General features: G+C 39.9%; 15 protein-coding genes across 26 annotated transcripts; 7 read left to right on the top strand and 8 right to left on the bottom strand.

Moving 5' to 3' along the window:
* Nucleotides 1–39,409: 39,409 nt before the first annotated feature.
* fbxl15 (F-box and leucine-rich repeat protein 15) lies at nt 39,410–43,059 on the bottom strand. The gene is made up of 5 exons (XM_037756006.1): nt 42,874–43,059; nt 42,426–42,585; nt 40,842–41,344; nt 40,497–40,723; nt 39,410–40,355 (listed from the first exon to the last, which is right to left on the bottom strand). The coding sequence occupies exons 1-4, from the start codon at nt 42,897–42,899 to the stop codon at nt 40,534–40,536; spliced, it is 879 nt and encodes a 292-aa protein (XP_037611934.1). The 5' UTR covers nt 42,900–43,059; the 3' UTR covers nt 39,410–40,355; nt 40,497–40,533.
* Nucleotides 43,060–44,363: 1,304 nt separating this feature from the next.
* Nucleotides 44,364–46,986, top strand: gpx9 (glutathione peroxidase 9). Its single transcript, XM_037755342.1, has 5 exons — nt 44,364–44,553; nt 44,665–44,758; nt 46,235–46,365; nt 46,463–46,593; nt 46,691–46,986. The coding sequence occupies exons 1-5, from the start codon at nt 44,422–44,424 to the stop codon at nt 46,746–46,748; spliced, it is 546 nt and encodes a 181-aa protein (XP_037611270.1). The 5' UTR covers nt 44,364–44,421; the 3' UTR covers nt 46,749–46,986.
* Nucleotides 46,987–48,490: 1,504 nt separating this feature from the next.
* Nucleotides 48,491–51,870, top strand: ndufb8 (NADH:ubiquinone oxidoreductase subunit B8). Its single transcript, XM_037753873.1, has 5 exons — nt 48,491–48,651; nt 48,881–49,007; nt 49,182–49,281; nt 50,440–50,595; nt 51,707–51,870. The coding sequence occupies exons 1-5, from the start codon at nt 48,561–48,563 to the stop codon at nt 51,797–51,799; spliced, it is 567 nt and encodes a 188-aa protein (XP_037609801.1). The 5' UTR covers nt 48,491–48,560; the 3' UTR covers nt 51,800–51,870.
* Nucleotides 51,871–53,654: 1,784 nt separating this feature from the next.
* On the top strand, nt 53,655–68,184 carry sec31b (SEC31 homolog B, COPII coat complex component). Of its 2 annotated transcripts, XM_037755058.1 has the most exons (26): nt 53,655–53,807; nt 54,233–54,455; nt 56,275–56,470; nt 56,571–56,666; nt 57,610–57,750; nt 58,091–58,233; nt 58,324–58,423; nt 58,513–58,674; nt 59,081–59,236; nt 59,331–59,561; nt 59,819–59,893; nt 60,009–60,101; nt 60,205–60,322; nt 60,427–60,605; nt 60,691–60,817; nt 61,005–61,150; nt 61,544–61,717; nt 61,810–61,962; nt 62,648–62,834; nt 62,924–63,301; nt 63,402–63,440; nt 64,032–64,090; nt 65,046–65,171; nt 65,263–65,382; nt 65,506–65,577; nt 66,837–68,184. In XM_037755058.1, exons 2-26 carry the CDS (start codon nt 54,253–54,255, stop codon nt 67,014–67,016), a joined length of 3,654 nt encoding a protein of 1,217 aa, XP_037610986.1. In that variant the 5' UTR covers nt 53,655–53,807; nt 54,233–54,252; the 3' UTR covers nt 67,017–68,184. The 2 variants fall into 2 exon arrangements, with proteins under 2 accessions (XP_037610986.1, XP_037610987.1); XM_037755059.1 differs by lacking the exon at nt 63,402–63,440.
* A 4,239-nt stretch (nt 68,185–72,423) lies between these two features.
* Nucleotides 72,424–79,082, bottom strand: scd (stearoyl-CoA desaturase (delta-9-desaturase)). The gene is made up of 6 exons (XM_037755227.1): nt 78,919–79,082; nt 78,514–78,790; nt 77,141–77,271; nt 76,809–77,014; nt 76,263–76,495; nt 72,424–74,696 (listed from the first exon to the last, which is right to left on the bottom strand). The coding sequence occupies exons 1-6, from the start codon at nt 79,039–79,041 to the stop codon at nt 74,497–74,499; spliced, it is 1,170 nt and encodes a 389-aa protein (XP_037611155.1). The 5' UTR covers nt 79,042–79,082; the 3' UTR covers nt 72,424–74,496.
* Nucleotides 79,083–82,694: 3,612 nt separating this feature from the next.
* dnajb12b (DnaJ heat shock protein family (Hsp40) member B12b) lies at nt 82,695–89,621 on the top strand. Its single transcript, XM_037755417.1, has 9 exons — nt 82,695–83,073; nt 85,242–85,413; nt 85,512–85,657; nt 85,787–85,960; nt 86,062–86,132; nt 87,254–87,363; nt 87,881–88,053; nt 88,194–88,335; nt 88,442–89,621. The coding sequence occupies exons 1-8, from the start codon at nt 82,941–82,943 to the stop codon at nt 88,313–88,315; spliced, it is 1,101 nt and encodes a 366-aa protein (XP_037611345.1). The 5' UTR covers nt 82,695–82,940; the 3' UTR covers nt 88,316–88,335; nt 88,442–89,621.
* Nucleotides 89,622–90,183: 562 nt separating this feature from the next.
* On the bottom strand, nt 90,184–92,524 carry ddit4 (DNA-damage-inducible transcript 4). Its single transcript, XM_037755419.1, has 3 exons — nt 92,359–92,524; nt 91,918–92,153; nt 90,184–91,291 (listed from the first exon to the last, which is right to left on the bottom strand). The coding sequence occupies exons 2-3, from the start codon at nt 92,135–92,137 to the stop codon at nt 90,792–90,794; spliced, it is 720 nt and encodes a 239-aa protein (XP_037611347.1). The 5' UTR covers nt 92,138–92,153; nt 92,359–92,524; the 3' UTR covers nt 90,184–90,791.
* A 2,348-nt stretch (nt 92,525–94,872) lies between these two features.
* anapc16 (anaphase promoting complex subunit 16) lies at nt 94,873–99,031 on the bottom strand. Of its 2 annotated transcripts, none has more exons than XM_037755877.1 (4): nt 98,870–99,031; nt 98,536–98,691; nt 95,601–95,675; nt 94,873–95,517 (listed from the first exon to the last, which is right to left on the bottom strand). In XM_037755877.1, the coding sequence occupies exons 2-4, from the start codon at nt 98,675–98,677 to the stop codon at nt 95,408–95,410; spliced, it is 327 nt and encodes a 108-aa protein (XP_037611805.1). In that variant the 5' UTR covers nt 98,678–98,691; nt 98,870–99,031; the 3' UTR covers nt 94,873–95,407. The 2 variants fall into 2 exon arrangements, with proteins under 2 accessions (XP_037611805.1, XP_037611806.1); XM_037755878.1 differs by having other exon boundaries at nt 95,408–95,517; nt 98,881–99,028.
* A 1,039-nt stretch (nt 99,032–100,070) lies between these two features.
* On the top strand, nt 100,071–116,122 carry ascc1 (activating signal cointegrator 1 complex subunit 1). 5 transcript variants are annotated; one of them, XM_037755493.1, is made up of 10 exons: nt 100,071–100,386; nt 102,040–102,142; nt 102,255–102,352; nt 102,438–102,616; nt 102,742–102,875; nt 103,809–103,928; nt 104,061–104,185; nt 104,746–104,849; nt 106,856–107,000; nt 113,288–113,661. In XM_037755493.1, the coding sequence occupies exons 1-9, from the start codon at nt 100,272–100,274 to the stop codon at nt 106,970–106,972; spliced, it is 1,095 nt and encodes a 364-aa protein (XP_037611421.1). In that variant the 5' UTR covers nt 100,071–100,271; the 3' UTR covers nt 106,973–107,000; nt 113,288–113,661. The 5 variants fall into 5 exon arrangements, with proteins under 5 accessions (XP_037611421.1, XP_037611419.1, XP_037611420.1 ...); XM_037755491.1 differs by lacking the exon at nt 113,288–113,661 and adding an exon at nt 110,486–111,206; XM_037755492.1 differs by lacking the exon at nt 113,288–113,661 and adding an exon at nt 109,800–110,477.
* A 4,302-nt stretch (nt 116,123–120,424) lies between these two features.
* On the top strand, nt 120,425–167,159 carry LOC119479750 (testican-2-like). Its single transcript, XM_037755670.1, has 11 exons — nt 120,425–120,710; nt 143,090–143,098; nt 145,393–145,438; nt 152,976–153,090; nt 157,424–157,532; nt 158,042–158,156; nt 158,812–158,931; nt 159,048–159,266; nt 161,788–161,850; nt 163,908–164,045; nt 165,579–167,159. Exons 1-11 carry the CDS (start codon nt 120,465–120,467, stop codon nt 165,722–165,724), a joined length of 1,326 nt encoding a protein of 441 aa, XP_037611598.1. The 5' UTR covers nt 120,425–120,464; the 3' UTR covers nt 165,725–167,159.
* Nucleotides 167,160–170,647: 3,488 nt separating this feature from the next.
* sar1aa (secretion associated, Ras related GTPase 1Aa) lies at nt 170,648–176,663 on the bottom strand. The gene is made up of 7 exons (XM_037756017.1): nt 176,579–176,663; nt 174,683–174,755; nt 174,179–174,298; nt 173,699–173,764; nt 172,865–172,968; nt 172,636–172,767; nt 170,648–172,544 (listed from the first exon to the last, which is right to left on the bottom strand). The coding sequence occupies exons 2-7, from the start codon at nt 174,738–174,740 to the stop codon at nt 172,428–172,430; spliced, it is 597 nt and encodes a 198-aa protein (XP_037611945.1). The 5' UTR covers nt 174,741–174,755; nt 176,579–176,663; the 3' UTR covers nt 170,648–172,427.
* Nucleotides 176,664–178,175: 1,512 nt separating this feature from the next.
* ppa1a (inorganic pyrophosphatase 1a) lies at nt 178,176–183,428 on the bottom strand. The gene is made up of 11 exons (XM_037754279.1): nt 182,659–183,428; nt 182,101–182,165; nt 181,278–181,331; nt 180,763–180,882; nt 180,591–180,677; nt 180,385–180,511; nt 179,738–179,865; nt 179,382–179,467; nt 179,036–179,105; nt 178,669–178,708; nt 178,176–178,577 (listed from the first exon to the last, which is right to left on the bottom strand). The coding sequence occupies exons 1-11, from the start codon at nt 182,717–182,719 to the stop codon at nt 178,549–178,551; spliced, it is 867 nt and encodes a 288-aa protein (XP_037610207.1). The 5' UTR covers nt 182,720–183,428; the 3' UTR covers nt 178,176–178,548.
* A 2,821-nt stretch (nt 183,429–186,249) lies between these two features.
* On the bottom strand, nt 186,250–190,748 carry lrrc20 (leucine rich repeat containing 20). 2 transcript variants are annotated; one of them, XM_037756062.1, is made up of 5 exons: nt 190,722–190,748; nt 187,564–187,652; nt 187,180–187,329; nt 186,862–187,029; nt 186,250–186,770 (listed from the first exon to the last, which is right to left on the bottom strand). In XM_037756062.1, exons 2-5 carry the CDS (start codon nt 187,631–187,633, stop codon nt 186,646–186,648), a joined length of 513 nt encoding a protein of 170 aa, XP_037611990.1. In that variant the 5' UTR covers nt 187,634–187,652; nt 190,722–190,748; the 3' UTR covers nt 186,250–186,645. The 2 variants fall into 2 exon arrangements, with proteins under 2 accessions (XP_037611990.1, XP_037611989.1); XM_037756061.1 differs by lacking the exon at nt 190,722–190,748 and adding an exon at nt 189,152–189,386.
* Nucleotides 190,749–191,224: 476 nt separating this feature from the next.
* ndr2 (nodal-related 2) lies at nt 191,225–197,259 on the bottom strand. The gene is made up of 3 exons (XM_037756064.1): nt 196,983–197,259; nt 193,191–193,978; nt 191,225–192,005 (listed from the first exon to the last, which is right to left on the bottom strand). Exons 1-3 carry the CDS (start codon nt 197,257–197,259, stop codon nt 191,853–191,855), a joined length of 1,218 nt encoding a protein of 405 aa, XP_037611992.1. The 3' UTR covers nt 191,225–191,852.
* Nucleotides 197,260–198,581: 1,322 nt separating this feature from the next.
* Nucleotides 198,582–262,329, top strand: pald1a (phosphatase domain containing paladin 1a). 5 transcript variants are annotated; one of them, XM_037755048.1, is made up of 21 exons: nt 198,582–198,768; nt 202,916–202,961; nt 210,206–210,403; nt 210,616–210,718; nt 212,791–212,970; nt 213,413–213,577; nt 213,669–213,829; nt 214,420–214,495; nt 215,362–215,510; nt 215,658–215,754; nt 216,136–216,240; nt 216,582–216,677; nt 216,775–216,909; nt 217,152–217,268; nt 218,370–218,549; nt 218,687–218,884; nt 219,404–219,544; nt 219,642–219,713; nt 225,287–225,427; nt 248,785–248,940; nt 262,180–262,329. In XM_037755048.1, the coding sequence occupies exons 3-21, from the start codon at nt 210,219–210,221 to the stop codon at nt 262,327–262,329; spliced, it is 2,607 nt and encodes an 868-aa protein (XP_037610976.1). In that variant the 5' UTR covers nt 198,582–198,768; nt 202,916–202,961; nt 210,206–210,218. The 5 variants fall into 5 exon arrangements, with proteins under 5 accessions (XP_037610976.1, XP_037610975.1, XP_037610978.1 ...); XM_037755047.1 differs by having other exon boundaries at nt 202,679–202,961; XM_037755050.1 differs by lacking the exon at nt 202,916–202,961.
* The last annotated feature ends 1,404 nt before the right edge of the window (nt 262,330–263,733 follow it).

Below are 263,733 nucleotides of genomic sequence, written 5' to 3'. Positions count from 1 at the left end.
TATTTTCACCTCAACCAAGGGACTCATCGTCGACTCATCATTAAAATCCCCCCCACACACCTCACTGCTCATCAGCCCTTTACTTTTCTAATGATTTCCCTTCTTTTACATTGTCTCCTTTAGAGTCACAAACCATTGACCTCTTAACTACAAGCTGATTCTAATGATCTGTAGATTAAGGCTTATTGTACTCTTGCATCAAAAGTAAGTCACTCATGAAAGATAATCTGTGGAATGAATGAATGACTGACCAAGCTGATACAGGACAGTGCTTCCTTTCTAAATGTGGAGCAAAAGACACCTATGTAACACAATAAAAAATAATAAGGATGTCTACAGAGGGTAACAGTGCAACTGTTGTCTTCCTCCAGTTGATACGGTTCTGTTTTCTCTGCTGGAAACTCAATGAGTCTGTGGTTGACCTATTCAGTCAAAGGTTTGATCTTTCCCCATTGTGTCGTGTCGATCAGGTGGTAAATATTTGATGAAACCTTTTCTTTCGCACATCAAGCATCCCGGTGTAACAGGAGGATGAAGTGGCAGCTGGGAAGCTGCTTATGCCGTCAGGTATTCCTTACCAAGATGACACAACAGCCCACAGCAAAACAACAACTTCACCTGCCCTATGAAGCACTTTTATGAAAAGGAACGTACATAGAAACTTGTTTAATTATTTCTCATCCGATCCTCCCTTCATGTGGGAATTACAATACTTTAAATAAACACCTTGTAGTGAGTTGATCATCTAAAAAGTGTGTTAAATCCACACGGTAACCCCAAACTGAGCACCAGCACCTTGGAGCTCTGCAACTTTGAAACAAAGGCGATGAAATCCAGAGGAAGCCAGAAATAAGGAGAAGTGCTGCAGTATATAATTAATTAAATGAGACTAATTAGGAACATGAGAGCAGGTGCCAGGCTATGGGCTGACAGCACAGACAGCCAGACAACAGGAAAGGAAAAAAAAAAAACTATGGGTAAGGGGTGTAACGTGACAAGAGGAGGGACAAAGCAACTTTCTGTGTTTTGTCACATGAAACCTCCAAGGAATATATATGTGACAGAAACCGTAGACCCAGACGCCATGGGGGTCTTTCCCTTTGTTTAAGACAGATTTTCATTTCGCCAATTTGAGGTTGATGTAAGCAAGAGATTTTCCTCCTCATTATTTCCGCGCGTGGATTGAAAAAAAAAAACTGTACGACTGAGGAACTATATGAACATGTGCAGTAGCTCACCAGAGACAGCATAGAGATGTCATACATTTAGAAATACTATGCATATAAATGGTAGCGCAGGGCTTAGAGCCTCTGGTGTAATAAAGAATTATAGATCCTACAGAACTCAATGTTATTTTTCATCATTTTTAGGTGATAAAAGTAATTTCAGCTCACTAGTTCCTGTTCCACAGTAATATCAGGGCCCCTAACATCACAGTTATTGATATGAAGCATTCTGTTACATTGATAGTGTATAAAAAATAGAAGAAACCCTGTATTTCTGCCATAAAAAGCACCTCTCCTCCTCTTTTTCTTGCGGTTCCCATGGAAAGTCCAGCTAGTGCAGCCAGAGACGCTCAGAAGGGGCATCAGCCTATTTTATCACAATTTGCTCGCTAACCAGTTACAAATGTGGCATGTGATGACAATAATGAGGCTTGATGTCACTTAGCCTTTGGGCCGTGTGTGTGGAATAGCAAAGCAGGATGTCAGGGTGCTGCAGGTCCTCCACTCTGGCACACTGAGAGGCCTCCTGCTCACGAGGTGACAGACACCATGGTTAGAGAGAGAGCCGCCTCTCTAACAGCATTATAAATTACTGTAGATCCTATTTGTGTCAGTGGAGGCAAGTGAGGGGAAAATTCAACATCAGCCTATTTATTCATTTACTTATTTCCCCGGCTCGGGCAGGCTCAGTGCTGCCGGAGAGAGGAGCTCTGCAGAGCCACTCTGCCTCAGAACAAATGCTGTGTGTTTACAGGGACACATGGGCTTTTTCTTTTAGAGGCACTGGTGATATCAGAGTCAATCAGGCCAGAAAAGGGAAAGCATTACAGTACAGCTGATTTTTCTTCTCCCTAATCTGGATGCAGCCTGAATTTCTAAACAACCATGAAGTGTAAATAAACCTGCAAGCGTAGACAGCATGTCTCACATGTCTTTTGAAATGTATTTATTTATTTAAATCTGTATAACATGACAAAATTGATGTGGGAATGTGTGTTATGTGTAGGTTGTTTTATGACAGAATAAAACCAAACCAAATCCAATAGGTTATATCTCCAAAATTACCCATATGACCATCACAAAAACTATTCATATGGCCGTTTTCTGATCTGTCACCTCTGTAGTTAAAGGAACAGTGTGTAACATTTCGGGGCATCTATTGGCAAAAATGGAATATAATATTCCTAATAATGTTTTCATTAGTGTATAATCACCTGAAACAAAGAATCGTTGTATTTTCGTTGGCTTAGAATGAGCCCTTCATATCTACATAGGGATCGGGTCCTCTTCATGGAGTCCGCCATGTTTCTACAGTAGCCCAGAGCAGACAAACCAAACTCTGGCTCTAGAGAGAGCCTTTCACATTTTCACATTACCTGAAGGCCACCATAGTTCTCCGAAACGCTTGTGAAATTGCAGTAACCTGAGCCACAGAGTGCAAAACCGTGGTAGTGCCAGCCGTAGTCTGATATCAGTTGCTCCTAAAGTAGTGTTATTATGGTAAGGAGGCAAACAGCATTACCACGGTTTTGTACTCTGCGGCTCAAGTTACTGCAGTCTCGTAAAGAGAGGAGTGAGCGTAGGGGTACTGAGTTGGTTGCGATCTGCAACCACACCACTAGATGCCGCCAAATGCTACACACTGTACCTTTATGTTTAGGCAACTAAAACTCGGTTAAGAATAGTGAGAGATCATTATGAAAATTAACTAATGACTAATAATTAAACTTAATAAACCCGACAGATGCTGGTGGTAATTCTTTATTTAACCAGGAAAGCCTCATTGAAATTAAAAATCCTTTTTTCAATAGTACCCGGGCCAAGACGGGCAATAACAATGAGTTACAGACTAACAAAAACAGACGACACAAAATATGTCAAAAGTGGAACCTCAAAGGTATTGTTTGTAATATTTGGTGGCATCTAGTGGTGTGGTTGCAGATTGCAACCAACTGAGTACCCCCGTCCCCCTCACTCCTTCCTTTCCAAGACTGCGGTAATCTGAGCAATCGAGTGCAAAACCGTGGTAACGCCGTTAAGCCAGTGTTTGGTTTTTCTGTTCTGGGCTACTGTAGAAACATGGCGGAGCAACATGGCGGACTCTGTGAAGAGGACCCGCTCTCTATATAGTTATGAAGGGCTCATTCTAAGCTAACGAAAACACAACAATTCTTAGTTTCAGGAGATTAAACACTAATGAAAACATAGTTATGATTATTATATTCCATTTCTGCCAAAAGATCCCCATAAATGTTACACACTGTTCCTTTAAGAGCAGTCTAAAACCAACAAATAAAAACAATAAGAACAAGAAATTAATGATATAATATAAGCATGTGCAGATTCTAATAGTCACCAAAGCATTGACAGTCAAAATGTGTCTTAGAAAGACTTGAGTGATTTTTTGAGCTGACGCTGCATGCTCAGTGAACGGGCTCACCTGACTAAACATTCAAAACAAGAATGTTAACAGTTCTTACTTTACGTAATCAATAACAAGTGACAGAGAATGGATTCAGAAAAGAAAGTCATTTCCCAGCTAACAACGCCACAAGTGATTTAAAGGGACAAAGTGACCGCGGCTCGATATGTTTTTGCGTGCACCTGTTAATTCACCCAAAAAAGAAAGAAGCTAATACAGAAAAAGAGATGGAGCTTTGGTTTAATTATCAAGGGATGGCTTGGACTGTGCATCATCATTAGTTTGACTAAATAGCGTCGGTCAGTGACTCAAGTAGTGGTAAATGGCACAATTAGCAGGCTGAGCAGGGAGAGGTATATTCAATTTGAAAGCCTTCTTTCTTAATCCATCTCCTGTGATCATGAGAAATGCTGAGCTATGGGCTTTTACGCTCAATGACATTAATCAGGTTAATTCCAAGTAAAATGTCAACATTGTAATCAAGAACTAGCACACTCCAGCAAAACGTAAATGTCTATGGACGCTAAATTTAAATGTCCAACAGCTTTTTATCTCCCCCATCTCCATCTTAATGTCTTTCTGCAGAGATTCCTCTGTTAGCACGTTGGCACATTCCCTCTTCAGCTGGGCATATTTGATTAACAGCTAAGGAAAAAAAAGCGGCACAGATTAGTTTGAAAGCTACGTAGCAACCGGCAACAATGAATAGCTTAAGTACAGACACCAGGGAGGTGTTGACATGCTTCCTTAACATGAATCTGTTGTTCCTTGTTCTACTCCCAGTGCCCCAGTGCTTAATCCCTCGGTGCACTTGCTCCGTAACCCCAGCAGGTGCAGTGGGAATCTATAAACACAGCTGGTGCGTCTCAGCGTCGAAAACTCTCAGATCTACCCTCACCTCGCACCTCACCCCACCGAAGAACCCCCAGTTTACCCTGAATACCATGCATAACCCACATTCATGATGCTGGCTGATTCTTTTATCAGCGCTGAGTTCATGTCAACTAATTACAAGTACTCAGTGTTTCCGTCAGGAGTTTTAGAAAATCTGTCAGGGTGGAAAAGCCACTGGAACAGCTTATAGACCATTATGGGACACTGAAACTCTCTGAATTAATTACATTCTTCTCTGGTTTGCACCTTTTAAGAGCAATAACACATATGGACTGTTTGAGGGAGCTGATGCATTATGATTTTATGCAACAGATACATTTATAAAAGCATAATAAAAATAATTCCAACATGCGTCAAACGTTAAGATAAATCTTTTGCAGATTCTATATTGTTGTTATGTGGCAGTGCTTAAGTTATTGGCACTGACTGACTCGGACAAGGCTGATGTCAGTATCTGATAAATGGCAAATTTCATATTTTTTCATACCACGAAGGAATGTTGGTTTAAATGAAGATTACAAAGGTCAAGTTTAAGACCAATTCTGGTTGAGTTCAACTCAAGCTCTGCATAAAGCGGTTCGAAAATGTCCGGTTTAAGACCACGATCAAGACTATGTACTTGTCTCTGCCATATGTAAAAGATAAAATTAAAGGGAATTCATTATGGATTAAAATAAATATGGAACCAGTTGCATTAGTTCTTGCTCTAACTTTCAACAACCAAATAGTTGAACAAGTCCTCATACCTAAATGACAATTGTTTGTCAAAATGATCCATATGAGCGTTTCCAAAATGTTTCATATGAGAGCTTTCTGGATACGGTTATGGTTTGGTTAAATTCAGGCAATTAAAGTTATAATCCTTGATTTATTGTGGTTAAGAACGTCTTCATAATACGATGAGTTCCGTTAAAAATTACACATGTGTAATTACAGCCATGATGAAAATATATTGTCTTCTTTATAAACCCAGGTAGCTATACTTTTACATATGCAATTATGTTTCCTCTTCAAAATGCCCTGGACCGTCTGTTCCACTCTTTCAGATTATATCATTACACAACAAACTTTATATGCACATATGCACAATTGCATATTGTCCAGTGCGTGCATGCAACATTTCCCGTGAATACAGACTGTGAATACATTTAATGGCAGTGGCAGCATAAATAGTATTAAATATTGGGTTTGATATGACAAGTAAGGGATAATGTACAGCTAGCAAGACCCCTCAGCTTCGCATCGGGGTTCCGCATCGCCCTGAAGGGGTTTATTTCACAACAATGACCCGCTAGCTGTACATTATCCCACTTATTGCACAGCTACTTCCTTAAGAAATCAATAATTTGACACAAAAACTGTCCGCAAGAGTCTGACATCAGATCAGCATCCATAGCAACAGTCTGCTATAACGAAATAAAATGCTCTGAGTGTCTAATGTAGTATTATTTCTAATTCAGTATTCAACAAAACTGTGTAATGAATAATTATAACTTATATCAACTTTAAACTTGTAAGCTTAGGGAATGATCATGGTCATTAAAAATATCCTGTACATTCATCCAGCTCGGCCTTCTCCCTGAGAGATTTGTGGAGCTATAACAACATTCAACTCAACTATGCAGTCTAAAAAAAAGTTAAGTATATTGGAGAAGTTAAGACTGAGACCAGAAAATAAAACTTTATAATGTGTTCATTAATGCTGTCCAATGCATCTGCTTTGTATTTATGTACAGCCATGTCACCCGCTGCCTCTTGTTTTTTCTAGAAGGCTGATGACTCCGGGTATTGGTTGTCTCATTCGCTCTGATTTAATGTTCTACTTGGCTTTGCATTTTAACTCGTTAAAGTGTCGTAGTCTATACCTGCCCGGGACCGTTAGTCCTGATTGCTTAGGAAATTCACCGCTGCCTGCCTGTAATGAGAGTGGACAGAGGTTAGAACAGCTCAATAGAAGAGATAACCAGTCTTTGATCCAAACAGCCATGCAGAACATACAGGCAATACCATCAGAAAATGTACTGTCAGGAAATTTTGGATTTTAAATTACACCTGATTAACCTAAAGGGAAGTGGAGGAAGAGTTTGGTGGACTTGGACATGCTGAAAAGAAACGTGGACACATACCGGTCAATGTTCCTGAAGACTAAAACGTATGGACAAAGAAAGAATTCATTCTACAACACATACAGTTTAAAAATAAAATGCAAGCTCTCGGTGATGAGGGATTTTATTTCATGCACCTGTCATTCACTTCCATCTCAAGCGCTGCTTGCAGAAGTGTGAGAACAGCCCTTGCTGATCAAGATCAGTGAACAGTCTCATGTCTGCAGATGTCTGCTGCGTTATTATCAGAAAACAGCTACACATCAGGCTGCTGCCATGAAACATGCATCCTAGAGAGGTTTGATTCAGTCAAACACAAATTTGAATACTCACTTCTTTACTGCAAAACTATATTGATACTGCAGCTATTGTTCATGTTTGATGTTTCATGACATTTTTGTGGAAACTAAGTTTGACTAACATTTGAGGGCCAGTGTTGCTACGAATTAGCAGTCTACTGTATCCTGTTCTTGTGTCTTTTCCGGAGCTTGTTATCACAAAGTTGGCTGTTGGAGAGAACTGCTAGTTTACTTTTTCTTTCATTTAAAAATTAAATGTGTCTCTTAGCAATAAACCTGTATAACTCTCTCAGTATAAACTGGGGTAATAAGGTCATAATTAAAAAGAGGAAAGTGATTCTTCTTCTCTATCAGATAAAGTATTTCCCAGTAGACTGGCATGAAAAACATATCTGTTGATGAGATAACCTCCTTTAATTAATATTTTTTTCCTTTAATCAGGATTATGTTTTGACAAATCTCCTTGTCTGACTTTTATTAAAACTGTAAATTGATAGTAAAACATTGTCTCAAATCCCTCGGCTCTTGAATATTCACGAGGGTCAACTAAAGAGTTGCCACCGTAGCCACAATCTGACTGTGCCATCCAAAACACCTGAGGGGGGAAATGATTTCCTCATCGCCGGGATAATGGTGTTCATTTCTGTTAATCTATGGTCCAGTGTTTTCCAATTTGGAGGGTGTATCCTCACTCTCCACTGTCTATTATGCTCCAGGGCCAGGGAGAGGCCACTCTCTCCCCATCTTGGTGGCACTTGAATTAAATGGAAGCCACTTGATTGCTGGGAAGCACACGGCTAAGCGATAAAGCAATTAAGACAGTCCAATTCTTAGCCAAAGGACGGGGCAGCTATACAGCTCAGGAGAGAATTAATTTGTATATAATGATATCCTCTAGTCTTTTTATTCACATTTTTGTTTCATGGCTCTTTTGGGCTCTTTTGTGTGGTAAGCACACCCCTCTCTTGGGTTGTCACAGAGATGAAAACAAATCTGTGGTTAATAGGTCCTCGGTGGACAGAAGAGGTCTATTAGAGAGTTGTTTAGGAATGAATGGGCGGACTGGCTGAAGAGACCAGGAGAAAGGATGGAGACACTGAGTGGACGAACTGCTGCAGGTTGATTCCTACTTAGATTCATTTAATTCAAATAATCACATCATTCAAAGTGTTTTTAAGCATATTCTGAAGGAGGTAGGGTTGTTTAAATGCTCTGAATGCATGAAATCCCTTTCATGTTTATTGTGGTAGAAGCAATCTAAGAGACGGGTATCTCAATACCTCACAGGGGTGGGAATCACCAGAGGCCCCATGACACGATATTATCACGATAAAGTGTTATTGCGAGGGCTGTCAAAATGAACGCTATAATAACGCGTTAACGCAAATTTGTTTTAATACCACTAATTTCTTTAACGCATTAACGCAACTTGCAGGTTTTAGGTTTAAAAGCTGGAGTCAAGATACAAGAAAACGTAGGAATACATTGGTACCAATTATGTCATACTAGCTTGTCAGGAAAAGCTGTCATGGCCATTTTCAAAGGAGTACCTTGACCTCTGACCTCAATATGTGAATGGGTTCTATGGGTACCCACGAGTCTCCTCTTTACAGACATGCCTACTTTATGATAATCACATGCAGTTTGGGGCAAGTCATAGTCAAGTCAGCACACTGACACACTGACAGCTGTTGTTGCCTGTTGGGCTGCAGTTTGACATGTTATGATTTGAGCATATTTTCATTTAATGCAGTACCTGTGAGGGTTTCTGGACAATATTTGTCATTGTCTTGTGTTGTTAATTGATTTCCAATAATACATATATACATACATTTACATAAAGCAGTATATTTGCTCACTCCCATGTTGATAAGAGTATTAAATACTTGACAAATCTCCGTTTAAGGTACATTTTGAATAGATAAAATATGTGCAATTAACTTATGATTATTGCAATTAAATATTTTAATTGATTGACAGTCCTAATTGCAATATATTGTGATAAATGCGATTTATTACCTTTTTTCAACTGCAAATTATGATGCGATAATATGCTTTTGATTTTTCCCTCCACCCCTAAAACCATAGCAAATAAAACTAAAACTACATTGTGATACTACTGTGAAAAAAAGTTTTTTTTTGTAATCTGGGTCAATTTAACTTAATTCACTTGGTTGTAACCAATTAGATGCACAATGATGTAACTATATTCCAGAAAAGGAAAGAGATCAAAGAGTGATAATCATTTTCTAATCACGAGTGTGATGGCTTATAGACACTAAATGTTTGAGAGCAAACAATTTTCTCTCCAGCTGGCCTCTTTATAGATCATGAAAATATACTACTTAAATCAATGGGAGACATCCCACACACAATGGCAGCCCTGCTGTTCAATGATGGCTTTTGTATTGGGGATAATCTGCTCAGGTCATCAATCATGTCACGCATCCTCCACTCTGAAAGAAAAAAAAACACAGGCTGATGTAATGGATTGAAACATATAAAACAACTCCCTTCTTCTACTGTTCACAAAAAGAAAGATGTGTGTAAAGAATATATATGTTTAGCGCCGTACAAGAGGAATCCTTTACGCTAAACGCCAAGGGAGTCAATAAGGCAAATTGTTCCAAATTCACTGTCAGGCATGTGGCGAGACAGACACTTTCACAGCAAAAGACTCCCTAGTTGAGCTGGGAATGTACAATTGACCCTGTCTGCCTTTTCAAAATGGTGCAACATTATAACCTGGGGGAATGTGTTGTCATCCAAATGAGATAAGTTTATTTTCTGCGATGTAGCATTTGTTCCATCAGGCAGGGAGGCTATAAAGCTCGAAGGATCAGCAGGGAGTCGAGCTCGGCACATGTGGCGCGAACGAGGAGCCCGACGAAAAAGGCTTGGCCACCGCCCAAATCTCTGCCTCTGCCGTCTGTGCGGGCCCAGCCTTGGAAAGCAGGAGGCCACAATATTGTGGAACAAATTTCCTCTAATCTGAGCGTGCTGGTCCGGGGCTCCGGTGGGAAGGCTGCTCTCCAGTGCCCTCCCCGCCTGTCCCACAGATCAGCCCAGTTTACCCTTCACAGTGCCAACACACCGCAAGACGGATGGGGTGTCGGCGGGGGGGGTTAGAGCTGTCGGGATCCCGGCCCTTTCGAGGACCGCTCATGTGTGCTCTCAGCAGGCCAGCGCTTTGCCCTGGAGAAAGGAGCTGAGTGGAGAAGAGCTGGCACGGGATTGGTCATCTCCCACCTGCATCCTCACTGCCAACAACTTTCACAACTTTAAAGCATGTCACTGTTAGACGGAGAGGAATAAAATAACATAAAACCTGAGCTGATGTTTGGTTTGCTTCCATTTTAACCAAGATGACAGGAAACAAATCGTGTAAACTGTCCATTTTCAGAATAAAAACCACAAGTAAGAACATATATTTCCAACTGGAAAGATCCCACACAGCTAAGCGAGGACCCTCCCGTTGTCAAGGACTACATTTAGATTAAATGTGGTGCCATAAGCGCCACCGATGGAGACGGGTCACGTGCTCTGCCGGGGACTGTATCCATCAGCTTCCAGTCATTTTACAGCAGCATGCAAGGCTCCTCGGCTCAGGATTGATCGAGACAGGAAAGGAGTGGGAGTGATGAAATGTATAGCAGATAATTATTTATGGTGGCGATGCTACGGAGCTCCTCCAGCACTTTTTTTCAGGGTAGCTTCTCAGGGAAATAAACAATGTTTATACCACAAGTTTGGGTGTTAAGACTTTAAATGGACAGCTTTAATATGAACACTTGTTTTGTGACTCGTGGTTGAAGGCTTATTCTTGCTTTTGGGACGAGTGATGACGGGATCATCATGACATTACAACAAGGTTTAAAGGTGTTTAAAATTAAAGCCCTCACATAAAATCTTTCGAATTGAGGAATTGGAGAGACTTTTTGTATTTCATCCGTCATCCTGCTGGTGTAATATGCATTAACAATAAAATATTTCTCCTCATAAACTTTTATTAGACTTCATGCTATGTTTACAACTTCTGAGGAAGAAAGTTCCTGACACCATGCAGGTAAGATGTCAAAATCATACATATCCCTCCTGCAGTTATCAACAGGAGTTGGATGAACATTTTTTTTTGCAAGTCAGCAGTTCATATTTACAGAACAAGAGACATGATGTGAAGGCAGCAACTGAGTACTAATAACCATATACATAATATTCATGAGGTGAAATCAGCGTGATTGTCACTGGCACATTATTAAGGATGTCAGCCTTAGCCCCATTGGATTGTGCTAGAGTGCAGCTCCCTTCAAAATCACTGACACTTATCAGATATACAACATGAGGCGATGCATCCCAGTTTCACAGAACATGGCAACCAGTTATAATCTATGTATAAAAGATGGACGCACACAAGTTTGTTTGGTTGGTCTTTTTTGTTTGGTTGGTTGTTAGTGTATTCATGAATATACTATGTGCCTATATCAATGCATATGCATTTACTGTATTTGTGTGCATATGGATGTATGTATAATAATATATTGCATTGTTTGCATATACTGATGTATCTAACATGTGATTGTGTTTGGACTCTGTTGGAGTTGGGTATAAAATATTCAAACGTAAGTTACAGTATAAAAAGACAATATACTTCTTGGCTTTTTTAGCTGTAAATAACAATACAAATCTTTATACTAAAATAAAATGTGTCATATAACAAAGGTTATTGTCTTCCACATTATGTAAAATCAGTATAATGTGCATATGTGCATAAAATGTGCATATGTATTGTTATAAATGTGAATCAGCTTGTACAGGATTTGAATCCTGCACAGGAAAGACGGACTCCGACAGTAACAATGCAACGTACCAGAGAGGCAACATTATATGAACATATAAATACACTGAATGGCTATTACTGAACATCAGAGCCAGCTTAAGCATAGGCGGTATAGGCGGTATAGGCGGTATAGGCGGTATAGGCGGTATAGGCGGTATAGGCGGTATAGGCGGTATAGGCGGTATAGGCGGTATAGGCGGTATAGGCGGTATAGGCGGTATAGGCGGTATAGGCGGTATAGGCGGGTATAGGCGGGAAGAAAAGAAAAATGTATGACTTTTACTATTTTTTACTAACACTAATTTAATACTATTATTTAAAAAAAACCATAACAACATAACTATGTAAATAGGCCCTATTTTCTGGGTTGGCCGCAGTTGTTAGGGAAAGTTAGAAAGACTATTCAGGTGTTTGGGAAATAACCTCTATAATTTCGATAAATACACTTTTTCTTTTAAGTGGGATCTGCATATTAATCTCAAAGATATAAAGCTAAAGCAGTTTCTGTGTGAGTATGAACACAATGATTGGCGGTGGAATTGGATACGATGCAAGGGGCACCAGCTAAAATCTTGCCTTTAGGGCACCAAATTGGGCCGGCTCTGATGAACATGAATGGTATCAAAAAAAGGATTACAACTTTTGGTATAACAGCAACTCTCCTAATAGAATAGATTCATCTTACCAATAAACAGCATGCGCTTAGTATTTCATTCCTATCATGGTTATTTAAAAATGAGGAAGACTGTTAAGCGAGCAATTTCTCAGTCTCCATCTCTAGCCAGCCTACTGGAGCCCATTCTAGGAAATTTTCCAGCTGCAAAGCCGAGCTGAGCACCGTTAAGCACCCGAGTGCACCCCGAGCCATTTTCCATTTGCAATAAACCCCGTTTGAAACAGGGCAGAACAACAGAAAAGTTGACTTGTTAACACGGGGAGAAGGAGGAGGACTTGTATGGTCTCAAATGAGCAGTCTGGGGCATTTTCATGCACTCGTGGGGGTGGACGGGCACGGGAGGAGGGAGCTGGGGGTGATTTCCATAGCAACAGTCAAGTCCCCAGCTGTCATGTTTGGGCTGAGATAGGTGCTGTGAGCATAGGGACCACTTAACCCCAGCCACACTTCAACTTAGGAAGTTAAGATGCTGCTGAGTGTCTGTGCTGTGCCTCACTTAAAATGCAAACTCTATACCCCTGGGAAGATAAGGGAATGCTTCTGAATTAACCCGGGGATACAGGAGCTATGCAAAAAGCCTCCGCAGAAATAATTAACCATCAATGTTTTTGGATGTCATTGAATGAAGTGTAAAGAAAGAAAAAAAACAGACAGTGAGAGCATCGAGCCAGGCAGACAAACACAATGAATTCCCAGTTTATCGTCATGTGTCACTTGAAACACATTTGACAATTATAGTAGCTGGGGTCTATTGTTTAGTGACTCAGAAGTAACACCGTGAGGATAATTTTACTGAGTATATTTTTTTTTATCTCCTAAAATCAATTATTTGTCAACGTTGATGAAATCCACTTTATACTACACTCATGAATACTAATTCAGACCTTTTAAATGGCAGCTTTAACATTTTAAGCTGGAATGTCAAATTGCTTATTTATTACCTGCATCATTCTCTGTGAAGAAAAAATATATATACTCACCTTACTTCTTATTCAGATCACAGAGTTCATCTCTCCAATTACAAGCATCCGAGAACCCTTTGATGCTCAAATGAGCCAAAATGAATTCATATTATGTCTGAAGCTTAGACAGAGAACATGGTATTATTACAGTGTTTAAAGTGAGGCTCTTTAAATACACTGCAGACTAGTGTAAGCGCACAAGCGTGAGAAGCAGCTGTGAAAAGGAGGGTAAAATGGAGAGAAAGTGTGTAATGAGTGAACTTCAACTGAGGTATTTTTTTTCAATAAACAGCAGTTGCTGACAGGACATTTATTTTGACTTTCTCAACCAATAAGTTCACTCATTTGAATGTTAATGTGTATTTTATTAAATGAGCATCAAAATTGAATGCATGCGATCTGGCTGGCTTTCAGATATTAGGAGTTACGGATTTCAAATAAATCTATTGATTGTGTTCCTAAATAGTCCAAATTAATTAATTTAAAAGGAAAACATCATTCAAAGGCCCCTTTAGGAGATGGAAGGAATAGTTCAACATTTTGCGAAATACGCTTATTCGCTTTCGAGTTCAGCCTGTTCGCACAAAAAAGTGTACAAACGACACGATAATACGCATGGCATTTAGCATGCAATAGCGTTGCTTTTGGCGTGTCATTTGTACGCCATGTAGTCTGTACTGACTGTAATGTAATCGCATCCACGTAAATATGCCACGCTCAGAGCAAGTGACGTAGAATAAAAAGTGAGAAAAACTGCTTATGGCGGGCGGAAGGGGAGGCGGATGGGTCCAACAAACAAACGACTTTCAAAAGTTACGTTAGTGGCATTAGTGACGTTTCTGACGTGGTTTTTAGTAACGTTACATATTTTACTTAGTTTGCATATTTATTTTAAACCCAACCATTATGTTTTTCCTGAATCTAACCATGTGGTTTTGTTGCCTCGACATAACGTTACCATAGTTTTGTTGCATGGCGTAAAATTACAGGCAAAAAGCAGCATACAAGTGATACGCGAAAAGTCTAAAATGCGTCCTCATGACACATGTAATGACATGGTATTTATATGCCTTCCCATGAGACCGGGTTGCAGAGTTAGATGAGAAGACTCACCATTGCACAGAGCTAGACTAGCTTTCCAGCCTTATGCTAAGCTAAGTTAGCTTCCTGCTAGAGGTAGCTTCATACTTATCATACAAACATATGAAGAGTGGTGTCAATCTTCTCGTCTAACTCTCAGCAAGAAAGATAAAAGTGTATTTTTATATTACAATGTTTTGATTGTTCATTAGAATTAGGATTATCCGAACTTTTATAATACATTTAAGAAGAGTATAGAGTTAAGTGGATACAGTTCATAACAATCAGAATGTTTATTTCCATATTATCTATATTCTTCACAGATCCATACTGCAGTATATCGATCTACTGATAGATCTCCATCAGTATTTAAGATATTAAACATGATTAAATAAAACAGGGAATTTATGCAAATTTGGCCTCTTCCAAAGCCACCATGGAGCCACCATGGGTCTTTTTGTGTTTAAACGGAGGCGACTGCAGTTTGAGCAGCCATTCGTCTCTCAGTGCGGGATCACTCGGTCTCCTCTGAGCTTTTCAAACAGCCTCCCACAACATAACAGATATTGCTCGCGACAGGCCAGACAAAATGTCCCTGTTGTTTTTGCAAGGGAAAATGTGGCATTGTCCCTCCGCCGCGGTCCCCTTCTGGGTGTGAATGGCCATCTAATCAAGCTCTCCCTTTCACTGCAGCTGGTTTACAGCGAGCAGCGGGGCTGACCTCTGAGGGGCCCGCCTCCCCCCCTCCCCGTCCTCTGGGACCCTTCAACAAGCTTTAGAGGCCAAATGAGGTGTAAGTCTATTAAAAGGGAGTTTGTGTGTAGATCACAGTCCCTCTGGGGGTGGGAGCCTTTGCCTTGTCATTCAGGTGCGGCTAATTTCCTTCTGCTCCACACGCAGACATGAGGCCTGCCCACGGTCCTCATCGCAACTCAGACGAGACCCGCTGCTAGAATTTCAAATGACGGCTTCTTGCAGAGGCAGCAGGTGATATATTAAAACAGAGCAGTGAAACAAAGAGACGTCGCCTTTACACTGTGGATTATATTCACAATGAATACGGTGTGTAATGTTCGCACACCATGATCTAATTCCTTCATGAGGCTCATAACTACAGTGCAAATATCCCTGCATGCAAATTAGATGGAAAAACAATCATTTTTTGCTCACGTTTTTTAACAAATTTGGGTGGATTTTTGTAAGGAAAATTGCTGTTTATTGAACTGACAGAGAAGGAGATAGGCTGGAGAAGCCGACAAGGGAAAAAGGAAATAGAGGAACAAGGCCACAGGCAATGCTTGAGTGAACGTGAGTCAGAATTTGTGGCATAAATTGATTGGATTGTCAGAATAACATGATGTTCTACCAATCAGGGTGCTATCGAGAGATCTGTTTATCACAGCAGCACCCAGTGAGGCACCTTAAACCTCACACAATCACGTAACACCTGACAGGTACAGTGCAGTCAGGACAGTGATGTGGTTTTTCCTCTGTACTCCAGCACTTCGGATTTGAAATGAAACAATGACTGTGAGGTTAAAGTGCTTTAATTTGAGGGTGTGTTTACTTCCATATAGGAACAGTAAAGTGTTCTTGACTGGCCAACTCAGTCACATGACCTCAATCCAACTGATCATGTGTTTCACTTAATGAAGACCAGACTTAAGGCAAAAAGCCCCTGAAAAAAGCGAGAAGCAAGTGTCTGCTGATGTCTGTGCACAGCCTGTTTACACGTATGAAGGACACAATAATTTAGCGTGCAATACGAACGCCATTCTTGCTTTTGGTAAATATGCCACGCTCAGAACTAGTGACATAGAATAAAAAGTGAGAAAGACTGCCTATGGCGGGTGGGAGGAAAGATGGAGGGGTCCAATAAACATACGACTTTTAACCAGGAGACCGGTGTTTTGTTTTGTAAGTTACGTTTGTGACATATTGCACGTTTGTGACGTTTTTTCCGTACTTATGTTACATTGTTTTCGTACGTATTTTACTTAGTTTTCATACTTATTTTAAGACCAATCATGATGTTTTTACCAAACCTAACTAAGTGGTTTTGTTGCCTAAACCTAACTGCAGACGTTACCGTAGTTTTATTGTGTGGCGTACAAATGACGTGAAAATGGCGTACAAATGATGCGCAAAATCCTAAATGCATTCTCATGACTTGCGGAATGTCCTTGCAACGTCGTGCTATTTTTACGCCTTCCCGTGAGACCCTGTGCGTCAGATAGCTATTCACAACAAAGAATTTGACACCAAATATGATGACTTTGTTTACGTTGTGTATGTTCCCTTGTCCAATTATTTTCTGTGTCCTAACATTGGTAGACTACTGTATGTATAATAAGGGCTACAATTCCTGTACAGTTCATCCGCTGTGGATGTAAACACCCTCAAATTAAATGACAACATGCTGAGATCTAAATTCAGATGATCGGATAGGTTGTAAACAAGCCAACAGTTTAGTAGCCAGATTATCTGAGAACAAAGTGAGTGCACACAAAATGTCAGTTATAGTTCACCTTTGTTTTCTCTTCCAATTATGCCAACCTATCTGATCATCTGATTGCTTTTGTTTCATGCCCAATTTGACTTCTTCTTAGTGCTGCATTCAGGCACACTGGCTGAGACACAGTAGAGCACAGTAGCTCATGAACGCATCATTCTTTCCCAAATAACTTTTAGTACCACTTTCTAACAAGTTACCATTTGTAAAGGTCTTTTACGTGGGTTGTAACTAATGGATTAATTGATGGCTAATAAATAATTTAGTAATGCTTTATAGCAGTTTTAAGCCATTAATAACAATAACATTTGCATTGCCAGGTTGTGAAAAATCTCTCTGTTGAGCCATTAATAAAGTTTTTAATAAAGGTCCGAGTTTCTCTCTTTCTAATAAGTCAGCAGCAAAAGTGAGAGAGCCATCTGTAATTAGTACCGTTAATAAGTCATTAATTAAAGGTTCTTACAGTAATCCATCAAGCCTGATAAAAAGGTCAGAGGTCGAGTGGTCCTTTGGGGGAGTCTTCATGAAAGTAAAGAGCTAAACAGAAAATCAAGTGTCATGCTGCAGGCTGTTCTCATACACTGTTTGTAGCTATACCTACCAAAAAGTTATGCACTGTAATTTATATATATACCACAAAATCACTTCCTGAGTTATTTTAATCCAAACCACATCGTTTCCTAAACCTAACTAAGTAGTTTTTGTCACTGAACTTCCGTATTTATGTTACGTTATGTTATGTTATGTTTATGTTACGTTATGTTAATTAAACCCGAACCGCAACCAAGTAGTTTAGTTGCCTAAACCTAACCAAGTTGTTCTTTTCCTAAACCTAAGCAGTTTTATTTTGAAAAGACTGAAGCGGAAATTGACAGGTGTCACGTGTTGCTAGACATTTGTAGAAAAATGTACGAAAAATTAGGGATGACTTTTTGTAAGAAATCCTACAAACCGTTGTGTGAGGCTACATTGCATGCTGGAGGAGGATAAACACCAGCCCCAACCTGAGAAACCCCATTGCAGTTATTCTTAATATCTTATAGCTGTTAACTAAAAAGCATTAGTAAATAATTTATTGACTGTTAATAAAGCTATTGGTTTGGAAGTGGTGCCTAACGTGTTTATCTTGTGCATAAATAAAGAATTAACTGTTCACTTTATGAGGAGATTTCCGGATAATCTCTGCACTAATAAAGCAAATGCACTTGGCAATTAGCTCTACTGACATATTACTGGACTTTTGGACTCGCATGTGAATCCCTGAACACCCCTCGAGCAACGTTCGGAGTGGACCGTCCTGATATTTGGCTGAGGAAGAGCTTTTCCTGAATCGAGCATTGACAGTGTTTGTCAGAGGGGACCGGGGTCAGCCGAGCCGCATTAACCTCTGGGAGACCATCTCTGCGCAGTGCATTAGTCACATAGCGGAGGAGGAGGGATGTCCTGTAATAGATTATTGACCAGCGGGCAGCGGCCTGCACCGCACCATGTGGTCCTAGCCAGCTACTGACCTCTTCATCACAGATGGAGGAGCCCACCTGCAGTCCACACACACACACACACACACATAGCAGCAGCAGCATAACCCCGACGACTAATGAGAAACACACAAGTAATATTCGCTGTTCGGTTGCAAAGACAGTTAGCAGGACAAGGAACCTGAGGGGTATGAAACCATATTCATTCATAGCTATAAAATGGGAGTCCTTGGCTCATCAAATTGAAAGTGCTGGGGAAACAACAATTGCTTCCATGAACTTAGACTACCTAATTAAAGGCAGGCAATTTCTCTCCGAGAGTCACACTCAGGATCTTTAATTGAAATCAAAATGAATATCGCTGGAACACGGAGAGAGCAGGGTGGAGCGAGAGCAGGGTGGGGGTGGGGATGGACACATCCTTCGCCGTTTCACTGCGTGGTCTCACTGTCGGCTCATGTGACTTCACATTTGATTTGTTGATTGCTGAGAAATGGATTTTTGAAACAAGTCATTTGTTTTCCTACTGTTTGGGCTTCATGACACGCTGCATTACAGCAGCCAAAAGCATGAAAACAAGAGAATAAAACAGATTAACCCAGAAAGACAAGAGCATCTCCAACAAAAAAAAAACACTGCCAATATCATCTGTGCTCTGTTTCCCTTTTGGCTCAGCCTCGCTTCTTTTTTCCTTTTTTTTTTAATTGTTTGATAATTCATCTCCGAGCTCTAATTTACCCCCCATCGTCAGCCCTGTATGTTCGACCATTGTGCGAGACATTCAGCTGAATTTCAAATGAGCTCGTAGCATATAAAGTCTTTCTTCCAGGGAAAGCACCTATTTATGGACATGTTTGTTTGTTTTTCATCAACGTTTAACCCTTTGGGCGAGGAACGTCCGTATGCCGTCTTTTCAAGAGCGGTCCCGGGAACGTCCTTGGGCAGGAAGTCACACTGTTTCAGTTAGTCTGGTTTCTCAGCGACTCCCGGGGTGAAAATATGAGATAATTAATTTTGTTTTTTTCAACGTCAGAACATGTGACCTATAGGATGGTGTCTTTATGCACTCATCTTATAGCTGTGTGTGAAAATCACCTTAAAAATTCTCTCTAAAACGCATCATATGAAGTTCTTTAGTTCTTTTACAATAGGATATTAAGAAGAGAGATTATTCAAAGATATAAAATGATGAGATATCATTTTCATAATGAGTTGTATGATGATGATGAAGTCATGTGTCCAAAAGTAACAACGAGCACCCATAGACTGTATAAGAAGTGGACGTAGTCACCGTGACGTCACCCATTGGTTCGTGGACTGCTGTTTTGAAGCCTCGAGTTCAGCATTTTCCCCATCTTGGATTTTTGCAACCAGAAGTGACACGAGAGGCTAAGTACAACCAAACACTGATTAAGATATTTTTAGGCGACCATAAAGGTTATTATTAACTTTTATGAACTGAAAACACACTGTGAAAGCGTTAATGTTGTAAGATGAAAATACGGACAACTCCCAAACCGGACAACGTTGCAGGTAGCCACGCCCTAAAGCATACTCTGCTTTATGGTCTATTTGACTCTAAATGGGACCATAATTTATTAAATGAACATCATGCTGTATTGGCGAAGACTTGAAACTAGCGATTGAGACCATAAACTCATGTTTACAATGTTTACTGAGGTAATAAATCAAGTAAGAAGTAGGCTCATTTTCTCATAGACTTCTATACAATCAGACTTCTTTTTGCAACCAGAGGAGTCGCCCCCTGCTCGCTGTTAGAAAGAATGCAAGTTTAAGGCACTTCAGCATTTGGTACTTTATCACTCGGCAGTTGAGCCATTTTGGCTTCATGCGCCACTGAGCAACTCTCATAGGAATGAACGGGAGCCCGAATACAACGCTGTATCCAGTTCTCTATATACATCCGTGCATCAGTCACCACAGCACCATTAGCGAAGAGAAACGGCGTAAAAAGTAACCATCTTTAAACAAACAACGAGAATCTCGCAGGGAAATATTTCTGAAAATCTAATTTAAGACATTTTTAGGATCCGCAGGAACCCTGTTAAAAGAGACGGGAGCAGTAGACTAGTCCGCATGCTCGCATAGACTTCTATCGAGCACTGATCAGCTGAGTAGAAATAGCAGCTGCAACGTTGTTAAGCACGTTTGACAACACAAACACGGAATAAGACACTACATAAAGTAAAAAATGATGAAAAGGTAATTCACTGTGTGCGCCGCCATGTTGCTGTGACGTCAGGTGTATTTATGTTGTCGAACTCAGGCTAGATAAATCTTGCCAGAGTTTCCGACTTGGAATCCTGACTTGCATTATTCTTTTCCATGTCGGAGGTCATTTTTCTCAGATTTCCAAGTTTCCCTCCGAACATAATCCAGAATGCACTTTAGTTGTATGGGAATGTACTTTCTAGGAGACAGGAGTGCAACAAGATATAACCCTTAATTAGTGAGCTTTGAAGGTGCTGGAAGGCAAGTTTTGTTACTGTTGGGCAGAGGCAGGCTAGCTGTTTCCCTCTGTTCCCAGTCATTGTGCTAAGCTAAGCTAACCCCCTGCAGGCTGCAGCCTTATATTCAACAGACAGGCATGAGAGTGGTATTGATCTTCTCGTCTAACTCGCGGCAAGAAAGCAAATAAGCGTATTTCCCCAAATGTCAAAGTGTTCCTTTAAGCGTTGGGTGAGGCCAAATGCTGCATAAACTGCTACAGGATGTAAAGGTGAAAAGATTTTGCAATAACAACTTTTGTTGTATTTGCTTTGGACATGAGAGTTTAAGTTGCAAATGTATTTTTTTTTATACAGGAAAACTGTAGGAAACTGTTAACTACTAAATTCTCCCTAACAAGATGAAACCTTCGTTGGTGTCTAAATCTTTTTTAGTCGAATATGAAAAACCTAAAACATATCAAGCGTTACAGAAACATGTGTTCCTCAAAACACAACAAACCTTTCAGTGTGCAACACTTTGCCACAAAACACCCACACACTCAAACAGGATTGAGAATATGAGGCTATCAGAGCCCTGCACATTACATTGACTGGTGGAGGTCTTCACTGTTTAAGTGGAGCTGCCTGCTGAGGTTTTCCTCCCCGGCAGCAGGCCTATAAGAGTGGTAAGTGGCGGTGATGAGACACTGTCCCCTGTGCCTCCTTCAGCTGCCATTCCCTTTAAATTGAAACAGAGTCCTGCAAATAAATGCCACATTCTGAGCAGGGAGAACGCCTGAAAGTTGAATTTCATATAAGCACCCGTTGGGGAATTGGCCCCCGGCACAGCCTGCTTTATTCGCTCTGCTTTTTGTTATTTATATGATGAAGGAACAGGGCTACGTCAGGGTCATTCAGTGTTCATTTATCTTTTTATGTTGTGTTCTGCAGGCAAGCTACTATAGCCAGGCTGCCTATAGCGACCAATTCCCTCCTATGCGTCTGAATATTACAGACAATCTCATTCTGATGCTTTCACCTCTTGGTATCAATATGCATTAGTTTTACCCCCCCTGTTCATTAGCTTTAAATGGCATCTCTCTTTAAGATTAATTGAAGCTGAGATAAAAGACGATGGCTCCCAAGAGTGGCCCACTGTTTGTTATTCGCGTTGGCCCGAAAACGGCAACAGTAAATCCTCTAAGTTGTTGTTAAGCTGGCTGTATTACCATATGTGTGCCATTTCCATGGAGTGACAGACCCCCCCTGGATCAAATGGGGACTATTGATCCTGCAGCACTCCATTTCAAGTTAATTGTGCTTGAAATGAGGTGCACACACTCAAGCATACCTGCATCGGGAAGGCTTTATTTATTTATATTTGTCAGGGAACCCGTGTCAGATAAACAGAAAATATTCAATTCACGTCTTATTCAATTTTGCTCAAAAAAGCCAGTTGTGCTGAAGTATGCTCGGAAAGTGGTTGAACCAGATTGAATCAGACTTTGATCCTCAGTAAGGCCGGCGCTACATGAGACTACAGGCTGCAAGGCAACACAATGCAGGGGATTGACTGAAATTATACTTGTAGAGCAATGATTTAACCTCATCAGTGCAAACCCTCATCACACTATTCTCTCTAACCGAACTGATTTCCTCCCCCCAGCTGGAGACGTAAGTAAACCAGGCTGTAATATTTCAGGAGGGGGTCAGGTGAAATCTGGCCTCTCTCTGACCCCCATTCCCTCCGACACTAACAAAGCAGGCTCTAAGGTAACCAGGCATGAAGAGGCTGGAAGCAGCGGAGTTCCTCAGCAGACGTCCTCAGCTCAGCCTTCAGCGTGATCATGTGCCAGATTATGACTTTGAATGCACTCCGCACACAAATCATTTATCTCCCGGCAGCACGGCGGCGAATCTGGAGTGGAAAAGAAGTACAGGAAATGTCGCAAGTATAATCAAATCTCAACATATTGTCGTGATGCGTTATATAACCTCACTGAAAAAGCTCCATGTCCTTCAATGTAAAACATAATGATATCATAAAATAATACGTTTACAGCAGTGGTGGAAAGTAATTACATTTACTCAAGTACTTAAGTACAATTTTGAGGTACTGAAACTTAGTATTTCCATTTTCTGCTACTTTACACTTCTACTCTTCTATATCTCAGAGGCAAATATTGTACTTTTTACTCCACTACATTTATTCGATACATTGAGTTACTAGTTACTTTGCAGATTCAGATTATTAATACAAAATATAATCAACAAATAAATGATGTATTATTACGGATAAAGATAAGACTTTATTGATCCCTTGGTGATAGATAGATAGATAGATAGATAGATAGATAGATAGATAGATAAATAAGCCCCACTCTAACCAACTGCAACATTAAAGTAACGTACACATTAATGCATCAATAATTATTTAATAATATAATGTACATTATTCAAAAAAATGGACCATTCTGCATAATGAGTACTTTTACTTTTGGTACTTTAAGTAAATTGTGGTGCTGATAATTTTGTACTTTTACACTGTGGTATTGGTACTAGCTCTGAGTACTTCTTCCACCACTGGTTTACAGGAAAAAACTGTAAGGTGAGATGAAATGAAGTGATAACTAAAGGTGCATGCACAGTTTAAGCTAGCTGTGAGTGTAATTCCATATTTTGTTTCACTGATAGTGAATATCACCGCTCCCTCCTCCGGCCCCGGGGCCACCGCGCAGGGAAACAAGCCAGCACAGCACCATTTGCAGAACAAACCCCCTCCCTCAGTTTGTTTATAAGCCTATTCTTTTTATAATAGTATATATAAATAAGTGAAACTGTGTAATGGATCGCATTAAACAGGCAGGCATATTGAGACAGGATTTAATTTGCATGCCAGATTAGCTCGCTATTGGCTGGGGCAGCGCCGTAGGGCAGCCTATTCATTAATAGGATCTAGTCTCTTCAAATCCATTAAGTCAATTGAACCCATACATAATCTGATTTCAGAGGCACCATGTAAATGTACTGGTACGCCTGTTCTAGGACAGGCCTTTGCACTCCCTTAAGTGCAAGTGGTGTGGTGGTATTTGTAGAAGCGAGGGAGCGCCTGTAAGCAAATAAAAAGGATAAATAAATAAATAAATAACTAGAGACCATCTTGCAATGGGATCACACCATAGACTGTATATAAGAAGTGGACGTAGTCTCCGTGACGTCACCCATTGGTTTGTGGACTGCGGTTTTGAAGCCTCAAGTTCGGCATTTTGTCCGTCACCATCTTGGTTTCTGGTTCCATTTTGACCTCAACTACACACCAGTCAAGTTTCGTGACTGCATCTTGCACGGTTGTGACTCTATAGCGGTGAGAAAATACATATAAACACCTAACAAAGCACTCACATCAGCTTCTGTAGTGTCTCCATGTTCACTTTTTACCATGACGACACACACAGAGACTCACAAGGTGAAAACAACACCATAACCCTAATCCTCAAACAATTATTATTCTTCAAACACAACATCACAAGAAAAACAGCTGAGCTTGAGACACTTCCTGAGTTGCCTCTCTGCCACGAGCAGCACATGAACTTTTTTTATTCTGCTACCTGTCACTGAGGATGGAGGATGGACTCTGTGACTGCACTGCTAACAGCACCACAGCTGGATCAGGAACAGCATATAAAACATGTTGTTGTCTCTTGCCCTCATCATTTGTGAAAGCTGGACTGACTTTGTCCGTCATAAGGATTGATAAGGAGTAATGCATAATAATATATCTATATGCAATTATGGACTATCAAAAACGTCATTATAAGCATCATAGATGTGGGTCAGTAGGGGCCTACTCCACCTACTACTATGTTATAAAAGTGAAAGCGAAACTTAATAGTAACACGTTCTAACACGTGTTTGAACACAAACAAAACTGCTTCTTTAGGTTTACGCAACAAAGCCACTCAGTTAGGTTTAAGGGAAAAGATTGTGTTTCAGCTTAAAATAACTAGCCTACGTTTTAAAAGTGAAACTTAAGGTTGTGAACACAAAGACAACTACACATAGTTGGTTTCACACGGGTTGCAAACTCCAGTCTCCTGGGTGAAAGTACTGTGTTTTGTGTCACACTTCTCCCCGACTTCCACCCCATATGAAGCTTTACGCTGTCTATACCACAGCGCCTGACTTTTGCTTTCACTCCTGTCCTCATTACCGCGGTCGCTAGAGGTCGCTGTCGTCTTCTTTTATACCTTCTTTCGGTGATCGCTCATGTGAATTGATGATAAAACCTACTGATGGGTATAGCAGGCCCCTTCTGACCCACATCTATGAGGCTTATAACTACTGATGACGCCCATTTAATGACCTGATAACAGTCTAACTGGCAGAAATTTTGAGATTTGATGGTGTTCCAACAAAACTAGTTACTGTCATGGATTGCTTTTGTTGTTACTGTGCATGTTTACACATTTCTAGGGTATCAAATCCCCAAAAAGTCCCAGGCCGGCTTGCTCCAGCAAACATTTCACAAGCCTAAGAGAACCTAATTCTGGATTACAATGCACAGGATACATACTCATATGATACTAAAAAGTGCAATCAGTATGTTTACAGGCTCTGGTATACACTTAAATATGTTTTGTTCAAACAACACCGGTAAACATCTTAAACTCCCCGTCCACAGATCAGATCAGAGGCAGTGACTCCCCACCACGGGTGATGCAGGGGGGGTAAAGATGACCTAAATCCTTGTTTGCGAGGCTGGCTGGTTGGAGCTGAGGAGGGGAACACTGCTGGAGGCGCTCAGAAGACAAGGCCCGACATAGTCCAGGTCATGCCTGAGCGACCCGACTAGCCCCAGATTTACACACTGTACACACCCCAGCATCTGGGCCAACAGGGAGCCGCACATGCACATGCACACACACACAGCTAGCTCACAGATACACACACATGCACACACTGTAGATGTGAAGGGAGGACAGGGACTCACCATGGGGAAATCTATACAGTTTATAATTGGGGGAGGCTACAGAAGGAAGAAGAGAACCATAACAAATCTACACAAGGGTGCATGAGGCTAAATAGACCTGAATGTCTAAAAGGAGACTCGGAAAGTGGGACGACTTCAGGAGGAGAGGTGCATTTTGAAGCAGTGCTAGCCTTGCAAACAGCCAAAGATCTAATACTGCATTCAAATATAATCATTTTCCATTTTTTTTAGTAAGTTTTTCTTTGTTTTTTTTTTTATTTTCGTATTAATTCTGGTCCATTTTGGTGAAGATTTTAATAAGAAAGTGCTTCAAAACATCCATATTTCTGTGTATAAAGAAGAAATAGCAGCGTACTGTAATTGTCTGGTTAAAGGTAAATACTGCAGAATCTTAAATAAAGAATCACAGTAGGAGGCAGTTAACTACACCTCACCTGAAGACTTCATTTACAGCCTTTAAACTGTACCGCAGTGATTTCTATGTTAGAGGATTTGTCACCTCTGCTGTGAGGTCTTCCTGCTTTTCAAAAACACACAATGGGGGAAAAAATTAAATCCCTGGAGGAGGATTTAGACACTTATATAACTCCCCAATTATAAAGTTTTTTTTTTCCTCAAGAAGCCTCAGCGCCCTCCCTTCTGTTTATATGACTCACAAATATCTAATACTGAACTGTGTATAATGCCGGTATGCCCACATGACTGCCGAAAAGGCTCTTTTGCTTTCTGCCCGACTGAGTCAGGCATAATGGGAGGCTTGAAAAGCTGCGAGCTTAAACCAGCGCGGTCTTCACAAAGCCTCGGTGGCTTGCTGGGAGACTGTGCATCCCAGGAAGTTGCCAAAAAACTAATTTTCAAGAGCACTCAGCATGGTCTTAAAGCTATCTAATGGAACCACACCCAGGCTGGACGTTAAATACCTCACTCCTGCATGGGCAATTTGCTGACAATGACGAAGGAAATGACTGCGTGGGCTAGTGTAACCGCCATTAACATTTAAGAAAAAAATATAAGGAATAATGCAAATAGCTGTATATTTGAATGAAATGCAACGTTCAACACTTTATTGTTATTGTAACTTGTCATCTGCAGGCTCATACCTAACATATAAGGCCAAAAGTATGTAGACACCTCAACATTACACCCATGATTATTGAATATCTAATCCCCCAATCTACAGGCATTAATATGCTGCTATAACAGCCTTCATTCTTCAGGGAAGTCTTTCCACAAGAGCATTAGTGAGGTCAGAAGAAACTGATGTTTTGGTGATAAGGCATCCCAGTTCATCCCAGAGGTGCTGGATGGAGTTGAGGTCAGGACTCCAGTCAAGGTCTTCCACACTCGGGCTGCAACTAATGATTATTTTCTTTACCGATTAGTCTGCCGATCAATTTCTCAATTCATCGATTAATCGTTTAGTCTATGGTAAATGGACTTGCATTTATATAGCGCCTTTTTCTAGTCTTCCGACCACTTTAAAGTGCTTTACACAGCACACATTCAGAGGCTGCCATGCAAGGTGCCAACCTGCCCATCAGGATCTAATCTAAATACTCATTCACATTTTGGGGTTCAGTATCTTGCCCGAGAATATTTCGACATGCTGACTGGAGGAGCCGGGGATCGCCGATCTTCTGATTAGTGGACGACCCGCTCTACCTCTTGAGCCACAGCCGCCTCTATGAAATGTAAAGAAGAAGCTGGGACACCCACCACAGAGCCCAAAGGGACGTTTCATGTCCAAAACCAAACATATTAAATATTTACATTTGTGTGTACAAAATATTTTATTGCTTTCTTTTTGATTTAATAATCTTGTGACCCAAGATTTTCCTGGCCCAAACCACAAAAAAACAGCAAGTACAAGTAAGGTATGTGTATCAATTATCTTTTAGGTATGTGTCCACATACTTTTGCCCATATAATGTACCACATTTATCCAGTGGTGTGGTCTTTGATGAGGTGGGTGGGCTACTAGGTAGATGGGTAGTAGGTTTCCGAGATAGGGAGGTGGGTATACTGTAAACCACCAGAAAAAGAGCTGGTTACACCCCGTATACCTGCGTATACCCTCCACTATACCACTGCATATATTCGATCCAACAGAACCACGCCTAGACTGGACATTAAACCGTACTCCTGCATCTTCAATTTAGCAAAAATTTAAAAAATAATGCCAACAACTGTGTCAGGACTAAAACAAAAACGTAATTTACATCACTCGATAGCTTGTTTAAGTGTGATTAAACAAAATTACATATATTCAAACTTATGAAAAACACATCCCAGAGATATGAAACAGGAGCAAACAATGAAAACAAACTGACCTAATACACATCCTACACATTTGTTCCCTACAGTCTAAGTTAGAAATACACCTGATACAGGTGAGAGTATGTAAAAAGAATGCCTGGTATTTGCCTTTTTAGCCTTGTTCTCTTACGAGACATATTTTATGATAAACCACAAAGTCACGGAGAGGTCCCCGTCCCCTCTGATCCCCCTACCTGCCAGCCTCAAACCTCCACCTTCCCCCCCTCTACTTAAATTTCAACCCACCTTGATGTACCTGTTTACTTGACTGTGGGTGGTCCGGCTGGGTACTAAAACAAATCCCCTTCCCCCCACGCTGGCAGATCCAGGAATAGAGTGTACCTGTTCAGGAAACGGCTAAAGCTGCCTGCTTGTTTTGCAGTTTACAGGTATGAAAAGAGGTAGAAAAGGATCGAGGGTGGGCACATAGGGGGGGTTCATTCAGCGTAAAAGTCCCCCGGCCCGGCCTCAGGACCACCTAACCTGTGGCTTCTATTCCTGACCCCATAATGTGTGTGTGGGAGGGGGGATATTACCTTTTCTCCGACAGTGCTTCCCCATATTCCCTGACCCCACAGAGACATTACAGTGGGCAAATATAAAGCAGGGCTTCATGAAGCCCGAGCTTATCTGGGCTCTGAAAGTATGTGAGACATGCCTGGGAACAAAAGGCCGTCTCTCAGCCTGGGAGCAGGCCAAGGGGATCTCTTTCAGCAGCCACAGATTGCCCTGTGTTTTCTTAATTGACAGACCCCGGCCACATTTGATAGAAATGACATGCAGCTGGCAGGGAGCCCCGGCCTTCCAGGTAGACCACCTTTCAGCAGGAAAATTGTCCTCAATCTAGTTCATAAAGAAAGTTCGATGGAGGTCTGCGTCATGTACATATTGTGCTGTGCGGTGGGTTCGTCTCGCTGTGGGTTACACCTGCGTGGGAAAAGCGGGTGTGGGGTCAGATTTCCAAAGTGCTCATCTACACCCACTGATGAGCTCGGTGGAAATTATTTCACAAAAACTATCAAAAAGCGACATCTATTAGTCTACAGAGCCAAATGTATTGGTTGTAAGTGTTGTTATTATCAAGTGAAACTCCCACATTTAACAATTATATTGTATATTTAACTGATTGTATTAAACTCTGACCTTTCTTAACTTCATATTTACCTCTTTTACGCATACCTGTTTGCTGTTTATAACACAACCAGACTCATTCTTCTGTATATAGTCTGTATTATAGTTACATTACTGTATATTGCTTTGTTTATTTTCTAGCACCCAATCTCTTTACATTTGTTTTTCTCTATATGCACACTGCATTTCATTGTACTGGTACTTACTACTATGTGCAATGACAATAAAGTTGAGTCTAATCTTATTGCTGGATTACAGTTTGTAGGGGAGGCTACATAAAGCTATATATGTTCCCTTCTCCCAGTCTGAGGAAAGCATGTCCTCAGCTGGCCAGATACAGTAGTGCACCCTTTGCTTTTTCTTTTTTTTTTTTTAAATAGCCCTGTCAATCAACCCGGAGAGATGTAACCTTAATTTAATCTCCAATAAAATTCAAAGCTCCTCATGTTTTGGGATATTTTAGAATCTTAGATGTGTTTGTCTGATTAAAATATTGTTTTAGATCACATTATTATTTATTTCTATGTTTTTTTTTTACAGCTTTTGGGTTGTTTTAAGGAGAAACCTTTAATCTGATTAATTTTATTTGTGGTTTTCTAACCATATTTCTGTCTCATTCTGTTTTGTGGAATATTTTGTCTTATCTGTGTCATGTTGTTTGTCTGCAACTCGCTGTTATCGCTGCTTAACTTGGACATCCCACATGTATGTGCTGTAATAATCACAGTAGGATAAGGATCAAATCACTCTCAAACTAGATTCTTTTTATTCCCTTTGGAGTATTTTATGGTTCTTGTAATTGTTTTTATTAAATTTGTGGCTGTCTAACTTAATTTGTTTAGCTGTGGTCATCATTTATTGTTCTCAGGTTGTGTGGTTTTATGTAAAGTCTGACTGTAAATGTCTTTCTTTGTTCTCAGATCTCTCTTGAAAAAATAAATCTTGATACCAGATTTAAAAAGTTACAAGAATCACTGAAAACATAAACTGATAATATGTTTTCATTTGAATCTTAATAGCCCAGTTTTATGCATTTGCGTCTACAGATACAGTCACCTCTCTGTATCTCAGTGATGTGCCAGTAACCACAAACAACAACATAAACTGCCAAAATGTCTTTTTATCACAGCAACATATTGTCAGAATCTCTCGTGTACATTTAGACGCCGGGCATCCCAAAGGCCTGAACTCCACAGAGAATAAAACGGGGCCATATGGCATCCATGTCTGAAGCCCCCCGTGATCCACCCAGGCTGATTTCCCATCCGGTCGGTGTAGGAAAAAGGATTTCAGGGTGCCAAACGGTGTTGGTCCCCTGTGGATATTAGTGGGCCATGGAAGATAAGAAACTAGCCATCCCAGACAGCCGGTTCCATCAGCAGATAAGAGCAGAAAAGGCCCCTCAGCTACACCTGAACCTCCACTGATCCACTTCAGGCCTGATGTGCTGCGACTTCACAGCATTCATCCAATAACACAGTGTTAGGTTTTCATGTATTTTTGCTTCATTTATTAGTATTTTTGTTATATATGTTTTTTATGGGTTTCACAGGGTGTTGTTGAGAGCATTCTGATTTGTTTACCCATAATATATACATAAATACATACAAACATATGCAATAATTAAGACTCAAATATATTTTAAAATAGAAATTATCAATTAATTGTTCATAAAAAAATAAATATTTCTCTACTCCAGAGGTCACTTATACATACACATACTGTATCTTTCCACTGAGCCTCTGTTCAGACATATATTCATTCAAAAGTCAACGCATCCTGCGGTTTGTCTCAAAAGTTGAATGCAACCAACTCCGCTCACTCCTCCCTTTCCAAGACTGCGGTAACGTTAGCCACGTTGCAAAAAAACATAGTAACGCCGTTCGCCTCACTCAGAGGTCACTAGCGACAGAAGTTCAGTATTGCACATCATCACACGGGAGATTCAATTGTCTCATTAACTAACACTTTAAAAGACACTTCAACTGCTTTCATCTCTTTCTCTTCAACTGACATTTCCATTGTAACTACAACTACTTTCAATATTTGTATTATTTGTACTTAAAAAAGGTTTCAACTGTTTCAAATGTTTCAACAGCACATTTTCAGCAGCGAGCACATCGACAGTTTCTTTAGCCTTCTCTAGTATAATTTCAAAATGCTTTCTGGAAGCATTAACACATTCCTTAATCTTCTGTGATCTGAAACTCTATACTCCAAGGACTCTGACTCCAAAATACTCTGAAAAGGGCAGCAATGTGAAAACTTAAGGTCATCTGATAACTACTGAATAAGCCATGAAACAATGGATTACACAGAGAAAATATCAGCATTGAGCTCATGCAACAAATCATCATCACGTTGGGACAAAAAAAAATGAGAATTTTGCTCTCACATGTGTGATCTGAGCTGAGCTGGATAAAACTCTCCTTGCTATCACACTGACTCATTATTTTTATGATAGGGATTCACAACCAGATGAAACTCCTCTTGTGCACAACACTGCCTGGTGGAGCTGCTGTCATTTCGTGCCATGCTGATCCTCTCCTCCAGCTGCCTTTCTACACAGGGGACCTCTTTTTCTCAGAGGCCCAGTGAAGGCAGAGGAGGGAATTTTTTTTTTTTTAGGAAAAAGATGGGTCACAACTTCCCTCTCCTGCTCTACAGATGCTGGTCGGTTAATGAAGTAACAACAAATTGGGCCGCGGGCTAATTTGGAGTGGCGTTTCCTGGCCCCTCTTGGCCCATAGAGATGTGTTTCATTTTCTCTTATCAGTGATTCAGTCATGTGGATTTACGCATGGACGCCTCTGTCTCCCCCGATCGCCGTGCTAATGGAAACTTCGTTAATGTCATTAATCTACGGGCCGAGACATGTACTAAACACATATTTTGCTGTTTGTTCCCCATTTGTCAAATATTACTAAGAGCTTCCTTTGTGTCAGACGGTTTCTAGACGGTGAAGCAGCACAGAAGAAATGAGACAGAGGAGGCAAATATTGTCTGACACTGAATAGTTCAGGTGACACACACATTGATGGTCTATAATTTAAATTGCACAACTATAAGGAGCATAATGCAAGCCTCTAACCGCTGTGCAGTGAATTCAGAGTCGTCCCTTCTTTGTCTTAAATCAGATCTTAATCTCCATACAAAGTAAATGATGAGGCGGCCTCTAGCATCTTTCAGTGTCCACCAAGCATAACAAGATGTGATCTGTGATTACGGCACAACGCTGAACTCTGATCTCTGCTGGCTGGAGGACACAAGTTCAACACAGTTACTTACAATTTAGCCACCCAGATTAGTCAGAGGGCAAAATGCTCCTGCCAGGACGAATCCTCGTCATGTTTATTGTATACATATTCTCTATTAGGTAAATCGGTGTGTTTATATTGCAGGCAAATTGAGCGTATAGCTGCAAAAACGTGGCCTGTGGGTGCTCAGAAGTGGGCTGGACTTGAGTCTGGGTGGCAGAAGGCTTGAGGTGAGAGCGGGACACTGGCAGGAGGAAGGTCACCTCTTCAATAGCACGACTAAAGGCTGAAAGAAGAACCATGACTTGAAAATGTTAACAGATCTTGTGGAGCAAAACTGCATAATGTGAATAATGTGACTTGTATAAAGCTTTTTGTGGCTCCTAAAGAGCTACGTGTAATGTGACAAAATTGTCTCAAGTGATGTCACTTGAGGCAGTGTTAGTTGTGGCTGTAGGGGCCAGCAGCTCGAGGCTACATAAGCCGCTATTAGCATAACACATCCAAACCTCAAGATGCATTGTGGGTAATGTAGGCACCAGATTTTGACAAGGAAGAGGAATGCTCAGAATTAAAAAGAATATATACTGATTCTGCTGCAGTGATTTGGATCATTTTTAATTTAAACTGTCCAATGTGAGTTGGACGATGCAAAATCAGTGGAGTAGCTTACTCTGTTTTTTCTGGGCGGCTGTGGATCAGGCGGTAGAACGGGTTGTCCTTTACTCACAAGTTTTGCGGTTTGATCCCCGGCTCCTCCTGTCCACATGTCGAAGTGTCCTTGAGTGAGACACTGAACCCCAAATTGCTCCGTGGGGGCTTTTCAGCAGCTCACTGCTCCTAAATGCTAAGGATGGGTTAAATGCAGAGGTCAAATTTCATGTATGTGACGATTAAAATTAAGTTTTTTAGTAATCCGAGTCACAGCCGAAGTCTCAAGGGCCACTTTTACACTCATATTTGCAATAGTATTAGTGCTGCAACTGATGATTATTCTTATGACGGCCCTCTCCACCCTGTCTGCCTGTTACTTGGTTTACGTGGCTGCTTCCCCTGCAGGTACTGGAGGTGGGCGCGGCAGCGGGTCATCAGTGAAATGGCAACACCTGCTGGGCTCATTAGCAACACTGGCAACACCTGGGCCCTGTGTGATCTTTTAAAAACCCTCTTGGAGCTCAGTTGCTGGTCCCCTTTCCTCCCTGAGTCACCTATTGAGTTGGTATTATGGTTTTTAGTGATGCTCCATACAACATTACACCTACACACTTTTAAAACTTAACTTAAACTTTATTAGGTTCGACATATACATACAGGTACATACATGAAATTTGACCTTTGCATTTAACCCATCCTTAGGAGCAACTTGGGTTTCAATGTCTCACTCAAGGACACTTTGACAGTAGGAACGGGGATCGAACTGACAACCTTGCAGTTAAAGAACAACCCACTTCTTTAAATCAATAAATAACTTGTTAATTTGCTTGTTTGTGTGCATCTCCCTCTTTGGTCATGGCTGTGTGGCCTGGTTTGTGACACCTGCCATTTTTGATTAATCAGCATATCATCATCATCAATAAAATGCATCATCACAAGTTCCCAGAGTTCAAGTTGACATTTTCAAATTGTTAGTTTTGTCCAATCAACAGTCCAAAATCAAAATATATTCAATCAATGAATGACCTATGACAAAGAAAAATTCTCACAAATAACTGAAATGATGATGATCGTGTCAATAAATGCTCTGTTGACCAACTAATCAATTGCTTAACTAACTGTTTCAGCATACAGGGAATACAATACTGCCACAGAAAATCATGAATACTGTCATTCTTGTATTTTTTGTGGAAAATCTGTAAATTCTCTTTATCAAATGTTGATAGCGTGAGAACAAATTCACAAAATGACCCTCAAAAGTAAAACTTTTTTTTCCAAATAAGAAGTGGGCCAACACATTCTTCACCCAAGCATTGAATAGTTGTGAGTCATATGATGCCGTGATACTCTATTCATTCATACACTATGTGAGTAACTAGCTGACCGTGTGTTTCCTGTCCAGTCATGGGTTATAGGAGGAGCGCAGTAATTAAGAAGATGCTAATGGCTCTGACAGTTCTGAGTCCTTGAAAGCATCAAATGTCGCTTCAATTAGACGGCATCCTGACAACGTCTTGTGTGGCATCGTCATTCATTCCACTCAGAAAACACAACTGTGCTTGTCCTGAATCTCCACATCATAGTATTTTTATAGCCTCTCTACATATGAACCCTGAAGAGGTAGTTTGTTCATCAACACCTTCAAAATCCTCCTAAATAGAGACCCTCACAGTTTAGATTCTAACACATACATGTTTATTCATGCCGATGTTAAAATCCAACATTATTTCCTGCTTGGTTGATCGACATTTTTGACGGCCACGCTCACAAAGCCACTTTAATGTTGTCATTAGTTCTGCTTCTCTGGTGGCCAAAGGATGGATCCCTAAGTCGCAGGATCCAATAAGGTTGTATGTGAATGGTTGGAGGAGATAAACTACATCAAATAAACGAAAGGAGGACTCATTCACTGATGGAAGACGAGAGGGAAAGTCTGTTAATTAAAAATATGAAAATGAACAAAATCTCTGACACAGTTTTGGGCCCATCTGAACAGCTACAGTAATTCTCTCTCCACCTTATATGAACTTCATTTAATTAACAGGAAGCTGAAAAGTGGCCTTAACCAATTTCTGATTATTTTCTCGAGCAGGATCTGTTTTTTTTTTTTACAAAAATAATATTTTGCATCCAAATAAATAACTAAAACATATTAGACACTTCTTAATTATTCAGTTGGTTAATGTTACATGAAAATTGCTCCCAAATATATTTATTTCTCTTGTTTTTTAATTAAAATAAGGTCTTATTTACAGGTTTCCCGAAGTAAAATTGACATTCAAGTCAATTCTTTGACAGTGATGCTTTGTGACAGAAGACAAATGGCAGTTGACCTTCAGATATAAGGTCAACAGCTATTTAAAAGTACAAAAAAATGCTTTAGAAACAATATATTGTCATAATGTTGTGTTAATATCAATGAAAAATAGGCCAAAATATATATTTTGCTCAAGTCCATCTAGCAGGCCCAAAGCCAATGCCCATTCAGTGGCTGTAATTGCCTTCAGCAGATTAATCAAAATAGGAAACAGCTGGAATTTTGTAATGTTTTGTTTGCCAAAAGAAACCATAAGAGGGTTCATATAAAATATTAAAGAGGACCTATTATGCGTTTGCGATTTTTCCTTTTACTTTAGTGTGTTATATCCTTTTTTGTAAAAGGTCTGCAAAGTTTTAAAACCCAAAGTCCACGCCAAAGGGAGTTACTCTCCCCTGCAGAAACACTGCTCCTGAACTGCCTGAAACGCCTTGTTTGAAGTCCCACCTTTTCTTCTGTAACGTGGTGATGTCACCAAGTAACACATTTGCATAATACCTGCCTAACAACTAGTTTGGCACGCCCTCAAACAAAGCTAGTTAGAGCGGAGCTGAAGAGCTGGTTCGGTTGACAGAGAGTGTAAAGATGTGCTGCAGCACAATCAGTAAGATAAATGTAAAGTGTTTTTTGAACATTAAAGCATGTAAACGAGGGCTGTCAAAGTTAACACGACAATAATGCATTAACGCAAATTTGTTTTAACGCCACTCATTTCTTTAACGCATTAACGCAATTTGCGATTTTTTGTTTTTAAAGCTAGAGTGAAGATACTGGCATCATATGAATCTAGACAACCTAAAAAATCCATTGGTACCAACCATGTCATACTAGCTTGTTGCGAGGCAGGATAAATAGTGCTCCAAGCTTGCGCCAAATTTTGGCAAGGAAAAACTGTCATGGTTAATTTCAAAGGGGTCCCTTGACCTCTGACCTCGAGATATGTGAATGAAATGTGGGCTCTATGGGTACCCACGAGTCTCCCCTTTAGAGACATGCCCACTTTATAATAATCATATGCAGTCCCATGTTGATAAGAGTATTAAATACTTGACAAATCTCCCTTTAAGGTACATTTTGAACAGATAAAAAATGTGTGATTAATTTGCAATTAATAGCGATTAAATATTTTACTCAATTGACAGCCCTAATGTAAACATGTTCTAGTAGAAACCCAAAATGCAAGTATGCACTTAAACAAAAGCACAATAGGTCCTCTTTAATAATACTGGAGAGGGCCTTTTTTTTTAATAAAATGAAATATAGGATCCACCTCTTCCTCCATCCCAATAACTTTCATACAGTCCCTTACTTGGACGCTTGCATAGAACAATTAATGCTATTAGTTCCCCCTGTGCTTTTCCTCAGTCAAAATGTCTGCCATGAAAAAGATCTGTTTCTAGAAGGATTGCTGTGCTCTTGTTATGTGAACCAGCCGCCACAACACACATGAACGAACCTCACGAGCCTCTGAACAGCACCAGTAAGTTACTCTGTCAGAGAGGACTTTAAAAGCAGCCAGAGATTAAACTTAGATTTATTCTTTGTTTTAATAAGTACAGTATATTACACGCTGCCTGCCGGGGGGCCTAAAACTGCATACTGAATAAAATGCACCATTGTTGTGCCTTGGTATAAAATGATCAGTTGCTATTGATCAATAATTTAGACAAGTGCCAGATTATTGACAGGAAGACAAAATATGTTAGGCCGGCTATGTTTGAGAAATCCCTCCATACACTCAATCACTGGAACAGAAATTGCTCCATGGTATATAATAACGCAGCTATGTTTCTTTCCCCCCCTGCAGATCAATGCTAATTGAGGTCCTACATGATGAATGTAGTCTGAAGCGTTTTTAACCCACTGACTGCTGAGCAGCAACGTGGACGGGCCACTGAACACTGAAGATGTTGTTTATACTGATTATTAAACAGATGAGAGAAGTTTTTTTTCTATTTTACAGTATATTAAAACTCCCTTTCCATGCATTATGATACAAGGATAATATCTATCTTGCATCATTTGTTATTTTAAAGAGGAAAAGTCATGATGCTAGCCTCTTTACTCTTTAATAATTGCTTAAAATGTGAGAAAAACCTGCTAAATGTTCACAAATATAGGTATCTACTGCATGATACGCAGCGTGAGTTGCTTCACGAATTGAAATTTCAAGATTTACTTTATGACTAATGACACCGTGCTGTCTCCTCGGAGGCCCAGCAGTACAATATGATGATCAGCACAGCTAACAGAAGGATGCTGGTCGATCCCTGAAGCCCTCCAAACACAACTCTCTGTTGGTGCACATTCAGCGTCGTGGACAGCACGCAGCAGATGGGCTAAACCATGCCATCAAGTGGAAAATAGACCTGTTGTGTTGTCACAGAGGCAAGTTACAATATAGTCTGCCAAACGGACCACCAGAGGAAACTGCTAAGAGGGTTTTTTTTTTAAAACACGTAGGGGAAGCTTTCATTCTTATTGTGCATTCACTGCATCAAGTGTTATAAAGATCATGTAGCTGTTTATTTTCACAATCTGCATAACCAGTCACACATTAGACTTGTTCTTTAAATCTTACAGAAAGAGGTTCCTGGCCTTTTTTTATATACCCTTGACACTGTTTTCTGACATATTTAACATTGTAAACTATCACTATTCCTGCATGTAGGCTGTAGTTTGGAAGTCATGCAGCCTCTCAAACAGTAGGATTAAAACAGACACACATCCTGACTCACTGCTGCCACCTTGTGTCACTAAACTGCTGTGCACTGAAGAGATGAACCTCATCTTTAGCTCCACTTCTGCAATGCTTTGACAGTTCTCTCTTATATTTGACAATTATAGGAGTCCTGTTATTCACAGCAAGTTGCAGATATGGGGCAAATTATAAATAATGTGTAGGCCTGGGTCATTATTTTGAACATTTTTATATATTAATAAAAAATTATGTTTACACTGCCTGTTTTTAAATCAAACCTCAAAACTCACTTTTATTCTTTGGCTTTTGGCTCAGCATGAGATTTACCTTTTGGATCCTTTTTCCTTTCCTATTGGTCTTAACGCTTTTATTATTTTAATGTCCAGTTGGTTTTAAATTGGTCTTAGTGTGTTATTGTGTTGTTTTTATGTTTTTACGTTTAATTGTACAGCACTTTTGGACCACTTTTGTTGTTTTTCAATGTGCTTTGTAAATAAATTTGGATTGGATTGGATATTAAGTCTGTCAAGAATGCATGGAAAAATCTACTTTACCCCTTAATTTGCCAAACATCATGTTACATGTACTTGAAGAGTATTTTTTAAGCTCCATATTCAACACTCGTTTTGACAAAGTGACATCCACTAACCGACATTAAATAATGTTTCTTCTAGTGCTGCCCCCTCTTAGTGACTAATCAGTCGTTTTTGGTCTTATTCGACTTAAGATTTCTTTAGTCGATTAGTCATTTATTGTGCTTTTTTCATGCTGAGAGACTTATTTCCAAGACACTTATGAGCACATCTCTGGTAAACACCATATTTAAAGTGGTGGTCAATTGGTCGAGGACAGCCCTAGTTTGTTCATCAATATCATAAAATTCTTTTGCTATTAGTTTCTTTAATTCAGTAACGGTGGTTGATGTTTTTAGCACCACAGAAATCTCTGCCCTCATGGTACCTTCAATAAAAACTATTTTTAAATTTAAAATTTGAAAAAAAAAGAGCAACGGTATCGGTTCAGTGCTTTGAGATACCCTTAATTTAGGTATTGGAATCGGTATTAGGAGAGAAAAGGTTGGATTGAAAAGTGACAACAGTCATTTTTGATGGTATTTTTCATTTAATATTTCATACGGATATATTTCATATACCGTATTACTGGGCAACACCATTTCAACACAGGTACTTTTTTTTACAAAACTCACTTCAAGGGTTCAATGGGAAACAGTCATAATAAATTCCTATACTTATTTCAAACAAATACTAGGCTATACAAGTATGCATTTATTAACAAGATGAATTAAAGGGTTATTTCACCCAAGTCACAAGAAAATGTTATAAATATTTTCCCACTAATCTCTGGTGGCGTCTCTCCATGCAGATAGTTTAACTATAAGCAACAAAGCTGGTCAACAGTTTTCATTTTGAAGCAGTTAAAACCTGTTGACAGTGAGGTCTGTAGATTATTGTTTCTGGAAGACACATGGTCAGCACCACTAACAAAATTGCATTCACCTTCATTGTATTGTGGCGGCAGCCGAAGTCTCAGTAGTGGAGATAATACAAAAAAGTGAGAAAATGTTTCTGCGTGATTTGGGTGAATTGATCCTTTAAACAGGCACATACATGCAAAATTAAATGTTTAATTAAACTCAAACATTTTTAAAATGTTTCCAAATGAAACATAAGATAAATGTTTCTTAAAAATGTCCAAAGTAAAGCATGTAGTTTGTTTGAAAATGAACAAAATAACACACTGTACATAATTGCTTTTTCTATAAAGCCACATTATTACAAAACTGAATGATTAACAAATAGTGCAGTGACATGAGGCAGCAATACTTAAAAGTACATGGCTTTCTTCAGTTATTTAAGACTTAGTTTCAGTTCGATCTTGAATATGGATCTTTGATCACATTCCTGTGAGGTTTTTTTGTCCACATTATTTTTTAAATGAGTGTAAAACATCCAGGTCTTCTTGGATTGTCTTGGCGTTTCTTAGAGCAACTCCAATGCACGTGTGATGCAGCTGAGTGATGAAGACACCTGTAACAAAGGAAGGTAAATGTTGATTACAATTGACTGTCACCACCAGTATCTGCTGCAAACAGACTCGACTTGTAATACATTTTGGGATATAAACATGTCAGAAGCTCATACAGTTGATACGCTGCTCATATTACCTACCTGTGTGCACTCGTTGGACAGAGAGATGTCCCTTTACCTATATCTGGAGATTGATAAAGGGAGCGAACCCCAGCACATCCTGAAGGAGCACCAGAGCCCTCTGTAAAGGCGGCTCAACATCTATCACTACGTTGCGCTTCCGTAGAGGATCCAGGCTCGACTCGGTCACGTTGTGACAGTGATTCACCTTCAGGGACTGCAGCTTCGGGCAGTACTCCGCAAGAGTCCTGTGAGCACAGCATGCAGAGCATCTTATGGATGGGTGCACAAGTGATGAGGTGGTGCATGTAAAAGTGTGTGCACAAACTTTAGCTGGATTACACTTGAAAGTAAGACGTGATATACCTGATGGACTGGTTCCTGACCCGCAGGCAACCTGTCAGGTCCAGCTGCTCTAGGCCCCTGCAGTTCTTGGCCACCTCCTCTACCGACTCGTCGGTGACGTTGGCGTTGACTGCCAAAGATAGAGACCTCAACTTCAGACACTTCTTGGCCAGGTAGCAGATGGCGTCGTCCTTGAGCTGGCGGCAGGCGGTGAGGTCGATCGACTGCAGCCCCCCGCAGTGGTCAGCCAGGCTGCGCAGGGACAGGCTGTCCACCCACTCGCAGTGCGCCAGGCCGAGGTGCTGGAGGTGCATGCAACTCAAGGACACCGCCACCAGGGAGTGGCGGGCGAGACAAACGCACCCACTCATGTCCACTCTCTGCAGGTGCTGGTTCTGGCCGATAACTGGCAGCAGCTCCTTGTCTGTCACCCAGTCCGAACAGCTCTGAAGAGAAAGGCTGTGGAGAACTTTGTTGTCCTTTAACATGGAGCAGAACGCTTCCTTGGGAACGGATGGTCCAATCTGTAAATATCACAACATGGCAGACTTCCATCACCCCATCTCTCAATATAAATAGCTATATATAGCGCCCAAGAAAAATTTGCCAAAATGCTCTGCCAATGGTAAACAGTGTATTCTCATACGACTACCAGGAAGCCTGCAATGATTGCCCTTCACCGTCAGACCCGTTTGCGCTGGTGTCGACAACACAGACAATGAAACCTGAAGATGTGGGGGAATGTAATGTGATTCAGTGATGAGTCCAGGTTCTGTCTGCGATAGTTGGATGGCAGGATCAAAGTATGGAGACGACACGGAGAACACTATGCTGATTGTTGCATCGATGGAGTAACAGCTTTTGGTGGGGGCAGTGTCATGGTGTGGGGCGGCATCTCCCTCACTGGCAAAACAAGGCTTGTCATCATTGAAGACCATCTCAATGCAGTGAGATATCGGGATGAGATTCTGCAGCCAGTGGCGTTCCCATATCTCCACAATCTGGTACCTAACTTCATCCTCCTAGATGACAACGCTCGCCCCATACAGAGCCAGGGTTATCACAGACTACCTCCACAATGTGGGAGTAGAGAGAATGGATCGGCCTGCCAAGAGTCCAGACCTCAACCCAATTCAACACTTGTGGGATCAGCTTGGGCGTGCTGTACGTGTTAGAGTGACCAGCACAACCACGCTGGCTGACCTGCAACGAGGGACCAGGTTGGTGACCAGCATGAGGAGGAGGTGCCAGGCTGTTGTGGCTGCGTATGGATCTTCCACCTACTACTGAGGCTCCTGATGGTGTATTAAATGAATAAAGTGTAAAATAGCCAATATGTCTTGTTTGTTCCTTGTTACTGATAGAGAGTTCAATCATCCAATCCACCAAACAACTCAAAACAAGAGTCAACACCAACAGGAGAATACACTGTTTACCATTGACAGAGCATTTTGGCAAATTTTATCTTGGGCGCTACCCACATAATCAGCTGTGCTGCTCATCCCACAAATGCATGATCCTTACAAGTTGGACATCATTGTGAAGATAAACTTTTTATTCCCAGTTTATATTCATTAAAACTCTCACTTCATCAGGGATTCTTACCGTGGACAGATCAAAAGTCCTGCAGTTGGCTAGATACACCTGGATGAGGCTGTGGAACTGCTTGCTCACCCTCTGCAGGCTGACCAGGTGTTGCAGTGGCAAATGGCACAAAACATGTGGAACAAGCACATCCTCCCAGGGCAAGTCCAGTAGATGGCACCTGGTGAGGGAATGCAAACCTTGTGTTTTACTTTGACACTGTGCATGCAAAACAATCACACTATTAAATGGTTTAAAAGTCAGTAATATCATATAGCAATAATGCATGTTATATCAGCCTTGTCAGGGTAATATAATCATCATTAGAAGGCCATAAATAGATGGGAGCAACCACAACCAGCTGCATCCCTCATTGACTTGGTTGTTATGCTATCACTGTTAGCTGAGAAGCTAGCCACCAAACCAGCTGCTTTTTCAACACAAAACTCCCTTTTAAAAAAGCACTTACGCTCGCATCTTAGCCTCTTCATCCATGCTGAGTCAACTATGTTATACAGAGTGTTTAAAGGCGTGTTGTTCTTCACATAGATGACAAAATAAGGTGTTTTCTTGTAGCATCTTTGCAAGAGCTTGAGGTGTAACCCAAACCCAATGCTGCATTCAGGGACCGTCGGACTTTTCCATTAAGATCGGAATGGCACATGAACTATCCAACAATAACGTTGTGAATCTACCAAATTTGGTATTTAGGGAAGATAAAATCCACGAATTGATTGTAAAAGTGATAAACCCACATATTTATACTGTTATTGCTACATTATAGGCTATTTCCTCCATTTCTCTCTGTTGGTAAACGACAAATTAGCCCAATTATGCGCCACTTGACGTGCAAACTAAAACAACAACTACCATCAACCCCTTTAGGGAGTATGTTTTTGTCGTTTACTATCATATAAATCTAAATACTAAATATAAATCTCATAGACATTATATTTAAGTGACTTAAGTCTAATATAATTATGGACTCACGCGTTTACGAGGAACCTGAATGTAGCAGTTGTAAATGTCCGGGTTGACGTCACTGATTATGTTAAAGTAATTTACATGAGGTGCTATAATGATTATAAAATAACTCTTTTACATGTTTTATACTCTTATAATCATGCATTATGTGCTATAACAATTATAAAATAACACTTTTAAATGTTTTATACTCTTATAATCATGCATTTGCCAGCATTGGTTGGTTTCATGTAGATTTTTTAATTTATTTACATTTACAAAACAATATTAGCAGAGCATGAATCTAAATAAGTAGTTACAAATATGTTATCAGGAAGGAATATAAGTATATAAATAAATAGAAATCTAAAAGATTCTGTGCATATTGTTTTGCATACAGTAACTTTAGACTTAGGAACAAAATATACAGTCTGTCTCATAATTATACTGTTGTTGTTAAATAAAAAACTGATAAAATCAATGTAAGACTGCACCACATTCAAATCACAAATCAAAACTCACCTATTTAGAACTGCTTTTAATGTTTGATTAATATTGTGTGTTTTTTTTTTTTTAATGATGTCCTTGTTTTATGATCTTATTATCTATGTAAAGTGTGTTTGAGTTTTTAGAAAAGTGCTATACAAATAAAATGTATTATAATTATTATAATTATTATTATTATTATTATTATTATTATTAATGAGAATTTGGGGATTTTACTCTTAATGTTAAACTTCTTTCTGTGTCAGTTCTAAAGAGGAAATGATCCAGACAAAAATCAGTGTGACCCATATGATTATTTTGAATATTTAATTTCCTCAAAGCCAATTAGCTGTCACCACATTAGCAGCCTATTTCCCTGGAACACGTGTGCAGAACAAATGGTCATTCTGCCAGCTCACCTCTGCCCAGGAGAACAATGAAGTCAGTCATGCTGAACAATTGCTGACCCATGAGTTATGTTTCAGTGAACGAGATGAGCCAACAGGATAGCCGAGTGAATACTCACTCTTGACTGACTACAATCCCATATACAAGCTAAAGTACAAGCATGGCGAATAAATCAATCTATGATTTCTCTGTTGAGACCCTGGATGGACAGTCGGTTCCGCTCAATAACTACAGGGGTAAAGTGCTTCTCATCATCAACGTTGCCACCTTCTGAGGGTCAACAATAGAGGAGGTAATATTCTACAAGAGCACTGATTGATTGCAGTTCAGACCACATTATCTCATAACACATAACAGTCATTTTTTATTGAAGGTGTCTGATTTTGTGTCCTGTTTCCTTCAGTACCACAGACTGAATGCACTGATGGAAATGTTTGGCGACCTCAATTTCACTGTCCTGGGATTCCCCAGCAACCAGTTCGGTCTTCAGTCACCTGGTGGGTACAAATGTGACAGAAATAACAGATTATTTACCTGGTAGTACACTGTACCAAGAGGAATATTGTATCTATACACTGTAAAAAAACATAACACTTTTTTTACAGTTTTTTTCAAGAAATTCTAAATTTTTTGTCTGTATTTCAAAATGACAGAAAAAAAATGTAAAAATGATATGTTTCATTTGTGATTTATATGTAAATGGTCTTAGATTTACAGTATTTTTTGTAATCACAATCGTAATTATCTGTATTTAAGCTTTTCTTGATCATTTTTAAAGATAATTATTCTGTTTTTTAGAGGTTTATGACTCTATTTTAACAATTAATTTATGTTAGAAGAAAAGGATTTCATGGAATTTTAAAAATATTTCTTGTAAAAATACAGATTTTCTTTGCAAAACTTCTGAGAGTTAATGTAAATTTGGGCTTTTGCAATGTAAAATTACATGTTTCATTTGTGATTTATATGTAAATGGTCTTAGATTTACGGTGTATGACTATTCTAACAATAAATATATGTTAAAAGTAAAATATTCCTTGTAAAATTACAGTAATAAAGGCTAATTATATAAAGATAATTACTGGGTTACAGTTTATTTATGTTAATTAACGGACAGTTTTTTTCCGTTTTTTAACAGACATTTTCTGGTGCCCCTGCTGCCGGAAAATTTCCGTTATTTTACACTTTTTTTTGTTTTTACAGTGTAGGCTATAACTGTGTACATTTACTCAAGTAATATACTTAAGAACAAATTTGAGGTACTCGTACGTTACTTGAGTATTTCCATTATATGCTACTTTATACTTCTATACTCTACTACATTTCAGAGATATATTATACTTTGTACTCCACTACATTTAATTATCGGCTATATTTCTGATCATCAGATTAAGATTGTACAAAAAACATACGATAAATTTATAAAATCCAATACATTGTTAAAGATAACCACTGATTGATGATTTCAAAACTTTTTGTGATGTCAAAGAGGGATTTCCTCTTACCACATTAATCATTTTATGACCCCTGAGATTTATTGTGTGACCCTTTGGAGGGGCCCGACACCTATAGGTTAAAAACATCTAAACTAAACTACCAAACTGTACATAAAGTAGTTAAAACTAGCTGCACCTTGACCAGTAAAATGCTTCTTATGTAATATATAAAAATCCGTCAGAATGAGTTTTACTTTTGGTGCTTTAGATACATTTTGCTGCTAATACTTCAATACTTTTTTGAAAGCAGGACTTTTACTTGATATGGGGTATGTTTACCTTCATGTATTGGTACTTTAACTGAATTAAACAATGTGAATACTTCTTTCACCACTGACCTACATACACATTTGTTTGTCTGATGTACATGCTCATGCTATGTGGTAAACATTTGACAAGTTATTGTATGGTTTTCATGCAGCATATGTTTAAAAAGTAATAATTCTGTAATAATTATTTTTATTTTTATTTTTTCAGAGACGAATCATGAAACCCTCAATGTTCTTAAGTATGTGAGACCTGGTGCGGGCTTTGTGCCAAAGTTTCCTGTGTTTGGAAAGGTTGAGGTCAATGGAATAAATGAAGAGCCTCTATTCGCCTATCTTAAGGTAATGTGTTTTAAATATATGAAATCCGTGCGGTCAGTGCTGCAGCTGTTTTGCCCTGAAAAACCCCATATACACTGTCATTTCTCGTTTGCCACAGGAGTGTTTGCCATTTGTGAACCCTGTTATTGGAGATATGAAGAAATTCTACTGGACGCCAATAAATGTCAATGACATTCGGTGGAATTTTGAGAAGTTCCTAATTACTGCAGATGGCATGCCCTTCAAAAGGTGAAATTACAGATTACAAGCCGCGAGTTAGAAACCCCTATCAGCCCTTCATTAGGTCAGACATAATAGTGTCTCTAATGTTTCCCCTTTACTGCAGGTATGAACTTCATTGCCCCATTGAGAAGGTGGAGAAGGACATAGCAGAACTTCTCTGATGGATTTTCTTCAATTTGTCATCGGTGGCAGAGTGACGATCCCCCAGTAAATGCACTCATCGTGCACCTGAGCTGGATCTGATGGGAAGAGGGACAGGCCTCAGGGCTTCAGTGCATTCACTCTGAGAACAAGTTCCCTTCAGCCACTGGAGGAGTTTCCACATCACTGTCGCACTTTACTCTAATGTGATGGTGTATGCTACTCAAACAATAAATAAAAATGAATAAAAAATTATAAAAAACACTTTCTAGTAGTTGCTTTTGTTGTCACTCCTGATATAACTATATTATTAAAGGTTTGAATGGCTCACGCACCAGTTCAACTTATTTAAAATACTTCATGATTAGATGTTTAATATGGTCGCATATAATGATGCAATGTGAATATTATTAAAAATACCAAGATGTTCCAGTGCAAGTGAAATGTTTGTGTCTGCAGGCTTTAGTACTTTTTAAACTGTATTAAGAAATCTCATGTACAAATTTATATGTCGGCTTAATCACTCTGAGAATGACATAATGTTGCAGTTGTCTAATATCAGATTTAGCACTACACGGTACCAATCACAGCTGTGGATGCACTGGTATAGTTCTTTATATGTAAGGCATTGATGTATGTATATATTTATATTAATATTATTATTTTTAATATCTTTTAATCAAGATTCAAGATGTTTATTGTCACGCCGGTTATACAGGTACAATCGTGTGAAATGCTTTTTGCTGGGAAGCTCCATTTAAATAATAAGTTATATTACAATTATAAAAGTAAATACTTTGTACAAGGGCATATTAAGAATATATACAGGCATATTAAGAACATATACATTAAGAACATATACAGTATAAGATATATTTTTGTGTGAGAAGGTGTCGTATGAATTATCTATTTGACTATATGACTTTTTATAGTGCTTCCTATATTGTAATGTATTAAATGTAATGTATTGTTGTTGGTGCTTTTTCTTTTTTTCTTATCTGGACCTTGAGTCTGCAATAAAGTTAATAAAGACGGTCTGCAGGACAGATAATAATGCATACAGTGCACTTTAGACTAGCTACTGGAGTTACCCTGCACTATACTCATTTTTAACAGTCTCTTCTGCACTTTTTAATAGTCCTGTATCACAGCTGTTACCCTGCACTATATTCACTTTTAACAGTTTTCTTCAGCTCCTTGTATTTTTATATCTGGTATATTTTTTTGTACTTTGTACTTTGCACTACTAACTTTTTTACTGCCTTTTTACTAACGTGTTTTTGCACTATGGAACTGTGATGCAGGAAACTTGAATTTCCCTCGGGATCAATAAAGTTACTATCTATCTATCTATCTACCTATCTATCTATCTATCTATCTATCTATCTATCTATCTACCTATCTATCTATCTATCTATCTATCTATCTATCTACCTATCTATCTATCTATCTATCTATCTACCTATCTATCTATCTATCTACCTATCTATCTATCTATCTATCTACCTACCTATCTATCTATCTATCTATCTATCTATCTACCTACCTATCTATCTATCTATCTATCTATCTATCTATCTATCTATCTACCTATCTATCTATCTATCTATCTATCTATCTATCTACCTACCTATCTATCTATCTATCTATCTATCTATCTATCTATCTATCTACCTATCTATCTATCTATCTATCTATCTATCTATCTATCTAAATTTGAATTGAAATTGAATTGAATTATCGATTCGACTTTCTGGCCCTTACGCCGACCCATACTTCCAATCTCACGCATGCGCAGTTCTTAGTCTGTCAGACTGCAGCAGCCAGTAAACATGGCTGGTGTTGGCTTCAGACGGTGGGCCCAAGCTCTCTCTAAAGGGAAAGGTTCTGGCATTTCAGCCCTTTTGTCGGGCTCTAGAGCAGGTCAGTGGTGTTAATAACTTTCTGTCATACTGTGTGCTGACTTTCTCTTTAGACACGTGTCAGAGTTTAAAGTTTAAAGCCTCAAATGAAGGTAACCTTGACATGCTGACGTTAGCTTATGCTAGCTGGGTACAGAGTAACATTGTTGTTTCTTCATTCTTATTAGCCTCCGAGCTTTGTAACTTCGACTTGTTTTATTCTTATATATTATATATTGTTTGTGTTTCAGCCTCTGGTGCGTCAAAGGATGGTCTACCTGGTCCATTCCCGACGACCCCTGAGGAGAAAGCTGCTGCTGCAAAGAAGTACAGCATCAGGGTTGAGGACTATGAGCCATATCCAGACAAAGGAGAGGGGTGAGCTTTATTTTGAAAGAGCCTGCCATTCATAGTTTAAAGTATATTAAATGGGTTAAACTGCTCTTGTTTTCTCTGTAGTGTCGAGGCTTACCAGATACATCACCACTGTGTGAATCACCAGTATCTATTACATGTGGTGGTTAACTAACTGCCATCGTTGTGTTTTTGTAGCTATGGTGATTATCCAAAGTTACCAGACAGATCTCAGCATGAGAGAGACCCCTGGTACCAATGGGACCACCCTGACCTGAGGAGGAACTGGGGAGAGCCGGTAAGATACTGATGACTTTATTTCCTGCTATTGTAATTATTTATTGTTGTGATATCAGGTGCACATGTGCAGCCCATATATTGACTACAGATAAGAGCTTATCTTGGTGTACATATCAGGTTATAAGTAACAAGAAAATGCAGTACATGGTCTGGTTACACCAAATTTACAACATGAAATAATTTTGTCATTGCTCATACTGACATGTATCACTTATCAAAACAAAATGAAGAGGGTGTAGGGTTCACACATCCAAAAAACTTCAACAGGTGCTGGATCAAAAAATCAAGGTAAGAGTCAAACAGAAGATCTGCACACTGAATTAAAAAGCTCCCAGCAAGTTTAATTGTGCAACGTGTCTTTTGATCTAACAGAGGTCTTCGTCAGGCATTGCTTTTTAATACAGTGTGCGGATCTTCTGTTTGAATCTCACTTGTCAAAACAAACACCATACTTACTTGCGAACCCATGCACAAGCATGCCAGGGCCTTGTCGCAAATAAATCTGCAGCAATCTGCAGTCTGCTGCCACTATACAGTATGCGATCTGCATGTTATCAGTAGAAATGCCAAATATATAATTTGGAAACAATGTTCCACTCAGCACATATATTGGTACCAATTGCTTAAAAATAGAAAGGAACACTTTAAGATATACTTTTTAATAATGTCTAATGTTATGTGTATTCATAGTGTATTGCTACTCTACTAAAGAGATACAACACCTACATTATATTGTATATTTCTGAAGATTATACATGCATAATTTTGTCTAGCACCATTGTGGCTTTACATTTTGACATTTCTATAGATAAAAACATATTTGGTACTTGTTTTTATCATTGTTTGTATACCATTTCTATCTTGCACTTCGTAACTTTGTTTTGAAAATGCTATATAAATAAAGTTTCTATTATTATTTTTACATTTGTTATATTTCTGAAGTGTATTATGTCATTCCTCTGTATAGACACTATTGCTTTTGGATATTCAGACAGTATTCAGATCAGCTTAATTCTACAGAGGCACTGAATTCTCCACACAAGGCAGTGCATCTGTACAATCACCAGTTCACTTAGATGACAACATAAATATTCATAAAGTACATTACGATATGAGATTGCCTGTTAATCAGTGATTGTTCTCTGTTCATTTTTAGATGCATTGGAATTTTGACATGTTCATCAGGAACCGCGTGGATACATCTCCCACCCCTGTGTCCTGGTCCTCAATGTGCAAACAGCTGTTTGGTTTCATCGGGTTCATGCTGTTTATGTTCTACGTCGGGGAGAAATTCCCCGCTTACCAACCTGTTGTAAGTACAGACCAGTGCTAGGATTTATTATTTTGTACTGCATACTATTCTCTGGGGATGTGAAATGACCTGACCAATTAATCATTAGTTTTAAAAGGGAGACAATTCCTGGCTTTAGCTCACCACTCTGGCTTGAATCATTTGTTTTTCACTTCTTTATATTATCTAGTCTCCCTTGATGTTTTCACCTGCACCATCCACAGAATCTAATAACAAATACAGTTGTAAAAAAAAAACATGGAAATGATATTGTTTAAATATCTTTCATTATCTTCTTTTACTTTATAGAAATCTGCACTTTTCCCCCTCTGTGCATATTGGCATATTCATATTTTGAATTGCATAAATTTGCTTACTGCTTCAGAGTTATTCCTTTCCAACTAGTCAGAATAAAAGTTACTCGAATTGCTTTCCTGTTTGACTTGTCTGACATATACTGTAGATCATAACTGCTGCTAAGATCATATCATGTTAAGTCTATACAGTAGTGTTTACATTTTTAAAGGTGTACATAGACTTAGCGTGATGATGAGCGTTATTATTACATTATGCATGTTAGGGTAACACACCATAACAGTACTTTATTATGTTGTCGTTTTTCATGTCAGTTTCATCTGACTGCTGCACCCATTATCCAAAACATATTTGCCTGTGCAAAGAAAACGTGGCTGTTTAATCAGCAGATTGAACATAGCATGTAAAGTTCTGCTCAGACGTGAGGCTTAGAAAGCTAGACGGACATCTCAGAAACTTACCCTATAGTCTGGATACTTTATTTGACTATGTAAAGCAATGTCTCAATACAAAACATTATAATACATTTAATAAACCCGAACAAATATTCATGTAACATTTTAAAGTTATATATATAGTTAGATAAACTTGCTGACTTAATTTGAGACTTTGCAATTACTCCATTTCACTCATGAATACTTTTAATCAATGTGAGCAAAGGAGTTATATGAAAAATATTGTAGTTAGGGCTGTCAGTCTATTAAAATGTTTAATTGTGATTAATAGCATGATTGTCCATAGTTAATCACGATTAATCACACATTTTTTATCCATGTGTGTGTGTGTGTGTGTGTGTGCACATTTGTCTTTCTTCCAGGCACCCAAACAGTATCCCTATAACGACCTGTACTTGGAGAAAGGAGGAGATCCGGAAAAACAACCAGAGGAAGTCAAACATTATGAAATCTAATGACTAAAATCTGATTCTACTTGTGTATATATATTTCCTGTCAAGAATAAAGACTTATGTGAAGTTACATCCCTCACTGTGTTGCTGTTGTTTTGTGTATAACGAACGATAATAACGATAATACTTTATTGGCAGACAGGTCTGAAATTTGTTTTGCATCACAGCAGCTCCATTTGCAACATCACAAAAAGGACAAAGATCAGAAACAAGGATACGTACATTACAATCACAGAAGACGATATTCAGGGCCCTTCAACGTACATTTGATCTGGCATTAGGCTCCATATTTAGTTTTAGGATTGACTGGTAATAATTCATATTCACTGTTCAAAACATGGTTGGGGATCAGAGACGATGGTGTTAGCCAGCCTTAAAGGGACTGTTTGTAACTTTTTACAGGTATAAATCTACCGGGTCAGTATCCCATGCGTGCTCGCATATGCGTGCTCGCATATGCGCGCGGTGACGGGGCTCCGCAGCGAGAAACGTTGTCGTCTCCGGCCCTGTTCCTGGTCGGGAGGCTGAGGCAGGAAAAGCCAACACTAGGATCAGCAGTGATTCATGGAGAGATCTTCGTCTGGTCAGCTAACATTACTGCCAAGCAGGTGAAACAGAGTGATATTGTGGTTTTAGCTGACGTGTGTCGCCTCACTGTGTTGATGATGCTCGTTCATGTCTATTTAGAGCGAGCACAACGCTGACTTTCGTTGACTTGACGGCCACAGGTGTCGCTGTTAACGAGCATTTCTGAAAGTTACAAATAGTCCCTTTAATATGTTATTATGATAGGCTGATTCATAGAATTTCTCAAGGGGTTGACCTACAATCTTTGAGCAGATTTTCATTTGGTGGAGCAGTTTTGACTTTAAAGTAGTGGACAAACTCTTGTACCATGTAGTATAACAATACTGTAGAACACTCATAATAACAGAAGTAAAACAACAAGAAGAATTTGTTTACTCACAGAGAAAGTAAATTCTTTGTTTTGTCTTTACGTACATGTACCCATACAGAGTATGATATGACCTTGCATCATATGAAATGTGTGGCACACACTGGAAATGCATTGTTGCACACATTTACACACAGATCACTATCCCATGTACAGAGTTTATCTGACTGCTCTAGCTGAGCTGTCTTCTCACTAACTGTCCATATTATGTATGAATTTCTAAATATAATAATATTTTCTAAATATCTACTGAAAGCACCGACAGTCATCCCTATTGTCACATTGATATGCGGTATTATCAACATTATGATATATGGGTGTATGCAGACATTGAGTACAGTAACTTAAATCATATATACTATATTATACAGTATTTGTAATATTATGATACAGCTCAAATGTGTTTTTTGGGGATCAGAATCAGAATCAGAATCAGAATTGTGTTTATTGCCAGGTGTAAGAGATTTACACTAGGAATTTGCTTTGGTTATGTTGGTGCAAGTCAAACAGTATAATAACAAAATAGATAAAAACGTTAGAATAAAATAGAATTAAAAAAATTGAAATTTTAAGAATATACAGGATCTTAAAGGGTCCTCTACTTTTAGTTCTCAGTTTATATAACTTATATAGCTGAGCTTTCTGCCTTAAAAAATGTACAATACTGTAGAACACTCATAATAACAGAAGTAAATAAAACAAAAGAATAACTTGTTTACTCGCCTCAAAAAGACCTAAGGTGGTGGAGAAAGTAAATTATTTTCTTTTTACAGTATAGAAAGAATATCAACCTGCCAAAAAAGTCACAAATGAAAGGATTGAATTATGATTATGAAAGCAGGTTATATCTAAAATAGGCACAGAGGTTACCTAAGGCCACTTGACCCAATGAGGAATGTCCTTCTCCGGCCACCGTAGCTCAGTGACAACACGGCAGAGTACTTTGATCTGAATCTGCCTGCTGCTAAAGCTGCTAGCTTCACTGATCAGTAGCCAGCTCTGCTGTCTAGTTGTGGATGCGGACAGTCAATCAAGGCTGTGATAAAGACAGTTGATGTGAGTAACTATGTTTATCTTTACTTAACTTAAACGTGTTTGATAGTTAAAGCAGCGTTTCTGTTGTAATGTGGCTTCAAAGGGTGGTGGCTGTTGGGAATGCTAACGTTAGCTCCCTAGCTACATATATGAGGTTAGCTTGGGTTGGATTAATGTTTTTAAGTGATTTAACAACTATTTAATGTAGATAATATATCACCTGTATGTACATTGAGTTCACTATGTTGTAGTTGACCTGTTAATGTTGGTGTAACACATGTGGGAGATAGCTGAATGGGTGATTTGATGTTAGCTAGCCAGCAGTTTCAGGAAATAGTCGGTGACAAGCTGTCAGTAAAGGGTGGCACCCTGTTGGAGCTGCAGATATGTAAGATGCTAAATGACGTATTGTTAATCCACAACACATGTATTATCTTTTGATGTAGTGGTCTACATCAAGAGGAATATGAGGCTGAAGGAGATCCAGAGGACTGCCCACCAGGCGTGGAGTCCTGCAGAGCACCATCCCATCCACCTGGCCTTAGGAACATCAGCACAGCAGCTGGATGCCTCCTTCAACACCACAGCTGCCCTGGAGATCTTTGAGGTGGATTTCGCTGACCCATCTCTGGATATGCAGCTCAAAGGGTCACTGCCCACCTCAAACAGGTAATTTAAAGGTCCCATATCATGCTCATTTTCAGGTTCATACTTGTATTTTGTGTTTCTACTAGAACATGTTTACATGCTGTATTGTTCAAAAAAAACTTTATTTTCCTCATACTGTCAGCCTGAATATGCCTGTATTTAGCCTCTGTCTGAAACGCTCAGTTTTAGCGCATTTTGACGGAATTGCAACAGAATTGCGTTGCTAGGCAACAGCTTGGGTCCATGTGTATTTCCTGTCAGCTGATGTTCATCACATACACTGCAACCAGGAATAAACTGGAACACATTTAGAATCTTTACGTTTAAAATTGTGTTAAAGGGACTATTTGTAACTTTCAGAAATGCTTGTTAACAGCGACCCCTGTGGCCGTGAAGTCAACGAAAGTCAGCGTCGGGCTCGCGCTTGCGTGCTCTAAATAAACATGAACGAGCATCGCTCAAAACAGTGAGGCGACACACGTCAGCTAAAACCACAATATCACTCTATATTTCACCTGCTTGGCAGTAATGTTAGCTGACCAGACGAAGGTCTCTCCATGAATCACTGCTGATCCTAGTGTTGGCTTTTCCTGCTGGCTGAAGCAGGAAGAGAAATGTTATCGTCTCCGAGCGCGGCCGCAGGGGAGACACCGGCACGGAGACGGTAACGTTTCTCTTCCTGCTTCAGCCCCGCTGATAACGTTTCTCGCTGCGGAGCCCCGTCACTTCACAAGACACGGGAAACCTCTGTTGGTCTGGAGGAGATGCAGCATTTATTTCTGCACAAACGTCCACTGTACATTCACTAGATATTCTCAGAGCTAAACTAACTCTTCTGCAGTGGGTAGTGAGCGCGCATTCACGTCTAGAGGTGGAGTGAGAATGCGCGAGCGGTGTGAGTGAAGGCAAGCAGGCAGAGGATCAGTGAGTCTGGCAACACGCGAGCGCGCATATGCGAGCGGCATGTGTCCCGACCCGGTACGTTTATACGCTTAAAAAGTTACAAACAGTCCCTTTTAAGGGTCTAAATATTGTATATTCGTGACATCACGAATTGGCAGAAATCCTGACAGCTTGTTTCAAATGCATAGTTTCTGAATACGGGCTGTGTGTATTTCCCTGTGGATTGAGTGTTTCGATACTTTCATAGTATTTATATAGGACTTAAGCCTGCTTTATAATAAAAAAACAAGAAAATCTCCCTTTTCTATATTATGGGACCTTTAAGATACAAGATAATACCACTGTTCATATCAGCTCCTGTAGAGAAGTCATTTTGTTGTTTTGGTACAGGGCAATCTCAGCTTTACTACTAGCCACAGATATGATAACAGTCACAGACCTGTATATATGAGGAAGCTCCAGTATTCTGGTAGTAATTTCTTATACTGATAACGCAGAAGGTGTGTCCTAAGGGTGTATCCTCTATTAACAAGCAAATTCAACACACACTTCAAACCCTTCAGATCTGCATCTTATCAAACTTTGTTTAAAAGTTTGCATTTCTACAAGGGAGCAAATGTTTGATTTATGTGATTATTTGACCTTGAATAATTATCTTGACACATAAGCCACAAATATTTATCCTCAGTCTTGTAGTGCTCACTTCAAATTATTTGGGCAAGATTTAAAATACATCATGGCTGATTCCAAATCAAAACACTAAATTAATAAATGATGCATTATTTTGGCTCAAAAGACAAAGTGTTAGACAGTTCAACATATAGCTCTTGTAGCAGCATGCAGAGGACTTCTTACCTAAACACCAAGTGCACTTCAGCGTTTGCTTTGAGTACGCCATTTGTAGCAAAATCCTCACTATACTTTTCATACTCCACAGGTTGCACAGTATCGTATGGGTGAATTTTGGCATGGGAGCAGATGGTACTGGAGGGAGACTGGTTGGTGGCAGTGAAAACGGCACATTAACTGTATATAACCCGGAGGTCATAATGAGCTCCGGTGCAGAGGCTGTAGTGGGACAGTCTGACAAACACACAGGACCCGTCCGAGCGCTTGATTTCAACCCTTTTCAGGTAAAAGTCTTCAGTCGAAATCTTAGAGACAGTTTATACAGAAGGACCTGTCTTTCCTGTAGTGCGCATTATTCATCTTTCTCAATTTCTCCTCTCCCAGAGTAATCTCCTCGCTTCGGGTGCAAATGATTCAGAGATATATATCTGGGATCTGAACAACTTTAACAGTCCAATGACACCAGGAACAAAGTCACAGGTGGGTTTGAACATGTTAGGAGCCAAACAGCTAATTAAGTGGTTTACTGGCTTGTTTAGTTTTGTAGTTTGGTCTGCTATTTCACTGCAGTGAGTTTGTTGCATATGTGTGGGATAAAGGTTGTCTTGCTGGCTGTGTAGGAGGTTATGTGCCTCAATTAACATGTAAGTAAGCTTTGTATTTTGTGCCTTCATTGTACATATGCTGTAGGATTAGTAAGAAGAAGTTGTGTGTCTTACAATTCAATACCTTACAACAAACGAATAGAGGTTGCTAATTTGGAGTGTGTGTTATGTTATAGTTAATTATAGTGGTATGTCTGTTAATTTCTGTTCTTCTAGAAACCACATTTTGAAGCATCTTATTGTGTATTCTTACCGATACACCACAGTGATTATGAACTCAACAACCAGTGACATTTATTAGGAGGTTTAAAAAAATACTAACGAATAGTGCGTGATTGAGAAATCATGAGAGATCTTGGGTTTAAGGAAGTTCACAAATGTCTGTTGTGAGAGATGAGCTGACTTCTTGTTTTGATCCGGACCTAATTTACAGTTTCGAGTCAAAACACAAAATAGAAACCACAACTGGCAGCTTTCTCCTTGTTTCCTGTCTGTGTGTTGAGACTGAAAGCCACAAGAAAGTTTTGTTTATGGTTTCAATTTCATGTGTTGTGTTGTACATCTTCCCTTAGACAACAGGGTTATTGTTGCCCGGTCACATGGACATTTTCTTTATAAAATGATCAAGTTCCAAGCAAGCCATTCATCAATTTCATAAAAACGATTTACTTTTACTGAATATCTTGATCCTACATCTCTATCAGCAGCTGACCAACATAGTTTGCATCCCTCAGGCCTTGTTATATTATCGTTTGAATATTAGTTTGACTCACAGTCAGGTTTGTTTTGACAGTAACAGCCTTTGTCTCTTCTTTCAGCCTGCTGAAGACATCAGCGTTGTGTCCTGGAACAGGCAGGTTCAGCACATCCTGGCCTCGGCCAACCCCAGCGGGAAAGCAGTCGTGTGGGATCTGAGAAAGAACGAGCCAATCATCAAGATCAGTGATCACAGCAACAGGGTCGGTGGCTTTAATAAAAAAATATAGCAAGTGCAAAGTTATTCTTCTGCAAAATCACTGCAAGTTTGTCTTTCGCAAATCAATCAATAAGGCTCGTCTGCCACACTTCAGCAACATTCTCAGATGATTGAACATTTCTAAAGCGGTTATTCACAGGGTTTGTCTGTTCGTACACATCGGCCACTGAGAATAAACAAAACTTTAGGGGGCAGCATTCATTTTGAGAATCTTTTTAAGCCTCCCAGCCCTTTTAGATTAGACAGAAAGTTAGTTAAAGTTAAAATGTTCGACCCTGTAATCTCTTATATCATCCTAAATCTCATTTGTTGTGTAATTCCAGATGCACTGTTCAGGAATGCTCTGGCACCCTGATGTGGCCACTCAGCTGGTGTTGGCCTCTGAAGACGATCGACTGCCCGTCATCCAGATGTGGGACCTCCGTTTTGCCACATCACCCCTTAAAGTCTTTGAGAACCACACAAGGTGAGGCTTTAACAGTTTGTGCCTATTTCAGTTTTTTTATTCATGTTGCAGAATTTACTGTATGCACCTTCTGTTGGTGTTTTCTTACAGGGGGATTCTGTCTATATCCTGGAGCCAGGCCGACTCTGAGCTCCTGCTGAGTAGTGCTAAAGACAACAGGATCCTCTGCTGGAATCCAAACACTGGAGAGGTATAACATGAATTGCTTCCCTTGCCTCATTATTGTGAATCAGTGACGATGATGCCACGGATTCTCACTCGTCATTTCCTTCATTTTAGGTCATTTACGAGCTTCCAACAACAAACCAGTGGTGCTTTGATGTCCAGTGGTGCCCCAGGAATCCTGCCCTGCTTTCAGCCGCCTCGTTCGATGGGAGAATCTCCGTCTACTCTGTTATGGGAGGCAGCTTGAAGGGTCAGCAGCAAAGCACAGCTGATAAGGTAGTGGCTGTTCTTAATCCCAGAGGCTTTGTGCTGTGCTGTGTTGTTTGTCCACAAGGTGGTGCTGGTGTGAAGGGATTGACATTGACTAATTAACAGCAATACAACATCAAATTTAAAAGAGAGTTAGACTACAGTATTGACTTTTAACTTTTACCTGCTGTTGAAATAGAAATCTAAAAAGCTCAGTGCGATACACAATAGCCTTCAGGTAGACAAAACTGACATTCTGGTATCGTACAGTAAGCAGTCAGTGTCGACAAAAAGTATTGAGAAGCCAGGACCAGTGAAATTGACGTTTTTGTTTAATCAACTGTCAAAATAGTTGCTGATGAATCGACTTATTGTTTCAGCTCTAGCCCCAAAGAGTTGTGTTTGTTTTAACATTTAACATTTTGTTTAACAGATCTCCTCCTCATTTGATTCAATGGATCCCTTCGGTACAGGGCAGGTGCTGCCTCCCCTGCAAGTCCCTCAGCCTGCAGCAGTGCAGGACACCATAGTTCCCCCTCTGAAGAAGCCACCCAAGTGGGTGCGCAGGCCAGTGGGCGCTTCCTTTGCTGTAAGTGCAACATAAAAATGTTTTCTAATCATGTTGATGGAATGAGGCGTTTATGACTGATCGTCTGTTGTTGTGTGTTTTTTTTTTTTCTCAGTTCGGGGGAAAGCTGATAACCTTCGAGAATACCAAGCTGCCTCCGGTGCAAAGCCCCCAGCCGGTCCCCAGACAAGTGTTTGTGAGCCAGGTTACCACGGAGACGGAGTTCCTCCAGCGCTCCAGGGAGCTGCAGGCGGCGCTGCAGTCGGGCTCCTTCAACAACTACTGCCAGGCCAAGATTCAGTGCGCCAAGTCAGACGCTGAGCAGGACATATGGAAGTTCCTTCTGGTACTGAAAAAGCATTACCTCATCTTATCTTTCTGTTTATCACTAGCAAACAGGTCTGAAGTATTTAGGTTGAGAAGTTTTAGAATACAAATGCCTAATCTATGTTACAATTTAAGAGGAGGTCCTTGGACAATGTGCTCCCCTATAAGGGATCCTTGGACCTATAAAGTTTGAGAGTCTCTGGTGTAAAAGCCTTAAGCCTGTCAGTCAGTGTAGTTTTATTGTATTTCGAGCTGATTCACTTTCTCTGTTTACAGGTCAACTTTGAGGATGAAGCCCGCGTTAAATTCCTCCGACTTTTGGGTTTCAGCAAAGATGAACTGGAGAAAAAGGTATTCTGCTTCTGATTTATAAATGTATTAGCTCTAATAGCTGATATCTGTCATATATATGAATGTTGCTGTGGCTTGTATCATCTTAGCTGTAAACATGTTGTGTTTTATTCAGATTTCAAAATGCCTGGGGAAGAGCTTTCAGCACAACGGACACGGAGTAGATGCCAAAGACCTGGCAGAAAAGATGCAGCGGCTCTCCACTGAGGTCAGCACACAAAATGTTTATTTTCAAATATGTTTTTCTCATTTGCATACCAAGGTTTGCAGCACTTCTTTTTACTGTAAAATACTCTTTGTTGCATTTCCAGAGGGCTGATGTAACAAATGCGGTAGGCGACACTAGAACTTCTGGTTCAGTTTCACCGGCAGACTTCTTTACTCAGACGCCAAAGGAAAACTCCAACTTCCAGATCCCTGTGTCATGTGGTAAAATCCCTCATCTGCACACACAGTTAATCATGTGATTAAAATACACGTTATCTCTGTTTAGGTATCTTGTCTTATTGTTCGTCATTGTGGTTCTTTTGAAGATACCGATGGTTTAATAAGCCAGTCGCTGCTGGTGGGTAACTTCGAGGGCGCTGTGGATCTGTGTCTGAATGACGGTCGTTACGCCGAAGCCATCCTGTTGTCCATCAGTGGAGGAGAGGAGCTGCTCAAGAAAACTCAGCAGAAATACCTAAGCAATCAAAAGAACAGCATTTCAATGGTGAGAGTCCGTTTGATTCATTCTGTTTCAGTCGGTGCAATCACAGGGGGAACATTTTAATCTAATTTGTCTGTCTCAACTGCAGCTCATATCATCAGTGGTGACCCAGAACTGGAGAGACATCGTGCAAAGCTGCGAGTTGGACAATTGGAAGGAGGCTCTCGCTGCTCTGCTGACTTATGCTCACCCAGAAGATTTCGCCCGTCTGTGCGGTAAGTCGCACACAAAAATAGCAGCACATTAATCATGCTGTGACTTGCCTCGCTTCCAGGCAAACTGTATAGATTCAAGAAAGCTTGTTTTACTTGCTGAATAACATTTGTACTCATCCTCCCTGCTCTGTTTTCAGCCTTCCCTCTTTCCTTTAACTTTGTTTAATTCTGCTATTCTTCTCGGTAGACACCCTGGGAGGCCGATTGGAGCATGAGAGGACAGAGAAGCGCTGCCTGCAGGCCTGCCTGTGTTACATCTGCTCTGGGAACATTGAGAAGCTGGTGGAGTGCTGGGCCTTGCATAGAGACTGCTGCTCCCCTCTTGGTCTAGAGGTACAATCTTTAGTAAAGGATTTGCATCCACAAAATACAGTTCACTGCACTTTTGCACCAAGCATAAGAATTTGAGCACAAAAGCAAATTTGAAATATGTGTGGAGTCTTATTCTTATGTGCTGCCACATCTGAAAATGATCAACAAACTTATTTTTTTCATGGTAATTATTGAATATTGTACTTAACAAAGATGCGTGTGTACCAGAAGAATCCAGAACGGTTGCTTGTACTGACATGCAAAATTTGAAAGGAACTTTTAATTGGGCTTTTTAACGATTTTTACGGGCTGCACATACAACGCACCCTTGTAGGCTAAAGGTGAGAGCACTGAAGAATGTCGTAGTCACAGTGACGTGTGACATGTTTCTTTGTGTCTCCGTGCATTTTTCAGGATCTGGTTGAAAAAGTAATGATGCTGCGCAAGTCAATCGAACGCCTCCGCAACAGCGAGGTGGCGGTCCAGAGCCCCATCCTGGCCGAGAAGCTCACCTGCTACGCCGGCATACTGGCTGCAGAGGGCAGTCTGGCCACCGCTATGACCTACCTGCCTGACAACTCAGACCAAGTAAGAGGCCTTATTTCAAAACCCCAAATTCATAGTTTTGCTCCGTTTGGATTGTGATAAATACCCTTTTTTTTTTGTGTTCGTCTCCCCAGGCTGGGATCACAATGCTGAGAGACCGGCTGTTCCACGCTCAGGAAGAGGCTGCCGTTGGACAGCAGCCTCCAAACTCCTTCAACAGAGTCGACGTGTCCACAGCCAAGCCCACTCCTGCTGCTCCGACTCCTGCAACAAAAGCACAAATTATGGTATAAATACATTAGCAATCAAAAACATGAAATCATATACATCAGACCGGCAATACGTCATCCAGATCCAATACGTGAATATTCACTGTCAGTGTGGTAAATCGCTAAATGGTGTGATTAGCATGGCTAGTTAACATTAGCTTGAGTGGGAGGCTGCTACAGTAATACAGTCATACATTAACGTTATAGCAGCATCAGACTGTCGTCTCCAACTAAATCTCACCCCATAGATCAAACATTTGGTTATTAACAGGTTGGTTATGTACAGATAACACTTAGCCTCACGTGGTTCAATCAAATATGTATAGATGTCTGGATAAGCAATATCCGTTCGCTGTTGGACGGGGGAAGCTTGAAGGGACATGACGGCGATCAACCTTAATTTATTAAGGTATCGCAAACTCTCAGGTTCAGGCAAGGTTGCAAAATAATTATTAGACATGTGTATAAAACAAACATTTGTATAACGAGATGAATGCGTACAAACTTCCGATCCAAACATATGTCAAATTGCATTGAATTCTATAGGATCTTTGTTTTATTGTACCCCAAAAGGGGGCGCAGCCTTGACTTTTTGCGAAGTACCCATATGTGCCGGTCTGATGTATAGTTTGCAAAATTATGTTTCCTATGTAATTATGGATGTTTGCTTTAAAACATACTGTTATTTTTTCCTCACCTTTAGAGTCAGTACCAGCCGTCTGCTGCTTCCCAGGCTGCCCAGCAGCAGCCTCCTATCTCCTCATTTTTTACCCCACAAGCTCCAACCAACAGCGGGCCTGGTCTGCCGCCTTATTCTCATGTACTGCCGCCCAATGCGACCCGCCCTGCCTTGAGGCCTCCCTACCCCCAACATCCTGCTCCGGCTCCAGGTTTGACATTGACTATTTTTATTCCACCTTCAGGTGTTTCAGGCTGATTTTTTTTTTTATTTGATGTAATTTTACTTGTCCTTTCCCAGGTTTCCTTCCTCATCAGCCATTCCAGCCTCAGCCCCCTATGTCCATTGGCGGACCCTCAGGCTTCCCTCCTCCAGGTCCTTCCATGCCAGCTGCTAACTTATCAGGACCTGCGCTACCGCCGCCGTCATCCACCCCCACAGGCCTGCGCCCCATGCCCAGCCCCGGGGTGCCACCGATAAGCTTCACGCCGTCTACCTCTTTGCCCTCAGGCCCCATGCCACCCAGCTCCCAACACGGAGCCCCAGTTCCCATGTACCCAGGAGGCCACCACAACCAGGGGCCTGGCCCACTCATGGCATCTGGTCCCTTTGCGCCTCTCGGATCTGGGTACCCACAGGGAGGCCCCGGAGCTCCTGCTGTTGCTCCTCCTCCCACAGGTAGATGTCGCTTTGATTTCTAAAGACAGATCAACACATAACAGTTAACTGGAATCTGTTGCTGATGGTTATTCAGCTGTTCACCTCATTTGACTTGCAGGATACTTTCCCTGGCTGAATTCCCAGTCTGACTATGAAGGTGACAGTTAGGGTTGGATATAGAATAAGAGTGCGTCGAAATATACACTTGAGTGACCAGAAAAACACACCTGTACAGCACAAAATAATCCATGCATTACTTTCGTATTAGATTGCACTACATCATACAGGGTTTCTTTTTTATATTTTTCTGGTTAGTCAGTGTATTTTCGGTGGTGTTTGCTTGTGCCGCTGTATGCTTCAGGGAAATGTAGTGACTTCATTGTATGGATGTCAGCTTAAAACACAGTAAACAAAACCACAGTTTCCAGGCTCGAATCAAGTAAACACAAACACACTTGTTTAAGCTCAAGAAGATATATATATGAGATGCTTTAAATTATTCAGCATTGGGATATTGTTAGTATTGAGTTATTATGAGGATGCTGCCTGAACATTTGCCCACATATGCTGTTTTGTTTCTGCCTAAGCTGCTGAAATCTGCGGCTCAGTGACATGATTTTGCTATGTAGACTAGCCTTGGCTGAAAGAGGTTGTCTTGTGTAGACAATCTTTGACTGCTTGAGTGTGAGCACAGGAAAAAAATACCACTGGCAATGTCATTGAAATTCTCGCTCATCTTCTGATTTAGGACCCCATGAAGGCTGGAATGACCCACCAGCAGTACGAGGTGGACCCAGGAAGAAGAAGGTACTCGTACATTTATCGCTATCAATGTAGTGTTTTAGGTCAGTGTTGTCCAGTCTGTGCAATATTTCCTTTAAAATGTGATTAATTAGAATAATATGCTTGCAAATGTGTTAGTGTTCCAGTCAACCATTGCTGTTAGCACAGGTCAAATCAAACTTTAATAAATCAGCTTCCTTGCAAATTATTATTATTTTTTATAAAAACAACAATCTATGGTTCTTCTTACCCTGTAAAAAAATTAGAATAAAGGACTAAACCAAATAGCTCAATACAAGACACAGTAATCCTGCAACTGCAGATGCTTAGACTTTCATGTTTCAACCATTTATTTTTTACTTTTAGCTATCTTTGTCAAATTCCCTGTTCATTTGCTGAGTTTCCATGCCAATAATATATACAAAAGATCATTAATTATTGTTTACCTGAGTCACTCCACCATCCTTCCACCTCTTAACAGCAGAAGTAGTCCTTGGGGTGCAAGTGCCACTGGTTGAATCACTGCTCTAAGATGCCTGGTATAGTAGTAATAATTCACCCCATCAAGAGCTCAGTTCATTAATTTAATGTATTGCTCATTCTTAAAGCTGCACTGATGAATATTTGATTAATAACAATGAATTAAATGACTAGAGGTAATGTGAAAGGGGTCGTGCAGAGTGCCAAACCCTCAGAGAATTAGGACTCTGCTCTCATTAACCTAATCTCCAGCAGCAGAGGGCGGATGTTTTCAGCAAACAAGCTCTGATAAACCTGCTACCTGTTCAACCCCCAAAGTCAGACAGACGAAGTTAGCAACCAGCTCACTAAAGTTGAACATCCATCAGCTTGTTATGGAGTTGCTCTGCCTCAAAGTGAATAAAAAGAAACAATAAATGATGTCAGATCTAGCTCCGTTTCAGTGTTTCCTAACCTTCCTCTCACTGATTGGATGTGTCTTACTGTTGTGTGTTGGCAGGTCCCTGAGAACTACACTCCACCAGCCCCGATCATGACCCCTGTGATGGGATTCCCTGTGGAGGCCCCTCAGCCCCACGACCACGCCCAGGTCCCCCCCGGAGCCCCCCAGGAGCCCAGCGTGCAGGTCGGTGTGTGTGACAAGGGGCCGCTATCTGAATCCTCACACGGCAAACACGTCAACACCTTGTATTTGTGTCCTTGTTTTCCTCCTCCAGCTCCTCCAGCAGCTGCCGGCAGAGAGGGTGGAGCAGAAAGAAATCCCAGCTGAACACATGGTCCTCAAATCCACCTTTGACAGCCTGGTGCAGCGCTGCCAGCTCGCAGCTGGAGACCCAGTAAGTCTCACTACGTGTGTGCAGCTGCATCCACATTTTGCTGTGTTTCTAATAAACCTTGTATTGATTCAAGGAGAATGTTTTTATTGGATATAAAATCACCACAAATATTTTCATTTTCAGCAAACGAAAAGGAAACTTGATGATGCAGGCAAACGTTTGGGATACCTGTACGACAAGCTGAGAGAGCAGTCGGTAAGAAATTATTACACGTACACAAAGTTATCATCAAAGAAAGCTGCTAATTTATTTGATTTGATTTAACCTTTATTTAACCAGGCAAGTCATTAAGAATACATTCTTATTCACAGTGGTGGCCTGACAAAAGGCAGAGCCTCTTGAGGGAAGGGGCTAAAAAAGAAAGAGTTAAAACATCCAAACATTTCCAATAGACCCGCTACTGACATACAATCAAAAACAACCATTACATGAGATGCAGCATTGTGGGTGAACCAACCCTTGGAGGGGGAAATGTAAAAGTTATGCTGCACAGTTTCAGGGTCCCTGCAGCATTTATAAAGGAGGTCAAATAAAGAGCGGTCTGCTAACGTCAGAGGAAATCATTACATTTTAAAAATATATATAATATTAAGGAGAGCATGCCTCCTCCTGGTGCTCCTAATGGTATTTGCAAGATTCCACCGTGCTCAAAGGCCGCTGTCAATCACTGCTCACAAAGCTCGTGAACTCCAATCAAACTTTCTCATTTTACAGCTAAACAGCACACTACAAGATGTTTCTGAATACATTTGAGGCGAGAAATACGCATTACAGAAACAGAATATTGATTCATATTTGATCAGCGCTGCCTAGTTTGACCGTTTGATTGGAGTTCACGATGCTTCGAGAGCAGTGATTGACAGAGGCAGAAGAACCTGTTTTTTTTTTTTCACAGATTATCTGTCTCGTGTACTACTAACAGTTTTGAGAATCATTTAAGTAATTTATCCTGCAAAAATGCAAAATATACTCAAGTTTTGGACTGTCAGTCAGACAAAACAAGCAATTTGAAGATGCCTTTTATGGGCGCTGGGAAATTTTCCTGACACTTTATAGACTTAAAGGAATGGTTTGTAACATTTAGGGGGATCTATTGGCAGAAATGGAATGGAATATTAATGAGTATGTTTTCTTTAGTGTATAATTACCTGAAAATAACGCCTTTTCATTAGCTTAGAATAAGCCGTTATATCTATATAGGGAGCAGGTCCTCTTCACGTAGCCGGCCGTCATGTTTCTACAGTAGCCCAGAACGAACAAACCAAACACAGGCTCTAGATATGGCCATTTATGTTTTCGCGACGGCCACCGTAGTTTTCCTACACTCTTGGCACACGGGAGAAGTTTCAGTTGGTTGCAATCTGCAAACTCACAGCTACATGCCACCACATCCTACACACTGCACCTTTAACCTAAGACATCACATACTAACATGTCACTGTTGTCTCTCTCAGCTCTCTCACAACATCCTGAACGGGCTCCACGAGATCAGCCGCTGCGTGGCGAGCCAGAACTACCAGCGGGGCCTGGAGGTCCACACCCAGGTGGTCAGCAGCAGCAACTTCAGCGAGATCTCCGCCTTCATGCCCATCCTCAAAGTGGTCATGACCATCGCCAACAAGCTGGGCGTCTAACTCCCCCGGTGGAGGGTCGGGACGACGACACCACCACCAACCAGACTTCAGTGTTATCATATTGTTATATATGTATTTATTTCTTTTTGACCTGATGACGTGCTTTGATAAGGAGAATAATAACTGATGATATTGCAGATTGTGGTCTTCATCACTCCATGCATATTCCTTCCTGGAGGCTGATTTGGGCGGTGAGGTGGATTTTTTGTAGATGTTGCCGTGGTAATTTTACGATAAAATGAATGTAAACTGAAAGTCGTGATTCTGTGTAAATTCAACGGTTGATGTAATATACAAAGTTTGAATCAAGGCGGTGTTTGTATAAGTAGTTGCATTTTCATCTACACCTGTGCATATTTTTTCTTCTAGTAATACAGTTTTTGATTGAATACATGCAGTGCTCCAACTGCAGAAACGAAACATCTGAGACTAGCAGCTCCTACGTCTGAGGTATAGGGGTGAAAAACGGTGGGAATAAAATATAGGTTGCACTTATCTATCCTGTCGGTGTAGTTTGTATGAGGGAGAAACACACCGATGCTCTTTTTACTGTGTGTCATATCGCAACGAGCATCAAGGAAGCACTGTAACATTAAAAAAAAAATACTGATTGTTCTCTTCACCTGCTGTAACAGGTTGTGTCCAGTTGATTGTGCCACAACGAGGGGCTTTTGGGCTTAAAGCACTGCAGAAGAATGCCATACGGTGATTGTCAAGTTGCTGTTTTATTTTAATTTCTTAGCACTGTTGTTTCCCGATGGGTTGTGTGAACGATTGAATCTTCTATTCTCGCTTCAGTGTGCATGTTTCCCTGCTGAGTTCACATGGCAGCTCATAAACAAAAGTTACATTAATTTATGTTGAACTGAGAATGATCCCTTTTACTCATCTTTCTACCCCCTCGGCTAAAGTCTTATCCTTTTGTAACTTTTTTATCTTATTTGTTTTTAGATTAGATCATACCAACTCAAATGAACTGACAACATATAATATTCTGAGGTTTGTAGCTGGACATAAAGCTGGATAGTGTTTGTGTATCATGGCGGCAGAAGGCAGTAAAGTGCCTCAGTGTGCTCATTTTGGTTGCACAGATATTTATACAATCCATCATATTTGCTTACTTTACTCATGTCGTTATCTTTTTCAAATAAAAGTTCACTTCATAAGATTTTGAGACTTGAGAAATTTCTTCAAATGTATTAATTGATACATATGGAAAGGGTAATTTTAATAGTTATTAGTCATTAATAAGAACAACTTTGGGGTTGCCATTTCTTTGTCTCTGTAGTTATCTCTTTAGTTCATTGACTTTTTCTGTGTTAAAAAGTGAGCAACCTTATTTTGGGGTGTTGCAATATACCGGTATTGATAAGTAATATTCTTTAATTAAATAAATGTTTTATTAATATTTATTTAAATAAATAATAAAAACATTTTTTAATTATATTTAAAATATATAATATGAAGCATTGCTATAAACAATGTATGAAGTTAGTACATTAATCCAATAATATAATGTTTATTATGACACTTTGCTTCTTTAAGTAACATTTTGAATGCAGGAAATGGTATTTTCACAATAATGGTGTTCTAGGCAATTCACATTTTGAACAGGAGGTGGCTCTCTGTTTACTGTAACATGTCATGCATTTGCTTTCTGTACAACTACAACACAATAGGCACTTACTATTTTTCTCATTCACTTTGGCTCAATTCTCAAATGAGATTTTTTTTTTAAAACAATAACATCAAATATCTGAACAATTAATTTGTTGTTCACAACAGATTAGAATTTCTCATTCATTCAAACAAATTTAATTGCACATGTTGTGGCACGTGTGCAAAAGAGAAAGTACAATAACCACTTGTACACGTCTGATTTACATGTATATTCCATAAATATCTATAACATGGTGTTACACAAATATATGTACTGTAAACACAAATGTGCATAACCTGTTCCTGTGTATACAGTATTGTAGCCTACACTATTGACTTTTCCCAGTAAACATTTACCTGCTATTGAAATCTAAAAAGCTCAGTGTGATACACAAAAAGCCTTCAGCTAGACAGAATTGACATTCTGGTATAGTACAGTAAGCAGTCACGGTCAACAAAAAGTAGAAATTAATTACAAAACAATTAATGATGACAAAACAACTTTTCATTTTGGTGCAATTGGCCAATTTACTGACACATTAATTAGGTTTTGAAGCATGAATGAATTAAATGTTTTGAGTTCAAATGAGTTAACAAAAGCAATTGAGAAAAACTGTCATGCATTTGCTTTCTCTTTGCTGTACAACTACAACACAATAGAGTTTTCTGCAGCTACACCCACAAGTAAGCAACTTTAGCTGCAAAGTTTCTATTTTCCCACTTTCACCAAAAGCATTTGAATGCACCAAAGTATGTCACCCGAGGGGCGTTTCTTTTTCACCACTTCATTGATTTGATTCACTGTCACATCCTGAGGGTGTTGTGACACACAGACATATATGTGTGGTATGTCAGTTAGTTTACAAGCTGGCACAGGTATTTCACCAGCTCCTGTCTCCCATTGGTCCAGGAGGATCATAAGGTCAGGACCTTGCTGCTGATTGGCTGGTTGGAGTCAGATGCTGTGAGCTGGGACACTTGAATGTTTTTTGGGGTTTTTTGAACTGCAGTAACCTCCAGTCATCTCCTGTCTGGGGTGATGATAATACAACATCACCACACATCATCACACCACTGTTGCGTCCTCCTGAGTCATACTGTACTCACTCTGTACGGGTCACGGTGGCCTCAGGAGTTTAATAAGAACTGCAATGTGCTGAGTGTGATACTGATATACAACTGTAGACCAGTTTATAACAGCTGGAATCCTGACTGGCAGCTTTTCTTCAATCACTATGGCTCATTTTTTTACAGTCTTGACACTCTAAGTTTGTCAAATCATAATTTAGTTGCTTTTTTGTGAGTTGATATAAATGTAACTGATTATGTTAAAATATTAAATATGATATAACGACGGAGTATTAGGGCCACATTGAGGAAAAAATAAATAAATCTGAGATTTCGAGAATAAAGTCATAATATTACTAGAATAAAGTCGTAGGTTTACAAGAAAAAAAAGTCGTAATATTATGAAAATAAAGTCATAAGTTTACGAGAAAAAAAGTTTAGTATTATGAGAATAAAGTTGTAAGTTTAAGAGAAAGAAGTTGTAGTATCATGAGAATAAAGTCATAAGTTTAAGAGAAAAAAAGTCGTAGTATTATGAGAATAAAGTCACAAGTTTAAGAGAAAAAGTTGTAGTATTATTAGAATAAAATTGCAAGTTTACAAGAAAAAAAGTTGTAATATGAGAATAAAAATCATAAGTTTACGAGAATAAAAGTCATAATATTATGACTTTATTCTCATAATACTACAACTTTTTTTCTCTTAAACTTACGATTTTTATTCTCATATTACAACTTTTTTTTCGAGAATTTTACGAGAATAAAAGTTGTGATATTATGAGAAGTATATTTAATGCTGATACAATTTTAGTAATAGTAGAGTATTTCTAGTGTGGCATTTGCTACTTGGTGTGGTGTAAAGTAACGACACTGAACAAAAATATAAACGCAACTCTTGTTTTCGCACCAATCTTTCACGAGTTGAAATAAAAAATCTAAGACTTTTTCTATGCACACAAAAGACTTTTTTCTCCCAAATTTTGTGCACAAATTTGTCAAAATTTACTGCGTTAGTGAGCACTTCTCTCCTTTGCCAAGTTAACCCATCCACCTGACAGGTGGGTCACATTAAGATGCTGATTAAACAGCCTGATTATTGCACAGCTGCTCACAATAAAAGGCCTCTAAAATGTGCAGTTTTACCTTGAAAATGGACATATAGGCACTCTGAGCTGTGGATTTCAGGGTGTAATTTTACTTTTGATACTTTTACATATGTTTTGACAATGATACTTCAGGATTTTTACTTGTAAAATAGTGTTTTTGTCTTTGTGGTATTACTACTTTTACTTAAGTAAAGGATCTGAGTACTTTTTCCACCACTGGATGTTATTGTTAAAATGAATGAAGCAAAACAAGATATTCAATTCACAACTACATAAAAGAAAACCTTCACTTTAGAGAGGCTTTTTGAATGACTTAAACTTTGCTCAACAGAAATGACATTTTGTAACCTCCACTAACCAAACACTCCTCAACCTGAGACCGTCTGATGTAATATACAGTAAACTGGTCTCTGGTCAGCACACTGCTCCTACATTCCTCTCTGCCCTGTGTAAACCATTTCACACACTGCGAGAGCACTTTATTCATCTACAGGCAGGAGCCAAGAACTGCAGTATTAAATAGTTGGGATATATTTGACTTGCACACTTATGTCAGCAGCAAACTGGAAGTGTTGAGTTATTCACCACAGAAGGCCAGAAACTAGCCAGGGAACAGAAAATCCCCCAACAGGCCCCAGTTGGATTAAACTGCAGTTTGCCATCCTTTGAATCCTCACACAAAAGAACCCCAAATACTCCATTACAAGGCTCTGCATTAAAAAAAAGTACTTAGTATTATCAGTAAGATATTATTAAAGAGGACCTATTATGCAAATTTTCTGGTTCATACTTGTATTTTGGGTTTCTACTGGAACATAGCTTTAATGTTCAAATGTTCTCATACCGGCTGTGCTGCAGCACCTCTTTTCACCCTCCGTCTGAAACGCTCTGATTGGTCAGCTGGCCCACTCTGTTGTGATTGGTCAATTGAACCAAACTCTTCGGACTCCGCTCCAGCTCCACTCTAGCTTTGTCTGACGGCGTGCCAAACAAGCCGCTAGGCAGGTATTATGCAAGTCTGTTACTTGGTGACATCACCACGTTACGGAAGAAAAGGCGGGACTTCAAGCAAGGCGTTTCAGGCAGTATTTATACCCCCAAAAAAACTATTAAAAAGCATAATAGATCCTCTAAAGTAAAATTACTCATACTTTCAGTTATATTCTTATATATATTATGTTAGTTGAAAATTAAATGAGAGTATTGGATGTGTAAGCAGCATTTATGTGTTATAGGTTGTCAAAATTTAGCTATTTTAACAACTTTAATGTATCAATAATAATGCAGCTGGATCATGTTTCACTTCTGATCATAAAAGGCCCAAACTAACTCTGAAATTGAAGATCCAGATGTCAGAAATGTCTTTAAATTTGTATCAATCTTTTATTTATAAAAGCTGCAGTTGTGTGTAAACAAAGCCCTTTAGTAGAATTACTAAAAAATAATAATATAATTACCATCTGGCATAAATGTTGAGGGGTTTAGCCAGTTTTCAGAGAATTCAAAGACTATGTATGCAGATTTATATCAAGAGACAAAGTGAATAAAACCAGAAAAAAAGAAGAGCCACAACAGTTAATGGAATTACTGTGTATTGAAAATATTGTGAATTTTTATTTCAGAATAGAATACAGTTGAGATTTGACTGTTTTATCATTCAGACCGACAACCTTTTGATCCTCCTCGTTGTTAGGAAAATGTAGATTTTGGCGCTGTGGGCAGCAGGAGTTGTTTGCATGGCTTGCAATATTGTCAGGTTTGAGTAAGTGCTCTGATGACGGTGCTCTAACATCCCATCATGACAGCACCTTCTTGTTTTAGAGGCTTTTAGATGCCGTGATGGGTTGAAACTAGTTGGCACATCAGGGTCCATGTTTGAACCAGGTGTTTTACTTTCTATCAGCTTCTTTGAAAGATGAACCTCTTACGCATTTACAGCATTTGATGTTGTCATGCGGTGCTACCATTTAAATTAAATGTCTCTTCAGAATAAAAACAATGTCCCACCTGGTGCTTCAGCCTGTAAACATGGACCGTGGTCAGATTTGTTTTGAGTCTTTTTGTCTTCACTGATGTGAAGGAGAAGATCAGGAATGGATTCAAGTCATAAGGCATTAGGTTGTATCCTGACTCTTGGGGAAAAAATAAACTCCAATTTCATATATTTTACCGCCAAATCTTTGGAGTGCAGAAAACTGGTTCAGGTTAGAGCTCTTTTTTTTGTCAATAAAGGAAAAAAAAACTAAATAAATACATAAATAAGATAAGATAAGCATTCCGCACACCAGGATTTAAGATGAGCACAAACATCGATGCACCTGAAATTTAGCGATGACAACCAGCTTTGTGGGACATCAAAAGGGAAACCAGACCCCGTCTCAGAAATCACCACGGCAACAGATCTAATGATCCAGCAGCATCCATAAGTACGTTTACAAAAATAGACACAGCTCTGCCGTTAAAGAGTCACCGATAAAACACCTCACTACAACACCTACCACAGTACATCATCATGCATGGGTGGCATGTTTGTTTTGTAACACTAGAACTGTCACATGACATGGCTGCTGCTTCGTCGACCAAATCAGATCTCTGCTGCCGGATGTTTCTGGACAAAAGAGGGATAAAAGAGGAAGCGAAGCCACTGATGCCACGAAGGTTAAAAAACTTCCACAATGATGTCGAGTGAAGAAGCAATATCGACTCAAGTGTGCTCTAGTGGACCGTTAAGATGGTTAGAAATGTGTTGACGATTGGCACGCTCTTGGCACTATCATATATTCAGTAAAAACACAAAATAAAAGTTAAAATTACATTTATCTTTTACTGTTAATATTAAACGGCAGTTTTAATTTCATGATAAATGCGTCTCTTACATTGTCTTGCAAAAACTCTACCTAATCTTTGACTTTTCTACATATTTGGTTTTCTGCACTAGAAAACCACACTGCAACACACTCTGTTGTCAGTAGTTATAAGAAGACGGTTTGGGTTCCCTCGCTCTTCCATCATTTGCCTTATTTCATTAAAGCCAAACAACTTCTTTTTTTTTTTTTACAAAACATGATTCAAACTCTCATCCCTTTTTTTCCAGATCTTAAAGCGCTCAAAAAGTGAATTGACTGTAGATCAGAACGGTAAAAACTAGCTGTAAACTGCAATAAAGACAACAGTCTCCAGTATCAGTAACTTATCATTTGAAATATTATAACTCTGTATGTTCAGTGCTCCATTTCTTGTCTATTTTGATTAATAATTGAGTAATACTTACATAAAAATGATCGGCTACATGACTGACCTTGCATGAAGAATGCACACCAAAGTGGCAAAAACAGCGGAGGATGAAGTTGACTTTTTTAAAAATGTATCTACTTCAGATCTAAAACATCTTTGCAAGGCCTTGGCCTGATTGAACAATAGAACCCGAGGCCAAGATCTTAGCAAAATGTGTTTGTTTTTTAATCCGTCTTGAACAATTTGTTTAGTTACAGCTACAAAAAACCACAAAAACAAGCGAAATGTGGTCGAGGCCCTCATGGAGATGACTTTTTATCCTCAGTGGATGAGAAATGTATAGCTGTCAAAGGACTGTGAAGCTTCTTTCTTTACGGTTGTTTTGCCTTCGAAGCTGACCGTGGTTCGTCGATCTTAGCCACTCCGGTGGCTCCCGTCTCCGGTGCGCTGTAATCGGGCCTGGACCAGCTCGTGGGACACCCTCTTGCGGTCCGTGGCCAGGCCAAAGTAGCACATGACGTCGATGAAACAAGTGGTAATGTTCAACTTGCAGCCAAACTCGCTGGTTGCATAGTCAAAGGGGAACGTGTGGTGATAGTTGTGGAATCCCTCACCTGTAAGGTACAAGAAACAGTGGTGAGAAAATCATACGAAATATTACTAATACTGGATGTTGTTTACTAGAAAAATAGGATTAAGGGCTTATTTAGAGTGATTAAAAAGTGACATCAACAAAAGCGATAACTTCTGTGATTGTAAGCAATGATCCTTTTAGCTCATCCTGATCAAATCCACTGAAGAGGTTGTGTTGTTTTGTTAGTTAGCAAGATATCTTGAAAACTACTTGACAGATCTCAGTGAAATTTAATGGAAAGCGGATTTTTGGTTTGTAATGTTTTGGTTTGTAACACTGAATCATGGTGCAAAGTTGGTGCAAGAGTTAAAGGTGTAGTGTGTACGATTTGGTGGCATCTAGTGGTGTGGTTGCAGATTGCAACCGACCGAGTACCCCTCCGCTCACTCCTCCCTTTCCAAGACTGCGTTAACGTGAGCCGCCGAGTGCAAAACCGTGGTAATGCTGTTCTCCTCTCTCAGAGGCCGTCCTTACCATAATACTACTTTAGGAGCAACGGAAGTCAGATGGCGGCTGGCGGTATCACAGTTTTGCACTCTGCGACTCACTTTACTGCAGTTTCACAAGCATGTCGGAGAACTACAGTGGCCTTCAGGTAACGTAAAAACGCGAAAGGCTCTCTCTAGAGCCAGTGTTTGGTTTGTCCGTTCTGGGCTACTATAGAAACATGGCGGAACAACATGGAGGACTCCGTGATGAGAACCCGCTCCCTATGTAGATATGAAGGGCTCATTCTAAGCTAACGAAAACACAACAATTCTTAGTTTTGATTATACACTGAAGAAAACATATTGATTAATTATTACATTTCTGCCAATAGATCCCCCCCTAAATGTTACACACTGTTCCTTTAAGTTCTCGTAAACCACAGCAGAGACCTACAGTAGCGTTCGATTTGATCACAACACAATTGGTTGTGTTGAAATGTTTTTGTTTTCCACAAACTGCGCTGGGCTGTGAGGCGATTTTGCTCAAGTGGACACATTTAGCATTGCAGGATCATAAGACCTTCTCCCATACAAAATCATACATTGAGCCATTGGGTCGAAATTAAGAACAAAAAGTCCTAGTAGTAAGTTATTTTCACAGCCATCATGTGCGTCAGGAGTCTGCTGGCTCAGCCAAAAAAACATTTTTGGTGAGCAACTTTCATGAACTGGGTGCCATCTTAGAACATCCAGTTCCACATCCAGGTGTTTTAAAATATCCACAGTTGCTGCACTAGTGACTCTTATTGGTCGGTCCAGGCATCTGCGTAGTTGGTGGTGGAGGTGGAATCTTCAGCGTACATAAAATGTTTAAATGAGCCTGAATTTCATTCATGATATTCCATACCGTTCACCTATTGCTGGTTGCCAAACTAGTTTTTCTTGAACCCACTGTGCAGCCAAATGTAGGCAACCGGTGCACATATCAACTCAGTGATTCTGCCAAATCGAATGGCATTTTGTCTCTAGGTGAGTCTAACTTAAATTCCAGTTGATTATCTCTCTATCTCTTCTTCTGTTACACTGAGAGCATGATGTGTTAATGTGTCCCTTCGTACCTATAGCGCTGAACGTGACAAACTTGTTCTCCCTGGGGTTGATGTTCTTGTCGTAGGGCCTGTTCCCCCACATGTGGGCCGCGCTGTTGACCAGCCAGGTGGCATTCAGCACCAGGGTGTACCTCAGCAGGGCCGGGACGAAGTAGGCCACCCACAGAGACTCCCCCCACAGGTACCAAGGCACAAACATGGGGACGAAGAAGCACATGAGCAGCACAGACGGCTTGTAATACCTGTCGAGGAGAACAATAGTGGGCGGAGGATTACAAACAATGGAACGTTTACTCAGTACAACATACATTAACATACAGATTCTCTGCTTGTCAGAGATGGGACTGTTCGAGCCATCACTTTCTTCAACGTGACAGTTTTCATTGAAGCCAACCTTGAGTCAACCTCAGCGTGCACACAAGACATGTCAGTAATTGTCACCTTGTTAAACCAGAATGACTACAGACCCATCTCTGCAGCAGCAGCGGTTGAAAGAGATTTTTTTTTTTATTTAACACCTGAAGTGTAAATGAATCGTTGACTGAAGCCACTTACTTCCTTTGAAACATCACAACTTTGTCGGCCATCAGGTCCTTTAGTTCCAGCTTGCGTCCTTTCTCGAGGACGTCGGGGTGTTTGCGCAGCATCAGCCAGCCGATGTGAGCGAAGAAGAAGCCCCGCACGGCGTTGTGAGGGTCAGCGTCTGTCTCGGAATATTTGTGGTGAACCCTGTGGTCTCGAGCCCACTCAAAGATATCATTCTGCGGGTTAAAGTAAAGACAGAGATTACATACGTTGCAGACACAACATGGTACTTAACACGGTGATGAAAACTGCTATTATCACAAAGTGTGTGTGCTGCGGATCAGTTTTTCCGTAGTGTGTACCTGAAACGCCATGGAGTTAGCAAAGCCGAGAAAGATCTTTAGAGGTAATGAGGCCTTGTAGGATCTGTGACTCCACAGGCGATGAGCTCCTGCAGTTACTCCTAAAGCACTTATCAAAAAACAAAGTACAGCTGTGGGAGAGAAATGAATGAACACATTAGTGCCACTAATTAAAATGCTGCACCACATTGCAATGCATCAGATGTTTTCCGTACACTTGTAGTGTCAGTGTGAGGGCTAGGCCTGCAACAAGTGAGTCATCTATGTTACATTATCATATCTGTGCGACTGAAGGGGAAATCACCCCACTAAAATAGTCTTTCAAAAAGCAGAAATTACTAATGTACTGTAGCTTAACAATGCCTTTCCTTTTTCTCAAAAGCAACATATTTATGAATTTGTTCCAAGATTATCTTCACAATGCAATTAAATGCATCGCACTAGCTTTCCTGCACAATCTGTATAGCTGGATATCAGTTCATCGTGTCCTTTGACTGAACTGGTTTGTACTCTTGTTACACAAGAGCTTAAATAACCATGAAGGAAGCAAGAAGCATGGCATGTCACACTGAACTGTGACTCTCTCTCTCTCTCTCTCTCTCTCTCTCTCTCTGTGTAATGTAATTACATCACATCTGATCAGATGATGAGTGAATGGATGAAAACCATTTGATGACTGCATGCGTAAGACTGGAAAGCTATTCATAAGTGCAGCGTACGTGGTTTTGACTCACTCAAATGCACATCCTGATGATTTCTAAGGAAATGTTTGGTCAAAGTATGGATGCACCGATACTGATATCGGTCTGATAATGATAATCTGGTATTGCATAACATTATTTTTCAAGAAACCGATTTTTTTTCAAGAAATTCCAATTCAGTACATTTATATCTATGTATTCATTTTTTTTGCATTTTGTTTTTCAAAAGTTAGGAAAGCAGGGTTTAGGTCAAACCTGATGTTGCCTGAAAAAGTACAATCTGTGCATCCCTAGCATTAAGTAACAAAGCAGCATGCAGGTTGTGTAACTACTCTTCATTTGTCCTATGTTACTTAATCAAAAAAAACAAACATACTAGTTGATCTCTGTTGTTAAGAAGTACACGTTGTTTTTTTCCCCTGCCAAGCACACACTGTAGTTTGCAGCTTTTAAAAAAAATACATGCTGTGGCATTAAATCTCTGCTGATATATTATGCCCCTATGATCTATAATCCCACTACATGCAGTGATACTGGGAGGAGGAGCATGCACAGATCTGTGTGCATGCAGCAGTGGTGACATAACAGCTGAAAAAAAAATACTATATGTAACAGAAAGAAAAACAAAAGCCACCCAGCTTGTGCAGAAATGAACAGGTTGTTTGTACTTACACCAGAGCAAGGTCAAAGGAGATGCTGAAGGGATGAGGAACACGCTGTACAGAGCACCTATATGCAATAGAGTCATCATGAAGACATTTTTCCAGACGATGATTGAGGGAGGTTTGGGGCCTTCTTTCTCTTTGTATGTGTGATCAAACACATCTTCTATTCTGGATGTCTCTGCAAGAACATGTCCATTGCTCGACTTATTGCGCTGCAGCTGCTGCTTCTTCTCCAACAACGCCTCCGCCTCTGTCATCGTGGCTGCTGGCTGGCTGGTGATGCTCTAAAGAAACAACCAGAGAAGGAAGAAGATGGTTACAATGTAACGATGCTGCTGACGTTTTTGTTGCTGCGTTGCGTAACACTCACACATTTACACCTGTAGGATGAAAATGAAGGTAGATAACTCACCAAAAAAGAGCAGCAGACGTGTAGAGAAAAGGAGGGTGAAAGCTGGTGAGTGTTTTCACCTGAAAGTAAGCCAGTAAAAGAAGAGAGAGAGAGAGTGAGAGTTAGATCCGCAGCAGTACGCATCAAATAAGAGCTGAGAGCTGGAGGTGCGACTGACCAATCAGAGCTCAGATGCCGCCTCAAGCTCGGGCTCTGATTGGCTGCTTGTTTATCTGCTGTTCACTTTTTTTATTCATTCTGCTGCCAGATGTATATTTACCTCCTCTGCTCTGTGTGGAGGGAGAGAGCAGCTATAACTGTCTAGACATGCATTGAATTAACCAAGCACATATTTCAAGATTAAGTAAGAAACCGGATTACAATGAAAAAACGAGCAGAGTGATGAAGTGTTAAAAGGCAAGTTATAGTATTGTACTTGTACTGTAGAGCAAGAGGCAGAGGACCCCCCACCCACACACAGGGATGCTTGTTATGTCACGTCATCCTCATCCCCCCCCCCCCCCAAAAAAAAAATCCTATTAAAAAAAATCACATAGTAAGAAAATAATATGCACGTTAAAGTTATATTAAAACCAGTAAAAAATAATGTAAAAGCAAATTTGGTCGCCACAAATAGAATATTTTAGGATAATCAGATTTAGAAAATATTGAGGTGATGTTTTGCTAGGGCCCCAGATTGACCTGATTATTTTTAATTATAAATAATATATATATAATAAATAATAATAATATATATAATATATATATTTATATAATATTATATATATATATAAAAAATGTAAGGAAAGGAAAAGAATAATTATATATTATATATATATACTATATATATAATATATAATATATATATATTATCATTCTATTCCTTTCCTTACATTTTATGTTGTATAATTTATTTTATTTTTATATTAGTCTTATACTGTAAAATATATTTACAGAATTGTAATGAAAAATCTGAACATGTTTCTACTGTATTGAACTTTTGAAATAAATATAAATAAATAAATATATATATAATAAATATATAAATAATAATTATGTATATATATATATATATAACAAATAAAATGTAAGGAACGGAAAAGAATAATTATATATTAGATAATTATTCTTTTCCTTTCCTTACATTTTATTTTGTTGTATAATTTATTTTATTTTTCATATTAGTCTGAAACTGTAAAATATATTTACAGAAATGAAATGAAAAATCTGAACATGTTTCTACTGTATTGAACTTTTGAAATAAAGTATTACATTTTTTTTAATTATTTAAATGTACTTCAGAGAAAGACAAAAAAATGTAACCCTATTGGCCCGTACGGAACATAAAAAAAAAATAAGAAGCTGATTGGGTAGGTGTGGGCCACTTCTACCCAATCAGCTGACCTTATGAACCTGGTCACCTCATGGGGCCAGGTTCATAAAGGTCAATTTTGTTTTCAAATGATATGTCATTACTGGACAGAATAGCAGTAAAATTAAAATATGATCAGGGAGCACAAAAGCACAGCAGCTGAAAGAACACCAAGATCTACTAAAGAAAATCCCTAAATTGACAAATAATTCAAGGTTTCGATTAAAGGCTGTCTCAATGTGTGTGTTTGTATATGCCAGTGTTTCCCGAGTGTGTACGTGTGGGACGTGTAATATTCCTAGCATGCTTTTACACATGGCACTAAATTACTTTTTTTCTTGTGACGTTAAAGCATGATGAGTAAGGGTGGGGGGGGCCCATACAGAGAGTAGTTTAGGGTCCCCTGACCACCTTAATCTGCCACTGGTGATGTTGAACTGAGTTACAAATGTATTTAACAGGATCCACATTCAAAAAGGGGTTGACAAATCCATGAGTTTTCACCTTCATGACCTACATTTAAAGGCAGACGTTTTGTCTCCATCTAATGGAGAAAATAGGCAGCACAGAGGTCCGTCATTTGTGTTCAAGTTGTGCAAACAGGACTATATAATTTCTTTAAACATCAGTTTTCTGGACACTAGCAGCTATTTCTTTTAATGCTTTCTATATTGAACACATGCTCATTTACAGTGGTACAAACAGATATATAGACAATTGGGAAAAAAGTAGGCAATGCCAGAGTTTATGTGATATACGTCATATTAGGGTGAGTTGCCATAAAGTGGGACACTGCGTAATGTAGGACACCTAAGCTCCAGTGGGTGGAGGTCTTCCTCAAACAAATAAAAGTTAAAACTATTGGTTAACAGAAGCTGTGGTGTCAAGTGATCAAAATCACATAACTTATCAAATGTCCAATCATAGATTAGAGTAGAGAAATTTTCAAACTGGAAGCATCCTGTGTTTAAACATAAGTCTAAAATGCAGAAACAATATCCCACATTAGGCTAATTCACCCAATATTTATTTAACTTGAGGGTCTTAATTCTTTTTTTAGTTTTTAACATTGGGTAAGATAGTGCTATATTGTTTGAATTCATTAATAAAGTGCAGGGAAGTTGGCTCTGTTCCTCACCATTTTTTCTTATGAATATGGAATTTTCCAAAAATAATAAATAATTATGACATACAGCATGTTATTTCCAGTCTCATCTTGACTAAAATGTAACATTACATCCAACATATTTATTTCAACACTCATCTTAAAGGGACTGTTTGTAAGAATCAGAATTGTTTGTTAACAGCGACACCTGTGGCCGTTAAGTCAACGAAAGTCAGCGTCCTGTCGCCCGTGTGCACGCGCTACCTGAATGTGAGCGAGCATCCGTCAAAACAGTGAGGCAAAACACATCAGCTAAAACCACAATATCACTCTATATTTCACCTGCTTGAAAGTAATGTTAGCTGACCAGATGAAGGTCTCTCCATGAATCAGTGCTGATCCTAGTGTTGGCTTTTCCTGCCTCAGCCTCCTGACCGCGGCCGGAGGGAACAGGGAAGACACCGGCACCCGGTCAGAGACGATAACGTTTCTCGCTGCGGAGCCCCGTCACTTCACAAGACACGGGAAACCTCTGTTGGTCTGGAGGAGCTGCAGCATTTATTTCTGCACAAACGTCCACTGTACATTCACTAGATATTCTCAGATCTAAACTAACTCTTCTGCAGTGTGTAGCGTGCACGCATGCACGTGAGGTGGAGCGAGCTGAGTGAAAGCAGGCAGGCAGAGGAGCAGAGGAGCAGAGTACAGCAGAGACTCCGGCCCTGGAGACCAAAGCTACGGTCTCCCCCGCGTCCTCCGACCGCGGCCAACACTGTTTTGCAAGACGGGCTTCTCTAGATAGAACTTTGCGGTTTTGGTGCTTCTGTGTAGTTTGTGTTGGAGTCTTGTCTGAGCAGCTTAGCCACACGCGAACGCACATGGGACACCGACTCGGATTGATTTATACGTGTAAGAAGTTACAAACAGTCCCTTTAACTTTCTTTTAACATAGGGTTGGGGATTTTCTTTAAACATCAATTTTGTGGACACTAACAGCATTTTTTTTATGCTTTCTTTATTGAACACATGCTCATTTACAAACAGATACATAGACAATTAAAAAAAAAACATTCTTACTTGTTCTTATATTCTATATGTACAGTGAAAAAAACAGAAATACTCTTTTTCAAGTCTGCAGAAATCACACTTATAATAAATATCCAGCTTGAATCTTTTCTAAGAGAAGTTTTACTGGATACATTCTATGTAATATCTTGAAAGACACATTCTTAAGTTTGTTATTGATACAGTATTAATCAAAAATGTTCCAAACCCCACCCCCCACTGTATATCATCACATAAGGGAGACTAGAAACATAACTGAGACAGTTCCTAATATTTTTCTTTGAGCACTTCTCTTTTAAGTGTTTTAATATCTACAACATAAATATTTTCCACACACTAAGAGCAAAAAAAAACTTGACAAAAACTGACAAATCAAATATCACTAACAGACACTTGTCCTATTTGCAGCAAACGCATGACCTCATCAGCACGCGCCTTGTATTTACTTCAGCTCCAGTTAGCCGGCTGGTTAGCAGGTTAGCAGCAGTTAGCTCCGCTGCGATGGAGGTAAACAGGGACGAAGCGGAGCGCTGCATCGACATCGCTACTGCGGCGTTAACCAACGAGCAGCCGGACAAAGCGCAGAGGTTCCTGGAGAAGGCGCAGAGACTCTTCCCGACGGAGAAAGCGAGAGGTGAGTGTCTTCATCTTCATCCTCAGCTGGGAGGAGGTTCGCAGCAGCATCATCATCACCTGCATCCAGGATGAGCTCTGCAGCGCGTGAGGGAGCTGGGCCTTTTGAGAGCTAACGAGCTGCAGCTGGCTTTAGCTGCTTTGCACATCATGTTGTCACCTCAAGACAAATCAAACGTCCACTCAACATGAAACAGATGTGCTAGTGATGTTATGCATTATAAGTAGTTTTTTTTTTTCCATTAGATAGCTAAGGGCAGTAGTGATGGAGGGGTACAAAGGGAGTCAGTTTATTGTGTGTTATCACTCTGTTTATTGGTTTTACAACACATAATATAGACCTACCCCTTCCTATACTATACTATAATACACAAATACAGTACATAGCATAGCAAAATACAGAAAAAGTGAGGAAAACAGCTCACAAAATTAAATAATGTACTGTATATAAATATGTATGTCCATACATACATACATGCATAGATCCCTATGCATACCCCTTCTGACACACCTTGCATCACATGAAATGTGTCACACACTGTGGAAATGCATTGTGCACACATTTACACACATCCATACAGCCATCACAGATCATTATTAACTATTTGAATTTCTAAATATAAAAATATTTTTTCTAAATATCTACTGATTTTTTTTTTTCTTTTTTCAATAAAAGCCTGTGTTAACAAATGAAGGTATTTTTTATTATTATTATTATTATTATTATTATTATTATTTTTTTTTTTTATTTAAGGTTAAAGGAAATACATACACATACTTGTAAAAGGGACATACAGACAGCAACAACAACATATATATATATATATATATATATATACATATATATATATATATATAAAAAAAAAGAAAAACATAAAAAGAAAAATAAGAAAAAGAAAAATAATAAATAAAAGTACTACCCGTTGTAATAGTGCAATGAAGGTATTCTGTCAACAGAAAAAAACACTTGAGGGCTTATATTTTGTAATGCAAGCAGGAAGTGTTGATTTAAAAATAAATCTTTACTTGTTTCCATGTCTGTGACATATTCTACAGATACAGACATTGAAACCGTAGTAAATGACATTTTCTTGACCAAATGATTAATCGAGAAAATAATGTACATATAAACCGGAAATTAAAATAATTTGTTGCAGCTCTATATTATTTAAATAATAACATTATTCAAAATACGATAAGACATTACACAAATCAGTAATTTTCTATTACTTTTTAATTTATTTTTTATTTAGTGAAGCAAGACAAAAAAAGGAGAAATTTGACAAGACAAACAGAAACAAACAAAAGATAAAAATAAATAAATAAAATGAATCGGGTGACATGATAGAATTAACGGGTCAGGGTACAGGGATAGGAGTAGTTTTTGTGGCAGGGGCTTATAAAATCTCATGGTCCGACAATGTTATGTTATAATATTAAATATCTACTGAAAGCACCAACAGTCATCCCTATTGTCACATTGATATGCAGTATTATCAACATTATGATATATGAGTGTATGCAGGCATTGAGTACAGTAACTTAAATCATATATACTGTATACACAGTATTTATAATATTATGATACAGCTCAAATGTGTTTTAAGGGATCTTAAAGGGGGGCTCCTCTACTTTTAGTTCTCAGCATATATAACTTATCTAGCTGAGCTCTCTGCCTCAAAAATGTCCTGGCTGTAAATATCTGCTGAATGCACCAAGTAATCAATCATCCTTAAAATAATGTCACATAAATACTGTATATGTCGATATATTTTGACATTTGGTCTAAAATAATGTGATATTGGAGTTTTTTTTTATGAATATGGGTGAAGACCTTTCCAATTGTAATTACAATTTTCTCCCATTGCTTATAAAATCAAAATGAAAACCTAATAGATTATAAAAACATAGATATTGATATGAGATTCCTAAAAGGCACCACAGTTCCTACTCTGACAATATTGTATTATATTGCAAGGCTCTTATGTATCTATTGTAGTAATCTAATAATCCATCCAACAAACACTTTCTGTGATTGAGGTGCTACGGGTGAAACAGCTTCTGCTGATGTGTCTGTAATATGTACTAATGCAGGGTATTCAAGGGTCAGCCTTTAGCCAGTCTGAATATATTTTAATGTTCACAACACTGTTATTGTATCCCTTCTAGTGCTGCTGGAGCTGATAGCAAAGAATGGATTTACACCGAGACAAGGCGGCCACTTCGGTGGGGTCTCTGGACCTCGACAGCGGCAGAACAACAGCGAAGACACCAGACCTGAAGATAAGCCTTCAGATACCCCAAAATCCTACTCAGCAGACCAGCTAGAGGCTGTGAGGAGGTAAGGCTGATAGTCACATAAATCTGGTATTTACTCCATATACACATTTTAGTCTCGATACTGCACCTGACACTGACAATCATGCGTTCTCTACACAGGATAAAACAATGTAAAGACTACTATGAAATTCTCGGGGTCCAGGCAGACGCCCCTGAGGACGAACTCAAAAGATCTTATAGGAAACTTGCTTTGAAATTCCATCCAGACAAGAATCACGCTCCAGGTGCTACAGAGGCGTTTAAAGGTGACCAGCGTGAACTTTTCATTCATCACGGACATTAATGTCATGCAGAAAGCCTAAGAAGGTGTCTTTTGGCACCTTCTTTGTGATGCTCAAACATAATTTGACTCCTTAATTTTTAATTTCTAACAGCTATTGGGAACGCGTATGCTGTTCTGAGTAATGCCAACAAAAGACAACAGTATGATCAATGCGGAGAAGAGAGGAGGCATCCGTCGAGTCAGGGCCCAGAAAATGAAAACTTCGAGCCAGATATTTCACCTGAAGACCTCTTTAACATGTTCTTTGGAGGAGGATACCCGTCAAGTGAGTGCCACTGTTTTGTGTTTTCATACCAAGCTTCCGAGATATGATGTTTTCATTGTAATATCTGTCTAATACGTGTTACATGTGCTGCATTAATCTAGGTAATGCTAATGTGTACACTAACGGGCGGATGCGTTACCAAAGGCCACAGAGAAGAGAGCAACAGCGGGATGTGAGTTTGATGTTATTATTATTATTAGAGCTCCTGCAAACTGCACATGTGCAATTAATGGAAAGTTATTGTTAAGGGGAGACACCCCAGGTGAATATGGGTAAAACTTTTACCTAATAGATATCACCATGAAACTTTCCCAGTTGATTACTTACATTAAGACAATTATTTTTTGTAATACAAGTTTTCTGAAAATGTATGTTCAAATATGCAAATGAAGACAAAATAGAAAATAGTAGCGAGCACATCTCCAAATCTTGAACAGTATCGGGTGCAAGGTAGTGGTAAGAACAGAAGAAACAAATCACCGGCACTCACAGATAAAGAGTCTTTTTCCGGCTTACAGCTGAAACATGTTCATTTGTTTGCCCAGAAGAAACTAAAAAGACTCTCTATCTGTGAGTGCTGGTGATTTGTTTCTTCTAAATATGCAAATGAGGCATCATCTTCTTAAATTTGTGCTCATTTGCATACATTTCCAAAACAGACATCTGAACATTGGATAAAGCCAGGTTCAAAATTCTTGTTTCATTTTCTAACATTAATGTTGTTTTACAGAGGGAATTTGGGATATTTCTCCATAAATCCATAAATTAAAATCCATTTTCACCATGTTTTTGGAAATAAAATGTTCTACAAATCAGGCTATGAATGATATATGAACAAACCCCTCTGTAAAAACCTTCAGAATATAGATAGGAGTGAAACTGGAAAGTTTGGTGTATGTAAGTGCCAGTATTACAAGTTTTCTGAAATGTTGATTAAATATGCAAATGAGGCATTATATAATGCTAACTTTTGGTGAATTTAGAAGAAATCTACAGACTCAAATAGACAAAGTAGTAAAATAAACAGCTAAATGTGTATTTTGGATGTGTTTTCTTTCCACTAGTCTGAAAGAAGTCATGTTATGGAAGCAAAATAGCCCAAAGTCTCAAAATTGACCAGTGCATGAAAAACAATGTTTTTGCCTGTAGTGTCTCACCATAAACTGGAGGGGGCGACATTGAATCATTTTGAGGTGCATTCAGCAATATTCAAAGTGACTTTCAAAGATATTTTTAAATGTGTTTTATTCCGCTGTGTGAGGTTTTGACACTGAAATCTATTTTCTTCTGCAGGGAGGCCTTGCTCTCTTCGTGCAGGTCATGCCCATCCTCATCCTGGTTATCGTGTCGGCCCTCAGTCAGATCATGGTCAACAACCCGGCCTACAGCCTCAGCTTCAGGCCGTGAGTGTGACCCCCACGATTTGAACGCCTGCCTAACAAGGATGTTAAATAACAACTGTTGTTCTGCAAAAATTCCATTAGACTTAGACAAAGATTATCTTCACAATCCTAATCCTTAAGTATATTACATAATTGTTATGTTTTCTTGCTTTTTTTTGGCACAAGCCAAGAATGGTGTTTGAAATGTCACTGATTTATAGATTAAACAAGCCCAAAAATGGATTTAATTTGATATTGTTTGCAGTTATATTGCTTCCTAAGACAGATCCGTTGTCTTGACTTTTCAGTTTCTTGTTTGACTTAGAAAAAGAACATCTTGATGCTGCTTCAGTTAACTCCAAATAATCACAGAGCTCTTCTGTGTTTTTGTTGGCTCCGTTTGTCTGGTCTGGCCTCTCTCCATGTTGTCTGCCTTTGTCTTTCAAATGCACTTCTGTTATCAGCCATTAGTCATGTTAACAGAGACAGACGGTGCCAGATCTGTTCGGTCATACGATATCTCTCCCACACATTGCAGGTCAGCAGGTTACACACAGAAGAGGCTGACACAGAACCTGAAGGTGCCGTATTATGTGGGGGAGCAGTTCTCTAGGGAGTTCAGCGGACTGAATCTGAAGAACTTGGAGCGGACGGTGGAGGACGATTATATTTCCAACCTTCGTAACAATTGCTGGAAGGAGAAACAACAGAGTATGTTTGCCAAGAACACATTTATTTATTTAAACATGAATATTGATTGTTGTTTCTGCCATTATCAGTGGCAAATGATTAAAGACATATTGTGCTTTTTATTACCGCCTCATATATCTTTCATTAATTGTTCCCTGCAGAGGAAGGCATGCTTTACAGAGCTCGCTATTTCGGAGACAATGATCTGTACCAAAGAGCACAGAGGGCTCGCACGCCGAGCTGCGCCAAGCTGTCCGAGATCACAGCTTCGTTACACGATTGATGCTGCTTTCATCATTAAAAGCAAGTTCTCAACTTTTTTTTTCTGAACACATTTTGTCGTGATTACCTGCTTGTTTTTGTTTCATTCAACTAAATATGTTTTTTTCTTTCTTCTTCTTGTCTCCAGGTTTCCAGAATCAACACAAAAGATTATTGGCTGTACATAGACGCTTTAACAATCTGGAGACTGAAGATGACTCAACAAAGCAACACGAACAAACCAGCACCAATCTGCATCAAATTGACCACACAAACTGGTTGAAGCCATTTCTGTGGAATTTTAGTAAGGGAAATTAAAATATAGTGTTAATATAATGTTTTGAAATTTAAAAAAAAAAAAACTTAAAGGTGCAGTGTGTAGGATTTGGCGGCATCTAGCGGTGAGGTTGCAGATTGCAACCAACTGAAATTTCTCCCATGTGCCAAACGAGATATATGGTGGCTGACGCAAAAAAAACGTGTTTGTAGGTATAAACGGTTCATTCTAAGGCAATGAAAACGCAACGATTTTTATTTTCAGATGATTTACACTAAAGAAAAACATACTTATTAATGTAATATTACAATTTCTGCCAATAGATCCCCCTAAATGCTACACAATGTTGCTTTAGATAGCTTTTCCTCCTGACAAGATAGGCGTTTGGAAACCCTCCAAATCCCCAGCTTTGAATGGGAGCCATGGAGCTGGCAGAGGTCACTTCGTGGATTTTGCAAGAATGCGGTATGAAACCAGAGCATAGTGAGGTTAGATATAGTCGTACGAATGATATTTATGTAGCAGTTTATTAGATACCACACTGAATGCTTCCTCTTTCATTTTACACAGTCAAATCAGCGAAAGGAGACGAGTTTGCTGATTTGGCTTCAAATGCACATTCTGAAACTATGCAGGAATAATGTGAAACCTCTGATGAATATACACTCATGTCTTGGGTTTGTCAGACACTTTAAAACCTGAGATTTGTCTTCTTCTGCTGTGTGTATGTGAGATAAAAAATAGGAAATGTCCCTTTACACTTTGCCTCTTTTAATTGTATTAAGTATAGAATTATATGCGGGCACAATACAATATAAGCCAAGAGAATGAGAGATGTGCCTACCCAGAAAAGACTTTAACAAGTTCTAGTTTGTCTCTGATGAACATCATGTGTTGGGGGGGAAAAAAGCAATTTTTGTCACCTTTTATGTTTATAGTATGCTATTTATGTTTTGTATTATTTATTTAAAATAAGGGTACAGATGTTGCTCACCTTTTCCACCATGTTTTTACTCCCGGATGACAATAAAATATGGATGCTTAAAAAAAACGTATTGGATGTGACTCGTCGCTCAGAGAACAGAGACAAAAGCTCAGTCAGCACATTTCGGAGTGTAAAGTCTGCCGGTCGACTGACTGGCTGGGACCAGACTGGGAACAGGAAACATGACTTTGTGCACGTTCACATTTTGAGGGACGTGCAGCATGTGCCGGGGCAGGAACAACTGCTTCACACGTTCACCGCAAAATGTACTCAGCTGTTTTTAGGCACATGTTGCACGTCTGCTTTCTGATTTTGACTCACCAAAGATGTAACGTTTTCTGCAGTTTCGAAACTTCGTCATAGTTGTGCATGATGTGGCCGATAAAGGCTGGCTCATGTGTCAGCTGATCTATAATCAAGATATAGCTGAACATTATTCCTCACTACAACAGGAGTCTTAGTATTCTGGTATAGTTTGTCAAAGGATACGCATACAGCTTCATATTATATGGTTATACATTTAACAGAATCAAACACATTTACATTTTGGGCTCATAACGTACCCGAATTTCAAATAGATGATCTAAAATCTGACAAGTTTCAGGAAATAAGCCCACAGATAGGAGAGAATTGTTAAAAAAAATAATTTATTTTGCGGTCATGAAAGTACAAAAACAAGTGCAATGTTATGAGTATTTGAATGTCAAATAAATAAAGTTGAAAGCAGGACAGGTCCACACAGATACAAGATCAAGTTACATTTGCTGCAGCTTGCACACAAACTGCACAATGCACAAGCGCTGGTAAGCCTTCACTCTTGAATCCAAGCAGTCGCTAGGGTCCCTAAACGACTTACTTGGAGTACAATTCATCAGTTGGTGTACATTACAATTAATTGCCATGTATAAAAAGAAACTAAAACACAATGGTTTTCAATGACTATAGTAATCATATAGCTAGCTGCCGTTGTAAGTTTCAATAGAAACTGAGGTAAGCGCTTTAATACTCACAAAAAATGCCTGTTTGTCACATATATCATGATGGTTACACATTGTAATTTGCAAAGCAACACTTGCTCCAGGTACCATAAACTCCCTTACAGTGGGAACAATAAGCTTCACCGTGACAAAGTCCATCCTTACGCTTCAGAAGGCATCATATACATGTAGTTATATAGTAGTAAGGCCCTTTCTGTGAGCTCAACGGGGCGTTTTTAAAAACGCAGACATACATTTCTCAACATTCCTCAATGAGCAGTTCCTCGGAACAATACAGTTTCTTCTTGATCACTCGGAAACCAGTGCTTAGTTTAATAGCTTGTCTCACTACTGGAGTGGAGGGAGACTTTGTGCTAAAAAGTCCTTGGATCTTGGGCCACAGCCCGCCAGATTCCAGCCTCAACACCAGAGTCAGCTGGAAGGTGGGGACAAGGCAGGGGTCCACGGAGAGCTGTGCCATGCTCTCGTAGGAGTTGGCCCCTTGCTCCACGCAAAGGTCAATGAGGGCCCCTCGTAAGCCGCAGGGCTCGCTAGCTGCCAGGTGAAGGAGCTCCTGTCCGATGTGCTCCAGAAGTTTCTCGGGGATGAGCAGTTTGGTGCATCGCAAAGCGCAGTCTGAGTCTTTGGCTTCTTTCAAACTCCCTGCAATCAGGTCCACTACTTCTTTCAGGATGGTCTCCTCCATTGGGTCATAGAACAGGTCTTCATTACAAGGAGACAGGTCACCGGCGTCTGACCCTGTTGACGAGACAGACACAATGGATTAGAACTTTGCACTTCACAAGTAACAGGCTCAAAGCATTACATCAGAATCTGCCACACAAGAGATGCAAAGCTATGGAGGACGGAACTTGCCAAAATCAAAAATAATTATTATAAATAATAATAAATGACTAAAATAAATAAATAAATGTCAATAAAATGTAGCACAAAATAATATTAGAAATAAATATAGCCATTAATTAATTGATGAAATATGACAAATTTATATTTGTGTTTTAATTTGCTTCTTTATTAATTTTTCTTTGTGTTAGTTTCCTTATTTATTTACTTTTTCTGTTTAATTTCCCTTTTATTTATGTATCAATTTTTATATTTTTAACAAATAAATAGATAAAATAAATGCAAAAATAAATACATTTTAAAATGAATAAAAATGAATACATAAATTAGTAAAAGAGTAAATAAATTAATACAAAAAGAGCAAATACAAAATAAAATTTAAACCGAAATATCAATTTATGTTTATCAATTAATTAATGTCTACATTTATTTTTATTATTTTTTTGTTGACGAGACACAATGGATTAGAACTTTGATGCATGAATAAAAGAGGAAAGTGTTTATGCAGCATTATTTCTTACCTGAGTCTGAGAGATCACTCCTGCTGCCATTGTTGGACCCAGATTCTATGCTGCTGTTGTTTGCAGATGTGCTGAAATCAGCCAATCTTTGCACCAGTTTACCCCAGGACATCCTCCTGGGACTGGTGTCCACTGGAGAAGAAGGTGAGCTGCTGCTGCTGATGGTATCAGTGGGTGCAGAAAGAGCAGGCATGATGGCTGCAGGATTCAACAGGATCATCTGCTTCTGTGGTCAGCTGTTTATAAAGGAGACATAAAAAGCACAAAAGATAAGGACTCAAACTCGACAGTAAGTTAAACATAATTCATAATTAAACAGGTGTTTTTCAGTATAACTGCATGAACATGACAAAGTTTACAGGAAGAACATTGTTTAGCTTGCAAACTGTTCAAATTAGCTACTAAAACTAACAAATTATCAATTTATGACATAGTACTTACAGGTTATTTGACAACGGTGACGTTGAAGTCCGTTGTCGATGTTTAAGATGGTTATTTGACAGGTTATTGTCTTGAAAAACAACCATCTGGTGACTTTTTCCCCCTCTACTCTTCTTCATACAAGCAGCAGCTGCACAGCTCTGCGGTTTGTCCTGCAACAATGTATATATAGGAGGCTGCTAGGCCACGCCCCTTTATGTCCAGCCAGCCAATCAAAAAAGGGAGGCACGGCATCGAAGCTGTATCTTGCCTGGTAACATGCCAGCAGAGAAGAGAGACAAACAGGAGGAGGAGGAATAGGAGGAGGAGGAGGAGGGTTGGTGGTGATGAATAGCAGACCCCAGTGTTGTGGAAATATACAGAGACTTGTAATGCATCATATTCCTTTGTTTAATATCCTTCATAAGCATATATAAATGGCTTTGCTTGTATGTATGTGCATGCAGTCAGTGTATAGACTGCATAGAGTAAATAAAATCCCATGCAGGGCAATGCTAGCCTCAGCTGGTTGAGTGTTGCAGTGCACATAACATTACGTCACCTGTTTTGCTCAAAGCATTACATCAGAATTTTTCATCTGCCACAGAAGAGGTGCAAAGCTATGGAGGATGGAACTTGCCAAAATCAAAAATAATAATAAATGACTCAATAAATGTCAATAAAATGTAGCATAAAATAATATTAGAAATAAATACAGCAATTAATTAATTGATAAAATGTGACAAAAATGTATATTTCTGTTTTAATTTGCTTCTTTGTTCATTTATCTTTGTATTAATTCCCTTATTTATTTACTCTTTTCTTAAATTTTTCCTTTTATTTATGTATCAATTTTTATATTTTGAAAAATACATAGATAATAAATAAAATGACTTGGTTGAGTGTTGCAGTGCACATTTACATTACGTCACCTGTTTTGCTCAAAGCATTACATCAGACTTTTTCATCTGCCAACACAAGAGCTGCAAAGCTATGGAGGACGGAACCTGCCAACATAAAATAATAATAAATGACTCAGTAAATAAATAAATGTCAATAAAACAGTAGCATACAGTAATATTAGAAATAAATATAGCCATTAATTAATTGATAAAATGTGACAAAAAATTATTTTTCTGTTTTAATTTGCTTCTTTATTCATTTATCTTTGTATTAATTCCCTTATTTATTTACTCTCCTGCTTATATGTATCAATTTTTATATTTTTTAAAATAAATAAATAAATAAATGCAAAAATAAATACATTTTAAAATGAATCAAAATTAATAGATAAATAAATCAAAGGGAAAATTAAACAAAAGAGTAAATAAATAAGGGAATTAATACAAAGAGCGAATATAAAATCAAATTAAAACAGAAATGTCAATTTATGTTTATCAATTAATTATTGGCTACATTTATTTTTTAAATTATTTTTGCTGCATTTAATGACATTTATTTATTAATGGAGTCATCTATTTTGACAGGTTCTGTGCTCCATACAAAACAACTCATAATCAGCTGCATAATGCAACACTGGGAACATGATAATATGCTAATCATAAATATGATTTGTATTCAAAGATGTGCATCTTCCTACACTTTCCCTCAAAAGGAGCGACAATAAAAACAGGCCGAACAATGGAAATGCACCAAAAGGATAGCTTACACAGTTATATTTAATTATTTCTTTCACAAAATATGTTATGATGCCATCAAAGTGCTTTAAGGCATGAAAAACTCTGCATGGGAATGTAATTAAAATAGTTCCTTTGTTATAGTACTAGATGGAAACTCAAGCAAACTGCAAGAAAACCTGTAGTGCAAAGCAGAAACTGCTGCTGTTTTGCTGTCTGGCAAGGCCGTACTGTACATGGCATGTTTGTTTAAAGACATTTTTTTGGAAGGCAGCCAGATATATGCTGTTGCTACATGTGAGTGGGACTAACTGAGCTTTAAGTCAGGGAGGAACTGAAAGACATAAACACGTGTGGGCAGGGCATGTTCTGAGGGGGGATGTTATGAAGCAAGAGTCATCATTGGAGAGTTTACAGGGGAAAACATGTTTGTTCCTTTTTCATATACAAAGAATGAGCCTTCAGCAGCTCATGTAAAACCAGAAAACAATTTCAGACTTTCAAGAACTATGAGCAAACCACTTGTACAATGAATTCCTAGAAGGTGTGATGTACAATGAACTTGTGAACTCACAAAAGGAAATCTAAGCCGCGGAGGTGTGTCTTGTAATGTTCAGGGCCGTCCTTAAAGACATTCACTCGCAGTACAGTACACTCTGTTCGTTTCCACCCCTCATTTGTTTGAAAACGTCATTCACTGAGCAAAACACCGAGATCGGCCCGACTCCTCGCTGTCAACACAGCAGAGAAGTGACATGGAATCGATCACATCAGCGAGTTTCAGACTACAGCTCATTTAAGGAACAGAAAAAGTGTTCGTTTTCAACATAAAACAAACAGCAGCACAAACATTTAGTTGCAGGAGAGAGGAACAAACCAAGCAAACAAACAGTACAAGGAATGTCCAAGTATGACTTTATTTACAAGCGCTCTTTGTTTTCGCTCCAAGTGCTGAGCAGATTGAGCAGGCAGCAGGTTTATGAGTTACAGTGCAGCCATGTGGAACCAAAATGCCTCACTTCATGGGATTTAATATGTTACTAAAGATATTATTTCTCTGAACATAAGCCTAAGAGCAGATTTGACACTTGGCAAAACAAGTTTATTAGCCTAAACCGGTTGAAAAATCGAATAATAATCTATTACATCTTGAATTATTTAGTTATTAGTATGTAACAAGGAGATTTTTGTTGACAGTGGCTTATTATAGTAGGCTGTGTAATATATAACAAGTTGTTTTAAAAAAAGAAAAGAAAACCACGCTCTTACAATAGCTTAGATTTAATAATGCATCTCACATTCAGTATCTCCTGATAAAATTTCACATTTATATAGAATAAAATAATAAATCCATAAAGAAGGAAATCTCATTTATGAACTGAAATAAACCATCTCTCTTTATTTGGCTGTTTTATTAACCAAAGGCATCTGTTTTAAGACGGTGTAAACCCTAGTAGCTGTTCAATCGGTTTGTACCGCCACTCATCTGCTTCCAGCTCCTCCACCAAGCTCGCGAGTTTCTCCATTCGAGACACTTGTTGATCTGGAAAAACACACAGTTGTTGGTACCAGGTTTTCACGGCAAAAAAAAGAAGACATTGTGCAAATATGGAGTCACTGACTTACCGTGTTTAACCTGTTTAAGTGTGGAGGCAACTTGGTAGCTGAATACAGACTCGCATAGAAATCTGTCAGAGCCATCTAAACAGAAACACACAAAAGTAAGGAAGTTAAATGCTGGTGAAGACATAACTGAAGCCTCGTTGTTCGCTGGGCTAATAGTTCAATAGTGGAGCTTTCAAGCTACCCCAGAGAGAGAAGTTCAGTTTAAATATTATGTAATTTTCAGGAAAAGACCTTCAGCATCACTGTAGTCATTCAGCACTGTTTTTAACATTGCAGCACTCTGTGCCTATTTACACAAGCCAAGCTAACCATATTAGTTAGTGTATTTTGAGCTAGACAGGCAACAAAGTAGGAGTAAGGAGCCAGATTGCTATTTAGTCCAATATACAAATCATATAAGTTAATCATACCAATGTTTAATTCACACACATGTTGACGATGGATATTTTGGAGTACTAATTAGTATATGGGAATAAAGTTAAACGAAACTGACTTTATTATAGCCCCAGGTTGTCGCTCACATCGCATTGATGAAATATCTTTCAATAACAAGGTTATTATTTTAATTCTGGTGATGCATTTTTCAAGAGAAGCAAGGAGATCTTTGTTGGCTTCAACAACTTGGGAAATGGGTTAAAAGGTCTTTATTGCGCAGTCCACATATTTTATTTTTTCATATATTCACACACTTCAACTAGTTCCCCGCAGGGCTGAGTCATCTCACCCCTGCCCTTCATCCTCTAAACTGATGACTGCAGGTCCGACCAGCCAAATTGTCACATGGTCAAGTTCGCAGATGACACAGTCATCCTATCTTTGCTTTCAGGCCCCTCACAGCATCACAGCTCAGCTCTTAATGAGTTTGTGGAGTGGTGTGACAACTCCTGCCTAGAACTGAATGTGAACAAGACCAAGGAGATGGTAGTGACGTTCTCCAACAAGCAGAGAGATCTGGCTGCGGCAGTCACCACTACTATCCACGTGAAAGCCCTTAGAGACTGTTGTGGAGTATAAGTACCTGGGCACAATCTTTGATAAACTGCTGACATTTGCCTCCAACACAGAGGAGATCCTTATGAAATGCCAGGAGCGGCAATATCTCCTGAGGAAGCTCAAACTCTTTTGGGGTCAGCAAGGACATCCTCACAACCTTCTACTACTCTTTCATTTAGAGCATCATGACATTCTCCATCAAATTACCTGTATTGTGTTGTTAATTGTACTACTCTACGAGCCTCTACAATTGCCCCTCGGGGACAAATAAAGTGATTTGAATTGAATTGAATGGATGAATAATGTTGTTGTTCCAGGTGGGTAGAAGAGGCTTCTAGGAATCTGGAAATGTTCTCAAAACAGTTTCAAGACTTGTCAGACTAGTTCAGTTTGACTTGCATGCATTGTTCAGAAAACAGATGCACAAGACTCAATAGTACAATGACTGCATGAGGGGCACAAACTGCCTAGGACTAACTTTTATTGTGCAGCCCACAGAGTTTATTTTCATATATTATAATGTTGTTCCAGGTGGGTAGAAGAGGCTTCTAGGAATCTGGAAATGTTCTCAAAACAGTTGCAAGATCAGACTTGTTCAGAGTTTGACTTGCATGCATTGATCTGAAAACAGATGCACAAGACTCACATCTCAGTAAGTACAATGATTGCATGAGGGGCACAAACTGCTTGGGACTAAGTTACTTGAGTTTATGAGGAAATATGGAAATCATTTAATGATTTCATAAAAAGGTAGTGATATTGGTGAGCTTCTACAGGAGGAATAATTAAGATAGGATACGTAAAAAATCACAATAGTGGTAGTCCCTCAGAAGGGAATGGATTCTTGTTTTTGAAAATCTTTTTATTTTATTTATTATTTATTTTCTATATATTTATTTTCTGTTTATGTGTATCTTTATTTTGTTAGAAGTGCCATTTAACTGTTTAAAGGGACAATTTGTAACTTTGTACACGCATAAATGTAGCGGGTCGTCACACATGCGCGCTCGCATATGTGCGTTCGCGTGTAGCCGCTGTACCCTCCTCCTCTGCCTTCTCGCCTTCACTCAGACAGCTCAGCTCGCTCCACCTCTAGACGTGAACGCTTGCTCACTCCACACTGCAGAAGAGTTAGTTTAGCTCTGAGAATATCTAGTGAATGCACAGGGGACGTTTGTGCAGAAATAACTGCTGCAGCTCCTCCAGACCAACAGAGGTTTTCCGTGTCTTGTGAAGTGACGGAGCTCTACAGAGATTTACGTTGTCTTCTCGTTACCGACCGGGTGCCGGTGTCTCCTCTGCTCTCTCCGGCTGCGGGCGGAGAGAGCAGGGAGACACGCTGGAGAGCCCCGCTGCCTCAGCCTGCACTTAGGCAGGAAAAGCCAACACTAGGATCAGATCTAAATCATGTTCATGGAGAGACCTTCGTCTGATCAGCTAACATTACTGCCAAGCAGCTGAAATATAGAGTGATATTGTGGTTTTAGCTGACTTGTGTCGCCTCACTGTTTTGAGTGATGCTCGTTCAGGTATATTTAGAGCGAGCAAGCGCGAGCCCGACGCTGACTTTCGTTGATTTCCACGGCCACAGGTGTCGCTGTTAAGAAGCATTTCTGAAAGTTACAAATAGTCCCTTTAATTGTATGATTGATACTGTGAAGCTGTATATTGATTTTTGGCCCTGTAAGAAAGGGAACAGTTAAGAGAGAACAGGTGGGTGTGTGGGGTATGTTATGTTGGTTAAAGTAAATCCTGTATTGAATATATTGCATAATAATGCTGATGTTTGTATAACAAAAAAAACAATAAAGACATTGTTAAAAAAAAAAAAAAAAAAATACTTTGCCCAGTGCATTCTCAATGCAAAATAAGTCTCATTATATGATCCCCATAGCCTTGTTTGGAGGAGAGAGATAGCTAAAGACTGTGTGTTTAATCCTACCTTCCATCATTTCCCCTGCACCTTTAGGATATGTGTACAGGACTTTCCTTGGAGGGATGAGCTCTGAAGCACTGAACCCAGATCCAGTCACTGAGCTGCCACTCACTCCTCCAGCAGAGGAGGACGAAGAAGACGCTGCCATTAACCTTTAGACAACTTTAAAACACACACACACAAAAGAAAACATGTTGTTAGCACCAGTATAATCTGAGAAACACAAGTATGGTGTTTTAGTTAACTGCGACAACAATGCTAGGTGGCTAACAAGGAAGCTAACTATCCTGGACGGCCATTCACCATTAAAGTTACTACACACAACATGGAGATTACTAACCTTTTACTAACCTAAAACAATTTAACTTCCTGTTAATATCCTGGTTAATCTATAACGACTTTGAATCCGTGTCGCTGGTTATGTTGTTTGTTTTAGATGTTTTGACACTAAGTTTACGACAAAGACAGCGTTTTACGTTCGAAGCACCATAGTGATGGGAATTCCGGCTCTCTTTAGTGAGCCAGATCATTTGGCTCAGATCACCAAGAAGAAGAGCCGGTTCTTTCGGCTCTCAAACGGCTCTTTCGTTTTACCACTTCTGCCTTTTATAATTCAGCCAATTTAGCTTTAGCTGTTTTGATTTTTGATTAGTATGTTTGCACATATAGGGTTAGGGTTAGGGTTAGGAGGACGGTCTGCAGGACATATAATAATGCACGATTCATTTTTAACAGTCTCTTCTGCACTATATTCACTTTTTTTTAATAGTCGTGTATCACAGCTGTTACCCTGCACTATATTCAGTTTTAACATTTTTCTTCATCTCCTTGTATTTTTTATATCTGGTATATTTTTTTGTACTTTGTACTTTGCACTACTAACTTCTTTACTGCCTTTTAACTAACATGTTTTGCACTATGAAACTGTGATGCTGGAAACTTGAATTTCCCTCGGGATCAATAAAGTTACTATCTATCTATCTATCTATCTATCTATCTATATATATATATATATATCGCTTAAATTATTCAATATAATTATACTAAACCTTATAATTTCCAGAATACCATAATTTTACATGCTGCTTCGTTTCCGACTGTCATCTTGTCTGCTATTCGCGCACCACACTCCTCTCTCTTTCTCTCCTCCTCTCCCTCCTGCTCTGTACCTGTAGACTCGGACGGGAGCCAGATCTTCTCGTTCACTTAAAGGGACTGTTTGTATCTTTTTACACATATAAATCTACCGGGTCAGCTTCCAATGCACGCTCGCATATGCACGCTCGTGTGTGGCTACGCCGTTCAGACGCTCCTCTGCCTGCTTGTTTTCACTCACACAACGCGCTCGTTCTCACTCCACCTCACGTGCATGCGCGCACACTACACACTGCAGAAGACTTCGTAGCTCTGAGAATATTTAGTAAACGACAGTGGACGTTTGTGCAGAAATAACTGCTGCAGAGTTAACAAGCATTTCTGAAAGTTACAAACAGTCCCTTTAAAAGAGCCAGCTCTATGAACCGGCTCGTTCGCGACCGACCCATCACTAGTTCGAAGCCCCTGTCTGCCTTACGTAAAGCAGGGCAGTCGCTATGAGAACGTCAACCATAAAGCAATTAACTAGTTAGCAACGTGTTTTAAAAGCTTTAAAAGTCATTTTGTCGTGCAGCTAACTTGCTAGAAGATATATATTTGTGTTGTTAGGTTATCTTAGGTTTAGCTAACGTTACCTAGTTTACATTATGGAGGTTTTACGACCAGCTCTTATCAATATAAGAGGAAGAGTATACAGAAGGAACATCATTAAGGAGGATCACTATGAGGAGGAAGAAGAGTTGTCTTACCTGGGACCAACAGGTGAGTGGAGTCCTGTCAGTGTATTTGTGTAAAGTGCTGTCACAACCAGCACTGCTCCTAGTAGACCACTTACACACCAAAAACTGACAATAACCTGATATTATCAGGTGGAATTTCATTTAATTCTCACTTTGCAATATCATTTTTCCACTTGTGCAATTTTGTTAATAGTCTGTTTATTGTCAATACTATATATACTGCTCCTATTTTTTTTATTCTAAAAAATGAAATGAAATCATAATAAAAAAAAATACTAAATTGTTAGATGTTTCAAGTGTGCTTTGTAAAAATAAGCAGAAGTGAAACATGCACATAGGCTACTGTGTAAACATTATGAACAATAGGTTATACCAATTTATTGATAATTTGCTTTAGAAATCAAGAAGTTTCTTGGACATCATTAAAAAGCCTATACTTGTTCTTTATAATAATTAAAAAAAAGCAAATAAATACAATTTACACACCAAAAAACTGACAATAACTTGATGTTTTCAGGTGGAATTTCATTCATTCATTCATTTCATTTCATTCTCACTTTGCAATATCATTTTCCACTTGTGCAATTTTGTTAATAGTCTGTTTATTGTCAATACTGTATATGCTGCTCCTATTTTTATACTTCCTTCTATTTAAATGGTTCATATTTTGTTACACTTTGTTTAGCCCTTTTTTTACTGTGTTAGCTGATGCATCTTGTTTTTTGCACTATCCCCTTTGCTGCTGTTGACTAATAAAGGAATATCTTATCTCTTATCTTATATTACACACCAAAAACTGACATAACCCCGATATTTTCAGGTGGAATTCATTCATTCATTCATTTCATTCTCACTGTGCAATATAATTTTCCACTTGTGCAATTTTGTTAATAGTCTGTTTGTTGTCAATACTGTATATACTGCTCCTATTTTTATACTTCCTTCTATTTAAATGGTTCATATTTTGTTACACTCTGTTTAGCCCTTTTTTTACTGTGTTAAGATAAGGGATAAGATATTCCTTTATTAGTCCCGCAGTGGGGACATTTGCAGTGTACAGGCGCAAAGGGGATAGTGCAAAAAACTTACACTTACACACCAAAAACTGACATAACCCCGATATTTTCAGGTGGAATTCATTCATTCATTCATTTCATTCTCACTGTGCAATATCATTTTCCACTTGTGCAATTTTGTTAATAGTCTGTTTATTTTTAATACTGTATATGCTGCTCCTATTTTTATACTTCCTTCTATTTAAATGGTTCATATTTTGTTACACTCTGTTTAGCCCTTTTTTTTACTGTGTTAGCTGATGCATCTTGTTTTTTGCACTATCCCCTTTGCTGCTGTTGACTAATAAAGGAATATCTTATCTCTTATCTTATCTTAACACAGTAAAAAAGAGCTAAACAAAGTGTAACAATATATAACAAGACTATTAACAAAATAGCACAAGTGGAAAAATGATATTGCACAGTGAGAATGAATGAAATTCCACCTGAAAATATCAGGTTAATGTCAGTTTTTGGTGTGTAAGTGTATGTTTTTTGCTCTATCCCCTTTGTTGCTGTACACTGCAAATTCCCCCACTGCGGGACTACTAAAATAATATCTTATCTTATCTTATCTTGAAAAAGAAACCAATAATATATTTGTATATTTGTATGTATAGAGAGTGAAGACCTTGCAGCAGATGAAACCTGTGATACAAACTTAATTGAACAGACTGATAAGGGATACCGCTGTGCCATTGATATCCCCAGTGTTCTTTACAAGTGAGTTATCTACTGTACACAATGCACATGTTTTTGATTGTTCTGTATCATCTCCAACTGGAAAAGCACAAGAGGTTTTGTTTCTAAGTAGCATCATTTGTTTGTTCTGCAGATACATCATTGGGAAAAAAGGAGAGACACGTAGACGTCTGGAGTTTGACACAAAGACATCTATCAACATCCCAAAACCAGGAGTGGAAGGACAGATTGGTGAGGATCAGTTAAGAGCATCATAAGGTAGAGAGCACTTTCTCAATAAAAGATTTCCTCTCAACTTTCTTCCTTTGCCTTCCAGTTATCACAGGTCCCCATAAAGCTGCAGTCTCCTCTGCAGTCACACGAGTCGAGGTCATTGTCGAGAGTTTCCGGAAGAAGCAGCCTTTCACGCATTTCCTGTCATTCCCTCTGAAAGATCCCAAAATTCAAGAAGGTTTCCTGAGCTTTAAAGACGAGGTGTTGAAGCAGTGCTCACAGGTACTACAGAAGGAATATGAATGCTAATGATGAGGGGGCAGCAGTGGCCATGTATTGTTTTGAGATCAGCACATTATGTCGTTAACACATTCTATATTATTCACAAATTGTCATCTGATGTGTAGGATCACGGAGTAGATGGAAGCATCTTTCAGAACCCTGCAAAGCTTCACATGACAATCGGCACCCTGGCTCTGCTAAATGACACGGAAGTGAGAAAAGCATGTGAGCACCTCAAAGAGTGTCAAACCTTCATCAGGTAGGGGCCAAACAAGGTTACTTTTTTTGTTTTTTTAGTGTTAATAACACTTTGCAAACAATGTGAGAAAAGTTACAAGTTCAACGATATAGTACAGCAGTGAATGGTCAGTGGGTAGGACACCAAATAGACTAACCAAGGGTGAAGGCTGGATGTTGGCAGATGTGATGGCTGAGAGTCAAAAACAGACTTCCGAAATAGAGATACACTGTAAGGCGGGACACGTCCAAATCATGTGGGTGAGATTAGCTGGTCCTCCGTGACATTTATCACAAATGGATCAGTGTCAGGGCAGATGCAAGTTTGCTTTTAGACCAGTGGACTCTGTGTATTACTTTGCAATGTAAGACCTTGTGACCTGGCACAAATAGATGGCGTGAGGACACGTTTCAAAACTGATTGCCAAACCTCGGTCTTTATCTCTACAGATCCTTTTACAAACAATGATGACACACGTAAGTAAGTGTGCACACGCATTTTGGCAACGGAGGTACGGCGGAGTGCAATAGCTTATCAAGCTATGCAAGTTCATTAACCACCAAGATTGCAAATGCAACCTAAACAAATTGACTTTCCAGATCCGTGTGTTGTTAGTGAGTGTGAAGAAGACATTAGCAAGTGGCCCAATATTCAGTGGCCAAATATATATACACATATTTGGTGGAGAAACCTAGCATGTAGTGTTACACCAGCGAGGAATTACAAGCATACAAGTCACTAGATGCTTACAACTATGTTATCTGTGGTCATGCATAGAAATCAAATACCATGACAGACTCCGCGTTTTGAGTTTATTCAGATTTATAGTTCTCACTAGCGCACCAAATTAGAAACAGACTATTGTATTTGCTCAAAATTCAGTATCTGAAAAACTCTAAAAACTTTATGTGCCAGGTGAGTCACTGCAATCTGCTTTTTGCTGTCTGCCATCAGGGACATCACAGAAGGAAACCCTCTGCTGCTGGAGGTGACAGGTATAGAGTACATGAATGATGATCCAGCCATGGTTGACGTCTTGTACGCCAAAGTCAATGTGAAAGACAGATCTGACAAGTAAGTGGATCAATAACAAATCCTGTGAGAGAAAGTTGACACCTCACTTTTTTTTATTGCTGCTCTTAAAGGGATAGTTTGGGTATTTTGAAGTGGGGTTGTATGAGGTAACACCCAAACTCTCCCTTTAAGGTTGCAGGTGATTGCGGACCGGCTGGTCGAGCACTTTGTCTCAGTAGGGCTGATGGTCAGAGAGTGGGACAGAGTGAAGCTGCACGGCACCGTGATGAACACTCTGTTCAGGAAGGACTCCACAGGTAAAGACAGTACATGCACACTGCATACATATGTGCCAGTAGCCTTGGTAAAAACAAGGTTATTGACCTGTTGTGACCACATTGGCAGCTCCTGCCCTGAACCGGTTTGCCAATGTCCCCTCATTATGTTTTAGCTCGGACGCGAGCTGCAGTGACGACAAAGCTGAGTCTTGAACAATTACAACAACAAATTCCTGAAGATAGACATCAGGCAGCCAGTTCTCTGTTTGGCCACAGCTCTGTTTACGTGCTCCAAGCGGGCGTGTTTTCCAAGTACTCTGACAATGGCTTCATTCATTTTGTCCGTGGATAAAGTCCAACCCCAGTTCTCAAATTTGTACTGAGCTGACCAACAACACAGCACAAGGGAGGGGTCGAGTCACTGCTGGCCCTGTTTGCCAGAATGTAGATGATTAAAAATCCAGTGTTTTTTTCTCTCCTTAGTCCCTGTTTCACAACTAGATGACCTTGTTTGTCACCTTGCTATTGCCCACTGTAGCAGCAAGTAAACATGTCCAGCAGATAGCATGATTTTCTTTGTTCTGTGTTACGTTGTTCAGCTTGTCCTTTGCACTCTGGTGTTTTTCCAGTTGAAGACACGGGCGGGCCCAGAAGACAAACCACAAGTGAACGAGAGGCTTTTGATGCCAGAAACATATTAAAGGTTAGATGACATTTAACTCCTGCATGCTCTTTTGAAATACTGCTGGAAATGAACTACATTCTGATTACTCTTATTGAGACACCTGCAGCAATATTGCAGCATACAACTATCTGCACATTCAACACACTGTATGTAGGTTTTTCTAATGTGTGTTTTGGTGTCCCATTGGGATATGAGAGCTTGCCAATTAGTATGTCTTAAAAATAGGGAGATTTAGGTCTTTAGGGTCTTTGCATAGAGGATAATCAGGTTCATTTTACCGGCTGACTCACTCCTACCGATCGTAATGGAGTTATGATTTCAGGCTGGTACTAAAGGATTATGTTCCCAGACCAGCTGCGATATGTAATTAGACGTTAACCCACCTGATCTACTTTGAAGCCAGTTATGGTTGGCCCAATTTCAGTATTTAAATCTCCAGTCTGTAATCTTTAAGTGTGTGTATGTTCTGTTTTGAGTGAATCGCCTACATAGGCCTTTTTTTACAGCAGACATTTTTACTTCTCACTGTAGGAAAAGCGCAGGTGTTACAAATAACATGACTGTTGCATTCAAGTGTCCCAGTGGGCCATGACAGTGTGACAGTGAGCCACAATGCACAACATCAGGAGGACCCTGAAACTGATGCAGCTAAATTTAATTCAGCAATCTTTCATTTTTACTATTTGAACCTGTGCTTTTTCCTACTGTGACCTGTCAAAATGTCTTCTGTGAAAAAGGCCTGTTGTGTGCTTTTTCTGTTCTCTGGTGTTTGACAGGCAACATGATATTACATAGAAAAAGTGGGAAGAACTGGCAATGTCTGGAGACCTACACATGCACAACATGTAGACAGTTCTGGTAACAATAAGACAAATGCTGTTGCTATAGGTGCCTAATCGGAGTGATCACGAGCAATATAGATCCTCGTCATTCAGGACTTAATGATAATAGTAGTCACAATAGCGAGAAGGGCACACGGAGAGAGCGGATCTCTGCCAAGGCCATTTCCATAAGGGAAAAATAATACGTGTATCAGGCCAGTAGGTTTTCTGTAATCCTGCTAACTAACAAACAAACCAACAAACCGAATCGAAAACATATTATATATAATATTTATACAACACTTTTTAAAACAAAGTTCCCAAGTGCTTCACATGCTTGAACCAGGATTAAAACATTTCACGACTGCACTGAGGCAAATAAAACCAGGGAATTTAAAGTAATACAAAAATAAAATGGAATAAAACACCCAACAAAAATCAGGCTAGTAGTTTTCCCGTAATCCTGCTGACAAACAAACAAACCGAGCCAAAAACATTACCTCCTTGACGGACGTTACAAAACATAAAAAGTCAAAGAATCATGAATAATGTGTCATAATTTTGTTGCATTTTCAAATTTTACTTTTAATTTTTCCTCAGTGCTGGTTTTAAGATTTCAACCTTTAACCAAAAAATGCTAAAATATAGGGTGCTAAAAATCTAAGATTTACTGCTCCAGAGTACATTGATTAAACCTGTTATTTGAGGGAACAAGAACACACCTGTATAGCTCAAAGAGGAGAGTTTTGATTGATTTTTTTCTTTCTTTTAAAGCAGCACTTGTCAGAGCGAGACTTTCCAGATGCGGTGTCTTTGTGTGTGACGACTGAAATGTGACACCCGAGTTCACACTGCAGATAAAGACATTCACCTTCCTTACCTCTCCGGTGCGAGAGAAGATTGTTTGAATAACAAAGATCTTCATTTTCTTTTTCTCTAAAAAAATGACACAAGGCTGCATACCAAGTGCTCAGTCACCCGTAACCATGGTAACACCATGTTTGTGAGTGACAGTGACAGCCGAGTTTTAATAAGTACGGTTGACTTTTTAAAGACAGAGCTGACTTTTCTGAATCGTTTAGTGGTTTGACTACTTTTTTTAAAATTAGGATATATTGTTATATTGGCAAAATAAGGTATAATGATGATGAAGTTTTATATTATTAAAGATTTTATTTAATTATTTTGCTGTTTTCATTACAGAAATTTGGTGCTTATCGTTTTGGAGAGTTTGAGCTGAATGCTGTCCTGCTGTCCCAGAGATATTCGACAGATTGTACGGGCTTCTACACCACTGCAGGGAGCACCAACTTCTCATGAGCTTCAACACGGCCGAGCATATTCTGAGGTGGGAAATTAATAATGAAAGTTTCTAGTTTAGCAGAAAATTGAAGCAGTCTTGATAGTGTTGTCCAGTAGGTGGCAGCGTAATGTTGGTGTCTTTTATTGCAAATGACTTGTTCCACCTGTATCTGAATCAAATTCTTTGTTTTCTAAAAGCCCTTGGGAATAGTTTATGCAGAAAAATAAAATGATCAGAGTGCAGAATGATTGAAAGTTCAGACTAAAGCTCACTCAAAAGATGAGACATGCATGCAAAAGGCTGTAGGTTGTCAAATTTCTGTTTTTGTACTTTAGTCTCCAGACAGTCGGATCTCTTCAGGGAATCTGAGTCAAACAACATCAAAGTAAATGACACCAAACACGCTTTTAATGGAGCAGACAATCAAAAGACAACATGAAGAAAACAAGAATTTACATCAAAAACTTCACTTTTCTTTTGACTTGCTGGTGCAGGTTTGAGGATTTGTTGTTCACAATGGAAAGATTTTAGTTTGGATGGGAGTCACAGTAAAATAATGTCACTTTGTCACATAGCAAGACTAAAATAACACAGACTAAAAAAATAAAATAAAGTAATAATATAGCCAGCAATAGATACAATTTTGCAAGACTGAAAATTACAACAAAAGAATATTGAAAATAAATTGAATTAATTAATTTAAATAACAGGGATAAAAATAATATAAAAATCAATAATTAAAACTTAAAATGTTAAACTTTAAAATTAGTCCAAATTAAAAGCCAGATTAGAAAGATAGGTCTTTAATTTCCTTTTAAAAATACAGAGGGAGCTTGTCGTTCTAACATCCAGAGGCAGTGAGTCTCACAGTTTAGGGGCATAAAAACAGAAGGCACTTTCGCCGCCAGTACTTTTATGGGACACATAAGGAACATTTAAAAGAAAAGTGGTGGAGGACCTCAGTGATCCGGCTGGAACATAAAATGAAAGAAGATCTCTGATGTATGGAGGAGCACGGTCATTTAACGCTTTATAAACAAGTAAAATAACTCTAAAATCAACTCTAAAAGTTAAAGGTAGCCAGTGCAGTGTCTTAAGCGAAGGAGTAATGTGATCCATGTTCTTTGTTTTAGTTAAGACTGGCTGCAGCATTCTGAACTAGCTGTAGATTTCTCAGACTTTTTAGGTAAACCAGTGAAAAGGGAATAACAGTAGTCTAAACGGCTATTACAGCATCTTTATGAGATAAAATGGGTCTGACATTGGTGATATTCCTAAAATGGAAAAAGGATGTTTTTATGACCTTGTTAAAAAGAGAATTAATTACAATTAATAATTGTGCTTAAGTACTGTACTTAAGTACATTTTGAGATACTTGTACTTGTGTGTGTCCATTTGATTTGATTTGCGACTTTATACCTCTCTGCCCTACATTTCAATTTTTTTTTACTCTACTACAGCAAATGTATCTTATGGCTGTAGTTACTTTGCAGATTAAGATTTTAAATACAAAACATATGATGAGCTTTTATAATATGATGTATTGTTCAAAATGCAACTACCTGACAGCATATAAAGTCAAAATGAGCTCCACCTCGACCAACTACAACACTAAAATGCTGCTTACACATTAATGCAAAATCAATAATAACTCAAATTATAATATATTTAATAACATTACTTTGAAAGTGAGAGTATTCTTATAATTAATAATGTAATATAAATTATAATGTGTATTCTACTATCAATGCACCCTTAATTCTAACATCCATGGACTATCATGCACCTTACTACCATAGCACCATCCGCCTGTCTTGCACTGATGTACAGTGTGCTACACTGTCTGCAGCATATTAATATAAATAAATAGTGTATGTTCGAGGATGTGTGTGTACTACAGTATAGGCCTACGGCCACTGTGACTCCCACGGGATCAATTCCTCTCCGTTCTCACCCTCTGCCACCTTTCCATCAAGTAAACACAAGCTTGCGTGTCTGTATTTCCTGCAGCAGAGACCTTGAGGCATCAATCCAACGATTGGTACAGTACGTGATGCCACCGTCATACAGAAGTGCTTCTGTTGGCTACATGTACACGTCCGTGTACGGCGGTGGCGTCACTTACTGATCCTTAGCAGTTTTATTTCAGACCGCAGCTCTTGAGCTTCAGAAATGCGTGGGAAAATGTAGTTTGCAAAGTTAAGCTACTGATTTAAATCATAAAACAGCGACGCTGTCACCACGCCACTGAGAAATGTCGTTAAACTAGTAGGCCAATACTGGATCTGACTACTTCTCGCACCACTGGTTGAACATTTACTTGTTGTCACCTGGTAGGAATCAACATCCAAATACAGTGTTACCCTACAAGCTGTCAAAATGCCCTGACCCGTCCATTCTGGTGAGGTTATTGGCCGGTACATCTCATATGCATTCAGTGCGGCCTTCCAGGGAGTCAGTATTAATGGCGTGTTTTGAATAATTTAAGGAGTCTTGCTGCACCGTCTCACCTGTCAACCGTGACAGCTGAAATAGCTCAACGTTTTTTTCAGCCAATATTTTGAGAAACTCTTGACTTTTACCAGCAGATTGTGAGACTTAAACATTTCATTATTTATATCAAATATGAAGTTTACAAGGAAAAAGTCTGAATAATAGTTTAAAAAATAAATGCCAAACGAGAAAACTTTCATAGGTGTTGGAAGATTCTGGTTTCACAGTGATCATAACCGAGTATTACCCATTTCCTTTCATCTTGCTGCCTCATGAATGTGTTAAAGCGTCACTGACATGATTTATTACACCAGTCTTGGTTTTTTTTTTCCCCTCCATCTTTTTTATCAGTACCCTCCCCGCATGAAGCCACAACCTCGTTCCCACTCCCGTCTGTCGAGTGTGTCAGTGAATACAGACATCGGACACAGAGCCTGGCTGCTCTCTCGCCGTCAGAGCGTTTTTTTTTCTTCAGCCCTCCCCTCCTCAGCTGGCGATGCGCTCTGCTTGGCATGCAGGGCGGCGATCGCAGAGCGGCCAAAAGTTACACTGATGGAAACTGAGGGCGCTTTTTGTTTGTCAGCTCTGCCATCCCATGCTGTCCACCCTCCCATTTCAGCAGTGGCGTGATTTCTTTTTTTCCCCCCTGTTGTCCTGGAGCCATGTCAACAGACGCCATTGGACGGGGGACATGCAAATTTTGTCATCGGGAAAACAGCCAGCCGTCCGAGCCATCCATGCGTTGACTATGACACTGTGTCTGGGCTTTAAAAATGTACCTTTTCAGACCCAGGAAAGGCACCCAATTATCCACTTCCTGTCTCCTGAGAGCATGCTTGTTAGTGGGTCAGGAGTACACATCCAGCATAACGCCACTCTCAGGAAACGGATACAGAGAGGGATTCTGGGAATTACCAACACTTTGTTCATAAGCACACGCACACACAGAGAGAGAGAGAGAGAGAGAGAGAGAGAGAGAGATGATTTGCAAGTTAATGAAATTCATTGAGAATGTGCATCCTTGTATCTGTTGGCAGGGACATGATTAAAGATGCGCTGGGCAGATGTCTTCACTAATGATCAGACTGAAAACACACATGAAGGGACATGCGTCATCCGCAGACAGACTCGCACACACTGAAGATATTTCAATTTGTCAACAGATTTCCATATAAGATGTTCAGACTACGTGTTTATTTAAATGGCCATATGTGTGTTTTGTTGCATGGATCAGGAACGTATTGAACTATAGGGCTGCATGAACCATCATATTCCAGTATCGGTCAATTAGTCTATTATTTTCTCGATTCATTTAACAATCATTTAGTCTATAAAATGTGAGAAAATGGGTAACATTTAAGGAGTACAAACATCTAATACACACAACGATGTAGTTGTAAGCAGCTTCAAGGACATATTTAAGTGTTTATTAATGTACAGTATTTGGCGACAATTATAATTTCTCCTATGAAGACATATTTTATATTATTACAGTTGTGGTTTTACTATATTGTCATTCATTATCTGATTATTATAAATGCTTCTATCTGCTTACACCTACATTATAGTGGGTTGTAGAGCAGTTATTCCCAACCTTTTTCCTTAACGGACTACTTTTCTATCATTGATTGAACTGACGACCCCTGACTAAGTGATATATTATGGATATTTCATATTATTTTCAATGCTTTACAATAACAGTACAGAACAACTGATAAACTGTACAATTAACCCAAATATTGAACAAAATAACTGCAGGAAGTTTGTGTAAAATGACCAATGTGGATGCATTTTGAGCAGATTATTTCCTGTGAATATTACATCAGAGATGAGTTTTCCTGGTATTTTTAGGAACTTTTAGGAACTTTATTATTTTTGACAATCATATCTACTTAATAGGCTTATTTGTTTTTAACAAATTCAGTGTTTTCTTCTCCATGACGCTTGGCCATTGTTCTATTAGCTCTTCGGTTGTTTTAACTGAGTAGTTTTCTAATTGAAATTGACCACTGGTTCCCAACCTGAGGGTCCTGGCCCCCACTAAGGGTTGCCAAAACTTCACGGGGGGTCACGAGCGTACATTATAGCATGTTATATACCAATTATTGAAAGTTTAAATACTGCTTATCAATGCTAGGTGCAAGGATATATCTTTAAATCACTTGTTTTATCCAGCTAACAGGCCAAAACCCAAAGATATTTAATTTACAACGATATAAAACAGAGAAAAGTGGAAGATTCTTGCATTTGAGTAGCTGGAACCAGCACATGTTTGGCACTTTTGGTTGATAAATTATTGAAATGTTGATTAATGGCTGGCCACAATTATGCATTTTAGTCACATTTAAGTCAGAAATCTAATAAAATGCTGCATATTTGTTTGATTTTCACAGATTTATCTATAGTGCAACTCAAAAGTCATGTTGCTATGTCGTTCATGTGGGCGAGCTTGCTCACGCACTGCCCCAACATACATTTTTTTCCTGTCGCTGCCACATCTCTCATCCTAATTAGTCATCTCTGTGCTTCCCGCTGTGGGAACTTCCATCCTGACCCCTTGAGATTTCGAGACTAGCATACGTCCCTTTCAATGAGCCGGATAAATGAGACCTCAGTGTCTGTTTGTGTTACCGCGGAGCGGACGTGTTTCCTCTGCGGATCTGCGTCCTTATTTCTGAAGATCTGAGGAGACACAGGAGCTGCTGGGTTTGAATTTAAAAAGCTTAGTTGTCTTGGCGGGAGTGTGTTCATGATGCTTGTTTACATGCATTGATGAGTCAAATGTTCAGAAGGCTACACCCACTGAAAACAAGTGCGAAGTAAAACCAGCTGATAAAAACACATCCCCAATGAATTTACTTTCCCCCCCGCTGTGTTCAAAGTGTAGAAAAGAAAAAGCTGTGATTTTGGACGAAGCAATCACTTAGATGAGCCCGTAAAACTTACAGTGAAGCTTTCAATAATGAGAATTCATTCATGTTTGCTAACTGACGTCTTGTGTTATCTCAACCCAGTATTGTTTAGGCCTCTATCCAATTTGCATATTTAATTTCATGCCAGTTTTCAGAGTTTTTTTTTGATGCAAAGGGCTGTTTGAATTAGGTCTTACTTGATCAATTGTCTAACTTTTTTTAAGCACATTTTGGGGTTTTTGATATTCAGAACCGCACTATGCAATTTTTCACAGTGTGATTAGAAAAATTAAGCTTTCATTCAGAGGAGCTGGCGTTAACATCTGCTGAGTGGAAAAAAGAAAGATGATGTTTGACAGACGTGACCTTTTAATACAGTAGATATGTTTGATTCGTTTGCTCGGAGTAATAACACACGTGAAATCGATTTTAAGCGCCTAATTACTTTTTAAGGTCACGGTTAAGTTTTTACCCACGTGTGCCTTTTAAACACGAATGTTGATCAGGTCCATAGAATATTTTAATCCAAATCCAATTAAGTGAAAGGGTGAACTTGACAGCAAGAACGATGACATTTCAGCAGGTAGCCTCGTACTCCTGGTGTCATGTTGCCCACTTTAACAAGCTTGAATCTGAAGATTGTTTTAAGAGGGTCCTTTGATCAATCAAACACATGCGAGATGTTGCAAAAGGTGCTCTATAAATGATCCTGCTAGGCAAAGCCAACGAATCGCTCAAATTGGATATTGTTAGCGGTGAAATATGACAGCCTTCCCTTTGATTGTTCTCCCATGTTGGATGTGACTTTCCAGCTGAGTGTCACCGCCGCTTGAATGTCACACTAATCACTCCGTCACTAATGGGCATGAGCGGCCTTGACGGACAGCCAAGGCTAGACTATTTGAAATGTCTAATCTGTGTCTCCAGCGAGAAGGCAGGTGATCCCTGCAGCAGCAGCAGCAGTAGCAGCAGCAGCAGCTCTTTATCATTCAGAGTGCTGAGTCTGGAGGGCTGCATGCAGCTGTCCACGTCTGTTTACTGCTGGAGGCGTTCACACAGGGAGGAGAGGCACAAAGCCCAGTGTGTTTGAACAGCAGGTAGTCACTCAGAGCTGCTGTTTACTTTATGTACACTTTGCACAAGGAGAGTTTGAAATAGGGCTGCAACAATTTTTCATCATCGATCCATCTCTATTACTTTTGAAGATGATTGTTTAATGTATACAGGGCTGCAATTAACGATTATTTGCATTGTTGATTATCTTCTCGATTAATCGATTCGTTTTTTGGTCTAGAAAATGTGTGAAAAATGTCGATCAGTGTTTCCCAAAGCCCAAGATGACGTCCTCAAATGTCTTGTTTTGTCCACAACTCAAAGATACTCAGTTTACTGCTTTAGTGGAGTAAAGAAACCAGAAAATATTCATATTTAAGAAGCTGAAATCAGAGAATTTTGACCTTTTTTCCTAAAGAAATTACTTAAACTGATTAATCAATTAGGTTGCAGCACTAAACAATTTAAGATGTCTTGAAATTGCTTGTTTTGTCTGACCAACAGTCGAAAATCCAAAGATATTCAATATACCTATACCCTCATGAGGGAAATATCTGTGTCTTTAGCAGCTAAATGCTCCGCTATGTTCACCAGCTAGTCGCTACCACCGTGATAGATTCAGGTTTAATATGCAGGAGTTGAGCTTCGCTGCTGTAAACTCTCTCTGTATCGGAAGCTATAAACTGTTAAACAAATCCTCCTCCTGACTTGAGTGTTTTATCCGTCCACTTGAATCCCCTTCACACGGCACTTAATGCTGTTTCTTATTGGTAGGATGTAGAGTAGTGAAACTGATGGGGATTTGTTATTTATAGTATTAAGTATAAGCTGGATATGCAGACTAAAAATAAATCATCTGCTGAGACCGAGCATGTCAAGAGTTCAGAATATTAGCCAGCGTCTGTCTATTGTGTATATTTAATTGAAAAAGGTGCTGCACTCTGTTCCACCCCTGCTGCAGCTGCCCGCAGAGCAAAACCAGCAGCTACAGTACTTTTCCTGGCAAATGCAAACTGCTGTCAGACTGCTCTCAACTAACTTTGCACTTTTAATAGCTGTGTGACCCAGTTTGAGTCCAATTGAATTAGATCTATACGCATTTAGAGCAGCTGTAAGTCACTCGAGATTACTTATTAAATGCCTCCCGATGTGGTTTATTCTCTCCTCAACTTTCAAAATAACTTCTTTTGATGGTTCTCATATCCAGGAAACTTGCTTTCAGGCAGGCTTTTTTTTTTTTCATGCACACTTTACAGTCCATCACAGGCAGTTAACTGCTCCACAAATAAGCAGTGGTGTCTGTTGTAGAAGAAACGCAGATGTAGGATTTGTTTGTTGTATTGTGTCATCAATATGCAATGCTTTAATGTGCAGGGTAGCACTTAAAAATAACAACAAACGGTTGTATGAATGTTTATTATTTTTTATTAATTATTTAAAAAATTGTTATTATAAGTGTCTGACAACATTATGGAAAGGATCCTACAGAGAAATTAATATGTTTTCTTTACCTTTCGCTTGATCCGGTCTGTTTGTTGTTTGTTATTGTGTCCAAGTCCCGCTCAAGGTGAAGTCTCGTTGTGAAATCTGAATATCCGTATGCCCAAATAAATACAAATTCAAAGACCTCATCCAAATTGTTGAAATCATCTAAATATTCAGCCATGACATTGAAAATCTTTTACTCAATAAGGCTTTAACACAACAAACTCGCATTTCCACCATTGTCTTCCGGCAACCCATCACCTCGCCAGATTTCAGAACGAGATTTCTCCTTGAGCGAGACTCTTTCCATAAAGTCAGACACTTATAATAACAATCAGAGCCTGTCAGTGGAAAAAACAAGCACTTTTAGTGGACGTAAATGACGGTGCCAGCTTGCCCCAATAAGATTACATTGCAGCCTGTGAGTGGCTGCCGTCTACAGCGCTCTCCCTCAATACTGGACCAACTTCAAAAATTGTTGTTCCTATTAGTCAGTTAGACACAAACACATGGGAAAATAGTGCAGGTTGAAAAATACCGAAGTTACCCTTTAACCCACTAACATTATAAATAGTTTTACTAAGTCTATTGCTTGTATTAGTGTTTGTCTTTGCCTTAATATCCTGACTAAATAAATTAAAATTGTCATCTAACCTTTTCTGTCATTAGTCAGTAGTCAGATTATTCGCTTCATTGACAGAAATTGAATCAACAATTATAATTGATTAATTGTTTTAGCAGAGCAAACATGTCAAGCATTCACTTGTTCCAGCTTCTCAAATGTGAGTATTTGCTGCTGTATTTTATATAATTTCAAATTTGGGGTTTAGGACTGTTGGTCAGGCAATTATGAAGACGTCACCTTGGACATTTTTCACTATTTTCTGACATTTTATAGACTAAATAATATATTGATTAATCAACACAGTCATATAATAATCATTTGTTGCAGTCCATAGGGTGCTATATTAAACTACAAATATTGATCACTGACTATGTTTTGCAGATCATCGATGTAGTGTTCAGCGTGGCTGGCCGATGAAGAAACTCTCAGTTGGCCGTAAATGAGAAACATCAGATCATGAACATGGATGGATTTACAACATCTTTGCATCCTTGCTGAATATTTTTGTAAAAATCAGTTGGAAAATGAAGATGCCACTTTTTAACATTCTGCTAAATCTGGCATGAATAAATAAATAAATGTGTGACGCATCCACCCATGGCTTGTTGCAATTAATTGTTGTGTAGCAGAAATTCCTGAAGCGATCCTCGCGGAGTTGTTGCATCATGTGAGGAATATGTGCAACCACGATAAGCAGCGGAGCTCGTGTTGGGACTCACGAGCTGTTTGTAAAGACAGAAAAGGGAAGTGTTTACATTTTGTAGACGGCTAATATTTACAGATAAGCAACCCTTCAAATTATGCTGTCTCGTCTGATGTTATTCAAATTCCTTCCCTCTACTCCTTTTGTGTAAACTGATTATGCTTGGTGAACAGGAGAGATAAGTTTTATCAACATCTGCCTAGAGAGGAACACGGCGAACTGATGACATCAGTTAATCCCCTTAAAATTAAGAGCAGTCTTCCGTAGCGTAATTCTGATATATAGAAGAAGATGTTTAACTAGTTCTGTGCAGCTGCTCCCACATTTTTAATATATAAGATTAAGGGACTGTTATGTGACAATATGCACACACTTGTTTTAGGGATTAAGCTTTGCTTTTTGATCTAACCTCTGATCTGTGTAGTGATTTAAGGTCTCTGGTGTAGAACCCACTGACGGCTGTTTCTGTTGGAGCAACAGTCGATCAATCAGAGCTTCATAGGCAGGATGAGGAATGGAGAAGTCATCTTCTTACTAGGGCTGTCAATCGATTCAAATATTTAATCGCGATTAATCGCATGAAGGTCTGATAGGTGCTGATAAAAAGCTGGAACTTAACATGTCATTTTAACAAATACAAAATTAGTATTTTAGCATTCGACAACCACATCGCATGCCACAGATGGGCGGTCAAAGTGCTCAAATGTGAGTTAATTGATGGATGAACCATCTGAAAGTATGAATCTGGAAGAGACATTGATCTCTGACTGAGAATTCAATCTGACCAGTGAAGCGCAAACATGCTTGAAAATCCTTTTTGCTTGTACCTAATGTACTGTAAGCATAAAAATGGCTCCCTGTGATCACTAGTCCTTCGAGGCCTCCTGGTCGCTGCTGCTGCTACTAAAGATATTGATGGAGCGGAAGAGGCAAGCTCATAAGAGCCATTTGCAATTAAAAAAAAAAGAAGATCCTTTGAGTCCTTCTCATCCCTACAAGTTACATCAACATGTTTTCCATTTGCTTGTTCTTGTGGGGTTTTTCCTCAGGAGATCAGAGACAGTCTTCCCAATAACATCTCTTTAAAAGCTAATGGTGCAAAGCAGAAGAACACAGTCTTTAAATGTTTCCCAGCTCAGCTGTGTGACCATAAATCTGCAGCACATTCAGCCTGATCATGACATGACTGATGACGACCTCTTGATTAACACATCATGTCCAGCACCTCGTACAGTTGACGTGCACAGCTGGCTGACTCTGCGGGACATTTCTCCTGCTGCCCTTGCCTCCCCAAATTTGGAGCTGTGCACACTCAGGAAAAAGCCTTGCATCTGCCTCATCGGCTGTTTTGATGCCATGTGTCAGTGAGTCGGTTTCGGCCGGCTAATCAGCATCACAGGAACACGATACTGCCCCCGGCTATGCTCGGCCTCGGCCATTATCGGTAACCTTAAACTGCTAAGAATCTGAGCAGAGCGCTGGATTACGTTTATCTTCATGGGGATGAAATAGAGAACGGACGGAGCGAGGGCATGTAGAGTTTAGGAAGCAACAGGGATAACGTGGGTAGACTTAAAATGATGTGCAGGTACAGCAAAACTCTTCTAGAAGAAAAAGTAGCATCACAGCAGCAGCAGCGGCTTAAATAGGCTATACCACACATTTAAACTCTTCAGTCACACAGATCCATCCTTACATTACAGTGTCGTGCAGAAAATCATTGTTTTGCATTGCAATCGTTGCGTATGTTGTGCTGATTTACAGGGAAATGTTTAAGTTTTAAGACCTTTTTATTCTCAGTATTGTGCTGATATTTATCTTATTTCTACATTAATGACCTCATCATGGTGGAAGGAGGGTATGTAACAGGGATTGGGACTGTTGGTTGCAAAAACAAGACATTTCAAGACATCCCCTCTAGGAAATTACAGCCTAATGGGAATTTGTTTCTGTATTTCCTGACAGTTTATACATCAAATGATTAATGAAGAAAAGAATCAGCAGATTAATTGATAATAAAAGCAATCATTAGTTGTGGGGGACTGTCTTTGTGTCAACTGTAGTCCTGCTATTATTTCATTTCGCATGGGAAAAAAAGCACAGTTCTGTCTTCGTACTTGGTCTTTAAAATGTGTTGGAGCCTCCTAAATAAAATATGAAATACCAATTGTTGCTGAGTGTTGGATTTGATTATTTCACTCTACATAACTTTGACGTTGCTGCTGAAGAACTGGAGCAAAGCTACTACTGCTTTAAAAGGAAATTCAGGGAGAATGTTGCTTTAACATTTAAGTAATCGAATTAGCATGAGCTGCCTCATCTGTGCCTGCAACTGACATTTTTCATTTCAAAATCAGTCAAACCGTGTGGCTGAAAAATTAGTTTTTCTTATCATAATATATCTAGTCTTTGGACACATGATGGGAATACTGTTTTAGCAATAGGCTCCATTATATTTTAGGAAGAAAACAGTAGTCCCATGTACCCAAATACGAGATATAATATGATAAGAAAATGGCTGTATCTCAGAAGTACAATTGAGTATTTGGTATCCATGAACTCACAACAAGTTGAATGTCAAAGATATGCACAAATATGCAGTTTAAAAAAGTTTAAAAGTCCTGACTTTGACTATTGTGTGATTTTCCTGTGATCTAAAATTTTCTAAGTTGTACTGTTAGATATTTGCACAAAGTATGTCCGCATCGTAATTCCATGACTTTTGACCAATCAGAACAAATCTTGTGACATTTTTAATTATCTTACTAAATAAAGTCTTTGGGCACTCATTGGTTCCCAAAATAATTCACACAAAAAAAGAGCCCTTTGATAAAGTTTAGACAACAGAACCACGATAAAGGTTTGTTCCAGGTACATCAGATTTTATAGAAAGACACTGCTGATCTGAGTCACCTTAACACAACCTCTCTCTGTGCTGCTAATGAACAAATTAAGAATAAAATGGTGCTAATTTTAAGCTAAATTTAACCTCATTTGCCTTGAGGCCACTTGGGAGTCCTTCAGTGACCCTGAGCGATCCTCAGAGCCCAGTTTGGGCACCACTCACTGCCTTACATATTTTAGCTGAACTGCAGCAATTTCCCTACATTTCTTACAGCCAAATTGTATTGTTTAACTGAGTCTTGTCTTTTTTATAATTAACACTTGAAATGATGAAGGCACTTGCAAATGACAAGGCAGTGCAAAATGTAAACCGTACTTTGGTGTTTCATTTTTACCTCTTTACTTAAGATTTCATTAAATTTCTTTTTACAAAATGAACCAAAACTCTGACAAAGAGGAAGATCGTGGCTAGATAATAATGAGAATAAATATGAAACAAAATTTAAATCATACCCTCTAAAACTAAAAAGAAATCAGGTTTGAGTTGAAACACTATTACTAAGCTTATTTACAAAATATTTTAGTTTACTGGCCTTTTTCCAAAAAAAACAAACATTATAATACAATAAATAAAAGTCTGGTTGATCCTCAGTACAATAAACATCTGTTCCACTTGTATGATTCAATTGCAGTGTGTGTGTGGGCTGCTTACAGACTGACAAAAAAAAAGAAACAAAAATGACAGAAGTAATGAAACCAAGTGAGCAGAAATAAATGATTAGTGCAGGATCTAATCTCTCCTTTAACTCTTTCTCCATCGCTCCATCCTCCTCCTCCTCTCCCTCTCCTCTTCTCTCTCTCTCTCTCTCATTTCCATTCAGTTTGTTGAAGCAGCAGCAGCAGCAGTCTTGTATTTGGATCCTCAGCAGCATCTACTGCAGCAATTTCCCTACATTTCTTACAGCCAAATTGTATTGTTTAATTGAGTCACTCAGTGACTGGCCTTTTTTCCAAAAAACAACTACATTTTAATACAATAAATAAAAGTCTGGTTGATCCTAAGTACAATAAACATCTGTTCCACTTGTATGATTCAATTGCAGTGTGTGTGCGTGTGTGTGTGTGTGTGTGTGTGTGTGTGTGTGTGTGTGTGTGTATGTGCTGCTACAGACTGACAGAAAAAAAGCCAAAAAAAAAAAGAAAAGACAGAAGTAATGAAACCAAGTGAGCAGAAATAAATGATTAGTGCAGGATCTAATCTCTCCTTTAACTCTTCCTCCCTCCTCCTCCTCATCCCTCCTCCTCCTCCTCCTCCTCTCCCTCTCCTCTCTCTCTCATTTCCATTCAGTGTGTTGAAGCAGCAGCAGCAGCAGCAGCAGCAGCATCAGTCGTGTATGTGGATCCTCAGCAGCAGCAGCAGCAGCAGCAGCATCAGGAGATACATCCCAGAACCAAACTGCATGAGCAACATGGTCGTTTTAATCGTTTCTCTGTGCCTGCTGGTGGGCTTCTCGCTCCAGGTGGACGTGAAAAGTGGCAAAGAGGCAGGAAAAGCTGGGAATTTCATGGAAGATGAGCAATGGCTGTCAACCATCTCCCAGTACGGACGCAAGATCAAACACTGGAATCGCTTCAGAGACGTGAGTGCTGTATATTTTTACAGTAATTATTATAAAAGCATGTTTTTTTTTTGTCCCATAGATGTCAGTGAAGGTAACGCAGCTTGTTTTCTCAGGTGATTTTTGCGCACAGTTGGCTGTCGCTCTGAAGTGCACATTATGTGGTGCAGAAATACTTTATATAGATGGAAATATCAACATTTTATAGTGTGTTCAGTTATTATAAGGTGAGAATAAGAGTGTGCCCACGTGAAATGATTGATAAATTCATCTTTCTTTTTTTTTTTTTATTGGCAAGGTGCCTCATTTTCCTCCTAATATTTCATCCATTGGCTTGGCATGCCAAACTAGGCGACTATTTTATAATGTATTTTTATGGTAGAATTGACACTTTTATGTATGGACCTCCTTTTGAGAGAGTGAATCAAATGCAACTCAAAAGGAAATCTATCACACACTCTTTCCAAGCCTCCTTCCTCTGCATATATCTGTGATATTCTGAACAGTGTCTTGTATTCATTGATCAATAGCCATTGATCTGCCATATTGCATATAAAATGTATAGGGCTCACAGTTAAGGAGGCTTCAGGCTGAAGAGCCAAACACAGCAAGACATCGGTTGTTTGTATTCTCTTTAATCATAAATATGAAATATAAAGTGAACAAACACTTTCTATTCTCATGTGGATCTTGTTTGTTGTCCAGACTTCATTCTGGGCTGTAAAAGAACAGCTTTTGTTTATTCTGTTTCAGCCGTGACTATTCACTAGAGATGGGCAGTAAATTCATTTGTCAAATTACAAACAGTGTGAATCTCCCACTTACACTCAAATCACAAATTATAAAGAGCATTTTTTGACATTTCAGATTAATCGAGAATATAACCAAATGAAAATAATCCTTATTGCAAAGGCCTAATCGTAATCTTGTAGCTGCTGGTATTGTTTTTCCTGTGTGTGTCATCGTGGCAAAACTGTGGTCCTATGGAGACACCTACTGTAGCGGGAACGAGGCGGTTTTGAGTACTTCTGTGGACAGATTTTGTCGCCGTGATAGCATCACAACCGTGCAAGATGAAGTCACGAAACGTTGTGTAGTTTAGATCAAAATGAAGTTGGAAGATGGGTGTGGTCTGAGCAAGGGCGCCGGAAGTAGCTCGGTGGGGACGCCTCACTTTACGCCCCTGGTCCGATTTGGTGTCATGGCTGGTGTGATCCAATCGGGAGATGGTCTCTAGTTAAGTTATCAAATTGTTTGAATCCCATAACGTCGAAGTGAGAAACAACTAGGGCTGGGCGATATGGAGAAATCAAATATCACAATATTTTTTACCAAATACCTCAAATACCTTTTGATAAATAATCTTCAGTAATGTGGAGTGGGTAAAGACAAATAATAGAACAGTTATACAGTCTGGTAAGTTTAGAAAATTACATAATTTTACTGTAATGCAGCCTTTAACACCAGGAAAAGACAACACTTATGCTTTATTATGAAATCCAAAGACGATATCTAGTCTCACATCACGATACTGATATAATATTGATATATCGCACAGGCCTAGAGACAACAAACAATGACTTATGAAGTTCAGCCAACCAGTCAGCCCATTATACGGATGGGTGATACTGATAAAAATCTTCTATCACTGCACATCATGATAACAATATAATGTATATTGTGACACAGTACATTTGAAGGAAATTCAATTGAGATACCATTAGTAGATACAATTATCAGATGGGAGTGTTTGTTTTTGATTAATCCACCAAATGAAATACCTGATAAATCAAGGATTCATTTGCACCATTGCACATAATGGCCTGATACAAACAGAGATATCAGACATGTGAACAGTGTGCTATCAAACTGTTAATGCTGAGGATGAGTCTGCTGATGATGTTGGTGGGTTATGATGATGGGGATGTTGTTGTTTTAACCGTTAATGACTGGGTGGGATGATGATGGCTGGATGTATGTCATGCTGTCACTAATGTTTATTGTTTTATGTGAGCTTGTGTGGAGTGTTTTAGCATTTACAAGACAAATTTCCCTTCTGTTCTGATACAGTTAAGTTTTTCCTGCCCGATTCTGATACCTTAATCCAGGGTATCTGCCGATACAGATCTGACACTATATTGCTCTCTTTTCCCCAAATGTTAAAGTCTGTACACCTCACTGTGTGCAACTCATCTGCATAATTTGTATGTAGGATGATATGAGACCAGGGAATGGCACTAAAAACTGAATTGTATATGACATTTCACACATAAACGTGACGTGATCCATTTATTAAGTGTATAGTATAGTATGTACTGATGCTGTGTATTGGATTGGTGCATCTCTAATAGAACAATCTGTACCGGTATACACATTTCTTTCATCTCATGGTGTATATTGTCATATCCCAGTGTCTTTATCTGGTCATAGCCTGAATGATCAGGACACAGGGCATTTTCTATTACTTTGCTGATTCTAATATCTGATTTAAAGCATCCAAAACACAACCAGCAGGGGATGTGTGTGGGATGGGAAGACCGTGAGCATGGTAAGGGGTCAGGAGGTCATGGTATCGGGTGTGTGAGACACCTCCCTGGTACCACAAGACAGAACACATGAATCAGGATGTGAGAGATCTGCGAGGAGGAGTCGGTTAGCAGCGGCAGCGGCGGCTCAGATCCGAGCCTCTACCTTGACAGCCAGAGAGGCCGTTTGATCTCATTGCTGAGAAATATCACCTCAGACAGATAGTCTTATCAATGTCAGCCAGACAGTACCACGCTCTACAGTGTGCAGGAATCTGCCCCACTACCCTGGACCCCCCCGAGGGCGCAGGAAGCTTGTGGGAGAATTTATAATTGAATTGCAAATTTTTTTGTTGTCATGCAAATTTGAATATTATCTTGGCTGGTTTTTGGAGTGGTTTGCCTCACCTGTCCAGTTGGATCGGTGCTCGTTTTCCATCGGTGAAATTGAGATTAGTCAACTCTGTACTAAAGATCTGCATGTGTGCTACCTTTTTACCTTTGGGTATTCAATGTTGAGAACTTTACGAACTTTGGTTTAGCACCACAAACAAAGGCTGGGAAGGCACATCCTCTCAAAGATCTCATTACTGCTGTCCTGAGAGGATTTGTTTGATATGTTTAGAAGTTGAGTATTAGGTGCATTGAATTTAGTTGCATCTGGATTCTGAATTTAACACATGCAAAATGTGGGAGGAAATCTTCACCTCGTGTATTTCCCAATTCCATACTATTCCAGGCTATTTAGTACGCTAAAACAGTCTGTGAGATGTTTTAGCATGTGCGAAACATTAGTATGAAACCAATAGTACGCAAATTGCATACTATTTTCGCTGAAATATTACAGTATGCAACGCTGGACACTATGGCGGCATAAATATCCCACAATGCAATACGGTATTGATGACAACGTTCATAACAGACGTTGACGGACAGCTCTGTAACATCAACTCTTCAATTTAACTGTAAGTATAAGATTTCACTTTGCTATAGGCATAATTTATATTTTAAATTAATTCACACTTTGATTCTCACAAGGTTGGCACGGGTTACCATGGTTACACGTCTCCAACCGGCAAGGAGGCTCTCAGGAAGTGACGATGTAAATTACTGCTCAGTGCGTCCGAAAAGACACATACTACTGTTTATTCACACAAAAGTATGTTGAACGATCGAGTATGTAGTGCATAGTATGCGATTTCGGACGAAGCCTAATTGTTTTGTCTATAAAACATCAGGAAATTGTGAAACAGGCTGATTAATTTTTGCTTAATTTTTCTGACCAACCAGTCCAAAACCAAAAGATATTGAATTTACAATGATATATAATGGAAAAAAGCAACACATCCTCTTATTTTAGAAAGTTGAACCAACAAATGTTTGATTTTTTTGCTTGATAATTTACCTAAATGATTAATTGGTTTTCAATAGCGTCTCCTTGATCTGCTGTAGCTTGGATAATACCTTATTTGTTCATTGCTTTGGACAAAAATTGTCTGTCAAATGTAAATGTAAAAGTTCCTTGAACTGATTAATGAATTGGCTCATCGATTATTTAAACATAGCATTTCACCATTAGTGTCTATAAAAGGTTTTCACCCCTCTGACTTTTTCTTCTTTTCTTGTTTTACAACTTTGGATCCCGGCGGATTAATTAGTCTTTTCTGCAACTGATCATTAGAGAAAGTCTCTTAAATGTCAAAGTGAAAACAAATCTGTTCATTAAAGTTTAATTAATGTGCTGTGATTCAAACTTGTAAAATCATAAAAGATGAAAAAGTCACAGTTGGGGGGCGGTTACTGTTTATATCCGCTGTGTTTGTGTGTGTGTGTGTGTGTGTGTGTGTAGTCAAATGTGTGTAGTGGTATGTAGTCCAAACCTCAGAGGTTTAGCAGTGCTATTCTGACTGAAGATTCAAGTACGGTAAATACATGGAAAAAGAGAGATGACAAGTTGCTCTGTGCAGTATACTCAACCGTAGATCAAAAATGTGTCGGGTACTCTTGGAAATGAGGAAAAAACAGGATAAATAAGAAAGCAATCCAGCACAGTTAATACATATTTAAAGTGAAATTACAGCAGCATGTTGAGGTGTTTTGGAGTGAGACAGGCCTACAAATGGGACAGAAGTACAATGGCACAAACCAAATGAACAAATTACGAAATAGAAAATCACATTTCATAACTAGAGGTGCACTCGGAGAGCGCAGACCTCCGCCAAGGCAGGTTTCATGTACGTCGTTGGCATCTGTCGTCATCCGTTACACATGTCTGAAAGCCTGTGGTGTTAATGCACAGGCTGAGCGGAGTTATTAAAAAAAAATCCCGAAGCCGGATCATGATCCGGATTGCCACCAAAATCTAATGGATTGTTCATTGTGCCACACCCCACACTTCCAAATTTCATTAAAATCCATCGCGGACTTTTGGAGTTATCCTCCAAACGGACAAACCAACGAACCAACGAACCAACGAACCAACGAACCAACGCCGGTGAAAACATAACCTCCTTCTTAGGCCTTCGGCCTTGGCGGAGGTAAAAAGCAGTATATAAGCAGCATTATTATTACTATGGTTGTGTCTAGAAGTAATGTTGAACCTTTAAAAGTGTAAAATATGATTTAGTTTCTAGTTCTGGACTTTTGTTTTAGCTATTTTAGCATTTTGCTTTGGTGTGCACAACAGGATCATGAGTGGTTCGCGGTTGGTGTAGAGTTGGCTAGCATGGGAAATGTTTGTGCCCTTGCTTATCCTGCCTCTTCAGGTGAATCTCATTGTAAAATCAAAGCAACGTTGAACCTGATGAGGAGCTGTGATACTGTGGGTAGACAGCCAACCGAGCTGGCTTTGTTCTGCTTCAGATGGGTCTATTTCGTGCTGCACAGGGCAGTGAGATTCTTCTGAAATGTGAAGGGGTTTTATTTGTTTTTCTAGCTGTCTTGGCAAACAGGTGGTGTGAAAACACAGCAAGCATATTCATACTGCATCTAAAAAAAAATCACTATGTGGGCTTTTATAAAGCGGTGGCGGGGCGATTTGATTGATCTGACTGGTGTTTGAATTGGACCGGTGTACATATGATTATCCAGCATGGAGACATAATGAGGAAAACGTTGAAAGGAAGAACAATAAGACCAACAGCTGCAGAGGCAGGAGGTGTCGGGATAATCCACAGCAGGTTACAGGCTGTTATACAAGCTCCATTATGACTGGCATCAATGTTGAAGCTTTAATCATGGCACACTGCAAATGTCAAGACATCAAATCTCCCGATGTAGATCCCCCCACACCCTCCCACGCGTTCACGTTGCACACCCACACAACAAAGCAGGCAAACAGGTTACAAATGTCCACAAATTAAGCTCGTCTGTAATTAGCTGATTGCATCTTCCTGAGTCAGCTCATCAGTTAAAACGCTTCTTTGACTGCTTGATGTATTTTGTTTCCAACGCAATTTCCTCTTTGCATTTGGGGTGTGTTCGGGTGAATCTGCTCAGCGGGAACTCATGTGAACAATACTGTGCTGTTCATTCACGGCCAGATTCACCCATCTCTCCGAGCAATGCAAAGAAGGGGACTCATTAAAGGAGCCAACCACAGAGGGCTGTTTAAGGTTTTTGCACCTGCTCTACTGTCTGCTACATTTTTAATGAGGGAAAATTGCTTCATCTTTCTGCAGGTAAATGGCTCCTCAGCTCCTTTGGCTGTTAAAATAAGCACAGAGTGAGACAAAACCACGAGTCATCATCACCTTATTGGTGCTTACGAATTAATTTGATAAATGCAATTCGATTACAGTGAGTGGTTCTTTAAATTTCACCCAAGCCCCTCGGTGTGCCTAAATCTACATCCTCAATATTCATAAAGGAATATGAGGGAAGAGAAAAATAACTACCATTTTATTCACTGTACAAACAGTATATGAGCTTGTGGGCTGCAGCTGATGATTATTTTCAATATTGATTAATCAACTGATTGTTGTTGTCTAAAAAAACAAGTTCAACAAATAGTAAACAAATCTACAGCCATGCTAGCGGCTCTGTTTGTAAACACAACATTCAAAGTTGGCCCCTCCTTTCCCGGCTCGAAGACACCAGAATTGCACGTCTCCTGACCATGGTTGCCAGAACACGGTCGCGTCTAGAAGGTAACCCGCATATTGCGAAATCTGATCTGAAATCTTGCAAAAACTTGCAAAAAATCTCACGAGACTCTCTGCCCGGCGACCTATCCTAACCTTAACTATTCCAGATCGATGCCTAACCATCTCACGAGAGTTTGCACCAACTCGAAGGTTACCTTCTAGACACGACAGCCCAGTGAACGATCTGCAGCATCACATACGGCAGCAAAAGTTAAAGCCAACATAGGTCAGAGTCTCTGCAGATACACACACCGCCACACACTTCTAGTGGCTCATAAGTGATGATAGGCCTTTTTCACAGCAGATATTTTGACTTGTCATAGTTGGAAAAGTGTACCGGTGTTACTAATGACACTAACGACGACTCTGTTCTAGTCAGGTGTCCCAGTGAGAGTGACAGTAAATCAGCATGCACAATACCTAGATCATGAAATCAGTGCAGCTAAATTAGTCATTATTTTCATTATTTACACCTGTGCTTTTTCTACTCTGACATGTCAAAATGTCTTCCATGTAAAAAGCCTATTGAGAGGGATTATTTTATTGTTCTATCAGCTCCGTGCAAAGCACCGGAACGAAATAACCGACACATCTCCGACAGTATGATGATAATGCACTTTGCGTGCCTATAGTCTGATAGTCTGTATAGCCTATACCTCACCTTTAGTAAGTTATAATGGACTATTGAAATTCTCAACTATTCATTTTCTGTTGATTGAGTACTCACTTCAGGACACTTCAGCCACAGTGGCATAAAAGCCTTTTATATGGCAGCACATATAGGACAGCCAGCAGATTGGAAGAAGAACTAATTGAGCTCTAATAAGCAACCTGATGCTTCATCCAGCTCTGGATCAGAGTCATTATTTATCCGTGCTGCTGTGGCTGAGATGATGGCGATGGTCCGGTCACTGATCCTACATCAGCACCGCTCCTCTGTGAGAGCTCTTAGAAAAATGCGAGACCAAGGTTCACTCTGTTTTTCTGCTGAACATGATTCTGTTGCATCCTAAGTGACACTGAGCTCCTTTACTTAGCTCAAAGACACGCCGCCAGCTGTGGGTTTTTGTGCTCCTGTCATCAACCTCAGCCATTTATTAGCCTCCCACAGGATTTATGCTCCAGCACTAACAGCCAGTGTAATTACGGATATGAAAAATTAGAGCAAGAGGACGGTATGCAATTGTAGAAAATATGATAATGAAGCCTATTTCCAATTAAAACCGAATGGCGATGCGGGGGTTGAAAATTAAGACGGGAGAAACCATAATAGTTAAATGAGCTAATAGTTATCTGTATTTCCTCTGAAGATCAGCCTATCAAATCAACTATCTGTGGAAATCTGCTCGTTGCACACTAATGAGATCGAAATGGCAGAAAGTGGAGGAAAGAGACGATTTCTTGTCCTCGTGTCATTACCATGCATGTCTTTTACTGGAGGTGAATGTCGGGGGAGGGATTTGCTGCAAGTGTTTGGACTGCTCAGATGCGATTCACAGTGAAAACAGAGAAGAAAGGAGATCCTGTTGGCTTCCCAACACAAGCGTGGGTGATTCCTAATTGAGTGGAGAGGCTGTTTTGTGTTGTCGCTCCTGTGGAAAAGCGCTACTCGGCGGAAAGCAGTTCATGCTTTGCAAAGAAGAAACACTGAGAGAAGCTCAACGGCTACCTTGAACAGCAGGAAAGCTTTTTTCATAAGCATGTTCCACAGCTTGTCCAAATGCACAAAATCCCTTTTCCTTTTTCACGTGGCTGAGTGTGAGGAAGCTACTTGTTGTAATAGGGCAGCACACGTAGATGAATATGTTTCATAATGGAGCCCGGCTGCACATACTATACACCAGTAGCGATGACGGCCTGAATCCCATCATTTTTTAGCCGTTAAACTTCTCTGCGAGTTGCTGAAATGTCGTGCTGAATAATTAGCCGTTCCAAGGTTCTTCTTCTGGCTCTATTGTTCATGCATTATTTATAGTGGCATCTGCCTGAGAGTTGTCTCTGTGCTGGTGAAGCTCCTCTATGCCTTGCTGCAGGCAGAGCAATAAATGCTGCCACTCTGCCTCTGTGTCTGTCTTCATTCATGGCTGTAATGGTGGCACACCCAATACTCAATCAATGATCCAGCTTTTTAGTAAACAACCAGAACTATATCATCGCTTACAACGAGTCGATAATGGAAACTGATAGAGCGTTTGGTTTTTATTCTTTACTGCATCACCTTGTGCTTCTGTCAGTGTGGTTGCTGATAGAGCTGCCAACTCTTAGTCAATAAGTCGACTAATCGGTCGTTTTGGTCTTGGTTAACTAAGACTTTTTCAGTCGATTAGTAATTTTTCATGCTTTTTCATGCTGAATGACTTATTTCCAAGAAACTTTTGAGCACATCTCTGGTAAACACAAGATTGAAAATAGTGTGGAGGAACTCAGTTTTACAGATCTGTCCATTTAATCAACTAAGCGATTAGTCGACAAAATCATGAGTGTTAGTTTTTTTTTTGGTTGAGGACAGCCCTAGTTGCTCGGCTTCCTGGGGTCCATGATAAAACAAATGTAACATTAGTCAAGAAACAAAAAATCTAGACATTAACAGTTGTATGTAATTGCATAAAAGTAAAATAACACAATGTACAGCTGAGGGATTACCAAAGTTATTACAATTTGTCCTGTGGAGGACATAAAAAACAGAAATTTCGATTTCATGGTTGCGCTAGAGGAAAAGTCAGGGGATCATCAAAGTTAGCAGACTTCATCCTCTGGGCACTGTGAATGCCTGTACCAAATTTCATGGCAATCCATCAAATTTCAGACTTATTTCAGTCTGGACCAAAGTGGTGGACCAACCAACATTACCATCCCTAGAGTCACGCTGTTAGCCTGGCTGAAAAGCAAAAAGAGGAATATAAAATGCATTAAAAATTAAAGAAAAAAAACGATTAAAATGAAAAGGCTGGCCCAAAAAGATTATAACAAAGTTAATAAAACACATAACTTTTAAATTTGTAAAATACTGTATTTGATGTGAGTTGGTGAACAAGTTCTGGTCTAGCCCTCCTTTACATTCTTGGTAAGCTTTAGATTCACTAAAACTGACTGAGGCTCATCTTAGGAGTGTATTTTACAGGTTTATAAAATAAAATATAAGCCGAATATATCATTTCAGACATGAGGATCTTCATGATAAGAAACCCACCTGAATATATTGTCACCTGGAAATTCATCTGCCCCCTTGACAATGACAACGACCTTTATTGTTATCGCTCACAGACACCAGGCAGAAACCTCTGTTTACCCTTCACTGGGTAAACACTTTAGAGCAGGCTTCACCAGCTGAAATCACTCTCTGTTATTTGAGAGGAAATTATTAAACCTGAAGAAAAAAATAAAAAACCCTGCAAACATAGCAGTGCATATATTAGCCAGGTGGAAATATATTAGGCTGCAGAGTAAAAAGTGCTGTCCTGAATATATTCAGATCTGCCTCGGGGTGTTTTAGATGTGTGTTTGGAGCCGCCATTATGAGTTGTCTAGGACTGAGCTGCACTAAAGACATGGTCTGAGCAAACACGGCTATTATGTTCAGTAACAATAGGTGTAATAATGCGAGGTGCTCGGGTTCAACCTGGCATTGATAGATTCTTTGCTTCAGGCCACAAATCACTCACTGTTAAAAACAGCAGGGCAAGTAGTGTACAATTAGGCCACAAAAACTTTGAGGACGTGCTCTTGCCTGGGGAGAATCAGCCTCTTTAACTGTCTTCTGTATGTGTGATTTTAACGCTGGACGAGACGGGCGCTTGTTCGTCTTTGACTTGACTGTCCCAGAGCTGCATATGAAGGAGCAGTGAGAGCTGAGCCTCCTCTCTCTGGGAGGTGTCAAGGACATGTTATGGAAGGGACTGTGATCCTGTCTGCGTTCGAGCTGTATTTAGTATGTGGTGGATATATTTGTTTGTGTAAGTGTGTATGTGTGTGTGGGAGACAGAGAGGGAGAGACAGAGACCGTTAATTTGTCGAGTTGGCAGCGTAATGGATACGCACTACAAAGTCATATTGAAATGACCTTAATCAAGCAAATCGTATAGCAGGGATAGGGCGCACAGCTAAAGCGCTAATAGCTTTTTTCTCAGTTGAAAGAACCCGACAGAATCTCATTTATGTGTGATGTAGTCCTTCCTAAAGCCATAACGTGACATCTCAATGTGGCTCCCTGTTTTACTGTAATATCCCGCTGCCACTGCGGGAGATTAGCATTATCAGCAGCCACAACAACCCAATTTGTTCTCATTGCCGTGGCAGACGGGGGGAATTAAATGTAATCAGCCAGCTAGCATATTTAACTTAGCTACCCCTGTGAGCTGTCTCATGCAGATCCCTGTGGTATTTTAACTGGGGATGGTTATCATCATTATCTTCTCTTAACCATGCCGCTGGTCTCTAAACTCATGTGTCTGACGGTTGTAAAAGAGCTTTGTGGCTTCATTGGACTTGTCATTGTACTCTAATTAATTCAAACAGCAGGCGTAGCTGTGGAAATTTTGGAAACAGCAAATACAATATTAATCGCAGGGACAGATAAATGCGTGAAATGATATTGTAATCATATTTTTTGGAGATTTGCTGAACACACATGCTGACGGTGCACTACGGCACGCTCGAATGATTACACAGCTGCTCAGTACTACAAAAATCTTTACACAGGTTTTTTTTTTTATCCAGTTAAAGAAAAGACTGGTGTGTTTTTTTCTATTTTTTGCAGTGTCAACAAAAAACAAGAAACCCAACAATGGATTAGTCTGTCTCTTAATACTTAACAACTTTCCTACTTTCTGTGGCCCCAAACTCATTAGTTTCTACTGAAGATATACATCTTAAAAAACAAGTCACACATTTATAGTTTCATCTTTTATAAAGGCTCCGTAATAACCTAAAACAGCTGGGCACTGTAGTTTATAGCAAATGTTACTCAAACAGGAGTTAACACCGCATTTCCTGGGGGACTATTTTCAGTGGCGGATTAATACACATTTGGTGCATGAGTAAGGATTTTATAGCACCACATCTTTGATTTGTTCAGTGGTGTAAACAGGTCTTCTGTTGTGTCCACTGACACTAACAATTGACCAATAAGGGCTTTGTAGGTGGGACTAAGAAAGTGGATGTTGTCATCCTACAGAGCTAGCTAGCCACCTTGTTACATCCATGTAAAAATAGCAACAGAAAAAATTGCCTCGTTGTGAGTGGATTTACAGAAATAGCAACCATTAAAGTGGCATATTTTCAACCAAGCAACACCAAACCATTGAAAAAGTGATGTAAAGAAATAGATTGCTCTCATACACCGTTCGTAGCTGTACTTACAAAAAATAATGCACTGTAATTCGTATACAGTATATCCCACGAAATCCATTGGTATGTAATCCACATAATTGTAAACCAGGAAAGAGCGACAAACGCCGCGTAGGGAGGAGGTCGAGGTGGATGGGTGGGTCAAGAAACACCTGACTTTTGCCCAGGAGTCTGGTGTTCGTACCCCGTGTGAAACCAGAAGCCAACGTTGATTTATCTGTCACATAACTTCCGTACTTAAGTTACGCCACTTCCGGAGTTATTTTAACCCAAACCACGATTTTTTCCTAAACCTTACTAAGTAGTTTTGTTGCCTAAACCTTACCAAGTTGTTTGCTGTGAAGACGGAAGTTTATTTTGAAAAGACCGTATTCATGTAACGAGTTTAAATTGACACGTGTTGCTGGACAATCGTGGGAAAACGCACGACAAATGAGGAATATTTTTTCGTAAGATATCATATGAGGATACAGTTGAAAGAAATTATGTATTTGTCTGGATGACAGAATAGTGTGCCTCATTAGGTGTACAGTTTTTTGGGATCTACCAGTTCTACTACTACAATAAAAATGATAAAGATAAGGATAACAGCAAGTCAATCAATAGAAAATTAGATGCAAAAATGTCTTACAGTAGCCACTAGGTAACATACAAAAAAAAACAAGCACATAAAATGAGAGTAAAATGAATAAAACAAGGTGTGAAATCACTCTCATAATTGTATTTGTTTGGATTTTCGCAGTTCGCCACAGATTAAATTAAGATTCATGAAAAGAAATGAATCTGCCCTCCAAATATCTGTTTAATACCTGACATTCTCCAAATCAATTACAACTCTGTAATAACCGATTCACAAGGCTAGCTTGTATTTTAAGTAGTAAAACCTGCCGGGCTTGTTTTTCTCTCAGGGGAAACAAAGTCAGTTCGCTAGAGTCTATTCCAGTAGAGTTTATTTTCTGAGCCTCCACTACATTTCGATATTGATTTAGGTCATTCATCTATTTAGGTATACTGATAACTTTTTGTGTTTGCATAAAATACTGATGCTACTACAAAGCAAAAAATAGCACAGTGGCATCAGGTATTTTTGTTTCTGTGGAGCCACATGCTTCAGTTTGTCTTATTATAGTGTTTTTTTTTTCTGCTAATATTGTATGCAGAAGCAGCATGGCTCAGCACAGTAAAGACGGCCCTGCATAAGCTGGGAGCTCCCTTGGGCATATGTGTGGAGCTCAACCTGAAGGCTCGCCTCTTCTCTTTCTGCTTCTTTGTTTTGCAAATGGGGGGGAGGGAGCGATAAGATGCTGCAGAGACTCAGCCGTTCCGGGGTTCTGCTTGGCTCAGCACTGGGGTTCAACACCACCAGAATCCATTTCTTCTGCATCCCGCGCCGTCCTCCTCCTCTTCTCCAATTACTGCATCTCTCAGAGCATGCAACGCCTTGATTCAACTGTGGAGCCTGCTACAGCGAAAAGCGAGCCCAGCCACACTGTTTGATGTGTCACTTCATCAGTGATTTGGAGACCACCGCTAACGGGCTCCTGAGAATGGGGAAAAAGGTTCATTTCTGTGATGCAACTTCCAGAAATGTGGTCTTATTAGCCGAAGGCGGCCGCTCCAGAAGAAAAAGCTTCTTTTATGTTTTCAGACTCTTATTTCAGGTTGAAAAGAGACTCTTTTCATGTTAACTACACATAAAACAGCCTGTGACTTGATAGAAAGTGTCATTGCCTGTTAGTTAAATCATCTGCATTCTTAGGCAAGAGCCAAACTCCCCAGTCAGCTTGATTATTTCTGCATTTCAGTGCATACGCTTCAGATGGATGCACGCTTGACAGCCGGCTACTTCGTGGGCTCGGTTCGGAGAGACGTTGCCCTTCAGCGTGCAGAGATGGCGGCAGAACGTGCTCCGTGCTGCACTGCATTGCAGGCAGGCGTCTTACCTTGTGAAACAACATGTGTCCTTCGCTTGCAGGCCCCCGAGCACTCCCGCTCAGATGATCAATTTGATCCAGCTCTGTGTTGCTGGGCTGCGACTTAATCCCATAATGCTCGAGTGTTTTTGTTGCAATCGAGACACCACCATTTCTCTCTGTGCGGTTTTTATCTTTAGAGTGTGGTGAAATATCTCATGCTTCTGTCATACACACAGCATGTAATCACCTTAAACAGTCTGATCATTGATCACGTCAGCGTCTGTCAGAGCAGATGCGGTGTAGAAATCTCAGACTTGTCACGGCTCAATAAGAGCAAACCGAGGAGATGCAGGCGTAGAACCACACGAGTTGGCATGTGGAATCAAAGGAGACGGCAAAATGTCCTTACAGCTATTTCTGCCTCATGTTCAAGTGAAAATGTTTTGCCACTCCAAAGCCAGTGGGTTCAGGCCAGAAAAGACACACAGCGTCATTTTGAAACACTCTAATGCATTTCTAAGTGGTTCAATCTGCGGTGGGTCTGCACCATTAGTGTCTCTCCCATTTCTCCGTCGCTTTCAAAGACGGTGGGGTACAAACAGAGCGAGACATTACCTCCACCATCTCAGGCCCCAGCATGCTGAATCGGGGCGCCATAATGACACGGCAAAGGCGAGATGCACTCCCGCTGCTCCCTGGTAACTACAGAGACTCGGAGGGTGGAATGCAGACAGCCTCCGCCTGTGTGCCCTTTAGCAGCGATTTATAGCAGGCAGGGAGACGCAGCTAATTCGGCTACATTAATCAAGCAAAGCACATTACTGCGCAAATGACCGGCCGGGGGAATGATGAGCTGACAATGTGCCGTCAGTCAGAGAGGCAGACACACCTCAGTGATCTGATAGGATGACACGGCCCGGGCCCAGAGCGGAGCAATCAGCTGAGGAAAGCCTCTCGCAGGTCTCTGTTCATTACAGACATGACCCGGATCACCAGTCTATCCATCAGCCTGTGTTCATCCACTCGCTGCCAGAGTAAATGACTTCATGAAGCTAGATAAATGACAACTGGAGGAAATGCAAAATGCCCAGATCATCGTTTAACCTCTAACTCATATCCTGCTGCTTAAGTGATGTCTTCACTGCAAATATTGTCCTCAGAATATCAATAAGGGATATTGCGGAGGATGAAGCAGCATGCGGTTATTGCCCTGAGTGAGAGAGGGATTTCATCTGTAAAGCAGAGCTTCTGGACTAAATGAAATGAGTTCAGCAATCTGGGTTTTTAAAGATGGAACCAACACTTTGTTTGCTGTTGGTGCTGTTTAGAAATCTGCATCTGAATCAGCATCAAAATAAATATAGACCATTTCACAGGTGTAAACGTAAATATTCCGAATGTGTGCCAGTTTATTTGCTGTTGCAGTGAACGTGGATGTCATCAGCTGACAGGAAGTAAACATGGACCCAAGCTGTTGCCTAGCAATGCAGTTCTGTTGAAGCCGTTGAAAACACTTTCAGACACTACTCGGGTCATTTTCTCTGCGCCGTTAATTACATCATTACTGCCGCACAATTAAAACGTCGGCTGGTAGACCATACATAATAAATACAGACATGTATTTTTGTGATAAATACATATTGTAAGCTATTTTGTTGAGTTGCCTCTTAGCGAAATGCTCTGAGTGAATTTAAAAGTTCCCCCTGGTAAGCAGTGATACAGCGTATGTATGTCTAGAGCTTTTATTGTGAAAGGTAAGAATGGAAGGAGTAAAGCGGCCATTATTGTTGCCATTGTTGCAATAAGCGTATTTTCCAAAATTAATAAATACAAAGTATTACAGTATCTCTGCTCACATTTAATATATTATTTTCGCGACGCAACTCATGGATTTGTCTGAATCGCGCTGCTCTCTCTCTCTTCTTGTCCGTCTGCCATTTTTTCCTTCAGTGCAATGCATGATGGTATATAGTGCCTGTTTAGTGACCATCGTTGTCCACTACTTTTCACGATGCATTGTGGGATACTTTGTGTCCACTATATAGGGTATAATAATTCTCACTATACATTCGGACAGCACTACAAAATGACGTAGTAGTGAGTGATTTCGGACACAGCCTATGTGAAAGACATCTGCTGACAGGAAGTAAACAAGGACCCAAGCTGTTGCCTAGCAATGCAGTTCCGTTGGGACGGAAGAAGATGCTGATTGGCTGGTCAAGTCATGATTTTTGGAAAATACATTTTGCAAGATCACATGGAGTTGGTATGTGCACTTGTCATCTAAATGTGGTTATATTGGTTCAATAGTTCAAGCAGTTTATGTCAAATAAGCCATAAAAGTTTGCTAAAGCTCACAAATAAATTATTTAATACAAACAAAAACCAATGGGTAAATACGCCTAAGGATAGAGCCAGGCTAGCTGTTACCCTCTGTTTCCAGTCTTTTTGCTTAGCTAAGCTAACCAGCTGCTACCTATGGCTTCATATTAATATTAGGGTGGTATCGATCTTCTAGACCTAACTCTCCAACAGAAATCCTCTAATCCTTAAAAGACAGGATAACCTATTCGTTGGAAGAGACTGCAATCCACAAAAAAATATGATCTCTCTGATTTAGATTAGGAACTATGATGTTCTGTTATCGGAGAGGAGCTTATCACCACATCAGCTGTAGATGAGATTACGCTGATCGTTATCTGTTATATAATATCTGTGTATGTACATGGCTGTGTGTGCGTGTATGGAGGTGTTGCGATATCTAAAATGTCCTGTGGCTCCCGTCCTTTCAAGAATTCTTTGACAGCTTGATTTCCTCCTTTTCCAGCACTTTTTCTACAGCAGACAAGAGGTGTGTGAGATGAAGATTAGGATTGTGTGTGTAGGTGTCCTCTAGACTGTACAGATCCTGTCACATTGCAGGGACAGATGAGCTGCAGTGACGGAGCGAGCGAGCGGGCTGCATGCACGTGATGGATCATTGCAGCAGGGCGAGGAGATGCAGATTTCCACTGTGACATTTTTTTTTTTTTACTCCGTGAGCATTTCTCCGCCGAGCTGAAGTGAGGTCGTGCTCCTGGCGGCTCTCAGCTCCGACACTTGAAGCCCACGAGCTTCCCTTCGACATTTCTGCTCGTTTTGTTTTGTTTCCTTTGGAGATGGATTCCTTCATTTCTAGATTAATACTTAGTTTACGTTCAGCGTTGGAGGGCGTCGTCTGTGAGTTGCACTCGACCTCCAACACTTGGAGTGGATAAACACGTGTAAACATTATAGATGTTTAGACACCACTTTACCAGATACCAATTACACAACATTGAGTATCTGCTAATAATACTAATGCTTAGGGCTGTCCACCAAAGAAATTCTTAGTCCACTAACACTCGTACGATTTTGTCGACTAATTGATTAGTTGATTTAATCGACAGATTTGTAAAACTGAGTTTCTCCACAAGGAATCACACAAAAGCACCACTTTGAATCTTGTGTTTACCAGATATGTGCTCATAAGTTTCTTAGAAATAAGTCATTCAGCATGAAAAAAGCATAAAAAACTACTAATCGTCTAAAGAAATCTCAGTCGACTAAGACCAAAACGGCTGATTATTCGACTAATCGATTAAGTGGCAGCCCTATTAATGCTAGTCCACTAATTTGTTCTTCTTCTACTAAGATGTTAATATCAAACAAACACAGGACTTTTACTCAGGGGATCCGTGTGATATCAAAAGTTGTGTGATTTTTACTGACGACGTTATGTCACGTGACGCTACATCCGTAGCTTACGTTACGTTACAAGCCTACTTATTTCAAGCAAACCACAATGTTTTTCTAACCCTAACTAAGTGGTTTTATTGCCTAAACCTAACCGCCACCATTTCACAATGTTAACCTTGATTGTTTCACAACGTTATCTACGCACGAACCTCCAGCGTCAAGATACTGCGCAAAAAACTACCCCCGGCGTCCTAGTGCCCAAGAGGCAAAATATGACCAGTAGGGATGAGATCATGTTGTGTCTGCTCAGAGACTCGACTTACTTGAGACTTGAAGGCAAAAAGCTGAGGAGACTCGACTTGATGACCCATAAACATTGAAAAATACTATATTGTGCGTAGTTGTTCCGTCATGAATAATTAATAACATCATTGGGATGCGTAAAACGTCTCCATAGCCTAACGGACAATTTAAGTTGCAGAATTAAATGGAGAAAACTCTAAATTCAGATGAGAGAAATTAGCCATTCAGTATAGAATTAATTAGTCTATAAACATAAATGAGTAGCTTAATAGTTTCCCCTCATCATATCCAGCATATTGCCTATTTTCCTCCCAGCCAGTCGTGAAAAGGATTCTGACGCTTAAATCCTTTATTTATGTGCCAGTTCCTGCTTTTAGTTATCAAAAATTCCTTTTTGTTTTTGTTAATTGTTTAAGATAATTACTAATATGTTTTCATTTGTCTACTGTATTAACTATTAGCAGTAAGAGGTCGGAGAGTGGGTGTGAAGAACCTGTGATAACAATATCTAATAAAGTGTTTTAGTATAAATGCTCCGACTACTTAATGATAAATGATCTTAGTATTGATAGACTGGAAAAAAACTTGACTTGGACTTGCTTTCTAAATACTTGACCTCGTCCAAAAGATAAAAAAAAAAAAGCTCTGTTAAAATGCAGAAAACGATTGGTCATCCATAAATATTTTTGCTTTGTTACTATCTGGAGGGAATTTCTAACACTTCACGTCTTCCAACAATCTTTGTTGTCGTACAATTTTCATGAAGCCTCTGCAGCTCTTTTGTTGAAGCTTCCAACACTGATTCTGTCCATGAAAAGGCTCATATTGCTCATGTTTGAAGTTGTGTGATACACATCTTAGACCCAGTAGGTTGAGGGTGGTGGATGAATATGTAGCACAACTTACGTTCTTGCAGGAAACCAGAGTTTGCATCCCATCACAGACCTTCCATTAATGTTTGTATTTTTATTAACCATCACCACAATGTTTCCCTAACCTTAACCACATGTTTTTGTTGTCTAACCTTTACCAGACCTTTGCCATGGTTTATCTGCCTTAACCAGAATCTTAGCTGTCACACGTAGAAGGCTCATATTTTCTAAACATTGTCGTCAGATTTGTGCTTTTGACTTTCTTGCCTGCCTAGGCCACCTTGACATCCCTAATGTCTTGTTTCTAATATGTTTTTCTGGTATCCGATCCGGTATTTTTGCTAGTATCAAACCAATACTGAGTGTTGGATTGGAGCATCACTCGCTACCAGCTCACATACTCCAACAGCAGAGCAATATCCTTGCACAACACGACATGGACATGCAGCTAAACGGTTTAAGAGTCAGCTTACCCCTGCGGCTGTCATGCAGAGCTGGGATGTGTATGAACATTGTGGTGTCAGTGCTCAGGACGGGTTTGTTGCAGTGGGTGACGTTGGGGTTGGCTGGTTCAGGGTTATCGGTGGTATTTATGTCACCGGCAGACGGGGCTCGGTCGAGGTGAGATAGACGTTAACTCGGAGGAGCGCAGTCAGGCTTGCGGCCAAACGCTGTCAGCCTAATACCAGCGAGCGGTCCGGGAGGAGCAGTCGCAGCATCTGGATAGTCAAGCTCCATTAGCCTCCCGGCTCTGTTTTACACCGGCCGCGATGCAGCCTTGTTGACAAATGGCAGAAGAGGTGGAGTGTGTGATATGACTCGCATAACTCAGGGGACCTCCACAATGAATATCATTGCCCCTTGCTCCCTGATCTTTCCCATCCTCCCTCCCTCTTGTCTGGGCTTGCTGTGAACTGTAGCAGCAGCCTGGCTGGGATTCAGTGGGACAGCATTAGCTCTCAACCTTGGTGAAGGACTAAATGCAGCCTCAGCCTGGTGTCCTTGCTGTCACACTGCTGCTGGGAGAAGATAAGCACTCCAGCCTTTAGGACGCGCTGTAGGACTCCCACCGGCCCCCTGCAGCACTGTGAGCCGGGTAATTGCAGCATTGCACTGCGAATAATTAATTAAGTAATCGTTACATCTGACGCGGGACATGCTGCAGTCGCATCTTTGATAATGAGGGCGGTCGTTTTGTGGGATTTTTATGATACTCTACATTTTTTCCAGTATTTGCAAAAGCCCATTCTGCAGCTGATTTTAAGGGCTTAGCAATTAGATCTCTTTAGTTTGCACATTTCTGCACAAAACTAACACTTCTAAATATGGCACAGCTCTTTCATTTAAATTCAGATATTTTGTAGGGCTGTCAATTGATTAAAATATTTAATCGCGATTAATCGCATGATTGTCCATGATTAATCGCACATTTTTTATCTGTTCAAAATGTATCTTAAAGGGAGATTTGTCAAGTATTTTATACTCTTATCAACATGGGAGTGGGCAAATATGCTTGCTTTATGCAATATCTGTATATATTTACTATTGGAAATCAATTAACAACACAAAACAATTGACAAATGTTTTCCAGAAACCCTCACAGGTACTGCATTTAGCATAAAAAAATTTACTGAAATCATAACATGGCAAACTGCAGCCCAACAGCCAACAACAGCTGTCAGTGTGTCAGTGTGCTGACTTGACTATGACTTGCCCCAAACTGCATGCGATTATCATAAAGTGGGCATGTCTGTAAAGGGGAGACTCGTGGGTACCCGTAGAACCCATTTTCATTCACATATCTTGAGGTCAGAGGTCAAGGAACCCCTTTGAAAATGGCCATGCCAGTTTTTCTTTGCTAAAATTTAGCGCAAGGTTGGAGTGTTATTTAACCTCCTTCGCGACAAGCTAGTATGACATGGTTGGTAACATTAGATTCCTTAGGTTTTCTAGTTTCATTTGATAACTGTATCTTCACTGTAGCTCTAGAACTGAGCCCGAACTGAGTTAACACGTTAACTTTGACAGCCCTAATTTTTTCATAATTTTATTTCAATTTTCTTATGTTTCTTGATTTTTGCATTACTTGCTTTTATTTTTAATTACATTTTCTCTTATAATAATAATCATAACTGTATTTATATAGCTCTTTTCATACAAGAGATGTAGCTCAAAGTGCTTTACAAAAATATAAAATGCAACACATTCAAACAAGGGCAGATAGACAATAAGAGGATAGTCGGTGCTGAAATATATAAGTGAAATTAAAAACAGAGATCATTAAGAATAATAAATAATAGTTATGTTTATGTTATGCACCAATACACCAAAGCAAATTCCTTGTCTGTGAAAACCTCCTTGGCAATAAACTTGATTCAGATTCTTTATTCTGCGTTGTCACCCTGAAAGCTCAGTGTTGAAGCAATAACCTTTTAAAATGCCACGTAAAGATGCAGATCTGAAAAAGAAGAAGTCATTTTTATTCAGCAGCGGAGGTGTTTACATTCCATATGACATATTTGAAGTCTATTTTTCTTCTTCTTCTTCTCATCACACAGAAATCCAGCAGATTTAGAAGATAACAAACAGTGATATTGCCTCTCGTATACGTAGCGCCTGGACATTTTCACTGCTACAGAGGAAAATATTTACCTCTACGAAACAGTCTCGTAGGTGAAATCTAGAGTCCTGCTGCGGCTCGGTGATGAATTCTTGCCTTAGCCTTTTAAAGCCTTCCGCCGGCTTTTTGGCTCGTCCTTGTGCTGCCTGTAAATTGTTCATTGTGATATATTAAGTAGACAGGTATGGCTGTGGGTGTGTGTGTGTGTATGAGAATTAGGTTTATTTACTGGGTTGAGTTGCTGAAATAAACCATGCAGTGCTATATTTCTCTCAAACACACCGGAGCACTGAATGATGAAACACACAGGCAGAGAGGCTGCGGTGGGTATTGATGTGTAATGCCCTTGGACCGAAGCCAAGACGGTGAAATGGAATGAAAGGAAAGCAGTCACTCCCCTGTTAACTCAAGGTTATACTTTACAGGAGCTATATCTGTCTGTGTTGTCAATGGTACGCTTAGTAAATGCGCTCTGTGTGCCTGCTGCAACCATAAAAAACATCTAAATCACATCTGCCTGTTGACTTTGAAGATTCCCAACAATTTGCCTGTATTTTTTTCCAAGGCCGACGCGGTATGTCATGGCTTATCCACAACTTCTGAGCTGGCAGGAGGCTGGCGTTTTGGCAGTTGCTTGTAAACACAGCCACAGAATGAGCCCTTAGCGATCGGGACCCCTGCCAGCTCATAGAAGTGGCGGCGGATCATCCTCGCTTAATAGGCGCTCATAATCCTCTGTGAATGTCTTATGTTGTCCCCCGAGAGGAGCGAGACTAAGGCATGTATTTGCAATCAGCATGCATTAAAGGCTGACAGTTTAACTGCTGCCACAACTGTAATAAACCAACCCACTGTTTGCACGCTGTATGGAGGCAAAATTAAAACTTTTAAGTTTTTTTTATTTCTCTGACAATGGCTCTCTCTCTTTCTTTCTCCCTCGCCGCTGCTCGTCACAGGAAGTCGAGGTTAGTGTCTCTTTTGTTAATTTGTACAATGGCATTGTCTCTCTCTCTTTTTATGTCTCTTTTTGGCTGTATTGTCGGTGTCACCTTTCATTTGAGTAAGAGCTCATCTTGGCACAAAAAGCACATACAGTATAATACAACGACATCTAGAAATGTCTTTGACTACAACTCAAAGGTGAAAAACATTACATGTATTATAAGAACAATAACATAAATATCTACACATACAGCCAAAATGCTGCTTCCTAGAAAATAAATATATTAATATTAAAATAGTATGCAGTTCATAAATGGAAATGTGTTCTTCCTTTTAGACTCGCAGAGATCAATTCACACGAGTAAAAACACAAAAACTATCCCTTTAACTCCTCACCCTGTGCACAGTATTTAAGATGCCGTCGGCTATACTTGTTCGGCTTGACTTGAGAGCTCAGTCTTCGTGTCCCCTGAGCAGAATAAGACCGAGCTAAACTGAACAGACCTGATCCTCAGGGTCCTCTCTGGGCCTCGTGCCGAGTAGTAACCGCTTTATAGTTGATCCTCTCTGTCCTGACACAGAGAGAGAAATGGGTCAGAATGGATACAGCGAGGGGGACGGTGCATTTTTATTATCGTTCCAGCGCAACACCGCCAGGGACACAATCTGAAAACCAGAGTTAGTTTGCAAATATTCCCTCTGCAACAGTGCAGGAGCTAAGATAGTCCAAGTCTTTTTATAAGATATATTGAAGCTCTCAGTCCTGCCTTGTGCAGTTTACTTAATGTTAGAGGCTACATCTACGACAACCACAATCATTTTAACACAATACTTAAAGGGTCTATTAGCAGAAATGGAATATAATATTCATAACTATGTTTTAATTAGTGTTTAATCACCTGAAGCTAAGAATCGTTGTGTTTTCGTTAGCTTAGAATGAGCCCTTCATATCTACATAGGGAGCGGGCTTTTTTGGGGGGAATTTGGTATTGGATTTTCTGAGCTTTCGCACCTCAAGTAAAGGCATCAACCAATCACGTTGTGCGAAACGGTTAAGTTGCACCTATATTTATGAAACAACACGGGAAGCTCCGTAGACCAAACCAAGATGGCAAACTTTATTGCTCCTATTGTAATATTACCATATTAAAAGTGTATATAACGATATTACCATTGTATATAACAAGTTTGTAATAAAATAAATATAATGCTTAAATGGATAAATAAAAAAAACTAAGAAAATAAAAAAAACTTTGGACACTACAAAGCCTTGTAATACATATGTTTTCTCTAGAGTTATATGTAAGAAGACACTGAGTCAGCTAGTCTGATCTCCTCAGGGCATTCACACTGAGTACCAGGGGCCCTCCGAGGCAAAGTCACCTCCAGAACAAATCCTTCAGAGGAGAACAGCCCGGAGGGTCTGGCCTGATGATCTCAGGCTGCACGCTGGCTAACATGAGGACTGAAGAGTAGCAGTGCATCAAGACCTAGCAGAGCACTTAAAGGTTAAAGTGGACAAAACAAGACTAGTACTTTTTTAGTGTGTTGTTCAAAACTTTAATCTGAAACAAAGATAAGAGAACACTTTATTTATCCCCAGGAGGGGAGATTAGGTGTTACAGCAGCACGATAACAGAGCAGATAAAGATAGAAAAGGACAGCAGCATTGAGGGAAAAGGTAGAACTGCAACATAAATAAAAAAAACAGGTACAAAAAATAAGTATAAAATTCTTATTATCATGACAGAAACTTTTATCCATCCACAACTTTAAGTTATTTAATATTTTTTTTGGAAAGTATAATTGAATGTCATCAGCAAAAGTGTGAAGTTTTAGAGCGATAGCGATGAATGTCATGCCTGAGCGGGAAATATAATCTCTTTTTTGACATTGAGTCATTATTTCGTGGCTGTGTAAGCACCTGGTTACACTTCTGTTTCTAGTTTGTATTATTTATTTCAACTTAAAGATCGAAATAAAGATAAATCAATCAAGCAAGCATACAGAATATGTGGTGAATAAAAATGGTCACAGAAATTGACTAAATTTAATTGAAAAAATGTTTTACATGTTATGATAATTTGCTTTTTAAAACCAATCTGTTCAACATAAGAGCTGAATACATTTGAATTGCTAAAATCATACTCACATTCAAACTGTCATTCACGGCGTGCTGCAAAGTGTCTGTTATCTTCCTTCATTATTTACGCTCTCCTGAATTCTCATTAAGCTGGAGTGCAAGAGCATATTTCTTTCAGTGTGTTAAATAAAATGAATTACTAAATCCATTAATGCAAACATATTGTCTTTCCAGGATGACTACATCAAAAACATGGACGAGAACATAGGCTCCGATGAAAGTAAGTCCGATTTTATCTGACTTTTCTGTGGACTTTGTGGTTTCATGTGAAGTTTAGTGTGTTTTCCACTTACAGCCTGAGTTTATGCTACTGTACTATATGCAGAGATGGTTTGCAAAGACCTTTAATATTTAAATGGATTTATTTAAATGGCCAAAAACTGCTTTATTTCAGATTCTACCAGAATAATCAATGCTAAGTGCTGTCCGCCTTTATACAACGAAATAGTGCGGCACACATTACAGAAGTTCTGGCTTTTCTTAATTGCAGCAGTTGTCTGAGGTCATCCAGCGTGTGGGGAGCGCTGGTCCGGAGTGTTGGAGCTTGTGGAGGGTGAGAACACAGTTGTGAGCCTGAGCCTTCAGTCGGATCCATTAGTTTGAAAGGCCTGCTATAATTGCCTTTGTTGCTGAGGGCTCAACTCCGAACTCCCACCAGGCTCCATTTACCTCCATGGGGTCTGTTTTTAGTCAGAACAAAAAAATAAAAATCTCACTGTTAGAAAATCAGCTGTGGAGGAGGAATGGAGACTATGTGAACATGGTTATTTCAGTCAAATGGTCTTTTGTATTCAACTGAAATATATCAAAAAGCACCAAGAGAGTGCGAACGTTTCATAATCTTCCATTTCGTCGACATAAATCCTAGTATTTGAAACATTCAACAGTCTTTTTAGAGGACAATGTGCTGTATATATGCTAGTTGTAGGAAATGTATAGTATCCCAGAAAACTGCTGATGGTGTGAAACCTGACTGCTGAGGTTTAAAGCCCAGCGGTGGTCTAAACAGTCGCTGTAGAGTGCTTGTTTCAACCAAAAGCACACTGAACTTAACATGCAGCTGTGCAGCTGAACCGCGGATTAGCTAGTCAAATGCGAACCCTTCTATGCTGGATTTAATGAAGTATGAATTATTTCACTGCTCGGGTTATAAAGATGCTATTCATACATGTTGTAGCCAGGCCCCTTAGGGTTAGCAGCGTGTTCCTGCTGCGAGGTGAGTGTGGGAGGTCGGGTGTAGCGTCACACCCACACCGCCTCGACTTGAAAGACATTGAAGACTTGCCTCAAAGGAGGAAGATGTGAGAAGAAGCAGCTCCAGACGTTCTCCCAGTCATCTGTTCTTACAACAGGGGGAATAACTAATGTAGTCTCAAGAAAGCGCCTCGTTTGCTGTAGTGTGGGCGAAGTTCATTTGAATACCATTGATTTCATTCCCGTCCCAACTCCCACTGGGCCTAATTCTGCAGAGTTAATTGATCGGGGTCCTCTTTATTGCTAATTTAACAGGACAGCGGAAACCCCGACAAGGTGTACCTGCGAGCCCCCGTACAGAACAAAAGACCTAATGGGAGATTTCAGACACCTCCGGTGCTTTTGTAAGTGAGCCGATTGAGACGTCAGCTCGGCTCTGCAGAGTTTTTGAGGGCCATTTCAAAACAATAAGGTGCCTACTGCTCTGATTTAACAGACGGGCTGCCATATTTGACCTTGACATCCTTTATTTTAGCGCTTTTATTGCTTCCATTTGTACAACTTTGGGAATATGTTATAAAAAGGTGTTGCATCCTCTCTAATTATAAGTAAATAATTCCATGTAGCTCCATTGGAATAAAAGATGCAGGCTGCTTAAACACAGCGACCACCAGTTAAATGGAAGGATATAAAAGAGTCCACTAAGATGACAGTAATTGCAAATCCAGTTGAAACTAATTTACTTAAAGCCCGTCTCTCTCATGCTTTTTAATATTCGTCAGAGCTAAATCTTTTCGGTTTCAGACGGGTGCTACTATTTCGTGGCAGGTCATTTGCGGATTTTCTTTTCTTTTCTTTTTTTTGTCTAGAACCACTAAAGTACTTTATTAAATTCACACACTGACAATGTAAAACAAACTAATGAAGGTTTTTGATGGAGGATCCTGTCTAACCGCAAGCCATCATGCTCGTTGGAGAACTCGGGGAGGAAGCTGATCGTGGATGAGAAAGCAGTCGTGTCATATTACGTTTTTGATGGCAGCGTAATAAAAAATAATAATAATCTCAGAGAGATTGGACACAGGCTCAGTGCGGTCCCATCGCCTTTGTTGACATGATTACAGGCGGATTTAAAACCCATAATGGTCCTCACACGTCCCGGCGCTGCGCTGAATTGTCAATGCAGCACGGTGTGAACAACAACCGGCAGAGCAGGCGAGGTGGAAAACACATTTGATCTTTAATGCAAATTAAATCCTGTGTTTGGATTTCATCTTCAGTATGTAGGAGTTGTATAAGAATACCGTGTGAGGGACGTGTTTGGTCTTAAGCTGTTGCTTGGAGGCAGACTTGATATCTTAAAATACTGAACATGGGAGCAATGAGAGGAGATACACATCACCATCTGAGACTATACTGAAAACAGAGCTGTGTTTCTATGGGAACATACAGTAAAGCAGTTCAAAAAGTACATTTTAAAGGGACTATTTTAGTTATAGATGCACATCTAACAACCCTAACACATTGCTGTTCATAAAGTTCTCTGTATTTTGACTAAAAACTCCTGAGGCGTGGGAGCACATTTATTTTGTTTCTTGCATTACTTAAGATGAATCTATACACAATCGTATACAACCCAATCTCACAGGAAGGCGTAGAAACAGCACGACATAACAGGGCAATTACGTGTGTCATGAGAACGCATTTTAGGCTTTCCGTGTGTCATTTGCACGCTAGCAACAAAACTATGGTAACATCCACCGTTAGGTTTAGGCAACAAAACCATTTAGTTAGGTTTAGGGCAAACGTCATGTTTGGGCTTAACATAAATATGTAAACTAATCAAAATACGTACGAAGACAACGTAACATAAGTACGGAAAACACGTGACAAACATCTGTAAAAAACACGTGACAAACGTCATCGGTCTTTCTCGCTTTCTATTCTACGTCACTAGCTCTGAGCATAGCATATTTACATGGATGTGTTTACATTGCAGTCAGTACAGATTACATGGTGTACAAATGACACGCCAAAAGCAAGGAAGGCGTTCTTATTGCACGCTAAATGCCTTGCGCATTATCGTGTCATTCATACACCTTTTTGTGCGAATGGGCTGCCGTATAAGACACAACTGTTTACTTTAAAGCTGCTATCATCAACATTTTTATATTACAATGGACCAAATGACTATGTGTAATGTGAAAGAGGTTGCTCACAGTGACAAACGGAGAATTATCAACCCTCAACTCAATGGAGCAGTTTAGTGCTTTTCAGCTCATTGTTTTGGTTTTCTGGCCCACAACTTTGCTGTTTTGATTCACTCTCATCAGCGTTATTTTCAGCTCTAAAGACCCACTGTACAGTACCTGCTCAGCAACAACCAGCCGACAGACACAGTTAACGACTACCTGGTGAACATAGTGGAACATTTAGCTGCTTAAGAGCCAGATATTTCCCTCAGGAGTTAATAGAGACCAAAAACAGCTAAACAGAGAGCGAATATTGGACTTACATTTACGAGGTGGCCAGAAACACGACTAATTGCTAATGTTGCTCTGTGTTTATCTGCTGGACGTTTGAATAAACAACAGTTTGCTATGTTTGCCACCATATCAACTTAAAAAAACATTTTTCCATCACCCTTCCTACAAATTTAATCCATGATTCACTAAATATATACTGAAAAAAATGGTTTATTTGTCTTATGTTTATTCCAGTATTTCTGTAATTTGTCACCAAAGGTTTGTAGGTGTGGCCTTTTTGACACAAAAACTCTTTTTTATTCTCTATTTATTGTTGAAACCAAATATAGATGACACAGGCACACTATCCTGCAAAACTTGATGACATTTCATGTACAGTTGGATCTGCAGCAATTTAAATAGCTATAAAATAAGTGACAATATTGTCAGAGAGGATATATTCTCCAAAAATCAAGGCTGCCATTAGCCAATTAGCATTATTATATATCATATTTATATTCATTCTTATGCAAAACCATGATATTCCTGTCCAGGAATTAGTTATGCACATAATGTTTTGTCTCTCTGAATGAGTTCATTCTATCCAGATGATTCAGATCCACATTTTCTATTATCAAACGAACACATAAAGAGGATTGTAGAGCCTTTGTACCGGTGTGTGCCCCCTGAGTGCTTTCTAGTTTTATTTGATTCTTCCTCATATATTCAGACTGTGCGGCTCACGGCTCACTGCTCAGTCTGCAGCTGTGGTTTTCTGTGTGAGTGGACAGCAGGTACAGCGACTGTAAAATGGCACAGAAGAAAGTGGTAATAGTTAAAGGTATATTACAGCACTAAAAAAAAAAACAAACATTCAGTGTGGTTGCCTACCTCTGTAAAAGTTTAGGGTCCATGACTGGAACTGTTGTTAACGGAATGAAATGTTAAACCTTATACTCTGATAGAAACCACCAACAAAACACACGGTGACAGTCTCTGTAAGATAAACCAGAGGAAAACCTGAGTGATGAGTTTCACTAAAGAGAACTGATGTGTGGAAATATGAGACGTCTTTGCCCTCTTTATTATACAGAAATAGTCCAAATGAGACGTATGGTGACAGTTTGAGGTGGTTTTTGGGAGGTTTTATGCCTGAAATCAAAAGAGAGATATCAGTGGTACAATCTGGATATCGTTACAGTCACTGGGATTATGAAATAGCCTTTATAATCATGACAGAGCAGAGTACCTGTTGGAACCAGATGTAGTGAATAAAAGTCAAGTGGTCACAAAATCATTTTTATCGAATGACTTTGAAGTATCTTTCAGTTGTCTGTGTTTGAGCCTCTCTGCTGAGCCCACGTCTCGTATTTTTTATGAGTTTCTTCCCCACTGAGAAGTGGAATTTAGATGAACGGATTTGTAAGACGGCAAAAAATATTACCAGTCCTATCTCACCGATACTAATTTATTTTCTTTTTGACTATTTAGTTGTCGTTCCCTTTTGATATGGGTGAATCCTTTCAGGAGCTGCTAGCTTATTTTTATACTAATACAGCTGAAGTTTACTAGCTTCAGTTTTATGAATCTCTGTCGCTCATAGTTCACAGGGTTTCTTCAATTTCTTGGTCTGTGAAGATGAACTGTGGGATTTTCTGCTCATTTTGCAGCTATTACTGTACTTACTAGTCATTTTTGGCACAAATAAACCCAGTATCATGTTTCAGCCTTTTAGACAAACTAATATGTAACCAAACATAGTAACGCTTTATATTAAAGTCCTTGTAATAATCGTTAGTTAATAGGTAATAAGGTCCTTATAAGTCCTTATAAGATGCTTATTAACATTATTATGTGTTATTAAGACTATTTAAGTCTTAATAATAGCATCAAACAAGTTCATTGTTAGATTATAAGACATGTATAAGTGCTTATAAGAAACCTTTTAACAGTTTATAGACTGCTTAAGAAGATTAATAAAAGCCTTATGACTTATAATCGTTTATAATGTATTTACAAACACAGTTATTGAGTTTACTTTCCTATTATGTCATTGTTAAACCTTTACTAAGATTGTTTTTTGTTGCTTTACGAAGATTAATACATACTTTATTGTGCATTTATTAACAGTTAACTATGCTTTTTGCAGCTACCGAATTCTAAAGCGAGAACAGTGCCTTGTTATGGTTATTAAATCCTTTATCATGCATTAATTATTATGTACTTATTAAGCTTAATATAATAAGTTCACAAAAACCTTAATGCATCTAAAAAATAACTCGGAAGAGATACCTTCACAAAAAGCTGAATAGTCCTCTAAATGTATTTTAATAATTGAAAATGTTTAGAAATGTTTAATTTGCATCCATATATGCATCAAAATACAAATACTGTTGGACAATTATGGGATAAATATAGCACATTTGTATTCATGTAAGCGCAGAACTTTAACAGAAAATTAAAACATCTTGCAATGTTAATCCTGCTTGCCCTGACAACTATGACAACATGTTTTTTCCACCTCACCCTGTGCAGCAGTGATGTAGCGTGGCACTATATGTTTTTTGTTGTTGTTTTTTGACTTATCGAGGTGCTGGTTGTATCTTCAAAGATATGTTCTTGATCCCACAGATATCTCCTGTCTGCCCAGAATGATAAAATGTTTTCCTGGAGCAAAACTCAACGTTTTAAGTCCAATATTTCCAGCCTTAAGATTCGCGTAGCACACCATGTGACCGAATCATGGCGTAACATATAGAGTGCTGAGGTCATACAGTGTATCGGTAACTCAGAACTTCGTTGAATGGGGTTATGAGATATCCTGCTATCCTAACAAACCAAAGAGACCAAACACCTCTATAATAAAAATGCACTGCGGAACAAAGATTCGTGGATCACACAGCCAGGAAGCTCGGAAGTGGTGCAGGACTTCAGCTCTTATAGTCACCAGCTTAGACTCGTACCTGGTCTTATAGAACAAAAAACACCACAGGAAACACAGCCTCCTGGCAGTATTTCTGGATTCCCTCAGAGTTGTCACATCATCCACCGTTCCCTTCGTACCTCCCCGCCTGCTGTAGCATCAAAGTATCACCTAGTCTTAGGATTTGCGGGGAATCTGGCTGGCAGCCACCTCGTCTGTTGACCGTGTTGACTACAAAGCAGCTGCTCAAAGCTGACTCAGGATTTCACAGCTTAAATTTCTCTCGCCGCGCGACCGCCGCTTGCCACTCACTCTGTAAATTTATCTGAGCCTGCGAGTTTTCCGAGGCCTCTCTCCGGCAAGGCGGCAAATGGCCCTGGGATGGTGTGACATCCAGTTTCGGATGGCATTGACCAGAGGCTGGGTGAAGGTGGAGGACGCGGTGCTATTTCCATCTCAGTCTATCAGTGGGAAAGAGGTTGGCATTGAAGAGTTCAACTCTCCAAAGATAGAGAGAGAGAGAGAGATGCTGGGGGAGGAAGAGAGGGAAGAGGATGGAAAAGAAAGGGAACGTGGGAGACAAAGATGGAGTGTGTGTGTGTTTGTGTGAGGGAGAAAAGGCAAGACGGGGAGAGACAGTGATAAGTTGACATGGGGGAAGTGAGATGTGACAAGCCGAGAGAAAGAGATGCTCAATCAGTGCTGTCAGGCTTTCTGGCAATCAGACACAGCCGTTGGAGACTGCAGGCAGTGCTATTGACGACAGGCTGCCTCGCTAATGACAGCCAGGCGTCCATGTTTTCAGCAGTGCTGACTATAAAATCAATGGACTCATTTGTGCACACCGCTAGAATATTTTTCATTACACATTTCATGATTTTTATCGCATACGCCCGTGTTGAAAGGAGAGGATGGAAGATCATTTAAAAAGGTGTAAATACACAGATTTGATTATGCAGCACATTAAATAGCTGCTTTCCTCAGTTGTTTTTTTTTGTGCTATCAATCTGTTGAACACATGCTCCTTGTCAAAAGACGAATAAAAACAACAGCCGGAAGCTCTGTATTTTTCTCCAGGAGGTGACAAAAATGGAGAATTAAAGCAAAAACACCTCAGCTGTGTGATTGACACCTCTGGTGATTTCCAGCATTGTTGTTTTTTCTGTTGCTTGCAGCCGTGGACACCACCAAGGACCCGTGCCAGAACGTGAAGTGCAGCCGCCATAAGGTGTGCGTCGCTCAGGGCTACCAGAGGGCCATGTGTGTCAATCGCAAGAAACTGGAGCACAGGTAGGTGCAGTCCTCAAGATCAGAGGGAGGCTTGTTTTTGTGTTTGGAAGACATGTCGCCGCCGTTTAGAAGATTTTCTACGTGGACAGGAGAGACATGTCTGTGGCGGTGGTGGTGTCAACAGCCGTTAGCTGTGTGTCAGTTAAAAGCTTTTCGGTGTCTGGTTGTGAGAGCTATTGATTAAACGCAGTAGCAGAGAGTGTCATGAGTCAGGAGTGATGTCATTGCAACTTGAACACTCATGCTGAGCAATGACTAATTAACGGTTTGGATGGAAGGTGTTAAAACTGATCACAAACAGTTATGGGAGCAAATAACGGCCATAAAATGTCCATATATGGTTTGGTGTAGGTATATTATGATTAAAAAATCCACTAGATTTAGCTGTGTCTTTAAATAGCCTTTTCAGTCCACCTCCTTACAGGAACTTAGCAACAAAAAAATGACCCCAGACATATAGGTATATCTTTCTTTATATATATATCATAGTTTCAGAGGTCTTACTGAACAGAATTATGTAACTCGATACAAAAAAAAGTCTAATAAGCGGCAAATCAATTTCTAAAAACATGCTCTACCAAACGGTTTAGTAATGATGTAATTAAAATGTACTATTTTCTATTAAATAAAACAACTTTTGATCATTTATTGTTGTTAATATGATACATTTAAAGTTATTCCATTACGTATATGCTGAAACTATTAATAAGTATGATGTCTAAAAACCTGCTATACCAAACAGTTGAATTGTCCTTTACTGGTAAAAGTAGTGATTTTAAGATAATACATTTACATTTGTTATGAAATAAAAAAAACTTATGAACATTCACTGTTGTTAACATCATTAGTTATTATTTATTTAAGGATATTACATTATACATTTGATGAAAAAGACACAAATAATGCAAAGAGAATATGTTTCCATTGCTTTTTAAAAGGGGTTTTAAAGGGTCGATTTAAAAAACAATAATATTTGAATATTATTAGCAATTAAATACCTAAATTTGATATGCAACCACTGCTAGATACTAAGCCCTTAAAATATGTGTACCTGAAATAAAGTTTTTGAAATTGACTATCGTAACTTTATATGCCACATAAATTCAGTGGTATTTAAATGTCAATATTATTTATTCAGTAGTAATTAAACTTCAAACTTAGGTCTTAAATTGCTTATAAAATTAAAATCGTTATGGTCATTATTTGCCCTTATACATGGCTACACATGAAATCATAACAGTTTTGCTCCTATCAGACACAGCAGGAAAAGATGCCAGCTTAATGGGTAACACCCAATGTCAAGGGTACATACCTTATGATTAATTAATGCTTAATACATGACTCATCGTGATCTAATCTAATGCATGATGTAGCCTATCATGAACTCCCGTGCCTCAGTTTAAATTAATGATGAAGCCGCTAATTACTTAAAGCTATACGGATCATCAGTTTGTGAACTCATACATTTATTTAAGACAGATTAATGTCATCAAATCAGATGTAAACTGATGAAAGTGGACAGAGTCTTCTCAGCTTGTTCATTCAGTAAATTATGGTCCCATTTAGAGTTAAATACACCATAAAGCAGGGGATGCTTTAGGGTGTGGCTACCTTGTGATTGACAGGTCGCTGCCACGGCGTTGTCCGGTCTGTGTTTTCGTCTTACTTCATTCAAAACGTCAGTCCACAAACCAATGAGTGAAGTCACGATGACTACGTCCACTTCTTATATACAGTCTATGCACGCAGTGAGTAACTGATATACAAATTGTCATTTTGAGGGTGAAGTATTCCTTTAAGATGTGGGCAGCTGTTTTCAGCAAAAGAGTTCTAAATCCACTGTACATACGCTACCAGCTCTGCACCAAATAGCAGACAGACACCGTTAGATAAAGAGCCAGATAGTTCCCTCAGGAGTTGGTAGAGACCACAAACTGAGCTAAAGGGAGATTGACTGGGTCTGGTTGGTAGCTACTCTTCACTGGCACTTGTGATGTTAATTATTAAGAATTGTATTAATTATACCCCCTGCAACAATGTAGTTGGGGGTATATATTACGCTCCGCGTGTCCTACCTGCCGTCCGTCCGTTCGCTTGTCACACTTTCGTTTCCGGAGCAGAACTTGGAAACTATTTAACTTAGGAACTTCAAATTTGGTCTGATGGTTGACAGCGTGGTCTAGTTGTGCTTTTTGGGGGTTAGAAGTCCAGGGTGCCCAAAATCTTTTAAATTTTGGCCAAAAACTGTGATTTTTTTCCGACTTCAATTTCGTTTCCGAAGTAGAAGTCGTTCCATTAGTTCCAAAAGGGGCAAACCCTTTGGCCCTACTTTAATAGGGGGTATGTGAGCCATGCTCCATTTTTGCTTTGTTTCTTTGACACTGAAATGCAGAAATCACTCACCATTTGTTAAAAGGAAACTAAAGGTGCTAAGTGACGTCTATTTTTTTCTGTCACTAAGCAACAGTGTTCTTTCTGTACATCTCAAACCACTTGAACATGAAGTACACTGAGTGCTTCACCCCCCCAAAAGAATGCTTTACTGAACTACTCATGTTGATTATAGGGCAGCTTTAGAGGACGTAGGTTGGATTGAAACCATGACGGCTAAAGCATATAGAGAGTACTTTCATACAATGTAATACTGTGACTTATATTTCAAATGCTCCTTCCTTCATAAGAGCATTTAGTTTTATGTGTGAACCTCGCTGAAAAGCATTTATCTCTTCCCTCACCCATTTATTCCACTTTGACTGGAAAACAAATGAGCAGGGTTGCAGTCTGAAAAGAATTAATGGAGTGAATTATTACTACCTTCAACGTCTATCTGCTGCAACAGGCGTTTATCTTTTTCAATAAAGTGCTTCATTTACAGAGTCACTCCAGAGATGAGAGAGACGGTGTCGAATAATGAGTAATAAGCACGAAGGCAAGCACGCTAAACCATCCCGGCATCATTAAGTAGCAGCCTCAGTAGTCGTACTGCAGAGCGTACTGCTCGTGCTCACTGAACATGAAGTCAATCATTTGAGAGGAACGCAAGCAAGGGGGGATTTTGCAAAGCAGTGCATTAAAATATTAACAGGTAATGCAGACAACTTCGGTTTTATTATCCAAGATAGTAGATATAAGCCTCTGAGGTTTCTATTGCCGTCCCACCACAGTAAAGAACATCAAAACAAATCAACAGCAGCACTGTCCCGTTACATTACATTTAGTTTGCACATTCTTTTGTCCAAAGCAACTTGTAATAAGTGCATTCAAACTTGACAGTGCAAGTGCTATTTTTCCATTTGTTTTTAAAGAAATAAGACATAAGTGAGTGTGGTGTCAAGATGTGAGTTTCTTTGCTGCAGTGACTCAGCTGTCCTGGCTGCCGTCTGTAGACACTTCATTCGACCTCTGTGGAAGACAGACAGGCATTATCTTTTACTCTGGAAAATCCACAGACTCTCTGTTAACTGTTTTCTCTGAAAATACTTTCCGTTAAAGAAATAGTCACCATGAGAACTGTTGACAGTGTGTAGCAGGGTCATTGTTTTTGGGAAGAGATGGTACTTTTGAGCTTTTAGCCATGCTGGGGGTGTGAATCTAGGCTTGACTTAAATATCTCAACAACTAATAGATGGATAACCATGAAATTTTGTACAAGAGTCATGATCCCCAGAGGATGAATCCTACTCACTTTGGTGATCCCAAGCCTGAGTTTTTCTCCAGTGCCACCAGCCGACATTTGACCTTTTTTCTTTTTTAGTGAAATGTCTTGAAAACTATTGGATGGATTGTCGTGAAATTCATTCATGACTTCCTCACGATTAATTCATTGGGCATCTCCTTGGTCTGAAAAGTGAAGCCAATGCTGAAGTGCCTTAAACTTGCATTCTCTCTAACAGCCAGCAGGGGGCGACTCCTCTGGTTGCAAAAAGAAGTCTGATTGTATAGAAGTCTATGAGAAAATGAGCCTACTTCTCACTTGATTTATTACCTCAGTAAACTTTGTAAACATGAGTTTATGGTCTCAATCGATAGTTTCAAGTCTTCATCAATACAGCATGATGTTCATTTAGTAAATTATGGTCCCATTTAGAGTCAAATAGACCATAAAACAGGGTGTGCTTCAGGGCTCCGCTACCTTGTGATTGACAGGTCACTACCACGCCGTTGTCCGGTCTGGGAGTTGTCCGTGTTTTCGTCTTACAACTTTAACCACAGTGTGTTTTCAGTTCATGAAAGTTAATTATAACCTTTTTGGTTGCCAGAGTTCGGTTGTACTTATTCCTTCTGTAATTTGGGTGGACTGACATTTTATCTTTTTTTTTCCTGTCATGTTCAGAGTCAAACAGTCAGGGCAGCCGGACGCCCCTGAAAACAGCTGCAAGCCGTGTCCCGTTACCGCCTCCTCACCTGTATGTGGCACTGACGGACACAACTACGCCTCTGAGGTAAAAGAAAATATTCCGCACCAGCATCTCTCTTTAAAAAGCAAGAACTCTACCTTCTTCCTTGGATTCTTCTTCTTTTGCTTTATTACTGGACCATAAAAACCCTGAAAAGAAATGGAAAGCGCCCATGTCATGGTGTTAAATAATGAGAGGAGTCCAGTCAAGAGCTGTTTCCTGCTGCGCTGACATATACGTGGACGCAGCAGGGCAGCACAGTTCATCACCGCTCGCAGGAGGACAAGTGCACCGACTCAACATGGCCACATGATTAATCACTGACGTTGTTCTGAGCGGCATCGCCGTGCACCGGCCGCTGCCAGGACTCTTTATTGATTTATATCTAGTTTTTTAATTTTGACCTTGCATGAGAAGACAGCGGAAAATGACAGCTCATTCTTGGTGCCTTTCTCTAAGTGCAGTGTCTCATCTGAATGAGCAATCTCTCTTTTTTTTTTTTCCTGCGGTCACCTCCATAAATATTTTAACTGTCTCTCTCTTTCTCCTTACAGTGTAAGCTGGAGCAGCAGGCCTGCCTCGCGGGCAAAGAGCTGAACATCATGTGTACTGGCTTTTGCCCCTGCGCCACAGCCTCCGTCACCCTCACGAATACCGACACAAAACGTGGCAAGTTTCCTCACCTTCTTCTAGTTATGCATCTTAATTTTGGGCCTCACACCTTCCCGTCTGCATCGCTGTCATCCCCTTTCATGAGACGGAAAAAGAAAGCTATGAAACGCCACATGCAGCATGCCCTCAAATCAACCCAGTGCTCCACGTTTAGGGATCAATACTCACCAATTTCAGAGATTACTGTTAGCCAAATATCCCCAATGTGGTTAAACTGCTCTTTCAATCATGTAGTGATTAATTATTTAGAGTGTACACTATCTATCATTGCAGCCAAACAGTATTGATTGTCCAAGCTCTTGGGCACGTGAAAATGCCAATTGATCAAAAGGATGAAATGTTACTCCTGTTTTTCATCCAGTGCTTAGCCGGAGACTGAAAGTGGATTTCGATTGGATAATAAGCAATTCGCTGCCGTAGAGTTAATTGCGAAATAAATGTTTTCTCTGAGCAGCAGATCATACGCTTGTGAATGACAGCGTGAACGATACACCTCGACAGCTTTGCAGCGAGGGAAACCTGTGCCTTTGATTGTGTTCACTGTACGTCAGTAAGAACAATATAGGAAGCCTGTCTGTTGAGAAGGTGAGTCAGATTGCTGCCAAGCTTTTGAATGCTGGGATTCCCTTCTTTTTTTTTTTTATTCCCTCAGAGAGCTGCACCGGCCAGGACCTGGCAGACCTGGGCGACCGCCTGAGAGACTGGTTCCAACTCCTTCATGGAAACGCGAAGCAGAATAACTCTGGCAAGCTCGGAGCTGGCACCGCTTCAGGTTAGAAAAACTCACAAAGCAGTTTCAGTCTCTGCTGCCTCTAAATTTACAACTCAATTGTCCATGCAAAGAAAATGTAACAGAAAGAAACTGAAGTGCAAATTATTAACCAACAGCGCTGGACAAGAGCCTCGTAGCCAGCTGCAAGGACTCCATCGGCTGGATGTTCTCGAGGCTGGACACCAACAGTGACCTGTACCTGGACCAAGCCGAGCTGGCTGCTATTAACCTGGATAAGTACGAGATCTGCATCCGACCCTTCTTCAACTCCTGCGACAGCTACAAGGACGGGAAGGTCTCTACGGCGGAGTGGTGCCTCTGCTTCTGGAGGGAAAGTGAGTGAAGGGATGTCCACCGGAGAGCTGAGTCTATTTTGGGTCCAATCTCTCAAATGGGTGAAATAATAGCAGGGTTACATCACAGGGAAGTAGAGGGTATGCAGTGATGTCCTTTTATTCCACCACTGAGGAGCAAAAGAAGCCTGCTACCGCTGCTATCTTTAAAAACGAATCATCAAACTGTCTGTAGACTTTAAAATGTGACGCATATACAGTATGTACTGTATGTGTTTGTACAACGACACCAGGAGAGTAACAGTACCTTTAAACGAATAGTTTGACATTTTGGGAAATATGCTTCTTCACTTTCTAGCTGAGCGTTAGATCAGAAGATCAATACCACTCTTATACCTGTGCGTTAAGTATGTAGCTAGAATCAGGATGCTATTAGTTTAGCATAAAGACTGGAAGCGGGGGGGAAACAGCTAGCTTGGCTCTGTCCGAAGTTAAGGATGCACCGATACCGATACTGGATCGGATATCGGGCCGATACTGACTCTAATTACTGGATCGGATACCGGTGACGATGGGGCCGATCTATTAAATTCAATTCTATATTTATATATTATATACATTATAAACTTGAATTTTGCCAAGTTGTTGGTGTACAATTTATTATTCTAATAATAACTAACAATTCACAAAATGTATGTTATGTTATCTATGTATTTATTTGTTACATTTTGTTTTACAAAGTTAGGAAAGCACAGTGAGGCATACAGCTTAGTAATTAAACACTGGTATTGAATCGGTACTCGGTATCGGCCGATACCAAAAGTCCAGGTATCGCTGTCGGGACTGTAAAAGTCGGATCGGTGCATCCCTATCTGAAGTTTAAAAATATGCATACCAGTGCCTCTAAAACTAAGAAATAGTTTCAGCATTTAACTGCTTCTAAAAAGGCAAACTGACATTTTTACATTTCTTGTTGTGTGCGGCTTAAACGAAGGAGATGCATCATGTTAATTAGTGACCTTTAGAGGTGCTTTTTTTTTTTTTTGTTGAGAGCTAGGCTAGTTGTTTCCTCCTGCTTCTGATCTTTATTCTAAGCTAATCGCCTCCAGGCTCCAACTCCCCGCAAGAAAGCGAATAAGCGCATTTCTCAAAATGTTTTCAGCCAATTTTCCAGCCGAATCAACATCTTCAAAAGCACGTTCTGGTTGTCTGTTGCTTCTCTTTAACCTTCGGTAGTTTGTACAAACCTATGCTTGAGTTCTCCATCCATTCTATCTATCTTCCACCGCCGCTTATCCAGGTCTGACAATATTCCCAGACACGATCAGCCGTCCTCCCTCCCCCCTGTCGAGAGCAATCTGGACCTCTTTTATCTGAGTCATCTCACAGTTTGCCAGAATCACTTTCTGGCAAATACAAAGTCCTTCTTCATGGCCTCACTGAACTCAGTGTCCAACATAGTCCCACCGGAGTTTTGTCCCCCCACCTGCTGTAGAAAATGCAGTTCTTAGCTGACTCAGGGTTCCCTTGGGCTAAACTTCTTCAGCTTGACGGCTTTTCACCTTTGGTTTATTTGGTTGCCGCCACAATAGGAACCAAAAACATGGTTTTCAAATCTGGTTTGATTGTTATTTTCGACAAAGAACTTTAATTGAGAACATTGAGTTCTCTTTTTTGAGGAATAAAATGAAAATCTTGTTTCATTTGTCAGCTGCACAGAAGCTGAAAGCAGATTAGCCGAGTTACATGGTGACACCGTGAGTTGGGTTAGGAGAAATGTCAGTCAAAATGATCATATAATTAACCTAAAAATAAACCCTGGTGTGCTTGAATATTCATATAGAAATGAAAGCTTACTTTTGTCACCATGTCCCTGACATTTTTATGTGTAGTTCATTCAGGTGTCTCTATGGATGTTACCTACGCTCATTTCAGCTGTGCTCATTTGCAGCATCTGCATCGTTTGACCTTTACTAAACAAATACAGGATATTCTTGGCAGTAACTTCATTTGCACGCCGATTGCTCCATTGATCAGGCATTTAACCTGCATGCAATAGATTACACCGACTCCATAATCAATTTTTCATTACTAGCTGGTGGTATTTAAAAAGCATTAAGTGATAATGGTTTTATGATAATGATTTGGAACAGGACGTCAGACTACATGATTACAAACTGTTATTTTAACAAGCATTTATTAATGCTCTGTGTGCAAACACAATACACAATAGAAACGCTGTGAAAAACTACAAATACTCAGGAAGGTTTATCGCCTTGGGGGGTCAATAAAAAGTGTCTTTTTCTTCTTTGTTTCTATTTCTATCTATTCTAGAGGTTCAGCTCATTTCCTTGTCATTCTCGGGCTACATCCATATGTTCTTTCACCTAAGCTCTCGGCGATCGATCAGGCTCTGAGGGAATGAAATATAAGACTTCTTAAACAAATCAATACGAGCAAAAAAAAAAAAAGTGTAATTATGAAGAGCATTGATTGAGATAAAGTTTGGGGATAGCAGTTTTAGCTATCGTCTGTCATCACTTTTCTTGTTTGATTCTCGCAGAGCCGCCGTGCCTCGCCGAGCTGGAGAGGATCCAAGTGCAGGAGGCGGCCAAGAAGAAGCCTGGTAAATTTATCATTTATCATAGCAGTGCTGTGAAGTTCAAGATGGATTTGATTGAAGATTTTTTGAAACACTGCACTCGTGTAGGAACACCTGTTGGATAATTATTAATCAGCGTTCATTTTGTTAATGAAAACAATGATTAAATATGTTCGTCAATGACCTCTTTTTCATGACAGTTTGTGGGTCGATTCAGGTGCGGGTGGTTGACGAATGCATGTTTTTGCATGTTGGGCAGTGCACATTGGCTCTCATAATGGATCAGTGGGTGTGACAGAATCACGCATCACTAATGAGAACAGTCAGGAGGACTCGGAGTCATGGTATGTGTCCACAGAGGCGTTTCTTATTGCGAGGGATCGCCTCGCTTCCCAGAATTAGACGCTTGATGGGCTGCCCCTAGACACAAGGCACTGTGTCGTCACCTGATGGGACGAACGCTTCCCCTCGTGGGCTGCTGCTTCCAGCTTTCAAACCGGAACCAACATGGCGGCTCGTTTTGAAACTTTCTTCTCTTATAATATGAAAATAGTTCAACGCAAATGTGCTTCTAAAAACATTTTATGCCAGAATTAAGCCATGCAGTTGCTGAATTGAAGTTGTTGATCATTTTAGATAGACAACATTTAGTTTAAAAGTTTCTTAGGAGTTTCCAGAAGCAGCGAGTCGCGCTGGACGTCCCTGATTTGCAAAAAAGTAGCCTAGACCTCAACTTTATGCAAATGAGGAACGGTTGACGTGACGGTCCGTCTCTGAAAACGCACTGCCACGCTACCAGAATGCACTGCACGGCTGTTTACATAGACAATGAATGGGAAGCGTTGAAAGGACGGAGGCTGTGGACACGTACCATAACTGCAAAGCTGCATTCTTTATCATTCAACCTGTGTTATTCATCAGATAATGATGAGATGAAATCTTATGTGAAATAAGTTTGACTAGAATGACAAAATTGGTAGTTTGGCTGACTGAAATGTGAAATGTGAAATAATCTGATGACTAAAAACGGACATTTGAAACGAGACTAACACTAATTTACAAAAATAGCTGATAAAATTAAGAGAGAAAACATTTTGACAGGAAGTTGTCTAAAATGTAATGACTTTTTGGCACTAAAACGTTTTGAGTTGCCGTCGACTAAAACTAAACCAAATATAAAGGTTAAAAAATACTAAAATGTGACTAAAATTAATAAGCATTTTCATCTAAAGACTAAATCCAAAGTTAACACTGCTTCAGGTCCATTCAAAGCCATAAAGTTAGCCATGAAGTGCACCATCTTGCCAGCGTGTGCCCCCGCTCTCGCTATGCGTCTCTGGGTGTACTCACGTAATAAGGCCTGGAGCAGCAGGCGAGAAGCTGGAGGAGGCTCATTTAAGAGATCACAAGCTCACGTCTCGGATTAGGTCCTAATCAGACTGGGGGGGGGGGGGGGGGGGGGGGGGGGGGGGGATTAGAGGGCAACGCTGGTTTTATGAAAGACCGAGGCTAACTCTCCCTGAGAAACCAGCATGCTACAGTGTCTACCCAGCATGCAACACAGCTGCTTTTTTACTCTTCAGCTGCAAACCCAGAGAAATGTTCTTCCATCCCCGAGGCCCTCTTGTCTCATTGCTTGTGTTTTCTCTAGTTTTCACGGTAGTTGAGGAGAGGGGGGGGTGGTGCTTGGTGCTTGTTAGAGAACTTCGCTTTGGATTTGACAAGAGTCTCCTGAGGGAGCCTGAAACAGTGGAGCTCTGTCACCGAGGCTGTCACTACATTTTTTACATGCCACTCTCACAGCGTATGGAAGCACTACGCCAACATACTGTATGAAATCACATCCAGCAGCATGCTTGTGTAAAACAAACAGGGAAGCTTCCTCTGTCTCCGTGGTATTATTCTCTGCCAAAAAATCAGCCTCTCTATCCTGACTGATGGTCTTATCACAGGTTCACTAAGGCGTGCTGGCATTCTCATTTATGCTGCGCTCATCTCAGGCATCAGCATGAGACAGCTATGTGTGCTAGTAGTATGAATATTTAACAATTAGGCATGTGTGTGTGTGTGTGTCCATGCAGGAGTGTTCATTCCCAGCTGTGATGAGGACGGATACTACAGGAAAGTGCAGTGTGACCAGAGCCGAGGGGAGTGCTGGTGCGTCGACCAGCATGGTGGAGAGATGATGGGCACCAGAATCCATGGCAACCCCGACTGCGGTAAGAGAGAAGGGGTTATTAGGCAAACAGATGTTTCTCACACTGTCCACAGAAAGTCTCCTTCTCATTAAGTCATTTTCTGTTTGTAATTGAGTCCTTGAAGTCGTATTTTCTATCTGCCAGTGCAGTGAGATTTAAAAAAATGTCCAATGCAATACAGCGTGTATTTTTTTTTTTTTTTTTTTTTTTTAAATCAAGGTTTATTTTTTCTTGCTTTTAGTGCATTGACCTGCCTTATTCTTTACACTAAAACAGCATGTGAGATATTTTTAGTATGTCTGAAACCTTATTATGAAACCAATAGTAAGCGAATAGCATACTTTTTCTGGTGAGATATTACAGTATGCAATGCTGGACACTACAGCGACATAAATACCCCACAATGCAATGCGGTAGTGACGACAACATTCATAACCCGATGCTGACGGACAGCTTTGTAACATCAATAACGCTTCAATTTAAGTGTGAGATTTCACTTTGCTACGCGTAATAAAGGTTTAAATTAATTATCGCTTTGGTCACATGGGGTTAGCACAGGTTACCATGGTTACACGTCTCCGACCGGCAAGGAGTCTCTCAGGAAGTGACGACGTAAATTACTGCTCAGTGCGTCCGAAAAGATACATACTACTGTTTATACACACAAAAGTATGTTGAATGATCGTACACCTGTTGAGTATGTAGTGTATAGTATATGATTACGGACACCTTTTAGAAAATTCTCAAACAAGTTGGTTTCCATAGGCAACAGGTTGTAATATTATTTCTACATTTGGAGGGTTTTTTTTCACTTGTTTTAAGAACATTTTATAGGTTTGTAGGACTCAATTAGGAATTTCAAAACCCCATGTTGGATCTCAGTGAATTTTCTTTTGAATAATCAATTAATTATTATTGTATTATTATTATTGTTTAATCTATAAATGTCAGAAAATAGTGAAAAATGCAGTCCAAAACCAAATGATATTCAATTTATAATAATATATAACATTGAAGAACATAAATTCTTCACATTTGAGAGGCTAAAACAAGCTAATGTTTGGCATTTTTGCTGTCCGACAATTATTTGTCTCAGCATTAAAGGTACAGTGTGTAGGATTTGGCGGCATCTAGTGGTGTGGTTGCAGATTGCAACCAACTGAGTACCCCTCCGCTCACTCCTCCCTTTCCAAGACTGCGGTAACGTGAGCCGCCGAGTGCAAAACCGTGGTAACGCCGTTCGCGTCGATCACAGGCCATGCTTACCATAATAACACTACTTTAGGAGCAACGGAAGTCAGCTGGCGGTACTACGTTTTTGCACGTTACCGCAGTTTCACAAGCATGTCAAAGAACTACGGTGGCCTTCAGGTAAAAACCCGAAAGGCTCTCTGTAGAGCCAGTGTTTGGTTTGTCCGTTCTGGGCTACTGTCGAAACATGGCGGAGCAACATGAAGAGGACCCGTAGATATGAAGGGCTAATTCTAAACTAATGAAAACACGATTCATAGTTTGGCCCTTTAATACAAAGTCCATGTATTAATCCTTTTCCAGATGAAGTAGCGGGATATTCTGGAGATTTTGGGAGTGGAGTGGGATGGGAGGATGAAGAGGAGAAGGAGGCAGAGGACACCGGAGAGGAGGCGGAAGAGGAGGAAGAGGAGGAGGGCGAGGCAGACGACGGAGGATACATCTGGTAAAACTGTCTGACCCCAAGCGGAGAGCCGAGTCACAGCCGCTGGCCTGATAATCTACAGGGACGGCTCTCTCCTCACAGCTAAAGATTTTGGGATCGGACCGGGGAGGCATGGAGTTGTGTATCATCCTGGTGGGATATGTGGTGCTGGGCAGGTCCAGGGATGAGACGATGACCAGTTTTTGTCTTAGATATGTGTAATTGCTTCATTCTCTTGTCTCTGTTTTTTGAGCGACAGAGCTTTTTTGTTTTGCCGTCCTGAAAAGCAGGACCCACTGACGACTGCACCATAGGTAGCTAAAGTCCATCAGAATTCCTATCTTGTCCGACCGCCATCTATGCATATAGAGATTACCAGTAATTTTGTATCGTGTGAACAATTGCTTGAGTATTAGAGCCGCCGTCCCACTGGAATGACTAGAGATCAGAATTTAAAGGAATAGTTTGACATTTTGGAAAACATGCGTGTTTGCTTTCTTGCCGAGAGTTTTGTGAGAAACTCGATACCATTGACGTAGAAGACTGTGAAAATACGTAATTAGAAAGACAACCCAAAAGTTGCGTTAGGGTCGTCTCTCGCAGAAGCTACGTTGCCTTTGTGTTTCGTACTGGGATGTACTCACACCAGCAACGGGTCTTACTCGTTCTTTCGCTTCACCGGCTGATAAAAAGACCAGGAGTCGCTGGATAAAACAAATCACGTAAAGATAACGTTTCATTAAAATCAGTTATTGCAGCTTTGAGCTAAGCTAAGATAACCCTGGTTGTAGCTTCATATTTACATATTTATAGTGGTATTGATCTTCTTACCTATCTCAAAATATATAGCAAATAAGCATATTTAAAATGTCGAACTATTCCAGTTCAGTGCAATGAGGTTATGTATGTCCAAACTGATTCTATATATAAATCCAGTGTAAATGATCTGTGAAGCAAGCTTCGAGGATTCACGGTTTCAAGCTACCTTCATGATAAAGGTGCACCACAGCTCATAGCAGTTTTTAAATCGTACATACTTTACGAAATACGTGGACACACACGACTATACAGGACCTACATTTCCATTTACTTTTATTGAAAACCTGTAGAATGTACTTAAATGGCCCCAAACTGTACCTCCAGTAGAAACCACTAGTCGCTGTCCTCTGCTTACTCTGAAATCATGTCAAAGAATGTGCCACGACTATGTTTTATTCTGAGTTTGCAACCTGAAAAACTGTATTTTGTGTTTATAAAAAAGAAAATGTGTGCATTACTTGAAGTTCTGTGTGTATACTTGAATTCACATTGTACTTTTATTTTCTATGAGAATATTGTTGCCATGTCTTCATTCATGCTATTGGTAGGCCAGACATTTGGTTGTTTTTAGTATTGCATGTTAGTAAATAAGAATGTACTTCTAGGCTGAGCACTTTACTAATAAAGGCACTGGAGCCAAACTGTATGTTGTCTTCAATCTTTTCCAACTAATATCATCCAGAGAGAAATGTGGCTACTGTGCCATCACGGGTCACCCTAACCCTAACCCAAGTCCCACACCATCTTCCTCTGTATTTAAGGATGAGTATTTTTAGTATGATCCGGCTAGATAAAGAAAGGAACACTGCGCTGAGGTGCCTGTGGGTAACTTAAAGGGACTGTATGTAACTTTTTACACATAGAAATTGTTCTTTTTATTGCCAATGTGTGAACAGGTTGTAACCTAACTTAAAAAATGAAACCTTCTGTGACTTTCTGGATGTCCTCTATCAGCCTGTAGACCGCTTTTAATGTGAAGAACCCAGTCCCGTTTTTCTGGGAAAATCCAATGGATGTGGCTTCCGCGATGACTTAGCCGTAGCTAACGTTCGGTTAGAAATGGAGTCCGCTAACGCCAACAAACGACCAGCTCCCACCACAACTCAGACTCCAACACAAACTCCACGGAAGCACGAAAAACAAAGTTATATCTAGTGAAGCTCGTTTTGCAAAACAGAAATGTGACCAACGTCGGGCGAAAACTAGTGTTGTGGCAGTATAGCAGAGCCAGTGCGAAGAGTTTTTCTGGGTCGGGAGGCTGAAGCAGGAAAAGTTAACACTAGTATCAACATCAGCCATGCCTTCGATTTATGGAGGGACCTTTGTTTGGTAGGCTAATATTACTGTCAAGCATGTGAAATATAGTTAATTGTGGTTTTAGCTGCTAATGTTGCTAACGTTAATCACCATGATGCCTGTCAATCACGTTCATTCTTGTGTGTGTCGGTAGTGCGAGCATAAGTCACTGTCGTTGACTTAACGGCCACAGGTGTCACTGTTAACAAGCAATTTCCGATTCTTACAGAGAGTCCCTTTAAATGGATTCGTAAGGTGTAGTCAGGTTGATGGTCGTTGCTGTCGGGAGGTGGTCAGGAGAGGATATGCATCAGCGACTTAACTCAGCAGATCCATATTTTCAAATTCAGTTTGTGTGCTAAAAAACAATTTTGAGCATAAATGAACTGACTCTATTTTCAGTAAACCCACCTTACATGGAGTATTTTGCTTATTAAGCCCAAGCTGCGTGTGTAAATATGAATATTTTGCAGCACAGAACTACTTTATCGTGACCTTTGGGTCGCCCACCTGGTGTGTAAAGCACCGATTGCTGAAGCTTATTACAGCTAAGGCCGGTTACAGCCTGCGATTACATGTGATCATGTTTAACAAGACAATTTCATCATCATCTATACGATCATTGAGCCTGCAGTGGAATAAAAACAAGAAGAAGTTGAAAGCTGCAGAGTCTCCTCTCAGTTGAGTCTCTGACGAGCAGAGGGGGATATTTGCTGGAGATATTCTGGTGCTCAGCTGCCACCTCATGCTAGAAGCACAAATTACAGCCACAATGTGAAAGACAATACTGTCAGAGGGCATATGGATGATAAAATCTGCAATGAATGGATCCGTGCCAGTTCAGTGCAATTCCCAATCCTACAGTTACAAGTTAAAATCCTGGATTAAAATTCTTAAATTAAAAGGACATTTCCAGCAGTAAAATCTTAGAAATTATTTTGTCAGGCAGCCAGTGAAGCAGGGCAGCAGGGATTGGGGTAATGAGTCACTTCTCATGGAGGGTGTTAAAAGCCTGAAAGCAGCACTCTGCAATAGCTGCAGTTGGTTAATATCACAATAAAGGGAATCACAATAATGAGGCCTGAAGATAAACGACTTTCTCAACGTCTGAGAATGAAAGGACAATCTCAGCGGTGTGCCAAAACAACTGCTCGAAAACGACAGTCCCAAAATAAATAGAGTGTGTCTCTGCAACTACAAGGTCTATTTGAATAATCTTGGTATCATAATAAAGGTAACACTTGTGAGATTTCTGCAGAGGTGTAAGCATCAGTGTATTTGTTACTGGGTATATGTAAATGAAGATGGAACACAGTATACATGAAAGATTTAATTTTCACCAAACACAACTGTACACTTTTAGAGTGAATATCACTTTGGAATGATGCAGTTTCAGCCCAAAACCTAAACCATATCACAACATCTGAGCATTACCTGTGCACAGACTGATGCTAATAAAGTGAAGCAGAGCAAAGATGGAGAAGTTTTAGTAGAGGCATGTTAAGGCTGAATCTTCAAATTGGCCATATTGGTACCATCTGTGCCATTTGAAATTTTCTCAGGTACTGTAAAACTCATTTAATTTCCATTACATGTCACTTTAGGTATTCATTTAATATAAATACATCGGTTTTGGGCTTTGTTTTGAAAAATCAGCACAAAGCCTGTACTGAAGCTGCCTTATGAATGATTGCAGTACCACGATTCATCCACCAGGTGGAGACATAGACCGTGTTTTCACAGGAAGGCTGAGGGTAGGCTGTTCGATGCTGGAGGAAGGCAAAGTGCAAATGCTCCTCCGTGCCATGCAAATTAATAAAGACGGCTGGAATCGACTCAAAATCGATCCAGAGACATTGGAGTAGCAGCGTTGATATGCCCTCGAACACAACTTCTTATCATAAAACAACAAAGGTAAGACATTATTTATGGTTATGACTGTATAAAGTGAATTTATTTCTGCTCTTCTCCGGCTGCTGGTTCAGTGAGTTTTGGTCGTAGCGTGATACGACTTAAACTGTTGGAATGTGGAGTCTCAACTTTCATACAGTAATGCCATATCGTTTGTGCGAGTAATAGTTAGCATGAAGTAGGAAAATCACTAGCACCACTATGTAGCCTGTTAGCGTTGTTTTTGCTGTGTGCCCATTTAGTTGCTTGGTGTTGGAATTATTTTTCGTTTAGGTAAACATAATTACCATGAGCTTTTAGCTGAGCTTTTTCCCGTTATGTGGGTATGCAGGATGAATATGTTCCTACTCGGGGTGTCAAATTAAACACGATAATGACGTGTTAAAGCAAATTCATTTTAACGCCATTCATTTCTTAAAGCATTAACACAACTTGTGATTTTTAGGTTGTAGCTGGGTCGGTTTTAAAGCTAGTGAAGATCCTGGCATCATATGAAACTAGAAAACCTAAGGAATTCATTACCAACCATGTCATACTAGCTTGTCTCGAAGGAGGCTAAATAAAGCTCCAAACTTATGCTACATTTTGGTGTTTTCAAATGTTTTCAAACAAAACTTAATCTTGGTCACTTCAACCTCTGATGTCTGAATGTTCTGTCAACGGGTTTATCTTGAGATATCTCTCTGGTATCATTCACACTTGGTTTGTTTTTTTCCCCCTTCAGGCCTAAAGCGTGTAGCAGATGCTGAGCAAATGATCTAAACAAGTGCCAAGCCTTGAATAACAAACAGGTAAGCAGTTTCTTTAAATCCCTTATGAGACAAAATGCCTCCCTAAATCTAATATACAGTTAAAAACAAGGAATACAAGTGTGTGAATAAGGTTTTAATTGGAGTTATAATGAAAAGTGACACATGGCCAGTCGAGTCCAAAAAAAGAGTTGGTTTTATTACAACATGTGAACCACTCATTATCACGTATAGATCAATCTTTATGTATGCATGTTGTCACTATTTGCACAGATAATTGCTGCAAATATTACTTCAAGTTAATCATCTATAAATAACTTTATTAGTGTCAGCTAATAGGCAGTTACTGTACAAACATTTACATCTGTATTATACATAATTTACAGGAGTTCAGCGACTGGTACAGTTCAAAGGGAAAGCAGTTTGTTTACATGCGTGCCGTATCTCAGTAAACACTGTATAAAATCTGTTTCATAAGTAGTTTTTTTCATCTCAGTCCCAAACATCCCTGCATATTTTAATAAGCAGAATATTCAAAATGTTACCCTGTAAACATGGGATGCAGGAAACAGTAAATGGGGTACAATGATCAAATGTTTCTGTTCCTCATGATCTGTTTCCAGCTTCTCATGATGAGGATGCAAATTTGTGCAGGTCATTGTAAAAATATATGCATGTTTACATGCAAGGACTCAAACATCCGGAATAAGATATTCATTTACAGATTAGCATGTTTGCAAGTGCACTCTCATATCTTTTCAGATAGTCAAAAAGTGCAGCACTTCAGCCCTGTTGCACAGCCTACATGCTGATAACATGCAGATATATGGCTCAGGCTTTAGATTAAAAGGAATAAATAACAAAAAGTAATAATGAACGATTTCAATTAACAGGCTCAGAACTACATATATTCTTTCCTACTCTTAAATACAGAGGAGTAAGATTGTCTCTGCTACAGTACAGTTGGTCACTCTACTTTATTGCTTCCCGACATTTTAAGGGCAATGATTTATTACAGCCTTCATGATGTAATAAAGCAAAGGCAGCCTTTGAACGTCGTAAAAGTTCGGTATTTGAGCTCTGTACTGAACACCCCCAAAGTCAAAGATAATGAAGACTTATTTCTAACACTCTTCAAATTAGCTGCCTTCAACGCAACATTGGGTCAACACACATATATAGGAAAAGAGGCAAAAATAAACCAATTACATCAAGACACTGAAAGTGAGGAGTGCATTATTCACAGCAGCACACTCGTCAGTGAGCCGCTCAGTTTGACTCAGTTTACTCATCGTCTTTGCCTGTAATTGCGGGACGTGCTGTCTCTTCTCCTTTTTCGGTTTTCTAAAGGGGATTTGATGTTATTTTGGCTCGGCGCTCAGCATGGAGGATATCTTTTGTTGAAGTCCAATCTCTCTCCGTGCTAATCTCGAAGTCATTAGCATACTCTCTCTGGCTATACGCTTTGAAGGCAGCGGCTGCGTATCATTAGATTAAAAGAACTGAAATGAATCGGCTGTATTTAGTTATATATTTTAAAATCGGAACTATCTTAATCCGATGTCGGAGAAGCATTAAACTACCCAACACAATCACGACCGTTTCCTTAATGTATCACTTCCCTCCTAATAAATGCAACACTGATGTGTACTTATCTACATTCTTGCATAATTTCTGCTCGTGTATTGTAATCAGGTATGGTGTAACCTAATTAACATGCCATGGAGTTAGACAACTCGGTTAATTCTCACATTAATAACACAGGTAGGACAGTTCACCATGAACCACTTTTTAAAAGTTTGCATAGAAACCTTTAAATCCTGAATAAAGTATTAAAAAGAATATGCTCTTGTAGTTTTTAATTTTGGGCTGACTGACGCTGGCAAAGACACAAAGTCTTTGTCATGCTTCGGGGGGGAAAATGTGTCAAGAAAATCCCCTCAGTCCTGCGTGTCAGTCGATGTACTGTGATAACCATCTGAAACCTTCCCCGTAGCCTTGTTTCTTCAACACGCTGCACATGAAAATCTCCAGCGGCCGGGCGTTCAGCTCCTTCAAAGAGACGTTTCCCTGTCGATAACAAATAAGGAAAAATGGCGTGCCCACACACACATAGAGAGATCATATTATTTCTGTGAATTAGGGTCCATGACGTGCCTACCTTTCCGGTAACTTGACCATCAAGGGCAAAAGCTCCTCTCAGTCCTCCTTCACTGATGGCCTCGGGACGGTCAATTTTATTACCCAGCACCAACACTGGTACATTGACTATGGTCTCGTCTCCGAGGAGAGCCTAGAAATACAAGAGCAGCACAGTCATTATCAATCTGCCGTTAACAGACAGTACCGCGCGGTGGGAAACAGCTTGTAACGGCGATGTTTAATCTCACGTCGAGTTCAGTCTTGGATTCTGTGAGTCTGTCGTGATCCGCACAGTCTACAAGAAAGACGACTCCGTTCACAGCCGGCAGGTAGTTCTTCCACACTCTTCGAGCTGTCAACAAAGAGAAAAACAGTATGTGAATAATAGCTGTCCTTACAGCAATTCAATATGACAAAGAGTCACCTTCTCAGCTTGTAATGCAGCAGTTTTAACTAGGAACTGGTGATATTAAAAACTGTATCCTTTTATTGTCTCTGTGTACAATCATAAAGTGACACAGGCACTTGCTGCCTTTAAATTTCCATTCAAATGTGATCAATATTTCAAGCTTAGTGGTTCCATCTGAGCTGATTTGAAACTCTAAAAATGTCATTACGCGTCAGCGCTGCGGGCGCTACAGAGACACCATGTCGCAGCCACGAGAACTGTGATTGGTCAACTTGCTTCTGTTTTCGCCGACATATTTCAGTAAAGGTTACTGATACCGAAGGCAACATGAAGCGAGTTGACAAAAAGACTCCGTAATCGTATACTTTTCAATTGACAACAACCCTCTCCTCCCTGCAAAATGTCCTTTCATCACAAAATTTATGAAAGAATTTGAACATGACTACTTCTACTGTGGGTGAAGGAAACAATCTGATAATCATCCATGTAGTTTTGTGGTGGCACTACGAGTATCTACAGGTCAATCCTACGCTGGATCTTTCAGAACATGTTGGCTGAGAAGTAAACATCCTGCTTTATGATGTTATATTTCACCAAAATCTACAAAAAGCAGAGAGACAAATATGTGTTTCTATAGTATGTTATTATTGGCAAAAGTGGAGAAAGATCTCACCTTGTACATGTCCGCCCAGATCAAATGTGGTAAATGTCATTCCACCAATTGACAGCTCTTCAGATGCTTTGAGAAAAAGAAGATAAAATTCAGTATTATTAGAGTGATTTTTTGGCCAACACAGTGAGACAACAAGGCTGGAAATAGATAGGTAGATAGATAGGTATAGATGATATCAGGTAGTTCAGCGATATGGCATATATTGCAAGACAGTCATCTACAATAAATAACAAGGTCTGTGTAACTGAGGATAAAAATATACTCCCAAATAAGTGAAATTATTTTTCAAAAAGAAGGAATCAATAATAATCATACTGTATTCATTTACTGCATAATAAACTATATTTTCTGTATACCCGACTGTATATACAGCCTGTGCTACAATACCCTGTGGTATACAAGTTGGTAACAAGTTGACCCATCTAACATGTCTAACATGTCGACCTACGATGGCACGCTACAATCTCAATCTTTCCTTACTTGGATGCAGCGTCGGCACGTGTTGGCCAAGTCGGTCGTCCTTCAACATGTGTAGGAGTGTTGTTTTACCAGCGTTGTCCAGGCCCAGGAAAATCAGCTTCCCAGACTTTTTGTACAGACCTGGAAGAAATATTTCAGAAATTTCATTGGTGAAATCCAAGTCCTACTTAATCATTTAATAACCAATACAATAACATTCACTCAAGCAATGGGGTCTTTACACTTTTACTACCCTGGCTACATTTCAGAAAGAATACTTTATGGCTATAAATTACTTAGTGGTCTGTTTCACACACACAACTATGCATTAGTTTGTGACTTAAATTTTTTTTTTTATTAAACCCAAGCTGGACCACATACATTTCAATACTGCGCCAACATGTCAATAATTCAACCGTTCCTCAAAGTGATCTACTTCACAGTTGATTAAGTAGTGGTGGTATTACTGCCTCTATTAAGTTTCCACCACTTTTAAATCATTGCAAAACTGCACACAATACTTACCTAAGAACTGTAAAACATTACTAAACCCCCTGTAGATCCAGTCGAACAGAAATGACATCTTGACGGTCTTTGACTGAAACAAGAAAGAGATCAGATCACTATCACATAATACTGCACTGAGTGACCAAAAAAAGCACACTTTGCTAATGTATACAGTATGTTATTGTTTGTTTCTATTTTCTATTTTCTAAGCTAGTTGTAGTAGTCTTAGTATACTTATAGTGTATTCTAATATATTCTTTATATTGTGTATACTATAGACATATACTGTATCTCTTGTGTTGATATGTATATTTACTGTGTATTTACTGTTCCTGTGAATTGCCTGGATAACCTGCTGCTGTTACACAAGAATTTCCTAGATTGGGATCAATATAGTACATCTATCTATCTATCTATCTATCTATCTATCTATTGACACCGCATATTTTTGCTCTTGCTTATATTGTATGAAAGCAAAGTGGACACAATATTAGAAACACCCATCAACATAACACATAAGAAAATGTGCCATAGAATTGGGTCAACATACATCAAATAGTATGTTAGTAGTTTATACAAAAACTGATCAGGTAGTATATACTACCTGATCAGATTTTTCTTTGCAGAACAATATACTTTTCCACAGCTGACATTTTGGCAGGAAAATCACAGGCTGTAGTCCATTTAGGTGAGCTGGATCCAGTTGTCCTGGTATTGTGCAGCATGCTGGCTCACTGTCACGGCTAACTGGGACACACAATGGAACTGAGCCATCGTTAACTACATTTCACGTTTCACTTGTGCTTCTCCTGCTATGACTGGTCAACATGTCTGCCGTGAGAAAGGTATTGCATCATTACATCACACTTGTGTTTTTAATATATAAACTGGGGAAAAAAAGTTTGGAAACTTGTGTTAGGTTAGGGTTAGGGTTAGGGTTACATTGCTAACTGTCATTGTATTTTACATTGTTGGAAAGCCTGTTTATTTACCTTAACAATGATGTCCAACTTGTAAGGATCATGCATTTGTGGGATGAGCAGCACAGCTGATTATGTGGGTAGCAGTGTATTCTCCTGTTGGTATTGACTCTTGTTTTGAGTTGTTTGGTGGATTGGATGATTGAACTCTCTATCAGTAACAAGGAACAAACAAGACATATTGGCTATTTTACACTTTATTCATTGAAGTTCATTGCAGGTTTCCTGGTAGCCTTATGAGAATACACTGTTTACCATTGACAGAGCATTTTGGCAATTTCTTTCTGGGCGCTACCCACATAATCAGCTGTGCTGCTCATCCCACAAATGCATGATCCTTACAAGTTGGACATCATTGTGAAGGTAAACAAACAGGCTTTCCAACCATGTAAAATACAATGCCAATTAGCATTGTAACAACAGAGAAATAATCCACCAAACACAAGTTTCCTAACTATTTTCCCCCCAGTTTATATATGTGACATGACACTGCACATCTGCACCCACACGTGGCAGGTGTCTAGGTAGTAAAATGTGATGTTGACAACACTTCATGGATCATTTAGAGCAAATGTAGCTACCAAAACGTTAGCAGCAGCTAACATTAGCTACAGTCATAGTTAAAAACGCTCCTTTCTGCTATATTATTAAATGACAATTACAATAATCAGCAGTGTAATGTTTAAACATATCAAAAACCTTATTGTAGTGTCTGCTGTAGCTTGTTTTAGTGAGCTAGTGAACCCACACACCGTCACATGACGCTTCTCTAGCTAGTTAGCATGATAGCTCAAACCTCTGGTACTTTCTACAGTTTGATCTCATGACAGCGTTTAACAGACTACCGACTGCTCGCAAACTTATATTATGAACTAATGTCAACAGCGTAATGTGTTTTTATTGTGTCTTTATGCCAGATTGTTAGCAGACTTACCCCTCTCAGCTCTGACAGAGCAGCCTACAGGACAGTAGTATTGCTGGTCTCCTTGGAAACAGTCAATCACACTTCCGCTTCTTCTTCTTCTTCGTGGTTTGTAATTAGAGTCCAGTGTGGTGCAGCAGCGCCCTCATCTGAACAGGAGGTCTACTACCTCCAGCAGCTGTTTTTATTCTTCTTTAAATCTCTTTTTAATAGTGTTTTTTACCATTGTAAACAGAAGTTTCAACATGTTTTTTAACCATACATACATAAAAAAAATTAATACAAAAAAAATATATATATATATGGGTGTGTTTCAATGGTGTAAACGGTGTTTTTCAGTTTTTCAATAATATGAGTGGTTCTCCACTCAAAGGAAATGCCACTGTTTCTAACGGTGAATATTTGTGATTTATTTTTTTCCTTTTTATGTTGACCCAATTCTATGGCACATTTTTCTTATGCGTTATGTTGATGGGCGTTTCTAATATTGTGTCCACCTTGCTTTCATACAACATACGCAAGAGCAAAAATATGCAGTGTCAATAGATAGGTAGATAGATAGATAGATAGATAGATAGATAGATACATGTAGTATATTGGAAAAAATAAAATAAAAATAAAAAAAATATGTATATAAATTCTATATATGAAAAAAAATTACAGTTAGTGCTACAAATTAGTATTAGTGGGTAATCAAAGGAGCAGGATTAAAAGGATTTTTTTTTTAAATAACCAACACCTAGCTTCACTCTGGAACTGCAGTGTCTCTATGTGGTCAAAGAGGAGTTGTATTTTGAAAAATGTAACCGTAGACTCATGCAGTGTGTAATCTTTAATCTTTTCTAATTTGCTAAAATGAACAATCCATCTCTGATCCAAGCCTCATGTCTCATATCAGTCATCTAGTCCAGCAGCTGTTTGGCTTGTCACTATGAAGTCAACTAGTAGGCCTACCAGTGATAGAGGAAGTATTTAGATCCTTTAGTTAAGTAAAAGTATCAATACCACACTGTAAAAATACTCTGTCATAAGTTAAGTAAGTGCTGCATTGAAAATGGTACTTCCAAATAAGTACTACCATACTTTTAAATAAAAGTATTAAGTAAAATGAGGAAAATGTACTTAAAGTACTAAATGCATTAATGTGAAAGCAGGATTTTACTGTTGTAGTTAGTTGAGGTGGAGCTGATTTTTAACTAGTTCGTATAGGACTGCAACTATTGTTTTCATAATATGTAGATTATTTTCTGGATTTTATTTTGGCAGCTCATTTGATAAAAAAAAAAAAAAAAAACAGACCATCATGCAAGCAGGTATGATTTCAGCAGGGAAACACATAATGTTTTTATCCTGCTAGCTACATAAGAATAATCAGTTGTAACCGTAGTTTCTAACCCCCTCGTGAAGACCTCTTGTGCTTATTGAAGTTTATTGTTTAATAGCGGACTACAGAAGCATCCCATGGGGCTTATCCACCTTTAAGAAAGACTAATTTGGACTGTTAAGTAGCTATTACATTTTAGGAACACTAAATACATAATTTATTAGAATTGCCCATAGGCAGTAGTGCAATTAGTTGTATGTCCACATGAATTATTGGATGGAGGAGTGCACAGAAATAGGTTGTTTTATTTCAAAGATTACAGACAGAGCATGACTTCTTTTCAGGAGACCATTATGCACTTGAGATCCATATTCTGTAACCTCACGCCAATGTGATAATGACAATATGTAGTAATGGCAATAAAATCAATACAAGATTTAGTGTAGTTTATTGTAATGTTCTGTCAAGCCTGAAATTATTGGCAACTATACAATATCTTATGTCACGATCACACAACAAGCAGTTTTGACATTCAAGTGTGAACAAGAAGAAAGAAAATCTGACATGAAATATAAATCTAATCCATCCTGTAATCTCGTGCACTGCTCCGATGTGTTGAAGGTGGAAAGAATGAAGGTTTCTGCTCAGGAGTTTCCTCTTACTTCTCATAGTAGAACCATTTGTCGACTGAAAAAACCCAAAATCAAGCATATGGGATTTACATCGAGTAACAACAGTGATTAGCTGCAATAAAACAAATAAATGTACAAACACCCACCTGAACATGGAATGGGATCTTCAGCTCCAAAAGCACACGCCTGTAAGAGTTAATGGTGTTAATTTTGCTTTACAAATGCACCTTAGAGGTCATGAGGAATACAGGTGTGCAGCTTAGATGTTTTGGACTCATTAAATGCTGTGAGAAACCGTGTTGTTCGTATGTGAAATGCTGGTTTCTGTTTGAACTAAAAACCCTGACGTTGCCAAATGAATCAGTTGGAGTCACTAATGATCCTATTTTTTTGTTTAGGTTCTTTGTGTGTTACCAAGTGATACAGCACACTGTTATGTTGTTTATCATCTGTAGTCTCATAAAGGAAGGGATTAAGCCTGTTACATGAATTTGAAAATGAAAATAGACTTACAGATTTAACCACAGCCTCTGCGTCCCCGGCAGAGCAGCAGAACGGACTATCTGAGACACTGGTGTTCATGCTGATTTAAAGAAAGAGATAAAAAAAAAGCAATAATGTTTAGAAAGGCATGCATTCACAACATTTTATCTGCAGTAAGAAGGTATTTAACAGTCCATTAACTGAGCAGCTACAGTGTTATATTATGTTGTGTAACAGGATTATAATTTAGTTGATTCAAACTCTTCTCCTCAGCGTTCTGTCAACTTTCACTCAGTTTGATAAGGAAATATCACTAATATCATGTGTCACATCATATAGCCTACTACTGTTTGCAAAATGGAGCATAAGTACTCACCAATTTAACTCGCCAGCATCGGTCCTCTTGGAAACCAGTGCCTTCCAAAACTCGTTGGTGCTCTTGACTGTTTTAATGGCAAAGTCCTGGAAAACACAATATTTATTAAAAATAATTAATATTAAAAATTTCCCTCATCTCCTTACTCCAAGAAAGCATCAATATATCAGGTACAAATAAAGTACATATGTTTAACAATCTAAAAAACATTTTACATCTCTGAAAATGTTTAATTACGTTAATATAAATTGTTTTCATTTGTTAGATACCAGATACAGATACAAAAACTGTTAAATCAATAACCTAAAGTTTAAAAACATGTCCTAACAATTTCAAAATACAGCACAAATATGTACCCTGTCCTTGAACTCTCCGTTGAAAGCAAACTGGTTTTCAGGTTTCCCATCTGGGACTTTGTATCTTTTGAACCAATCAACAGTCTCCTCCAGGTATCCAGGCTTAAGTCGTCTTACGTCATCAATATCTGCAGCAAATCAACAACAAATGAGATATTATGAGGCCGTTATTGAGGCAAAACTATTTGAAAATGTGTGTGGAGCGTTTATGTAACTGTATCACAATCCATGTGTGCATAATCAGATGTGTAAATGTGCTAAAAAAAATATCCAGATGGTATTCAGCAAGTGTATTGAGATTTGTAAATGTGTAGACAAATCTGTAAATGCGTAGACAAATCTGTAAATGTGCAGACAAAACTGTAAATGCGTACATAAATATGTAAATAAAACTGTAAATGCATACATAAATCTGTAAATGCATACATAAATCTGTAAATATGTAAACAAATCTGTAAATGCGTACGTAAATCTGTAAATGTGTAGACAAATCTGTAAATGCGTACATAAATCTGTAAATGCATACATAAATATTATTGGCTGAAAAGTCTATCAGCCTCCATACCACCAGTCGGCGTCTAAAATTCAGAGTAGCTTGTGTACCTGATGGCAGATTTTCTTCTTTCTCTACTGCAAGTTATTCATACCGTTAAAGTCGTCGGCTTCGGGGTCCTCAGTATTGATCACAATGACCTTCCAGTCTGTTTCACCCTCATCGATCAGAGCCAGAGTTCCCAACACCTTCACCTTGATTATTTCCCCTCGAGAGCACACCTGAAAATCGAAGGCATTTTTGGAAAAAACTGCACACAGTTGAATTTTCTCCCTAAAGCCCCTTTAATCAGAGCTGTACCTTATTCCCTATGTCACATATATCAATAGGATCATTGTCTCCGCAGCATCCTGTGTCGCTGTCCTTGTGGTTGGGGTCTTCCCACGTCTGTGAAAAGAGAAAGCTCATGTTTGATGGAGCGGAGACATGGACTGGTTTCCTGTATTTAGAATATGATCTGAGTAGGATTTACCTGTGGAATAGCTCCATAATTCCAGATGTAGCCTTTGTGAGGAAACACATTCGCCACATAACGAAGATTCCCCTTCTTCATATCTTGTTTCAGTGGATTGAGAGGATCTTTGGTGGCAATCTGATAAACAGATGGCCAAAAAACAGTTACATCAACTCACTAAAAACAGAAGGAAGCACTGACCCTCATTGTGGTCACTGTATTATTAAAAATCATAATTAACTGGATTAAAAAACAAAAAAAATCAACATATTGACTAAAACATTATAGGCTATTTTATTGTATTATCATTATTTGATAGTGTCATGATAAAACATCAATAAGTCATCATTGTGTATCAAATCCTGAGATTAAAAGTATCTCTTATGTCATGACATAACATTCTTATTTACACATTTGACTTATTTTTACAACATTTTCAGTTTATAAACTGAATATTAGGAGGGATACATTAACATAATACATTAATACAGTGATAATTTGTTTATATATGCATATACAGATATAGTATATACCTCCATCTTTGCATTTGTCCATCTTGGAACCTCTATAACGGCGTGAAAGATATTCTGCAAGATGATCAGAAATACAGTTTTGTTAAAACGAGGTTGAATTCTCTTTTTCTGTTTTAATATGAAACTTATTTTACTAAAACCTACTTAACAGTGATTATAGACTTAAAGACAAGCCAAAGCTTTCCAGCACTATAGTATATCTATACAAACCCCAAACGTGAAGGAATGTCTGGTGTATACAGTATACTATGTGTCCTTAAAAACATTAGACATTCATTCATTACCAGTGGGATAGTGTAACTAGAAAAGTGAGTGTGCCATAGATAAGTAACTTATTGCAGATATAACACTGAAATGGAGCGACAAGAGCAGTACACTCTTGTATAAAAAATATTTTTCTCAACCGGAGCACTCTCTTTTCGATATAAAGTCCCAACAGAGTGATTTTACGGTGCCAATGTCTGCCTGAACTAAAGGTCAGTTACTAAAGGTCAGTTTCTAAAGTCAGTTAAGGTAGCACACTGACTATGGTCCCCAGGTGGTACACGGAAAAGCATCTGTCCACCAGTGCAGACAACTTGACAATTGGCACTAGTGTTGGTAACTCAAGTGTTGCATCTAGGGTCATTTTGGTCACGTGGAGTATACAATTATACTTTTGAAACTACAAATAGAAGGTGCACAACAATTGGCTTGCAAGAAAATGTATTTTAATGATCATGTATACAAGCAGTACAGCCACAGCAACAAGCTTTCATCGTCCAAAAAGCACAAATACAGCTCTACTTTTTAAAAGAAAAACTGTGTGACACATGATGCTCACCTCTGCTTCATTTGCGTAGATGGGGATGTCATGGAACGGAGAGATGTATTTGCCCTCAGAGTTTTCTATGGAAAAGAGTAACGCAATTTGAACTCTTATTATTTAAAAAATTCAACATTACACGATACGATACAACTTTATTGGAAATTTACATACAGGTTAAACATACAGTTACACATATGACACTTTTCGTAGAAAACACATTCAAACTGTTATGAAAATTAAACATATCACATCACACCCCCTGGATTCAGATCTTATTAAGCAGCACACTGATTCCGGTTTAGCAACAGGATAGACTGACGTATAAAAGGGTTCTCCTGCCTGTTGCGTTTAAATGAAGTAAGAAAGTAAATGTGCTGCTGAATCTTCTTACAAATAAATACTATATGAGGAAAGAGTCCATGGTAGAGTGGCATCTATCATAACACCCTACTACAGAGGGTGAGATCCATTCATAAAGCTCTACAATTACTCATCAATGCAGCTACAGTTACAGTATTACACTCCAACTCCCCACCACAGCACACAAACTAGTTCATTCAAAGAGCTGCTTACTGAAAAACACCCGGTACTCCTGGGTGTTGGGTCTGCCCCTCTCCTCGATGGTAACGCTCATGTCTGTTGTTGCTTTCAAACTCTCCCACTGTGGTCTGTGCACTAATCCAGGATCCTCTAAGAGCTGTCAGGGAGGCAGTCATTGAGACAGAAGGAGCAGGCATGCGCACTGCTTTAAGCCTAGAGAGACCTGACAACTATATGCATGTTACAACAGGAAGTGTAAAGGCCAAACAGAGCTGTATGTTCCTGTATTACTGAATTCTAATCACATCCATTATTGGCATCTGTAGCTCTAAACTAATCCCCCCTTTATTCTCCACGGCTGCCACATGCATTCTGCGGCCTGGATGTGAAGTTTCTTTACCTTCTTTGCGTGTGCAGTGATTTGTTGTTGTAAGCTGTGGCTCTTGAGAGCTCTATTCAGACGTAAACAGATGGAGCTGACTGGCGTTAGCTGTAAACCAATTAACAGTGCAGGATTAGGTGGTGTGCCCACGTTGTGACTTCTGGAGTTTCACTGGAACTATTTGATAACACACTTACGGGCCTATTTTTAGAAACATCATGTATTTTGATGAAAATGGACATGCACTTACAGGCTTTAGGTAGCCTTCCATTTTTTTTTTTACAGTGCATCCTGACAGCACGGTATTTCAACAAGCACTAACACACTCGCATGTTTTGATTTGCGATCCAGTAAATTTATGTTAGATATTGAGAAATCTCACTCAGATCTGTAGCCTACAGCTAAAGAAAAAGGGCTTTATCAGCTCACATCTTATGATATGCAAACTCGAAACAGTCTTTAAACATGCAGCATGGAGCAGCTGAGCATGCAAACGCACATTTTCTCCACTCTGGCTTCCACAGATGTCACGCTACATACATGTCTAAGTCTGTAAATGCCTGTAGCCTATACTCCTTTTTATAAATGCACCTATGTTGTGGTGGGTCGCATAGTTGCAGCACAGACTCACATGTGCACATTTATAATCAGTGTTCAGTGGAAATTCATGCAGCATCTTGTGCAGACAACATGCTACAATACTTACTATGTTACTTAATGTTGTAATGTTCATTTTTATGTCAGAGTAAGGTGTATAATTGCATTGATTTAATATATGATACAGTGTATAGCTACTAGAGAAGCTAATTTGCCTTTTGCATCATTGCAGATAGGTTAAGGACATATATAGCACACTAAATGCGCTGCCATCTTTGCTGTAAGTGTGTCTGTGCAGTTTTTTGAGAGTGAAAAAATGACCATATTGCAGGGAGGTCTGACAAACTGCTGTTCATGTTCAGGTGTTGAAACGATACTGTTAATTAAAAAACATGTTATATTTTATTTCAGTTTTGCTATAGCTACTTTTTCAACAATCATATTGTGTATTTATATCAGTTTAGGGCTGCAACTAACGGTTGTTTTCATTGACGATTAATCTGTCGATTATTTTCTCAACTAATCGATTAGTTGTTTGGTCTATAAAATTACAGAAAAATGTGGATGAGTGTTTCCCAAAGCCCAAGATGACATCCTCAAATGTCTTGTTTTGTCCACAACTCAAAGATCTTCGGTCTACTGTCACAGCGGAGTAAAGAAACCAGAAAATAATCACATTTAAGAAGCTGGAAACAGAGATTTTGACTATTTTTTTCTTGACTCAAACTGATTAATCGCTTAACAAAATAGTTGGAGATTAATTAGTTGACAACTAATCGATTAATCATTGTAGTTACACAATATATATATTGTAATATAGTCTATAATTGTAGTGTTTTTGAGATCAAATGATTAACAAGGAGCTGATTGTTTGGAGAAATTGTACCGTATTTAAACTAAAACCCTAAAAAAATGTAAATGACCGTATAGTTTTCCTCTGGTTTATAGATGATTAAGAGTCAATACAAGGTCACAGCCTGGGCAGCAGAGGAGTCACGTGATGCTGTAAGCCGGCCGCCGTGCTAAATATTTCTCTTGGTCAGAATCCGGCATCCCTCACATGAAATAGTCAAATTTAAAAATATTTATACAAAAATAGTATTGTGAATCCCTCACACATCATGATGATACCTCGCTGTTCTTGCTCTTCTGTGGTTGATATGAACACAGGGAACATCTACTTCTAGGTGATCCAGACTCAGCAGTGTTGCTATTTAAAGAATTCTTGAAAAGCCTGAGTGTGGATCAGTCTCTGTCACCTGCAGCCTCTACTACAGATGGAGGCTTTAAGAGATCTATGTGTGCTTTATCTGTAAATCACGTCTCAGTGGTGCCTCCAGCTCGCTTCTAGTGATCAGATAGTTTCAGAATACTTTGCTCGTCTCTCCAATCGATTTTGTACTCTGTTTTCTGTTATGAGTGTAGATCTCTGTGCAGCAGCCTGAGGCCGAACTACAGGAGAACATGTTGCTACTGTTTTAATAGTGTTAAACCCGTTTTTTATGTCTACATACAAAAATGTGAGATTCTCCGCTTTTTAATTTGCCAAATCGTTGCCCTAACTATATCTGTACCCCAGCCCACCCCGCTATGTTGTAAATTTATATAACCATATTTGTCTTTTATGGTTGTAAATGTGGACCTTTATAACTTTCTAATAAAACAAAACAATTACTTCATCAACAGAAAATGTATTGGCAGCTATTTAAAGGGATAGTGTGTAGGATTTGGTGGCATCTAGTGGTGTGGTTGCAGATTACAACCAACTGAGTACTCCTCCACTCACTTCTCTCTTTCCAAGACTGCGGTAACGTGAGTCGCCGAGTGGCAAACCGCCGTAACGCCGTTCACCTCAAGGCCATCCTTACCATAATAACACTACTTTAGGAGCAAGGGAAGTCAGGCGGTGGCTGGCGGTACCACAGTTTTGTACTCTGTGGCTCACGTTACCGCAGTTTCACAAGCGTGTCGGAGAACTACGGTGGCCTTCAGGTAACGTAAAAATGTGAAAGGCTCTCTCTAGAGCCAGTGTTTGGTTTATCCGTTCTACTGTAGAAACATGACGGAGCAATATGGCGGACTCCGTCAAGAGGACCTGCTCCCTATGTAGATATGAAGGGCTCATTCAAAACTAACAAAAACACAACGATTCTTAGTTTCAGGTGATTATACACTAATGAAAACAGTTATGAATATTATATTTCTGCTAATAGATCCCCTGAAATGTTAAACACTGTTCCTTTAATAACCAATAAATAATTTGCCAAAAACACACACTGGTTCCAGCGTCTCAAATGTGATGATTAGCTGCTTCTTTCTCTTTTATATCGTTATAAACAGATTATGGATTTGGGTCTGTTGGTCGGAAAAAACAAGATACTTAGAAGACATCATCATGGGTATTTTTGACTATTTTACGACCGTTTTTCTTAGCATAAACAATGATTAATTTGAGAAAATAATTGTCAGGCATATTGAAAATGAACATAATCATTAGCAGCAGTCCTAAATAAAACAGTATATCTAAACTTTACGTCAGGGAACACTTCTGTAAGCCATCTTGTGTTGTCTAACAAAATGCATCTAACATAATCTCAGCAATGAATCTGTCACCCAGTGACAAATAATGACACAACAAGACTGCATAGTTTTCAGTGCATAATTTAGTTGAATAAAAACTTTTTTATTCTATCAAAAGTAATAAATAAGTCATGAAAAGTCTATAAAGATGTATAAGGTTCATAAAGATGGATTGATTTCATCTCCAAACAGCAACTTCAGCTCTTTGTAGTTCATACAGAGAGGACAAAGTAAAGGCCGCTTGGTGTGGCCAGCGGGAGTGAAAACCTCAATTAAAGAAGACAACATCTTTAATTACACACCTCCGTTTTCTTTGTTTCTTGTAAACCCATTGTGATATCTTAAAGTTCAATATCTTCAAGTATTATGTTTCCTCATCTCCTAGGCACCCAAAAGCATCCAAATGAAGTAGTTAAAAGGCACACAGCATGCAGTCCATAGGTGGGTAAATAAAACAGATTTTAGGACTCCGTTTCAAAATTGTGAGGAGATTGCAGAGCGGACTGAGTGTTTGAGTCCAAAGGGTTCGACTTCACGTTGAGCCACTTCAGTGCCGGCATGTCGGACAACTTCTCCACTGGTATTTCTGTGGAACAAAATTAAAAAAGAGTAAACTTAAGATCAAGCCATATAAGAAAATACAACCCCTTGTGTTAATATATTATTATTATTATTACCGGTGATGCTATTTCCCTCCAGGTTAATCCTCTCCAGTGAGGCTATTTCAGTAATCTTATCAGGGAAGATGGAGAAGCTGTTATTAGCCAGATTGATGCAGGTCAAATGCTCCATTCCTCCCACGGCGTCAGGCAGTTTGGTGAGAACATTTCCTCGCAGGTCCAATTCTGCAAACATATTTCAAGACAAGGGAGTAAATCGAGGAGTCGCTTGTCTGCTCTTCCGTCAACAGTTGTGAGGTGAACAAGCATGTGAGATTAACAACTTCTTGAAGATTGAGACCATGAATCAAATGACTGTGTTATTATCCACTATACCTCTCAGCTGAGGGAAGGTTGAGAAGACCTTGCTGGAAACGGTCTTCAATTCATTGTCAGCCAGAGTGATAACGCGGATGTTATCTGAGACACTCCTCAGGACCTTGAACACACCGTCTGGGAAGGAAATGAGCTTGCAGTTTGACAGATCTGCAGAGAAGAAGGAGATGATTATGAGAAGATGAGGAATTAATGCAGAAGGGGAATGTTGAATATTTATAATTAACACACACATCTTGTGATTTAAAGTTATTTGAGCAGACTATTTTAAGCCTCTGCCACCACCTGCTGGTGAAAATCTGAAATAGCATCAACCAGAATATTGAATCAGGGCTTTTCATTCAAACAGCAGGAAGAGGGAAAGATGTGTGAAGGGAGTTTTACCTAATGTGTCTTTCCCATCCTCGACGGTTTCATTAACCCTCCGGGCCACGTTTGCGACTGCCTCAGCCATCTTTCTGCTGTAATTGTTCCTAAGGGAAACATTATACTTTTATGCATGAGATGTATGACAGCCAAATACTAATCACAGTAACTAATAATGATAGTATATTATTACAAATGTATCCAGCTTCATGCAGTTGCCACACTTGTTGACAATGAGTCAATGTGAACTTTGTGCTGTGTGTATTCTTAGGCTTATATATATGTCAATCTATATTAAACACAACATATGTGACAGAATCAAAAATGTATTTTTCTTCCATTTATCACTGGAGTAATAGGATTATATTAACAACTAAAGGAAATAAGTCATTTAGCTTTCTCTGAGTAAATATTTTCTGTAAATTGACATATTTCCTGAGAGACGTACTGATATCATTCACGTATGTAAGTACAATGCAAAAAATACCCTTCACTGTACGAGCCTTCATTCAAATGTTTAAGGTTTTTAAGTTAAGTAAAAGTAGTAAAAGCAACAAGAAATACACCTACAACTGGAGATCATAGAAATCCCCCAAATTGGACGTAATTTGTAAATGTCATGAATAAATAACTTGCCCAAAATGTTGGGGATTTTATGCTTTCAGATCAATTGAATGATTAAGCAGTACCCTGTAATACTTTTAATACAAGCAGAGGTGGAAGAAGTATTCAAATATTTTACTCAACTAAAAGAAATATTACAGTGTAACAACACTGGTTATACAAGTAAAAGTCCTGCATTCAAATCCTTACTTATGTAAAAGTTGCCTACCAAAGTATTAGCATCAACATTTTGCCTTAAAGTACTTAAAGTACCAAAAGTAAAAGTACTCATTATGCATAATGGCTCATTTCAGAATAATATTTATTATATTAATGACAATAATAATATAATATATATATTATCACTTTAATGTTGCAGCTGGTAAAGGTGGGGCAAATCTTAATGACTTTATATGCTGCTGGGTATCTTAATCTATAATAATGCATATTAATGTATTTTTGATTTATATTGTGTATTGATAATCTGACTCCACAAAGTAACTAAAGCTGTCAGATAACGTAGTAAAAAGTACAGTATTTGCCTCCAAACTGTAGTGGAGTAGAAGTAGAAAGTAGGCCTTGCATAAATAAACTGGACAAGTAACAAGTACAAGTAACGTTGAACAACCCTGAGATTGAATGGGAAATCTGAATATATCAGTCAAAGCGGTCGTTATACAAATGTTATTTAGGGAGAAAGTTTCCCAAACATTAAATACACGTTAGTGAAGTAAAACAGTAAGGCCTAATTATTCAGGTTACATCTAGGCCTGCTTCTGGTAAACGCAACTTAACGCTTAAACCAAGGTGGGGCTGGGTAATGCTCATATTTCCTACCTCTATATGTGAACGTGAAGTATATACTAAGATAATATAAGATAAGCTTTAGCACCACAGCAGCTCTACAGTACTGGACTAATACACAGACAGTCTGTTGAGCTATACATAGACATTATTTTATTAATGTTTAATTAAACCCACAGCAGGACAGGAAGACACTTACCCAAACTAGAAGCTACTACAGGTTACAAAGCCTGGCAGCTGCCTCTGTGTGTATTTTTAGCTCCAGTTTGGGCAATTCATTGATTGTTCACCAATTTATGAGGAAGGTAAGACTAGCAACACTTCATAATAGTAACGTTAAACAAGCTTTGTAAAAGTCTGTGTTGTTTTTAGCGACATTTAGTGTAACAGTTAGCTAGTAAGTGAAGGAATATGCTAGCTATGCTACTATTAGCAAACTTCTTCTTCTTCTCTCAGTTTCTGGTAGAACGCAACCAACTGTAAGGTGCATACCGCCACCTACTGTTCAGTACTGTGTGTAACATCAGGTCATTTTACACATTACTGCTACTCTTAAACTCTACACATCAATCCTGTGTCTCTTAAGAACATTAATAGAACATTAATAATGAACATTAATAGAACATTAATAGAACATTAATAATGAACATTAATAGAACATTAATAATGAACATTAATAGAACATTAATAATGAACATTAATAGAACATTAATAATGAACATTAATAGAACATTAATAATGAACATTAATAGAACATTAATAGTGAACATTAATAGTGAACATTAATAGAACATTAATAGAACATTAATAATGAACATTAATAGAACATTAATATAACATTAATAATGAACATTAATAGAACATTAATAGAACATTAATAGTGAACATTAATAGTGAACATTAATAATGAACATTAATAGAACATTAATTATGAACATTAATAGAACATTAATATTGAACATTAATATTGAACATTAATAGAACATTAATAGTGAACATTAATAGAACATTAATAGTGAACATTAATTGAACATTAATAATGAACATTAATAGTGAACATTAATAATGAACATTAATAGAACATTAATTATGAACATTAATAGAACATTAATAGTGAACATTAATAATGAACATTAATAGAACATTAATAGTGAACATTAATAGTGAACATTAATAGAACATTAATAATGAACATTAATAGAACATTAATACAACATTAATATAACATTAATAGTGAACATTAATATAACATTAATAGTGAACATTAATAATGAACATTAATAATGAACATTAATAATGAACATTAATAGTGAACATTAATAGTTGCCTTCCTGGTGCCTTCAACCCCTTCACCCTCTGTTCCCAGTATCCCCATCAAATCCCAGTCCTGTCCCTCCTCTCTGACTTGTAGTCTTTGTCTTTCAGCCTCATACTTTTTACAGTGAATTAGGATATGCTGCACATTTTCTTTAACACCACAATCCCCACACTTGTCACTCTTCCTTTTCCCCATTAAAGCCAAAGTGCTATTAAGACCTGTGTGATCCAGTCTGAGTCTTGTTATGATGATTTCCTCCCTTCTGTTCCTTTCTTTATATTTCTTTGTCATGGCCCCTTTTAAAAAGGTATGAAGAAAAGGCAAGAAGGATATACTTTTTTTCTATGCTTCTTTACTTTTAATATCTCTCTGAATATATTTTGAATTTAGACTTTTTCCATATACATATTTGCCTGTGAGACTGACATTAGGAAGTTAAATGTTGTCTTACCTCTGAGTCCTGGTCAACTAGTTTCCAGTTTGATGAGTTTGACCACTGCCATGGTTATCATGACTCTGGCAAATTCCTGGTTAGTCAGTGTATTTTCAAAAGGATTTGAATACAATGAGCTCTCTGGCCTCCAATGAATGAATAGTTTAGCATTGTTATAACTAACTGCCACTTTACAGTATTTGCTGGATATTCCCCTCCTCTACAGGGCTGTATTTAGATTTAGCCTATGACTCACTGTGGATGACTGAAACACTGTAAAACTAGAAAAGTCCACCTCTTTTTGTGTGTCGGTTCTTTTGTATCGCACATTGTAGTTGCAGTTAAATATGCCAGTGATCTGAGTGATGACAGGTATTGTGTTTTGTGGATATGTTTGCAAGTTTGTTGGGTTTTATGACAACGCAAATCCAAATCAGGCAGCTCTGAGAAAGCTGTGCTTTTGGACTAGATATTGTATACCAAAACAATCCTTTTATTTTTGATTTAAATCAGACAATATTTGATCAGATAATAAGTGAACAACATAATCAATCTCACAAGACAATTGATGCCAGCTTTAGGCACTTGATAGTTTTTAATACTTTCTGTTACGGACATACTTTGATTAGTAATAAAAGATATACCCAGCCCCAGATGATATAGTATAAGTAATAGATCATAAAAAAATACATAATCAATGTGCAAAATGTACATAAATACAATTTCTTTAATATTTACAATAAATATACATTAATTTACAGTTACACAAATGGCAGTGTACAATAAAAACAGTGCTGGAATATTCAACAATTTCATGTTTACATTGGTGAAATTGATAAGGAAAATAAAGTTGTAGACATCTGCACACAGCTGGAAGGCTGGATGCTATTGTTGAGTTTGTATTTCAGCACAGTTTAAAAACAACACTGTTCTCCTTACAAACAAACCAAAGTTCACATCGCAAATTAAAATCCCATCTCTGCTCTGCGCATAGATCAGCCACAATCTTACTGTGACAAATATCAAAGAGCTTTTTTCCTCTTAAGTGTTTTCTTTTGTTTTTCAGACATTGGCTGCTCCTGCACAGCATGTTTTATGCTGTTAACAGCGCTCAGCAACACAGGTCATGTTTGGAGGTAGTTGTAGCTGTCACTGGCAGCCGCATTCATCCACGATCATGTCTTCGTGATGTCGGAGGAGCATCTCTCTGTTCTCGTAGTACAGCATGCTTAATGGGCTCATTTTGGTCGGGGCACAGCAGGGGGGCGCCACTCTGTCGGTGTGGTAATGTTTCAATAAACTCTGGGAAAGGAAAAAACAAAGCAGAAGGTTTAGACTCAAAATACTCTGTAAATAAAGACACCAAGACAGACAAATACTCTTGATATTTTTCAGTTCAATTGTTTAGGTTTATACCAGTGAGCAGCTATCATTGTTTTTCTATAGGACTGCAAATAATGATTATTTCCATTGTTGATTAATCTGCTGATTATTTTCTCGATTAATCGGTTTGCCTATAACATATATGTATAAATTGTCTGTTTTAATTACCTTCAGCCCAAGGGAATTAATTCAAATTAGTTGTTTTATTTGATTAATAGTCAAAACCCAAAGATATTCAGTTTACTGTCACATGTGAGAGGTTGCAACCAGCAAATGTTGGAATTTTGGCTTGAAAAACTACTAAAATCATTCATTATCAAAATATTTTTTTAAACTCTTACAATATTGTTGGTTTTGCAGTTGAAAATCTTTTCTTTTTCTAGTCTAGTTTCCTCCTGTAGTCTCAAGCATTATGTTGCAATCATGTCTTGTCAGATTTACTGTAAATGTGACCTTCCAAACAGCGAAACCAGGTCACCTTAAAGGAACAGTGTGTAACATTTCGGGGGTTATATCAACAGAAATGGAATATAACTTTCATAACTATGTTTTCATTAGTGTATAATCACCTGAAACTAAGAATTGTTGTGTTTTCGTTAGCTTAAAATGAACCCTTCATATCTACACAGGGAGCCGGTCCTCTTCACGGAGTCCGCCGTGTTGCTCCGCCATGTTTCTACAGTAGCCCAGAATGGACAAACCAAACACTGGCTCTAGAGAGAGCCTTTCACACTTTTACATTACCGGAAGGCCACCGTAGTTCTCTGACACGCTTGTGAAACTGCGGAAACGTGAGCCGCAGAGTGCAAAACCGTGGTACCGCCAGCCGCCGTCTGACTTCCATTTCTCCTAAAGTAGTGTTATTATAGTAAGGATGGCCTCTGAGGCGAATGGCGTTACCAAGGTTTTGCCCTCGGCGGGTCACATCACCACAGTCTTGGAAAAGGAAGAGTGAGCAGAGGGGTACTCAGTTGGTTACAATCTGCAACCACACCACTAGATGACGCCAAATCCTACACACTGTCCCTTTAATCTGTCAGTGATAACTCCAATAGGTCATGTAGGGATATTTTTGGGGTGTTCCAGATAATCTGCACTACTCACCTGCATGTACGCATGATTTGTTGGATTCAGGTGTTCCCCCAGGGGACCGGGGCAGGAACCCTCACAGCGGTAGGCGTTATATCTTTTAGGAAAGACGATCCAGGACCCCCAGCCAATTTGATTAAAGTCTACGTGCAGGTCGACTCTGCGACAGAGAGATTTATCACTCCCTTTCTTGGACGCCTGCAGGCTCTTCACTGTTTGTTCTGTCTGGCCCCGTTTGCTCCTGCGCCTCTTTGGCCCGCGGGCCCTTTTGATTTCAGCGGGGGACAAGAACTTGGATTGTTCAGCTGTGTGGAGTAAGCTGGCTTTGGCCTTTGAGTTTTCATCAGAGCCGGTTTGTGAGAAGACGACCAGCAAGGCCCGGTCACTCACGTCCTGCTCTCTCCTCGGGCTCGCCGCAAAGACGGGCTGATCCGGAAGCGACAGGCCTCTCTTTGTCTTCACCCCCCTCCTCCTTCTTGACACTATTTTGTGTCGAATCTTCGCCGTGGCCGATTTTCGCCTGAGCCAGCTCAAGAGAGGTTTTGTCATGTTGAACACTTTCCAGCTCTGTGATGAAGTGACTAGTGATGATTCAGTGAGCAGCCCCACCAGCTGCTGCTCCTGGCAGCTCTTGTGCGTATGGCACGCCTGGCCATGCTGGTGATAGACCTCCACAGTGAAGTTGGAAGCACTCGGCGTCCGAGGGAGCCGGATTCTCAGCTCCGCCGCCTGGATCTGTTTGTCAGCTAGAAGGGGATGGAGGTCAAAGGTCGCAATCCAGCCCTTCTGTCTGTACGTCAAACCTAATGTAGTGAAAAGAGGAAGACAACTTATTATTAGTGGACATAATGCTAAAATCAAACCGATATCACAACACACAAATTAATGTGCCAGTGAGCTTCCCAGAAGAAGCAAAAACCACCTGAAAGAAAATACAACATGTTGTGTTTAGAGCTGCGACGATTAATCGATTAATCGATTAGTTATCAACTATTAAGTTAATCGCCAACTATTTTGATAACTGATTAATCGGTGTGAGGATTTTTTTAAAGAAAAAAAAAGTCAAAATTCTCTGATTTCAGCTTCTTAATGTGAATATTTTCTAGTTTCTTTACTCCTCTATGAAGTTGTGGACAAAACAAGAGATTTGGGGACGTCGTCTTGGGCCTTGAGAAACACTGATGGACATTTTTCACCATTTTTTGACATTTTATTGACCAAACATCCAATGATTAATCAAGAAAATAATCAACAGATTAATCAATAATGAAAATAATAGTTAGTTGCAGCCTTACATATGTATAATAACTGCAATTTGGGGGTTAATATGATTAGGATTTATGTTATTTGTAGGTCCAACCACTTCTTTTGTTTTGCAAAGTGAGCTGTAGAGTACATGCACAGTATATATAACTCCCTTTGATAATGTCCTCATGATCAATGCTTGTATTGATGAAGATTTCAGCAAATCAAAGCTGCTTCTTAAAAAATAATCCAGTCACTGTGCCCACATGTGCTGCGCCCACATCTGTAATGGGTCTTCATTGTGATTCAATGTACAGGTGTGGTGCAGATTAATCTAGAGGATTAAAGCGTTTTAAAACATTTGTTGTATGGTCCAGCAGTGCATTGGCCTATTTAGCCAGACCCGTTGATCAAAAGCACAAAACCATTCCTCCAACCATTCATCCACTCAAAAACCCAAACACACCGAGGCCGAAACCAATCATTTAACACATCTCTCTTCCATTATCTCACAAGGAGTCTCTTGAACATGAACTCATATATCCTGTGACTTCCCTGCACTATGGACTATGGATTTCCTATGACCTCCTATATAAAAAAAAATGTATCTGAGCTGTACCAGTGTTTGTTGTTGTTTTTTTTGTTTTTGTTTTTTATTCTTATTGTGTTTGTGAAAATAAGAAAACCCAATAAACATATTAGTGAAAAAAAAAACACATCTCTGCCTCCGCTCCTGTAGCACGGCTTCTGCATATCCTCACTCAAACAAAATAGGTAGTAACTCTTAACACCTATATAGCAGGGATGTGGAATTAGACCCAGCAGTGTCTCTGCTTGTGCCATTAAATCCTCTAGCTCTAATCTAATCAAGCCAAGTGTGAAAAAAGAACTGAGGAGAAGTTGTTGATTTGACTTAACAAGAGGATTTGTATAGGGGGATGTCTGGCGAGATGTCTAATCAACATCACCTATTTAAGAAAAAAGAGGTTTGCTTTGAGAATTAGACAGAAAACCGGCCTTTTCACACACTGATCCTCTGCTATTATTCACCACCCTGAGTGGGATGTGGATTGAAACCCTCTGAGGTCGTCTGGCGACTGCCTCTTGACAGTTGGAGCAAAAAAAAACACCTAACATTTCAGAGGGTCTTTAAGTGCTAAAGGAGGGATCTGACTTTCTGGAAAACCTTTAGGGATAAAAACATTTATAGGCCAATGCACTGCTGGACAATACACAAGTTAAATGTTTAAAACGCTTTAATCCTCTAGATTAATCTGAACCACACCTGTTCATTGAATCACAATGAAGACCCATTACAGATGTGGGCACATCACATGTGGACACAATGACTGGATTATTTTTAAGAAGCATCTTTTGATTTGCTGAAATCTTCATCAGTATACAAGCATTGATCATGAGGACATTATCAAAGGGAGCTATATATAATGTGCATTTACTCTACACCTCACTTTGCAAAACAAAAGAAGTGGTTGGACCTACAAATAACATAAATCCTAATCGTATTAACCCCCAATTTGCAGTTATTATACATATGTAAGGCTGCAACTAACTATTATTTGAATTATTGATTAATCTGATCATTATTTTCTTGATTAATCATTGGATATTTGGTCAATAAAATGTTCATCAGTGTTTCTCAAGGCCCAAGACGACGTCCCCAAATGTCTTGTGTTGTCCACAACTTCATAAAGGAGTAAATCTTACTTTTAGCCTTCACTGTGTCTGCTTTGACAGTTGGAGCAAAAAAAACAACTAACATTTCAGAGGGTCTTTAAGTCCTAAAGGAGGGATCTGACATTCTGGAAAACCTTTAGGAATACAAACATTTATACATTTCTCATCATAGTCTCCATTTCTTAAAAAATAGTCAACCAGTTTTTTTATTTTCTATTAACTTATTTGTTGATTTAATTTAATATTACTCTCATATTTTTGTATGATTATTGATTTTTTCTTTTCTTTGTTGTTGTTGTTTTTTAACTCTACTCTTTGTTTTTGTCATTATTATTATTGTTATTTATTTTCCTGGTTTTGGTTTTGAATGTTGAGGTTGTTTTCTCTATAGTGTACTTGATGGGTTTGTCTGTAAGCTCATCTACTTAAAAGTTGGTTTATAGCCTGTTGTAATTACAAACAGTGGATTGCATATATGAAAACAGCATTGAAAAAAGGAAAAAATAAAGTATTAAAAAAAAAAAATAGTCAACCAGTTTTTTATTTTCTATTAACTTATTTGTTGATTTCATTTAATATTACTCTCGTATTTTTGTATGGTTATGGATTTTTTGTTGTTGTTGTTTGCTTTGTTGTTGTTTGTTCTTTTTGTCATTATTATTATAGTTATTTATTTTCTTGGTTTTGGTTTTGAATGTTGAGGTTGTTTTCTCCTGTAGTGTACTTGATGGGTTTGTCTGTAAAGCTCATCTACTTAAAAGTTATAGACTGTTGTAATTACAAACAGTGGATTGCATATATGAAAACAGCCTTGAAAAAGGAAAAAATAAAGTATATAAAAAAAAGAAATAGTCAACCAAATCTTACTTTTAGCCATCACACTCTTCACTGTGTCTGCCTGCTTTGCTGCATCCTGCTCCATAGTATCCAAAGGCCTGGAAAAGTTGGATTTGAAATTCCTGTAGAGGTGCATCATGTAGGTGGGCAGGTGGTATGCATTTGATCGATCCATGAGGGAAAACCTCGGTTGCGCCCTCATATAACCTCCATCCCTGGTCCTTTGGGTGCCTCCATGCACCAGCAGCAGCAGCAGCAGCAGCAGAGATGCGTGCAGCGCGACGCTCCGAGCTCCCAATGAGCGCATGTTTAATGACAAATTCCTCTTCCACGGAGATTAGGGTCTGTCTTATATATATACCCTTCACCCACACACCCCCCTTTCATGTTTAACAAGTAGCTGAGAACATTAAAGGAAATTGACATGCGTCCTCAAGACGTGTTACCTGACAGCTCATCATCCATTCTGGTGGTAATGAGGCGCCTGGGTGAGTGTTTACAGGGTGAGAGCAGCTCTTTGTTTGCAACATGTTATTTGGAGCTTCTGCTTCATCCTTGGATTAATTGTTCCAGCTATTTGGGCTACACTAATTGTTAGGCTTTCCCATAGAGTAATGTATCTATACTGAAATGGACTATGGAGGGAATGATTGGGCTGCTGCATGTGCACTAATGAAACAAACATTAACATAAAACATTGTGAAAACATCACTCAATATTCAGTATAAATACCATTTATAGCACAGTATGACATTGATATGACAACTAATGTACATTAAGGGCTCCACACAAGGATGTTAAGGTAAAATATACAAATTTAGATAAAAAAGTTAAGGTCAATGAATAAGAATCAACTTTATTGGCCAAGTATGTGTAGACAAACTGCTTTTAAGTTGCTCTCAATGTACTTACACAGCTCCAAGAGCAATTTACAGGAAGATAGAAATAGACATAAAGCTAAAAACAAAGATAGATTAAAAAAAAAAATAAAAAATTACAAGTGTGTATATATTTAAATATATATAAAAAGTGATAAAGACAGAATAATATAATATTCTTTAAGACTATAACACTTTAAAAGGAGCTATTCTGCAGAATGAGTACTTTTTCTTTTGATACTTTAAGTACATTTTGCTGATAATATTTCTGTACTTTTACTTAAGTAACATTCTGAATTCAGGACTTTTATTTGTAATGGAGTATTTTAAACTGTGGTATTTGTACTTTTACTTAAATAACATTTTGAATTCAGGACTTTGAGATGTGATGGAGTATACAAAATCACAACATGATATACAATAATTCACATAAAACAGCTATTTAACACAATGTCCTCTGAAGAAAAACAACCACATGCCTCTATCACCTCTTTATGATGCCCTTAAATTCATCAGTGGATATGAATGTTTTTAATTTTAAGTCTACTAATAACATGAAACATATTTTCAGATAATTGTATTTTTCAAACTGGCTTCTCAAGATATATAAAACTGCATTAAATGTCACATAAAACTGAGTAATTAATATTTGAATGTGTGGATGTGCTTTATTATTGTGCTTAGTGAGACTAGCAGAGAGCATCCGAGGATGACCGCACACTGCGCATGCGTGGTCCGTCTTTTATTCACATAGAGAGAAATCCTTTTCCTTGTAAAAAAATTCCCGAGAAAGGAGCAAAAAAAAAAAATCAATGGATGTTGTTTTTCCCCAACAGAGAGCGGTGCACCTCGTCTACATCCTCCACAACAGACACACCGAGCTCTGAAAACATGTTTTGTTGAAGGCCAGACGCGTTTTGTTGTCTGCTGCTCAAATGGTGAGTAGCTTTAAAGTTTACTGCTCTTGTTGCACGATGCACGTTCAGCCGAGAAGTTCACCTTCATGCTGGTTTTAGATGCTAAAACTTGCACCGTTTCTGAACACCTTTTACTAACTATGCATTGTAGGTATTTGCACTTTGCTAAAGAGTGAAGAGTATTTGTGTATTAAGTGTTTGTGTGGTTGATGGAGCATACATGTGCTTGGCACCCCCCCCACCACTCTTCATGCCTGCACTGGATTGTGCATCTAAGCCAATGATTTGGTCCCATGGCACTGATGAATGACACAAAGATGGGTCAACTAGGAACTCCAGTTGGTAGTTTATTATCAGGGAAACACATTTTCAGATAAATGTTAATGTGAGCTTTCATTTCCTTTAAAAACACATTTTTTTTCATTAAATGTGACATGTAAAATGAGTGTGTTATGCACTACATAACTACTACTTTTAGTACTTTTGTGTGTGTGTGTGTGTGTAAAATGTATATATTAGTGATAAAAATAGAATAATATAATATTCTATAGGAATATAACTTTTGTTTTGATACTTTAAATACATTTTGCTGATAATATTTATGTACTTTTACTGAAGTAACATTTTGAATTCAGGACTTTTACTTGTAATGGAGTATTTTTAGACTGGTATTTGTACTTTTACTTCAGTAAAAGATGTTGGTACTTCTTCCACCATCCACTCATTAATGACACAAATATGGGTCAACTATGACCTCCAGTTGGGAGCTCATTATCAGGGAAACACATTTTCAGATAAATGCTAATGTAAGCTTTAATTTTCTTTAAAAACACACACATTTTCCTCATTAAATGTGATATGTAAAATGTTTGTGTTATGCACTACATGACTACTACTTTTTTTTTTTTTTCATTTGCACCTACTTCTGCCAGCATTGAGTGTACCACTAATGATTCACAAACACAAACAACATCAGAGACTGCACCAACCTGTCCACATTCAATTCAAAACTCATCTTTTTATGGATTAATGTTGTTTTATATATTATGATGTTCTGATTTATGATCATTTTAACTGTGTAAAGTACCTTCAAGTTTCATGAAAAGTGCTATATAAAAAAAATGTATTATTATTATTATTATTATTATTATGATTAGATCATATTTTGGTAGTTTTTCACAAAACAGGAAACACTGCCCAAAACCACAACAATTTCCACACATGGATGATATTAATAGCAAATACATGATTCACTAACTTGAATGTATTATTTATATACCGTAAGATATAGCCACAAAATCTTCTAAGCTCAATGGTCCATTTACTAGTTTCTTCACTGAAGAAAACACAGTTGAAAGCTCTGAGAAGCTAGTAGGTGGACCTTTAGTATTTTTGGTTACAGGTCCCAAAGGTCAAACGTGAACTTACATGCTTAAAGATACTATATCATAGCCAACATATTATATGTTGTAATCATCTCATTGGCAGAAAAAGCACTTTTTAATCTGGCATATTTTTTGAATGCAATGCAAAAATAATATATCACTCTATGTATTAATTGCAACACATTGCCCACAGAAATGATCAACGTTCAGTCATGTCCATTCTCCCCATCAGGTGTAACGTAAAGTATGAAAAGCCCAAAGCACAGCGTGTCCTTTGATGTATTGTATCGTAGTCCCGGCTGTTGTTTGATTTATCCCGTGCAGCTGGGATCAGTCTCCTCCGTTCATATCACTTTACCTCACATCCTGGGGGGAAGACAGAAACCGGTTCCTCCTGATGACAACCCGGAGCGCAGATCAAACCGTGAACACCACAATTAATCAAGAGTGAGAGCGTGAAACTCCTCGATGAATGGACACCTGGATCATAAATAATTGAGCTGTTTATTATTGGTTCATCTTGATAAGAGGAGTAGAACAGAAACTTTACTCCTCCCAGGCTTAACTTGAGAAGCTGCTGATTTTCTGGCGTGAAATGTTGCTTTATTATTAACTACTTATGGGTAGTAGGGATATTAGTTGTTTCTTCAGGCAAGTTTAACCTCCTAAAACCCAGGGTTGTTTCAGCAAATATGAGACATTTCTCTTTTTAATTTGAGTCCCATAAAAGTTTTTAGTCGGATTGTTTTGATCCCCATTTGCAGCTTTTACAGTATCTGTTAAGTTACTGTATAAACACCTGTTTGGTGTTGAAGTAGTTGTGTTTAGGCGATGAACATTTGTGTCCCTGTGACTAGAAATCTTGTGTAAACGCTTTATAAAGTGCAATAGATAATTTTTACCACAAGGTGTCATATTTGATCTCTGGACTCAAGTGGATATTTAATATCCCCCAAAATGTGTCTCTTTGGTTTGATGTCATTGTCATTTCATCTTCCCAGGACCATTGGTGTTGGTGGTATATTTAAAAACGTGATGGTATTTTTTGATAGAGGAAAAGTTAGTGCGAGAAAATATAAAGAACATTCAGAAAGTTAACATTGCATCGAAGTAATAATCATTTACTATCATGCTCGTACCGCTCCGAGCAGCTGAACTTTGGCTGAGGTGAAATATTTTCCTCCTTTCCTGTTGCTGTTATAAGACTTTTTGGGGGTGAGACAGACACCAGACCTGAGAAACGATTTGGACAAGACAGGTGATATTAGCCGTATGCTCTTCTTTCCATTGGGGATGTTTATTAGAGAGGAAGTGCTTTATTAATCTGTCACAATGTAATGTACTTTATCGCCATCTAATAGACCAATCGGAAGGAAATGAAGGGTTTGAACCTCTCAAGTAACTAGATGTGTCATTTTGGTAGCCTTCTACTCTTTTAATGACACGTACTAGACCGCTTCTTGTTTTCTTCACATTTGGTTTTGATCTCACAAACCCCACCTAGAAAAGGAAATCATTGTTTGTGATTGCTCACACTCTGCTGGATTGATTCATTCATGTTGTGCCGTTTGCGGTCCGTGGGTGGGATTTGTTTCATAATCCAATGTGTTGCAAGAACATCAGAGTCCCGGCCTGCGCTGCTGCTGCTGCTGCTGCAGGAAGGAAGGAACAGGTGTGGCAGCAGCAGTAGATTTGACATCCATATCTCGAAAAACCACTCACAACGTTTGCAAATGTGCTTAATTTTGGATGTTATCATGTGAGAAAATATTCTCACAGGCAGCCAGGGAGATGATAAGCTTGATGTTTTTGGCTGTTTTGGAGTCTTAGTTGTTGCCAGGTAGCAGAATTTGTTTTTTTGTGTGCAGGTATAATATACTTTGTGCTTTGTTCTTGCTTTATACAGCCCTCAGAATGAAATAGGACACTTAAGTGATGAGATGCTCTGTCCTCAGGGTTACAAGAGGTAGAGCACACAGCCCCTTTGCAGCTGAACCTCAAGCTTAAAATCGAAGTGTTTGCCCAGCTGTAAGCCTGTTTGCCTCCAACGTGGCACGTGTTAACCGCTAATGAATGGAGTAATTAGAGCATCGTAGTGAATTAGGCTTTACGTGATGTCATCTGTGTGCAGTTGTTGCTGATTGTCAGCTTCCTGGCTCCAGGTCTTTACATTACATCACGTCAGTAAGCTGCTGCAGCCGATTTGTAATAAGTTTTAATAAGTGAAGGCTTTAATTTAATGTGTTTGAGACGGCTGTTAAAAGGTTTGCCATGTGTGGGAGGCGGCATTGTGCTGCCAGGAGGCTCCTGGTAGTGATTGGATAGCGGACTGGATGATGAGTAAGCCTCTCTGGGTCCGCCTCCACATCCTCCTTTTACACATTTACACACAGTTGCACACGCACACACACACACACGCACACATCCCAGCATGCATGAGCAGCCTTGCACCTCCTGCACAGGGGATGCATACAAAAAAGTAACAACAAGAGAGCATGCCGTCACCCATCTAACCTCCCCCTCCTCTCCTCTGCCTCCTCCTGCAGACTGCCTGTCTGGGATCTGTCCTCACTGAAGGACGCGTTCACTGACTCGCTTTATAAGGACGCCTCAATGATGCGAGACCGCCGCCTGCCGTAGTGCGAATCAGCGGGAAGAGACAGATTGCCTCACAGATCAGAGAGAGAGAGAGGCCAGTGAGGATGTCTGACTGAGACTTCTGCCTGAAGGAGAGCTCTCATTTTGTTTATTTTTAACCCACTATTTTCTATTGTGTCCCTCAGAGACTCGAGCCCCTCTCGGATGGAGGACTGATCAGCTGAATGTCAGGTATGATACTTCTGTGTTATGATACTTGAGTCCTGCTGCAGGCTTGTTATCATCAGTGTGTTTCTGGTGGATACACAAGGAAACGTACGTTGTTGTCAGATGCCCGGCGTGATTTTTTTTACCTCACACTTGAAATTTAAGGCTAAACTATGCAACTGCAACAAAAAAAAATCATCTATCATAGCATATAAAAGCTCCTTTCCCTTTTTTGCAAAGAGGTATCTTTTGATTTCTTTATAATACCAGTCATGTTTGATGTTCACATAGCTACACGGATTACATTCTTCGTGGCATGTGATGCCTAGTTCTCTCCTCTGAAGTGTTTATCAGCTCTCATTCCTTCACCAGAGGACCAGCGCCTGTTTGACAGGATCCTGGCTTCCCACGCTGAATTAGAAAAACGCAGCTGCTTAAGTCGGGATGTGTTTGCGCATACACAAGTTTACCACTTTAGACTGAATGGCGAGCGAAATGTATTAACAAACTGGTGTAAAAATCTATCCAGAGTAGAGAGGTTGTCTGAGGCAGCGACTAATAAAAAATGCTGTCAGCTGGCCTGGTGGCGCTGACAGAATATTGTGGTCAGACGCTGGGGTTACGAAAAAATGAAAGCCACATTACTGCAGCCTTAAAATCATAGGCGGGGGATAAAAAATTGCCATCTTGAAATGAAATAAATTACAGGCAGGGTGTTTTTAAAAATAGATTTTTACGCACCCTTTTTTAGCAGCTCAGTGTCGAGCTGTGATGAAAGCAAGAATGCAGAAGAGGCCAAAGGTTATTCATGTGATTTATGTCATATTCACTGCAGTAGCATAGTTTGTTTTTGTGTCACTCACGGAGTCCCAGTAGATTTGCTGCTTCTGGAAGAACGTGCCTTTCAGTCAGTTTGTTTTCCATTCAGTTTGTGCGCTTTAATCTGGACTCTCGGTCTTGCAGTGCGAAAGCTATTTGGGGGTAGTTTGATCAGATTTTACAAAATTGCATCCTTTGAACAATGCATCACAGGGTTTCCTTTTTGCTGCAGGAACGATTTATTTTGGACAAAAAAACAAACATCAAGAGCTGTAAGTTGACACAAATTCACAATGAGGTCTTTTTTGGAACAGTCGAAGGAAAACATAAAGCGATTTTTCTCTGCAGAGGAAGCACTGAGCTCATTTCCGCGCTGCACTGATATTTCGCTCAGGAACTAGCGATGTCCTGTGGAATCGCGCCTGCATGTAACCCTTAACCTCACTGGTGAAATATGTGTACAGCTGCAGGGAGGAAGTTTCAGAGAGTACAACTAAGCATTTCCTGTCAAGGTGTGCTCGCACTTCCTCGGCCTGGGGGTGTGTGACCTGGTTGTGTTGAATGGTTTGGTGGTCTAGTATCCTGTGATGAGTGAGAGACTGTGTGGGGACATTGTGTCATTGTTATAAATAAGACGAGGATTGGTTTACACCAACAATTGGAATACATTAGAGTAGGTTCTTGAGCAACGCTGAAGAGTCTTTTGCTGATATGTTGTCGTCAGATTTCCCAAGCAATATGATTGGATTCATTCATATAATTTTGTAGTTTCTATGTGGTTTTGTGCAGCCAGCGGGCTTTCAGACTTTAACATTGGCAGACTGAGCGAGTGGCCTCCAGGGAGACCAAGAAATGCCCGTGAATAAGATGAGCAATGTTGCCAAGCAAGCAAGTTGCATTGAATTTGTGGTTTCTTGCTGCCACGCTCGCGTCTCTCTCCTCTCATCTTGATACGGGGAGGTTGTGTTGAAAGGTCTCTCCCCAGCGTTAAAAAAGCGATACCCATCTCCCTTGAACCCCTGCATCTCTTGTGAATGAAGAGCGCTCTGCTGCATCCTTCCTCGGGGGCCACCAACAGATGCATCCTGCAGCTGCACGCTCCTTCCTGTCTGCACTCGGGCCCTTTTGTCTGAAGACGTTGCTACAGCAAAGCTGGGACACTGGCTGAATTTAAATGGGCCAGCGCTGAATGGAGCGACGCTGGTAGGCTGGCATTAGGTTCCAGTTTCCACGGTCCTTCTTCTTACTGTGAATTGAAATATTAGTGCCGAATTTAAACCAGCTTTTCAGAGCCCCGGCTGGCAGAAACACACAAACTCAAGATCATGTTGTTTTTTGTTTGGTCATTTACTTCTTTGCATTGGGAAATCCCAAGTTTGTCTTGTCGTTTTATTGGCCCCCACAAGCAGTGCAACACTACTCTGGTTGACATGTGGGATAAACAGCCTCTCTGATGAGATGCCTTGATTGGATCTCCAGGAGGATGTTTATGACTGAGGGCTATTTCTACTCAGGCCTCCGCCCCGGCTGCCCGCCCGCCTGCCCGCTACACCAGGCCTGCCCATGCTGAAATCAGTGTGGCTTGTGTGAAGCAGCAACTTCCGTAACAAAGTGTGTGTATGTGTGTGTGTGCGCCATGGTCTCGCAGCAAAGGTGACAGGCTGTTAAGGTAAGACGGAGGAGGGTTTTTAATGTACCAGTTTCAGTGAGAAAGCTACCGTGTGTGCTGCAGCATTACAAAATATCACGTGTCCTTTAAACCGAAGCTTCTGTCAGGAAGTGTCAGTTAGCCTCATTTAACACTCAGACGTTTTCACAATTAAAAAACCACCACATGGAATAAGACCATAGGAAGTTCTAGCGTGGATGAGGACGAGGAGAATCTGTTGTCGGAGTGTTTTATAGCCTTCGACCGAGCCACATAGGAACATGCATATTATCATGCATGACTGTGGTGGTGGGTAAAGGAAACCTAATGATTAAATGTCCTTAAAGTGACAGAGATTGAAAAGGGTTTGCTGTGTAAATGCCCGTTTACTGCGAGGAATGTACAGACTGTAAGCTCTGTTTTCAGTCCAAATAGGAAGTCAAGGAGACGCAGAAGACATCTTATATCTTATCATGGTTCATATTATAAGTAAACATGACACTAGGGCTGCGACAGTTTATTTTTATTACTATTAATTCAGCTCTGTTTTATTGAAGTAGCTCAAAATCACACATTTTCATCAAAGGGCTTTACAATCTGTACAGCATACAACACCCTCTACCATTAGACTCTTGGTTTAATGGAGGAAAACCTCCCAAAATACTTTTTTAATTGGAAAAAAGAAACCTCAGGAAGGGCGACAGAGGAGGGATCCCTCTTTCCTCTTCTTCAGCAGTGGTTCAATGGCACCCGACTGGAGGGTTAACACCACCAAACTCCTAATATTGGCATATAAGAAATGGATGGACATACGTTTTAATTTTGTGGATTTATCTGCAAGTTCTGTTAAAATTTGCGCACAATTAATTGAAACTTGAAGGGTGACTTCGGTATTTTTCAACCTGGACCCTATTTTCCCATATTTTTGTGGCTAAGTAACTGATGGGGACAAAACATTTTGAAACTGGTCCAGTATTGAGGGATAACACTGTGAAATGAGCTGTGAGGGCAAGTGAGCAGCGTCAATGTAACGTTAACTTACACTAAAAATGCTTGTTTTTGCCACTTTCTCTTGATCAGATCTGTTTGTTATTGTGTACAAGTCCCGCTCAAGGAGAAGTCTCATTGTGAAATCTGAATATCCGTATACTCTAGCTCAAATCAGTACGGGCGACCATCGAATTCAAAGACCTCATCCACATTGTTGAAATCATCTAAATATTCAGCTACAACATTGAAAATCTTTTAGATAACACTAAGCTACGCTTGCTGTACTCCAACACAACAAACTGCCCTGCTGGTACTTGCGTTTCCACCATGGATGTATTCCACTATTTCACCGTTGTCTTCCGGCAACAGGTCACCTCGCCAGATTCCAGAACAAAGCTTCTCCTTGAGCGAGACTCTTTCCATAAAGTCTGACACTTATAATAACAATCAGAGCCTGTCATGGCAGAAACAAACACTTTTAGTGGACGTAAATGACGGTGCCAGCTTGCCCCAATAGGATTACATTGCAGCTCGTGAGCGGCTGCCGGTTACAGCGTTATCTGTCAATATTGGACCAATTTCAGAAATTGTTGTCGCTATAAGTCTGTTAGACAAAAACACATCTGAAAATAGGGTTGAAAATACCAAACTTACCCTTTAACTTAATAACAATAGTACAATTTTAATATGGAAAAACAGAATGATAATAAACTTTTGTTCAATCTATATTAAATGCCAAAAATAGTGAAAAATGTCCATCACAAGCTCACAGAGCTCAATGTGACATCTCCAAAACCCCAAATATGAAATTTCTAGTTTGATAAAGCACAGAAGAGCAGTACATCCCGTCGTTTGAGGAGCTGTAACCAGCGAATGTTTGACATTTTTGCTTGATAAATGACACATTTTCTGTCATTTGATCATCAATAGAGTTATCATTCCATCCTGTTCCTTTTGAACTGCTCGCTGTACAGTACAAGAGTCAACTGTGTTGTCTTTGTGCACAGCCTGTCCCTGTGAAAAGGGAGCTGAACTTTAGCCATCTGGCTGCCAGATGTACCACTACTTCCTTTGGTCCCCTCCGTAGAGACTTGAGTCTCTTGCATGAATCAGCTCCCCAACATCACACAGGAGGGAGGACGAGGACGAGGAGGGACGTTGCTGTCTTGAAAGCTGGAGTTCCTGAAGTTTTTTTCGCCCAATGCCAAGCGACCGGGCACTTTGAAGGGTGTTTCCCACCGACTGGGGGGTGGGCGAAGGGCTTTTCAATAGAGAAAGATTTTCTTTTTGGATGTGATGCCAAGTTCTCACACTGCTTTTCTCACACACCATGGCGGAAAACAAGCAGCAAAGAAAAGGATCTGGGAGTGCAGATCGCTCCTCATCTCACACGTAAGATGACACATTTTCAGTGGATTGTTGCAGTGTGGAGAGTTTTTTTTTTCTTCCTGTGGTAGTCGTAAAATGATGGCAACAGAGATGCTTTTGGTATGTGGTGAGGACTCAAATAGATTTGGGCAGCCGGAGCACCGTATTCTTGAAAACTTTGCTTCCTTTTATGGAACTTGGGGAGAGATTCGGCCTCTTCAGAGTCTTTACTCTGCCGTTATTGTTCAGGTCAAGCTGTAAAAACATTTTAGTCTTTGTTTCTGTATTTTTTTTTTTAACCATGCTAGACAAAGTAACAAGCAAATCAATATGTTGTCTCCCCCATTGTGCTTGTGAGAAGAGAATCAAAAGCTCCGAGTACAAGGTTGACCTGCCCACTCAGCTCCAGACGCAACAAAGAGGAGCGTAGCGGTGACTCACCCCGGCACTTCTCTCTCTCCGTCGAGCCTCTCTGCACAATGAGAGTCCACTCTATTCAAAGCTGCAGATCACACAGAGTCACATCAAGTAGATTGTGATGTTGGATCGATTCTGTGCTTTTGGTCGACACTTTGCAGCTCCAGTTTTTACAGTATCTGTGAGTTTGTGTTTGGGGTGACGTACTGTGATTCTTTTTTGTCTGTGTATTCCTTCAGGGTTTATGTGTGTCTTCCTCTGTTTGTGTGCTCTGACCAGCTACATGTTATATAGGTGATGTTGAGGAGCAGTGTTACTCCCGACTGCTAGCTTGTCAGAAGGACTCGTTTGTTTATCTGCAGAGCTCGCTGTTTATTCAGAGAGGAGGAGGTTTGCTTGAAGTCTGTGGCTGGCTCGCGTGGGGGTCTGAGCGCTCAGCATCAAGCCGTATGATTAAAATACAAATACTAGCACACTCGACTCCGATCCCAATGCCGTAATGATTGAATCATAGAGATATGAAAATGAATGATGATTGTAATCTGAATGCTGACTAAACCTAAAAAGGGGGATTTCATGAGTCATTGTCTAAACCTCTGCGTGTACCTGCCATAACTGTTGCTCGTGATAATATTTTTATATTGCATGAGTAATGTTTACGACGTAATTTATCACATAGCCGCAGCTGGCTCTTCATCAGATACAAAGGCATCAAACAGATTCAATCTGTTCTGGGGTTTTTTTTCATGTAATAAATCTGAAATAATAGCGGGAACAGTTTGACAGTATCTCAAGTGCGTGCTTAAACATTTTTAACATGGCTCTGTCTAAAGGTTACAAAAATCTCACTAATTAAAGTTGAATCAGTACAAAAATTGAAGTCTTAAAACAACATTTTCGTTCCTTATACTAAGCTAACAGGCTGCTGGCTGTAGCTTCATACTTTTTTTTTTTTTTTTTTTAGCTTTTATGCCTTTTATTTATAGTGACAGAGCTAGTATTGAAATGGGGAGAGGGGGTTGACCTTCAGCAAAGAGCCAAAGGTCGGATTCGAACCTTGGGCCGCTGCGGTAAGGACTCAGCCTTGTTACACGGGACGTCTGCTCTACCAGGTGAGCTACAGCAGTAGCTTCATCCTGAGTGGTGTCGATCGTTTCATCTAACTCTTGGCAAGAAGGCTAAAAAGCGCATTACCCAAAACTGGATGGATTACTGCTTTTAAAACCCAAACAAGACAAATGCCACATTTCCACTACATGGTACAGCTCTACTCAACTCCACTCGCTCTTTATTTGGTTTTCCATTTGCAAAAGTTGTGGATAGTACTTGATACTATATTTGGTACCACCTCGGTCGAGGTTCCAAGCAAGCTTAGCCGATACTAGAAGGGTGGAGTTAAAACACTGCAGATCACTGATTGGGTCAGGGAGAGTCGTCACTAGTGTGACACGGGACATCCTGCACAAACCCGTCATTTTAAACCAGCCAAGCCACCGTCAATAGAGCGTTACGGGAATGAGTCCTAAAACCTGGAAATGAGTTAATATTTTAGCACTTCCGGTTCCCTCATCTGGAAGTCAATGGGTTTTTTGAATGGGTTTTTAGTTAGATGCCTGAAATAAGGTCTGTGGTTAACACAAGCTGAAGAGATTTTAACGTTTATTTTCCACGACATAAAATACGTCAGTAAATATCCCACTTGTGAATTTTTAAGCCTTAATGTGTCTTAAAAAAAAGGCGGTTGCAAACAAGTGGCTAAATGAGACTATTAAACGTCATCACGCCGAACGCTAGTCTGCCTTCAGCTTAGTGGAGGTGATGTTGAAGTCATGTGTTCATATGTTATTTATGTAACATCACTTCAGTGTGAAAGTGTGAGACGTTCACAGATTTGCTTTTCACACTTTCAATATGTCTGTAAGTGTCGGCACTCCCTAAATATCCTGTATGCGTTGCCGCTGTGTACGGACTTTTATGTGTGTGTGTTTGCTTCCTGTTTCTGAGTCCGCTGCGATGTCATTCACAGCTGCTTGTGGAGCATGGGTACAACTGCCAGTGCCGCGCCACAGCCTGTTTCCGTAGCGTCGCCGCTCGAGAGCGTCCATAGCAACGGGATGGCCGACAGCAGGCAGTCTCTCAGCATGAGCCCCTTTCAGACAGTCAACATCCACCACAACAAGGCCAAGTCCATTATCACCAACAAAGTCGCACCTGTCGTCATCACGTAAGTCCCTCCCCGAATCCGCGTTCTCACAATTGGCCGTTAATCCTCTTTGATCACTGTGGTGACATCCCCCACCCCCCCACCAAACCCCCAGCCAAAGTGTTTGCCCCCGTTATCATCTCATTTGTCAATCCCGGCCTGGCAAATAGTAGCTGATAATTGAATTGACCTCTCTTTACCATCCAGACCTGCTGTTGTGTTCTGTTTCACAGGTATAACTGCAGACAGGAATTTCAGATTCACGATGACATCCGCAAGACCAACTACAAAGTGGGTCGGATATCAGACGCCATGCCCGAGCACTACCTGGTGCAGGTAAGGACGAAAACATCACCGCGCTGTCGTGGAAAGAGTGGAGTCATCTCACCTGTCTTTTACGTCTGCTCTTTTCACATTCACATGTCCAAATTACCGAGTGGCACAGGAACATTGTCATGCGCTGTTTTATGATCCGGGGCAGCCATTGATAGAGGAATGTTGTCACCCTGCTATCAGGGCTTTGATCTGCTCCGTCACCTCTGCTGCGTCTGTTCAGGCCTGCAGTGTTTTGTCAGTGTTTTAACCCACATCCTCCATTTACATGTGTGTGTGTATATAGGCCAGTAGTTTACAGTAAGATCATGTCCACATGGATTTGAAAAAGCATCTTTTCCTCTATGTTTTGGCCTTCCATCCACACCAAGCAGATGTTTTATCACAAACAAAACACTCTCCAGAGAGGAGAAATCTGAAAACACCAACCTCCAGATGTTTTCCAGAATGTCTGCTCACATTAGTGTTGTGTATCAGAAATGTTAAAGGTGCTATTGATAACACTGATAACATTCAGACACTGGATGTCTCATTCTCCCTCCCCCGTCCTACTGCATTCACTTCACAACAAGTGGTTGCCAGGCACTTATCGTCAAACTCAGACATTTATCTGTTTTTTCCACACTGACTGACGACACAGAGATACCACGTGATACCAACGTCGTTTTACTATTGACTCACAAGCCTTGTTAGAAGTGGGAACCGAACGTCAGATAGTTTCCACAAAGATAGACAAAACATTAATTTTGGACCCGGCAACATTTAAAAAAATGATTAATTCACAATCATTATATTTTTTTTAGGAAAAGCCATGCTTTTATTCTGCACCTTTCTAAAAGTTCTGTGGTTGTATTATCTAAAAAAAATAATATTAATACCACCTTTAAGATCAAACAATACGGATGGGGATTGATAGTATTTCATCAAATCTGAATCCAGAATCTGCTAATAGAACCATTTCAAAGCCCTTATTGAATCTTTTCAGGTAGTTTGTCTGGTGGGGAATGAAGACATCTTTGTTAAAAATATGCTCTGTCTTTAGTGACTGCTCTGTGACATTCATTAACTCTATCCTGACTCATTGTAAAAACTGCATTTGCTCCTCACTGGAGCTGTAGAAGTAAGTAAAAACGGCACAGTGGAAATAATATTAATTCTACGTTGTCATTCAGCAAATATCAATTAAATAAATCAGCGATTTTCCTGCATGCACAATGTGCTTAAAGTTATCTGAAGTTAAAATCATTGTTGCACTGCCACAGGTCTCAGAACCAGACCGAGATAGAATATGGTGTAACATCAGCGGTGCACTGAGGCAGAGCACACGTCCTTCTCCACCTATCAAAAATGCTCTTACTTTAAAAATGATTGACGGTAGATTTATATTTCAGCAAGCGGTTTGTTGTTTCCCCTCCTTTGTCACGAGTACCTTCCCGCAAATATTGCATTTCATAGTTGTTTTTTAGAAAGATTTGATAAGGGATTTGTTGCCCGCGGAGCTTCTCAAATCTGGGAATTTTACCAACCTGGACCAGCTATCAGAACCCATCCCTAGTTAGTGATGTATATTTATGTTTATAAAGTTAAGACAACTTCGAAGAATAAAATGGTGATGTGACTGATAGTGAACCACAATCACATTGATATTTTATACCTGACAGACACTGACAGTTGAAGATGGAAAAAATGTCAGTATTTTGAGAGATGTTGACATACTCTGCTGCTCTATTGAAACACAATCTAAGTAATCTTGGAGAGATGGAGGCGACGGAGCAGAGATTTAACCTGTTGAGACAACAGAGTAACCAGACTGTGTCAGTTTTGTTATTTGCCAACAGAAAGAGGAGGAAGAAGAAGTGTTTCAGTGTGGGCGAAGAACTAAAGACTTAACTAAAAATCTTAAAACGTCACTAAGGATGCGAGTTGTTTTCATGCGTAAACACCATTTTCAGATTTATCCAACCACTTAAGTGTTGACATATTTGCTCTGCAGGATTTACAAATGCTAACGCACGTTCGAGTGGAAGCTGGAGAAATGTTGTTTGCTCTGAGATGAGATTTACGTTGGTTTCCAGGGGGAGTACTTCATGGTCCAGGATGTGTACAGCAAGGCAGATGTCCTCAATACCACGGGCAGCTATGGAGCGCCCAACTTCCGCCAAGTCAAGGGATCTTACCCGCTGTACGGGATGGGTCAGCCGAGCCTGAACGGCTTCAAGCACGTTCTCCAGAGGCTCCAGGCACAAGGACACAAGGTTCTTTTTCTTTTATAAACACATTAATACAGGCAGAACACACACATGTGTTGACTGGTTTTATGCCTTTTAATTCTCCTGAGTTGTGCAGCTCTGCCTGGCCTCTCTCTACTAGCCATGTTGTCAGTAAATATTTGAGGAGTCAAGTGCTCAGTGGAGGCTGTGGCTGAATTGTAGAACTGAGCAAACAGAAAGTTGCGGTCACGTGTACCAGTGGAAAATGAATCTGTCTGCTTACAGCAGCTAGAAAAACTGACCGTAATTGAAATTAAATTGACAAAATTATACGTCAGGGCCTCTCTAAAACTCCTTGCTCATGTGCTGCATGACAACAGATTGTTTCCAGTTGCTCTTGGAAATGGTGTAGAAGGCAACAGCCACTTACTTTAAAAACAAAAAAGCTATTATTTGATGCCTATCGTGCTCCGCTTTTGCAAAACAGGAGGTCATATTCTTCTGTGTACGAGAGGAGCCGGTGGTTTTCCTGCACAAGGAGGACAACTTCGTGCCCTACACCCCCAGGAGGAAGGAAAACCTGCACGAGAACCTTCATGGCCTGGAAAAGGAGCCGCTGGTGGAGGGCCTGGAGCTCACTATCAGGAAGGAGGTGACGAACGCACACTCACTCAGCATCTGCATGAGTTGTTTTGGCACAAAAATCAGTATTACAACACCCTCCCTCTCCCTTCCCTCCGCAGCTCCACGACTTCGCCAAGCTCAACGACAACGTCTTCTACGTCTACAACGACATCGAGTACTTTAAAGACGAGCCGCAGAAGATCTCCATCACGTGCGAGGAGGACATCCACGTGACCGAAGAGGTCTATAAGAGGCCCGTGTTCACCATGCCGGCATACAGGTTGTTTACATTGTTCCTTTTATTGGCCCTCAGCTCCTCAGCTCACACAAGTCAGTTTAGATGGAGCAATGCGTGGCCGCCTGCCGCAGAATATGCAGGGGCAGGTTATAAATAGTGGCGCTTGTTTGTGCAAAGGCTGGTTGCCCTGCTTTTTTTTCGGAAGCAAAGGAGGGGAGCATGAAAACGGAAAAGATCGCAACATCCTGTTTGCAATCAGATCAGCAGCGTCAGCTTTATTGAGATGTCGTGAGCTGCTCACGACGTTTCCAGGCCAAGAGAATATATTATCCCCCAGAGAGGAGAGCGACTCTCTTGAAGTTTTGTAGTCCAAATAAAGCAGCGGGATGTTTTATTATAGATAATGTAAATTGCAGGTGGTGTATTTTTAAGGGAGCATTAATAATCTCTCCCATCATCCCTCGTGGTTTGCCGAAGAGACTCATGAGAGATTAGTAAACACAAAATGAGGGAGCTCAGCTGTCAAGTCTTTCTTCAGATCAGATGTGCTGTGTGTTATGACCTACATAAGAGCATTATTGACACAACACAGGCACAAGTTCAACTCCCGGTAACAATGTGTTGTTTTGCAGGTACTACAGATTACCACTACCGATGGAGGGAGCGCCATTGGAAGAAGACTTTGACGCATTTGTTAACATACTCAGGGTAAGAACTCGTGTAAAAAATCACGATGCGCCAGCTAGATAGGCCTTTTTTGGTCGTGCTTCTCGTGACGGGATGTTGTTTTGATGTGCCGTTAAAGTTATTAATGGCTGGAATATTGGAGAGCATCTGGACTTTCTCTCTGAGGTAGCGGAAAGGTCACGGTAGCTTTTCTTTAAATCAACATACAGCCTTTTGAATCTGTCCCGTCTGTGCTATTAATCACCAATAAGTGTGATAGTTAGAAGAAAAATGGCAGAAGACCTGCAGTTTGTACTCACTTTATGTCCGCTCTCTCTGGTCATCCGCTCTGCCTGGTTTCCGTCCTGCCCCTCACTCGCACAGGATGTTCTTTTTCGTCTTGTTTTGCCCTTTTTTGGACTGACTTGCAGCAGCCGGTCCAGTTCCCTGTGGTTGGAAAGTGGCTCCCTTTTTTTTCTTTTTAACAGTTGGAGCTTTACTGCGCCTTACTCTTTCTTTCACATTTTATTTTTGTAGTTAACACTTGTCTCACTTGTCCTTCTAGAGTTATTCTGGTCGAAATATTTCAGGCATGGCAATCCCCCATAGTTTCCAGTGCAATTATAACTTCCAGGATGTTTCATCACTTCCCGTTTCCGTGGTTTAAACCGGCTTTTAAATCACACTTTCCTCATCTCAACTCTGATATTTCCAAAATGACATTAGGAAACAATAAGTGCTGATATGTGGAAAGACACTTAGGCTTCAAGATTAAAACTGAAAATTTCTTTTCAGTGACTGTATATGGAAGATTATATGTAACCATGTTGTCCTAAAACCGTAATGATGTAACACTGTTAATCTCCGTCAGGTGTTTTTCAGTCTCCTGTCTGTCCTCTGTTTTCCAGGAGAGGCCCAGCTTGTCTCTGGTCCACGATGCGTCCCGGCCGCTGCCCGCTCTGCTCTTCAGCTGCCAGGTAGGCGTCGGCCGAACCAACCTGGCCATGATCCTCGGCACGCTGGTCATGAATCGCCTGAGGGGGGATTCTCAACCACAGTAAGAGCCCCGGCATCAAATGAGAATGACGTAAAACTTCGTCACGTGTTTGATACTACAGTGTTGTGATGCAGCTTTAAAATTGGTTTCATTGAGCCCCTTTTTTGATGCCAGGTAACATCGGACCTTGTTTGTCTTGTTTTGCAGAGTTGAGGATGCAGCAGCGTCGGAGCCCAAACCACTGTTCCAGGTCATCCAGTCTCTGATCAACAAGCTGCCTAATGGACAGCAGGTCATGGAAGAGGTAAAGCAGATCACCAGCACCATCACAACATCCGGTCTAAGAAAACAACAATTCTTAAAGTCCCCCAATGTGTGTCTTATCAGTGAATTAGGAGACCTCTTGTGTCCAGCGGTTACTCTAAGAATATTTATTTATTCATAGTTTCTGGATTTTTCAAAGACTGAGAAGGAGTAGATTCATTTTAAGGATTTTCTACGTCGGTAATTTAACTTTTTGGGGGAAAGTCTTATCAGACACAAACATTTTTATATCTCCTCAAACATTTCAGGACGTGATCTTTAAATCATGTTGTTTAAATCAAGGTCTTAAAAGGTCAAAATGGTTTTATTTTTCATTCAAAGAAATGTTGAAGTTGATGATGTCTTGTTTTTAATCTGACAGGTTGACCAGGCTATCACCCTGTGTTCAGAAATGCACAACATAAAAGAAGCAATATATGAGAACAAGAGTAAGCTGGAAGGGATCGGAGAAGATTATCAAATTCAGGTTAGTAATGATGCTTTTTTTTTTCTTTTAGCTTCGCTGATGGCAACTTGAAATTTCTCTTTAAAGGCAGCCACCTTGATTTTCAACTGCTTCTGCTGCTCGATTTAAGTGCTGCTAAAGAAAACAAGAGTGAGGCAGAAAACAAAGGATGATGATGATGATGCATAAAAGTCCTTATCAGTGTGGGCCCTTGAGCTCATGGAGGACTTTAGAGATGTTGTATAATGTTCTCCCGTCTGTCAGGAAATCAGTGGGATCTTAAATGCAGTCCCCAACACTTCACAGAAACAAGAGCTGCTACTTTGAAAAGATATTGATTGAAGCTTGTGTTTGTTTCTCAGGGAAGCAGTACCAAAGACTACTTTCTCAACAGAACCATGCAGAGCTTGGAGCGCTACTTCTACTTGATTGTATTTAATGCATACCTTCACGAACAGGTAAAGTTTGTTTTCACAGTATAAATGTCTTCATATAAATAAAAAAAAACGTTACATTAAAATCATCTGAGTTGTAACCATATGTTGCATTTTGCAGTATCCTCTTGCCTTTGTGTCCAACTTCAGCCAGTGGATGTGCTGCCACGCATGGCTGTACAGGCTACTGGCCTGCATGGACCTATCAGAGCTGTCGGCTCCGGCCGAGCTGGTCACCAGAGGAGCTCGCGTCTTGGTGAGGAAATCAGAAGATTGATGCCGTGGGCGTTAGACTTTTGATTATCTCCGTCAATCTGACACCAAAACCATATTGCACAGGATGTATAATGCAAACAAATGCTACCGCTGTTTATTTTGATACTGATAAAGCTCGCTGCATGATGTCAATCATTACTTCAAGATACCTCTAATCTCTCACAATCTTCCCACACAGTCATGCAATCATCTTCAAATGTATAACTGCGTGTGTCTGCACAGGTCGCTGATGAGTGTTTGGCTCCCGACGTGCTCAGCACAGTGAAGGAGATGAAGGCGGTCAACTTCAGACGAGTGCCCAAGATGCCCGTTTATGGGATGGCTCAGCCAACATCCGAGGTGCGGCAGATTCATCTAATTAATACAAAGGCTCTTATTTACTCTGTTGCAATACTGAATCACACAAATCCTAAAACATCATCTTGATTGAAAAGGAGATTTTGTGGACTACCACTTCCATCTAGAGAGGATTATTTATAATACTTGTCTCTCTAAGTAGTCATTTTGTGGGCTTATTAGAATCAAATCAAGTGCACACAGAAGGTCAAGGCATCATCAAGCTGTGTTATGAAGCTTTTGAGTTTTTTGTTAAGTGTCGTTGCCATGGCTGCGCGGCGAATTTCAATTCTTCACCATGAAAAAAGAAACTGTTATAACTCGACTCCAGATGGTCAGATCTATTCCAAATTTCACACGTTTGATGAGAGTTTGATTATTATTAGTCTCGGCCTGAAGACATCTACAGGCCAATTTTGAGTCATGGTTATAGCGCTACCTAGTGGAAACAGGAAGTTACAGTTGATATACTTTGGCGTGCTACTCTTAGCAGGTTAACCAGATCACCCTCGTATGTAGTCAGCGTAAGGTTAAGACCTTGATGATGCTAAATAGCGAGGCTTTTGAATTTCAATGGAACGGTGTTGCCATGGGGACGCATTATTTGCCATGAAACAGGAAGTTGTTTTTGAGGGGCAAGGGTTGCTTGAAAACAAATGGTTCTTGTGCTTTGGTGTGATAAGGAGGCTCGATAGCACCCCCTACAAAAGTTCAACAAAGCATCCCTTGCAGTACACATGTATTACATGTAGACTTAAAAAAACGTTTCTTGGCCATTTTTTATTTTGCGTGTATTTTTTGTGTTATTTTGTGTGATTGAGGCAGGAGACGTAATACTTTAGAATTTTTGTAATCTTCAGTATAATTTGTAAAAAGACTGACTTTGCACATCCCCGCTATCGCAGAACATTTCCACTTCAAACTGACAGTTTTGTAGTCATCACCAGTATGCATCCTTGCAGTCAGGAATATTCATGAGGGTACAAATAGACTCAGAGGAATGAGTCACGATGATTTTGACTCACACGCCCACCTCAGGATGCTGAGGAGCCGGACTTCCAGCTCCTTGCCGTCTAATCATAACCTTGCTGTGCGTGTGTGCAGGCTACCGGAGTGGTTTTGGCCCATCTGACGGATGAGAAGAGGAAGCACGGCCATGTGTTGTGGGTCAACGTGCAGGAGGAGCTGGTGCTGGAAGGGAACGGTCAGATCTTTACACCGAGGGAGCCCTCGTGCCTCGACCAGCACATTCCCATCCCGCTGTCTGACCCACAGCTGATAGAGGTAGAGTGGGAGTGATGCATTTTGGATGCTTTTCAGGACAGTTACAATCAGATAAGTGATCAAGGCTGCCTGAGACAGACTTTAGCGTTTGACCTAGTTGAAGTGAAAATGCTCTCATGTCCTCTCCTGGCCTGTAGAAACTGGAGACGTCTCTGAAGGAGGAGATCCTACGAGCTCAGAAGTGGCTGGAGGTGACGCTGGAGCAGGAGAAACAGATGAAGATGTTTAAAAGCTGCCTGACGGTGCAGGAGATCTTCAACCAGCACAAAAGCTCCCACCAGGGCCTCGTCTGCAAGCGCATCCCCCTGCCGGACTGCAGCGCGCCCCGGGAGGAGGTAATGATGCGAATAAAACACACGTGTACTCACAAACATGAAGCCATGAAATGAAAATAGTTCACAGGTTGTAATGGAGAGAGGTGACAATGAATGAGCCTTGTGCCCCCTCTAGTGGTTAAGAATGTAACTGTGAGGTTTTCATCATACAATGATGAGCAGGTCTCATTATTTTTCATTTTTCACAACCCCTCATATTATATTTGATCATTTCCTTCATTATTGTTCATTAATGTTGCAGATTTCTATTAGAAATGTGAAGAAAACAAATGTAAAATGATAGTTAGAAGTTAGTTTAAAGCAATTTGATTTAGCATTAATTTCATATTTTAATGTATTTTATTTAATATGTTCACAAAAATGTATTTAATTAAGGTTATGTGTAAAATAAAAGTGATTACATGTGATTAAATATGATAATGATATACTTAGATTTAGGTCAAACAAAGAGATATTGTGGTCGAGTTACTGTGTGTTTTTGTGAATGAACTGTGTGTGTGTGTGTGTTCTTGTTCTCAGGATTTCGATAAGCTGTTGGACGCCATGAAGAGCTCTTTGGCGGAGGACTCTCACTCAGCCTTCGTTTTTAACTGCTCCAACGGCAGAAGCAGGACCACGACCGCCATGGTCATCTCTGTTCTGACTCTCTGGCACTTTAATGTAAGAAGCTTCCTCAGTGTTTTAATACTATTTACCTAAAAATGATCAAATGAGTGTTTTCAAAGTAACATTAAAAACTGGTTTCTTCCACCTGCAGGGTTTTCCAGAGTTTGGTGATGATGAGTTTGTGAGTGTTCCTGACGCCAAGTACACAAAAGGAGAATTTGAGGTATGCACACTTGTAAAACACCTTCTGCAGCTTGTGAACATGTGATCACATTTCACTCTGTCCGTTTATATAAACTCAGAATGAAGTGCCTTAAAGTCACAAGTTCAGTCAACAACAGTTTATTCATTCATATTAACAATTAGTCGATATATCAATCAGCAAAAAAAATATTCGTCAACTATTTCGGTAATCCAAACATCATTTTAATAATTTATTTTAAAACCAAAATGCCAAATATTTGCTGGATCCAGCGTTTTAAATGTGAGGATTTGATATTTTTCTTTGTCATACATGATGGTAAACTCAATATCTTTGGGTTTTAGACTGGTTGGTCAGACAATTTAAGATGTCACCTTGGACTGTGGGAATTTATTCACACAGCATTTTCCTAATTTTCTGACATTTTATAGACAAAACGATTCAGTGAGAAAATAATAACCATATTAATCAACATTAAAAATAATCGTTAGTTGCAGCCCCTACATGGGTTACTGATCGGATTTCCTTCTCAGTTCCATCTGTTCTTTCGGTTTCAGTGTCATCACAGCGTTTAGCAACCTTTTTCATATCAGTGCCGACACTGAGACATGATCTGTGGTTGTGTCTTCTAAAAAGAGATATCCGCTGAGTGTGGTAACCTTCATTGTGATTAGTTTCAGTTCTCATTTTAATCAGCAAAAAAATATTTAGGACTCAAAATACACATAACAAGTCTGCATGTAATCAAACTAGAAAAAAAGACGAAGGGCTTTTGGAAAATTGCATGCTGAGAAGTGGATGCTACTGAGCTAACAATTATATCATGACCAACATGTCAACACATTTTCATTATGTTTCACCAGCTCAGTCATTACATTGATTGACATTAAACAGCAACATGTTTTAGTGTGGGTGTAGGGAAATTAAGTTGATGTTGTTGAAGGTTAAACAAATAAATATAAGCTGCTATATACACCGATCAGCCAAAACATTAAGACCACTGAGAGGTGAAGTGAATAACATGGATTATCTCGTTACAATGGCACCTGGCAGTGGGTGGGGGGGATATATTAGGCAGCAAGTGAACATTTTGAACTTTGTGTTGGAAGCAGAAAAAATGGGCAAGCGTAAGGATGTGAGCGACTTTGACAAGGGCCAAAAACTCTTGTGCTCTTGTGGGATGTTCCCGGTCTGCAGTGATCAGGACGGACCGAAAGTGGTCCAAGGAAGCTGAACCGGCGACAGGGTCAGACCCGAGGCTCATTGATGCACATGGGGAGCGAAGGCTAGCCCGTGTTGTCCGGATCCAATACAAGAGCTACTGGAGCTCAAATTGCTGAAAAAATGAATGCTGGTTCCGATAGAAAGGTGTCAAAACACACAGTGCATCGCAGTTTGTTATGTATGGGGCTGCGTAGCCGTAGACCGGTCAGGGTGCCCATGCTGTCCTAATGTTATGGCTGATCGGTTTTTATATATATATATATATATATATATATATACATACATATGTCTTGAAACAATAGTATAACGTTCTGCATTCTCTCTGTCAGCCCGGTATTTTTATTTGTTGTTTCAAATGTTTTTATTGTGAATGCTTAATTTCCATAATGACACAAGAAGAACACACTTTAAAAATAAGAAATTAAATAAATAAATACATAATAAAAAAGGAAGAAAAATAAATAAACACAGAATAATAATAATAATAATAATGATAATAATAATAATAATAATAAATAATAAATAATAAATAAATAAAACAATATAATGAAAATACTACTATTATTTGTATAACTTCACCTACAAAATGTTCTAGCCAACACTTTAAGGAACAACACAAGACCTCTAACCCATAACCAGCCTCACACTCACCCTTTGTCTACCCCATCTCCACCCCCATCCTCGGACTGCAGTTATGATTCGGTTCCTTCTGCGAGATGAGAGACTAAAGGTTGCGAGATTATCTCAACATCTTTTTATCTTGTCTTTAATGACAAATCGGATTTTCTCGAGGCTGAAGCGTGTCCGTCAGTTCTGTCAGCCATGGTTTCTGTATTTTTATGTTAATGATCTCCTTTAGTGTTGAGGTTGTTATTATTACTGTGATGCATTTTCCAGACGCCACTTGATAATCAAGTGAGCACCGCCAGTACTGTGACCTTTTTAAACCCTTCGCTTCTCTGTTGATGAAGCTTGCCTTTCTGTAGATGGCACTTATTTCTTGGTTTGTTCATCTGTACTGTGTATGCTGCTGCTGGTGCTGCTGCTGGGAGCATAAAATGCATTAACCTTGTGTGCTCATTTCCTTGAATCCTTAGAAAGACTATTTCAAGTTGTCATTTACTCAGTGTAGTTGAGTCAATGGAGGCAGTAGAGAGTGAGAGCTTTCTGAGCATGTTGGTGTTTGCTTGTGGTCAGAGGCGTAACGTTCTTGTTCACCTCTTTGGTGAATCACATCACCGTGCCATACAGCTGTTTATTAAAGGGGTACTGTACAGCCCTTTTTTTTGTTTTAGTCCAAACTCTGCACCTGTGATTGAAAGCTTTGGGTAAACAAAAGCCAGAAGCCAAAGCCTTTTCTCTTCTGGTCTGAATGGTGTCAGTGAATTAGAGCTGCTTGGTGTTGTTCTTGATTCAGAGCTGTGACAATGATTCAGTGGTTGGAACCTGCTGGTCGTGTCCTCGGCACCGCAAAAATGGACACACACAGAAACTGTGCTCAGCAGGCACACAATACAGCGTGCCAGTCAAAGCAGCGCGGCCACCCGAGTTTCTGGGATACACAGAGTGGTCGCCACGGAAACCTCGTCCACCTCCTATTCAACCTCTGAGGGATGTGTGATGTTGCCATCCCCGTTACCTTATCTGCCAAAAAAGGTGTTGCTATGGCTGTGAGGTCCACGTGATGCGAGGGACTGGTGTGGTGTGATATAATCCTCTGCTGGTGTGTGACATAGTGTTTGTTGATCCTCTGATAATCAGCGCCCAGGTTTAATGAAACATCTCTAGTCCTGTTAAGATTTCCTTAATCAATATTTTTCTAATAAACACATAAAGTTAGCAACTAGCTGGTGAACACAGTGGAGCATTTAGCAGCTTAAGAGACAGATATTTCCGTCATGAGTCAGAGCAAAAAGAGAGTAAATATTGGACTTACATTCATCAGAGACACGACTCCAAATGAATGATAATGTTGATCTGTAACTGCTGGAGGTGTAAATAAGGAACTGTTTGCCAACAAGTCAACTTAGAAGGTGGGAATAAGTCAATTTGGTGTTCACAACTTGTTTCTGCTGCCCCCAAGTGGCCAAAAAGGAGTTGAACAACTTTTTTGAAGTATGAGGTTTTTATCCATAATTGGTGTATTTACCTACAGTAGATGGGGGTCGGCACACCCCTAGTTTAGAGAAACAGACTGAAGCTGTTGTATCCATCTATGATCTCTTCAAATCCACCAGACTCCATTGACAAAAACAGTAATTTTACCTCGCAGAACAATGGAGCTGCCTCGATTGGTTAGCTTGTCTGCGTTATAGTGTGTCTTTGGTGTTTTTTAAAGGGACAGTGTATAACATTTAGGGGGATCTATTGGCAGAAATGGAATATAATATGGATAAGTATGTTTTTCTTTTGAGTATAATCACCTGAAAATAAGAATGGTTGTGTTTTTGTTACCTTAGACTTAACCATTTTTTTACAGAGTCGGCCAACATGTTTCTAAAGTTGCCCAGAACGGACAAACCACCGTGTTAACTTTTCCTGCTTGGGCCAGAGTCGATAACGTTACTTGCTCTTGAGTAAACCCCCGTTGCTCCACTCAGCCGCTGGGAAACAAGACACGTGAAACCTCTGTTGGTCTCGAGGAGCTGCAGCATTTATTTCTGCACAAACTGCAACTTCCACCGTACATTCACTTGATATTCTCAGAGCTAAACTAACTCTGTCTTCTGCTCCACTGCACACATTCGCCACCGCTCTCTCTCTTGCTTCACCACTCACTTCCCACATGCACGCACACACACTCTGCACTCAAACCACAACTGACTCCAGAAAGGTCTATTCGCGTTTTCACGTCGGCCATGTAGTTCTTCTAGAGTGTGCTAAGCGTGATCAGATCTTACACACTAGACCTTTTTAAAGGGTTTTATAGGCTGTGAAAACACAGAAGTCTTGGATCGTGACTTTCAGGAAAACACATAGTAGGTAAGAAAAACAATGGTACCTTGAGAGAAATCTTGAGTAGTAAGGTTATGGTTTTATGCAACCTGACACAGATTGTGTTTCTCAGAAGGGCAGCATCAGGCTGCATGCTGATGCTGCCGGTCTGAAACACACACTGAATGAGCAAATAGGGTTTTTTGCCTGCAGGCATGTTCTGTTCTCTGATCCTGCTCTTTGGCTTTCCTCCCCCTCTGCCTCCCTCTTCTTCTTCTTCATCTTCTTCTTCTCCTTCTTATCGGTGTTATCATTAGTTTCCAGAGTAAACCTGCTCCAGAGGGGCCCTCCAACAAGGTTTAGTAAACTAGCTGTGGTTTTACATGCTGATGGAAACATTGCCCATCTCAGCTAGGTCAACACTGTAAATGAACACGCTGACACCCACTCGCACCGATATTTCAATTAGGTCAGGACAGCAGAGTGTTTGCACAATGAACTGTTATGAACAGACCTCACAAGATGGACCGAGTTCATCAGTTCTCATAGTATTTGCATGATTAATTCATTCTAATGGTACAAAATGTTTACATGTTGGCACGGCGTGATGATTCCAGATGCTGCTGTTGCTTCAAGCCAAGATTGTTTATATTGCCGTGGCTTATTTCGTACATAAAGACAGTTCAAAATGCTCTATATAATGCATCAAAAACCCAGAATAAAACATATAAAAACACAAATTCTATGCAGCTATGCAATTATATTTTTATGGCATAGCTGAAACTCAACATGCCTTACATTACATGCATAGAAAGGATTAAAAGGACAAAAAAAATAAACATTTTAATGAATATCATGTGACTTAAAAAGTGCCAGAACAGCTGCTAAATTGTGTTTATATTGTTTTGTTACTGTTGTTGCTGTTTCCAAGGTTAAGAATGAACTTTCAATCTCAACTGTTAAAACCAACATCGATGAGAATGCTTCAAAGAGCGTAGAAAAAAATGGAAATTTTAAGATTTACAGTACTGTGACAACTGGGCTAACCCCACCTGCTGCGAAAGCTCCAAAAAAGCCACTAAATAGGCGTTGTGTTGAGATTGTTTTTCAGCCATTTGAGAAATTATCGCTTAATTACATTTCGATCCACATCTTTCTTGCAAAGTTTTTAACCCCAGAAAAAGTTTTTAATCCCAGAAAAAGTTTTAAATCCCCGAAAACATATTTCTTCGAGTAAACAATGCCAGCGCTTCTGCTTCTACTGTAGTATTCGCATTCATTACAATAACATTATGTTAAGTCAGTGGCAGATGTACCAGAGTTAGTGGTGTTTGTTACATTTTGCAGTCATGTCACAACTTTTCTTGAAACTTTTTTGGCTGGAAAAACTCGCTGTATAACGACGAACGTCTGTCCTGTCGTTTTCTGGCGTGCAGGTCGTGATGCAGCTGGTGCGTCTGCTGCCCGACGGCCACAGGATGAAGAGGGAGGTGGACATGGCCCTGGACTCTGTCAGCGAGACCATGACCCCCATGCACTACCATCTGAGAGAGATCATCATCTCCACATACAGACAGGTACAGCACATCTCCCTGTAGTATTCATTACCTGGTGGTTGAAAGAGATAGATAGATCTTACTGACAGCAATGAAGCAGGAGTGTGTGTGAGTTTGCTGTCATACTTCTATCTTTGTGAGGACCGGTTTGAGCGTGAGTGGGACATTTTACGACATTTTGGCCTGTCCTCATTTCGTCAAAGGGCTCTTTTGAGGATTACGAATAAGGTTTAGGTTAAAGGTTGGGATTAGATTTAGGTCTAGAGAATGTGTTATGCCATTGAGAGAAGAATTGAAATACATTCAATAGAAACTCACAGTCCAGATGAGTATTAAGTTGTGTTGAATATTTATTCTTCAAAAGCAAATAACAATCACACATTCCTCTGAACTTCCTGGACGACGTCTGCGTCGTTAAATCAAAGCAGACGCTGCTTACTTATGAATCTGTCCTCTTCAGGCCGAGACACAATCAGCATGTTAATAAGGATTTAGGCGCAGTTCCGCGTGAGCCCCATAGATGGCGTCAAGAAACTTGTTTAGATGTTTTGTGGGATCCCAGAGACATGAATGAGAGAGATGAACCGCTTTGTAGGCAGGACCTGCAGAGCGAGGGAAGTGATTGTGTTGCAACATAACTTATCTCTAAAAGTAAATGGAACTCCTTTGGGTCATAATGGAAAAGAGTAAGAGTCAAAAAGGCAGGGGAAAGAAATGATTACTTGGGTGTTTTTCAGGCTTGACCTCTTGACGTTTTATTAAGTGCACAAAGCACAGGGGCTCAAACACACCCCTCTTTGGACACATATCACATACTTTAACTTTAACGCAGCATAATGATTCAAACTATGAAGGGTCACTGAGACTTGGATCTTTATTGGGCTGAATCAGCTTTTTGAAAGCCAGCACAGTTATTAAGAAATCGTAGTTTATGTTTTATGCTTTTTTTAAGACCGTTTTACAATGGGCATGTGTTGCGTTGAACCCAATCTAAGCTCCATTACCTAAAAGCTTCTCAAAAAACATGCCACAATTTCCACTCTTTCTGCACAATTTCTATGTCAAGATGTAGACAAATGTGTCCTCTCTCACCCAATGTTACACTCTTTGCGAAACAACTTTATTTTTTTTTTAATAAATAGCTTGAAAGAGCTAAGTGTGTTGACCAAAAGTCTACAACAATTGAGCCCCGATGCTCCTTGTCAGAAACGGAAATGATGGGTGTCTCTAACCTACGACAGCTCCTTTACAATAAATAATAGTTACACATATAATATATCAGCGTCTTCATGCAAGTCTCTAGCCGCTCATAACGAAGACATTTTTTCGATATGACTTTGTAAGGAAGAATCAGAGGTAGTAGAGAAGTGCATTGTGGAAAAAAAGGATGAAAAACAGCTGCATATCTGAAAGGTGTTTCCTGGTAATTTGGACCCTCTGTGTAATAAACGAGGCATACAATGAACAAAATGAGCTCGTAGTGGGGCTTTGAGGACCTATCTGGACAGGGTCTCTTCTGATGCTGTGGCCTCTGCAGGACCACGGCTCTGTTTTAGCCATTTGTAATGCAGACTGTAATCATTGTGCCTCTGTGCACCGTCAGCCGTTCTCAGCGCGCTGGAGGCACCCGGTCCTGTCTCCGCAGTATCAATGGGCCTCATTGTCCCACGAACCTCGTCTTTCGCCTATATTCTCTCTCCGTCTGTCACGTTCCGATGCCAGGCTCCAGCGAAAGGTCTCGCTCTCGGCTCACTTTCAAATCAATTAGGTAATTTGTATGATAATTGCACCAGCAGTAACAAAATAACACCAGACGTATTCAATACAAAAATCATTCACAGAATACGTAACACAAGATGCAACATAATGACTCACCGAATCAGACATTATGCACTCAATGTGAGTGCAGCCTCCTCGGGCATACTTGAGCCATCACATAAACAATTCACAACACGTCTACTGGTCGCCCTATCAACTATCAACAAGAAAACTATTCTACTACATTGGAAGAAGAACTCAGCATGCCACAGTGATTAAATCTTTTACACTGGAACAATACTCCGTATTCAAGCATTACAAAAACAACAATCTGAATAATACAATGAAAAGTATTAAAAACTTCTTAAATCTCTTTGAGTTGTCGATGAGTTAACGCCACAATAAACTCAAATAACATCCATTTACATTTACACACATGCATAAACACAAATAGGACCATAGACACACACATACACTATTGCAAACACACACTCTTTAGAGGCAACCATTCAAGTGGAAACACACTCATACAGCATGTCACTGAAACTGCTAAGAAGATTATTAAAGGAATATTATTACTGATTTCTTTCTCCCCTCATTCATTTTTTATTTATTTATTTATTTACTTATTCATCCGCGCATGTTTTTCCTTTCAGCCGGCGGCCCTTTTTGTTTGTTTCTATTATTACTGCCACCACAAATGCCTCACATACTTTTATGCCCAAACTAACTACACACAGCTGCTTCCCTACAACGATTATTCACCACCCATCTTCCTTCCCCATGCACATCCACAGTTAAAGTTTCTCTAAATGATATCCAGAGCATTAATATAGCATCAAACAACTATTTGCTATGTAAAGATATAGAGGAGTAATGTCTACCTGAGCAGAGAATGAAGTTACTCTCCGCTGTATGTGTTGTAGTCTGAGATTCTGCTTGCTTTGTTGACATATCCGGGCCGGCCCCTTCATGCTTTTAGTGCATGTTAATGCATGTGAGCGCTGCACTGCGACGCGATGCACATTCCTGTTGCCATTTCCGTGCTATTCTATTGATCGACAGTTGGCGTCTGTAACACACGCAACGGAGCGTGGCAACGTGTCAGCAAAGGCAGTGAAGAAGAAGACAGCAAGCTAGGTGACATGAATGTAAACAGTGCATGATTTAAACCATAAAAGAAAATCAGCTTTGGAAGTGTTTTACAAGGAGGGAAATGAACACAACGTGTTTGTTTCGACCTCGATGATACACGTGTTTTAGTGAGAAATGCTGGATGTGAACAGAACTTTTATTTGTTCATAAGACATCTCTTTTAACTGCTGAGATCTGTGAACTAAGCAACACAAGTTTAAAAAGTTATCAAATCAGACAATCAAACAAGTTTTAAACAAACTCCAAAGTTATTTGGAAGAGAAAACGAATCTGAAGGTGTCTGTTGTAAACATCCTTTTAAGTTTACAGACTTTCTGGTTCAGTTTTTACTACCAGTTTTGCTGTTCCCAGATTACATAATACAATGTTATCATAACCAATAGAAATGATGGCTAAAACGACAGAAACAGGACCCAAATTTGTAATGAATCAGAATTATCTTTTAACCCCGCTATAGCAGACCTCAGGTTGGCAACTACGTTCCCCCTCTCAGCCTTTCCCTTCCTGCTTGAACCAGCAGGCCAGGTGATAAACAGTGCCAGATGTTGCTAGAACCCGGCCGGCAGCAGCAGACGAGGGAGAAAAAGGGGGGAAGAAGAGGGGAAAAAAATTCACCCCCAACTCTCTCTCTCTCTCTTCTTGTAGCCCTCCCCCCTCCCAAAGCACCCTCCTCCCCTTTGACAGTGGTTGGAAAATGTGTCTTTGATAGAGAAAAAATATATTTACACTGGGACCCGAACCGTCCGCCAGCTCCCAGAGGGGCCTGGGAAAGGGGGGAAGGTGGTGCTTTTTTTGAGGGGAGGAGGGGGGTTCTTCTTGAAGGGCCTGTAAATCCCTGCTGCCAACCAGGCGTGACCTCGCGTTGCAGATGCGTCCTCCAACATCAAGGTCGACGCAGTGGAGAGGCTACTTCCTCTCCTCCGCTACCTCCTCCTCCTCCTCCTCCTCCTCCTGCTGTCTCCTGCACAGGAATCAGCTGCAGGGGCCTTTCTTTCCATCGTCGAGCCAGTTTGAGATTTGAAAATGGCCTCGAGCAATGTGTGCACACTGGCGTTCACTTTGATATTGGTCCCTTTTCCTTTGTGGAGCTTTGTGTGTTTACAGGTGTCTATCAGACACAGGCGGATTTATTGGATAATTAGAAATGATTTGAAGGTTAGCAGGGGATCTGATATTTTCTTAGCGGATACACCAACATCTTCACAGTCTCTCAATTTCCATCTCTTACCCCTCTGATTGTTTGTTTTCCCCACATTTCCCTTTTATCATCTGTCTAAATCGTCGTGATTTATTATCAAGCTTTTCCATTTCCTCAAATAATTATATTCCCTCAGCTCTATCATACCTAGTGTTACCTTTCAGACCACCAGGCTGGCGCTGGCTTCCACCCACGCGGTCAAAGATTTTAAAAGCAAAAGAGAGCAGAGTTGCAGAAATGGAAATTGCCACTTCTGACAATCTCAGAAACCCAACTCCTAATCCTTTATGTTTGGGCGAGTCATTTTTCTCTATCACTCGAATGCTTTTTTTTTCACCCAGGTGGTGAGAAATCTGAAACGCACAGAGCAAGAGTGAATGAGCAGCAAATCATGCTGCGAGTGTGTGTCCAAAGAAAGGCCCTCACGGTTTGGACGGGGCAGTGGAAAAATATTTTCAGAAAGGGGAGAATGCTGTGAGCAGGTTTTTTCTTGAGGAAAGGTAGCGGACGTCTTTGGGAAAGAAGAAGGGGGGGAGGAACTGGGGGAGGTTTGAGGGGACCACCGCAGCACTGACAGCCGGGTTAATTATACTAACGAAGAAGAGCAAAGGATTAGAAAGAGAGCATGAGAACGAGGGAGGAAAGCGTAGTTAAGGTTAACAAATCACATTGTCCACATTCTGCAGCTTTGCACTTTAATCTCAGCTATCTTTATAATATTCCTTTGGCTCTTTGTCTTAACACTTTTCTTCTCAATTAGGATGACCACTTGACATAAGTGGGCCAATTACAAGATGGAGTTGGTAACGGCCAAGGGAAATATTGGCAATGAAATGAGCCCACCTGAACTAGAGACAGGTTCTTCTTCTAGCCTGAAGTGCGCGTTGATTCCCAGCTCCTGAAAAGAGGCTCTTATTTAGACCCGGCACAGGGTGGGAGGGAGTGAAGTGGGAGAGCCAGAGGTTGTTGTTTTTATTCATAATTTCCAGCCTCTCACATGCCAACGGCAATAGCACTATTTGCTGCGGCTGTCTACGAAAATGAGTTATTTTGACTGAATCCCATCTGAGCAGGTGCAACCAGATGAGCTATTTGGACGTGGATAACATCGTCTCCTTGTGCTCTATTAGTCCAGAGAGTTGTGATGCTGTTGTATGTGTGTGTGTGTGTGGCAGTGCCCGTAGAGGTAAATAAAGCATCTCAGGGGACTTTCCAGAGGGGTTTGGTGAGTCGGGGGGGGGGGTTATATGCAGCTGCTACGAGTCAGTTGCTATTCAGGAGCTCATTTATTTTAAGGGAGTTTCCACAGCTGTAAATGGTCTTCTAATGCATCTAGTGAGAGTTTTATGTGCCCATTGATGTCTAACATGACATGACGCATTAGAGGGCTGCTGAATTCTCTTGTAAGGTTGATCCTAAACTCATATATTTCTGTCACTCATGATTTATGTGCCTTGTTTTGAAACTGTAAAGAGTAGGTTTAGTTGTACATTTGCAGCAGGTACCATAGACACCAAGATCCTTGTGACTTTGACTTTCTGAGTTGACTTAATGAATATTAAAGAGGACCTATTATGGTAATTTTTTTTAGGTTCATAGTTGTATTTTGGGTTTCTACAAGAACATTTGTACTTGCTTTATGGTCAAAAAACGCTTTATTTATCTCATAGTGTCTCTGCTGCAGCAACTCTTTTCACACTTTTGTCTGAAACGCTCTGTTGGAGCTCCGCCCCCCTTCCGAAAAGCACACTCTGCTCTGATTGGTCAGCTGGCCCACTTTGTTGTGATTGGTGAACCAAACCAAACTCTTCAGACTGCGTTCCTGCTCTGCTCTAACCATAGACTGTATGAAATATAGACGTATAGTCTCTGTGACGTCATCCGTAGGTTTCTGAAGAGCCATTGTGAAGCTCAAAGTCGGTGGCTCCGTCCGTCGCCATCTTGGCACCGACGACACAGCCTAACTCGCGGCTAATCCAAAAATGAGCAAAGAGGTGGATCGTTGGTGGAGCTGAGACGGCCCCGAATGACGCAGCAGAGCAGATAGCTAGCAGCTAGTGACCTGGTACGGCACCCACCTGTCACTCAAAGCGGCCACAACCTCAATAATGCTTAACTTTGTATCAATTAAACGGTTGAGTTGTATACAAATTCAACCTCTGTACAGTTTTTATGAACAGGAAACCTATCTATGGAGGCCAAAGCTGTTTTTTTTTGTTTGTACCAAGCTGTAAACATGTTTATTTCTGCTGTTTATTTGGGCATTTTAACATGGGGGTCTATGGGGATTGACTCACTTTTGGAGCCAGTCTCAAGTTTCTGGCACTTCAGCGTTGGCTTCATTTCTCAGCACTGGAAGTGGCCACTCGGCTTGGCTCTAACTAGGTATTATGCAAATGTGTTACTTGGGGACATCACCACATTACAGAGGAAAAGGCGGGACTTAAAGCAAGGCGTTTCAGGCAGTTCAGGAGCAGTGTTTCTTTTTTTTATTTACATGCAAAAAAAAACAACATAACACACTAAAGGGATGGGGAAAAAGCACAAAAGCATAATGGGTCCTCTTTAGATAATCTGTTTCTAGGTTTCCTACTCTGTCAGCAGGTCGATCGCACTCCCTTTTAAATCATGAGTCAGGGGTATTTTTGAGCATGTATCCAGTGGAAGGCGGAAGAGTGGAAGAGTGTAGGCCGGTTTTTGTTCGAGCCAGGCGATTTCACTGATTAGCGCACCTTCAACCAGAGACGAGGATCCAATCAATGACATGACCTGGTCTGATGCACTGCGTCATCGGAAACAATTACACGCAAATAAACTCGGTTTTCACAGCAACCACTTTAACCCCCCGCCAATTATAATCATTTTCAGACTGCTTATTATTCCAACTTTTGCCATCAGCGTGACCCTGTTCAAGGTTTAATTGCTCAGTCGCTGTAGAGTATAGCTCCACTTCACCATGTTGCTGCACTGTCATTTACAACGCACGCTCTCCAGCAGCGGACGTGATGTGATTTAAGATGTTATTTTCAACAGAATAACACTCAACAATCAGAACTTGTGAAGTGCCTACATTCGGTGACTGACTTTCCATTTTGGTGATTTAGTCGTTACCTGAAACCTCGATATCAGCCATGAGTACAATATGTTAAAAAAAACAAAGTAAAATAAACACTCAGCTTCCAGGTTAATTGGTTCACCTCCCTATGCAGTTAAAAGAACACAATTACCATCAAAAAACTGAACATTCATGAAGATATAAAACATCTGATTATAAAAGTTTTGTTTTATTTGAGTAATTTGAAACTGCATTGAGTGATTTTCAGTTGCCCCCGTCTCACATCCAGCATAAAGCAACATCCCACTGGGTTTTATCTTTCTTTCTTTCTTTCTTTCTTTCTTTCTCACCCACCGCCTGTTGTTTTATGTACAAAATTAATTATCCTTTTTGTCCAGATTTGGTCCCAAAATCCCTGAAAAAAATGTGTCTCTTTGTACAGTCCAGATGTTTTATTGTTGTCACCATCCACCTGTTTACATCAGCTGCCATTTCCCACTGGGCAGGTAATGTTATTTGTAGTGTTGTGGGGAGCTGTGTGACACCTGGGAGCAGCTGCCTATGGTTTTATATGAACCAGCAGTGTTTATGTTTTTGTCAGTGCGGCTAATAAGAACAATGAGCTGAAAGCGGTTTGCAAAATACTGTAGCTTCAGGGAGTAATTTCATTAAAGGGAGTCAAAAACATTGCTTACTGCAGCAGCCTTAACAAGCGTGAATTAAGTAGACACTTTTTTTTAGCAAACATGTTCAGCCTATTCATAGCAAGACTGTGTACTTTTTTAAAATCAGAATTATCTTCCTCTTATTAATGCAAAGCAACAGAATATTTTGTTGCTCAGTTGAATGCTCTCAGGCCATTCTAGTTCATGTTAGCAAGCTTGAGATAGGTATTGCTGTATAACCATAGACTGTAAGTGGACGTAGTCACCGTAACGTCACCCATTGGTTTGTGTACTGCAGTTTTGAAGCCTCGAGTTCGGCGTTTTGACCATCGCCATCTTGTTTTTTTGCAACCAGAAGTGACACGAGAAGGTGAAGCTAAGTACAACCGAACGCTGAATAAGATATTTTTTTGGCAACCAAAATGCTAAAATTAACTTTCATGAACTGAAAACACACTGTGAAAGGGTTAAAGATCTAAGATGAAAACACGGACGACTCCCAGACCGGACAACGCCGTGGTAGCGACCTGTCAATCACGAGGTAGCCACGCCCTAAAAAGCGTCCCATTTAGGTCTATTTGACTCTAAATGGGACCGTAATTTACTAAATGAACATCATGCTGTATTGAAGAAGACTTGAAACTAGCGATTGAGACCATAAACTCATGTTTACAATGTTTACTGAGGTAATAAATCAAGTGTCCACTGTGTATAACGGACATTACTGAGTCAGTTGGCAGACTTGTTGACTTCTCTACCTGTGTTACTGTAACACCAGGTTTTATCACTTACTATTCTCTCCTGGTTTCAGCTGTTCAGCAACAGTTATGTAATCTTGCTCTACTGTGAAACTATGGGACTTTTGCTGAACACAAATGACAGCTATGGTATAATACTGAATGCTAAACTACTGTTTGGCATTCAGCTAAAATGCTAAACAGCGGAGAAGAGTTGTAAAGGCAGCGAACTGACACCAACATCAGCTACTTGTCATACCTGACAGGCTGTAGCAGCAAAAACTCTCTGAGTGTATCAAACTGGTTTGTCAAACCAAACTGAAAGGGCATAAAAAAAACACAGCACAGAGGGTGTAAGTATTTTACCTATTGTACATATTGTACTATTTTTATTATTCTAGGATGCCTAACAATCAGGCAAAGGGATCGCCGATGAAAACTAGCCTTTCATCTAACTTGGGTACATTTACATTCGTTTGAATGTTGATTAGTGTACATTGTCCCTTTTCAAATAAAAATTAAATTATACTTAAGTAAAAGAAGCAATATGTCAATGTAAAAATACTCAATTACAAGAAAAAGTAGTGCATTCATAGCTTTATTTAAGTAGAAGTACGTAGGTATTATTAACAAAATGTGCTCAAAGATTCAAAAGTAAAAGTACTCATTCATACTCAATTGGTCCGACAGTATTTTATTTTTGGATCATTATTATTGATGCATTATATGTCAAATCTTAATCTGCAATGTATTACAGCATAGATCAAAAATCACTTACTGTATAGTTTCCCTTAATTAGTGTATAATGCATCATTATGTTGTTCATTCATTAGACCTAACAGGCTAATGTTTTATTCGTGATGCTTCAGCCCCCGCCAATGGGCTCTGCACTCATCACAACGTTGTGTGTTTATTTCACACTTTCTCCTGCGAGCTCTCGTGCTCTGCCTCGCTCTCTGCATGCTGACCTCATTCTTCCTCCTAGCATATCCCATTTTACCCTGAATAACTGAACTGCCCTGGCCTGCCCTTTGCCCTGACCTCCCTCGTGAGCCCCCACCCCCTCTTCTTAACCACTGGCCCCAAGACGGCGCTTCAGACCTCGCTGAGCACCGCACAGAAGGGTTGCCATTTCCTGCCCCCACACACTAAACCTGTCATTCCCCCCAGCCCCACAGACCAGGAATAACTACCTTCCAAAACCATGCATGAGTGTTTAAACATGCCCCCAGTAGCTGTGGTCATGATATCCGACAGATCCTGTTAAGCCCCAAATCATTTCACCGGGAAAAGGTCCACAGTTTTTTTTGTCTAAGCTTTCACACTAGCTAGCTACTGGCACTGAACAAATATCTACCGGAATACAATCCCAGTGGTGAAGTCATTTAAATGCCAACCATGTGGCATATGCAAGGAGTCGTGCCTGGGTCGAGTTGCACTTTCACAATGCCCCAGCCAGGGAAGCCGCGTTTCGTACGTGAGGACAGTTGAGCAACAGATGAATCCCCGTGTTAACGACGCCATAACTGCTCCCAAAGTGCCAACAACTCACACAGTCAGCGAGGAACATTCAGACCTCCCTCGTCTAAAGGGGGTTTTCACTCCCACAGAGACACCTCACACTACGACACAATGTTCTTTCTTATAATGATATGATTTTATACGTGTTGGCATTTACAAAACGGGTGAATATCAAATAGGTTCATGGCATTCACACATTCCATAGGTTGACAGGTGCTCAGATGGTGAAAGCCATGTGTTGCTATTTTAATGACTCACCGGCATATTCACAGATCAGACTGAAGACGTAATCTCGCATCTCTTCGCCACTGCTTTCTCTTATCCATCCCTTTGTGTCTTAAGTCAAGTGACTTTTAAGTCTTAGAAAAAGCGCTGTTCAAATTCCAATTATTGTTATTTTTCTTTTACTCATGCCCGCAGCCCTGTGAGGATATAATGACCATCAAACAACATAAAACAAAATCTTGGGATAATGAAAACTAGAGAGACAACTTTGCTATTTTACGATCCATATGACTAATAGGACAAAGCCTGGTTGAAGAGCTTTGATTCGCCGCCCACACGTCTGATTTGTTTCAGTGATTCAAATACATCTAGTGTGTTGTTGTCATTACTTCCTCTGTGGTTGGAAAAAAAACAGTCTTAGAACATTTTAGGGGGTGATTAAGAATGGGTACGTCATCTTTTCTGCCATAGCCAGAACAAGACAAGCATGGATGAGTAGCCCACTTGCAGAAAAAACACTTAAATTGGCACATGTCTTTGATCGACATGAAAAATGTGAAATTAACTGCTTCTAGCAAATGTTACTGCAGCTTCTGTGTTGAGCGCAAATGGCAGAAAGGATGGATGTGTCTCTATTGATTGGTGGGGCGAACTGAAAATGGCGAACACAAAGTCGGACTGAATAATTGGCAATTCAATCTGATTACCAGGCTAGTGCCAGAGGAAAGCCCATGTTGTTTGTTAAATTGGCTATAATGAATACTTTTACATAAACAATGCATCACAAAACTACATTTAATTGGCGATTCCTTCATTTCGTTCAGCCGTGACAAGCGAACCGCCCCTTGAACGACTCTTTTGGTTCTGTATTTTTTAATACCACACCCCCTAGATATATAGTTTAGAGAGTATTATAGATCCATGATGAAACGGACTCGAATAAAAAGTCGCAATTACAAATCCGTCTGCTACTTCAGCACCACGGACAGCACCACGGATATATCAATACACAGCACAGTTAGGCTATCGATATTTCACAGCCATGGTCGGCGCCATAGATTCTAACTTGCACAAACCTCAGTCAGATAAAAGGATCAATGAGTCAGGAGGACTAGAGTAACATATTCAACTCAACGACCCCTCTGACCCTGCACTCTCTCTCTCTCTCTGCTACTAGGTGATGGAGAGGGCGGTTGGCAGGTTAACAAGGGGCATGTATTTCGATCATTTTGCTAACAAGGGGGATGGCATCCTCCCTCAAATCGCTTACTGACTACATGTATGTGAAAGGTGTCACTCATAGTCATTAATTCTGGCCGGTGGTGTTGCTGCTGGCAGATTTCTCGAGAACCGTTCATACGACGTCACACTCAACACTGCACTTCCTTGGTTCCTGAGCAATCGGTTATACCTGCCATGACATAGTTGCATCACACGCCCAAGTCGCGGCTACTCGCGGTCAGAAACACCGGTGAAATACACTTTCCAAATAGGCGTAGTAGTCGCTTGCTTTGACATTACCACTGCTGTCATTGTGCAGTCTGACATCGGGGGAATGCCGTCTTACTCACAGGGGAAAAACACACACACAGGTCGCAGCTTACTCACGGTCTCACCGGTGAGATACACTTTGGTTCCATTCTGCTTCCAGTTGGCTATACGCTGGTGTTACCTCCTGGAAAGTGAAGAGGAGTCTGGTTGTAAAGTGAACGGCAGTCGCGGCAATTCGGAACGATTGCTTGGCTTCCGGTAGGCTTCCGGTATTGCTGCTTGCATTCATTGTCGGGAGGCCTGAAGCCCCTCGCCTGCTGTTGCACAGAACGATCTGTGATTGTTTATCACTATTGAATGTGTCACATGTCCAAATTGCACCAAATTCGGTACTGCACGCCCCTGCAATACACCCGCCAAGTGTGAAGTCGATCGGATGAACGGTTCTCAAGATATGTGAATAAAACACACAGAGGGACAGACAGATCGAGATTCCTTGCTTTATAGTTAGATGATCATCCAATGTGCAAATAGTGTTCACATGCTAATATTTAGCATGCCATGTTTCGCATGGTAACATGTTCATGGTTAGTATGTTGGGATTTTCTGTGTTAGACTAGTAGAGATTTTGGCCTGTTCATGGCGCTAGGTGGAATCAGTAAAAATCTTAAGGGTCTCATCTACTGGGATCCACAAACCAAATTTCATGGCAGCGCATCCATAGTAATTTCAGAAATTTCCCCCCCAAACCAAAGTGTTTGACCACGCTGTAGTGTGGCAAACAAAAAATATGGTCTTCGCAGCAGCTTTGTGACTCTCTCACAAGAAAACAAGTCAACCATCAATACATTTGCTTTCTATTAAAACCCCCAGCATCAATACCCAAAATGCCATTTGTGACCAAGAGTACAAATTTGATTAGAAGAACTCCAGTGGGTTCTGAAATTTAGAATATCTGATTAGTTTTAGCTCGCAGAAATACCATTTTAATGCCCCCCACCCCCCCACCCACCCACCCACTATTGGGTTTGCATGCACAAGATATTTTGATACCTCAGTAAATGATTGATTCACAGTGGGAGGCTCCAAGTACTCTGTTGCCAGGCATGTGCATGTACAGAATGTACCATAATGCGTGTGGTTATTGTGGGCAGATATTCCAGTCTCTGTGTAGGCTAAGTTGATGAGCCCTGTCTCCTCCTGTGGCTTTTGTAATCTCCGCTCACCAGACACGTGATGTATTCCTGCTTGAGAAATTGGCCTTTATAGTCAAACGTCTATTGACCTTTGATTATACAGCACATTCCGTCTTCAGTTACCCAAATCTTTGGTTATTTGTGAGGCTTATTTTTGTGTTGCACGCTATTTGTTCTTTACTAGAGCTGTTCAATATTTAGATATGAAAGGAAGGTTAAATCTATATTCTGATATCGATCATAATCCAAAAGGCTTCGCTTGTGATGTCATGAGAAAGTATCCGAACTTTTTTAAGTCTTAACCAAGTTACATTTTCACATTCATTTTCAAGCCCTTGGCTCGATGGACAGATGGCAGATCTGAATAGTATGCGGATTGACACAGCTCGCCCTTAAAATCCACCTCAACCTCGACTTTGTGATTTAATCAGCGTAGTGTGGCTGAGCGACTGGAAAAAGACAGACAGAGGATTGGAATCTGTAGAAACCATTAACATAAAGGCATCTCCGTCCCCTCCTCTCGCTGGCTGCTACATGACTTCTCTGCACCCTTTAAAAAAATAAAAAGTTTTGGGCACCATCTTCATCCATAAAGATCAGTTCTACAGCTTGAAGCCAGATGATATATATATAACTTGGATTGCTTTGCTACTGGCCAACCATACAGGCGGCCAACTGGATGGGTGGATGGTCTGAAAAATGGCATGCATATAAAAAAAAAAAACATACATATGCTGGTTAGGTTCATGCAACCTGGAGGAATATATAAGAAATATGTTCTCACTCACTTTCACACATTCCAGCACCTGAAGGATGAACACACTAGGATGTCAAAGGTCTTAACACGAATAATAGTATATATTATAATAATATATCTCACCTTTCGAGTCAAAGTTTGACAGCTTCATATCGACTTTAACAGAAGCAAAACTGAGATAGAACATGAAGTTTTATAGAAGTAGACAAACTAAAAAAAAGAGAGTTATGATTTAATAATTCATAATAAACACCAGGAGATAACAGCTCCATTGAAATTATATGAATTACCTGCTGTAAAAAAATGTAGAAAATGAGTCAATTTGAAATTGCATTGAAGATGAGAGCATTTGAAATATATATATTTTACCCTTTCAGCAGCTGGGTGTAGGCGACGAGGTTTCTTTTGATTTGTTTGAAGACTGGATGTTTTATAGACTAGATTCTTTTTGTGGCAGGAGCTGATCTTACATGCTTGCTAATTTGAAAAGTCTTGTCTCCGAGATTGACAGCGTTGTGTTAAGAACATAGATCAGACTAACTCATCAGAGTTAACTTGAATACATCAGTTTTGGACAGATTTGTGCAGAGGTCTTCATGATACTACCCTTTTGTGAACTCCGGATTGATTCTATTTAGGAATTTGGCCAACCGTCGTCTTCTGTGTTTTTCTACAGAGCATGATGCGATTGTCAGTTGTCAACTAGTTAATCAGTTACGGATGGCATCGCTCTCTTGGTCGGAAAACAAAATAAGACTAATAAATGCTAAAATGGGTCACCAAATATACTTTGGCTGCTGTTTTTGTTTTATTTTTGGGGGGCATTTATTTTGTTACGAGCTGTTTTCTTGGTTTTATGTCGTTTGCTTTTTACATTGCTAACAGATTTTTAAAAAATGGTGGTTGACGGTGCTGCATTGACTCATGTGTTTGACCAGTCGCCGTACACTTGCGTCACTCACATCACTCACGGTTCCTCTTGTGTTGGTAAAGTACCCACTCTGAAATAGGAGCTAAAAACCTGAAAATGGTGTTTTCTAAGAACTACGATCGTTCCTAGTTGCGGTGCGGACACCATAAAAAGGGGGGTTCCTAGAACTAAGTTCTTAGATCTACGAAAAAATTCCTGCGGCCTGAAAACGCCAAATGAGTTTTGGTGAGTAACGGCGGTTGTAAACATAACTTCTGTTTGTTTTCAAGAAAACTCCACAGGGCACCGTTAAGATCCAATAACGGTTAAACATGCAACATAACATGCCAATTATAGCCTTTCTTAACACGGTGACATAAAAATGAATGTTACTATTGCTCAAATCACAGTTTAGCTTCAGTGCATTTGAGTCTAAGAATGGCTTAGATTAATTCATTTTTTAGGCAAGTTTGACAGTAAAGAGCCGAGCCTGACGAGCAGAGTCGGAGAAGTCTTAAGATGGGAATTGTACAGGAGGTCATTAACCTTTTTTGAGTCATGTACCGATGCGGTGGCGTCAGAGGAAAAGCCAATTAGTGAAGATGAGTCAGTTGTGAAATCTATTTTATGTGTGCATGCGCCTTTGTGTCCATGTAAGATCCACAGAGAGGAACAAATGGTAACTTTACTGTTTAATTTAAATATCTTATATATGATAGAAGCTTTGGCAACAAAAAGTCATCCTGGATGGAAAATAGTTCCAGATATTGCAGTTGGGCCCTGTTTTGTAGTGAACCTACCTGAAAATCAGCATGTAAACTTGACTTTGAGTTGTCTGTACATTGAGTGGAGGAGCCATGTGTAGGCTGCCTGTCCACTGTAGACAGGTCGGGGTTTGGTTTAGGATTTGTGTGGGAGGTGTTCTTGTAGAAGCTGATGAATGGCTGCTTGTGCAAACCTGGGTGGGAAGGGCCAATATGGATTGGCCTTTTTACCTCGGCAACCCCATCGGCTGGTAATTGGCACCATATGTCAGGCAGACGGACCTCTCTATAATGTGCTCTTCTCAGTTCGGTTCTCACCCACATGAGCCTGCAGAGAGGGTCGACCTTCAACACTTGTCTGCCACCATTCAGGTATTAAACTGCGGCGCTCCCCTCCAAAAGCTGTACTTTTCTTTATGGATGAGATCATTTCAGTACGGTAGATTTAAATGACTAGAACCAAAAATGAATTATTTTTATTTTATGTCCTCATACACCCAAAGTTGCCCTGCTACAAAATAACCCCTGAACACACACTCTTGTGGCAAACACAGCTCAGAAATCTTCCCATATTAGCGAGTGGAGAGCAACAAGTGGAGAAAACTCAAATAAAGTGCCATTAAACAATGTTAAAATACAAATTTTTGTTTTTTTGACATGTCCCAGATTTGAGGAAAGACAACAAATTATATCATCACTTTTAAGACTTAACACTATTTGGCGTTTTTGTTTTTCTTCCTTCATGTACTGAAGGCCCTCACAAACCGGGGGCATGACGAATAAACAACATGAAAATGCGAAATACTCGCCTGTGAATGTTATATGTCTAGGGCTTTTATTGTGAAAAGTAAGAAGGGAAGGAGTGGATCTGGTATGCGCTCCGCTCCAAGCCTCCGTGTTGTTGTTTGTTAAATATAAGCGCAACTCAACCTGATCCGCACAACGTGATTGGTTGATGGCTTAATTTGCGGTGCGAAAGCTAAAAAAAATCGCCTTCGTTACGGAAAAAAAGTGTCGTTTTTTTGCCGCTTAATATTTGCGTTCTGTGTGAAAGAACTCACGACAAAAATGCAAATTAATCGTACGAAAAAAACGCTGCAGGTGTGTGAAGGCCTTAATTCACCTGATTTAACGACCAATCGGAGAGCTCTCTTTTAGTGACTGCCTCCGCTGCTGATTCAACATGCTCAGCTGGCTGAAGGGCTGCCAGTACGAGTGGATTAGTGCAAACGGTGCCCGACACACCACAAAAGCTACGGGCAACGGGCCGACACCAACACGAGTCCAACAGAGGTCGATGGCCGAGCGTTCCGGGCCGTAAACCGTGCACGATATAACGGCTGATTTCTTCCAGACAAATTATGAAGGGGAAAAAAGAGCTGGCATACCCAATAATTGCCTTTCTAACCATCTGACGTTTTCGTCGCTGCCTTTTTAGTGTAAGAGGCGAGATGTCAATCTGGCCTATGAGATGTCAATGCTGTCAATGCTTGACGCACACATGGAAAAGAGATTCACTGCCAGATATGGACATAAATCTTTAGTGCTCACAAACACCCTGGTGAGCAAAATGTCAGGCATGTCAGTCTGTGTGTGTGTGTGACTGTAAATATGACTCCTTCTATGAATGCTGATGCACTTGTCATTGTTGCCTGGCCTTTGTGTGTGTGCTGTTATGACGACAGAATGACCTGTTAACCCTTTTATATCAAGGACTTGTGATTCCTCAACATGTGGAAACTCTTTTAAACCAAACCTTATGACACTCCGCATCCCTGTTTACACAAGACACGGGCACGGGTCAGGCGGTATGTCTCATAAGTGGGTGGTGTTTATCTTTAATACACCTAGACCTGCAGGCTGCAGGCTGTGACGCTTAGCCGGAGATTATTGTGAACTTTTGTCTGAACTCGGTCCGACGTGTTTGAGTTAAACGGTTTGAGACTGAAACACTGGATAAAGCAAATAAAATCAATTTAGTTTCATGGAAAGAGATTGTTACATAGAGCTAAAGCTTTTTAGTGCCTGGAGCAGTTTTACCTTCAAAAAGGATAAAGATAACAAGGGAGAAAGAATAAAGCTTAAACCCAATGTAGTTCATATCAGCCCTTCTCTCGCTACTTAAAAACAAGAAAAAAAAATAGTTTAGCAGTACATATGTTAAGACAAAGTCAGTAACAAATAAAAGATGTTATTAAATATCAATTGAAGTCAATAAATGTCGGCATTTAAACTAATAGCTTGACATTTAGGCAATACACTTATTCGCTTTCTGGCCGAGAGTTAGGGAAACGGCTAGCCAGGCTCTGTCCAATGGTAACAAAATCCTCCTCATTTCACTACAAACACCTAAATAAGGTGTCAGCTGCTGGAGGGAGATCACCAGGAGCCTGAAAGTTTACCTAGGCTACTGCAGCCTATGTCATTTTCAGTAAATATCGCAGTATAAAAGCTGTGTTTTCTGTTTAAAATACACAAACATCGGAAGAAAGCAAGTAGCTTACTACTCTACTACATCTTTTAAGTGGTTACGTCTCTAGTCTGATCTTGACCTCACATCTGATGGTACGTGGTTTGCGTACATGGCGTAACAGAAGTGCATATTGAACGGTGTGTGGACAGAGAGTGTTCGATGTTATGAGTCTATAAGTAAATGAAAATACCACAAATTTATCTTCTTATCATCATTACAATAAATTGATTAGTTCTACGTTATTATAAGAAACACAGATGCATTTCTTGCAAACCGCGCCCGTGCATTCATCATCAGAACCTCAGCGGACGGCTCAATTGTGGCTTTCACCTTTGATAGCGAAGGAGGAATGACCAGTCGCCTCCCTTTGTTCTGAAAGGCCAGGCGAGATAAGAGGAAGCTGTAGCTCACACTTTTTCTCCTCTTTTCTTTTTTCGCCAACTCAGTAGAAAGTTTTCTCCTTTTATCTTTACAAGACTTTCATCTCAATGTAGCAAGTAATAAATTAATTTCTAAACTTTTTTTTAGCTTGTCAAAAGTGCATGATGCTTATCAGCGCAGTATAGAGTTTTCACAGAATTTAAAAAAAAAAATGTTATCCACGCAAATCCCAAAGTTTTCAAGGCGAGCCTCTCGTACATGGAATGAAAGAAATGTACTCAGAATCTTCACCACATTTCTTTCTGAAGGAATTCCTGAGAGTGCACGAGAGGCCGCTCCGCCACATATGGCTCGCTCTATGCAGACACACACAGATGGCAGCCACAGAATAAAAGTTCTGCACATTGCAGAGGTGTGAATTATGTAATCTTTTCAAACTGATCTGAACGTGTGTGTGTTATGAGCTTGGTATGTGCTCAGATAGCTGCCAGGCTTTTTGGCACTGTTGGATTTCGAGGCTAAGAGATGAAATGCTGAAAAGCCCCCTGGGGTAGCAGGGCGCACAGGGTGATCGGGTTCACCAGCGTTCACCTGCTCTGTCACTCAATGTTAACTGAGAAAGATTAAAAAATAAAAGTTCTTTCTTCCTCTGTGTCCTGGGAGAGTTGATAGACAGCACATCCATTGTTTGCATAGGTGTAGTTTCTCCTCCGCTCTGCTGCAGATGCTCGGAAAACTGGGATCCGACCACGGCTGTTTGGGAACGGACAGGAAACCCCACTCATTCCCCCTCTCTCTCTGTTGCGTCATTCGGCTCTGGAATGATCGTATTATGGCGCACTGTGCACATTTCAAATTACCCTGAGCGCTGAGCCCACCTACTTGGTGAACCTCTCTGTGCAGCAGCCCCCACAGTGTATTTAATATACTTCCCCTGCAAACTGTGAGCAGATAACCTGCGTTATCTATCAAAAAACAAAGTTAGTCAGGCAGTTAAAAGGCTCATTAGGATGCAGACAACAATCTCCTGCTGCAAAAAGCGTCTGAAGCACTGCCGACAGTTCATAGAGCCACGCTACACCTCGTCCCCGCTCGTTACTTTCTCTTAACCCCTATTGACATGTTACCCAATCCCGCACACACCTCCCACTCCGCCACACAGCTGGATGGCAGGTCTTTTCACTTGATGCCTGGAAGTGTTCAACGCTCTAAGCAATCAGAAAAAAAAAAAAAAGAAGCAGGGAAAACATCTTGACACTGACTCGCCACGCTGATGAAAGCCCGTCTGCATTTACCTCGCTGCTGTAATTGAAGAGCAACCCCAATTACCGGCCTTACTTAGAAGTGGCGTGTAGTAGTGCTGTTACGGAACTGTTTCGCCGGTTAGTTCGGGCTATTTAAATTTTAATTTATGTATCTAATTTTTATGTGGACTGACATTTCGTATGAATTCGTAACGACCTTGTGTCCAAGATTGGCTTGCAAAGACTTTATCCTCTCCCTCATGTAGACAGTAGTGAGTCAGTCCTGAGTGAGTACTATTATCTTGTCTCTTGGACCTGTTCAGACCTGGGTCCTTAGTGATCGGACAGTGGACAGCTCTAAGTACAGGTGTGAACGCACTCAGGACGCATTGAGGACGCATTAAGATCAGATCCTTCAGACAACATTCAGAGGTGGTCTGGGCCACATATGGCCACATTCTCTTAGCAGTGTGTACGCGAATGTGTCCTGGGCCACACTGAAGGACCGCCTACTCAACTGACGTCCCACTGGGATCCGCGGGTCTCTGCGCTCCTCATGTGAATACACAGGCAGACGCGAGCGCTTGGCTTGCCTCTTGGCATGGAAACGGCCTCTGTGCTCTACTGTATCCCGTCGGTACAACTGTATTTAATTAAAAATATCTTATCTATAGGCTACATAATCTACAGACTATCAGAGTAGGCACGGGAACAAATACACCGACACGTCTCCAACAATATGATAATAATGCACATTATCATATTGTTGGAGACGTGTCGGTGTATTTGTTCTGCTGCTTTGAACGGAGCTGACACCTGTCTGACCGCTCGCTCTCTCTCCTCCCCGGCTCTCTGAAGCCCTGTACCCTGTACCTGTATTTTGATGTTATAAAATTGTTAATAAAATGTACCCAAATTCACGAATATGTAGGATATTACTACTGACATTCCTGTCATATTCCGTCACAACGTCTGCTGTATTAGCCACGTGTTTACTATGTGTTTATTTGCATACAGAGTGTGCAAGTGATATCGGATCAGAAGTGGACAATCATGTAGAGACGCATATTAATGCCAAATGAGGTGTGAACAGACGTACTTAAAGCTGTCCACTTGCGATCCAATCACTGAGGACACATGTTAATACCAGGTCTGAACAGGGCCACAATCAAAGGGATTATAGGAGCATCTCATTCTTTGGATAATTGCACGGTTCTAGTGTTTCTGACTACAGGGTTTTACACTGAAAATTCAAATGATTCAGTAATTACCATAAGAAGAATAATAAGTATAGTGTTTATTGATAAAACAGTGGAGTTTAAGGGTATTTGGAGACAGAGGGAGTAAACAACTGTCAGGGTGACAGTTCTGGTAGGTGGCTTACCAACTGAGCTCCTTCCAAATGTCAAAACTGCCCGTGGGTTTCTGGAGATGAAAGAACACGATAGGAGACGTTGGTCAGTTGTTTTTCTCCTTTTGTTTTCTAAGATTATGTCGGCCGTATCACGCACAGCTTGAAGTTGTCTAGACGCAAATACTTCACTTTGCCTCGCTTTGTCAGATAACCGTGATCGCCCACGTTGTTTAAATCACAGGGTCTTTTAAGGCCGAGCTAGCGGGCGGTTCTGTTATCTGGTACAAGGTAAGTACAGGCATGAATGAGGAGGAGAGATGTAATTCATCATAACATGTGATTTCAGCAAGTTCACATTTATACCTACACTTAGCTGGGTTCGTACAAGGTGTATAACCACATGTGACCCTGCATTTAGAAATACGTTTCTTTGTCCACACTGAATCAAATGACTCATAGCTGATGCATAAAGATGCAGCTTTTAGTCTCTTTTATCTCATTGTTTCTGTTCTCTGGCACCTCCTGTAGACTGTACAGTATGTATGAGTCCATCTGAGACCCACAATAGACCCGTTTTTGTCTTTTTTAAGGGGGTACAGGGGGTGTTTAGGGGGAGATAGCAGGTCAGCAGTAGATGTCACATAGAAGTGGTGTACATCATCTGAAAGCTGGGAACATGAAGAGTAATTTGAGATGCAGCTCAGCACTGTGTCAAGTTCTTCTAGTCATAAATCAGAAATAAACATGAATTAATTATTTAATTAAAAGAAACTGAGAATGTATAAGGGCATTATGATATAAGTATGTGATGGTCATTCCCATGCTCAGTTATGTCTCATAAGTTGTCGCAGCAATTTGTAACACACATTTGGGGCTAAATTTAACCATTTTTACTGTTCGAGAAGTGATAAAAACGATCAATAATCCCTCCAAAATACCACATTGAGACACCAAGACATTGAGGAACACCATAGAAAAAGTCATGCTGTGATTTGGTATCGAAAACTTTTGACATATGGTAATTTTAATGAAGAATTTAATAAGATAAATCATTTTTTTAGGATTCATTTATCTTAGTTACTAACAGGACAATATGTTCACACCATTGATTCAAAAGACGTATTTATACCATCGACCGTTTCTCAACTCCATAACCGTGCTTTTGTGGAGCATTTTATACTGCGAGAGACGAATTAATCAAAAGTTGCCGTTTTGATTACTGATGTGACCTCTGCATTAAGTTTGGGTTCTCAGCAGGCTTAATTTATTTAACAATTGTTGAATTAACCCAGCACGCATAATTTATTTAACAATTGTTAAATAAATTAAGCGCGCTGAGTACCAAAACTTAAATTGGTCTCAATTGTTAAATAAATTAACAATTGTTAAATAAATTAAATGCGCTCAGCATCGTGATATTTGATAAGTGTTTGCAGTTCCTCTACTGCTTTAAGCATGATGGGAAGTAATTTAACTTTAAAATATACAACCGCAGAAGTTCGATCTGCTAAATTTCAGTGTTTTTTTTGCATTTTAATTATAATTCTTTTCTAACATTTGTTTGGAGGAAAGAGAGTGACGGTGTGAATTGGTTGCTAAGAGCCTCTTCTCTTTCTGTCCTTTCGTTATTGTGTGTATTGCAGCAGATTAGTGAAAGTTGTTGATGCGTGGCTCACAACACAATATCTGTTTGCTACTGTGCCTGCACTTTAGAGGAAACTGACCCTCTGTTGCTGGAGCTGATGGCCTGAGGGAGACCAAGATAAACAATGTTATGTTGGCGCTAAGCGGAAATAATGTCCACGCAGGCGGGGCGTTGAGGGGATATAAGAGAAACGCCTTGCAGGAATGGAGGATGTTATATAAGCTGAAAACACGTCTGATTGGTCGTTTTGTTCACCACACGACCCCTGTGTGATTAATCTATGAATAATTAAAAATGAGTCATTGTGTTACACAATATGACCTGTGAATGTTTATTTATTTCTTGCTGAGTTCGCCATAATGACTTGAGTGCGTCATCACCTTTTTGTTATGTTGTTGAATGGATGTATGTTTGTTCATTAGCGGGATCGACAAATGTGAAGTATGGTGGAGAGTATCGTGATTTGGACTCACATTATTGTGAGTTCCCTGTGAATTACTGCACTTAAATTGAACGGAACATATTCAGCACACGTCCCTCTTGATTGCAAATCATCTTTTTTCTAAACATTTACTTATTATTTCAGTTAGACTTGAAAAGAGTTCAGCTTCAGTTAAGTGGAAAGACGGTAAACACAAACGTTTAAACACCATCAAGGCAGGTTCGTTGTCAAGAGAGAGCAACATTATGCAAACACAGCCTACACGCAGGAGGCAATTAAAAGACGTTGAAGTTACAGAGTTTACAAATGTAAAACACGTAAGCTACTGATGACTGTTGGGGAAAGAAATGTGTTTTGTTGTGCCGACTTCATGTACCAATAGAGCTTTTTTTTCTCCCCTCTTTCAGATCAAAAGTGGTAAGACGGAGAAGGAGTGTGAGCAGCTGCTGCTGAGGAGCCTGCAGTACCTGGAGCGCTACATTTACCTCATCCTCTTCAACACATACTTGCATCTAGAGAAGAAAGACTCCTGGCAGCGCTCCTTCACTCTCTGGATGGAACAGGTACCCACACTTCTGTTTTCTGTCTCACTTTGATATTTATAGAAGTGTGCATTTTATATAAAAGCTTATCAAAGCTTTGATTTCCTTTTTGTGACATTGACGCAAATGAAAATCAGACAGAAAGGACGGGGAATATGGCTGATAACTAAGCAGGGAATAATAATAATAATGCGCCTTCTATTAAACCACTAAATTAATTAAATCAAGTTAATGCTCCTGGCAGTGTTGTTGTCAAGACCACCTAAACCAAGACCAAGTCATGACCAAGACCAGACCACTGCGAGTCCCACACTGCACGACACACTTATCATAAAATGTGGAGCCAGTGGGCAACCTCCGGGTCTGAGAAGTGAAGCCAATGTAGAAGTGCCTTAAACTTGCATTCTTTCTAACAGCCAGCAGGGGGCGACTCCTCTGGTTGCAAAAAGAAGTCTGATTGTATAGAAGCCTATGAGAAAATGAGCCTACTTCTTACTTGATTTATTACCTCTGTAAACATTGTAAACATGAGTTTATGGTCTCAATCACTAGTTTCAAGTCTTCTTCAATACAGCATGATGTTCATTTTGTAAATTATGGTCCCATTTAGAGTCAAATAGACCATAAAGCAGGGTATGTTTTAGGGCAGGGCTATCTCGTGATTGACAGGTCGCTACCACGGTGATGGCGATGGCCAAAATGCCAAATTCTAGGCTTCAAAATGGCAGTCCACAAACCAATGGGTTACGTCACAGTGACTACATCCACTTCTTATATACAGTCTATGTGTGGAGCATGCAAACCAGAGGCACCCCTCAAATTAATCCAAAAGATCCACATTCCCATAAAAACACCCACCGAAAACAAAGTTCCTCTTCATTCACCTCTTTTATTGCCATACATACTGTATATGTGTGTATGTATAAGTATACCATGAGAAATGTCTTGATAAAATAGTCAAAAGGCATTGCACAGGTGAATTTTTTGTGTGGGAATTTTCCTTTGTTTTCTACGAGCAATCACAGTAAAGGTGTTAACAAATAAATAAAAAAATGCACAGGCAATTCAGTGATATCCCCCTAGACCCTAGACAAGACGGAGTAAAGATGTGATTGAGTAAAGATGCGAGCAAGTAAAAATGCGGTCGATTCTGAGACGAGATAAAAAATGTGGTCTCCAGTACTACAACGCTCGCTGCTTTTAATGCGTCTTTTCTTGAATTGTCCTTGGAAAAATATCTTGTTGGATCTGTGCTGTGTTGAATAAGTCAGGTGTTGCTTCCAGGCACTAGAGGAGGGTGAAAATAACTGCTATGGTGGCCTTCAAGACTAATTTGTCCCTTTCTCATTTGTTGCGTGAGATTTTTCATTGAAATCGTGGCAGTGTCAATAGCTCGGCGGAAGAAAAACACAAACGGGAGATTTCTTTTTTTTGTCTTTCCACACTCAACAGTTTGTACACATTGTGAACCGGTTACCAGAGTTTCACTTGGATATTCCTCCAGGAATTTACAAGCTGGTTCTGGTTCTATTGTGGCCTGGTTCTTCACACACTGAACTTCATAATGTCTCGCCTCTGTGTTTTTGTTGGGTACATTAATCGTTTGGCCAGCTGTGGCCCTACAGTAAAGTGGAGAATTTATGTGCATTCCAAACAAATGAGTAGTCTGTAAGCGCCGGTGCACACTAACACACACACACACACATACACATTGCAATTAAAATGTATGTTGCAATACCTTAAACTCACATGGTGGTAAAAAAAATAAGCACTTTGGCAGGTTGACAAAACACATTCAGTGTGATCAACTAAAGCTGCAGCGCAGCTGAATTTTAAGTGTAAATATAAATAATAAAACTGCGTTATATAGTGTACTTTCTATGCATTTGGTTTTAATTAAAAGGTGTTAGTTGTCATGTTGTTATCGCAGCTTTAGCACTGAGGCTCAGCAAAACCTCTTCAATCAGATTTTTTTTAATAGAAGTAGCATATTTCCATCTCTGCAGCAACTTTACCATGTGTTTTTCTATATGAAATGATGAAATTCTTTTGTTTGTATTCTCAAACTGTCAGACCAGAGTGTCTAAAACGTATACTAAAAGCAAACAACTTCGCAGCCATTTGCTATTCTCATTTGCGAGCAGACGGCCTGGAGAAACGCCGCCAAAAAGCCTTAAATGTTTTTGAAAACGAAAATCTCCTCCTTCTTTGTCCTTATTGAGGTGGAATAAACTCAAAGAAAAAACGCGGAATTCCAAAATAGACCAGAACAATAGCTGTGAAAACAATTGTCACAGAAATATGCGCGGTCAATCAGGGCATCTTCTTCCTGTTATGAATAGCAAATATATGTGGTGCATCAGAGTGACTCTAATGGCCCAGTTATGCCATGAGAAAATACAAGCGTGCACACAGGGTTCAGGGACGCTCTACTGTAAAGCAGGCAACAGAAAACACGCGTTGAAATGTCATTCTCAGGTTATTTCTGTATTTTATCAGATAGGTAGACTTTTGTTTTTGCTGCTATTCCTTCCTGTCTTTCTTTTGTTCTTCCTTCCGACTGAAACTACCTTCTTGTGAGCAAAAACTCAGCAGTCTGGTCCCGGTATCGGGATAATGTTCCTTATAGTTTCAAAGTTTGAAAAAGTCTTTCAGAGTTTGTTAAACCTGCAATAACTTTTTTTTTTTTTTAGCCCCTTGAGGGCAGTGGTAACAAGTTGTGAACACATCATTGACATATTATCACTTTTTTAAAGGAACATTGTGTGACATTTCGGGGGATCTATTAGCAGAAATAGAATAAATATTCATAACTATGTTTTCATTCGTGTATAATCATCTGAAACTAAGAATCGTGTTTTCGTTAGCTTAGAATGAGGCCTTCATATCTACATAGGGAGCGGGTCCTCCTCACGGAGTCCTACATGTTGCTCCACCATGTTTCTACAGTAGCCCAGAACGGATAAACCCAACACTGGCTCTAGAGAGAGCCTTTCGTGTTTTTACGTTACCGGAAGGCCACTGAAGTTCTATGACACGCTTGTAAAACTGCGGTAATGTGAGCCACAGAGTGCTAAACCGCGGTACCGCCAGCCGCCGTCTGACTTTCATTGCTCCTAAAGTAGTGTTATTATGGTAAGGATGACCTCTGAGCGAGGCGAACGGCGTTACCGCAGTCTTGTAAAGGGAGGAGTGAGCGGAGGAGTGCTTAGTTGGTTGCAGTCTGCAACCACACCACTAGATGTAACCAAATCCAACACACTGTACCTTTAAGTTGATAGCAAACAGTTGTTTATTACGCAACCAGCATTCATTGAGTCGCATTTCTGTCCACCTGATGAACATAAGTCCAATATTTACTCTCTTTTAGCTCTGTTTTTGGTCTCTACCAACTCCTGAGGGAAATATTTTGCCCTGTGGATGCTAAATACTCCACTATGTTCACTGGCTAGGTATTAACTGTGTCTGTCTGCTGTTTGGTGCTAAGCAGATAATGTACAGTGGGTTTTTAGAGCCTTTTTTTTTTGCTGAAAACAGCTGCCTGCTGCGGTCGAAAAACGACACTGTGAGAGCCGTGAGAGTGAGCCAAGACAGTAAAGTAGCATGACAGCTAAACGAAGAGTTGAAACTCACTATAAAGCTGTGTAAAGCCGAGGGGAGCTGCACATTCAGGTGATAATTCTCTGTAGGTTCATTACTACAAGCGACACCTTTGACATTGTTATCATATAAAATATTGACTATAGCCACATGAGTAATAAGTATTTAGTTTGAAACTTTATTAAAAAGTGAGTCTGTAAGTGACTTTATACAAACTATACACTCTTCCAGAAATTGCTTTTAAATGAGTAAACAATTTTGCCCTCTTCTCTGACCTTTTGTGGAACTTAATGATACAAACACCATACATGAATGTTATTTAATCGATTGGAATTTTAGTTGAGATGTACTGAAAGTATTTTGAGTGCTGAATTGTGCCCTTTAAATCCTGAGTCAACCACTCAGACACATTTTAGTTTACAGCTCCAACTGCTGAAAATCCTAACCCCTCACCTCTGAGCTGCTTCTTCGATAAAGTTGCTCAAAATGTCCTTTGAATGTGCCGGTGCAGTTTGCTCTCACCTCCCTGGCCGCGGTTAAGGTCTGGAGGGAAACGGGTAACCGGTCCGGTATATCACAGCCATCCATCAGCTGCACAGAGAGCAGATTGCAGGCCTGACAGTTCAAAGCACTGTGTTTCCTCTCTGGATTTGGAAACAAAATTGCACAATTTATGTGAGATGCTACAGTAAATTCTCATATAAGAGCAAATAAAAGCCGACTGATAATAAAGGCCGGGCAAAAAAAAACAACACATAGGTGGAATTGCCTGTAGCCTACGATAACAGCTCACACTTTGTACTTTTCCACAGCACCATCATTACAACAAAAGAGTCATGTACTCACCAGTTATTGACAACTAAACTCAACACTGATCCAAGACTTTTATTGTGAAAATTCTGGAAAAGATGTTGGTTTTCATTCATGGTAGCTTAACATTGTTTGAGGGAAAAAGGCAAAGTGGAATGCCTGATGTGACTCTTGCTGTACTGATGCACTGAATTTATCAAGTTAGCAGGTAAACAAAGAGGAATTTTGGAGTTTGCATTACAGCAGCAGTGTGTAGAAATAGAGCAAATATGATTTTAAAAACTTATTTTTTTAAAACGATCACTATATCCTGACAGTAATGCATGAGGCAGAAAAAAATCATGTGCCTCTGTGTCCTCCGAGGCTCCTTATGGCATCTGCAAGATTTCACAGAGAGAAGAAAAACAACCAATCAGAGCCGAGCTGGAGCCTTGCCGTCTCTGAGCAGCTGTCAATCACTCGCGAACTCCGATCACACGGTCAAACTAGGCAGCGCTGATCAAATATGAATCAATATTCTGTAACTGTAATGCCTATTTCTCGCCACAAATGTTTTCAGAAACATCTTGTAGTGCACGGTTTAGCTGTAAAATGAGAAAGTTTATGTCTGTTGAGGAAATACCAAGCACCGCCCACCAGCCGGAGCAAACTTTCTCATTTCTGAAAACATTTGAGGCGAGAAATAGGCATATATAAAGGCCTGGTTCTCTTTGCTTCTGAGGTAAATTCAGGTTACCTGCTATTAGAGAACTTACGGTAAACCTCAGAAAAGAGGATTCCTGTGGCCAGGAGTGAACCACAGCTCACAGTTGGTTGTACATGTTGAGCGTGGTGCTGGAGACTTGTGGCACATTATAAAGTGACTTTCTCCTCTGACTGAATGGGAGTTTAATTAACAGCTAACTAGCCTGCTGACAGAGCCCTGACCACATACTACAGTCCAGTGTTAATGCGCTGCAAACCGGCTGGGGGTGCTCGGCCACTGCAGGCTGAAACTCCAGTGAAGAACACATCCAAATCACATCACTATCCTACTTGTGGTCTGAGCTCACTTTAGATGGAGCTGCTGCATGAATCAAACCCAGATGAGTGGACACCTGACAGCGCCACGTCTCCACCTGTCGCTAATAAACTGTCCCTAAAGTTAGATGCTCTTTAGGTTCTGAATGTCAGCGGAGGCAGGTAGATGTCTTACATCATTGATAATTACTTGCTGTAAACTTCTTTAATGCTTCATCACAGCATGTGTTTGAGAATGAGAGAGTAGTGGGGAGGCAGCAGGGAAGTGAGATGACATTTGACATAAAGGTCCCTGGCTTCGATTCACAGTCAGGATGTCATGGTTACATGGCATGAACCTTAAAGCGGAAAACACACACACACACACACACACATATATATATATATATATAGGGCTGTCAGTCGATTAAAATATTTAATCACATGATTGTTCATAGTTAATTGCAATTGATCGCAAATTAAAAACACATTTATTTCTGTTCAAAATGTACCTTAAAGAGAGATTTGTCAAGTATTTAATATTCCTATCAACAGGGAAGTGGTTAAATATGCTTGCTTTATACAAATGTATATATATATATTACTAGAAATCAATTAACAACACAAAACAATGACAAATATTGTCCAGAAACAGGTAACAGGTACTGCATCTAGCATAGAAAATGCTCAAATCATCACGTGTCAAACTGCAGCCCAACAGGCAACAACAGCTGTCAGTGTGTCAGTGTGCTGACTTGACTATGACTTGTCCAAAACTGCATGTGATTATCATAAAGTAGGCATGTCTGCGTTAAAATGATTTTGCGTAAACGCATTATTATCGTGTTGACTTTGACAGCCCTAATATATATAATATATATACATGTATACACACACATACTGTATAAGGTCAAAGAGAGGGGGTGTCCATATGAATAGTGCGCACTATTAAAATGTCAACTACATGCAGGGAAGGTTATCCATTCTTTCCTCCTATTCTCCTGTGTATTTTCCATTCTGCTCTCCAGATTTATATTCATTTTCAGCAGCCGCAGTCTGGACTGAATAGAAAGACACTTCCTCGACCTGTCAGAGCAGCACTAGACACCGTTTGATTGACAGGAGCTCTCTGGGAAGACCTGTTGAGCACAGAAGTTTGCTGCCAGACATACTAAAAAAAAATGACCCTCAGTTACACTTTACCGAAAGAATGTAGAAATTGATTTGAACCGGTCAGATTCTGTGAGGGGAGACGGTTGCTGTGGCAACCATTGTCTTTGGTATTGGGCCCTGGATTAGTTGTTCTAAAGAGATCTTTATTCTGATTGATTTCTGTGCCCATGAGAGGCCTCCAGAATCGACAGCTGTGACAGAACGCACGTAGACATCTGAGGGCGTTTTCATATTAGGTACGATTGATCCGTACCGTGCTTGAGTACGATTGCCGCCCTTCTCCATTCCCCCCGAGTACACTTGCTTCGTCATCCACGTGTATTTGTTTATGTTGAGATCAGCTGTTCTGGTGATGATCCTAAAACACACTTCATTCAAACTGGACAGAAACACAACGAAACTCACTAAAACAGTCTGTCCAACTATCACCAACTCTGGTTTGGTTGAAATAAACCCTTATTACACCGAGTTAGATGTGAACATATTCCGTCTCTACACTCTGTTTCCCCCTGCTGTCTCTCTCTCTCTCTCTCTCTGCCCGCTGAGCAGCTGAGCGGCTCTCATTCTTCGGAGGCAGACCATTAAACTAGCTAAAGAAAATAACAAACATCGCCCAACCCCATCGCCTACTATTGTCTATATTTTAAGGAACCTCTCGCCTGCCTTCCTGCTTTGTCAATCATCGCTGTCCAGTTCAGAGGAGACCAACACCGTTGAAAAAAGCCTGTCCTTTCAGAACCATACTTCTTCAAGTGGACTCGAGTATGGTACGGACTGGACTCTGGGGTCAAGTGTACTCATATCCGGGCCGGGTCCCTAATGAAAAAAAAGCATAAATGTCTTGTTGTTTTGTTTTGTGTGCTTGGCGCACATTTTGCTGTTCCCTCTGTACAGACATGGACTCTGTTTTTTCTACTCTGTCCTTCACATTCGTCATCTTCACTGGATAATGTGATAAAATGAGAATCACAAATCCTTCCCACGCTGTTCTCAAAATGAAAACTAGTACAGTACAGAACAGAATTTAAGGTCAACTTGCAGAATGTTTTCTGTTTAAAGAACATTAAAGAGCGTAATCTCTTGTGACATACAGTATGTGCTACATTTTGCTCCCATCGCCATCAGTACTGCGATGTGTTCACTGGCCCAGTTGCAGCCGAATCTGGCAGCGGCCCAGCCAATCTGACCCAACCAACCCGAAGGCACAATCATTAGCCTATCACCAGTGACCGTGGCAGGATCATTAATGACAAACTACGACGCCGGAGGCTGCGGTCGGGGGGGTCATCGCCGGCATTGATCGTGCATTTGAAGCCACGGTTACACAACCTGCCAGATCTGAGCGGTACAGTCTGTCCTGCATCCTGCCATGGCTGTATGCATGTGTGTGTGGACTAATTTGATCTCTACAACGGCTGAAAGCGGGAGCACAGTGTTTCCAGTCATGCAGGGCGGCAGCCTGTGCCAGCTGATATGGAGCCTCTGACCTATTTGGTGTTGTTGCTTCTGTTCAGTTGTTTGAACACGGGAGCATGTGTTTTGTGTTGTTTCACTGCAGCATCAAAACCATGCAGCAGCAAGCAGTACGTATTTGAAGTAAGCGCTCCCTGCGACATTGTATGCACGTTGGACAAATATTGTCCCTAAGCGTCATTAGCCCGTGTTGCCTCGTGGCCATGTAGTGAGATCAGAGCAGAAACATCAGAGGAGTTATTGGAATTGAAATCCATGTTTGCTAATCCAAAGCGTGGCCCTTTACACAATGGCAGGACTTGTGTACAGTGCATACCATGGATGCCTGCAGGAGAGGTACCCTATCAGTCACTCCAGCTGTTTTGATGTGTGGCACAGAGGCCTCCCTGTCCCCCTACACAGGCGCCCGGTATGTGCAGCCTTTGAGATAGCCGACTGTGGGAAAGACCAGCGCCTCCTCGTTGCGCCGCTCCCCCCCCCCCACAGCCGCTCCAGCCGCCTAATGAGTATTGGCGTTTGTGATCTCTTCAATGCGGCATGAAAGGCATCTCCCCGACAGCTCTGTGTACTGTCACCTAGAAAGTTGTGCACCAACAACTTCAAGGCCCGCCCGCGATTCACCATCAAAGATCTGATCTGTTTTGATTTGTGTGCACATGTATTGATTTGATGCTTTTCCCACATCTCATTTCTTTTAGATGTTCTTTTTACCACAGCAGCACACTGGGAAGCTATGGGGGGTTTCATTTTTTATTTGTATGAAAATCAAGACAAATTTAAATTACATTACAAACAGGTCAACATAAAAGAAACATCGCTGTGCAGCCTCACAGAGCTGCCGGCATGGCTGCAGACTATAACGTTAATATAGGCGACGTTCCATATCATATACTTTTTCTTTATACTTTAGTACATACTGCAGCTGCCCTTACAAAGTACGTACTGTTGCACGCAGTATGCATACAGTTGGGATATACTACTTTGCGTAACATTGAGCCTTGAACTTTGACTCTCTTGCTCATATCCGGTGCGACCGGATGCAGTAGGACATCCTGGTATTTTTGGCATATTGCATTTGACATACTAAGTATTGGGGACTAGGGCTGTCAGTCGATTAAAATATTGAATCACGATTCACACATTAATCGCAGATTTTGTATCTGTTCAAAATGTATCTTAAAGGCAGATTTGTCAAGTATTTAATCGACTTATTAACTTGGGAGTGGGCAAATATGCTGCTTTATGCAAATATATGTATATATTTATTATTGGAAATGAATTAACGACACAAAACAATGACAAATATTGTCCAGAAACCGTCCCAGGTACTGCATTAAGCATAAAAAATATGCTAAAATCATAACATGGCAAACTCAACAGCTGTCAGTGTGTCAGCGTGCTGACTTGACTATGACTCGCCACAAACTGCATGTGATTATCATGAAGTGTTCATGTTTGTAAAGAGGAGACTCGTGGGTACCCATAGAACCCATTTTCATTCACATATCTTGAGGTCAGAGGTCAAGGGATCTCTTTGAAAAAGGCCATGACAGTTTTTTAAGTGTGAAACGTTATTTGGCCTCCTTCCCAACAAGCTATAATGACATGGTTGGTACCAATCTAGCTTTAAAACTGAGCGTGCTACAACCTAAAAATCGTAAATTGCGTTAATAAGTGGCGTTAAAACAAAATTGCGTTAACGTGTTATTATCGCGTTACCTTTGACAGCCCTAATTGGGATATAATAAATCTTTTCCTGGCATAATAAATGATGTTATGCTAGTATGGATATTGGAACTCAAAGTCAGTGTTTGTTTAATGGAGAGGGGAAGCTGGACTGCCTCATCTCCAAAGAAAAGGCTTCAAGTAAGTGTGTTTAGTGGTTGTTGCTGTGAGGTTTAAAGGAACACTTGTCTGGAACATCAGTTGTGTAATCGTCTTCACTGTCAATCCAGATGGACGGTACGTTCCAGCGAGTCATCGTTTTACCAGACAATCACTACTTCCGAGCTTCAGAGCTACGAGGTGGCATTAGCACATCATGGCAGTGGTGTATTTACCTCTCTGTGGTGGAAAATCTTGGTTTGAAATGTACTGAACACATAGATGGACTGAGGATAAGTGGATTTAGTAGCTGGAGTGGTTTGAGAGCGTATTTCTTTTAAAAAAAGAAGAAGAATAGAGATGACAAAATGTGAACGCCCTCAGCAGCTCTGACCCACGGAGATGGCATGCAGTCACTCTTTATCCTCTCTCCATCTCAACCTCCCCAACATCCTCTTTTTCACTGTTTCAGATTTTTCTCTCATGCCCTATTTAGACAGCTGGGCTGTGGAGTAGATGAGTCAGGTTAAGTACCCTGGTTAATAGCCCAGAAGTGGTCTTGGGAGTCCCATCCACTGACTAATGGTTCAGCTGCACCCCACTCATTTGTTCCCACCGAAGACCTCATACAGCAGCAGCAGTCACGCTGGCAGCCGTCCAGGAACACATCAAACACAAACACATGGATGTGCATGCATTTGCTATAAAAAGCTGAATTAAAACAGGACAATAGAAGCCGCATGATTATGTGTTCATACGTATAGCGACACAGCTCACAGGACCGAGGGAAAGGTTTGAACCTCTACAAAGCTAAAAGTTTTAGCGATACATGATCTCTATTGTAAGATTTGATTTTGCATGGTCAGCAAGAAGGTAATCTAGACCACGCTCTGCGGTGCCTTGTGTTTATTTCTGCACAAAGCTGGCCCGCTAAGCTATAATCATTGTTAGCGAAAGGGATATCTTGATACTATTATTCCTGTTCATTGTTCCATTATGTCCTCCTCAGCGTTCGAACCTGACGGTGCATTTTTTTAAACGTATTTCATACAGGATTACCTCACAGCCTTCGAGAACATAACCACAGTCATATTCTTCAACTTTGTGTACTTTAAAAGTATGCATCTCCTCTTGCACATTCCTCTCCACTCCAAAATTTGCAGACTTCTTGACCGCCCGAAGGCAAAGAGGGAGAGGTTCAGTTGGCAAAGCGCTTGAGGCCACGTTACCGCCGCTGAGTCATTCCCCCGAACGTCTCCCAGGCTCTTACAAACAGCTGGCGGTTCCTTTTATAAATGGGTCGTGATGTGAAAATCAATACACAGATCGATGGAAATAAATAAATTTGACACACTCTGTTAGCAGGATTTGATTTTATTAGTCTCTCGTAGGCTCTTTTATTAAATTTAGTGGCTGAACACCACAGTCCAGTTTCCTCGAAGCCTCTCCTGCAGAGTAAACTGGGCAAGCTGTGGCGCTTCTGCTCGATCTTTTAAAGATTTTGCAGGGAAGTCGGTGTCTGCCGGGTTTAGTTTGTATTTGTTTGTATTGTTTGGCTTTACGGCCAGATGTTTCTGGTTGTCCGTGGTGCTTCCCATCAGCCCTATAGCCGAAGCAGACCATGAGTCAGTATGACCTGCTGCTTTAACACGAACCCTGAACTCGCTCTCTCACTTGAAGGACACCTCGCCGTGTTTCTCACTGTCCTCCCTCATTCACTAATGACTCAGAGAAAAACTGAATAACACATCCTGTTTCCATGGTTTTGTTCCAAGGATGTCCCATATACTGCACAGTACAATAGTCGCACAGAAGGACCGATACAGAAAATATTTCCTGCCCAAAGAAATAACAACACTATACAACACTTCACTTCACTTCACTTCACTTCACTTCACTTCACTTCACTTCACTTCACTTCACTTCACTTCACTTCACTTCACTTCACTTCACTTCACTTCACTTCACTTCACTTCACTTCACAGGGGCGGCTGTGGCTCAGAGGGTAGAGCAGGTTGTCCACCAATCGGAAAGTCGGTGGTTCGATCCCCGCCTGCTCCAGGTCACATTTCGACGTGTCCTTGAGCAAGACACAATGGGTGAATGCTCACATGTAGTCGGAAGACTAGAAAAGTGCTATATAAGTCCAAGTCCATTTACCATTTACTTAAACTCTCAGCTTTATAGTTTCTACTCCACTCTGTTTTGCTCCTTCAATAATCTTGCACATCGGTATACTTCATTTACAATCATACCTCATTTAATTTTTATTTAAAAACTACAACAAAGTTGCACAAATTGCTAATGTATATCGTATGTTATTTCTATTTTACATGTTAGTTGTAGTAGTCTGGTATATTTAAAGTGTATTCTAATATATTCTTTATATTGCATATTCTATAGATATTTATCTCTAGTCTTGATATGTATATTTACTGTTCCTGTGCATTGCCTGGATAACCTGCTGCTGTAGCACAATAATTTCCCCTTTAGGGATCAATAAAGTAAATCTATTTGTGTGTCCGTCGAGGCTCATATGAATATTCTTCAATGGTAAATAGACTGCATTTAAATATAATCGCCTTTCATTCATACATTCACTCACACACCGCTACCATGCAAGAAACAGGGCTGACCATCCGGAACAATTGGGTTTCAGTGTCACGCTCAAGGACAGCTCACGCGAATGGTTCAGCACACTCTTCATCCAGTCCACATGCTTGTTATTTGCGATTATTAAACAATAAACTCAATAAGAAAAATAATATTTATATGAGCCCTCCTGGTGTGGGATGATTTAGTTTTTATTTTGTTCTGAGATAACCATGGATGTATAAAGAGAACTGGATACAGCGCTGGAAGCGGGCTCCCGTTCATTCCTATGAGAGTTGCTCAGTGGCGCATGAAGCCAAAATGGCTCGACTGCCGAGTGATAAAGTACCCGGATCATTCTGCGATCATCCGCAATCCATTGGGTCCATAGAGCAGGCGCAGTAGTGTTCGCTCCAAAGTCACAGAAGACATAATTTAAAAGTTTTCACATGCTAAATAGTACTGTAACGAGTAAACTAAACTTGATGTGTAAAATCAGTGGAGCGCTCCTTAAGTAAACTTTAATTGCAGGTTTTTTTTTTCATTGTGGTGTCGATATTTTGGAAGGATCTGAATACTTCTTCTTCCACTTCCTGTTGTTTCCAAAGCCGCAGTAGATGCCTGTTGTTCCAGTGTAACAGCTGCACAGCTGATAACTTGCTTTAACTCTGAAAAAAGTGGCGGTCAAAGCATTTGTGTGGTCATGACGGACAAATAAAAAAAAAAAAAAAAAGAAGCATGGCTGGCTGTGTTGCCTGTTCATTAACATTTCGTGTGTTTCTGTGGTAGGTGGCTGCCAGAGCCGGAGTTTATGACATCCTCAACCAGCTGGGCTTCTCCGAGTTTGAGAACCCGAGGGACTCGCCGCTGGCCAGGCTGCGCTGCCGCTGGCAACAGCAAAACATTCAGTCACTTCCTTTCCGAGGAGAGTTCATCTGAGAGAGGATCACTGTGAACGCACCAAAACAGTACTGTGCTTTTCAGAATAAAAGACATTTACATTATTATGCCTTCTATATTTACCCCTGTATTATGCATATCTTCACTTCATCTATTGTTTTTTCTTTAAACTTTTTTTTTTTCAAACACTCTCTAGTGATGTTAACATTTTCTTTTTAGCTGTTTTAATGTTGAGTTTTAGCAGAATGTTGCTCCTATATTAGAAGTTGATATTTGTGCCTTTGCCTTTTTTATGAATGGTAGAACATAGAATTTCAATGTACTAATATTTATGTTTTCCTTATGAGTTCTCACTTTTGAAGATGAGGCAGCCTTTTTTAAACTTCAAGACGAGTTAAATGCTGTTATGGAGGAGAGAAGCAGATTCCACTGTGTTGTTAGCCAACAATTTTGGTTGTGTCACGACTGTTTGCTGTTGTGTGACCTGATATTTTTCTTGAGCCCTGTCCTTTTCTTCTTAGCACAGCTGTCATCAGCGGCTGTGCATTTGTTCGACTTGAGGTTTTTCATTTTTTCCCATGTGTACATATGAAAGCTGTTGTTATTTAAACGTGTCTTTGAGTTTCTTAAAGCCGATCAGAGGGGGGATGTTGTTGAGAGGAGTTTTGCGCAAAATGCTGTCGGTCAGAGTTTCTTAAGCAGCAATATATAACACCAGCAATGTGTTCTTTTTTACATTTATCTACACGTGTCATGATACAGGTACTAACAGTACAGCATGTCAGGAACTTTTATGTTAGTTTGATTTCACTTTGAAGCTGTAAATGTGTCTTTTGTATTTGCGTTTGGAAACATTTGAGCAACGTTGCTTAAAAATTACAAATGTATACTTTTTTTTAATGATAATTTTTGAAGTTTTAAGTCTCATGAAATGCTAACATCACTTCCTTAAAGGGGACATATCATGAAAAACTCACTTTTCAGTGCTTGTGCATATACTTTTGGGTATCTGGAGTGCCTACCGACCCACAAACTGTGAAATAAGACAACCCAGTCAGTTGTTTGTTTAGATCAGAAAACATGTGATTCAACAAGCAGTTCAGGTTTGGCTCCCCTTCCTATGTCACATGCAGGCTCATTAGAATATATCCGTGGATGTATTATAAGAACTGGATACGGGACCCCAAGATGCCGCTTGTTCATTCCACTGAGAATTGCTCGCCTAGCGCATACAGCAAAAAAGTTTTCTAGCTTCCGGGTTTACTTCCGGGTTATGCAGCCAACTGAATATGCGCAGTATAGTAGTGTTTCTCCCGCTGGAAACGAGGCTGAGCGGTGGTACCGTATCCAGGTCTTATTATACATCCATGAATATACCGCCCACAACTTGAGAACTACCTTAAATTTAAACTACCTTTGCGAAGGTACACCATGTTTTTCTCG

Source organism: Sebastes umbrosus, chromosome 20 (genome assembly GCF_015220745.1).
Source record: "Sebastes umbrosus isolate fSebUmb1 chromosome 20, fSebUmb1.pri, whole genome shotgun sequence".
Classification (NCBI taxonomy): Eukaryota; Metazoa; Chordata; class Actinopteri; order Perciformes; family Sebastidae; genus Sebastes; species Sebastes umbrosus.
Note: the sequence above shows the minus strand (reverse complement) of the source record. Positions and strands in the feature narration are given on the sequence as shown.

Coding starts and splice junctions, on each gene's coding strand:
- pald1a (XM_037755046.1), top strand. CDS start 207,725: ATGGCGGAAAACAAGCAGCAAAGAAAAGGATCTGGGAGTGCAGATCGC. Junction 212,971..213,412: donor TCCAGGCACAAGGACACAAG/GTTCTTTTTCTT, acceptor TTTGCAAAACAG/GAGGTCATATTCTTCTGTGT. Junction 216,241..216,581: donor GAGAAGATTATCAAATTCAG/GTTAGTAATGAT, acceptor TTTGTTTCTCAG/GGAAGCAGTACCAAAGACTA.
- sec31b (XM_037755058.1), top strand. CDS start 54,253: ATGAGGCTGAAGGAGATCCAGAGGACTGCCCACCAGGCGTGGAGTCCT. Junction 56,667..57,609: donor CACCAGGAACAAAGTCACAG/GTGGGTTTGAAC, acceptor CTCTTCTTTCAG/CCTGCTGAAGACATCAGCGT. Junction 61,718..61,809: donor TGCCTGACAACTCAGACCAA/GTAAGAGGCCTT, acceptor TCGTCTCCCCAG/GCTGGGATCACAATGCTGAG.
- lrrc20 (XM_037756062.1), bottom strand. CDS start 187,633: ATGGCTGAGGCAGTCGCAAACGTGGCCCGGAGGGTTAATGAAACCGTC. Junction 187,030..187,179: donor AACCTTCCCTCAGCTGAGAG/GTATAGTGGATA, acceptor ATATGTTTGCAG/AATTGGACCTGCGAGGAAAT. Junction 186,771..186,861: donor GGAGGGAAATAGCATCACCG/GTAATAATAATA, acceptor TTTGTTCCACAG/AAATACCAGTGGAGAAGTTG.
- dnajb12b (XM_037755417.1), top strand. CDS start 82,941: ATGGAGGTAAACAGGGACGAAGCGGAGCGCTGCATCGACATCGCTACT. Junction 85,658..85,786: donor TGCTACAGAGGCGTTTAAAG/GTGACCAGCGTG, acceptor AATTTCTAACAG/CTATTGGGAACGCGTATGCT. Junction 85,961..86,061: donor TGGAGGAGGATACCCGTCAA/GTGAGTGCCACT, acceptor GCATTAATCTAG/GTAATGCTAATGTGTACACT.
- LOC119479750 (XM_037755670.1), top strand. CDS start 120,465: ATGTGGATCCTCAGCAGCAGCAGCAGCAGCAGCAGCATCAGGAGATAC. Junction 157,533..158,041: donor GACACAACTACGCCTCTGAG/GTAAAAGAAAAT, acceptor TTCTCCTTACAG/TGTAAGCTGGAGCAGCAGGC. Junction 158,932..159,047: donor CGGAGCTGGCACCGCTTCAG/GTTAGAAAAACT, acceptor ATTAACCAACAG/CGCTGGACAAGAGCCTCGTA.
- sar1aa (XM_037756017.1), bottom strand. CDS start 174,740: ATGTCATTTCTGTTCGACTGGATCTACAGGGGGTTTAGTAATGTTTTA. Junction 174,299..174,682: donor TAATGTTTTACAGTTCTTAG/GTAAGTATTGTG, acceptor TATTTCTTCCAG/GTCTGTACAAAAAGTCTGGG. Junction 173,765..174,178: donor CGTGCCGACGCTGCATCCAA/GTAAGGAAAGAT, acceptor TTTTTCTCAAAG/CATCTGAAGAGCTGTCAATT.
- ascc1 (XM_037755490.1), top strand. CDS start 100,272: ATGGAGGTTTTACGACCAGCTCTTATCAATATAAGAGGAAGAGTATAC. Junction 102,617..102,741: donor TGTTGAAGCAGTGCTCACAG/GTACTACAGAAG, acceptor TCTGATGTGTAG/GATCACGGAGTAGATGGAAG. Junction 104,850..106,855: donor ATGCCAGAAACATATTAAAG/GTTAGATGACAT, acceptor TTTTCATTACAG/AAATTTGGTGCTTATCGTTT.
- fbxl15 (XM_037756006.1), bottom strand. CDS start 42,899: ATGGATGAAGAGGCTAAGATGCGAGC. Junction 41,345..42,425: donor GGACTTTTGATCTGTCCACG/GTAAGAATCCCT, acceptor TGATATTTACAG/ATTGGACCATCCGTTCCCAA. Junction 40,724..40,841: donor GTCAGGAACCAGTCCATCAG/GTATATCACGTC, acceptor CTGTGCTCACAG/GACTCTTGCGGAGTACTGCC.
- scd (XM_037755227.1), bottom strand. CDS start 79,041: ATGCGTACTGCTGCGGATCTAACTCTCACTCTCTCTCTCTCTTCTTTT. Junction 76,496..76,808: donor GTTGTGATGTTTCAAAGGAA/GTAAGTGGCTTC, acceptor TCTCCTCGACAG/GTATTACAAGCCGTCTGTGC. Junction 74,697..76,262: donor TGTCACGTTCAGCGCTATAG/GTACGAAGGGAC, acceptor TGTACCTTACAG/GTGAGGGATTCCACAACTAT.
- ddit4 (XM_037755419.1), bottom strand. CDS start 92,137: ATGATCCTGTTGAATCCTGCAGCCATCATGCCTGCTCTTTCTGCACCC. Junction 91,292..91,917: donor GAGTGATCTCTCAGACTCAG/GTAAGAAATAAT, acceptor TCTCGTCAACAG/GGTCAGACGCCGGTGACCTG.
- anapc16 (XM_037755877.1), bottom strand. CDS start 98,677: ATGGCAGCGTCTTCTTCGTCCTCCTCTGCTGGAGGAGTGAGTGGCAGC. Junction 95,676..98,535: donor TGCAGGGGAAATGATGGAAG/GTAGGATTAAAC, acceptor GTTTCTGTTTAG/ATGGCTCTGACAGATTTCTA. Junction 95,518..95,600: donor ACTTAAACAGGTTAAACACG/GTAAGTCAGTGA, acceptor GTGTTTTTCCAG/ATCAACAAGTGTCTCGAATG.
- ndufb8 (XM_037753873.1), top strand. CDS start 48,561: ATGGCTGGTGTTGGCTTCAGACGGTGGGCCCAAGCTCTCTCTAAAGGG. Junction 48,652..48,880: donor TTTGTCGGGCTCTAGAGCAG/GTCAGTGGTGTT, acceptor TTTGTGTTTCAG/CCTCTGGTGCGTCAAAGGAT. Junction 49,008..49,181: donor TATCCAGACAAAGGAGAGGG/GTGAGCTTTATT, acceptor GTGTTTTTGTAG/CTATGGTGATTATCCAAAGT.
- ppa1a (XM_037754279.1), bottom strand. CDS start 182,719: ATGAGCGTTACCATCGAGGAGAGGGGCAGACCCAACACCCAGGAGTAC. Junction 182,166..182,658: donor GGAGTACCGGGTGTTTTTCA/GTAAGCAGCTCT, acceptor TCTTTTCCATAG/AAAACTCTGAGGGCAAATAC. Junction 178,578..178,668: donor AGATCCCATTCCATGTTCAG/GTGGGTGTTTGT, acceptor GGGTTTTTTCAG/TCGACAAATGGTTCTACTAT.
- ndr2 (XM_037756064.1), bottom strand. CDS start 197,259: ATGCGCTCATTGGGAGCTCGGAGCGTCGCGCTGCACGCATCTCTGCTG. Junction 193,979..196,982: donor GAAGAGTGTGATGGCTAAAA/GTAAGATTTGGT, acceptor TCACTACATTAG/GTTTGACGTACAGACAGAAG. Junction 192,006..193,190: donor CAAATCATGCGTACATGCAG/GTGAGTAGTGCA, acceptor TTCCTTTCCCAG/AGTTTATTGAAACATTACCA.